Source organism: Dermacentor andersoni, chromosome 9 (genome assembly GCF_023375885.2).
Source record: "Dermacentor andersoni chromosome 9, qqDerAnde1_hic_scaffold, whole genome shotgun sequence".
NCBI lineage: Eukaryota > Metazoa > Arthropoda > Arachnida > Ixodida > Ixodidae > Dermacentor > Dermacentor andersoni.
The window spans coordinates 9,969,445-10,209,588 of record NC_092822.1 but is presented as its reverse complement, the minus strand read 5'-3'; the positions used below and the strand labels follow the sequence as shown (position 1 = coordinate 10,209,588).

General features: G+C 48.7%; 2 protein-coding genes and 1 long non-coding RNA gene across 4 annotated transcripts in view; all 3 read right to left on the bottom strand.

Moving 5' to 3' along the window:
* Positions 1-18,670: 18,670 nt before the first annotated feature.
* On the bottom strand, positions 18,671-183,266 carry LOC126527018 (uncharacterized). Its single transcript, XM_055068520.2, has 5 exons — positions 182,877-183,266; positions 141,583-141,675; positions 49,261-49,431; positions 28,858-29,161; positions 18,671-25,962 (listed from the first exon to the last, which is right to left on the bottom strand). The coding sequence occupies exons 1-5, from the start codon at positions 182,966-182,968 to the stop codon at positions 25,864-25,866; spliced, it is 759 nt and encodes a 252-aa protein (XP_054924495.1). The 5' UTR covers positions 182,969-183,266; the 3' UTR covers positions 18,671-25,863.
* Positions 154,302-156,939, bottom strand: LOC129383758 (uncharacterized). The gene is made up of 2 exons (XR_008611626.1): positions 156,809-156,939; positions 154,302-154,546 (listed from the first exon to the last, which is right to left on the bottom strand). It is a non-coding gene; the product is annotated as an uncharacterized lncRNA (long non-coding RNA).
* A 35,953-nt stretch (positions 183,267-219,219) lies between the features above and the next one.
* The window catches only part of LOC126527011 (ectonucleotide pyrophosphatase/phosphodiesterase family member 3-like), a 57,641-nt gene continuing 36,716 nt past the window's right edge, over positions 219,220-240,144 (bottom strand). For both annotated transcript variants that reach the window (XM_055068519.2, XM_055068518.2), the window contains 6 exons: positions 240,120-240,144; positions 238,583-238,755; positions 229,139-229,330; positions 226,966-227,092; positions 225,029-225,236; positions 219,220-224,164 (listed from right to left, as the gene is read on the bottom strand). The exon at positions 240,120-240,144 is cut by the window's right edge and continues 139 nt beyond it. In XM_055068519.2, coding sequence (XP_054924494.1) covers positions 223,858-224,164; positions 225,029-225,236; positions 226,966-227,092; positions 229,139-229,330; positions 238,583-238,755; positions 240,120-240,144 — 1,032 coding nt within the window. In that variant the 3' untranslated portion in view covers positions 219,220-223,857. The remainder of the gene's footprint in view (positions 224,165-225,028; positions 225,237-226,965; positions 227,093-229,138; positions 229,331-238,582; positions 238,756-240,119) is intronic.

Sequence of the window (240,144 nt, the reverse complement as noted above, 5' to 3'; positions counted from 1 at the left end):
GTTACCACTGTTAAGGCCCGTTTATAGTCCGACGTTATCGGCGCGCGGGCGAGCGTCGTTCCCGGTCAGTCGCGCTACGTCGGTTGCGCTGCGCCAGCAGAGATGCCATCCCCTCTATATACTTCAACGCGCGCGCCGTAGGCTGCTATCTTCGGAGCATGCGCAGAAGTTTCGCCAAGTCGCGCGCCGTCCGCAAAAGCCGTCTGCGGAGTTGTGTTGGCGCCTTTTTCTTCGCGCGCAATGCATTGTGGTGCCAGAGTTCCGCCGACTTCGACGCGCGAATGGCTCAGGAGCAGTGTTGCCAGGTTTGGCTATATATAGCCAAATTGGGCTACAGAAAAAAATTTTTGGCGTCGACTTGGACGAGGTGGCTACGTGGCTATGTTTGGGCTACTGAAAATCTGCGAATTGGCTTTGTTTGGGCTATGAGCGGCACCTTAATCCACGCTCCAGAGGTGACTCTCAGAGTAGAAACAAATTTTGAAGGCTATGTTTTAGCTGGCTGAGCCGGCAGCGCGGCTGTGTGTGTGTGCGCGAAATACTCCCCTCCCCCTCAGTGCATCGTTCTCTGAGCCGATGATTTTATCATTGATGCACTTAAATTTACACCGTGCTTCACCGCGCTAACATTCGCTCCAGCAATGTCGCTCATCATCATCTTATCCCGACACTCAATCACCGGGCATCGGGATGGGTCTGGGTGTGGAGGGTGCTTCACAGAACACTGTGCGAACATGGCTATGCTGAGAAACGGAGAGCAATACGGTTAGGCGATAGTGGCGCAGACATGAAAAAAGGGAAGCACGGGTAGATGACACGCTCCAGTGTGCCCATGGTGAAGGCGTCTGGTTGAAGTATCGCGCTGGGCACAGTTTTCGACCTAGTCCGCGTTCCTCACGGTAAGCTTTTTACTGCCATTTTCCTTTGCGGGCGAAATGCACTTTAACGCGACAGGCGTTAAGGGCGCCGTGTCGCGGAAAATCCGGCGTCGACGCCGTTGTCCGTGTGAAAAAAAATGATCGCGAACCACGTAGGCCCTTCGGCTGGCGCATATGCATTACTGAAATAATTGTTTTTTTTTTTTCCAAAGTAAAACGCCTCAGAAGATTCGTAAAGTACGACTTACACTCAACCTGCAAACATGGTAGCGTCGAATTGTAATTTAAATATACGTGAAAACATGTCTGTTACGCGGAACCTCGAACACAAATCCCTTTTCCAGCTGCCGTTCGAATTCTTAGTAGGGGGCCGATGGTTTGGGCTATAGTTGGTTTTCCATGAGACTGAGTGATGCAGCGCGAAGCAGGACAGGGGACACTGGGAAAAAAACGAGGACAAGCGGTTACTGCCAAGTAGGAGCTGCGCGCCCCGCTCGGTTCCATGCGACACCATCCAGAAGGCGCTCGCCTCCGTGGCAGCAGCGGCGCTTGCCGTGCGAGTGGAATGCAAAAAAACGAAAGAACCAGAAAGCTCGCCTTCGTGCACATTGTTCGCCTCCAGCGTTTGCAGGTAAACATTATGGTTGCAAACGCTGCAGTTGTCGGGAAGCGTGAGAAGCACTCAGGGACTTTGAATGCTATCACGTTCCACTCTTAAATGTGAATATTAAAGAGCTGAGAACCAATTTTCATGGTACCTATGTTTTAATGAAATGGAAAGTTTACCGGTCAGAGTGTGTAATCAAGAAGTGGTAACGCGGAAAACGCCGTGAAAAATTTTTTATCAGAATTTTTTGATCTGCAGTGAGAATGTAGTCTTTCACTGGCAGCTTGCTGAAAGCGGTGATATGTGAGTGCAATAGTGATTATACGCCGGCATTAGTGGGAGGCAGACTAGAAGTGCGGCAGTAATTGTGACAAAGTATTTTGTCTAGCAATTCGAAATTCATGCGATTCATGTTTTCCGAAGTGCTAAGTACTTTTGCGGTAATAGCTACGTGTTTTCATTTTTTTCTGCCCAACTGCTTTGGTATTTGAACAGTCAAAGCAAAACCAATCGGATTGAAAACGAAACGACGATTTTACATGTGATACGCAGTTCAGCGTGTAGCCGTAGCCATGCGTGCGCTTTTGATTTCAGAAGCACAGAATAAAGCGAAAGTGTCTAATATTACAGCAACTGCAATTTTAAGCAATAGTTATGTTGTAATTAATAACAGCCGACTTACAGTAATCTCATCGACTACATCCAAAGTACCAAGATTTCATTGCCAGACCTCGCCACTTACTGGCCTTTGAGATCTTTGTGAATTTAAAATTATATTCCCTACTTCAATCCCAAACAGCATGCCTGTTTCTATCACCATAAATCGTGATCAGTTAATTTCCATCAACGTCTCCAACACTTTCTGGCCAGTTGTCCTCCAAGCGTCCTTCAAGTTCTTTGTTCGTGCTTCCATTCGACATTCATTTCGATAGGTTCTCCCTCAGCAGCGATTCGCGTAACTTGAGTTTCCGGGGCCCACGATAAAGTATCTTGTGGGCAGGCATTACGTAGCTGTTGTAGATGTCAAGGGTCGACCGTCACGGCATCACGGACATTTCTTTTTTACGACGGGTTGTACAAAAAGGGGTTAAGGCCCGTTTATAGTCCGACGTTATCGGCGCGCGGGCGAGCGTCGTTCGCGGTCAGTCACGCTACGTCGGTTACGGTGCGCCAGCCGAGATGCCATCCCCTCTATACTTCAACGCGCGCGCCGTCGGCTGCTATCTTCGGAGCATGCGCAGAAGGTTCGCCAAGTCGCGCGCCGTCCGCAAAAACCGTCTGCGGAGTTGTGTTGGCGCCTTTTTCTTCGCGCGCAATGCATTGTGGTGCCAGAGTTCCGCCGACTTCGACGCGCGAATGGCTCAGGAGCCATATCGGCGCCGGGCCCGTCGGGGCGCGTTGGAAGCCGCCGGTTACGTTGGCTGCGCCGGTGCGCCCGACTATAGAGGGGTCGTTTTCGCCGACGAGACGTAGCGGGCGTTACGTCGGACTATAAACGGCCCTTTACCGTAGTCGAATGTGAAAATGTACATACAGACAAAACTGAAAATAGCAATGGCTATATTTGGCTACAAATTTGTTTTGCTATTTTTGTGTTGGATACATTTGGGCTACACGTTCTCTAGCTTTGGGCTACGCCACGTTGTACGACCTGGCAACACTGCTCAGGAGCCATATCGGCGCCGGGCACGTCAGGGCGCGTTGGAAGCCGCCGGTTACGTTGGCTGCGCCGGTGCGCCCGACTATAGAGGGGTCGTTTTCGCCGACGTGACGTAGCGTGCGGGCGCGCGCGCGCGCGCGGGCGTTACGTCGGACTATAAACGGGCCTTTAACAACAGTTGCAACGGAGTCCGGCGAGAAATGAGCGCGTCACCACGCGATTGAATGTGCAGGTGCTCAGGGCAGCGCGGTGGTAAAGCGTCTCCAACTCCATCACACCGTTTAAGTCGGCATTATACGCAGAATGCCATTGTGGTCGATTTTTCCCAACCGATCGTCCGGGTATGCGCGGCACATGCACCCGCTTGTTTGGTGTGGCAGAACGCCGGCCTGGCTCTGCCAACGAGGTTACCGAGTGTGGCGGCCTCGGCACGACGTCGACTTTGTTTAGTCATCCTTGCAGCCAAATGCACTCCGCGTCTCTGGCGGCCCTCATGGATGGATGGATGGATGCTATGAGCGTTCCCTTTGGAATGGGGCGGTGGGTTGCGCCACGAAGCTCTTGCTATTATACTGCCTAATGTCCTACGTATGTTAAACAATAAAAAAAAGGAAAAAAAAACACTGAGCTCCTACAAGCAAATTTTCTGATCTCCTATTGCGAACTCTGCTTTTGTATGTCTCCGTTTTATGTCGTTTCCCTACTTTTCTTCCACCAATCCTCCTACCGCCTCTTACGTGAGCCGCGCATGCGCCGTCTAGCGGAACAGCACGACAACGGCGGCCACGACGGCTCAGACGGCGTTTTTGCGCCTCGAGCGTCCGTCGCAATAAAACGACGAAGTGGACGCGCCGTCACCTTAGCTCAGTCGGCTCGGTTAAAGTACCTAGATTTTCTTCTCTTTTCTTAAGTAGCGACAATTGCCTCCGTTGGCCACCATGTTCCTCCTAACCTCCAGAAGCGGCGCGTCCGCGTATATAGCATCCGACCGTCAACGGCTGCTGCTGCACCGCATGGGTCAAATATAAGTTTCAGGCATGGGGCGAGACAATCAGATGCGAACCCAAAAGCGGCTTAGTACTGTACTGTTGAGGCCGAACGCGAAATTCGTTGCCGAAGTTGTGAACCGTACTTGCCGATTGTGTCCGTTCTCATCTTTACGGCGACGCCTGCCGCGTTGTGTTGCGGTGGGGCCGACCGCAGAAAATATTTCGCACAATGAAAAGACAAAAAGAAACGCGCACAAAAACATCACATGCTCACTATAGTGCGTTTTCAGCCCGCCCTCAAGTTTCCTCGCAGCAACGTGCAAGTTACTGCGGGAGGCAAAAGCGTTAGGAAGAAAATGGCTGCCAGAATGAGCACCGCCTAATGAGATTCGTCGGCGGTGCTTCAAAGCCTGTCCTTACTTAGAGAGAGAGACCAAGGAAAGACAGGGAGGTTAACCAGAGATTATCTCCAGTTGGCTACCCTGTTCTGGGGGAGCAAGATATCTGGGGACTTTAGGCTCGGTGGGACCTGCATGCAATAAGGTACACAAGAAAGTGAGCTTAGTTCTGCCCACGTTATGCCTTCCGCTGGCGGTATGAGCGTTATGGGAGCGGCCACCATATGCCGTTTCATTCATCAGGTGCAATGCTGTGGAAGCTATATACGCAAGAAGTTTGTTCAGCAAAAGTTATCACTCCGCGCGTTCCTTCGCGAGCATGCACGTGAGGCTGCCGCGATCCATGGGCTTAAACAACACGCACAAGCGCACACACACACGCACACACGCTTTCACCGGTGACAGATGTCAAAAATATATAAGCTCGAAGTTTGACGCCTTAGCATAACTGCAAAAATATATTATCTCATAGTGTAGGATGCGTAACCTGGTTTCAACACGATGAAAACCAAAACAACCAAAAGCAAGTTGACCTGAAACAACGCATTAGCAGTCGTATAATTACATATTTTGCTTGCTTTTTTCGAAGTATTAAATCTTTTTTCGTTCAGAAATGAGCCCATATAAAGAACATTTTCACAGAAAAATCGGTCAAGAAACACCACACTATTTCCAAGCGCGAACGCAGCCACCGGAAAGTGACGTTTCTTCATCACGCCTCAGTGTAACACCACCTAGAACAAGAACAAGTCTTGCGATCTGGAAAAAAAAATCAAGGCCCCTAATTCTCAAAGAAAGATGGTTGAACACCACGCTATCCAGACAAACTGTATATATCTGTATTGCATTATGCGTGCCACGCAATGCCATTCCCGGCCGTCACCATGGGTAGGCCGCGGGTGCAGCGCACGGCAGAAGAAGAGGTTGCTGTTGTTGGAATCGCACCGCTGGCCCGAGTTGATGGGGTCTCGGTGCTGACGCCCGTTATTGCCAATGGGTCGCAAGCCCCAAGGGTAGCGTTGGCCTGGCGGCCTGGGGCACTGGAAGCATCCGAAGGTCCCGGCAAAGCATGAGAAGACTGGTAACAGAACAACTTGTTTATTCTAACATAGCAAAAGAGCGGCCGGTCAGGTCGACCGAAGTGGAGAGACGGGAGAGCACGTAACTCAACAGTACAAATCGGAGCCTCTCTCCTGGCGTCCGGGGGCAGCTGCTCTTATACTCCCGGCGTCGCGGTCCAAAAGGGAAGGAGGGAAGGTCACGGGATGAAGGTCACGGGACGGCGGAGCATGAGCCCACGACGGCGCGAACTGTCGGGCCGAGAAACCTGCTGAACCGAGTGCAGTGACGCATCGCCAACCGCCCACACGACGGCGCGAACGGTTGAGCCGAGAGACCTCCAGGCTCCTCATTCGGGGAACTCCGCTCCCCGGCTGCCGCGCTTTGACAAGCGCGGGCACACACACACACACACGCACACACGAAGACACGTGGCACTGAAACACGCCTGGACACGCTTGGCGGGTAGGCGTTTCGGCGGCGTCGAACGGGCCAAAATGTCCGCCGTTTTGAACAAAGCCCCGGCGTCCGTTGCATCCGCGCCGGCATTACCGCGCGTTGAAGGCGAAACGTAACACTGTATACGCGAACGTAAGCGCGAGCGCGATCGTGCCCGTGAGGCCGATCCCGTGTATCGGCAACGACATGCAGAAGCCATGTGGCAGACGCTTGTGCAGTCGAGATGCCTACTGGTCTCGTGATCGTCAGCGTGTGCATCAGACCGAACACGCCTCCTTGCGACACGAAAACGTTCATGGCAGAAGCGATGGAGACCTTAAAGCCACATAGTGCGGCGATCCTCGTGTGCGGTGACTTTAACATCGGTGTGGCGAAAGAGCACGGCAAATGGATCGAGAGTTTCGTGCTAGATCGCTACTCGTTGAAACTGAAGACGCTGCAGAGACCCACGACGCAACACCGTTCCTACATTTTTGATCTCACGTTTGCAAGCAGTCTGTGCGATGTCAGAGCCTCTGACCGTCTATCCACAGCGATCACAAGGCAATACTGTGCAAGGGTAGAGTCGTCCGTGAAAGTGTGAGTGTAATCAACGGCTACATGATCTAATGTAAAGGCTATGCAACTTAACGAAATGTGTCTTCATTCAACTTCAACGTTAAAGAAATACAATCCTAAACAAGCAATCAAATCACATATGCATAGCATCGGGTCGCTCATCATTTCTTAGGTGCGTTGCCTGGCCGTTGGCTTTGGACTTTAATTCAGTTTCCATTGGGGGAAGGCTTCGCGTTCAACCATCTTTCTTTAAGAAAGGGGCTTTAATTTTTTTTAAAATATATTTCGCTCATTTGTTTTTTGGAGTGTTAGGTTAGCCGAGCAATCTTTATAAATTATTTTTCATCCTTTTCAGTTTCTAAGGATTTTTGCTTAGATACAAGTAGCTAACGAATAATTGCGTTTTTTCCTCAAGTATCGTTACTTTGTACTGCGCTTTGTTAGTACGAGATGATGGTTTGTACTAGGGGGAACCCGCGCGTGCGTTGTTCTGAGTGCGAGCGCTCTTACGCGTTGGAAGAAACGTTGTTCGAGTCAGTACACGAAGCGAGCGGTGCAGCTTTTATCTGTAGGATGTGTGTGCTATGGCTTGACCGTCTAGAGTGAAGGATAAGCTAGCTAAGCGGGTTGGAAAGCTAGAAAAGGAATTCAAGAGGGAACATGAGCACAGGAAGGAAGTTGAAGCAAAGATAGCCAACGTGGAAATGAAGTTGAGGGCCACCATTCCGCAAAGCAATGGTGAACGCTTCGATGCGAGCACCGCGAACGGCGCTGGCTCCGAAGCGAGAACATCTAAGTCGAAACCACCACGCCGGAAAGCAGTGGCGGATGCATCAGTGATGGTCACTAAAGGGCTGCCACTGACGTGCCAGAGAGAGTGTGACTGTGAAGAGGAAGCGGCGCTATTTTCTGCAGCCCTTTAGGGAGCACGGCTCAGTGCCTTGGGGAAGGGGACATGAGGAAAGAAAAAAAAAAAAAGAGAAGAGCGAGAGAAGGTCGAGCCGATTTCAGAGCCCGGTACCGTTAGGTACCGCTCTGGCAGAAGAAACAGGCTTAGTAGAAGGCATGAACGCGCGCATGGATGATTTAGACGGATACACCGATTACAACGGTTCTACTATAGTGTTCGATCTGTGCGATGAACAGAACCTTCTAGCAGTTGACAGGGAGAATAAGTGTAGTGTTCAGGTAACATGGCAATGCGGAAACTGGATTTCGAAGCCGGGTAACCGTGGGACCGTAATTGGGACTGTAATTTTGCGCACCCGTCTTGCTCTGTAGATAGGCGCGCCCATAACGTATGTCCTTTTGCTCCCTTTAGCAATAGAAACAAACCTTGCGCAGGCTATGTCCATCTAAAGGGCCGTTTATAGTCCGACGTAACGCCCGCGCGCGCGCACGCTACGTCACGTCGGCGAAAACGACCCCTCTATAGTCGGGCGCACCGGCGCAGCCAACGTAACTGGCGGCTTCCAACGCGCCCCGACGGGCCCGGCGTCGATATGGCTCCTGAGCCATTCGCGCGTCGAAGTCGGCGGAACTCTGGCACCACAATACATTGCGCGCGAAGAAAAAGGCGCCAACACAACTCCGCAGACGGCTTTTGCGGACGGCGCGCGACTTGGCGAACCTTTTGCGCATGCTCCGAAGATAGCAGCCTACGGCGCGCGCGTTGAAGTATAGAGGGGATGGCATCTCGGTTGGCGCAGCGCAACAGACGTAGCGTGACTGACCGCGAACGACGCTCGCCCGCGCGCCGATAACGTCGGACTATAAACGGGCCTTAATGCGTTTTGGCGGATCTGTACGGCCAGCATATGCTGTTGTCAGTGCGTAGATAATAACGGGAAATCTGAACGGTACCACGCAAGTGACCTAATCTTCAAGAAGACAGTCATGCCCTTTACGAATGATCAGAATGCTAAAATGATCATGGCTCCGGGGGCGGCACACGCCGACAAGGGGAAGGCAGCCAAGCTATTCCAGATGTGGCATTGTGGAGGACGCCACAGTCCGTCAACAATACTTTGAACGAACGAATTCCTTTGCGAGGCGGGTACTTTCACAAGAAAGCAACACAGGACTGCGACGTAAGTTCAAGAAGCGGAAACGGATGTTTTCGCATTCTTTGCTGCTAACCCTCGCGGTAATGTGCGCGACGCCAGTGCGGAGGCCGGGACCTCAAGGTCATCATCATTCAAAAATAAAATCATATGCACCCGTACCACGTACATCTTCATCAAAAACTTGAAGACCGAGATTTTGAAAACAGACTTAACTTTGCCAATTGAATTTTCACGAAATATGAAGAAGAACCGGACTTTCTCACTCGCGTCTTTGGACGGATGAGGCTAATTTCTCCAGAAACGCACACGTTAATCTTCACAACGCGCATTACTGGAGTGTTAGGAATCCTCACTGGCTGACACAACCACGACATCTAGGTATACTTTGTGGCGCAAAATACATTTCTGGAAAAGGGACAGAAGAAAGGGAGACAGTGAAGCCTAGGAATACCTAGGAAATCCTAAGCCTAGGATTCCTAATACCTAGGATCCTAATCCTAATAAAAAATCCTAATATCCTAATAAAATCCTAATACCTAGGAAATCTAAGCACCAACTTGCCCAAGAAGAAGTCCTTTTGGAACCGCGACATCAATACCAGTGGTCGTTTAATCTGTGGTGCGGTACTTTTGATGGTAACATCTTCGGACCCACCTTTTTTTGACAACGCACTGACGACGCAACAATACGTCAACGACATCCTCGAGGGCCCCGTGAACGACGTCTGTTGCAACGTTCCGCTTGCGCACCTTCGGAACATCTGGTTTCAACACGATGGTGCTTCTGCGCATAGTGTAGTAGTCAGTCTCGAGCGTGGCTCGACAAGCTTTTTCCTGGACAGTGGATTGGCCAGCACGGACCTGTACCCTCGCCTGCAAGGTCGTCGGACATGACAGCGCTGGACGTCTTGAGGGGCTACGTGAAAGATTGCGTGCATAGTAGCGAAACTACCACACCGGACGCCTTTAAGGCAAAAACAAGCAGTCTGCCGCGAGATTCCAACGTCGTTGGTCAAAGCTGCAACAGTACAAGTGTTGGAAAGAAGCAAGTACTGTATTTCTTCAGACGGTGATCTGTTTGAGCACGTGCTATAAGTGGCAGTGGAATATAACCGCTCAGAACTGGTGTAAAACGTGACTGTTTAACGCACCTTCATGATGTCGCCCTAACCTTACATAAAAAAAGCTTGCGACAAAGATATAAATAGGCAAATAACTGCTTTGTTCTGCCTCTTCTCCGGAGTTCAAAAAACAGAAAGGGTAAATGGCTAAACCAGTTACACCTTTGGATGTTTCTTTGTGGGAGGCTGATGAGACGCCTTACGCGCTTTTGGTTTATTTTTTGTTGAAGTAAACATTTGAGTAGCTCTTTTCTGTTCTTCAGAGAGCTGCCTTTTCTTTTTTTTTTTTCGTGCTCTTTTGCGCAGTTCTTTTTTTTTTAGCATTGGTTGAATTTCTTCTGTAGCTTTGTTTCATGACACACGAAGGTTAAAGCTATCCCGCGTGCCTCATGATCCAGAACAACATTCTCGCGTCCGTAGATGCTGACAATTATCGCACCACGCTAGTCAGGTCGCGAAACCTCTCGAGCCATCCTACATGACGAAGCCTTGTACGATGCGGCGATGAACGATTGCAGCCGTACTTCTTTCAAAGGTTGCTTGGAGGCGCTTGAGTAGCGGCGCGCGAGCGCGATTCTATTTCATATTTCGCGGGCTGCTGTTTTTTTCTTGGAAAAAACAACCAGGCACAGTTCAGCGCGATATAAATGCTTGATTCGGAGGCTATTTAAGGAGCTCTGCAGTATTGTAATTCACATGTTTGCGATTCAAGGAATAATCTTAAAAATCAATAATTAAAAGCAAATAATTAATACTTCGTGATAAAAAATTCCAGCAGTAAGTACACACAACTGCCGCTACTGTGCCGTTGGTACGATTTCTCTAGAGCTATAGGTGTCTTTTTTATCTTAGTCCAAGTTAACTGGGACTGCAAGCCATGGATAAAATTGGAACTGTCGAAGTGGGCGGAGAAAAATGATGTACTGGGGGAACTGCAGAATGGGGGGTTCCGGCCAGACAGACGTGTACAGGGTAATATGTCTGCACTAACCCAGTGCATAGAGATTTCAGTAGTTCAGAATAGATCTTTATCGATAGCATTTCTAGATATTAAAGGAGCCTATGACAACGTAAACAGGGAATTATTATGGGATATTCTTAAGCGCGAAGGGATAGAGGACTATATCGTGGAGCTGCTGAGGGAGATACATATATAGACAACTGAGTACAAGTTGTATGGGAAGATCGAAAAGGCAATGAAGTGGTGAAAATTGGCACGCAAAATCCCATAATTTCTTTCTTTTTTTGGTGCCAGGCCGCGGCAAGCTGCATGCTTTGAGCGACTATATATATTTTTTCTCGGGCGCTCATTTCATGGCAGCAGACGCACTCGGGCAGTTATTGATGGATGTGGAATGTTAAAAGCAGTTACATGAAAGTAAAGCGGCAGTTGCGGAGCTTTAGAAAGCTAGTCCACCGAGGCTGCCCCACACACAACCAGGGCGGTAGCGGCGTTCGCATGCCCCAACGTAACGTTGGCATGCCCTCTCATGCACTGTTACGCCTCTAGCGACGGGCGCTGGCTCTATGTGAAACTGAGGCGGCAGTTTCGTGACCAGAAAAAACACTGAAGGGCTTGGAAGGACTCTGGTACGATTTTTCGGTCACGCCGCCGCTGACAATGCCGAATTTTCGCGTAACGGGGCCCAGCTGTCTAGCTTATGAATGATTTCGCATTTCGCATTAATAAGCTGGGCAGTCCGAAAATTTCGACGGAACAACACCAGGACGAATGCGCGGACTGAGCAATGGTGCGGGCAACGTGTGCCCTGTTCCTTCGTCAACGTACGAAGCCTTTTGAATTATACCTTCAGGTGTGAAGTGCAGCCCGCAAAACTAAAAAAGAACCACCGTTAAGCCGCAACCTTTTTTGCAAGACGGCCAATAACATGTTAAATATGCGTTAGATAGACTTCCAATATTATGCGCTAGTTGAAGCTGGAACAATGCGTAGTGTTAATGCGAATGCATTATATGTCTCATGAGGCAGGAAATTAGGCGTGATCAAGCAATGGCACCGAAAATGGCCAACTGCTGAAAGAGTCGGACTAATGTCCAATTGAACGCGGCTGAGGCGGTCTTTCGATTCATGAACTCCTCGCGGGCAAATTAACGCGTTGAAACGCTTGGCGTGTTTTGATTTGCGATTACAAAGGCGCAGTTAGAAGACAGGCGAGAGCTTGCGCGGACAAGGAACGCACGGAAAGAAACATTTCACCAAAAGGACTATAATGCTTTCGCATTCTCACACGTAAGTGCTCAGTCTTAACTGTCTCTGCCGAATTTTAATCGTTCTGATAAGCATTAAAAAAATTCTACAGGTTAACTCACCCTGGGATACTGTGAAGAAGCGAAGCTGTCCGTGGAATCGTGCCCGCCCATTTTCTGCGCATCTTCTCGTCTTGAGGAAATCTGAAGACACGCACCTTGCACTTCAAATCGTAATTTCCAGGGCACTGAGGGACACAGCACTTGTTCGGCATGACGAATTCAATGACCCACCATCGCTACAGCATGCACCATGACTCCACAATTTGTCAAACACAGCACACTGATGGGACCGACGTACCACGCACGTGCGGCGGCAAGAAACTAATTGACGAGCCCGGAGTATACTGCCGCACTACTTGTCCTCCGTCGTAAGATATAGTGCGCTTTGACTACAACGTCTTCCCGCTAGGTGCTTATATTCTGTTCATATACTACTGTCATAGTGACACGTGTACTTATTTATCTTTTTCGGGTAACCGCTTTCCACCGTCTAACAAATGTTATCGCTCAGCGCGGGATGCGCCCGCATGTATCGGAAGTTTCTCGAATGCTACCGACGGTCCTATCTACTGCCTGTTGTCACCGAAGCTTGTGCAATCTGATTGCATGTGCGACGCGAATTGTGTAGAACTTTCTAGAAGACACGCGGGCATCAGCGATTACTCTGGGACCTTCGATGACTCACGTATAAAAGCCGACGCGCTTGACCGGCATGATGATTTTCGACGATCGCCGAGCGTGCTCGCCGTTATCGCGGTGCTTTGAGTGTAACTTGCTTTTGTGGGCACAAGTTCGCCCAATAAAAGTTTCGTCATTCACAGATTTGCCGCTGTATTACTCACCGTCACTGCTACGTGACAATATCATTAATGCAGCTTTGTTCGGACAGTTGTTTTTCTTTATTCAGAGAAAGGCAGCGTATTTCTAAATGACGACCAGTGACGTGACTCAAGTTGTATCCACCCGCGCTTGAGTGGCATCCAGACGCAACCCTCACAAGCGCGCCGCCGCCTACAGTTGGTGACGTCAGCACACTGAATGCGAAGAGCCCTACGGCCTTTAGACTCTAGAGAATACAAGGTGTTGCTTAGTGCCTGCTGTGCCTTGAGATGACCACCACTCGACCTACTAGCGTTCGATTCCACTAGTTGTGGAAGTGCTAGTAACGCGACAGCTTGTCGGCGTCGTAGCCGGCGTCGACGTCCTGTGAGCGAAAATTGCCGTGTATATTTAGGTATATGTATATGTCACGCCTTGCTCTGTGGCATATGCGGGTTATATTGCTACGCCACTCTATCCCTAAAGTTGCTCATACCTTGTCTTACACTCTTTACAGTTATTCCTGGGAATTTTGAGAATGACAGCCCACAAACAAATGTTAACAAGCAAAACAACAGCAGCGCATGCATTTTACGTTAAATCTTCTCAGATTGAAATATTAAAAGTGCGAAACAATAACAGTAACCTGAAAATAATGAATTTTTTTGGCGCGCCTGTGCACTATCTCCGGAATTGGCCCACGCAAGAGGCCGCGTTTCTACCATAAAGCTCGCCTTTATGGTAGAAAACGACTTTGATGTTAATAAGGAAAGAGTATCGATAACTGGTGGTTGATGCATCCTGGAAAGTCTGCGCTCTGGGACTCGGCGCATTGGCCGGGAACGCTTCGTTCCATGTAGTTTTTAATCGAAGCGCACTTGTACGCTTGCCCTGCCGTAGCTATATGCCTGCACAGCGGGCGAGCGCTAATTCCTACCGCGCGCTCTGACGTGACGATCACGTGCTGGGACGATATACGTTCGGCTTCAATTGTGTTACACAATGCTCTTTCCTATTTTTTTTTTTACTTCCTCCATGCCATGTCACGCCGACTGCAGCGCCAGTCTTTCCAGAGGTGGCTCTCGCCTCTGTATACCAGTTCAGTGTCGCGCTCGACGAGATGTTTGCTAGTGTCCTAAACTGTACGTCGCTTCGACCTCGCGCTGGGCTTACGTCGCACTGAGTGGGTTAACGTCGACGGCCGGCCGGGATTCTGAATGATTCGTGAAAATGGCGTCGATGCCCGTTCGGTCGTGCCTAACGTTACAGAAGACACTAAACCCATTGAGGCGAGGATATATGGAGCACAGTTTGAACGGCGGCGGGCCCCCGAGCAAAATTGGGTTCAATTTGGAAAATTTTCTCTCCGTGAAAGCACGTCTTCGAAGGCATCGTTTACGCGAGTGCTCCCTTTTCGTCGCACGGGCGTTTAGTCGCAGATGGCAGAGCAGGTAATAGAGTAAAAACAAAGGCCCAGAGCTATAGCTGAGAATAATATAAATGAGAAAGAAAAAAAAAACGAACACAGCACGCCCTCTACAGTGGGAATTGTTATTGGAGCGAAGGCAGGTAATCGACTGGGAGAAAATGGTCTCAAGTGCCCATTACTCGTCCTACTTATGAAGCGCGCACGCTCACGAAGAGCCGACGTCGCCTCCTTTTCGTTGTCCCTGCATGTATTTCTTTTATCTCATTCTTTCCAGTACAAGCGCAGCTTCTTTTTGCTGGTAATCGAGGCTTTGAGACCCCGAAATGAAAATACAAGTGCAGCAGCAGTCTTTCAGTTTAGATGTTTTCTGCTTTGATGTGAGCGATGTCCGACATTTAATTGAGCCCATTGAAAGAGAGAGAGAGAGCTAGACAGAAAAGCAGAAGCACCTCTGCAAGCACAGGTGTAGCATAATAATTCGGATTCAAACAACCATATACGTGACAAATATTCAGGGCAGCATTTTTCACGATCATATTCACAAATTTAACGGGCCTGGACTTCATAATGCATGGAGGAAAGCGCCGTCCCTAGGCGTGTAGCTGTGGTACCCTCCAGTAGAGAGTTTAAACGCTAAAGTGAGACACTAAATCAGTTTAGATTGATAAAGTATTCTTGAAGAACACTACCTTCGTTGATTTCACGTTAATATGCTGCTTGTTAGAATATAAAACGAAGGCCAAAGTTTCGTTTTTGGAATTTCGCACTGAAACTTTACGGTCGGTGCGCCAATGTAACGTCGAGGTTTGTTATTACAGCGAAGCTGTATATGGCTAGCCGATTCGTCCGTCCGTCTGTCGCCTGTACGCCGAAAACTCCGGCGCAACCCCATGCGCATGTACGAAAAAAAATAGGCGCGCGATTGGCTGCGCCAGTAGTAACGTCGTTGCTCTCCGCCGCAGCCAAGCGCGCATGCAGCAGTTTCTCCGGCTCCGAAATGGGTTGGCCACGCGTCATACATACTCCCGAGGAGCAGGCAGCTTTCGATCAGCAACGCCGCGAGCAGAACCGGGAACGAGCTCGTCTCGCCGTGCCGATGCTGCAGCCCGGGAACAAGAACAGGCTCGAGCAGGCTCGAGCGCAAGCGGCAACTGCGTACCGAGGATCCGGCAGCCTACCAAGCCGTCATTTAATGAACCGTCGGGATTAGTCCAGTGATAAACACCGGGGCCGCATGTTACAGAGAGAGAGAGAGAGAAAACAAGGGTAGGAAAGGCAGGGAGGTCAACCAGAACAGCATCCGGTTTGCTACCCTACACTGGGGGTGGGGGAAAGGGGAATAGAAAGAGTTACAGCTTCGCTGGTTAACCATCTATCTGTACGGAGTGCTTGGGTAGTGATATTTTTTTCTTAGATCGGCCGTTGCGGTTCAGTAAAAGTTCTCGAAACTTACCTTGTTCGGGTGCTTTACAATACGGTGTGATAAACTTTTACTGATAAACGCAAGCTCTAGCAGACGACATGAAAGTGCGTGACGTCACGGCGCGCTGGTGCGGGAATTTCGGAGCGGCGTCGCCACCCGTAGTCTTTCGTGTCTTTTCTGTCTGACGAAGCGTCTTCTCGCGGTGACAGTGGCCGTTCTGGTGTGGTGGAAGGGTAATTGACTAATGTAGCTCAGATCGTTTTTCTGTTTAGTATCCCTTCAAAAACCCGTATTTTATTTTAATATTTGCGAATTGCCGCTCACGTCATATAGTTTATTTCCCACAAGAATTACGAGGAACTAGTGTCTACGGAAGCTTGAAGTATGGCAACTCAGCGAACATGAGAATGTTGGGCAATACGCGGATTTGCCTAAACTTCACCCTTCTGGCTTCAGACGGCTTTGTGACATTGCAAATGGGATTATTTTCTAACAATATACCGCGTTATAAACTCAACAGTTCGCAGTAATTATGTATGTGCGCTGAGACCTAAGTTGCTTTACTATGTTTATAGAAGACTGGCTGAAAATTTGGAACGACAATGAGTAATAACGCTGTAAGGTCTTCTGAAGCAACAAGTTCAAAGGAGGAGGAGGAGGAGGAGGAGAAACAGTTATATTAAAAAAAAGGAAAGGACAAGCAGGTGTCTTTCTGCTTGTGCGGGAGGCGCCCTTAGTCCAGGGCTCCTGCGGCTCTTGCTGTCCCCCGGGCCCGCCGCACCGGTTGCTGCTGGTTACGAGGGTCCGAGAGCACGGTCGGGAGCACGGCCTCCCACTGCTCGGGTGTGGGGTTGGGTATTTGCGGGGTGGCCTTCACGTTGGGGCACGCCCATGTGGTGTGATATAGAGAGGCGTAATCGTTAAAAAGGGGACATTTGTATGAATATAGTGTAGGGTGTAGTGCGTGTAGTCTGCTTAAATGGGGGCATGTAATGGTTTGTAGTTGTCGCCATGTTACGGCGTCTTCACGCGAGAGGGTCTTGTGTGGAGGTGGGTATTGTCGTCTGTTCAATCTGTGGTGTTGTAGTATGGCGTTGTATTGCAAAGGTACGGGCTCCATTGATGCGGCCGTATCCCTCTCTTGTGGCGCCCGCGCTCGAGCTACAGCGTGCACACGCCGATTTCCACAGAGGGACTCTTGTCCTGGAGTCCACACTATTTCAACGTCCGGGAATCGGGAGGCTTGTTTGAGGAGTCAGTGGGCGATTGAAGATATTCTGCCTCTCGCGTAGCTACGGCAAGCTGCCTGGGAGTCAGCAATGATTGTGACGTACTCGTTGGTCAGACTAGAGGTGATGGCCAAGGTCATCACCTCTAGGGCGTTGGCAGTGCGGACAGTCACCGAGACCACCTCTTGAAGGTTATAGTCGACAACGTACAAATGCAAGTACAAATATCTAGACGAATCCGTGTACCAATTCCAAAATTCCTATCAGCTGAACGATCCCGTCGTCACAGTGCCAGTAATATTTGTAGAAAAATATGTGATTGACTGTGTAACTTGTTCCCCCACTTCTCAATATTCATCGGATCTGTAGCTTTCTCTCCCCATTTTTTCCCCAACACGCTCTTTCTAAGCTGGACCACGGCTTCTCATATCGCTGCCGTGGAGGGGCTCACAACCTTGCGAGTTAATTTCCACGGGGATAATTGAATCACCGTTGCCGAAAACGTCGCGTTGGAGGAAAATTATGTTGAAAATTTCAAGGATAAAAAAAAGGCCTGTACCCTCATCGATTTCAGTGGGGCTCAAAGTATTCCACTCACCTCTCGTACTCGTACATCGACTGACCAGGTGGGAAGAAAATGCAGCAGGTCCAACGAGTTGGAATCTGTATACAGCGAAGCTTTTTGCGCGGGCATAAATAGTCGAAACACGAGAACACGTACACACATGCGCGCGGGCGCACACATATAAAGAGCCTTTTGTTATGCGGAGTTGTTGACTACTAGACAGTACGACGGCCGTTTTGAAAGCATTATGGTTTCAGAGGCAGCATGCGCATACGTGCGTAGCCCAATTCGAATCTATTCTATCGACAAGTTGCGTTTACTTCCTTATTACCGTGCAACTGCGCGAATGCGAGCTTTCTGGTCTTTTTTTTTTCGCTCCCCCGCACAGCCGGCGCCGCCGCTGTGGCAGCGCCATCTGGCGATGGTGCGAGGAACCCAGCGGCGCACGTACTCCGCTGTGATTGGTTGGCCTATTCGGCAAGTGAGCAGCCAAGCCGCACAACCCACGGTCACTAAACTCGACGAGGTTCGCAAAGCTTCTTTGAAAAACTGAATACTGGTAGGCGCAATTCCAAGACGGGACCGAAGATAGACACAGAAGCACAGGACAAGCGCTATTTTGCAACAAATTTTGTTACCGTACATTTCTTTTAAAAGTAGCGTGAACTTTCCTGACACGTTGCTGTTTTGCATAGCGCCACAAGGTATCACAAACAGCGCTTCTGTCTACTGCATGTACGCCATGTCAAGTAGTAGACGTTCCATCTCCTTGGAGATTTCGTCTTGGCGGTCGTTTGACCCGTTGGATATTCCGGCTCTGAGTCTGCACGGAAGGCTAATGTCTCCAGTAAAGCTAATCGTGGATTCCTCAGCAATGGTTACCTATCAGGTACTTTCACCATTCGCTCGAAGACCCTGGAGAGGAGGGGCGTTTCTGAACCAACTCCTTATCGCAGGAACTGCCAAAGTGCTTTGTTGAAGCGTAGCTGCTATTTCAGTCGTGAGGCGGCTCCAGCTGCCTTGGATGTGGGGGAACGTGCAACATTATTTCCCTACCAGTCCAGCAGGCATGTTTTAACGAGTAGGCGCCGGACTCCCGAAATATATGCAGCTATTTGACAAAGTAACACAACGAGCCGCTTTCATCTGCAGGTGCACATTTTTATTCAGACCAGCCTACATAAGGGCCCGTCTCAAGTTTTTGTACAATCGCTGGCCCATCGTCGAGCCGCAACATTGCGCTCTCCCTGCCACGTCGGCATACATACACAGCGTGTTGCTGCGCACGTGGTACCACCGCAGCGCCACATGGTCTCACACAGCGCACACAGAACATGCGGCGCTGTTCAGACAGTTTCACTTGAAATCGCCGTTTACGCCTCGCTAGCCACTTCCACTGCCTCGCGGAGGCTCGTGCACATGCACCGTAGTGTGCGCAAGGCAGAGGGAGAGGGAGAGGAACGAGGAACGTAAACGATCTCCCTGTTTAAGAAATAAAAGAGCAAACGAAAAAAAAAAAAACACGCAGCGACGTACGAGACCATACGTAACTTGCGAGGCTGGACCTCCGTGACTTTGGTCACACGGTAAGCCTCAGTCGCAGAAAAATTAGTAGCAATGACAAATCATGCGCTTAGAGCGTGTTTTCGGTGCATCTGTGGTATTGCAGTCAACCACCGCATTTTCTTAACCATGTTACAGTTTCATCGTGTTTCCGTTTAAGGAGGCTTTACCGTAGTACCTCACGTTTAAAAGCAACGGGTACTGCAATGAAAGGATTCAACAACGAACGCCTAACCAACCTGGTGGTACGTAAGTGGCGAGATAACGATTAGCCGATTGGGTAGAACTTCTTGGAACATGCGCTTACGATGATTGTTCGGCAAACATGGTGCTTTCCCATATTTAGAACATCTGACAACCGTCTTGTCACGGCTTTCCAGTGGCGAGCTGGGTGAACGCCAGAGGCGAGTTGTTCTATTTGATACCACTGACGCGAACAGTCTGCGGTAACGACTAATTCCGACATCTCTTTGATCACCAGAAAACGATATGTGTACAGCGTTCGTCAAAAGAAACGAAGCCGGCAGGACCATAGATGTTGTCGATTCCTTAATGTGCCGTGTTGCGCCTCTGGAACTTCTGGCGATAGGATGTTGTGGAGGGTAGAGAGTTCACCTTTCTCTCCAGAGCTTTTGAGCAGTGCAGATGCAATCTAGCGTCAACTAGACGTGTCAGTATCGGCCCTAGTTGTGCGTACACGGCTTCGCTTCTTTCGACAAAGGCTGTATCTAAGTCTTTGCCGTGATCGTGTTGCAAGAGCAGGACAGCGAGAACGACGCTATCAATTACGTTCACACACTTCGCCCCCTTCCCATTTGAAAGGACGGCTGAAAAGATGTGTCAAGGAGATCTGACGGAACAAACCAAATGACGCTGGAAAAGCACTGTCCAATTGTGAAGCGGGCACAGCCCTTGTCAATACACAGAGTAATCTACACGTTCCCGTTGTCATCTACGCTGTACATACAAATCACTGACATCACAATCCACAGCTTGTGTCCCACCATGTCTTAAACCGACAAGTCTGGACGTACAAAACCGACACGCATGTTCTCACATCTCTAAAGACCCTCTCGTACGGTACCTTTGCAAGATTGCGTGCACTTCTGACACTCGCCAGTCTCCCTATAAGCCAAACGCACAATCACACAGATTTTACGACAGAAAAAAAATATGCGTTGGGCTATGAAGCCCACACGTCACCGTAAGCCGGTTCGGTAACACCAAAGACACCGGCGGAAAACACGGCACATAGTCGTCGTCAGGCTGCTACGCAAGCAAGCTTGGACCGGAGGCTGACCTCTAACGGCGCACTCGGCAGCGACGCTCGCGGACAACTTTCTGTGCTGAAGAAGGGAAAGCCGCGGGGGCGGAGCTTCTGCACCTGCTACTGGGCCAAGTATTCCGGCGGCGTTTCACAGCGCTCTTGATCCCTTCGGACGTATACTGAATCAGCGTAGCTACCTCGTGCGACAGTTTCGCATTTGCCCAAACGCGGAAGCAAAAAAAAAAAAAAAAAATGCACAAAAGAGAATAAAAGCGAGAATTTCACATGAATCAGCGTAGCTACCTCGTGCGACAGTTCCGCATTTGCCCGAATGCGGAAGCAAAAAAAAAAAAAGCAGAGAGAAGAATAAAAGCGAGAAATAACTCAAATTTTACAGTCAGTGGTATATTTTGCCTCACTTTCCTGTTGTAAATAAGATGATTATGCTTCTCTCCCACAGCTTAAGCTAACGCGGATGAGATTGTCGGACTTTGTTCAGGGGCACTCTTGCTTGTGCGCGCTGTGCCCATCGTAGCTTTCCATTCATCGCCACAGAGTTGTCCGCGAGTATAATTACACTGCGTGGAACTACAGCTGCGACTCACGAGTCTGGGACTCATCAACAAACGCGCGCTTCGGTGCAATGAAAACCAACTTTGCAATAGGGGGGGGGAGTCTTCATAACTGCGGAGGATACGAGACAAAGGTGCATGCCAACATGTGCCCTTGCAGCAGCGCGAAGCTTTGGAGTTACCAAGCGGTTCATCGTTCGCGACCAAGCGATTTGAACGTAAAGTGACTTCGTCACGAGGCCCCTTCACAGTTCCCGTAACCAAGACTGGCACTCTGACCCAGACTCTAGAGGAGGCAGAACTGTCACTGTACTCGTGGACAGATGCATCTAGTCGCCGTCGATCGTTACCGCCAGTGTGCAACTTCTAGCCGATGTCAGCTTACAGGGGGCGCCACATCCGACGACTTCCGAAAACTGGTCGCAGGAGATAACCGAAAATCGTGAAGTGAGTTCCGCTCCAACTGGCAGCATTGCGTTATTGCTGGACACAGCTGATGGGCCCCTGCGAGCTGCTTCCGGTAAAAGCATCGGACAAGGATGTAGGTCTCATCAGGAAAAGAAAAAAAAAAAAAAAACGTGTCCAACCTATACACACGGCGACCGAAACGTAACGACGTCGAACGGCCTGCAGGCTACGACTTGATACCGCAGGAATTGAATAACCGCGAAAGGTGTCAAACGGGTTCGGGTGATGCAAACTGGCAACCCGCGGATAGCGCAGATCTAAAGACGACTTCTAGGTAAACGAAGCGCCGCCACGCGGGGTAACAAAAAGGCAGCCTTGAAGGGCGCGGGCCCGAGGTCCGTAATCACAGAAGCGGTTCAGACAGTCGCTGGCTAATGACGAAACATCCTTCACAAACAAAAAGCGCAAGGAACGCATGCACGGGCTCGCCGCTTACTTTTCGCTACTCATCACTTTAGGCAATAATTTACAGCGGAAAGCTTGTGAAAAAGAAAAGAGTGTCCCTATGTTGGGAGAAAACAGATGCCGTTCGAACTCATCCTAAGTGCACCAATCATGGTCACGTGATCGCTCACGAAAGCCCTCTAACTGGGGACAGCCCTCTCGTCTGGTTAGAAAAACGTCGCCGCATGTTCGTGACGTCACGTTCTTCAGCTAGGCAACATAAAAACCATTTCGTGTTCGACACCCGAATGAAAATTACAACAGGAGACGTCCCAAAATACGACGAGAATAGCTGCTGTAAGCGCGATATCTTGCCGAGAATAAAATAGATCTGTCACGACAAGACATCATACTTAAGAATTGCTCTCGCTAGAACAAAACTGATTTTCTCGTGACATCACGTTCCAATATTATTTGCTGCTCAACAAGGATATATTTCGCAATGACAGCGGTACGTTTCAAAATGCAAGAATTTCTGTCGTTACCACAGAAAGCAAAATTTGATGGTGACTTTATGGACTGTCTAGGCGAGTGCGACCGCCCGAAATACACCGGGAAGCTAACACGAGAACGTTACCACGGTTGCACACAATGGCGCTTAGCTGCACGTTCGTTATATGCCGAGCTCGTGCGTAGGCCTACAACTCGTCTGTGGAGTGGCTCTAACGCCACGCGTCGTCGAAAGTTAAAGAAATAAAGCTGCAACATTAAAATCACACGGGCGAGGTATAATTTAAAAAATAATATTCTATTTCTCTCAGAGCATACGCTGAGAGCTTTAAATTAAAATAGACTGCACGTATACAAGCCGGCGCGACTGGAACAGGCACGTTGCCACACGTCAGGGGCGCGCCCATGTGCGGCGTCCTACGACGGGCCATCTCGACGAAAACAACTCCTTTTAAAAGTGCGACTAAAAACAGCCAACGGGGGAAACGGTATAGAACAAAAAAGGAAAGACGAAAAAGAGGGCATCAAGGACGTTGTAGACATTTGCAATAATGGAACCTACAGGAGGAAGGGAAGCCGAGGGAGAGAAGGAAACACCTTTGTACACTCTGCCACCGTGTCTGCTACAATGCATGATGGCCGCGGAGCCCGTAATATTACAGGAACGGTCACACTCGCGAAAAAACGCGCGCGCGGCAACGTTCACCTGCCGCTGAGCGGCGGTGTGCGACGCGCCGCCAATGGCGGAGACCGACGAGGTGCGGTCGATTCCCTCACCTGTGGCCGAACGGCGCGAGGAACGATACCGCCCTCTCTCTACACTCCGTCGAGAGTCACAGCCAATGCCCGCTGCGCCGTACCACAGCGATGCTTTTACCGGGCCGTTCGTAAGGAATACAACTTCTGCATCGATGCCGCATCGCTTTCGTTGGAATCGTAAGAAAAGCGCAGGGAGCAGTTGAATGCACACCGGGCCGCTTGCGCAGGCGGGATGTTCGCCCAGTCACGCGACTAAACGAGGCGGCCCTTCCGACGCGACTGCGCTCTTTCGCCGAACACACTCGGCGCGCGTCATTCCGCTAGCGTAGCCGTGCCCTTTATGTTCCATGTGCCAGCGCAGTATGTACTGCACGCGGGCTCAAGATGGAGGAAGCAAGAGAAAACTAGAACACGGGGAAATGGGGAGTGGCCAGGAGGGGATGGTGCCCGACATAATGTGTGCTGCCTTATTTACACCTACGGTAACACGCAAAGCAGGACAAAATATATTAACTGTGTCTGTGTGTTCCACGTCGCATATACGCGCTAGACGGTGATGCGCGAGTCTTGAGGGAGGGTCAGTTGGCAGTAAAGTCGCTAGGCACTGGAAAGTAGCGCGAGGTTCCGCCGCGTGCTACGTGTAGCTGTCCCGGCGGTACACGATGTATATAGATTTCGGGGACTGCGCTCGAAACATGGCGGGGGGAGCGATTGCTAGGCCGACGCTAGCTCTATTAAGTCGACGGGTTGCGAGGGTACATCTTGCGACGACAGCGTCTGCTCAGCAACAACGAAGAGCTGCCGCGACATCGCGCGCCTGCTTCGGCAACAGGGTTGTCAACTCAGGGCGCGTGTTACAACTAGCTGCTACATTTCCAAGCGCGGCTCCCATTCCCACCAAGAAAGGAACACTTTGCTTCGGAAGCAGGTTGAACATTTTTGCAGCCCGAAGGAAAGCTCTAGCAAGGTAGTCTTCACCCATAATCGAAGTGCGGCGTCTCTTTCTTTTTTTTTTTTCACGAATACAACGGGAAGCCATTCAGCGCTTAATACTGGCGCGTTCCTCCGAAGGAACTCTCTGGCGCCCGCCATACACACGGTGCACATTTCGACGCTTCTCCGCGTCGGCACGGGGATCGAACTCCCTCGACTTTCCAGTGTCCAGCGACTTTAGTTGGCAACCCACGGCCCTCTCCGTCTCTAAAATAAAGGTAATACATACGTACACGTCGCGCGCATGTCGCTTTCGACGACGCGTAGAATAAACACATCGCGTGTCGAGGTTGCCCGGCTCTTGAAATTCACGTTGGGGCACGAGAAAGCAATGGGCGGGCGGAAGAACTGCATATATCACACGGCAGTCGTGGCCTGGCCCGAGTCCTCTCTGCCGACGAAATCCGAAACAAGGCGTCGAGCCGGGGCTACGACATGCAAAGCCACGCAGCCCCATACAGTACAAGACTGAGAGGGTATGTTCGTCGTCCGCTCCTCTCTGCTCCCGTGCCTCGCCTACGGCGGCGCCCACTGAGTTTGAAGTCCCAAAAGACCTTTCCAGGTCGGCTCACGCCTTGCCGCGCGCGAACTAAATAGCCAGTACCGAGCCTGGTCCCCCCTTGGCTTGTGCTGAACGACGATTCGGACGATTATGATCGCGCGGCCCCTCTGACCTTGGCGGTCACCGGTTCTGTCCGCCGTTTGCTTCGTTCCGGGGCGCCGCACCAGCGTTCTTCCCGTCGGCGTTGCAGAACGGAGGCTCAAGATTCGTACTTTGGACGTGGGCTTTCTCATAAGGTGCCGAAGACACACACACCTTGTACTATACGCGGTTTCGTCACGGCCTGCTTAGCGGCAGCTGCTATCTGCTTCGTTATGATATCGTGAGGGCGCGGCGCAGTGTCCCGCAAGAGGGAAGCACCACGTAAGATAATCAAACTTCGTGATAAGCCGTCAATGCATCGGCATAAATCATGGAGTGAACATGGTTTCGTATTACGCTCACGTAAGACAACGATGTCTCAAGGTACCAGCGAGGCTTCGCGGGACTAAATTCAGCAGCGATCGAAAAAAAAAAAGAAAACCCTCCCGAGGGAGCATCTCAAGTTGTCCACGAACCGTCACATCCGTGCCAAAATCACAAGACTCAGCTTTCGACCAGGACTGTCGGCACAACGACATGTGCGTGCAGGCGAACCACCTCAAGAACCACGAGCTCGGGACTTCCGCGTATGCCTCGCAGAAAGGGGAAACGGCAGCGCCTCTCGTGTCCGTATTGGCGGACATTCGCGAAATGTCTGTCTCCGCGCAATCGCCAAGCCAGAACTAGCCGTAAGACTTCGCAAAAGTTAAACCCAGCGTTCAGCTACGCCCTCGACCGCTCGCGAAAATGTGTCACCGGAATCACGGTTGACAAAGCCACGCATACCGACTGCGGCGTCGCACACTCGGGAACATAACCGGGGTTCGGATATTCACTGGGAGAAGAGCCCTTGCTCCTCGCACAAGCTTGGAGGAGTGGCGGTGGTCAAAGGCACGCTCGGATCGCAAAAACACGACGCATTTTCACTTTGACGACGACGGCGACGACATCATCACCTCCCGCTTGGTCGGCGCGGCCCGCAGGGACCGCCCTAGTCCATCGGCTGCTCAACAGCTTCAGCTACGGGATTAATAAATAAAAAAAATATTTAAAAAAAATCGACGAAGCCAAAGACAGCGCGACAGAGATAGGAGAGAGAGAGACACCCATGTAGAGGCACAGAGCGAAGCAGCAGTCGGCGCCCGCCGGCACAGTGTCCACAACCCAACGGCGCCTACTGGATGACGCAGCACTTGCACTTTGGCTTCTTCTTGATCATCACCTGCTCCACGGTGGAGGAGTCCGAGGGCGGCACCACGATGCCATGTTGCACCTGCAGAGGGGCGAGAAAAAGGACGAGTTCGAGCACAAGCCGAGTCACTTCGAACTATCAATCACGACGGGCCTGCCAATTTTTGAATCTTGAACACAGCGCCAAAGCAGGCAGCTTGCGATTCGACAAAATCGGCCATACTGGCACGATCTTGCCGCCGATCAGCACGGATATTAGCGGCACTTGACGAAACTATGCACCAGCGTTGCTTACCAAACTCCAGTTCTGCAACAGTCAGCTTCGTGCTACACATTTGCGCACGCTACGTGGCAGTTCCAAACAGATGCATGTGGTACGGGAGAATGAGCGACTTCGAGGGTGTGTGTCGTCGCTATAGACGCCCAGTGCACTCGTCAAGGACTACAGTGCAGCGTTGTACAATTTTAGCTCCAATTAAAGGCGTCCTACTGAGATAAATCGGGCAACGGGTGCGCCACCTATGCTAAGCCTCGGTCTCAACAAATAAAGGAAGCCACAACCTTTGTTCTCTGGTGCAGCCGACAGGCGGTTCGAAAAACTTGTGATAGGGTTTTCTAAAACTATGATCGGAGTGCTGCAAGCGGAGCGGGCGCGCAGTATTACCTTGCTTCGGCAGAAGTTCCTGCGTGCACAAAGCTCTTAATAACAATAGTTAAAAAAAGAAGAAGAAAAGAACTCGTGAAGTTACAAAGCGTGACGTTCACCCAAACCATTCCGTCTCACGTTTGAGAGCGCTTGCTGGTCACAACACCGAACTTTTCCTTGATCGCACCGATGGAAGTCAAAAGTGCACGACTGCCTTTGCAGCCCGCATTAGAGCTGGCATACTTCGCGAGTGCCCCATATGAGGCTCCCCTACTTATCTACGCACACAATTTGCCTGCGTGTAAACAAAACCGGACAAGTAGGCGTTCGCCGAGGCATAGCTGCACCGAAGCTGACAGCAGCTCTCTCTAGATAAGCAACGTGTGGAAAACAATCTCGGGCGCTCTCCAATGCACCCGGGCAAAGGCAGAAGCCACGTTCGCAGCAGCACGAGCTCCACGCGGTTTTCCCCCTACCGAACCATCAGCAACGATAAGATCTTGTTCACGCAAAAACGGGTTCGAGCACCGTTCACGTATAGAAAGCGCCGAGCTAGCAAGTTTTGTTTTTCCTGCGGTAGCGCTTTTCTCACGTGAACAGCGCCCTTTCACGAGCACTTTTAAGTTTGCTCTGCGTGCAGGTAACGTCATCAAAGTGTGTGCTGGGCTGGAGTGGCGCCGTGCATGACGCGCATGCGCGGTAACTTTTCAAACGACGCAATCCATCCGCCATGAGCTCGATCCGTTTTTCTCGTCGCCGGATAGTATAGGGCACGCCTGGGGAAAATTAAGCCTTGATGGAGCAGTAAACAAGCGAAAATTTAGGTTACGCTTACATACTTGCACAGAAAGGCATTGTAGCGCCGACATGTACCTTGGAAATGCAATGGTGCGCCTTTGAAACGACAGACCCGTTGCAAGCCTGTTGAAGCGCAAATTTATTTCCGTTCAAAAATAACGTGGCACCGTGGAGGGAGCTATATCTAGCGTGAGCCAATTAAAAGCACAATCGTGCGAATGCGCGAGAACCATCAGAGCGTCGTTTGGTCAGTCACCAATGCCGAAGCAGGCCTCGTAATTCGAGTGGGAAACGCAAGTGCTTCGAAATCATCCGATACGTCGAATGATGCGCCCGGAACATAGTTGCTCGGATTGCTGCAATCTGTTGGAAACCCGTTGAAAACTCTATTGTCGAGGCACAACTACGGTCATATAAGTAGGGCCGCACAGTTTCGATGTACATCAAGTCGTATTAAGAAGATATCCAACATGCTTCCAACAAGTTTCCAACGAATTTTCACCAAGTTTCAACAGCCACAGAAGGCGACACGTAGTCGGACCGATAAGACGGTTTTTACACACAAGTGTTTACCACAGAAGAGGAGATTTCGCTCGGGTGCGTAAAGGCAAGGCGCAAAAGACCAGGACTGAAGAAGGACGCAAACGACAGGACCGGTGCCTCCTGTCGTTTGTGTCCTTCAGTCCTGGTCTTTTGCGCCTTGCCTTTACTCATTCAAGCATGAACCAACTAGCCCAAGCAAGAGTTTTACTTTAGCTCGGAGCCGACTATACGTTGCCGCTGATTCAAATACATGTAAGACGTATGCGGATATACTTTTACGAGACAACCGCTGGACTGATCTGAATGAAATTGGTTGAATTCGAAACAGAAATTTCAAGCATAGTGAATCTAGAAAGCAGAGTTTTGATTTAGGGCTTCGATTTTTTTCCAAAAACTGGCGAATACAGGTGAATTAACAAATAAAAATACAGAAGCACGAAGCTTACAAATCCGCAACTCTACACCAATTACAGATATCGAAGTTTTGTAAACCGAACCCATTAGCGCATCTAAAGTGTACAAGCTTGATACATTAGTTTACAGCTAAGGTGAATTCGTTAGAACGTTTACAAGTATTTTGAAGAAGTGCCACCCAGAAGTTAGCGCTGTATTTAAGAGCGGTGCATAATGCACCAATTCTGTCCAGTTTATCTGTATTATGAGGTGTATAGTCATAGAACTGTAATATCGCTTTTTTTTTTATTTCTGAGTTACAGCTGTAAATGTGACAGCATCGTTTTCTGAAATTTTCGACAATCTTTATCAAAGAGCTGACAGCCCAAACAAAAATTCCGCTTCCCACAGTCACTATACTTTAACTTCATTTAAATGTAACAAACCTCATCAAATTTGGCGAAAAACGATTCCTCCGATCCCGCGTACTTAGATCGGAGCCTCCGAGCTAAATGTGCCCCTTAATAAAAACCGTGCGATGCACTTCGCTGCGTGAACAGAGAGCGCGCTGACGTAAGAGCGTCGATGCGCGCGCACCTCGACGACGCCCTTCTTGACGCCCGGCGGCGCGGCGGACCCGTTCGTCCCGGGCCTGTCGGCTGCCACGGGCGCCGGCGCCTTGGCGGGCGAGATCTTGGACTCGCCGTTGGCCTGCAGCTGCTGGTTCTGCTGCGGGGACGAGTGGGTGACGGAGCCGTCTAGCTGGGAGGTGAAGAAGCCGTCCGGCTCGCCCTTGACTGGCGTGATGGGCTTGCCCTCCTTGATCAGGCTCACGATGGTGTCCGCCTCCCGGCTCAGCTCGCCATCGGGCCGGAATGGGTTGTCCAGGCCGCTTTCAGTGCTGCGACGAGAGAGCGCTCAAGTTTAACACCGAGGCGACAAAAGGAATCGTTTTAGAGGCAACGAGAAGGCATTACACTCAAGTTTGCGGACGTTTGAACTCGCTCACGTCCCCTGACATCCTTCTTCCCCGTACGACATACGCGCGATGGCGGAAGCCAGTTCGACGAAACTATGGCAACTGCGACGAGCGATAGCGCTACCTTGCCGGCACCATCTGAGGGCGCGGGTAGCTAAAGGGGCGGGCGTCAGGAACCTGTTTCTTCATTTTGTCTTTTAGCACACAGGAATGCCGGAATGCTCGCGGTTCAGTTTCGTGGGAATATCCCGTGGAAGCTTTCCCGTTCGGCTCCCGAGCACGTGGGCGAAGAGGATCGCCTGTATGCTCTTCTGTTCGCAGTACCACACCCGGCCAAAACCGGTGCCACACTTAAGGCCAAACAACACGTACGCTTGCGGCGCGCCTACGCGTGAGGAGATGGTGCAGGACAGATCGCGCGCGTCCTAGCGCGGCGCGAGCACGGATATCTGTTCCAGATAGATATCCGGTGCTTGGCTGCCTCCCGTTTTCACGCACTTGGCTACACAGATACGGCGTGGTAGAATCATCAATACTCAGTGAGGCAGCTTTATGTCATGCGAGAATGTGCTTTTCTTGTTTTTTAACTGTGGGCGCTGATCTAACGACTATACAAACAAAACAATTGCGCTCATAATATTTCAGCATTTCTAAGCACTGCCAATAACAAAGTACGAAACGATGTCTGTCAGTAAACGTTTATGAGTGAGCCAAGTCTCTTGTAAATTCAAAAGCGCGCGTCGGCACGCGTACGTGTGGTCTGGGCTTTAGGCCTCAGATTCCGGCATCGCTCGGTATCGCTATACGTTGGGTCGAATGTTTGGATTATTTAGTGCAGCCACTTGGAGGAACTACTAAGTATTGCCAGGCGAAACGCCAGGCTAACATCTCCAGCATCTCATTAAAGCTCGTTTCTCAAAGTACTTCAGTTAGCCGGCATTACTGAATACAAGGAGTAATTAGTGCCCTTTTGTAGGAGGAAGTGCTGTGCACATCGAAGCAGCGCCGTGGGAAGTGGATAAGAACACAATCAAAACAAGACTAGCGTTGTCCCGTCACAGCGCTAGTTCTGCTGTGGTTGTTGCACTCGTGGTCGCGGGATCAAATCCCGGCCGCGGCGGTCGCATTTCGATGGGGACGAAACGCAAAAACACATGTGCCTCGTGCATTGGGGACATGTTAAAGATCCCCTGGTGGTCAAAATTAATCCGGAGTCCCCGTGCCTCATAATCAAATAGTGGTTTTGGCACGTAAGACCCCGGAATTCAAGTCAATTCATTCAATATGGTGCGCGGTTCCAAACGACGAAATCGGGTATCTACAGAAAGCGCAGACCACGGCTATAGGGACCCTTCCAAATTGATTTTCTTATCTTCTTCTTTTTTCTTTAACAAAAATTCAAAGGGCCGTGTGTCACGTGTACATTGTTTTGCTTTTTGTCGATCGTTTTCTATGCCGGATTATCCATCTTATCCAATCATCGCTCGGCGCATAACGTGTCAACTGCGTTCGACAGTTCCTTGTCGTTGCCGATGTCTTCAGCCTTCAATTCGAATCACGCGCGCGACGCGAATTGGATTGTGCATTCTCCAATGCACGCGAGCACCGTCGATAACTCTGGAATGAATGGTGACACGAGTATAAGTAACGGACGTACTTGATTCGTCGGTTCAGATTTCTGCGACCGACGCGCTGCGTTGGCCGCTATCGTCGTGTTTAAACGTGGCTTGTTTTTAAGGGTAAAAGTTCGCCCTATAAAGAGCTAAAGTCTTAAATCACTCTTTTGGAAGTGTTTGATACTACACAGTCACTACAACGTGACAATATGACACAGGCGCTTGTGTCTTCTCTCTCGTCCACATCTCTGGCGCTATTTTCAAGCGTGGCACAACATCTGTTTCCGAGATGTAAAAATAGCCGCAACAAGCGTAACGTATGCGAACCTTCCATGGCCGCATTGAGACATATCGTGTTAACCTGGCTCTTTTTGCAACTTTCTGCAAACGCTCCACGTGGCCTCGATCAGCACGCGCACGAGAAAGCGCAATTACAAGCAGCACGCGTAGCCCGATTGCGTCGCGTGCTACATACTTTACTTCGTGCTGGATATTCGTGGCACGCCGGTAAGTGGTAGCCCGGTGTACAGCGGCCGCTTTCTTTTCAAGAAAAGTAGGTGAGCCTGCATGCCGAGACAGAAAATTGCCGCTCTCTTGCGTGGCCGACGTCTCGCCACAAACACCCGCTCGTGTGAGTACGTTCGCGGCGACGGACAGCGCTGATCGGCGCACGTAATCGCGTTGATTTTTTTTTGGGGCGGCGCCGATGATGAGAGCCAAGCCAGGTCGAAGCCATGATTCCGACGACAGGAACGCTTTGACCATTCTGAGAGAAGAGGAGAGCTCGTTCACACCGGCAGAGGTCGCGCGACTAAGTTGGCTGAACATAGTCGCTTTGGTCGAAAAAGCGACAGCTTTGGGTCAATCGCTCGATGCTCGATTTTTAGTCGTGCGACTGCAGTCGCAAAGCCTCTGGACTAATTAGATGCGCAAGAACTGGACGTCGGTATACGTTGACGCTTTATTTTGCGTGGCGATGGCGTTGCGAGCAGATCTGAACGGCACCAATCGGGAGATATTTCGGTGTGGCAACGGGAAGGTCGCGCGCGCCGGTGTGAACATCGGTCGACGTCGCTGCTTGGTCGCCAGTCGCGATCGATCGCACGACCCCTGCCAATGGCCGGTGTGAATGAGGCCGAGACTGCCGCTGAGCACAAGGACGCGCTTTCAATTGCCGGTTGGCGTCTTCTGACAAACGCTTCAGGTTGCGCCGTAAGATGGTATATACGGCGGCTATATGTGATTCAGGTGTCTAAGCACCGGTCGCTCGTTTCCGGTGTAGCGCAGTGGCCTAACATACAGGGTCGCCCACTGCTACGTGGGACGAATGACCAGAAGCCGTGTTGTGTAAGTAATCTTGTCCATCAATTTTATTGAATTTTATTCTTTCCCGTTCACCTATCGCAACGACTGGGCGATCCCGGCGATAGAGCAGGCGCGGCGTCCTGCCAGCCAGCGACGAAAAGCAAGAAGAATGCAAAATGAAAATAACTGTTTGATAAAACGGCCCCAGTATTCAAGTGCCCATGGCACCTTAGATATTCAATGAAGGCATTCAGATGAATCTTCTATTAATAGATATCGGTGTTATTACGGGCCGCGTTTATTCCCAGGAAAGGAGAAGAAATGTTGGTTATACATCGGACTGGACGACCCTGCGCTCGTGTGTCTACAGTAACGGCCTGTTAGGCGTTGCTATAAGGGAAAAGTCGCGTATACCGACCACCAACCAACCAAGAGACGCGACTCACAAATGTAACAGCGTTGCGTGCTCTGCGTACAGCTGCTTCAACGACCAACCCCGCCAAGGAGTGTGTTCAACGAATGATCGCAACCTACTTCGATGCCAAAAGCCAGAAGCGCTAAAACGCGCACCACCGCGCTCGGTTAATTACGCGAATCGCCGTCAGCCCGCGTAATTACCCACCGTCGGTCAGCGCGAAGCTGTGGAGATCTGTCGACTTAACGACGTGGTCGACCATTTTGCACGCACTGAAGTCGCTCGTTCACCGCAAATTTCACTGGCCTCTGGACCGTGGCGATGGCCTGGTCATCGCGTGCTGCTTCAAGGTGTTTCGAACATTCCTGCGGGATATAGGCCTGTGTGTGGCTCTGTAAACTCTGCCAAGTTCGTGTGAGCAACAGCGCGAGTGCTTTCTTTTCCTTCATTCTCTTTCTTTCATCATTGCCCATATATTAAACTTGAAGCAGTATATATATGCCAAGCCTTCGGGCTAACCAATACTATCACTTAAAATCCCATTAAAAAAAAAAAAGGAGAAGAAGAAAACTAGCGCGGTCAGAGCTCTACGCGACCGGCGAGACCATGCGACACACCGGCCGAAACCCGCCGCCTTATGATGTTTTGCGCTCAATGAAATGCGATTTGTCTCGATAATAAACATCGGCTGTGATCAACGTATACAGCGAAGAAAAAGAACGGTAAAGAACAAACACCGAGAAATGCCTTTCCCACTAGGCGGGTGACGACCGAATGGCGCGTAAAAGGTGCCTGCCGCGCATGGCGTTGCGCCGTCGCGAACCACGGTGGGTAACGAACGAACGTTGTCCTCGTTTTAGTCGACACCGGTTTCCCCGTGCCTTCGCGACAGTCGATACTCGATCGATAGGTGCACTGCAGAGCGCGTCACGCACGCGGCGCCCGAATATTTGTCATTGTTTCCTTTTTTTTTCGTGCGTGCATCTGAGTGTGTGTGTGTGTTTTTTTTTTTCGTTGTTTTTTGCGGCAGCAACACGTTGACGAATCGACCAGGGCTCAACGAGCTGAGCACCCGAGATGGCCGTAAAAAAAAAAGTGGGGGATTCGGGTCGCAGCGAGAGCAAGCCTGCCGTGTCCGTGCTGACGGTTACGCCCGGCTATAACCGACACGCGTGCATACGTGCGGTGACCCCGACGGGTGGTTGACGTCGGCTTGCATTAAGCACATACGTGCGGCTTGCCCGTAGCCTTAATTTGACGAAATTTTCACAATAACGTTCTTCAGAAGACCTACACACACACACACACACACACACACACACACACACACACACACACACACACACACACACACACACACACACACACACACACACACATATATATATATATATATATATATATATATATATATATATATATATATATATATATATATATGTGTGTGTGTGTGTGTGTGTGTGTGTGTGTGTGTGTGTGTGCGTTCGCTCTAGAAAAGATCCACTCCAAGTGCTAAGTAGCTGAAGAGTTTCCCTTCACCAACCATCATCTTTCATTCATTTAGCGGAAAGAATGAAGGTACTCATATGGCACAATTTTTTTTTAGTTACAACTATATATATGAAGAAAACAGTCAACAAAGCCATACAAAGCATAGGTGAAATAATTATTTCTATTCGAAATGTAGAAGTAATAAGGACTTAATATTTGTATGTCTTTACATATTACTTCAACGTTTCAATTGAAGATAATTAATTCCCCTATGTTTTGTACGGCTTCATTGTCAGTTTTCTTAACAAAGTTGTAACTACAATGATATTAACAATTTAGATTTGTGTCGTAACCGGCGACAATGTGCTTTTTGCCAATATTTCAAATTTATAATTAAGTGTGTAAATAAGATTTAATTAAGACGTTTACTTAGCCAAGAAGTCACCGCTCTGCTGCTACTACTACTTATATAAACACTACTACTACTACTACTACTACTATAACAAAGACGTTGTAGCTCATTTGACACGGCCGCTTGAAAAGCACGGGAGACACCGCGGTGTACCATTTACAACTGGTATTGTTATGATTGCAGTAGACAACATGGTGTTTGTCACGCGCAAAAGTCGAATGCCAGAACTACGCTAGGAAGATAGTCGGAAGACCGTTCCCACGCGATGCTGGGCGCTGCTAATTTTTCCGCAACGAGCGCCCTTCGTCAGAGAAGAAGCGCCACAAAGGGAAGACAGAGTTGCCACTCCAGGGGAGGCCGAGACGACGCGAAGGACTCGTGGACGTTTCCCGGAAGAAAGCCGCCACGAACTGGTGCTTACTGAGAAGCAGCGGAGACGACCAGCTGGGAGTAAAAGATCTCTGCAGTGGGGGCGTCACAGCCACAGCCAGACCCCTGTTGCGCCCGCTGTAAATTGGGAGGGGGGGGTCGCCGGTCCTATATTCCGTCTGCGACAGTGTTGTAAGTGCTTCTTCATTGGCTGTCGTCCTGGTGGGTTGCGACCTGTGTCTTAGGCTACCGCCAGGAGGGAGTGTTTGAACAGAGGGGTTATCACGGCGGTATAGAGAGAAAAGAAGCTGCTCTGGGCCATGAAAACGAGGCTCATCCAGACGCTCGTGGCTGAACACGATATTTTTTCTGTTTTACCTATTCAACGATGTAAATAAGTTTTGTTCAAGTGCCAGCAAACCTGTTGGTTATATATCGTTTTCACATCTTCCAAGCTTCTGATTTCTTCAACCCGATGTCTCCACCAAGCTACCATACGGAGCCGGGTTCGAGAGATAGCCTAACGCCGCAACAGTGTACCGAAGAGAATACGTGCCTTTCTAAGTGCCCAAACCTGCTTTCCCCTCTCACCAAAATTGCTGATTGCGCTGTTTTGCTCGCTTGCCACGAGGACAATATAAGGCGCGTGAAATAATTGAAGCGAACTTTATCAAACTTGCCAAAGAGGTATGCGCCAGCGTCACGCCGGTTGGCCTATCGCCTAAAAAAATTCCTTGCAAACGAACGCGAGACAGGGTATTCGATGACAGAGAAAAGGTGGTTGCGATGCTTGAAAGGCACGAATTTCCTGCAATAAATCGGTTGGTAGCGGCGCACCGTCGTGCACGTCTATACACGACATTCTTTTCTGCGTCGGTGTCTTATACGCTGGGCAATGTTTTCATTGTACAGCATTTCAGCGTCATTTCGAGCACCGAGCGGACTCAAGCAGGAAATTCTATCCATGACTTCCAGGCCTGTGGATCGCTTACTCCCGACACAACGATGGAATCATGCAGCGTTTTAGAAGGCGGCCGTTTCGCGCCTATAGAACACACTGAACATCCGCGGCCACGACCGCGTAGACATTCAGGCAATACTTTTTCTTTTTCTCCCACTTCACTACTTGATACCAAAGGGTTTGACACGCGTGTATGAATACAGCCTATAGTTGAAGGTAACCAGTACGACTCTATCCAATGCCTAGAGATGTGCTCAGTGAGAGCGATGCAGACTCAAAGCACGCCAGCTCATGTCACACGTATACATAACGCAGGAGACGGTACGAACACAGGACTAAGGAAGGACGTCATTGTCCTTCTTCAGAGTTGTGAATTTAGCTGTTTTAGTTGATTTCCGTTTACTCTGCCAGTCTTTGCTTTCATTGTGAAAGTACGATATATGTTCTGTACCCAGACGACTAGTGTTTCGACATACCTGTATCATGTACCTGTATGTACCTGTATTCATATGTTATTCATGCCAAACTTCTTTTATTGATGTCTAAATTTTGTCATCTTTCAAACTTCCGCATCATATTCTATATTTTTTTGGCATTGCATTATGCGGTTCCGTGACCGCAGCTGCCAAGGGTGGCGCGGCCCAGTCAGGCACGTTCACTGCTTTTTTTTTTTTGTAAGCAATGTCTTGAATAAATTAATAAAGAAAGAAAGATAGAAAGAGTCGTTTTTGAACTGTAAGAACGAAGTGTGTACTGGCACTCAATTTCCCAGAGTTCTTGAGCACCACGAGGTAGCAAGTTCGTTTTGGTTCGGCACAGCACAGTTCTTGTACTTTACCGGGAATTACGCGAACTCTCCAGGGTGGGTGAAGTGAGATGCGTGAAGCTAAAAAGCGCGCAGTTAATCTTGCAGACGAAGTCACCAGGAGAATAATCAGCCAACAGGCTGTTTACTTCTAACGAAAATCTTGGACCGTGACTTTGCTTTCTCGAAAATCGCCGTGCACCATATTCTGCTTCTTTTTTACCTACGCCCAGCACTAAACTCGCACTATAGTACACTTCACATCACAACCATTTTCATTGCTAATTCTTATCCTTTCTTGCCCTATCATTTCGCACAGACATCTGTTCACAAAATGCACTCACAAAACATTACTCGGCCATTCTTTCGGTTTTTCTTGAATAAACGGTTCCCTTAGGCTAGCTTGAAAGACTTTCCATTTACGGAATATGTCAATCCGATTTGCATAACATAGGTTATGGATAAGTATTTGTCACGTGTTGGTTTCGGCAACGATCTCCTTTCTACGCATCATCTGTCACACATGACGCGACAGAGCAGTACTAATGTAAGTGGCAACGTGGAACACACTTCCGGCGCGTTTTCAACTATAGGCGCCGCAGAAGCATCCGTTAAGGAAGGAAGGAACTTTGCGCTCGGTCTTGTCGCTCGATCGCTCGGTTCTGGAAATCTAGAATTCGTCGCTCGTCGCCCGGAAGTACTATGAACGATTAGCCGATAACGCGATGCCGGAACTGGATGTACACCACTCAAATACTACCAATATTGTCGCACAGACCGAGCTAACGATTGAATTTTTATACGTGCAAGGATAAGAACCCACCGCAAGTCCTTGAGAAATATTTTACGCTGTATTTTACAGTAAAACACATCAACGTAAATTAATAAAGCACGCGTCACGCTAGTTACGGCGCCTATATTGCTGCCCCCATACCAGCAACACTGGGAAGACGTCGCTCGAAGCCATCGCTCGCATGGGGTACGAATTGTAGGCGAAGAGCGAACGCGCCAGCCATCTCCATCGCGTCGCTTGTCGATGTCGCGCGCAAGATCGCTTGCATGGGGTTTATACTTTATACTTTACACATTGCGCGCGATATGGGCGCGCTGCAGCCAACTAACAATGCGCCGAGCACATCTAGCTCGCTTCAGTCTCAGCTACCAATTATGTAGCCGTTCAACCGCTGCATGCGTAGCGGCACTCCAGCCGTGTCGACAGCGAAGTGACTCGACACACCCACGCACGGCGCCTGCATGGCACTGCGCCGGAAGTACGTCGCAAATTCGTTGCGTGCGTCTGTCTGAAACGCGAATCGACGATACCAACAGGTCCGTTTCAGCCCTATAGCACGAGGAAACTATGCAGGTAAGTCGAGCCACGTGCGGTGCCATCTCGTGAAGCGTTGCTTACACAATGTTACCTGACAGACCGAGTAGTGACGTTGCTGCTGGATCTGTTATCGATTGAGTACAAAATAAATAAAAAAAAAAGCACGCTCGCGGTGTTGTATCAAGTGGTTACAGAAATCATCACGCTTTATATCAGACAATACGGGAAACATTTTAGTACCGCTCCTGTGGTAAAAGCTCGCTGTATAAACCGGCAATCGTATGATGTTATGCAACGAAGCCACGTTAACTATTAGGGGTGTACGGATGTATATGTTTGAGACCGAATCGAATACGAATCTAACTGCGCCAAAAGGGAATCAAATACTTTTGGAATAGTTTTTGAATAATGACAAGCAGTTTTCACTGCGACAAGGCCGTGTATCCTCTTCCAGCCCGTACAACGGCCCATCTGTCTTCGTTCGAAAGTCAAAGGACCGGAATGACCTTCCCGCTGCAGCTATACGTCATTCGAACGCTGGTAATTTTAAACACATCGTTGGACAGCTCACCCATGACTGTACGCGCCTACCCCTCATGATATGTAAAACCCCCTCCGGGACCTTTGGGATATTGGAAATAAATAATATAAAACGATATTCCCGTCCTAGTAAACATTCACAACATTACCAGGTTGCTGTCATCAGTTAAAAATTACGAAGCGTTGTTTCTTAAAAGAACAAATAAAGCATTATGAACAAGTAAGAAGCCCGTTGGTCCACTCAGGATTCTACGGTGACTGAGAATTATAGCGGCCTAGCCACAAAGGTCTCGGCTCTCCAAGCCACGTATCGCACGCGTTTCGCCACGTTATACTTGTGTTTTATGACTATACGCTACGGCCGCCGGTGCTAAATGTACCGCACTCTTGCTCCAATATTATGTTTCATCGTTCTCGGTTGACGTTCTAATATATTCGAAACAAGAATATTGGCATTCACGAATAATGACTTTCAGTTCGAAGACCAGATTGACTTTGACAGTACTCGACTGGTTATTCGAAATTTTCGAATATTCGACACACTTTCGTTACTTTTTCGTGTGGCGTATCCGTGCCCTGTCGGCGGTGCGTAACCAGGCTGCCACGCAATGCAGGCTGTACAGTGTGTATCGCATGGTGCCACACGCCGCAAATACGCCCGAATGCGCACCACGAGGCTTCTGCGGGTGAATGACGGGTAGCACGCTTCGCGCATTCACTGCGAGATGCCAGGCATGCATACTCGTTTCTCTTTAAGTGACAGCCCCGCCAAATGGCAGCGATATCAGCGGCTGCACATATGCACGGCTGCTATGAGACTAAAATTGCTCTATCGCGTCACTTCCTCTCCGACAGGCCTTGCATAAGTGAGCGCCGCACGCGGCTTTGGAACAGGGAGATGAGATGGCGCAACCGTACCGCGCTTTCGAAAACACGAAAGGGGACCTTGGTCCAAAAATGTAGCAAGCTGGCTGGCTGCTGCGTCAACAAACGATGTGACCGCCCCCCCCCCCCCCCCCCCCTAAAAAAAAAATCAGAGCTTCAGGCGAAACGAGGTTTAAAAGAAATGCCAGACACAAAATAACCACGCACGCTCGCACACGCACAAACACTATGTCAAAGGCCGGCGCCGGCCGCATGCCACCGCGACGACCAAGCAGCCATTCGCGTCGTGTGTGATCGGAACGGCGCTGGCGTGGCATGCTCGGCTCTGCTGGCGTCGCCGTTCACTGCGTCAGTCAGAGAACAGCTGGCACTCAACTGAGCGCATGGGTCTCTCGGTCACAGGACGGAAGCACGGCACGCACACACACGCGCGAGCAGGCGCAACGCTAACAACTCCAATCACGTGACCCGACGCAGGCGGGAAAGCGGCAGGCTACGAGCCAGCGAGCGCCAGCCTGGCTCGTCGGAATGCGGCCTGTGGTACGTACCGGGTCCGCGGCACGACCACGCAGTAGAGGTGAAGCCTAGCGTCGACGCTCATCTCGGGCGCCGGCGGCGGTTGCAGCGGGACATGGGAGCGACGTCGTTCGCACGCTCGACGAGCTCTCTTCTCAAACACGCGCACCCATTGCGTCAAACGCGGGGGCAGCACTTGAAGGAGAAGGCGCGGCCGGTTAAAATAAAGGACCTGGGCACCCCTCCTCCCGATGGGGCGCTATTTCGAGCCCTCGGGGGCAGACGCGGAGGCGTCGGCCGGCCGGAGCGGAGCTCGCGGGGTTGGGTCCGCCCGACGACGACAACTTCGCGTTCTCGCAGAGCGGTCGCTGCGGAGGGAGAAGGCAGCAACAGGCCGGCGAGATGAACGCCTATTGCGCATGCGCCGCACTCCCTCCTTCATCGCGGTCTTCTCGGAGGAGGGAGTGCAACCCCGGGTCGGGACTCGTTCGCCTCGCCCACGCCAGGTTTGAACCCCTGCCACACGCGCCGCCAGCGGGGCCCACCGCCAGGCGCCGCCACGGATGCCATATTGGCGGCCCCCGCTAAAGCGCGGGCCAAAACAGCCAGTACTGACAGCAAAATAAATGTATCGCTCCGCGTAGCGACACCGTGCGGGAGCACCGGAAATTTCGAAGCGCCAGCTCCACGAACCATCCATCTATAAACTAAGAATAAGACATAAGAAAACACGAAACGTGTACGAAGACAGCCTTCGTATCTTCCATCCTAAGCGACATCCTGAACTAAAGCACGCTGAAGGTATTTGAGTTCAACAGGAGTCATTACACCACGCGTCGATGCCCATAGAGACCACTTGTCTCCCACAAGGCTGCGTAAATGTCGACAGTGCAGCGCAAGTGTATTCTCTATACGTAAGCGTGTTGTGCCGGAGACTCGGTTGTGACGCCATTCTCGTCTAAAATACCAACCCTATCTTGCCGGATAAAAGTTGGATGCACAGAGGTGCCCCAGACAGGTCGGCCTACGTTTCCATGAGTGAGCCCATCTTTGTCAAAGGCGGCCTTGTCATCCTTGGCGTGTTAGTTTTAACGAGTTAGTAGAGCGACGTCACGTATAGTGTCAGTGGTTGTAGTAACTAACCGCTAAAACTAACACGCCAAGGATGACAAGGCCGCGTTTGACAAAGGTAGACCCACCCATGTAGACGCCAAATTTTATCCCACAGTGCTTCCATTTGTCGGCCCCCATCGTGACCTTGAATTTCAAAAGTATATCTTGTACCTCACGGCTAGCCGAAAAAAAAAAAGAAACGATCAAGAGGGATGCCGTTAGAGAGATTTGTCATGCCTCCGAACTTCACATATTCTGAGCAAATATTTTAAAAGCAACCTGAACAACAACGTCGGTTGCCTGAGATGGCACGCAAACATCCGGTCAGCGATGTATACAAGAGATGTATACAAAGAGATTTATACAAAAATGCTAGAATGAAAAGCATGTATAACATACCTGAGTAGCTCAAGCAGGCTAGGTGACTATTTGTCACCGCCAAGTTACAAGTTACATTGCCAGTAAATCGTCGGCAGCAGCAGCAACGCACGCTGACTTAATTACCGTGCTTTGTTTCGTCACATGAACATTAGCCCTTTGAACTGCCACTAGTAGCTTTTAATGTTTGCACGACGTTAATTACGTAATACTTTTGAGCTGACGTAGTAAATCACACGAGTTCGGGCACACCCGATTATCTACCCCACTCTGTCTCGGGCTAGGCCGACACCGTACCAACTACGTGGTTATCAGACAGGCCATACAGATATTGAGTTAAATCGAACGTTTACGTTTATGTTTTGCACATGAAGGATAGCGGGAGTAAAAGCTGCACTCAATCAGCTTGACCAACTCTCAATACGTACAAAGTTCTTCGAATCAGTGACATCTTACTACAAGAAGCAAAAATATCAAGCACGAAATACACACAAGCTTACAGTCATAGTAGAACAGCATTATTATTAGACACGAATTTAACAGGACACAATAGTTATTGATTAAACATTGTGGAATAACAGTAATGTATAACCATCGAACAAAAGAGAAAAAAATTGCGCGCATGTATAGACAAGACACAAAATTGGACTACGCTGATATCATTTGGCAAATTAAACATTACAATTATAAAAACATTGATGCATTTGAAGCCCACTGTTAGGGTTAAAAGGGGTTGCGGATTCTTTTCGCGCCAGATAACGTCACCTAGATTGGCTAGGAAACGCTGACCGTGATACTGCGCTAAACAGGCGCATAACATTGCAATACACTCAGCCTTGCCAAATGCCGGCGACTCCGGACCGATGTCGACCAGTAAGTGTGCGCATACCACGTAAACCTCAGCGTACGCACGCGAGCGTTCTTGCACTTCACCGCCCGTACACAGATGCGGTAGCCGCGGCCGGGATCGCACCCGCTACCTCGAGCTCGGCAGCGCAAGCCACTGAGCTACGACGGCGGGTTCACCAAATCTGTGCAGGTCAATCACGGCTACGGATATGCAAGTTAAAACAGCGCGACCGAAACAAGGACACAAAGGAAAAACACACCACAGGACAAGCGCCGAGTCCACATGCCGGGTCAGCCGCTTATCCTTTGGTGCGCATTTTTCTTACTCTTTCAGTCGCGCTTTTTTAACTTACACTGAAGATGAACCAACTAGCATTGGCTAATATTACCTACAGATCACGTCAGTAAATCGGGAACGAGAATCAGAAGGGTCCTTCTTCTCTAATATCCGCCATTAATCATTTCGTGCACATGACGCAAGCTGCACCAAAACATCATTTGCATGTTTAGTGCACACTGGAACAGCGTACGGGCATATTTCCTCTTTTTCGTTCTTCGGTGGCTGGCAGGATCCGTATAGCTTCAGCTGCGTTGCACGGGTTTCGTTAGACGGAGTGCCAGCTGTCGCCTGTCACTGCTTCGTATACTTTGTCCGTATGTGCGAATTTTTACAGCGGCAGCCGTCACGTGGTTTTGAGTCGCTTAAATGCGCATGAAGCTGTCCTAGGGCATCTGCCATAACACATTCAATAGTAGGTAAAACAACGGTATAATATAGTGTACATGTACAAAGCATCGTCGTTGGTGGGCAATATATAGGCGTCTTCGATTAGCCGTCTTTGGCAGTCCCGGACAAACCGAAACGGTGCTCTCAGCCAATGAGCGTCGTGGATGCGGCGTCTCGCGAATTCCTGGACAATCCGGGACGACAAATAGAAGAGGCAACCAGTATGAATTTACGTACGCCTTTCGCAGCAACGTTCGACACAGAGTCGTTAATGCATCCTTATGGTCGCGCACTATATACACGCATCCTTGTTAGTCGGTGCACGTAATTTCTGATGCATGCGAATAGTAATCGCTAGTTGGCGATAAAGGCAAGTGACCTGGCCACGTGAAACAATAGTTATTATATTGTATGTCTGAGGGGTGTGTTTGCGACGCCGTGTAGCTCTTACGAGTCCGTTGTTATAAAACACTGCTTAGGAACGAAGTGCTGCCAAGAAAGATTCACAGCCGGCGGGAGTTTCATAGACACTATCACTGTCCCGTGCTTTCGAAATTTGGGCGAAACTGCATTTTTTACAGCAAAGCGGACCACGGCTAGGATCCGGAAAAAAAATGTGTCCGAGATGTTGACAACAAATCATCATGAGGGCCGATCCTGGTGATAGTGCAGAAAGGGTCCGCGCTCAACGGCACATACCCCTGTGGGCTCGGGGACCTGTATATGTATATGTATTAGGTAAAAAAAAAGACAAAACAAACAACGACGTTATGATGTTGACAAAAACAATGCGCCGGAGCGATGAACGCTGTTGCCCAAACGCTAGTCTATGACGATGCGTTAATACAATAATAAAATTAGAATAATAAATAATAAAGAAGTAAAAAAATAAAGAAAGAAGTAATAAATAAAAAATAAAAGACGAAACAAATAAGGAAGTTGTGTTTGTGTCTTTATTCAACCAATATAGCATACCACCATACAGAACTTAATATCGCTCTTGAGCAATACAGCTTCGCTGGTCTTCCATCTTCACACAATGGGAGGGCTCTCAATGCTTTTTTTTTTTTCTCTCCGCTGGATCAGTCTTAGAGAATCTTCCTGCGGCACTTTCCTCACCACGTTGGTCGCCAGCCACGCGGATAAGTTCCCGAAGCACCTCATCGCAGCGCACGTCGATGCTGGCGTGCGAAGTCTCTCGACGCATGGCCGACCGTTTCCGTCATCCAGTTAGAACATTTTCTGGCGTCGCTTCAAAACGCGTGGGCGCTCTAGCGGGTAGCGGTCCGGCCGTCTTGGTTAGCCCGCAGCAGGTTCGTCAGACAATGCCTTAAGAAAATTACTTCCGCCTTCAAGGCCACACAGAAACAAAAGCCACGGCGGCTATAAATAAGCGTCAATCAGCGCCGCTACCCTCGAGTTTTCGCGTCCCCTCCGCACCAAGCCCAATGTTAAGCGACGGGCGGTTGCGCTACATTCTGCAGATTAGGATTAGCGCCTAGACGAACGGCTTCCACCTAGACAGCCCAGAATGATCTGTCACTTCAACGCGCGGCCGTTGGCAACGGTGAGCTGGCGATCACAAAGCCAGACGGCAGGAGGCTGCGAACGAATTATATTGTGTTGTGGCCTCCGAAATCATCATTAACGCGCGGGTAGTCACGAAGATCGCGACTGTTTCAGTGAAAGCTTGCAGACGTCGCGCGCGGAAGCTGTAGCTGACGTCAAGTGATCCAGAGGAAGGGTTCGAAGAAGTTGACAAGAACAGCTTATGACTAGGGCGTAGTTGGCTATCGTGAAGTCATTCAGTGTAGAAGATCGACAGGGCGTGTCTTAATATACAGCGTAAACTAGTTGCGTTCATTTGTTGCGGGAGCGGCAGCGCAAGGCAAACGAGGACAGAACACGCCCGCGTCCTCTGTTCGTCTGTTCGCCCTCGTCTGTGTAGCACCGCCGCTCCCGTAATGAGCAGCTGCTGTATACAAGCACGATGACGGCTGTCGCGTCAACCATATTCACGCCATAAAAGAGGAATGGATGCGGCACAGCATAACCTTTATCGCTACGATCATTATTATTACAATTAATATAACACAACAATTAATATAGACGGGCTGCCAGTCTTGACTGCCATTTGTCCATCTAAGGGCTATCATTACAATCATCCTTCCCTGCAGCGGTGGAGCAGCAAAACGGCTCGCGAGATCGGTTTACAATGTACTAGCTTTGCTCTGACGATGGCGATTCAATTAGACAAAACCTTCTGACGTCACGGCATCAGCCCTTCGTGACATTTGTCACGAAATTATGCTGTTGCGAAAATAAAATCTGCATCAGCAGCCTTTTACAACTCGGCACACAGAAACTGTGATTGTCGTGAACTTATCCGTAATCTCGGCACCACTGCGCGATCTAGTTGAGAGAGCGTGCAAAAAAACGCAACACTACGTTCTGTTGCAAATTACATAAACGCAGAGCCTTCGACATATATCTGCCCTTCTGGCCTGTGGAATCCGTCTCCAACACACCGGGACTACTGAATGATCGATGAACGTCCAGCCAGACGATCCTAGGTAACACCGACCTCACCTCCGGTCTGCCAATAAGGCAATTAACGCACTGCTGTGCTCTTTGAGAAATAATGGCCTGTGTGAGCTCTCCTGACCAGCGTGGTAATAGCTGTGAGTGCTCACCACCTCTCTCTCTCTCTCTCTCTCTCTCTCTACGCTTCCCTCCCCCAGCACATATATATCGGGCAACCAGTCGGATGCTCTCACGGTTAACGATGCCGCCTTCCCTCTATATGAGCTATGAAATCCCATCCACGCTGGTAGCTTCGTAGCTCGAGGAAATTATTGAAAAAGAGAGCACGCGAATGAGGCACGAACGACGGGACACAAGCACTACGCCTTTCGTGTCCCGTTCGTGTTCTCTGCTTTCGTTCTAATGGCTACGCACCAACTAGCCCCACAACAAGTCATTATCCAGGAATTGCTCGCGTTACCGTCTTCCACGTGCTCGACGCCTCTTCAGCGGCAGTCGCTATCGCCGGGACGCGCGCGTCTTAACCCTTGGAAGCGGTCCAGAACTGTCTGGGGCGGCGGCTCGCTGGCCCCTTTCTGCCGGACGCCCCTAACGAACAGCCCGTTGTCTCCACAAATAGCGCAGGCGGGCACCGAAAACGGTTCTGAAACGTCGCGATGAACAATCGATGGAGCTTGAGCAGTCGAGGACGCCCGAGATTAATGCACTATACTGTCCCTCTGTACTGTTCGAAGGATGAGACATGGCCAGATTACTACGCACGAAGCACCAACATCCGTTGGCATTTCATATGCATACAGCCGTGTTCACTTGGCTGGCTGAACAACGGTATAATGAATCTCACCGCAAGATCCTCGAAGGGCAACGTGGACGCGATTCTAAGGTTACTTCTCACTTGTGACTTCGAAAAGTCAGGGTAAAATAGCATTTACGTTGACAGTTCGTTGCTTCTTTGACTGGTCGAAAATAACCAACTATGAGGCAAGAGCGTTGGCGAACGACAAGGGTTCCCAGTGCAGCTCAAAATTTTGGCCGCTTAACATGACTCGTGTATTTCCGGTGCACCGGTGCAGTGAACAAATCTCGCATAGCTGCTAGTGACTGCGCATTCTATGAAGTTGTGCAAGCCCTAAGTACCCATTTGGGGGCGTTTGAAATATGTTCACCTCGCACCATCGTCACGAGGCAAATAACGAAGGCACGGGCACAGTGACTGTACGCACTTTTAAGCCTATCCCGCACTAGAAAGTCTGATGTAGTTTCAAAGGGAATATAGGCAGTTTGCGCGACATCTACTGGACCATCTAAGCAAAGCACTTGCAAGAGGCTTGCACACACAATAAAAATGGCGGTTTAACCAATGCGTATACTCGGAAACCGCTCTGTGCGCACGCACCGTAAAACCCATATTTCGCATCGTCATCCACGACGCCAGGCCGCGTTTACTCGCGTGTCCTGCCTCATGCACACCAGTAGCCAGTCTGCAGATGCTTGCTCTGAAGGGCACTTGTGATTGACAGACTATTCACCTCCCGTAAGAATATATATATATATATATATATATATATATATATATATATATATATATATATATATATATATATATATATATATATATATATATATATATATATACATAGGCAACAGCCAAAGTCTTCTATAATGGCAGTGCTCCCCCAAGGAACGAAACATAACCCATAGAAAGGCGCTTTCGAGTGGACAGGTAGTTCACGACAACCAGCGTGATAGTGTCTCAAAAGTTTTCATGGTATCCAACAAGGAATTTGGTTTTGTGCTCTTGTTCACGGTTAGTCCCTCATGCATCCAACTGACAAAAAAACGTTTCTTTCTTTTTGTTTTTGCCAACCCTGACTGCCGACGACATGCGACCGGAAGTTTCTGGCGTCGCAGGCACAGCGCTGCCCGTGGTGCTGACTAAATGGTATATAGACCGTCTTGCTGTTTGCAAGCAAAGCACCTGGAATGTTTTCCGTCTCGCCTGCCAACCACACCTGCTAAGTCTACAGGACAACAGAATGGCACTCGATAACAGACTGTTTAGACATCGCGCCTCGCCTACCGCAATTTTACTGCAGGCCACTACTTCTCAAGATCACTTCTGCAACTACGCGCGTGAAACATCTCTGTCGCATTCCAACAGACTCCAAACGCACTTGCCATCATTCAACGCAGTGGAAAACGCAAGTTTCACCACCAAGGTGCGAGAAAGAAATCAGGACTCAAGTCACTAGAGGCTTCGTTCGGAAGTGTTTTTAATGCGGTGGGTGACGTTGCGGATAGATTCGTCACGCGACTGCAGTGTCCCTGGCGGTCCGTAATTAGACACCAATCACGCGACAGAGGTGATTTTTTTTCATTACCTTGCGTTTAATGCTACACGCAGATTCAATTGGTTTTCAAGGTTATCTTTTTATATACTATAAAGTAAAAAAAGACGTTCACCTGCCAGCTCTTTCAGGTTTGTCTGAATATTTCAGGTACGACTGTATGTTGGCGGTAACGCGAGTCGGTACGCGCAGATGAAATGAAAACCATGGAGCCTTGTGACGTAACATCACGTGACACATACCTTACAACGTGGAGGAAGGAAAATATAGGAGGGAGCATTACGTCACGTAGCCAGCCTTGGCAAGCGAATGCTCTGTGAAGCCACAGTGGTGGCCCAACACGTGACCTCCTGCGTCGAGATCACGGAGCAAGAATCGAGATTTGCTGAAACGTTTGGTTCCCAGTATGTATGCCAGTAGTTTTTATTCGGTGTGCGATTGCTCAGCTGCTCTGCCGTAGCTCTGCCTGCAGAGCGGGAACACTGAAACTAGCCGCGCACTTTGACGTGTGATCACGTGTTAGGCCACCCCTGCCCCAGCAGATATCGGCTTCAATCGCGTTGCGGTATGCTCCCTCCTCTTTTTTCCTTCCTCCATGCATGCTCCACAAGCTCAAACTGTCATTCGGTTTCTTTGCCGTCTAAAAACTGTAGGAAAATGAAAAAAAAATGTTCGACGATTACGATATTCCCTAATGTGAAATTTGAACGCAGCTGTATACGTGTTTTTATTTCGCGATATATTGAGGCAAATAATATGAGACCGAAATCACCGCACCGACTGGCTGTGGGCCAGTGCCGTCAGCGCGTTCGCAGAGGGAGGGGCAGTGTGGGAACGCTGGCATAATGAGCGGCATCTGAGCCAGCTGTGGAAGACGACGACAACGAACGCGCTAGCAGTGGCACGAGCACATTAGCGCGGTTACGCCGAGGGACGCCGGCGATCAACCCAGCTACTGGCGCCTCAGAGCTGCACTCCAAAAGAGCCATCTTATAGCTGACTACGCTTTATGGACAAGGACGGCAGAAGGAAGCAAATGATGCACACACGGCGTTGACACCGTAAGAGCCCTATGCGTACGTCATTTCTGTCCTCTGTCGTCCTTGTCGGTAACGGACCGCGTATTCAGGACTGATGATGCACCAACAGGCCCAAACATCAACTTTAGTGAATGCTACGTCCTCATTCCCCAATAAAAAACATGATATATAGGAAAGCAAACATAACACGCAAACTACAGACACTCGAGCATACTAACCGTACAAGAAAAGAAGATAAAAGAGGAAACGGATACACGTAAAAACCTCAACCACAGTCCTGGTCCGTGACACACGCGCACAGTTATTAATGCGAGTTCATAACACCGAGAGAGTGCTGGAATGCATACACACACAGGCGGACGGCCTGCCTGCCTCACCTCTGCTGCCTGACATATCCGTCCGGTTGGCTGGCCATGTTGGCGGCGGAGTGGGCCAACAGGGGGAGCTGGTCTGGCCCGACGGGCGACTCCGGCGTCGAGACCAGGTGCGGTCGCTGGGCCTCGTACAGGGTCACTCGCACGCGCCACGCCTCCTCCTCCTCGCCCCTCCTGCGACCGAGAGGGAGAAACAGAAAAACACGCACATTTAAGCACGCGGACAACGTCATGCCGTGAACGCGCACCTGCTCGCCAGATCACCTAATCTAAGCAGGGGAGGTATACTGTAAGAGTCCGCCTAGTGGATATGTCCATTTCGTCTGCTTCTGAAGTGCTGATTGGCTGTGGCGCCTCGGTGCTGCGGACGCGCAGCCCAGCCAATCAGAACTTCAACAGCAGACGAAATGGACATGTCCACTAGGTGGACTCTTACAGAATACCTCCCCAGCATTGTGTTTCGCTGTGAGGGAGACAATCAATGTCGGGCTAGTTGGGTGCGTATTCCAGAATTCAGAGATTCCAACTACTGCCAAACAGGCTCACGGAAACAGGTGCACACATAGTACGACGTTAGACTTCAACTCAATCTCCGTCTCTGGACAGTTATGATGTCGCGGAGTCGATCTACTTTCAATAAACACTATTCTGGCTCACACTGTAACTATAGTCATACTCCCAAGTCACCCTCAGAAACTAGTCGTAAGAGATGCATTGCGCAATGATGCAAGACGAGAACGGCAACCAACTGTCGCACTCACTGTTCTTGAGTTCCAACTAGCCGATATTCAGAATGACGCTGCTTTCCAGTAAGCTCAGCGCCGCCAACCACATCGCACCTTGAGCGAGCCGCAGTGCGCGAACCGAGCACTTCGCGCGTCATTCCACGACGCGTTCCTAAGGGCAACGCTGCGAGAGTCAATGACTGCACGCGGCAGCTGCGACTCGATCGAGTGACGACGGCCCTCGCACGATGGTGCCGCCATCTCGAGCGAGGTTAGAACGCCACCTAAGCTGACCTTTCTGTAAGCCGCCCTCCGATAGCCTGCTTTTATTTCGTGTCGCTATGGTAGGCACGAACACAAACTTAGTCCAGGAAAAGTGCCCGACATTCCCTTTACATACATAATTTATTCCTCAACGTCAAATGCCCGTTCCCCGTGACATGCTTTATTTGTTGGGAAATATCCGTCGAGGCGATGCTATAGCAAGGTCCGCCCCTCCGCTGTGGCGGATTGCGAAACCAAACTGACACCCTTTCCCTGCAGCACCTCATTTTCGTCCACTGCGCCGCCGTCTTCGGCTACGCCCTTGTACGACGTCAATCACAGCTGCTTTCTGACGCAACTATCCGTCGCTAAGCTTTAAAGCTATGTACGCGAGACGTCCAAAACATCGATTACAGCAAATCTCTGCCGATCACCCTCCCCCCCCTTCTTCTTCCCCGAAACAAAGAAAGGCACGCAGGCTACTTTAATATGGACGACTTCAAGCTTGCTACCACCGTTGCCGGCCAGCGCGTAAAGATCCCACTAGCACGACAGTCCACGAAGGAAGAAGGAAAAATAAAGAGTAAAGAAATAAGGGAATTGAGGTAGGAAGGGCGCAATAGAGAAGGCAGATACAGATATGACAAAGAAAGGATTTCAAGCACTAGGAACTAAAGAAAAATGGAGAGGCGGAAAGGGAGCGAGCAATTAAGGCCTGGATAATGGAACGATTCTATTCTAATTATTTTCGCAGTTCGTCAGTAGCATAAGCGGCGTTCCGCTTACGCACGTCACCACCGGGATCGTAGGTGGTGGATGACAAGAAAATATCATAGTTTCAGGTTTCGATAACAACGTGAAACGTAACATAACATGTTACGTAACATAACGTATCGCAACATGTTGCGATAGCAACATGTTAGAATATTACACGAAGTGTAAAACTCGTAGCTGTAATGGCTGTATGAATTCAACTTATGAAGTTTTGCTAAGACACAACACACAGGAAACTCGGACTGCAAAAATATCTCGCGCAGAGGCAAACGACAGCAGAGCCGAAGCGAGCCTCGCGGGATGCGCACTCGTCACTAAGTCACGCAAGAAAATCGGCCCTAAAAAATCAGAGGACCACGGCGCACCACTGCCGACGAGCTAGGGACCATACTAAAGGTGACAGCGTCACCCAATATTATTAAAGGACCCGCTCTGACTGTAAAAACGCTTCCAGCAGAGGCACAAACGACGGTACAGGCTGCAGGGCCCATCTTCGTGATTGGTCACGGAAAAAGAACAAAAAAAAAAAAGAAGACAGGCCCTAAACCAAAGGACAAAGACGCACCACCGTCGAAATAAAGGTGACGAGCGGCGAAGTTTCGGGCGCGTGCGGCTGGTGACGGGTGCCGAGTTACCTGGGAATAAGTGATGAGCGAAACGGGCCTCCGTCGCGAAACAGAAACCTCCAGCACCGTTCGTGCGAGTTCCGCCTAAACATGGGCGTGTCCGGATGACAGCTCCCGCGAGGCAAAACAAAACCCACGCAATCCCTGGCAGGCCCCCACACGCGAACGCCGAGCTAAGGTCAAGGGCAGAGCAGCGCACACGACCGCTGCCAGCGGGACGGGCGTCCAAGGCCGCGGAGAGGTGACGCACGGCAGCTAATCGTCGCGCGCGATTTAGCAACGACCATTTTAAACGCAGCTGAGCATTACTAAGTAGTTAGCTGATGAAACAAGAAGCGCGGGTTTTGACTGACGGACTGACTGATTTGGATGACTGACTGATTAATTGGAAACGTCGGTAACAAGTACAGTATGTCGCCGGCGCTTCTTCACACGTTAAATTGCTCAATACCTGAATGATACCAAGAGCGCAGCGAGATATAAAGAAGGAAGCATTTCCTATTCGAAGACGAAATGCCTCTCCAGAAGACTTCGTTAATTTGAACTTGTCGACGAACACATTAAAGAAATTAGAAAGAGATGCGAATCATCTCCCATAACGTAAAGTCAGTGATTTCTTCGTCTCTCTTCTTACGGTATATTCGGAAAGACCGCACTACACCCCGCCCAGAGCCGAGAAACACAGCGTTATATCTTTTTCTTTCTCTCCTCCTTTGAGTTGCGAAATTTGCAAAATCAAGCAAAACGAAACATTTCATTCGGACACGCCAAAGTCACTCTCGGGAACACTATCACACATGTAGTATACGCAGGCACGCACAAGAGCACGCGCGCACCTCTCCGATAGCGACGCTCGTGCACCAATTAAAGCACGCGTGAGGTGTCAAATGACGCGGTCGAGTTCAATCCGCAATTAGCATTCGAGAGAGGGGCGTTCCCAGACAAACAACGCCGGGATTTCGCGCTGGAAAGGCGCCGCCCTATCACGGCGATGGGAGCGTCGCCACCCTATTAATCGAGGCGTTCCCTCCCAGCATATCTAGTTTCAATAAACGCAGTTCCGGCGGCAACTCGGGCGCGTTCGAGCTCATTATCCCACTCGTCAGTATACGCCGCTCGTGGAAGTGCACACGGGGCAGGCCAGGAAGAAGCTGCGATCGCCGGAAGTGCCCCGCGCGCACACTCGCATATCCAGCGCCGCGGTGCATGGCGATATGGCGTTCGCGTGCACCGGGAGGCATGCAATATGCAGGCTGCCGCTGCCGAAATGCGCAGGCAGTCTCCCTTTCCGGGTTTCGTACACCGGCGCGTGCAGACACGCGAGCGTACGCGCTCGACCGTGGTTGCGTTGCGACGCAGGCGGGAAAGCGAGCATGCAGCGCAACCGTGCCCGGCCCGAGCACTGCAGACGGATAAATGGGAAACCGGAAGTCGAAACGACGCGGTCGGTTCGTTCAGTCTCGCCTCAACACGACACCGAACCACCGCCCGACGACGATGGAAACGTCGTGTCCCTTTGCCCGTTTTTTTCCTCGTCTGCTCGCTTCCTATTTTTTTTTTTTTTTTCGTTCCCGTTTCCTTCGCCAGAACTTCATTATTATTAGTATTATTCTTTATCTCCTCCAGCGTGAGCTGACAAAAGAAAAATCATTGAATTAGGACGGTGACACCGGTCACCAGCACGACGCAGCGGAGGCCCGAAGCGAATCGAGATGACGGGGCCAAAGAGCAAAAGATTACGCGCGTGCTCTCGACACCTTGCGCGCGGAGGGGCATATGGAGACGGTGCTGGCGTGGGACGTAGTACTATATACGTATGCCGGCCGGCCAGATAGGAAAGTGCAAGGCTGTGGCGGTATGGAACGAGAAAAACCGGTCGGCCTAAACTTTCTAACGAGGCCTGAGCCAAACTTTCATGCGTTCAGACAGAATTCAAAAAAAGAAGGGAGAGTAACCGGGCACGGCCGCAAAAGGAAGGCTACGCGGATGAAATCGGTCGCGTTGCGTCAAAAGGCAACGCGGAAGGAAAGTTCGCCGACGAAACCATTGCGGCAGTGCGTGGAAGGCAGGTTACAGGGAACGGTTTCAGTCGAGACTGAATGCCACGAGCATACTTCAAATGCGCATACTTTTGAAATTTTATAGTGTTGCATCGCGCGGGACCCGCAGTGGTATAGCTCACTGGCTATGACGTTGCGCGGCTGCAGCCTCAAGACAGCGGGTTCACTTTCGGCAGTGGCCGCATTTCTATGGAGGCATACAGCAAAAAAGGTTCGTGTGCTTACTACAATTTCGGCGGACGTTAAAGAACTCTAGGTGGTCGAAATTATTCCGGAGTCCCCCACCACGGCATGCCTGATAATCATTAGATCGTGGTTGTGGCACGTGAAACTGCAGCATTTAATTAAAATTGTATCGCGCACTAACGCTGCATGCCTGCGGTTTCGCGTTAAGGAAACAACGTGGCACGGTCAAGGTGACGAAGTGATAAACTGGCCGCACCTAATTCCTTCGACTGTTCTCGCGTATATATATATATCTCGTCGTTTTGATTTAACGAATATTCGTCCATTCGAACGAACTTCGTCGTCGCCGGGCTATACACGTTGCTTCGTGTGCATCTGCAGTTTCAAATATCGGTGTCGCGTCTTTCCTTCCGCGTTCCTTTGAACGTTTCAGTGCACTTCCAGCAATTTGTCCGTAAACGCGAGCGTTATACGCGACTAAGGAAGCGAGCAGTGATTACGGCTTCATTTACGACGCTCACGCCTCTCTCCCTTACGATCCGGCGCTCACCCCACAGACGGCGCGCACGAGGTCGGGCACTGAATATTTCAGGCGTGGCGCGCCAGCTGCCAGTCGAGGACGTGCGACGAAACCGAGCCGCGGCCGCTTTTTGGCGACGATGAATGCGTTCTCTCCGCGCTGGAAACGAGTACGCTGGGCCCGGTTTGCACAACGATGCTACCTTTTCAAAACTACGGCACGACAAGCGAATCTGCGGTCCTCGCATTTATTTGCGGAGAAAAACGACCGTAGAGCCAGGTTGGTATTGCAATATTGTCACGTGGTGGTGACGTTGAATAACACAGTAGCAATACTGTGAACGACAAAACAAACTTTTATTGGGCGAACCTGTGCCCACAAAACAGGCTACACTTATAGCACAACGATAGCGGCGAACACGCTCGGCGATCGTCGAAAATCTGCCCAGTGGGTCAAGCGCGTCGGCTTTTATACAACAGTCGTCGAATGTTCCAGACTAATCGTTGGGACCCGCATGCCTTCCACAAAGTTCTACAACATTCGAGTCACGCGATGAAATCAGATAATACAAGGCTCGGCGACAACAGACTGCGGATAGAAGCATCGATAACTTTCCAGAAACTTCGGTACATGCAAGCGCGTCCCGCGCTGTGCGATAAGATTTGTTAGGCGGCGAAACGTGGTCGCCCGATAAATATAAGTACACGTGTCAATACCCCCCTCTTAAAAAGCATCGTCCCGATGCTACAAATATAAGAGCGAAACACAAAAGGGCACTTATTAAACATAATTAACAAAACAACGAAAAGAAATCAAGTCCAAAGGTCAGTTACGCAAAGTCCCAAAGTTCGTCAACGCTCGTGGTACGGCTTTAGTCGCACAACGTGGACAATTTCAGGTCGTGAGCGGCGCCGCTGTGACAGCGAAATGCCGTCTGGCACGACCTCATAGTCCAGTGCGCCAATACGTCGGATGATCTTGTACGGTCCGAAATAGCGACGCAAGAGCTTCTCGCTCAGTCCTCGTCGGCGTATAGGGGTCCAAACCCAAACACGGTCACCGGGCTGGTACTCGACAAAGCGTCGTCGGAGGTTGTAGTGTCGGCTGTCGGTCCTCTGCTGGCTCTTGATTCGCAGGCGGGCGAGCTGTCGGGCTTCTTCGGCGCGCTGGAGGTAGCTAGCGACGTCAACATTCTCTTCGTCAGTTACGTGCGGCAGCATGGCGTCAAGCGTCGTCGTCGGGTTCCTGCCGTAAACCAGCTTAAACGGCGTGAACTGCGTTGTTTCTTGCACCGCCGTGTTGTACGCAAAGGTTACGTACGGCAGGACCGCGTCCCACGTCTTGTGTTCGACGTCGACGTACATTGCTAGCATGTCGGCGAGGGTCTTGTTCAGGCGCTCCGTGAGACCATTCGTCTGCGGATGGTAGGCAGTTGTCCTCCTGTGGCTTGTCTGGCTGTACTGCAGAATGGCTTGGGTGAGCTCTGCTGTAAAAGCCGTTCCTCTGTCGGTGATGAGGACTTCTGGCGCACCATGTCGCAGCAGGATGTTCTCGACGAAAAATTTCGCCACTTCGGCTGCGCTGCCTTTTGGTAGAGCTTTAGTTTCAGCAAAGCGGGTGAGATAGTCCGTCGCCACGACGATCCACTTATTCCCGGATGTCGATATCGGAAACGGCCCCAACAAATCCATCCCAATCTGCTGGAATGGTCGGCGAGGAGGTTCGATCGGCTGTAGTAATCCTGCTGGCCTTGTCGGTGGTGTCTTGCGTCGTTGACAGTCTCGGCATGTCTTGACGTAACGGGCGACGTCGGCGGTCAGACGCGGCCAGTAATACCTTTCCTGAATTCTCGACATCGTCCGGGAGAATCCGAGGTGCCCAGCGGTTGGATCGTCGTGTAGGGCGTGCAGTATTTCTGGACGCAGCGCTGACGGTACAACAAGAAGGTAGCTGGCGCGGACTGGTGAGAAGTTCTTCTTCACGAGCAGGTTGTTTTGTAGCGTGAACGACGACAACCCGCGCTTAAATGCCCTAGGGACAACGTCGGTGTTTCCTTCCAAATACTCGACGAGGCCTTTTAGCTCTGGGTCTGCTCGTTGCTGTTTAGTGAAGTCTTCCGCGCTTATTATCCCAAGGAAGGCGTCGTCGTCCTCGTCGTCCTGCGGCGGGGGATCGATGGGGGCGCGCGATAAGCAGTCAGCGTCGGAGTGTTTTCTTCCGGACTTGTATATTACCGTGACGTCATATTCTTGTAGTCTGAGGCTCCACCGCGCCAGCCGTCCTGAAGGGTCCTTTAAGTTAGCTAGCCAACACAATGCATGATGGTCACTTACGACTTTGAATGGCCTGCCATAAAGGTAAGGGCGGAATTTAGCTATAGCCCAAATGATGGCGAGGCATTCCTTTTCAGTCGTAGAATAGTTGCTTTCCGCTTTTGACAGCGACCGGCTAGCGTACGATATCACCCTTTCAAGTCCTTCTTTCCTCTGGACTAGGACGGCACCGAGGCCTAGGCTACTGGCGTCAGTGTGGATTTCGGTATCGGCGTCCTCGTCGAAGTGTGCAAGTACCGGCGGCGACTGCATGCGTCGTTTGAGTTCTTGAAATGCCTTGGCCTGCGGCGTTTCCCACTTGAACGCGACATCACATTTGGTTAGATGTGTTAGCGGCTCCGCGATGCGTGAGAAGTCCTTGACAAAGCGCCTATAGTAGGCACACATGCCAAGGAATCTGCGCACTGCCTTCTTGTCGGTGGGCTGCGGGAACTTTGCGATGGCAGCTGTCTTCTGCGGGTCGGGGCGGACTCCAGACTTGCTGATGACGTGGCCTAGGAACAGAAGCTCATCGTAGGCGAAGCGGCACTTTTCTGGCTTCAGAGTGAGCCCTGATGACTTGATGGCCTCGAGTACTGTTGCAAGCCGCCTAAGGTGATCGTCGAAATTTTCGGCGAAGACAACGACGTCATCCAAGTAAACGAGACAGGTCTGCCACTTCAATCCTGCTAAAACCGTGTCCATCACGCGCTGAAACGTTGCAGGCGCCGAGCACAGTCCGAATGGCATGACCTTGAACTCGTAGAGGCCGTCTGGCGTGATGAAGGCAGTCTTTTCGCGATCTCTCTCGTCGACTTCTATTTGCCAGTAGCCAGACTTGAGGTCCATCGACGAGAAGTATTTAGCGTTGCAGAGCCGATCCAATGCGTCGTCTATCCGTGGAAGGGGGTACACATCCTTCTTCGTGATCTTGTTCAGTCGACGATAATCGACGCAGAAGCGTAGGGTTCCGTCCTTTTTCTTTACCAGGACTACAGGAGAGGCCCACGGGCTTTTCGACGGCTGGATGATGTCGTCGCGCAGCATTTCGTCGACTTGTTGCCTAATAGCTTCACGTTCTCGCGTCGAAACTCGGTAAGGGCTCTGGCGGAGTGGTCGAGCGCTCTCTTCGGTTATTATGCGATGCTTTGCAACTGGTGTTTGTCGAATCCTCGATGACGTCGAAAAGCAGTCTTTGTATCGTCGGAGAAGACTTCTGATCTGTTGCTGCTTACTCATAGGAAGACTTGGATTCACGTCGAAGTCTGGTTCGGGGACAATGCTCATCGGGGTAGATGCGGCTGAATCCGAGAGGACAAAGGCATTGCTGGTTTCCACAATTTCCTCGATGTATGCGATTGTCGTGCCCTTGTTGATGTGCTTGAACTCTTGGCTGAAGTTTGTTAGCATAACTTCCACTTGCCCTCCGCGGAGTCGAGCGATCCCTCTTGCAACGCAAATTTCACGGTCGAGCAGTAGATGTTGGTCGCCCTCGATGACGCCTTCTACGTCAGCGGGTGTTTCAGTGCCGACGGAAATAATAATGCTGGCGCGCGGCGGGATGCTTACTTGATCTTCGAGCACACTCAAGGCGTGGTGACTACGACAGCTGTCCGGCGGTATCGCTTGATCTTGTGACAGCGTTATCGATTTCGACTTCAGGTCGATGACTGCGCCATGTTGATTCAGGAAGTCCATGCCGAGAATGACGTCTCGTGAACACTGTTGGAGGACAACGAAGGTGGCAGGGTAAGTCCGGTCATGAACGGTAATTCTTGCCGTGCAGATCCCAGTCGGCGTAATCAGGTGTCCTCCAGCGGTGCGAATTTGAGGGCCTTCCCATGCAGTCTTAACTTTCCTCAACTGGGCGGCGATGGGTCCACTCATGACGGAGTAATCGGCTCCTGTGTCTACTAAGGCGGTGACTGCGTGGCCGTCGAGAAGCACGTCGAGGTCGGTGGTTCTTTGTCTTGCGTTACAGTTAGGTCTCGGCGTCGGATCACGGCTGCGTCGTGTTGAACTGAAGCTGGAACGTCGAGTCGTCAAGTCGTCTTTCGTCGGTGTAGTCTTGGCTTCCTGACTTCGTCGGGATGGCGGCGTGTCGTCATTAGGTCGTCGAGATGGTTTCTTCGTCGTCTTCGTCGGCGGCGGAGGATCTTCGTCAGTTCGACGAACAGCAACCGCACCTCCATCGGTTGCTGCTTTTAGTTTTCCGGATACGGGCTCGCTGACCGGCCCCGGGCTGGGCCAGTGTATGGACGGCGCTGCGGCGACAGGTAGCGGCCTGGTGACGGCGAACGGGACGGTCGTCGAGGGCTCCAATGAGTAGCGGCGAGGTAGTCGGCGATGTCACGAGGGCGTTCACCTTCCCGAGGGCGCGGTGCGTTGACGGCGAACCCTCGCAATCCCAGGTCGCGGTATGGGCAACGGCGGTACACATGGCCGGCTTCCCCGCAGTGGTAGCAGAGCGGGCGGTGGTCAGGAGCGCGCCAAACGTCTGTCTTCCTCGGGTAGCTGCGCTGCGCGACGGGTGGGCGTGCTGGCGGCGGCGGCGGTGGTCGACGGAACTGCGGCGTTACAGGGCCCTGGCGCGGTCGTGGAGGGGGACCTTGACGGCGGGCGACGGCGGCGTAGGTCATTGCTTCGGGCTGAGGTTGCGGTGATCGTGGTTGCACCTCAGGAACCCCAAGCGATCGCTGAACCTCATCTTTCACGATGTCAGCGATCGAAGCTACTTGAGGCTGCGACGAAGGCAGGACCTTGCGCAGTTCTTCGCGCACAATGGCCCTGATGGTCTCTTGAAGGTCGTCCGAACCCAGCCCTTGGATGGCATACTGCGGCGTGTGTCCCTGGCGGTTATATTGCCGGGTGCGCATCTCCAGAGTTTTCTCGATCGTCGATGCCTCTGCAGAAAACTCAGCCACAGTCTTCGGCGGGTTACGAATAAGTCCGGCGAAAAGGTCTTGCTTGACGCCGCGCATCAGGAAGCGAACTTTTTTCTCCTCCGACATTTCCGGGTCGGCGTGCCGGAAAAGACGGGCCATCTCCTCCGTGAAGATCGCGATCGTCTCGTTTGGCAGCTGCACTCTGGTTTCTAGTAGAGCTTGGGCTCGCTCTTTTCGCACGACGCTTGTAAACGTGTGCAAGAAGCCGCTTCGGAAAAGGTCCCACGTCGTTAAGGTGGCTTCCCGATTCTCGAACCACGTCCTGGCGGCGTCTTCCAACGCGAAATAGACATGCCGCAGCTTGTCGTCGCTGTCCCAACTGTTAAACTTAGCGACCCTCTCATACGTTTCGAGCCAGGTTTCCGGGTCCTCGAATGTTGATCCGCGGAACGTCGGAGGTTCCCTGGGCTGCTGCAGCACGATGGGGGACGCTGGGGCTGCCATTGAGGTTGCCTTGTCCACAATCTTCTTGGTCTTCTGAGGTAGAAGTCCGTGCTCCGGGGGCAGCTGTTGAAGACGGCGGCTTGCTCGATGCTCCGGGACTACGTTGGTGTTCTCTTTGCGGTCTGGGCTTGGATCACGGCTTGTCGGGGGCGTCCGGTACATGAACGAAAAGCACCTCCACCAGATGTCACGTGGTGGTGACGTTGAATAACACAGTAGCAATACTGTGAACGACAAAACAAACTTTTATTGGGCGAACCTGTGCCCACAAAACAGGCTACACTTATAGCACAACGATAGCGGCGAACACGCTCGGCGATCGTCGAAAATCTGCCCAGTGGGTCAAGCGCGTCGGCTTTTATACAACAGTCGTCGAATGTTCCAGACTAATCGTTGGGACCCGCATGCCTTCCACAAAGTTCTACAACATTCGAGTCACGCGATGAAATCAGATAATCAGATAATACAATCAGAAAGACGCAGCTTAGACACCTATGCAATCTCATCAGCTGTGAAGTCCTGCCATTACTCTCTAGATGACAAGGAATGGCCAGCCCTCGACGCTGTACTGTATTTTGTTTTCGGCATACAGCCGTCCTGTGTGGAATACTGTGTGGAAATAATGGAATACGTAATAATAGTAATGAAACGTGCAACGCAGCTCAGGCGAAACACCAATTAGCAATTCACCAAACACCAATAACACCAAAATAAGTAATTCTATGCAAAAGTGACGGTTCTTGCCACAACTACCATAAGTCGACAACTCCGACAAAAAGGAGACTCTTCTGCTAATTAATTTGTTTCGCAAAGCGCGCTGAGTGGCAGTTTTTTAAAGCTGAAGTCGGTGCAAGTTTCTCACGGCGGCGGATACGGCAAGAGCACCATATAAACCGTAGATGCTATATAAAACATACGGGGCAGGAGGAAAGGAAAAGTAAGCCATATAAGTTATCTTGTTGCTGAATCGAAGGTAGGGTGAAACTGGAGCTGTAGCGACCGTTCTCTTCTTTTTTTTTTCTCTCCGACTTTGTGGGGTGTTTCGTGGGCAGTAAATCAAAAGAGCTTAATTATTCAAATGTGCGTTAGCGTTGAAGTTAGCGCCATTGGATATTGTTTGACAGGAAGTTCAAATCGGTTCTGCGTTAGAATAATTGAGCTGACTGGCTGTACGCCATCCGGTATCTTGGCCTTCAGAAGCGCCACGTCAGGACGCTAATCGGGCACGCCCACGCGACACAACGATGCGAGCATGGAGCCTGCCAGCCGGAACAAGAGCTCCGCGCGCATAGCAGGCGACCGAGCGCCTCTGTCTTGCGCAAGAAGACAGTGCTCGCCTGCTCGGTCTGGCTAGCGGGAAAAGCAGCGACGGCACGGCAGCACGGTAGACTCCCGCGCGAAACTCGCTCGCACGCACAAGTACGCACACGAAGTGCAAAGCAAACCACCCCCTCCCGCCCGCTCGAGACTGAGCCAAGTTTGGCAGGCCGCGCGAATCCCTCGCCACCGTCGTCGAGACCTCGCAATCGCGGCCAAGCGGCGGTGGACGCAACCGGCCGCTGCTGTTCCTCCTCCGCCGCGAAGCGCCGCTGCTGACCGGTCCCCTTCGGGAGGCCCGACTACGTTCATTTAGGAGCTGCGGATGCGCACTGGCACGCGAGTTCTCGACGCACCGAGCACGTACATTAACGGAGACACGCACGTAGAAGCCGGCAGGGTCGCGCGCAAGAGCGGCGATAAGCCGAATCACTGCTGCCACCGACGCGAAGTGCGCACAGCGCGGGGAAGCTTCTGTGTTCTTCGCAAAGGAGCGTGCATTTCTGTGAGAACAAACGGCTGCCGCTACGTCCCGAGTGGAGAATACGGCAAAAGACCACTTCATCGAACGCCACTTGAGCGGAGTTCTCCAGTTATCGAAGGTGGTTTAGGAAATAGCCGTTCCGATTACGAGCCCGTGTGTCCACGCTTCACTCTGAGTTAACAGTTTCTCGAGATAACGCGAAGTTTGTTTTTAAACTAGAATGAAACGACAAGAATGCGCCGCACGGCTCGTACTAACTGCGTCTGTCTTTTTCTTCTATGCGGTACCCATATCTCGGAGACACCGAAGGTGGAGGTGCTGTACTTACTCACCGCGAAGGCCGCATTTCGGTGGGGGCGAAATGCAAAAACTCCCGTGTCTCGTGCATTGGAGACACGTTAAAGACCTTCAGGTGGTCAAAATTAATGTGGAATCGCTCACTACGGCGTGCCTCATAATCAGATCGTGGTTTTGGCACGTAAAGCCCGAAAATTCAAGTCACCACTCACGAAGAAACGACGGATTACATTTAGCAGAATGACTGAAAGGTGGGCAAATTAAAGTGGATTCATAGTTATGCCTGGGTTACGTTTAATATAGACCAACTTGGTTGGTGTTTCTTTAATTAGTCTAATCTCGTGTCCCACAATAAGAATGATTTAGGTCGAATATCTGCCTTCGAGTCAACGGCCTGCGCGCAAAACTACTTCACCGACCGACATGACAAACTCGTTTCGGCGCAACTGCCGCAACGTCGAACTGTGCCCGCTAAAGGTGAGACAGCTGACACGCGTGTCTCTGCGCGCTCAGCGAGCGCTGCACGCAATTAACCGGGACGGCGTGGCCGAAGCAACACTGCTGAGCCGCGCTGGCAGGCAGCTCTGCAGCACACGTGCGCCGCGGCCTTGCACGGGGCGGCATCAAGGGCGGCGGCTTCGACGGTTGTGCGCAGCACGCCCTCCCTCCTTGCCTCACACGCGGCGTGTATCTTTGTGTGCACTCGAGTGCACGCAAAAAGAAAAAAAGCGCAGCGCGTGCGCGGCGGCTGGCCAGCGGCAGTGCAAGCCTTTGTTTTTCCCTCCCCTGGCGGAGTTGTTTATTTTTGCGCGTCCAAGCCTCCATCACCCCCTTCTGCGGCCGTCACGCGCAAGATCACACGGCGCGCAACTGCAACCACGGCCCGGCCTGCCGCTCCTGGTCCAGCCCAGTTTGTAAGCAGCGCCCACGCTGCCCGTGTGGCGTACCGCTCCGTTCGTCCCTGCGTGCATTGCTCGCATATAGGTGTGTGTACTGCTATTGTTAGGTCTTGCCCGCCTGGCCGTGTACTGCGAACCCACACTGGCCGTGCGTTTTTCTCGTAAACGCGCTATACCAGACAGCGCGTCTGAGTCCGCGCTGCTCTGTCCACCTGGAAATCACTAATCGCACGTATGATGCGTTTCCGTCCCTGACCGCGACTGAAAAGCGCGGTGCACACGGGCACGGCCGAACAGAGCAGGACGAGCGCCCGTCCCGCGTTGTTCTGTCGGTCCTTGTTCGCTCGGCGCTTTTTAGTCCTGAATCTATACGCACCAGTCCGCCCACTTGGCCATTCTGCTGGCCATGACGTCTAGACCTGCTCGCTCCACATACTCTCGACAGACGCGTTCTGACTTGCTCTGCGACTTTGCCTGCGTGTATTTGCATTGAGAAGTGTGCCGCGTCTCGAGTGGTATTGGTCGCGTGCCAAGAAAATAGGAAGCACTATCAAGAAGCTTCCAGGCGGGTAGCTATTAGCGCAGTGTGCATGTCGCGCATACCGAAACTAAGCAAACGTCCGTCTATCCTGTCCCATCCGCAAATAATGCGATAAACGCGAAAAAATTATTTTTATAAGTATACGTCATTCACGAAAACAATCGTTGGGATCGTAATAAAAGCAGGAAAAGCTGAACATGTATGAATGAAATACTGAAAATCCATTAAATATGTAAATTCTATATATGGTCAGGCGCGGTATTCGAACCTGGACGTTTCGCCGCTGGCATAGCCAACGCCCAATGAATATGCGAAACGGCGGCCCTGCCCCGTGTGATCAAACTTCATGCGGCTGCAACGAAAAGCTTGCTTCCAAAGAATGGTATACGCGATAATAGTCCCGAGAATTAAATGGCAATGACATATTATAAACGCGTATATATAAAAGCAACAAAGCAGCAACGTCAAACTTAATGTAAGTAGGAGAGACACGTACGGTATAATCCAGCGTCCGATCCGGCGTTTACGACTATTACCCGTGTCGTCAGCCGCATCCAAAACGTTTCCAACAGGTTCCACAGCCAGTGCAAACATCGTTCAGACTCGTCGTAACAGACGCCACGTCGTGCGTAAAGGGGGGCTGTAGAGGTGGGTAGACACAGCTCGCTTTATACATGTACGGGACTTCCATTGTTGGCTGTAGCAACGAGCGGCGCTGCTACACCTGCTATGGAAAGTCCGTGAGGGCTTTGCCGCGATGCCTCTCTTTTGTGACTGCGAGACCCACGATATGGCACGCAAAAGACACCTTCGGCAGCGACAGACCGCCGGCTGCGAGTATAGTAGATGCGATCAGTGGGCGGTCTAGAGAACCGTAGCCTATGACCCTGTCTCGGCTTTTGCCAGGGAGTCGTGGCTACTGTACCAGTGGTAGAAACCGCTCGTGGTCACTATCTCTCTCTCTCCAACGCTATGCACCATCACCTTATCTCCTCAAACAGCATGCCCGAGCGCCATCCCTTCTGAACAAATGTTTTGTGATCCTCGTAAATGTAGAAGTACATCTAGTACACTGTTACTGCGCCACGCCGCAACGGGCCTCGAAGCCACTACCGCAACACGGATGCACGTTATGAAACGAGCCCGCTGCACGTTCGTAACCGTTACTCAGCATTCGTAGCAGGCGGGTACGGCTTCGACACTCGCCGTAACGACCGTTTCTTGTTATGAATCGAAACTGTCAACGCAGAGCTCACGTTGACTGAGCCGGCAGAGGGCGATCCTACAGAACAATGCCTGCATTGAATACGTGCGCGTCCCTCGATGGCGTAGAGGGAAGGCCCGTACGGTGCTGCTGTCGGCAGGCGAGTCCCCACAGCGGCCTGGCAAAGTGCGCCCACGATTGTTCCTGCTTGGCGTGCAGCTTTGCGCTGGCATAGTTCGGTAGGTCACGTGTCAAGCGGGCCGGGGTCGAGCGTAAGGAATCCCGAGACCTCTTTCGCAGGCTATTTCTGGGCCCTTCTGACGACACAGAGTGCTTACTGCGCATGTGCGTATGCAAGATCTCTCTTATGCAACGGTTGCTTTAACCCTGAAAACGGTAACTTTCGCCAGCACTCTACCTAAAGAGGATGTCCGCAGAAGCTCACGAGGACAGTCACATAAAGAGAGACGGATCTGGAAATTTGCACTGACGAGAAGCACGCGTGAAAGTTACGCATGTCGGTATTGCTCCCATTCGCGTATACGGCAGCTACGCGCAGAATCGCAGCTTTCCATGGTCACATCAATGGTTGCGGTGCTCGCCTATACGTACGCTTACCTCGGGCACAATGAAGCAGACAATTTGGCAATTACACCGCTCCCACTTCGCAACAAATGGAAAGCCCGACCACGGCGACTCGCCGGTCGAGTAGCACTGACCGATTAAGCTGCAATGGCCGTGAGTTTACTAACTACAGCACTTGACAAAAGCAGTAATGGAAGCTCCTGCATATCACATCCTGGGTTTACAAAGGTAGCACGTCACAAACGCTTCGTTCGGCGCACGATCGACGACAGAGCACCTCTCACCCCGTCATTCCCGGCAGGCTTCGAAAGACGTGCAGCTGGGCGCCCGCAGACGCCGAGTGCCGGCGAAGCAGTCGAAACGCGTCGTGCATACACACGCTGGCGCGGCACAGAGACGTCTGGGCGGAGCGAATCGCGGCGCACGCACGCACGCGGTGTGTGACTGCAAGGAGGCCGTAGACCCGGCAGGTTGAAAGAAACCGCAACAACGGCAACGAAGAATGCAGACCACGACAGCAGCCGCGCTCAGCGGGACGGTAGCTGTCAATGCACGAGAGATTGCCGCGCGGTAGCCGAGGGATCGAGTAGCGATTTTCCGGTCTCGCCCCGTGCCGGCGTCGGTTGCGTTCCGATCACCGGCTCCGCGCACGACGACTGCTGTACGCTCGACGACGACTATCCGCACATCGTCTCGCCGGACCGTGCGGTATTCGCGTCGCAGGAACCGTGCACCGTTGCCGAAGCCACGCGGCTATGGCGGCAGTGCTGGTAACTTCAGTTTAGACAGTCGCCAGGCCGCGACTCAAAAACACACTATTTTTAGCCAAAGTCGCTATGATAATGATGGCAGTGACTTAGGAGAAATCTTGTCATGTTTCCATTGTTCGTATACACGTATTTCTTAATATCGTTTTAACTATAGCTTATTCAACTATAGCTCACTTATCTCCTACGATATCGAGCCAACGGGTAGAATGTGAAAAGGACAGACGGTACCAGATTTCGTGATTGTGCTTTGCGAAGAAAAGCATGCTCTGATGTACCCAGATGGCTCTCTGACAAGCTAGTTTGGTATGTAGCGACAAGTGAATGCTCATGTATTCCCAGTGGGACAAAATGGAGCCGAGTTGCTGAACATAGCAAAAGATATTTGAGGATAGTAAGCTGTTCGGCTAGTTGGTTTGACATAATTTTTGCAAAGGGGAGCGCAGAAACGTTGCGGAAGAAAGGAGCGTCTTTTCTGTCCAGGTCTCATTCCTTCCGCAACGCTTCTGCGCTCCCCTTTGCGAAAATTGCATTTGAGGAATTTTTACCAGGACAATTTACTGGCTACTTAAGTCACTAAAAATTCGCTTAGAAGTCGATAAGAGTCCAGAAAGGCAGTGTTATTAAGGTGCTTGAAAAATCAAAAATTTTAGATGCTTTCTTACTAACTATAACCTGTCACTAATTCCACGGATTGTATGGAGCTTATGTACAGTCAAGTGTACGAAAAACGGCCACAAGTTAATCGAAACTATTTATATACCACTTACTGAAGAACGGATGACCTGCAAAGCATCAAGAAATACGTAATTGACCTTTCTGGAATTGTGATTGTATTAGTTTTCACTATTGTTTATTTTTTTCTGCGTGCCAGAACCACCTTGTAAAGCATTGCAATAAAAAAAAATTATAGGGGTTTACGTGCCAAAACCACCTTCTGATTACGAGGCACGCCGTAGTGGAGGACTCCGGAAATTTGGACCACCTGGGGTTCTTTAACGTGCACCTAAATCTAAGTACACGGGTGTTTTCGCATTTTACCTCCATCGAAATGCGGCCGCCGTGGCCGCGATTCGATCCCGCGACCTCGTGCTCAGCAGCCCAACACCATAGCCACTGATATTGCAATCACCTACACAAGTCATTGAACCAGAAATCGTTGCGAAGGATTGACAAAGGCGCGTCTTTAATGTTCTGGTACGAAATGTGCACCATTTCTTTCCGCGCACAGCGCACAGGGTGGTCGATAAAACGCCTTATTGCTATCCCATGAGGAACATAACTTCAACATCTCTACTTAATGGGAGAAATGTGGCCAGTATGACTTCTAACACCAACACCTATTACTGAAACTGCAGGCCAAGGCCCAACGCAGTTGTTAGACAATGTATGTCTTTAAACCGACGGCCTTATGCATTTGTTGACGAATGTTGTTCAACTTTCGGCAAGCTCGCCCGAAAAAAGAACAATGATATATAATTGATATGAGACAAGGAGGTTAACCGAAATACAAACATACAGTTGGCTGCCCAACCCTTGTTAAAAAAGCAAAGAGGAGAAATGAGAGAACAAAAATAGGAAGCAAGATGTCTACGGACGACAAGGGAAGCAAAAAGCTAGGCTCGTTACCGAATTGTTCACATATATATATATATATATTGTAACGAAGAAGAGTAGCCGCCTGCGCCACAGCACCATCGCCACCGGCATGAGCTCGTGGTTGCTGTCTTTCGCCGAACGCTTGTGACAGCTACCCGTTCGCGCCCGTTGCTAATAAATCTCTTAGCAATATATATATATATATATATATATATATATATATATATATATATAGCCACTAAGCCAAGTCATTAGGAAGGAAGAGAGCGTGTACCAATATCTAGTAAACGTGAAGAAAGGGGGGTTAACCGGGGGGCGGGTTAACCAAGGGGCCTGATTTTTATTAGACAAATCATAAGAAGCCAACAAACAATGACACCAAGGACAACATAGGATAAATTACTTGTACTTACTAATTGCCTTAAAGGAATGATAAATTAATGGAAATGAAAGTAGATGAAAAATGTTTCCGCAGGTGGGGAACGTTCCCACGCCTTCGCTTACGCGTGCGATGCTCTACCAATTGGGCATGATTAGATTAAGAAGTATGCAGACAATTCATAAACTGTCTAAATCTCATTTTTATAACGGCAAATTGAAAGTTCTTGACTGGTGTACAACACTAACGACTCTCTCTGTAAGCGCACGACCCACGTACAGTTGCTGCTGCAGCCCACAGGCGCGTGCACGCTTGCCCCCGGTGGTGCACGCTATTAACGATGCCCGGTGGGTGAATGATCCGGCGAGGACGCCGAGCTGGGGTGCGTTCACCTTCGCCGCGAGGGAAGGCCGCGAGCGACCCACCTGTGCGAGCGCGCGCGCCTGTGTGTCGTCGCCGCCGTCTTCCTGCGAGCGCGTCGGACGTCGCTCGCACGGAAAGAGGAGGCATCGAACATCGGCGGTGCGCGAGGCCCGGCAGCAGCAAGCGAGCGCGGGAGGAGAGCGCCGGTCCGCTCCCACCAGGGAAAGTCGACCGGAAAGCGTCATCTATCAGCTCGGCCCTCTTTTTGTACGAGCTAGGTGACAACTGCGATGGAGACTGCGAATCGGGCGTCTCTCGAAACCTGACCGTGGCTTCAGGACGTCAAGATTAATCGACCCAGCAAGCAATCAATAAGTGTAAATCAATAAATCAACGTGATATTAAAATGTTCGTGTTAAACAAGCATACGTACCAGTGTACAGCGTAAAGAGGAGCGGATCGATATTTATCTTTCTCTTACATGTGCTGTGATGAGCACGTTGGCTGTTGTACGCCTGCTTCTTATAAAATAACTAGATAATAATAATAATAATAATAATAAATTATTATTATTATTGTTATTATTATTATTATTATTATTATTATTATTATTATTATTATTATTTCATGCGAAAGTCAAAGTACATGAAATATTATGCAAGTCATGATTATAGGACATTATAATCATGACCCAAGACCAAAGAGCACACCGAGTCAAATTTCCCATAGCGTCGCGCTAGTTCTCTAGTTCTATTAGATTTTGTCACGAACTATCTCTATCTAAAATTTTCATGCGTTAAAAAAAGAAAGATTAGACGTTAGCTCCACATATGTTGTTGATTCATTCCTTCATTTTAATGACTACTACTCTCCTATCTTTTGATTCTAAACATCATCAACTTACCCTTTTGTTTTACTCTTACATTTATTATTTTTGCTTTATTTTGAGATACCCGGCTTTTGGCCAATACCCCCCAGTGGGTAGGTGCCACTAGCCGCCTCACTAGGAGCAAGTAAATAATCCACAGCCAAAGAACGTGATCAGCAGGCACGATGGCGTTCGGCCTTATTAATCATGCTGTGTTTTAGAAAAAAAGAAAACATTCACTAAAAATGTCGCATTAAAGCACTCCCTGCTGCACGTCTCATCGAAGGACATCTCTAGTTTGGACCCATCTACAACATATGGCTGGGAGAAAGAGAATAAAGACAAGGCGTGGAGAACAAGAAATTAAGTTGGCTACTTTGGGAGACGGAAGATTTATGGAAGCGATGGAAAGCATCAAACAATGATCGAAACACGAAAAGGGAGATGGGAAAGGAAGGGGTAGGTGTAAATAATCATGTACACATGCAAAAGGGCTCTGACACAATCACAATCTCTCGGACAGTTCAGTTGTATATCTAAAGCTCGAAGACACCTGCTGAAAAATTCCAACATTGCCACATCATGAACGGCGAAGAGATGTTATGATGACAGTTTGGTGATTGAACACTGAAATAGCCATCTATTCATGGGGCTAAAGCGATGACGTACACGGTGTGACACCTCACCAAGATTATTTAAACTATCGAAGAACTCGGTCCGCATAGGGCGTCGGATTCGCTGTTGATTCATGGCGTGTTTGTCGATGCCTTGCTCGTCGATAGTGTGAGATCTTCTCGTCCGTCCGCTTTGTGCATGGTTTAACAAGACTGTCTCGTACACTGTAGCGCGAACCACGACAGCCCCGTCAGTCGTTGCTGCTTATAGCGTCAGGATTTCTTGGGCGTCCTGATGCAGTCTGGCATAAATCTTCACAAGTGTCGGATTTGATGCCTGCTATCGACATGATTCTGATGATTTTCTAACAAAAGGTAAGGATTTTCTGTCGCTGGCTGGACAGCTTTGGCGCGAAGTGAGGCATATGTAGATGAAGAAGCATCGGAGCGAACTGTACACGGCTACGTCCACTTCCGCTAGGCGGGATTGACGCCGAAAGGTCTTGCATAGCCAGCGCTCAGTTTCCGTGAAATGTAGCCGCCTATACCGCGCCGCCTGAAGGTGCGCGTGATAAGATGCGCTCCCCTTCGGGTCTATCCGAGCGCGACTGAAAGGCGGAAAGAGAGATCGGCGTTACGCCTTTCGCCGCTCTCGAGCAACGAGGTTCTCGGCTGCCGCCTTTGATAGGCGTTCGGTTACACGCACACCATCCCGTACGCCCTGCCGGCCCATTGCGTAATCGGCGTTCAACGTCTCCCGACGCGACGATGCGCTAACTGTCGCGGGTCGTTGACAGCGTGGCTTCTCAACTGACGCGAGGTGCGAACCGAACAATTTCCCGGCACGTTCCGGTGACGTACTATCGCGCTCAATACGAGTTGCAACACGAGAGCCCGTTACCGAGTGGGGACTGTATGGAAGCATGGCCGTGCCAAAACAAAAACAGAGAAAAGAAAAGAAACTGAACCAAACGCCATTCCGATTACTATCATAAGAAGCCAAGAAACATTGACACGAAGGACAACATAGGGGAAATTACATGTACTGACTAAATGAAAGAAATAAATTATAAATTAATGGAAATGAAACTGGATGAAAAAAGCAACTTGCCGCGGGTGGGTAACGATCCCACGTCTTTGCATTACGCGTGCGACGCTTTCTTTCTTCATCCACTTTCATTTCCATTTATTTATAATTTCTTTAATTCATTTAGTAACCATGAGTAATTTCCCCTATGTTGTCCTTGGTGTCAATGTTCGTTGGCTTCTTATGATATGATTAACGACAATCGGGTCCCTCGGTCAACCCCCTTTCTTCTCGTCTATTCCGATTACTAGTAGCACCCTGTTTACAAGAAAAATAGAACTTGTCAATTTTCTTACTGAACGAACTGACGGGTGTACGCCGCGTTGTAACTCCTATTTAGCGCGATAATATACGCACAACAGGCAATTACAGCGTACAGTTGCGCGGGATCCCGCCGCTGTGAAAGCTGATCTTTTTTTTCCTCGGTTTGTTCAGTTCACGGAGTTTAGAACCGATGGCTCGCGAAGCCTATATTGTGCAGCATGCAATCTTAGGTTAGATTATGTGGTTCAAGGCAACTCACAGGCTCAGAAGAGATGCCGCAGTCGAGGCTACGGATTAATTTTTTAAGGTGCATTCAAAGCGCGCTACAATAGCGTTTCTGCATCCCCTCCTCCCCCCTTAAAGATGGTCGGCGCGGCCGGTAATCGAACCGGCGACCTCGTGCAAGCACGCAATTCATCTGATTACTATAAAGGCTATACGGAGGTTGTCGTATGCGAACCAATAGGCCACGCGGGTGGTCGTGCTTTCTTTTTTTCTATAATCTGTCCACCACGACAGGCTCTTGCATTATGGCGACGTCCATACTGTCGCCGCTGCCAAGGAAAGTTTGATGTGCAGCAAGAATGGGCCGCGAAAAGAATCGTTACAATGTGCCAGCGCAGAACGACGTCTAGTAAACATCATGGGGGGTGGATCTCAACAGTTTCATTTGTTTGGCAAAATGTGCAACATTGTGATACGAACATCCAGTAAAGCTCGGCAAGGAATACAACAAGAATAACATATACATACATAGAAAAAAAAAGGAATGCCATCGGAAGCCGGTTACATCGTTTCATTCCAGGCCACTTCGTAGGCGACAGTGCACAGCCTCAAGGACGCCCGCCTCGTGAAAACGCCTCCGCTGTGTACGCGAGCACAGACTGCGTCTTTCGACAGCGAACCGGTACAGCACTCTGCGTGTGCCGCTCGGATGGAGAGAGAAACCTCGCCAAGACGAGCACACGGCGATTGCCCGACGCGGCAAAAGGTGAGCATCGTCAAGCCAAAAGCAGTCGCGAGCGGGCGACCGACCTCCTCCGCTGACAGCGGGCCAAGGCTGTTTACCGACGACGAAGACGCCCTGCTGACACGCGGCCGCCAGAAGGAGATGCAGTCGACCTCCACGAAGCGCTGTATAATGGCGTTGCGGGTGCGAGAATCCCTTCTGCAAACTATTATTAGGCATATATACATCAAGAACGGCGTCAATCGGGAGCAAATCCCTAAAGGTCCCCGAGGATATAAACGCAGATCGTCACAGAAATCACGCTACGTTAAGCTTCTGAAATACGAGAGACGCCAGTCCTACCAAGAACGCCGGATTGGTGAATCACAAAAAAAAAAGAAAGAAAGAAAACTCGAAAACGAAAGACAGGTGACGGCGCCGCAGTAATGCTCTCGGACTCCACGTGACGTCACGCATTTTTGAGAGCGCTTGACCGGAATTCCATCCAACGTTTATTCATAAACACGGATTACACTAGCTGCCTTCTAAGAATCCGAAGCCTCGGCGTAGCGAGCTTTGAGACTCTTCTGCACGGTACGGCAGGAGCAAGCCAGAATATTCTGAAATCTGTGACGTCACAATGAGTCACAGGCGGTACATTTTACGCACAAAATTAAGTATGGCCTTCATTTTCTCCGTTAGCAACTTCTTTTTCCGCACAAAGTAACTGCAGTTTTCGGATAATGCTTCAGCAGTTCACCAATCAATTTATTATTGCTGTCCAGCGTCCTCTAGACATAAAGGTGCCGTTACGTGGCGAGGCTGCGGTGGAGGACACCGGCTTCAGAAGCCGCAGTGCGAGCACAGGCTCTCGCGACCACGAAAGGTGGTGACAACAGCAATAGAGATAGGAGCCCGTGTATCCCCGCCTCTCCGCCACTTGTGGAAGGAGGGAGATAACGGTACGAGGTCTCTCGCGCGATAAGACCGCCACTCGCTATTCAGGTGCGTCCGGGCTCCTTTCTCCAGGTAGGACGAAGGGGAGAAGGAGCACGAGTGAAAGAGAGAGAGAGGCGCGGCCAGAGACAATGGCCGCGCTCCGGCCGGCGTTCTCTCGGCTTCCTTTTCTGGAAAAACGAGTCGCCCCAGTTTGCTAGACGTGCCGGAGGCCGGCGACGGCGGCGCCCACTAAACGAAAGAAAGAAAGAAGCGGAGCACTGCCTCCGACCCGTGCTGGGCATTCCTCTGCGTGCGTGGCTGCCGCTTGCCGACACCATCGTCTCCGCTATCCGACGGACGGCGATGTCGGCTTATGCGCCGATTGGCAAGAATGCTTCTTGTTCTTCCCCCTCTCTTGTTTGCGTTTCATTCCTCTCCACCGTCTAGTTCGCATTTTCTTGAGATACTTCGCGTCCTCGTCTCTCTATGGCAAGCGCTCCGTGCTCCTCCGTTTCATTTTTTGTTTCCTTCTTCTTTACTTTCTCCGAGGCTCTCAGCTCTCCTCCGTCTCCATATCTCTCGATGACGACAACTAGCTCACCGTGAAGGCGGGAAGCGAGGGCTTCGCCTACATAGGCCCAGATCGTCTTTCGTTCCTGTGTCTCTCGCGCCGAGAAAACTCGCTGCTTTCTTCTTTATTCATTTTGTTTTTCATTCTCGTATCCTTTCTCAAACTATTCTTCGTCCTCTCCACCTCTCTTGGTGGCACCAGATCTCCAGCTCCATGTAGCTGAGAAGTGGTGTGCGGTGGGTAGGCCCTATAAAGTGAGACGTATTTGCGAAATGGCGCGAGTACACACAGGCAGCTGCCGCGCTTGCTTCATGTGCAGTACCAACGACAGAAAGAAAGAAAGAAAGAAAGAAAGAAAGAAAGAAAGAAAGAAAGAAAGAAAGAAAGGCAGACGTTGTGCCGACAGATAAAAGAGAGCGCACCACACGCGTCGTCGTTGCTTTTGCTTTTCTTTTTCCCCGTACCGTTGCCACATGCCGGAGAGCTGCAAATGGGCGCGATTAAGCGTTTCCTCCCTTTCAGGGTCACTCAGCCGTCAAAATGCCTCCCGCAGGGCGCTTTCGCGGCATCATAGCGCGAACCAAGACCTAGAAAAGAAAACAAGTAAGCTAAATACGCGAACTGAATCTTGCTTTCCGGAGGGCCAGGCGCGCTAGCCACGCTTGTCACACTGCATTCCGTGTAAGTTTCAACTATATTGTGAAACGCAAAAGAGTGTCAGACGTTACCTGGTCAGAGCTTGTCTCCACGTGCCAATATACTTTCGGAATGTAGGCAAACACCGCGAGAATGCTTTTTTTTTTTTAAATTAATTTAAGAAAACAGATTAAACCAAAAGAGATTTCTGCTTAATTGATGGATCTTCTCGTTCGTTGGACGATATTGAAAATACCGTAAGCAGGCTATCCCACACAGTTAACTTGCCCTAAGCAAGATGACCGCCCTACCACAAGTAACAGTTAAAGCTGAGACAGGAATAATGTCCCCAGAGTGCATGTCACTTTGATTGCTATTTCAGCCCGAAGTTTGCCATCTGGGTTAGTTAGGTCAGATGAGATGTGTTGAGCAGGGCTGGCTTGTGGGTTTTGCACGTTCTCCTTTCATAAAGCCGCACACGCACAACGTGAAATACCAGGTAGTCGAGGGACCCAGATAACCGCCTATGGTAAGGTGACCGAGCGTTCTTGTACTCCGGCGGTCGCAGCGCGGCCAGGAATCATACCCGCGGCGACTGCAGAACTTCCGCGACGAGTGACAGCGATTTACTTTATTCCCCAGTAACTGTTCTGCTGTGTTTGCAGCCTCAAACATGCACAACCGACGCTCCCAAGTGCATGCGCGGGTCGTTGTTCAACGCTTAAACTAGAACAGCGAACGGTGTCCTTTACGGCGACGGTGAGGCCCAAACATCTCGTGTGAGGATCACCCGCCTCCAAATACACTCGAGGTGGTATCCGTGGCACAGTATACTTCCAAAACAGCCGTATAACGACTGAAAGTATTTCCAATTCACGCATTGGTTATCTTTCGCTCCGTATGCGAGGTAGACAGTGACGCAGCTGACGTCACACGGCAGCGGCAGCGCTGCCATAGCGCTGTAGATCCTAATCGATTGGGTCTGGGTGCAATCTGCAATGTTTATGATCTCATGATGTTCTATTATCGGCTTCGTTAACCATTTGGAATTTAGTTAGCTTCACTAAGCCGCACAGGCGACGGGCCTCCGATTGACGACAGAATTGATGATGGCTGTGGGTCGTCAACCTTCTAGGACAACTCGTCAATGTCCACGCTTGTCGCGTGAACAAAAGCGATTGTTAGTCAACGTCTCTGAGCAACTTCAACACACTTGCGCCATGGCCCGAACCGCCGATATGTGCCGCGCGGTGCAAGCGAAAGTCGCCACCTATGTCTTCGGGCGCGAAAGAGCGAAAAGAAGGCGTAAACGTTTCTTTTTTTTTTTCCTCGCCGCAGAGACGAGACTGCCGGTTTCGCAATACGCCCTCGTCTTCACACATCGTCTCTCAGGTGGGACGCGGAGGTTCAGTTTTCCCAAGCACTCGTTTCCACAAAGACGTAGTGGAATCGCTCGCAAAGGCTGAGCCAAGACAGAAGCGAAAACATGGCGGACGCCGGGTGGATGTGCGTATAGTAGGCAGCCAGTGCACATACAGGCATTCCTCCTTTTCTGATTCGCGTTTCGAGAGGTCGTCGCGGTTGTAATCTGGAAATGGGCCACCTCCTAGCTCGGTTCTCGGGCGTCTGTTTACCACCACCGGATAGAGAAAATGCCAGCAGAGATTAGCGCGACTGGGGACCGCGGCACAAGAACAAACACGCGAGTCCTTGCGTAACGGCTCGCATGTGTGTGCGCGCGCTGCCTGAATGCAGCCAAACAGATGAGCGCGCGGAGCACAAACCACGTGATACGTTGCGTCATCGCACGCTTTTCTATCAAGTGTACTTGCGGGCGCTGCTCGAAGCAGGTTATTTTCGGTTTGCTTGAACCTATAGTTGGGGCCCTCATCTAGGTGGAAGAGCGGAGTTATAGGCGGTATTACACACACACACACACACGAACGCATGCGCGCAAACGAACATACGTATGCTGCTCCGTGAGAAGGCGCGCGCACCGGCTACACCTTCCACCCCCTCCCCCCCCCCCCTTTTTTTTTTCTCTGATGGCTGCAATAGACGCGACTCGACTGGAAGAATTGCGCCACGGGTTCATAAAACGGCTCTGCAACAGTCTTAATGGCGCAGGGAACTGCAGTGCAAACATCCCAGGCGAGGTGCTGCGCTCTTTTCATTTACTGCTGCAATGCAGTCCCGTCACGATGAATGTAGTACTAACAACAGTGATAGCAAGAATCATTGGGCTCTCCGTAAACAGAGAGACGGGACAGATTTTGATATCACATGTTGCAGTGACATGTATCTTGAGACAATTTTATTTAACGCTGTACAAGGAGCACCTCTATCATAAGCCGTAATGACGCTTATGTATAGACTGTTCTTTCTTTCATAACGCTCTGAATTTAATCTTCCTCTCTCACAACACACACCGATGTATCCGAAGGTGGTCAACGCGCTTAGCTATCGAACTTGCTAGCTATGAATTGACAACAAGACACCATCCGACAGGTTAAGTGTCCGTACGCGGCGCGAACTTCGCTTCGACTAAAACAGAAACCACACGCTGTGCACTCTCCGTCGTACTCACATTGCTTCAAAATGCATACGAAGGCGTGTACTCAAAGTATGACACACGTACTATACCCTGCTCGAGCCCAAGTCCTCTTTGGGCCGTCAGCAATATATGAATTCGCCCAGCTGCCCACCTTGCAGCACATGACGGCCGGCGCGCGGTCACAAAATATACAACGGCAACGCGCTCTCGATTCAGAAGGAAAACAAGAGTCCAACGTGCACAGGTGTCAAAGGCAACGCGAAACAGGAGGGCACGCGATATCGGAGGACGCTGCACGTACCCTATGGAATGCCGACAAGCGCGTTTTCGAAGCGTACGCTCGAAATGACCCAAAACGTTTGCGGTTGTTTCGAATGGAGATTGCACCGACAGCGTCGCAATGTGACACGGAACTGGACGAGTGCCAGACCGACCCGTAGAGGCGATGGCAGGAAATGCGCACCAAAACACATTACCCGGGCGCCACGCGATAACCTGAGAGGCCGAACCGAGTTATCGCCACGTACTGCGTGCGAGCACATGAGCCTTACGGGCTCGCGAGAATTTCACGAGCTTGAAAATATAGCGCAAGCCAGATGGTCAGTCCTCAGCGTATAGGCCGGGTTCTTCTCTCCAGCTTGCGGGCTTCCGCAGAACTATTACGTCAAACTTTTGCCTTTGCTTCGAGTTGTTGACAAATTCGACTTCGCCCTGCCATTTGCTAGCCGCGTGGTTAGCTCAGATGGTAGAGCGGCTGCCCCCGAAAGGCGGTGGTCCCAAGTTCGAGTCCCGGACCAGGACGAATTTTTCTTCAACTGCGAGGCTTTTCTTTCGAGGAAGCCGTACGGGGTTTCTTTTGTAGCAATTTGCTTCGTTTGGGTATGTGTCTCATTCCCCCTTAACTAATTACTTCTCTCCACATTGCGGGTTTCCGCAGAACTATTACGTCAAACGGAAAAGCATCATCGACATGAAAGCAGCACTGAGTGACAAAGGAAACCCGTACGGATACCTCAGAATGAAGGCTTCGCAGTCGAAAATTTCGTCCTACAGTATAGTTCGGGTATAAACCTTTCGGCACCAGCCGTTCCACCAACCGAGCTAGCCAGGAGAATAGAAATTAGCCAAGAACTTTGGGTGCCTTTTTAGTGAAATAACGATGCTCTGGACAATTTTTGCTTCTATCTCTTTTTGAACTATTCGCGCTTCGGCGAAGGCGAAACGACAGCGGATTTATGATGTCAGATATAGAGTCAGCACTATCTTCCACGCCGAGGAACCTCAATTATTCGAGGCGAAGCGGGCATCCTGCTTCCAATCTTGATCAGCCACACTTACGAGCCTTCACAACGGGAGATAATCAATGGAACTCGATGTCTGGCCATCTCACGTGGCCGATTCGTTTGGAGCTAACAGTTGTGACCTTCTCTCAGAAAATAAAGAGGCCACTGTTTGCCTGCCGATGTCAACATATACTTTTTTTACCGTACTGCCGAATCACGTACGACGAAACAATTAAGCTCCCAAACCGCAGTCAGAACAATTCACTGGTTAAAGAACGTGGCCCGGCGCGACAAGTATGATTAATAAGTTTTCTCGCATGATAGTGTGAAATCATGTGAACAATGTGTCGATATATAATCAACTGCGTCCGCTTCTTTTCAAACACCCTTTCTCTAAAAGGAAGAAATCCAGTGCAAAAAAAAAAAAAAACATTAACGAAGCCAAAGGCAATTCAGTCCTGTGATATCGAAAATGATGAAAACATAATTATACAGCAGAAATACTTGCACAAAGAGTGATTCTTGACATATGAGTGAAAGTGTCGAGTATATAAGTATACCGGGCGGTGAAAATGCTGACAGGCGACAGGATCACGTAAATGAGGCTTACATAATAAAAACAAAAAAAAAACATCGTGAACTTTATCAACGGGAACCGTCAATGCCACTTGATAGAAACTTGAACGGAAATCTCAAGCAAGCAATGGAAGCGAAGACCGACGCAGGGAGACAGACAAAGCGAGTTTCCTTGAAAGGAAGGCACAGGATACGGGTGGATTAACGACAGGAGTGCGGTCGTTTCAACCAGGCCAGTAAGAAATGGTCTCAATACACCCCCCTCCCCCGCCCCCGTCTTTTTATTTCACCTTTCTACTGTGTCTCCTGTACTTAACTTCTACACGCTAAACAAGCATAACATGTAATGTTCGATTAATTGCGGGGTGTCTTACCTTAATTCCTTTATGGCACCTATCTTGCAGCAGCTAGTCTAGCTACCCTAGCACGCACTGGCCTCCACTGAATGCGTTTTCATTTGAGTTTCGCACACTGACCTTAAAAAAGAACCAAGGTCTCGCGTAGAGTAAATACATCCATGCTTGTGAATCACTTGGATGGATACTCTGGATGGATACTGCGACGTTCTAACAAAACTTGCTCAACGGTTTAAACTCAATTTACACGCGCTACGCAGGAACTGTTGTCATCGGTGGTCGCACGTTCACGCGCGCCAGGCACCGATTTAGTAGCGCCAGTATCGGACGTCCCGAGTAAAAATTTGCAAGGATAGACGTCCTCTGCACTGTAAACAGGCCGTCAGCAAACAACTTCTAAATCTGCCCAGACGCTTTCGCGGCGTCTCGCACATGAGCGGTGGAAAAGGACGGCGACGCTGGAACCACATCCGGCCGTTATACGAAGAGAGGAGAGGCCTCCGCGGGGCGACGACAACACGCGATATCAGCGGAACGCCGAGCACGTAATATCACCCCCGCCGGAGGATCGCATGCCTCCACCGGGGCGAGAGTTGTACGCGACGAGGATCCACGAGGTTGGTCAAGTGATCTGCATGCACCTTCGAGGCGCTCCGAGATCACGTGATTCACGATAGCTGCCTGCTCGTCGAGCCTTTATTTAAAAGGACGCGATTGTAGAAAGCAAGAACACTGTGCGGTTCCGATAATGACTTTTATGCGTCTTTCCTGACTCTTATTCAATGTCCCTTATCAAAATTCGACAAAACGCTTTAGACATTCTGTTCCGTTCTTATACGATACGGGGAAAACCGCTCGCCACTGTGGTGAACTCGCCGTGCCCGTGCAGAATGAACCAAACGTAACAGAGGCAATGAAGAACACTTGCATAGTGCCATTTTCCTCGCCCTATGCTGTCTGTTTCTTCTTGTCCGTTATCTTTTCTCGCGTGCCAGACTCGAACCAACCGGTCGGCAAAAAATGTGCGTCGGCTTCTGACTTTCACCTGTATATAGTATAGAAAGGGGTCTCAAGTGCTGGACCTTCAGAACTTAGAAATGACAGTTACGCGTCGTAGTAGATTCATAAATTAATCAATTTCCGACAACGGTCTCTTGCAGACAGTGCTCGCTTCTTTTGTTCACCACTATACCGGTACGCAGTGCTACATACGATTGTGGCAAGCCAATGTGTGTGGGCAAGGTCCATATTCAGGTAGTTGTAGGACTAAAACAACACATACTCAAGGAACGCGCAGAGAATGAGAAACGCCTACCTGGCGACGTATCGCAACACAGACACTACTTGGAATGCTACAGAACGTCACAGAGCAAGTAATCAGTACACAACCTCGTGTCATGCAGCGGCAAAACGGAGTTTGTCCAAAACTACCGGGCGTCAAGGGAGTCGCGGGAACTAAACAGAATAGACACAAGAGCAGACTGAAGAAAAAAAAAGGAACTGCTTGCTGGCAGATAACGTCACCGCGATTACTATTTCTTTCTATGGCGACGCAGTGCCGCCCAGCAACAGGACGATGCACGGTGCTCTCGTATGCAGTTTGACGATGTGTTTGTTTCTGCTCGTGGTTGGTGGGAACGCTATAGGACCGTCGCCGTCGTTTATCGTCTTAATTTCTCGCAAGTTGACAGCTGTCATTCCCAGAGGAGGCGACCGCGGCAGCTGCACTTCGAGCTAACAGTGTCAAGTGGTGCCCTTTGCGCGTCGGCATTAGGACACACACACACACACACACACGCACGCACACACACACGCGCACGCACGCACGCGCACACACACACACACACAAACAGACACACACGGGTTCTTTACTAAGACATACAAAACGATGACGCATGGCTGTGTGGCATGCAAACGACACTGCGCAACTAATTCGTGACTTGTAACAACCTCGCAAGCAGCCAAAAATTAAACACAACGCCCAACAGATTTAGTCAAAGTAAACCAAGGATGTGCACAAGTGTTCGCAACAGCAGCTCGACAACTACAAACAAATGAGGAGAGGTAACGACATCGGAGACACAGTATTTGTAACACACAGACAGTTCAGCTTCATTAATGGAAACCTGGAATAAGGTCGCCAGAGAAATAGTTACTTGAGCGAGGTGTATGGCGTGTCCGACATTATAGGTCACTACTATTTATTCACCGAGGTGTCACGTGCATCCATACACGTGCTGTAGTCGGCATTTCAGTACCAGTGGTTTCGCCTGGACCGTGACCTGTCCGTAACAAGAAACGATTCTCATTAAAAACGGCTTTGATGTTATTTGTTGCCCTTGTTGCTTCTTCCTTTTTCATTTTCTTTCACAACAAATGTGTCACCATGTGAAAAACAGATGTAACCTTCACTATTCGTAACAAAAGCGCGAAAAAACAAGAAAGTTGATCGCAGAATGATAAACTCCTGAACAGACATTCAGTCGCCCCGTGGATATTCCGACAGAGCGATGACCCGAAAAGCCATAAGCGCTAGGGGTGTGCGAGTATTCGAAACTTTCGAATAACTAATCGAATGGTGCCTTATTCGTTCCGGTCTTCGAATCGAATAGCCTATTCGTAAATGAGAATATTTTTACAAATACTTTCCGAATATTTCAAAACGTCAACTGCACCCAACTAAATAAAGCTTGAATAAAATGAAAACATAAAACATGAGAATTTGCGTACTGTCACAGGCTACGTCGCTGTGGTAGCCACACTTTACAGGCTATACAGCGATCATTCGCACTTTCCGAAGGGTCGTGTGCATGTGAAGAAACTACTTGTTAGCCCCCAATGCACCATGTGGGTTTTAATAAACAGCGCTTCATATATAACGTACTACGTAATGACAGAAACTCGCTAGCCTTAAGAATACTAGGATGCGAACATCTTTTTATATTATTTGTGATAACAGTGTCCATTATTCGAAAACTATTCGATATTCTATTCGATTCGGTCTCACAAATCGCTATTCACACACCCCTAATAAGCGTCAAAGCGCGTATCAATTGCAAATAAAAGCCTGCAGCATTCGGTATTCACGTAAGCAATAGAAAGAAAAACAAGGAAATAAACACAAAGCATAGTCAAAGAGGGAACCGATGTCTCGCCACAAAGGCTACCTCTTGACGGTCCGTCAGACCGTTTTCTTGACAGGCCTTTACAATCTGCGCTTCAAACACACGTCAGTAGCTGAACATATTGCACTACTGGGGGCAAAAACGAAAGCTGCTCACCAGAGAATAAGCACTAAAGACGCAATAGCCATTCTTTCCAATACTGCTCTTCAGCTTGGACTCTCAACGACATGGAGAACTAAAACAAATGTCGACAATGGATAACTGATATAGTCACCTGACCATAGGCTGCATATATATAACAAGGCAACCGCTCAACGTCAGGATGTCCGAACTAAGCACCGTCTTTTTTTTTTTTTTCGTGAAATGCATTCTTCTGCGGACTTAGCAACAAACGGTCGAACTGCAGAACCTGCAACCGAAGCTATATCTCCCTCCCTTCCATACAGCTTTTGCGTACGTCTCTACAAAACAACCCGTCCTCTTCCTGTAAGGTGCGCGCGAGGTCTTACAGCAAAATGCCTACTTTCGCCATAGTTATCGAGACTCACTATCAATGCAAGAAACCCGCAGACGAAACTCAAGTTATAGCTATGTTTCTCCCGACGAGATTCAAAGGACGCACCGTACCGTGAGGAGAGTGAAATGCCGATGTCGTGCACATTAAGTGCCGTCTCCGCCTTGCAAAAGGGTAGCGCCCCGGGGCCCACGACCCGGTTACGGGCCCGGGCTAATAACCGGCGACGTCGGTCCCAGCCGCGACTAGACGGCGACACTCCGGACGATATTTGTGTCACGCAAGCAGCCGGTCGCGGCCCCGAGCCGGCCGCGTATCGATCCGGCCTCGTGCGTCGGGCGGTCGCTCTGGGCTCGACATCCACCGCACGCACACACGCACGCACACACGCACACCACATAGCGCCTCGCGCGCGGCCCAAGCGGGGGTTTCGCGCCTAGGACGCCAAGCAGGAAGCGGCCACAGAAGAGAGCGGTAACGAAAACGATCCGGCGAGCGAGGCAACAACAAGGAATAAAAGAACGAATGCGGCTGTTTTGAAAAAGAGGAGCCGGGGGCTTCCTTCACGATCATTTCGCGAAACGCGGCGAAAGTAAAGCTACCAGCAGCGCGCGCGCGTCAGCGCCTCAAGGAGCGCAGCGGGACCACGCCCGACCAAGTCGGGACGGGTCGCGGCGTGTAGTAGGTAGCGTGGTACGTGGCGCGGGACGCCGCTTCACTTCGCTTCGCTCGCGGCCATGCGTTCTCGAGAGCCGGCGGCGAGACGCGATCGCGGCCCGCACGCGTAAAGAAGGACGCGATACACATCGCCTCAGCTATGCGTAAAACGACAAGAGAAAAAAAACCATGGCTGGTGACCGGCAGAACAGTCCGGAGCCCTGACGCTGCGTCCATGACCGTGCAACACATTAAACGAGCATCACCTCGACGAACACATGCACAGAGGGGAACGCGAGCCCAAGCCCCGCTACTAAACGCTTCTGCCTTCTCTAAACGCGGGGACAGGGCTCGCGCCCCGAGTTTTTGGCGCCAGAAGCAAAACCATTGGTTGGGAGACGCGCTCTCCAGTGGTACTCACAGCCGTGCGCACTTTCCGAGAACAACTCCGTAATTGCGACTTCACGATATCCTTCAGCTCACGAAGAGTTCTTATCCGGTTGCACAGGAGCTTGTTGATGCGACGTCGCCTGCCCGTCGCAGCGCCTTGCGGTGTGCAGCAAAACTACCTGACGTTGCCGTGGCCGCAAGCGCTGCTGCTGCGTCTCGCCGGCGCGTTCGCGTGCTCGGTCGGCTTGGTTGCCGGGTTGGCCTTCACCGCTGTCTGACGGAAGCCGGGGGCTCCCATTCGGTCCTCCTGGGGGGAGGCGATGCCACCAGAGCACGCCAGCGTCGTCGCAGCGGCAACGCGGGGCTTTCAGGAAGCGGACGCAGCGAGCCAGCAACAGACTCGCTCGAGCGACTCGCTCAAACCAGGAAGAGACGCGTACTGAGCCTGGTGCTGCCATCTGTCGCTTGGCGGGAAACACACGATGGCATAACGCGAAGCGCGGGAAATTTGTACGGCCGACTGACACCTCTAACATCGTAAGGCGCGTGCTAACTAGTAACTACGCGTACATGGCGGATCTACCGCTGGATATGGATAACATGGTTAATTACGTACTGAAACTGTATACAGAAGTTATGTGACGAGGAATAGACATCGACCTTGTCGGGATTTGTCCTGGCCTCGATTGCTTGCGTGAATCGACATTGAAAAAAAAAATAACGAAAAGAAAGCATGGCCGCAGAAAGAACGTGACTCTCGCATCTCCATGGAGTGGTATTATCGCAAGTCATTCACGATTTCATCACTGCCTGACCCGGCAGAGCCGCGCCTCGCCGACGGAGCAAGTGACAGCTTGTAATCGACTATGTATTTCTATTCCTGGTCTCACAAGCGGTCAGAAAGAACGAAAAGAACATTTACAGAGAGAAGGGAATAATTATTACTCAAACAAACGTTGGCCAATAATGCCAGTAAACCAAACGAGACCCCGCTTGGAAACATCCCGCGGCCTTGTTATTGCGCGATCTCGACGACCTGCCTGTCCTTTCGAGGCGTCAAAAGCGAGGATACTCGAGTGCGCGCCGCTCTCGCTTGCACGTAACAGACAGGTGGCACTAGCCCTAAGAAAAAAAGAGCGCGCGTGACCCACGGCAATTTGGTGCAAACTCATCGTCGAAGCCCGGTGTCAGTCGTCCTTGGGAGCGTCCGACGAGGAGGACGAGAGGCCGCGGGGAAGTGCAGTGCAACGAGTTGAGCCCTACTACGCAGCGGCCAGAGCAAATTGCCGGCCCTCGTGTCGTTGTCGTATCATCATCGTAGTCGGGCCGTTCCTAGCGAAAAGGGCGTAGTAAGCGCGCGCGACGTGTAGCGGCGTATAGTTGGGGAAGGGGACTCACGGAACGGTCGGGATCGGCAGGCGGCGTGCCCGGCGTGACACGGGGTCGCCACGTCCACTTGACCTGGCCTTGCCACAGTACGACTCTCGCATCCGCCCTCCCTTCATACATTTTTCTGGTTCTGTTTCTTCTTTTTCTTTGTCTATGCAACGGACAAGCGATCGCGCTACGAACGGTCTGGACAACGGCGGTCGGTAAGCTTTCTGCCAGTTCGACGGTTGCTGAAAAGTATCATGCGCTGCCTCCCGTGCCAGGGCTAGAGTAACCAAGTATTCGACGCGAGTTCGTCCTGTCGGAGCGTCATCATTAAATAGGTAAATTGCAGTCACTGACGAAATTCAATGATGTATCGTTGAGCGGAACGACACAACATGATGCACCAACTGGTTCAACAGTCAGCGATTCGGAAATTCGATAAGATTGTCTTTTCATTATTTTCTGCCGTAGAAGAAAATGACGTGAATGTAGTTGTGGCAGTGTGATTTGCCGGCAATGTGCGCCAGTTGGTAGACCTTTACTCCGATAGAGCAAACGCAAGAGTGTGTAAAAAAAAAAGATAGATAGAGGAAGGCTGCTAAAATGAGCAAACTGGCTCTCTCTCTCTCTCTTTCTCTCTCTCTCTTTCGTAATATCTTCTGTTTCCACTATCAGCCACGAGTAATGTGCTAGTATAAACCGAATTGCTGCTTCTCTGTCCTGCCCCCTTAGATACTTCTTTTCGTGGCCTGTTTTAAAAGTTGACCACAGACTGTATCATCAAAATAAATTAAAACGAGAACAGAAAATGACTGATTCGAACGCCTGTTACAGCGTAATTACATGGAAGTGCGGCGCGTAATCGCTCTATGCAGCCGGCTTCAACGAATGCAGCAGTGCCAACTTCGCGTTTTCAAATCTGTACTAAACCGCAGTTATAAATGCAGGTGAACCTGAACACGCAACAATGCACTCGGATTATTTTTTGTTCGATCGCGTTTGTATTTATGCTGATGCCACGTTATACTGATAGTTACTTGCAGTAAGTTACGAGTAATTTCTTTTTATTACTGTTTCCGCCCCCCGCCCCCACCTAAGTAATGCCCGCACCGGGCCTTTAAGCTAAGCATACACACTGCCTTCGCTCCACTGGCCGCAGTGGCCACGTGGCGTTCCCAATTTCGCCGCTTCGGTTACTGGCGGCGGTGGCAGCCACATTCCGATGGAAGAGGAACGTCTACCGAGTCTTGGACGCGTTATGGAGAACATAACGTGGCCAAAATTAATCCGGAGCACCAACCGCGCCGTCTCTGGCATCACGATTGTGGCTGTGGGACGAATAATAATAATAATAATAATAATAATAATAATAATAATAATAATAATAATAATAATAATAATAATAATAATAATAATAATAATAATTGGCCTATATTTATGTCCACTGCAGGACAAAGGACTGTTTGTTGACGTAAAGCTTTTGGGGCAGCTTTTGGGGTTCCCGCCAAATCAGTGAAATACCGTACCCGACACAAACGCAGTTTGCGTCTCGCGCATGCGCAGCGGCTTCGACGCTATTTCTGTGCGCCCTAAACTGTTTGGGGCCCCTATTATAAAACTCTCTATTAATGATGGCTGTCGTGAACGCGCCGAAGGAAACGCAATGAGCGTCCTGGGGAGCTATAACGTAAAACTATTCCAAACTTTTCTATTGCAATCTTGCAATCAGCCCTCCGCGATTGGTTGAAAACTTTTTTGGACCACCCCCACTTCACCTGTCTGTCACGCGACGTCACGAAAACCGCGATAGCTCAACATCTGATAAGACGTGCACACACTGATTATGCATGATTTGACCGAACGAAAGAAAAATAGTTATATCTGATTCGACGCCTTTTCGACATGAGCCCTCGGCTATCGGTCAAGAGTTTTCCGGCTGCACCACTTCACCTGCCTGTCACGCGACGTCACAAAACCGCAAAAACTCACCGCGTCATAGTGACGTGTACGCGCTAAAGATGCATTAATATGCCGAACAAAACTGAATTTTCTTCTGAATAGCCGTAGGCTGCCCCGTTCTGAAAGGAATAAAAGATGGCTGCCGCCGATCGCTCAGGCACTGGGTACTCGCACGTGCCGGAGAGCACGGGATTATTTGCGTGCAATAAAACTTTTTGCGTGGCCGTTTAACGTTTTCGAGAACTTTCGGCACGTTTACGACCTCATTCTGCCAACTCTTCTCTGCTGAGGATCCGTTTTAGCATCATTCTTAAGCTTCCGTTGCATGCCGCCGCGATTGTCGACGAGCCACCGCAAGCTATGTAAGGGAAAGCGGACCAATCGCAGACGCCGGCCCCACCCTCTTCATCCGGTTATCGATTTTCAGTGCAGTGGCTCGGCGCCATCAAATCCCTCTCCACTTGAGCGTGGTCCTGGCTTCTTGTGAGCCAATTACATAAGACAAGCCCCTCATAGTAGGAAATGTTATTCATTTTTCAAGCAAACAAAAGTGACCTCCTATGTACGAGGAGAGCGTTTGATTGGTCTGTTGAGACAACCCTCCGGATGACCGCCCGATGCTTGCGTCGGCAGTTACGCAAATTTGACGTCAGGAGATTGGAATGAAAACACAATGGAATAGTTTTACGTTATAGGGCTCCTGGGCACATTCACGCCAGGTGTCAATCGGATCAAATCAAGCAAAGAGCTACTGTATGTGGCTCCGGGAGCGAATTACGGTAACTCTAGTGAAGCATGGGCTTCAGCTTGAATTACGTTCTTGAATACGGCCGTAATAGACCATCGGTTATCTGCCCTACGCATTACGTGGCCTGCCCAGCTCCAATTTTTTTTTCTCTTGACGTCAACTAGGATATCGGCCACCCCCGTTTGCTCTCTAACCCACAACACTCTCTTCCCGTCTCTTAACGTTGTATAGGCCTATGGTTCTTCGCTCCATCGCTCGTTATGCCATCATTGGCTTGTCAAGTTTTTTTGTTAACTTCCTAGTTTCTACCCCATATGTTAGTGCAGGCGAATGCAATGATTGTACACACTTTCTTCTTATTTTTTTTCAAGGAAAAGCGGTAACCCGCTGTTGGGATGTATAAAACTTATTAATTACGATTTTATCTTCCTTACCCGCTCTGTATACGGCGCAGCGACAGGGCTTCCCTGCGTGACACGCGCTCTTCGTCGTCGTCGTGCCAGTAGCACCCGCCTTCAGGCGGCGATGTGTGTAGGAAGCGACTTTCGCCACCGGCTCGCGGCGGCAGCGTGCAGCAATTCATTCCTGGAAAGCCTCGAGAGTGGCGTCCCGTCCGTAAGAAGCAGCGCGCGAGAACTGGCAGTGAAGAAAATAAAAAACCGAATAAGAAACCACACAATTCGAAAGCTGCGCAGACAGCCAGCCGTTCCACTTGGCTGCCTAGCAAGGGTACGCGCCGGCAGCGCAGCTGGCGAGACGCGGAAAGGTGAAAATCCGGCGGCTGCTGGCACGGACGCGCCTTCGGGCTTCGCCAAGGCATATGAGTCCCGCACCAGGTGGGCAAGGAATTACAGAAAACGCTGCGCCACGTTATCCGGCAACGGCGCGTTGTTGTTGCCGCTCATTATACCACGATGGATGTGGACGAGGATGGGCCGTACTTCAAAGCGCCGGCTATATACCAGAGTGGCTCGTCGCTCACGAAGCCGTACACTACTGCGCGCAAGGCGAGCAATTAGTTTTAAACTCGGCAAAGTGGTTGGCTGGCTGCGTGAGTGCGCGCCTGTGTCAAAGAATGGAAGAAAAGCTGGAAACGTATTTACATCAGCATTTACAGGGAGCATTCATTCATTCATTCTAATTACTATATATAGCGTACGAGGAGCACTTGGTGGAAAGGGAGACAAGCAGAAATCGATGCAGTTTGTACAGCCTGTCACAAAAATGGTCGGTGGCCAATATGATCGGTGTCCTCGCTACAGGAGACATTACTGGGTTTACGCTGCAGCGTCGACGGACAGAAGCTGGCACACTTAAGAGCAGCGTCATTTACACTTTTGAGGCAGACTCTACAATCTGCAATGAATTAAATACGTTAATCTTGTAGCGCGGCAATACGGGCACCGTGTGTATAGTGTAGGCGCTTCACTTAACGATAGCTTCTTAAGGCGGAAGGCCCAGGGGTGTCATTACGACATTATCATTGCCCTGCGTTAAAGCTTCACCAAGTTCAATGGGATGGTTCGAGGACAGTGTGCTACCATTATAGTGTGCCCATCCTTTCCTTGACGCGTGCGCGAATGGTGAGTTGCACGAAACCGTGCAAGAACAAAAACCTCCTGGCAAGCAAAATAGTGCGACGGAAGGTGCATTATGCTTGACGCTGACCATGCAGTGTACTCATCACGCGCTTAGAGGGGGAAGAAAAAAAGAAGAAAGTTTAAAAGCAGTGACGTAGTTGTGGATGAGCAAATAACCGCTGCGCTGGCTCGGTGCACGGCTTCGGCGTTCTGCTGTTGAGCATGATGTCGCGGGTCCGATTCCTGTGGCTGCTGCATTCAGACGGGGGACGAGTGCGAATCAGTGCACAATAAAGAAGGCGGTCATAATTAATCGGCCAGCAGTCAATTAACTAACCCAATGTGCAAGAAGAATAGGCCATTTGAAATAACAAGGTCGCTTTACAATTTGATCAATGGTAGCTATGTTATTTAATTTGACCCTTGGAAGGAGTTCGGAGAGTTTGCACAAAAGTCTAAAGCCAATTCAATGTCCTAAAGAGGTAATCCACATAGGTGAGGTGAAGTAAGCCAGCGCTGCTGTCGTTTAACAGGGAATTACACACGTCTCTCCGGTGGGCCACGCAGCAAATAATAAACCGCATAACCCTCGTATACACACAGTAAGATGAAGCAACGTGCCTAGATGGAACGAAGAGTAATATATCTTGGAAGAGTTTACAACTGCAAAACAGGATCCGCTGGGCTTTCCCCTTGCTCTGACCCCAGGTTGGCTCGGCATATGCTCTTTCTCTAGAACAAACATCTGGGAAGCAGTGCCATAGGCCTTGGTAATGATAAACCGTGGCCACAATATCCAGCATTTCTTTAGCATTTCGCTAGCCGATAGCACTGTGCTTTCGAACATTCTTTTTTTTTTTTTTCTGTGCTACAAAGTTCTCCAGTAATTTATTATGCAATACTTTCGAAAGGTGACCTCCCGCCAGTGACATCGGAATGTCATTAATACTAGCTTGCTCGCGCCGTGGTGTCGTGCCTTTTCTCGCGTTCCTCGTTTTTTTCCTTTTTAGTGCCCAAACACGTGCATGCCCAGCCGGTAGGAATGGCTGGCGTATCTCATTCGCGGTCCATTACAGCGACGTGCTGGGCGCCTAACTTCACGCTGAGTCCGCGTCTCGTCTCAGTAGCACGGCCTACAAATTAGAGCCAGTGTTGTGCGTATAACGTTGCTGACTCATCGGACGGCTTCGAGCATGTCCTATGCATATCGAGAGTGGACAATCATCGCCAATGAAGCGAGAAGAAATAAAAGCGAGATCAGCGTGCGCTTTGCATGGACCACCTGCTGTTGGCTGCTGCGCGATTGCACGACGCCCGGTTTCGCATTACATCTACTTCTTATTAAAATTCGCAGACAAGTAATCTCTCTCAAGATTAGCACTTGCCAAATTGGGAGCAGCGCGCGCTTCGTCATGCTTAAATAAGAACGGACCTATTCAATCCAGGGCGGAAGGGAGAGTTGAGAAGAAGCGTTTCACGGACGAACCACTAGCAAGCACTTCTTTGCCCAAACGCGTGTTTTGCATGAGCAATTTACATAGCCGACTACGTTTCTCGTGGCACGTACGAGACTGGTTCCCTTCCTGCATCCCGTTTCGATTATTCGCTTCCTCTTGCAAAGTCCGCCGTAGGCGGCTGCTGCTTTTGTCCAGCCGTGACAAGCATCACATTCGGCCCGTCGCCGCTAAAGCCGTGCAGCACGTCACGAAGGCTGTCAGCTAGTCAGCTACAATAGTTTCAGTTCGCAAGCCCTGGCTGACATTTCGTCCAAGATATATGCTCTGTTTCACAATAGTGAGAGAGAGAGAGATTTTAATGAATGCCGAAGATGTTCGCCCGGCCATACTCCTGGCATGGTATGCCATTAGAAATGACACATTCACCATAGGTCACACGCAGACAACATACACAAGAACACACAGTGGCAATTAGCTAGAGCGCCTGATGCAGTTCACTGTCTTTTGCGGCTCGGGGTAGCGTTTCCACCCGGCACATTGATGAGTAGGTCCGGTAGTAGGAGCGAAGGAAAAATAGTTTTCACATTAATTCTCCACCCATACATTGTGAGCAAATTTATGGGTGGAGGGACCTTAGTCAGGCAGAGTTCATCTGCCTTTAGTCCTTTGAACCAAGGCAATGTATGTCTGAATAAACTGAAACTGAAACTGAAACTTAGACTGGCTCCTGATACGGGAGCCCACTCCATGGAGGAGCATAATAAACGTCCGCTTTCACATCGGGGCATGTCAACATACCCTTCACTGCACCAAAATTCTCTGCTATTAAAACAGTAGTTTTCCCTAGGAGTCTGGACTAGCGAATCTGATGACTGTATTTCGACCAATCATAATCGTCGAACAGATCACCGCTTCTACGGCGGGCGGCGGCTGTTGCCGCTTCGACGTGAACCCCTTTGTTTGTGCGTCACAGTCTATGTCGGACCCTGTCGTCGTCTGGGTGCACGCTGACGACAGGACTACCTCGTGGTAAACGTCTAAGGAATGCTCGTCGCTGTACTGAGACGTAACAATCCCTGAGAAACGCTGAGAACCTTCGTTATACGCAAACACCATCAGCACCGCTCCAAGGTCGCAGTACATAGCAACTCTTTAGTGTTGCACCATGTACTTGAACCATGAAGCAGCACTAGAGACAGAGCGAACCTAGCTAATATATTGGGCCAACATTAAGCCATATTGGATAGATAGTGGACAATACTGGCCCCACATCGGGCCAGTATAGCCGTATGTTTGCTCGCTGTAGGGCCAATCTGCATCTCACCCTGCTCAGTCTCGAGCATAGACTCGGGAGCAGTTTCGAGAGTATACTCCAGTGCAAGACTATCACTATAGGTGAGTACAGTTGAGGTAACGACTGACCGCAGCATGCACGGTATGGAAGAGAGACGGCATATCGCTAACATGCATGCTGTATACACAGTAGTTAGTGTTTATATTGCTGTTATTCTCGTTTACTATAGCTGCGATCTATAGAAATGTTGGTTACTAAAAGACAAGCAATACCAAACTCATGGAGTAGAATTGTAGACTCTACGTGAAAATCGTTTGCAAACCAACTCGTCGCGTCATAATCCACGCGTATGAATGGGTGATCAGGCAGCACCCGTATGGGCCGCACCAGTTATTCCACGATGCGCAACCAATGACAAGGTCTGCATAATAATTAAGGTAAGAGAGAATAAAGAGTTCCAGGTAACGGCGAATATCAGGACGACAAATGCAACAGCGATGGAAATAAGGAGTGAAGGTGATCAGATTTAGGAGACGATGATGGTGATAAGGCGCCAGCTAATCCTGGCCGGCAAAGAGTCCGACCGCTGATTGGCGCACATCGGCTCTGACGTCCGCAATGCTGCACGGATCTAGTGATGCGCAGTGCTGAGCACTAGCCGAAGGGTGCCCGCCCGTGCAGAAGAGAAAGCAACGAGTGACCGCTTTTCTTTCCTCTTCCCCCTGTCTCTCGTTTTACCGCCTGTCCACTCCGGCAATAGCAGCAGCGAGTGGCAGTCGTTTACGCGAAACGCAATAACGCCGCAAGGAAGGTCGCGGAGCGAAAACAAACAGCGAGAACTGGCAATTTCGGCGACGCCCCTCAAACTTTACGTTCTGTCTACCAAAACGGTTCAGCGTCGGGTATGCCATGGTGCAATGGTAAGCGGTAGCCTGTGGCCGAACCCAAAATTGAAATTCAGTATCAAATTCGATGGGGAGAGACAATTGTTAACACACCATCTAACCATAACCACATTGCCGTTGCGCCGTACCCCTTGCCGAATTAGTGGAACAGTCCTTCTGTACTCTCCGCTGGGCGACGCACAGTTCGTGAGTTCTGGTTAGAGAAACCGACCTCAGCTCAGCAACGTTCACTACGTTGCACGACTTTGAGCGATAAACAGCACCGGAGAACACAAACACACACACACATAAAAAAATAACGGTCTAGCACGTGTGGGATGCCGGCCCTCCCGGCGCTGTTCTCGTTTCGGCGTATTCCGGTGTTTCGAAACGGAAAGCCAGGAAGTCGTTGCTCAAAGGTCGATAGATGGTTTACGCCAGCTCTGTTTAGACAGAGTGGTTAACTCGTTAGGTCCGGAGTTCTACATCTTGCGGGAGACATGGAGAAGCGAAGAAAAGAAGGAACTGGAGCGAAAGCTCAATTTATTTTTATTTTTGAGTTTCCGTCTTTTCTCTTTTTTTTTTTTTTGAGCCAATGCGTCCGCCTGCCCCAGACAGCTGTTTGAGTCAGCCCCGGGGCAGTGCGTGAGCGCTGTTTTAAAAATAATGCATGCGGAAAACAAGGCTGGCAGGACTCTTTTTCTCTCCCCTTGACTAAAACGGTGCAGCACCGTCAGAGCTGCTGGCGTCATGCGGGTCAGTGGCTAAAGCCTACATTCGGGCTGTCCGAGAAGGATTTATGCATGAGCTCGTTGGATTTAAGTTGTGAAATGATTGAAAACCAGTACTTGAATACCAGAAATGAAGACACACAGAAGCAGCAGGGTGTCTTTCTTTTTCTTTTTTTCTGGCGTCCAATTCCCCCTTTCTTGCGTGAAATGATATTGCAATAGGCTGCTCGCTTGAAAAGAACGTTCGCAATTGTCCATAGAGTTAATTACGATTGATTAGAGGGACAAATAGCGCCAGTATTCTGTAGCTGGTATGGAAATGCGGGGAAGGGATGCAGGTTGTAACCGAAGTCCTGAGGGTCGAAGCGCTCACGTCGTTACGACTTTACCAACCATGCTTCTGAAGGAATACACAAAAGTCAGTGAACCGACGCTTCGTGCACAGACGCTGCAGGTTATAATGTCAGAGTAGGCTGCAGTGAATGAGTACGTTTATCCATGTAGCCACACGGGACCCGGATCATGCATGGGGAGGAAATGACCCTGCGACTAAAAACGAGTTGAAAACCCACTTAATAGGCACACTCAATACATGAACGGCAGCTTACCGATGTTATCGGTGCATTCTGCCAATACCAATATATGCGCCTGAAACATGAAGGATAAAAAAATTAAGAAGCTAAGGACTGCGCAACGTGTGACGGAAAATGGAATCGTACGCATAACGTTGACAAACAGTAAGACGGCAGCATGTATTAGACAAAAAATGGGTGTGTCTGGTTTGCCAGTTGAGACAAAGATGGAGAGGTGGATTTAGGCAGGGCAATTAATGCGTACAGTAGATAACCACGTGGGCTATCAGGGTAACATAATTGGTGCCAAGTGAAAGGGCATGCGCGGTATGTGATGGTAGCAGACGATAAGGTCACTCGATGTGATTAGAACATTTTTGGGCAATAGACGCGTATCGAGTTGACGAAAGACAGATCGCTGGGAGAGTGCTTCACCTCGCAGGGGACGTGAACGGGCTAGTAATCATGGTGACAAATTACGCCTACTTCGCAGTCTCCTCCTCTTTTTAACTTAGTGGCATAGTACGGTCATTCGGTTGACAGACGCCAGCCTTAGCTTTGACAACGCTGCACGCATCTAGGGCAGAAAGGACGCAGTCAGGCAAATTATTATACATGCTCGCGCGCGAGCGAACAGGAATCCACGCTCGAACTGTCACAGAGGCCAATCGGTTGACCGCCGGGGGGCAGCCTCCTGCTGTGCGCGACACCCGCGACGCGGTCAGGGCCGAACCAATGTCTCCTCGTTCGGCGATCAAATTGAGACACGTGGTATGCGGCAGGAGAGGTCGCGCTGTGTACGCACTCCGCCCCTGTGCTGCGCAGTTGTGCGACGGGCCGCCCGATCGGACCAGTATTCTCGGGGAAAGCGAACCCGCTCTGTTCTGTCCGGCCGGCAAAATAGTGCCTGGCCAATGCACACGTAGCTGGCTTTAAAGAATTGGCATTCGACCGCGACGCGTGTGAGAGCAATCGGAATCAGAACCGGCATTTATTAACGATCTCCAGTATACGGTGCCTCACCAACGAGTGTCGTGTTATTACAAATAATGACTATTGCTGACCGAAATTGGTGGAACTGGCAGGCTTCATAAATGGTTTCATCATTGCCAAGAAGTTGCTTTACTAAATTTCACAACCTAACTTTAAATGAATGACTTAAGCACACATATGGTTCTATTATATACAACATACAGCATGAGAAAAGTAACATTAAAGACCAATACATTGAGAATGTTTAAATCATGGCAAAATGGTAGCAAGAACAAGAAAAAGGTATAATCACACTTAAAGCGGTCACTGTGTAGTATTAAATGACTAAAGTGGAAATAGTTGTTAGAGTGCAGACAATGGACGTCATGTTCAGATTATCAGTGTTCTTCACGTGGCTGCTGGTAAAATTAGGGTTTCTAACTAGTCCAGATCTTTCGGGACTGTGCAGGATTCATCTCAATTATCTCGAGCAAACGCCTGATTTTTTTGAGACAACCATTTGTCCCAGGTTGACATTCGGTGAGGTTCAAGCTCTGGAGATCACTACAGATCATGGACACATCCCAAAGCAGCTGCTGCGGGAAGTCACTGCCGAGGCCTCTTCAGACTCGTTAAATTCATTCTTATGCTGCATTTATTAACGTACTCGAAAGTATTCAAGAATACAGCAAGACTGCAGCAAGAGTATTCGAGATATGGCAAGAACGTGCAAAGAGATAACGGAGAGAGAGAGAGAGAGAGGTAATGAATAAATGAAAGGCAGTGAGGTTAACCAGGACTCAGCTCCGTTGGATACTCTATACGGAGGAAGGGAAAAGGGAAGTAAACTATTGAGAAGAGAAGGCCAAGATTTGACGCGCACTGGAGTCGCCGACGTAATGGAATCGCCAACGCCGACGGTCCCTCAGTCAGGTTGCCATCAGAAATTGCAGCAGCGCATATGTGGCCATCTGCAGCTGCGATATGCGAGATTGTTCCGCGAGAAAGGTCTCCCGTCCCGCAGTTTTATATAGTGGTGCGGAGGCCGGAGGACAAGTCTTTAATTTCCTGGAGAATAGATGGATAGAAATGTAATGCATATCTGGGGCTCGCTATTTACGCGATTTGCACGATCGTGCCTTGGGAGTGCCAGACGCCCTGTATTTGTACACTAAGACATAAATATTCGGCTGCTTAAATCGCCCGAAGCAGAGACCTGAAAGTTAGATAAGGAACACAGATCCCAGGAACTGATATTCTTGCATTTTTAATATTTAACTTTCCTTCTTGCAACTAATCTTTTATTCTCGACTTTGGTAAGAGAAGAGAGTCCGTAGTGACAACACGTGTTTTCGAAGTAACAAAGGTACCAGACCATGACAGACTAGCAATTTATTTATGGTTTAGAAACTTCCGCTGTATTTGTTGGGCGCGAAAAGCGTGACTCAGTGTCGAAGCAAATGAAAGTCAAACTTCGCTTATTGAGTTTCACACAAAATCTCCACGCTTAGTACGTCGTTGTGTGACGGCACGAACATGATGTTGTTTTCGAAGGTCTGGGTTTTCTTTTGGTCCAGGCCAAATCTGCGTATGTCACCTGGCCGAATTTAGTTGGCGGAAGCAAATAGTCATTTTCTTAGTAAACAACCAGTCTCTGTCAGACGTTGCCACTACCTAACACGTCACATGAAGCTGTTTCATTGTCACCCGCCGTGGTTGCTTGGCGGCTATGATGTTGGGCTGCTAAGCACGAGGTTGTGGGATCGAATCCAGGTTGCGGCGGCCGTATTTCGGTGGGGGCGAAATTCGAAAACACCCGTGTGCTTAGATTTACGTGCACGTTAAAGAACCCCAGGTGGTCCGTGCCTCATAATTAGATCGTCGTTTTGGCAACGTAAAACCCCATGATATTACACACACACACACACACACGCACACGCACACGCACACACACACGCACACACACACACACACACACACACACACACACACACACACACACACACACACACACACACATATATATATATATATATATATATATATATATATATATATATAGAGAGAGAGAGAGAGAGAGAGAGAGAGAGTTTCATTAGCTTAATTCGCCTTCTGCCACACTAAGGTTCCGTACTTTGTGAAAGCGAGTTTTCGCCAATGATTCCACAAATTTAGTCCACCAACTTACCGTCCCCCAACATTTCCATTTCGTGTTACATTAAGGAACACGAGAGAAACGGCGCCAAAGGCACATAGGTATCAATAAAGCGGAGGCAACATTTTAAGCCCGTAAATACCGTAAGCATTATTCTTCATTAGCAAAATGATGGAGTGTTACCATTCCCTGCGTGCAGCTATTAGGAGTTAACGAAGGGTCGTAAAAGATGTCCGAACACTCAGAAGGAAGAAAGAAATAACGCTAACCGTCTTCAGCCCTGTCGATGAACGAGGGTGTCGAGAGATAGGCTGAAGGTGCTGCCGTGTGTCTGAATGATGACACATTGCACTCGCCTTTATACGTTTGTCTATTTCTAATGTAGCAAAGCTGAACAAGCCCAACGCTGCACGCTCAATACTTGGCTACCAAGTACCAAGACCTTGGTACCAGGCGGCTTAAAAGTCGACATCGCTTGCGCGACGCAAACATGTTCGAAATGAAAGAATTGTGCAATTCGCCAGTTGCGCCCATTTGGGCACCGCTACCCGGGTAAGGTGTCATCACTCACAGCTGACTGATGGGAGCGCGGGGACACGGTGTATAACCAACGCTGCAAGCGCATACGTTCCGTCGCATCAATATTTTACACAGCGCTGCGCGGGCTCGGTCTGGTCTCACCCGATCGGCGAGGAAATGCGAGAAGCTGCTCTCATAAGGGAGAGGGTTTCACTTTGGGAGGCATTTATTATGGTAGCAAAATGAACAGAAGTGCCGGCAGCATTCAAATTCGGCGCTTATGTGAACACTCGCGCACGTCTCGTTCCAAACGCGGGAAACGAAAGTTCTTCGACTTTCTCTTTTGATTTATCCCCGTGCTCCAATATATATATATAATATTCAGTTTACTGAATAGCTAAATCCGCCTCTAACTTTCACGATGCTGAAATTCTTCAGAGACACACCTAGGGCACGGAGCCGAGCTGCGCGGTTCACACCCACGCCTTGCCGTCGTCACCTGAAACCAGGATGGAATGACGTGTGCGGATGGTATATGTACAGTGAACATGTAAGACTGCGCGCCTAACAAAGCGGTCGCGCCACAGGCATTTCTTCGTTCTTACATTTTCGCCAGCTCGCGTAGATTGATGGATGAAGAGCGCTGTCGGCGACACCGAGAAGCCCGCCAGCGCTCCCACGCAAGCCTCCCGGCACGTCAAGAAATTTGGCAAGTGCCTGGCATGCATGCAGGTGCCCGCTGATGAAACAGGCTCCTCGATTTATAAACGCGTCAGTCTGCATGCCTTGAAAATGACGTTGTCTCAATGCGGAGAAAAATATCACCGAGCTTCCCAATCTTTTTTTCTTTATTGCATTGAGATATAACGTGGAAAATGAGCCAAGTGATGGGCTACGTTCGAAGTTCGAAATGCTATGTCACTTTTCAACGACAAAACACGTACACGCGAGCCACACACACACACACACACACACACACACACACACACACACACACACACACACACACACACACACACACACACACACACACACATATATATATATATATATATATATATATATATATATATATATATATATATATATATATATATATATATATATATATATATATATATATATATATATATATATATATACATGACAGCCAGGCAGGACGCAGTTCTTCAGGCTGGCGCGCCGTGCGCCGTGGACATCATGATGCCGCTCTCGATGGAAGAGCGTTGCGCAAAACGCCCTCCTTTCTGCATGGCTCTTCGTACATTGGCAACATGGTGCTGTTTCAACCAGCTGCGCTTTGCGATTAGAGCCTGTCATGCGGCAACAGTCTCCTGTATTGAAAAGCTACGACAATCATGTATGCGACCGACAGCGAGATGTGGTAGCTTCCCCCCCCCCCCCCCCCAAAAAAAAAAAAAAAAGAAACTGCCCGCGTTTGATTAATGAATCACCATAATCGTGCACCAAGCCGCTTCAGAACGACGCAAAACTGTCTCACCCGACGATTTGCTTGTGAAGCGCATGCAACTTCTTTTTGGGAAAGCAAATGAAAACAATAAATTAAACAATAGTCTAGTGCTGCATGTTCCAGTTCTCGAAAACCAAGCCATGTTTACTAAGGGTCACACCCTGCCTGTAGACCAGAAAATGGTCTAAGAGCAGAAATATGTCTCGCGGCGACACATCAAAATCCCAGGAAAACCACTGTGCGTGACGAAATACGTTCAGCGAAGGTACCATAGTGATTGTGAAAATGAAATGATTTTTTAGTCATATACATTACATTCGAAATAAACAACCTGCATGGCGATTCTCGTTTGTTCTTTTTCCGCGCATGAGGAATGGGCGGAGCGGCGCTGAATAAACGGTCACGCGCAATTCACGGCATCATAACGACGACACTAGAGCAGCGGCTGGCGCGAAATCTTAAGCGTGACATTTGCTTCACCCTTCTCTTCCAATCCGATTTCCCCCTTCCGCAGTGCAGGGTAACCTACCGGGCTCATCCATAAGCTTTAATTTTCTCCCTCAACGAGGAATCTCGGCCATCAAGCGCACAAACTGTTTCGAAAGAGTTATCTGCCACGTAGTCCTAACTTTTTTTTTTTTTACATTCTACCGTTCTCTTATTGCAACGAGTCAAGGACGGCTCTTCTCGGTGGGACAGGGGCGCTGCCAGCCAAAGCCACGCAGTTGCGTTATCATCGTAGTGAGCACACATCGGGGAGCAACGCATCCGCTCGTTCAGCCAGTCGGTAGGGCCCCTCCGAGCGGCGTCAACCACTTTCGCGCGGGCTCGATTTTCCTTCTGGGAAAAAAACGACAGCGCGCTGGCCGGCCGCTGGGCCGCAGTAAACAAGTTTCATCAGAGCATCCTCGCCCCACGGCCTGACTAAATTTACCCACTCCGAGTTCAACGGCGGCAGACACGCCGACACGTAACCACGAAAGAAAAAAAAAAAGCAGCAACAAAGGGGAACTAAACGCGGTGAAACCGAGAGAAGGACGCCGAACGTCGGGCGCGCAAATGTGTTTCTCGCACGATCCGGCGCTTTCGCAGTACGCGCCGCGCTTGCGTCGTTCTCTTTAATTTATTTCGTACTTTCTTGCCGAGGCCTTTCCTCAGAGGTCTCCAAGGCAAAATCCGTACAGCGAGTTAGGTGCACCGCCTTGGAACAAAGCACCCACCAGAGTGTTTGGTTTGGCTCATGGCTAGCACCCTCGTCTTTAGGGCGGAAGAAACATCTACTCTGCGCGCGACCCTTTTATTACCCCGCTGACGTGCAATACCATCTCGCAGGATCACCTAGGAGCAGCCTGACACGTAACGGTCTCCTTACAGGACGTGGGAGCCACGATGGTGACTCTTCACAACGTCACAAACTTGCGTCATTAACCCTACGTCCATACTTATCCATACCTATCGCATCCCTTTGCCCTTACCCCGGTACAGAGTAGCCAACTGGAGATAATGTCTGGTTAACCTCCCTGTCTTTGCCTTTCTCTCTCTTTCTAGGGATTGATAGCTGGTCTTCAACTACGATCTAGTCCATAGAGTTGCGAAGGAAATCATGGCTATTCGATATTCTCTTCAATGATCGGCGCCTTCATGGCTCGAAGGCACTTTAAGACCTCAAAATTGTTGCATCACTCATGAAACTACGGTGTAGTGGAAGACATGAAATGGTTGCGTCTGGGTTACGACCACTTTTAAAGCTCCCGTTGTTGTACTCATACAGTTTCTCGCACGCAAAAAATTAGTCTGCGAAGCTGGCTGGACTTCAAAGCGGAGTGCCTAAATATTATAATGAAATAATTCGTTAATTATTTATTCAGATCACAGTTATAGCGGTCATATTACTGTTGACATTTTCTTTCTCTTTTTCCTGCTATCGGACATCAGCTACATTGCGAGGCGAGGGTAACAAGTTCCCCGAGTGCCGGGAATTGAAAGCAAGAGCGACACGGCAGTCCGCCGAATAAACAGGGCACAGACGTCAGCTCGCGCCACGCTTGCGCCGTGAGCTCATCGTGTGTCCCAGAGCTCCGGGTTGTTGACAACCCATTTTAAGGCCCGCGCAACAACTTGGACGAGCCTACGGGTCACCCGGTAAGGCGAGAGCACCCTCTGCCTAAACACGTCTCCTTCGACGTCGCATCACTAGCGTATATACCTTTGCAAAGCACCAAGGACGTTCGTCGCCCTGGAGAGCTTGCTTATGCTTCCGCCAGGCCGTCACCCGCCAGTCCCGAACGCGCGACAACTTGCACACATTACTCACCGCTCCGTATATGTGGGACACACTCTAGAAACGCGCGCCGCTGCTTTGCCTTCCACCGCACTGCACGCAACGAGAAACGTCATCGCGAAACAGAAGCGACGAAGGGAGTGGGCGCCAGACCGGGAGAAGACGCCGGGGAGAGCACCGAGGGACAAGTGTGCGTCAAGGAGAGTAGCGCGGTGAGAGAACGGGCGCGAGCACACCAGATGTTGAGCCCGTCAGCAAAGAAGACCCACGGCCGTGAATACGCCGTTTTGGAATGCGAGCTTCGTGGTTTCGTCTTGTGGGTTGCTCGTTCGGGGTACCGCTGCTGCTGATTCCGCGGCTGCTGCTGTTGGGTCGGTGCTGCTGGACTCAACAAGTTGAGCCGGCCCTCTTTCCTTCAGTGCTTTGCCGGTGCACGCAACACTTCGCGCCGAAAACAGAGCATGCGAGCAGGGCTTCGAACGCTGCTGTGCCTGTATGTATATAAATATACACCGCGTGCCGACCGCTGCACCACTATACCCGCCAGCGCTGCGAGATCTCTGCGGCCGATATACAGTACGCGTAGTGCGTGCTCCACGGTGGTGGACGCATTCCTTTTGGGGAGCGCTATTGTCTCTCGACGGTGCGCGCCTGCTCCGAGCGATCGTCGCACAGAACGCACTCCGAAGCGATACTGCGGTGGGTGGGCGTTCGCGAGGGTGTGGAAGAAGAGACCGGACAGCAGCGGGGTGCTGGGGAGCGGCTCGGACCGTTATAGAGAAATGGCCCGTTCGTACGTGTACCGCCCGCCCGCGTTGTCTAGTACGACGCCGGCGCCGCTTACTGCGGTCGGAATGAGGGGCCTGTCGATTCCACACCCAGTGATCGGCCTACATAACAGTGCGATCAAGCGCTGTATTTTCACGCGACGTTCGCGGGTCCTCCGTGTATTTTCTTTCTTCTTTTTCTTTTCTCACCCTCCTTCTGCAAAGGGTTTCGTAGTGGTCAGGCGCGACGCCTTTCCGATCGTCGCCCTCTTGTCATGACAACAGACACAACCCACTCTGAGCTATTTCTGTCTTGGGCTTTGGTGGAAGCTGGGCAGGTCAGCCTAGACGCAGGCTTGACGTCTTGCTCCACATGAAAAATTGGCCAACACTGACGTAACCGGCGTGAAAACAGGCATTAAGTCTCGCGAGAAAAGGAGAGCGATTCATTGTTTGGGGAGAGTTGAAAGGCCGGCCTGAAATAGAACGTGCGTCCTAGCCAGCTTCGGGGCAAAGGAAAAGGAAGGGCAGAGAATGACTGTGGCGATGGTTATGATGGAGAAGCTTATGTACAAGGATGACGGGAGGTATTCCTTAAAGTTGCACATATGATTCACGCTTTCATAAAAATCCTCCGCAACGGCAATAATATCGTCTGAGGAGTATAGCCACCGTATGAAAATGGGTAGCAGGTATTCCCACATAAGAACTGTCACCGTTGTGCTGGGCTGGTTTCGCTCCATTCGATAGCTGTGTTTCTACGAACTTAGGTTTCCTCCACTATATGACTTTTCTTTTGCTTTTTTTTTTAGGTTCTTGTATATAAAGAGCAGCGACATTTGAAGCAGCTAACACACCTCATCGTGTCAGCCTCTCGCTTTCCCATTGTCTCATTTTCTGCCGCGTTTGTACGCTCTCTACCAGCGTCAACGAGCGCTGGCTACGGCTCGCCCGCTTCTTCGGGCTCTCCAACTTGCTGATGGTGTTGTAGGCACGTATTTTTCAACAAAACACTTTAAAGGAAAAAGCAGCGGACTCATTTTATTTCTTTGTGTGCCGCTGCTGCTCATGTAATATGTGGTTCTGTTCCTATAAATGTCTGGGACAACGTTTGAGAGACTGACAAAGCATGCACATCTGTTTGTCACACTTGGACGTTCCGGTAATATTCGGCCCGTTCGTTGTATCTAGCGATGCCTGTGCTGTGCTTACTGCCTATCCTCGTATCTTGCGAACACACGTCTGATAAATTTCTCGCTGAAAAGGCTTCGTCCTCTCATTAAGCGGACCGGTGTTTTCATTACAGCTGTCGTGATTGTGGCTGCTGTCAATTAATTGCGGCGCGCAATTGTTCAGCTTAGTTACGCGTATCTATAGATTAAGTAAAGGTGAGGCCACAGCAAATTGGGTCGGCTTCGTGACCCGCCGTGGTTGCTCAGTGGCTATGGTGTTAGGCTGCTGAGCGCGAGGTCGCGGGATCGAATCCCGGCCATGGCGGCCGCATTTCGATGGAGGCGAAATGTGAAAACACCCGTGTACTTAGATTTAGGTGCACGTTAAAGATCCCCAGGTGGTCGAAATTTCCGGAGTCCTCCACTACGGCGTGCCTCATAATCAGAAAGTGGTTTCGGCACGTTAAACCCCATAACTTAATTTTAATTTTTGGGGGTCGGCTTGACGGATCTATTCTTCTCGACTGTGCCCAGCTTGTGCTATACCTTTCTTGGAAGGCGATTACTGACACCTCCGTTATTACTGCTGTTCAACTGGTGACCGCACAAGTGCACCGTTAAGCACTGAAATTTGGCGACGTTGGCCCACTTCGGGCGCCAGTGTGGAGACGTAAGTTCACTGACTCAGCCACGGCCACAATGACACTGCGGGTGCCATTCAACTCTATAGTATACAATGGCGGCATCTTTCTTCATGATCTGCATTCAAACCTCGATACTAATACGCAGACTGACGCAATTTTCCTCGATTTCCCAAAAGCCTTTGACAAAGTAGCTCATCAATGCCTGCTTCTAAAGCTTTCACAGTTGAATATTCACCCTGACGTTCTAAGGTGGGATAAAAAGATTTCTTACTAATCGCTCACAGTTTGTGCAAATCCATAATAGTGCTTCTAACCCGCTTCCTGTAACATCAGGCGTTCCACAGGGCTCTTGTACTAGGACCCCTCCTGTTCTTAATATATATTAATGATTTACCACTTAATGTCTCTAGTCAGAACCGCGTATTTGCTGACGATTGTGCTGTCTACCGCACCATAAATAACATCAGTGACCAAATATTGCTTCAGAACGACCTAAACGATATTCAAAATTGGTGTTATGACTGGCTAATGCTACTAAGTCCTTCTAAATGCAAAGCAATGTCAGTAACCCACCGTCTAAATCCTCTCGTATTCTCTTATGTAATAGAAAACAAGCCCATTGAACCAGTTAAATCTTTCCAATACTTAGGCATCACTATTTCTCACGACCTTGACTGGTGTTCGCATGTGAATAACGTTATAACATCTGCTATCAAAAAGCTCGGTTTTTTTAAACGCCACTTACGAAAAGCTCCTCCCCACGTAAAACTACTAGCATGCAAATCATTCATCATACCTAAACTTGATACGCTTCTGTTATCTGGTGCCCGCATGAAGTTCACCTTATTACCGCCCTTGAAGCCGTACAGAATCGCGCTGCTAGGTTCATTCACTCAGCATATTCTTACATCAGCGCATCATCCTTAAAAGCAGACTCCAGTTTACCAACTCTTCCGTATCGCCGTCGCACCGCCAGTTTATCATTATTTCACAATTTTTTTATAGTCCGCTCGCCATCGCACCATACATTTCACCGCCGACACGAACATCACGTCGTACTGGTCAATCATTAAGTGTCACTCGCCCCAAAACGCGCACTGTCACTTTTTCGTCCTCGTTTTTCTCTCATGTATACTTAATTGTAGACTGGAACGGCTTTCCTTACGACATCGCTGCCGTCACCAGTTCATCTGCATTCACGGAAGAAGTGTCAGCGATTCTCTCACCCTAACTAATATTGGTTTAACTATTGTTGTAATCCCACCCCTTATGTAATACCCCCCCTGTGGGGTCTTTAAGGAAATAAATAAAGAAAGAAAGATTTTGAACCAATCATAGAGGGCATAGCAGCCCTATGAGCCAGCCAGAACTGACGAAATGGCGAATTCGACAATATGGTGCAATTTTCTGAACTTGCCATACCAATGTTCTTTTGTGCTTTAAAAGTCATATTTACCGCGATTCCAGAGGCAAATAACCTCCCGCAGGTCAAGGCCGTATTGTCGATGGAACAAGTGATATTGCAAAACACTACATCAGCCACTGCGCAGACGGGGCATGAATAATTGCTATAAAAATGTCACCATATTTCAGTGGAACGCGAATAGTCTTCGCTCTAAGTGTGCGGATTTTAGAAAATTGGTGGCTCAGTTCTCCTTTTCAGTGTTATGTACTAGAGAGGCCGGTGTAGACAACGCTTTTAGACTAGCTAACTACATCGTTTATACGTCCTCTCGATCTTCAGGACTCAGCAGAGCGATGATCCGTGTTCGAAGAGACCTGCCGTCAGCCTTATCAAGTGCCGCAGCGTCAGACATACCAGAATACGTAGCATGTGAAGTTCGGTTTGGCCCAGTAAATATCACTATAGTCAGTGTTTATCCACAACCTGCTACAAATATTTCACTTTCCGCATTGACGAGCCTCTTTCAGAAATACACAAACGATGTAATTTTTTGCGGAGATTTCAATGCACACCATGTCATATGGGGAAGCGCCTACTGTGACCGACGTAGAAATGACCTTGGTTTTGTGAACATTTATGCTGTGTGAACTCATGTGCTGGCGTGTGAACACTTCAGTTTTGTGAGTATTTATGCTATGTGAACTCTTCTGTTTAGTGAACCTTTATTTGTATCGCAGTACTGAGACTTAGTGCGTGAATGTTCGTTCATGTATTTATTAGTTCAGTTTTGTGATTGTTGACAACTTTCCGGCGATAACTATCACGTAAGAGAACAGGAGTAGCCGGCGCCACACATAGTTACCAGCCTCTCTTTAAATCCATTTAATAAAAGAAATTGCGCAATTTGCAGTATTCCAGGTTAGCACCCCGGAACCAAGAATAGCCGAGGCTTAAGAGGCCATGTCAGCCCTGACAGCAGGGATTTCCGAACGCGCACCACATCTCGACGTCCAGTGCCGTGGGCACAGCAGCCGGCAAGAGGCGCTATATACTTAATGTATAACGCGAACGCTATGTGGCATTCTGTAACTGGTTTTAAGGAATACTCAAGTCCGTTATAAATTATTTCAGGTAGTGTGTATGAGCATAGCATGGACGCTCTCGGAAGCGTCATTTCTTTAAATGTTGACGAAAGCTCGCGAGGTCTTTTCTGAACTGACCTGATCTAATGAATCTCAAAACCCATAGCTGATGCTATACTGTGCGAACCGTTGCCTAAGTGACATCCGTTACAGCTGCTACTGCGGAAACGTGCATCTCAACGACACCAGACTGCGCCTTATTGTTATTTTCTTTGCGCTTTCGCTCTTGAAAGAAGACGAAAATTCCTCTCAAACAGAAATTTTAGGAGATACCTATGCCATTTCGTAAAATCATTAATAAAAGACCATCGAAGCTGTCACACTTTTCCGTCAAAGAGGATCACGCCACTCACACCGGCTCTTAAATATATTCAACTATGCCTATGCTGAAAGGAGTTGTTGCTGGGCTAGTGGTTAAGCCATTATTGTATAATATCACAGCCTTTTTAGGCGTCTCTACAAACACAGTAAAGCAGAAAAAGAAATTAGTGGTCGTGTTTTTCTGTGTTATATAGAAGTGCGCTGCTTCTGAAACGATAATATACATGTCCATTGTTCGCAATAAAAAAAAATTTACTTACAGCGACAATTTGATAATTTTTTCCCGTCTTTATAAGACGCTTTGGTGACCCCCCGTCAGTTAATTGCTTGCGCTTCTACTTATCGGCGCACAAACTCTACATTTTCAACAGGTGCGCGTTTACTACAGATATCTATAAATAAAACATTTTCAACAGTGTTGGTGTTCGTCCTGCAATCTTGCCGAGTTTCATCTCGATTCGGCATCAGTGTCCCATGAATCATGACTATTAGGCAAACAGTTTTCGGGTCACGGATTATCGTGGTAAACCTTTGTCTGCACCTCGTCACACTATAAGAACTTGGAAGTAAGACATTTGCAGATTGTATCAGCGTTCCACCTATATCGATGCACAAACAGTACATTCAAGCTCTTTATATATGGCTGCGCGCATCGCTTCCTAATTATGCTTGTTTACACGTGCAATCGGAGAATTCTTTGCATCGCATCTTCATTACTGCGATGCGGTCATGGTCATGATCCATGACGACGTCGGTGGTGGCGCTGCTTAGCTGCGAAGTGTGCAAAATTTGATGACTGAAGGTCAGCCTATACGTAAACGTAACCAATAGCCTGCAAAACAAACGGCGGATAGAGAAAGCGAGAGAGCGGGACGAAATAAAGTAAAGGGAAAGTAAGCGAGGTTAGAAACTAAGGCTAATCTGGTTTGTGAGGAAATATGGAGATGAAGGAGAAAGGAACAAGAGAGGAGCTACGCCCGCGTTCGGTCGCAGTCCGTCACATAAACATATTTATTAAAAAAAAACTGCATAACGTCACCGAAAAGGATCAAGCCATAACGACTGCATAGGTGTGCTAGCTGATTGTGAAGCTGCAATGCTTCTTGATAAATTTCTGGTCTCGAACTTCAACTCACGTTCTGTGCACGCGAACGAGCGTCCTTACGGGAGTAGTCCGTGAACAAACATTTATGTCGAGAGAAAACATGAATGAGCGAAGATACGACCACAGGACGTACTCTAGACTCAACTAGCCGTCGTCAACCTCTCTTCAGTCGTCCTCCCCTCCTTGCGCTAGTATAATGTTTAGTCTACACCAGAACCGACAATCGTACAGCTTTTCAAGCTCACTGCTGAGTCCGCAACTTTTGTCGCTGAGCGTGTCGATTCTTCCACTGTGCTCCTCTTTCGGGCGCTTATACAACGCCGACAGCACGAAAGCAAGCACTCACAGCACTGCCATTTGGAAACATTGGCCCCGAAGGTCGCGTTTAATATAGAAAGGAGACTCCCCATCGTTGCCCCTGTTTACAAGCTTTTGTTCTCTAAATCGAGCCAGTCTTTCTCCGACGTCATCCGATGCTATGCCAACGCTTAGAGGCTGGCATTTGACCAGTGATTTCGAAGCAAGATCCTTGCTTAACACTGCCGTCCCCCTTATACGCTCAGTTTTTCTGATGTATTGCAGCCGCTGGAGTCGGCAATTTGGCCGCGTGCCTACGTATGCGAATAACTTGATACGAGTTCGTCGTGTCGCACATATTCGTCAGGTATACACGCACGCACCGCGTGCAACTTCGGATCCGCCTCCCGCACCTATGATGTGAACGCGTGGAACGCAAAGAATTACATGCGCTCGGCGCAATACGCGTTCCCAACGCGTGTCGCATACGTCGTCGTCACAGTTTCGTTGCTTCGCTGACAGAGAGCCTCGCTGCACGCTGCCATACCAGGGACACTGCGCAATTATAAGGTCAGCATCGCCGAGATTTACGGGTCGTGCTTCCAGTGCCATATAGCTGCGTGCCACTGGTGAAACTGGGATAGCGACGAAGGTGTCCCACTCGTCAATCGTCTCGTAGTTTCGTTTCACTCGTGTGACCAGGAATAAACGGTTCATTATATGGTACTAGCATCTTCTCACATAATGTTGTTTTACTTCGGAAATTTTTTAACACGAAAGTGTTTTATGCCGGGCTCCACCGAAAATCTGTCCCATGAACGTACGTCACTCAATCATGATAGTGCAAGTCGGCGAGATGGCGGTACTTTGCTGTTTTGTTCCTACTTAATGGTTAAGAAAGTTGGCGTATAAAAGGTTGAAATGTTTGCTTTATTAAAGGAATTGCGCTCTTGATGACGTATATTCGTTGCAACGAGGATATTTGTAGGTACCATTTGTTTTATCAGTGTGTAACTCTGTAGTAAAGATGACCGGCAGCATGGGCCAAAAACGGTATAAATACGGTAGTGCTTGAAAGCGCCTCGCGTTCAGTTCAGTCAGCATCCACGGCGACGGCGTTCCTGGCGCATTTTCATAGGTGATCTTCGAAAAACGTCACCACTTGGTGATGCTGCGGCGGCTCACTTTTTAGCACGTGTATGGGCGTCCGCGGGCGGCACCGCCGGAGCTCTATCGATGCAGTCACACCACGTACGCACTCACTGTCGCGTCGGATATGTATGTATATATATATACTACAGCATATATCTACGATGCCTGGTAGCCTTCGGGGCGCTGTTCACGCTGCGCCGCAGCGCAGACCCCGCGTGCTTCGCCCTTCGAGCGAAACTGTAATTAATAAATGACTGTATACTTGTCGACTTGTATTTGTGAATGTGCAACGAAGCTTCCCCTGCTTTTTAGAACACACGCTTCACTTTCGTGTTATGGCCAATTTCTGTGAAAGAGGGATCGACCAATTAATTAAATCTATCTTTAGGATGAAAATTTAAAATCTTATATCACTGAAAGATTACCCCCTTCTGTCAGACGTTGAAAAAGTCTATGCGATAGCGCGGAGAGCTAGTGCTAGAATTTCAGCACCGTAGCGATCAGCCCTGCAGATCTTTCGTTTTCGTGTTCTACATAAGTCGCACCGCTCATGGCAACGTTGGCTATGACACTATGCATTAAACTGTCATAGTAGTAGTCGTTGTTAGAAATGGTATTAGCAGTAGTATTTCTCTTTTCTGTACCATTGAAGAGCCGACAGGTCAGAGCCCCGGCTTTCATTTTCATTTACCCTTTCAGGCAGAAAAATAGCTTGCGAGGTTATATATACCCGAGGGCGCCATCCGTTCCAAAGCCGCACCGATAGGCCACGGGAGACGACGTTGTGCAAGACCCCCGGCTGCTGTTCGGCATGCGCAGTTATCTCGACTCGCGGACGTTTTCTTTCATTTTTCCTTCTTTTTTTGTTTTTGTTTTGCACGCAGGCTTCGACGGAACGCGACTTCCGCGGCTGGGAACCGAATCGACCTCGCGTGCTCGGCAGCGGAACGCCGTAAACGCCGAGCCAGCGTGGCGGGGGCGACGGCGTTAGTTGCGCGCCCCCTAACAAGCAGCAGCCTGCATGTACGCGGTAGATTGCCGCAGGCATCGCTGCTTGCCGTGTCACAAGACGCGCGAAGTCTGGCGCAACGAAGCCGCGTCTCGCGTACGCCTAAGTGCTACAGGACTCGTCAACTCTGTACACGTGGTTACGCATACAAACGCAGACTCACGAGCACACGCAAACAAAAAACACGCGTCTACAAGGTCCCTCCAAGGATCCGGTATTAAACGAAAGCAGCCCAAAATAGAAACTCTCAAGCTTTTGCTTTCCACTTCCATTTTTTGTTTTCTTCCTTTTTTTCGTAAACGCTCGGCTCGTGTACAATCGAGAAGCCCGTGTATATATGCAAACATCGGCAGTAACGAAGAATCATTGGTTTGACAACTGTTAGTTTACAAAATTCGCAGTTCAGCACAGTCCAACAGTGGTAAGGGATGATTCCCCGAGAATGCCAGAGGCTCGCTGGCGGCATTGTTTAATCGTTCTTGGCAACCTCTCGCGTTCCATTAATAACAACGCGTACGTGCTCGTGCATAAAGGGCGTGATGTAAAGCGTGATGATGCTTGTAAAGGATTAGCAAGAATGGGAGGCAAGTGTAACAGAAAGAAAGCAAATATTTTAAAAATGAACCAGGCAGCGGGAGATTGAAAAAAAAGGGGGGGACTGAATTGAAGGCTACAGAAGCGAAGAGCTAAGGAGGATGCGCGCTGGACACAAATTGAATTCCGCCGAAGCTCCAGGCTAAGCACCTTCGTGTGTGGAGTGATTCCGTAATTAGAGTCCCCGATGAACGACTGCTACCGTTAACGTTGCCGCGCATGGGACAAATACGGTGAAACTTAAACTGAATCCATCTACCAGTATACACAAATGCCCACCTCCGCGTTTTTTTATCATGTCTCTGTTCAAAAACAAAGATGGCTATCTTTAAACAAACGTACGAGCCTTCTATATAGGACAATATCTGGCGCCAACACCATTTCCTTAGCGGCACAAGTTACGCTCCCCTATGAATCACTTCTGCACGTAATTCTTCGAAATAAGAAGATTCATCGACTCTTGTCCTGCGCTAGAGAGCCAGGGCATGCCATATTATAGCGAGGCTGAGATTCTAGTCTAATTTCGGCTATCTTTGGTAATTCCTTGAAGGGAGATTTCCGGCGATTGGGACTGCGCAAAGGTTAACTTTTAATTAAATGTGTTTTGTAACCTGCCGTTTTCAATAAGTTCAGCCTTCTCCCAAGACGTGTATGAATATATCTTTGTAGTTCTACAACTTCTACAACGTGTTTACTGAATTCGAACGAGGCAAGCTTTCCAGTAGATTCTTTGCATAATGCAATCTAGTTGTTTCGGGATATCTGGCAAGCCTTGTGGATTGTCTGGGAGCGCTTTCAAACGACTACTCGCTTGTTGACCCATTGCGCACGGTAACACTGCCTACGATTATATATATAGTATAGGATGTCCCAGCTAACGCTAACCCGGCTATTCCATTAAAAAGATTGAAAAAAAAACACGGTGCAAGGTGCAAGCTTAATAATAATAATAATAATAATAATAATAATAATAATAATAATAATAATAATAATAATAATAATAATAATAATAATAATAATAAAGTTGTACAGATAAAGTTGTAAGATGTACAGATCATTTGGCGGGTCGGCCCAAGTCAAGAGAAGACTTGTCGGGCCGTACCCGGCAACCAGCAGTTAAAACGCGCTAGTGCAGTTCCTAAAAAAAAAAAAAAAAAATTCCCGCAGCAACGAAGGGGACAAAAAAAATCGAAAAAGAAAATTGGTTACATGAAAGGGTATACTACATAGGTAAACGTTAAACAGGCTGCATGGGCACTTCGGAAAAGTTTACACGAAGGCATTGAACCAATTCCCGCTTTGGAGAGAGAGAAAATAGGGAATACGGCTGAGAGTTGAAAAATTGGAGGACGCTTAAGCTTCGCCTTCAAGAGTGGAACGCGATAGCGTTCCCGTCGACCCGCCAAGGGGTGTAAGACAATGGGCTATGGCGAAGCGACTACGCGCCCCGCATCGGACGCGGTGAGCGTCGAGCAACGCAGCGTTCGGCGCGGCAACGAAATGTGCGCCTGAGCAAGCGACGCACGCCTGAGCCTTAGAAACAGCTCATTTCTAAGGCAACACCGCATTCACTAGACGCGCTTTTGTACCGCTTTGAAGCATCGAACTCGTGGCTGAGTACAATAAAGAAAAAAAAAAAAACTCGTGGCTGAGTGGTAGTGTCTCCGTCTCACACTCCGGAGACCCTGGTTCGATTCCCACCCAGCCCATCTTGCAAGTTGTTTTTTATTCATGAAGTGCCTATTGGGATATATCGCTCACGGCCAACGCCGCCGACGCCGACACCGGCGCCGACGACACCGGCTTTTCTGCGACACGAGCTCCTTACCGCTGTCGCGTTAAAATCCTTGGTACATAGTAACTCCTTGTAAAATGGCCACACCTTGTATAAAATCTCGGAACAGAAAAGCGGCGATTCGACCGAAAGAAACAGTCTAACAATCACCTGTTGAATTAAAAAGGCACTGCCCCAGTAATGATTACGTGCAACGGTCTGCAGAAAGAGAGCGTCAAATGACGAAAGGCGTGTGCTTCGTCATTTGCACTTCGTGATATGGTATCAAATTGAAGCGTTTCGATTGCATTTTGATGTACAGCGTCAGTAGCAAGAATAACAGTATTATACGCGTATTGAAATGTATAGCACCTATTTATTACACAACTCAAATCATTAATGTATAGATTAAATAAATATAAGGCCTATCCTACCCGTACGCTTGATAATTGTAATCTCGTACCGTGTCCTAAATAATATTTTTTTTTCGTTCAATAGCTTCGCTAACGATAGCTGGGACACACGGTATATACAGTTCAATAAATAGCCACCCCGTTAGTGAATTCTCAAAGAAAGCGCCTGGTCATTGCGAACACTCGAAAATAAACGTCCAACCTATAGCGAAATGTATCTTTTGCACAGGGGACGTTACATTTTCCGTTTCAAAAATGTAGGTTGATGTAAAAAAAACAAATAAAGAAAAAGCAAAGTGAATTAATTGACGGGTCTGAGCGCGGTTTGGTGGGGAAACGAACCCACACTTTATCCGCGGCGTTCTCGAAAACGTAATTGTCATGCTTGACTTGAGAACGACAGGGCGAGGGGAATCCGGAAAAGGAGAGAGAAAAACACTTCGCGCGCCTGGTTCTGTCCGTTTCTCCGGTGCTAATGGGGACCTTCTGAAGAGCTTTCGCCCGTCTGTTTATATATCAATATTTTCTTTCGTCGTCGAACAAATTCGTTTTTCGGCTGGGTGGCGCGGAACGCTCGATTCCCGCAGTTTGTTTCCCCGTCACTTTTAATCGATTCCCGTTCGACGTGCGCAAGCGCCTTTGGGAGAGCATCATTACTCCGGGTGATCGGAACGCGAGTTCATTGCTCGATCCGCTTTGGCATTCGGCCGCTGCTGCAGCTTCGCAGCGAGGAGCAGCAGGAGGCGGGCGCCACCGGGAGGTTCTGACCGCACATTCGCGTAGGCGCGGCACGCCGGCCAAGTTCGGATTCCCGGAGCGTTCTCGCCGTCCCGCAGCGGCGACGAGATCTTTACGGAGGAGGGAGGCGACAACACGATCAAGGGGTTGGCAGGAAGGGAAGACCCACCGGCGTTGGTATGCGCGCGAGCGATAGACGCATATTCGGGGTGTTTCGTATATGCACGGTTTCCCTCTAAGATTAGCGAAGGGAACCCTAACCCTGCGTGCGACCGTTTAGCCACCGTATTAGACGGGTAGTATACGTGTGTTAGCGTAATTTATGTGCTTACGGCTACATATGTCTCTTGCGACCTTAGTTGTTGTACGTTGTGTTTCCAAATTTTGAAGCATTGACGTCTCTCGAGATGCTCAACTAAAGACTTCGAACTGTTGCTTTAATTGCCTCAAAGTCGTTCGAAACGAAAATGACGAAATCTGTAGAAATCATCCATCGTTTTCTCGCCGTGTAAAGCGCAATACGTGCAGCTACCGTATACCCTGGCAATATTTGTACACAGCTCAGTGGTTTCAGCAACCATGGGGGTCTGCAATTATTAAAGATGGGCGGATTCAACACGAAATTACTGCGTTTGCTGGCCATTATTGATAGCCGTGGTGGACACCAGGGATCTAGTAATATTTGTCCTTTAGTTCCTTAATTAAAATGAATTTGAATAATTAATATATACTTTGTAGCCTTGGCACACATGCTGCAACTGGGAAACTGGGAAGGGAGTTTGTTCAGTCGGATTCCTGAACATCCTTAACATAAAATGCCGCGCAGTTTCTAGGTAATCGTATCATATATCATGTGAAAATATTATAACAGGCACTCCTATATGGTTAATGGAAGTATTGTCAAAACAGATATATCTTAACAAAGTGAACAAATCGAGTAACGAGTGCCCTGAGTATAAGTCGCTCTACATTGAGAGCAAGTGACACGAACGCTTCTTATATCTTCACACACAAAACATGATAACACTGCTATGGAATGGCAACACAGCGGCTGTAGAATAGGTATGGCTTACAAAAGTAAATAACACAGAACATCAAAATGACGGGCGATTAGATAATTTTTTTTGCTGATGTTAAGACATGTGCCGCTAACAATGGTGGAATGGTAGTTTGTGGTGTGAGCGTAAATGAATGAAATAATCCCATGCTTTGTTCTTTTAGGGGATCATAGTATTGAGCAGAATGCCTACTAAAATTAACAAAAGCCGTTGCAGTGTAGTCGAGCTTGGAGAGAGAGACGAAGTAAGAAACGAAAGGGAGGACAAGGGGCTCGGGTTCATCAGTATTCACCATTATAGATCACTCGGTATATTCAGTAAATACACCGTACCACACAAGTGGTGCCTCTTGTTCCATGATCGACATACGACTCATGTGTGCAGCTTCAGAGAATTTGAATGCAACAAAATTTAACCGTCTATGTAACGAAGCATATGCGTATGCGTAAATAAGGAGTATACTCACAAGTTACTCGCAGAAATCTGTCAAGATTTCATTGAATTTTGCTTACTTTATTCACACAGCGCGTTGAACCTGGCGCAAGCATTCGCAGGTTGGCAACAGCAAACAGCTAGATTGACAAGGAACACGATGGGTGAAATCTCTGCAGCTCGCACGAACTTCGCTTCAACGGCACACACGGATCTCCCACCTCCGTTGGATTCTAGGCATTATGCTATAACTGCTCGGTAGCTACAAGTTCATTCAGTTACTCACTTCGGAAGTGAGTGGGCCGTCGCAGTGTATCAAAGCATCGATGCAGGAGATGAGTCGGTACGGGGAAACGGAGAGGGCACCAGGGGGAGCGGAGTGCGGGTCGGCTAGGCACGTGCTCTGCGAAAGCATCGCCCTCTGCCCAGCCCCGCTCAACTTAGCCCCGTTCGATCGATAGCAGGTGAGTTGGCCGGCGGGGCTCTTTTGCCATCTCACCGTTCCCTCTCGCGGCGAGTCGCCACAGCAGCTGCGTCACGCCATCCGCAGAACCGCTATTCGTGGAAACGCCCGCACGCGGGGCTCGCGAAAGGCATTCGAGCGACAAAACAGCAGCGCCTCGTGTTGTGCCTTACGTGTGTGTGTGTCCACGATGGTGGCCGCCTTACGTACTAGGTACAGTGTAGTCCACTGTTAAAAGGAACACTCTACCGCGCGGTTCTCACTCTACTGGCGCTTCAGCTGCAAGTACCTGCTGGAGCTATGTCAATGCACTGCACAATGCAGTGGTCAGGCGCCAGCGCCACCAACCGCGCGGGTCATCTGCTGCAAAAGGGGGCGAATGTACACTTGACAGAGAAAACTATTTTCGCGTGCTGTGCACTTGTGTGCTCGCTTTAACAGCGTACCGGACTATGCTTGCACGACAACAAGGCTACACATTTCGGCACACGAGCTTTAGATATTGGAGCTCGAGATATTGGAGACACGTTGCACATATTTGAGTCAGACATATTGCGGTTAAAATGATTCTTTAAGTTAACCCGAATCTTAAGCAAAATAGAAAATTGGGCGAGTCCACGTTGCTCTGGGCGGGCGATCACCAGCAGCTATGCCAGAGGCACGTCAAACGTTAGGCAATATAGTGCACAGAAATCACGCGGACAACACGTTAACGCATTCGGGAAGGCCTCTCGACTGGCCCGCGCGTTGGCGTGACTGACTGTCTCGGCGACGAGGCTGCCGCACATCTCACCCGCGGCTTCCCCCAGTTTTGTGAACAAAGGCGAGCGTTCTTCTCGGTCCCCGATAACGTGTTTATGGTTGTATATACAGAGCGTCTACACGTACACAGACGTCTACAGTAGGCTCGAAGAGCCGCTTCAAAGATCGCTGGCTTATACGTGAAAGACTGACGTAACTCCTCTATAATTCATTTAGATGCATTTGCCAATGCACGAGTATATGACTGTCATGGTGCTGGCGGCGAAAGGTGGCGACACGAGTTACCCGACCAGACCCTTTTTTTTTCTTTTTCATACCTAAATTCCCGATCTCTCGCGTATACGGTAGTGCACCGTCACATCTCTGGTTAGCTTCCCTACCTTTCACTTCGCTTTTATTTATCTTCCAAATTGCTTTCATTGGAAATATCTGTGTTTAGCATTCTGCGTTTAGACAGTGAATAACTTGATTCGCCAGGCTCTCCGTGGAACCGAACATTCTGGATTTGTTTGTTCATCACGATCATCCGCGAAAAGATATCTGCATGTTGATCGTCACATTAAATGCCTCTGTTTGTGCACACTGAGCGCTTCGTACGTTCTTCGACCGAGGCACGTTTGTTGACGTCACGTGTACGCTCTCTTCTTCAGTGCACGCAGAGAGAAAATGTCTGCCCGCCGTAGTTGTGCGGTACACTCTCCCGAACTGGGCACGAAAGTTCGGCTGTGTGCGAGACGCAGAAGCTTCGCTCCGGACAGCAAGATTCCGGCGCCGCCGGCTCATGGTGGTGTAAATAATTTAGGAGTCCTGCGCCCTGGTGCTCTTCGGGGCCTCATTTGCTTTTTTGTCGTGCAAATGGTTAGTAAACGTGCTTATCAACATTCAATCAGTTTTCTATCGCTGTCAACCCCTCTATTTAACCATAACCAGGTTGCTATTGAGAGCTGCTGAACTCGAACGGAAGTAAATTCAACGGCCGTCGGGTTGCGCTCTTGATCCGTGAGCACTGTAGTAACAAATATTTATTAATTATAATCAACAACAAGGTATTACTGAAACGCTTCGCTAATGCTTTTTATTAAGAGATTAAAAGGTGTTTTTCAACCTATCCAGAATTTCAATGAACTGCATTGGTCAGCACAGGTCTAATCCTTGGACGTTATAGCTCAAAAAAGCAGACATTTGCGCAATAAATCGAAATGCATAATCGAATAATTAAACAATTTTACTGATTTCTAGTTATCTAATGGCACATATTGCGATTTGCGAACTGTGGCCAGTAGGTTTGCAAAGTATATTCACTTGGAACATCTGAGGATGGCACCGGTTTCAAGATATGCACCGTTAAAATCGAGGTAAAAAATGTACTGTTGCTCCGCTTACCTTTTTTAACAAAGCGCCGTTTTAGACACTGAAGTACAAAAACACCAGAAACACCAATGTATTTCATGACACACTTTGGGAGTGAATAGCAAGGACTATTGGTTACGAATTAAATATTTTTAATGTTAAACACCACAACTTCTGACGTAACAGACATTAGACAAAGATTGCGCGGCTAGTTAAGGTCTAAAAAAACAGTTGTAACCTAACGAGAATGACTTAATCATGAGGATGCCTTAATAACCTAACTATTTATTTAATTATTGTAACATACAAATAGCAAGAATGTACTCTTCTGCGAAAGTTCCCGTGTTTAGAATGCACAACCGCGCTCGTAGTCCACTGCATTTCTTGCAATTGTTCTAAGTGCTACTGAGGGCTTCATAATTTGAAATTTATTTGGAGCAAAAGCGCGAACGACAACGCTGGATCTGAAGGAGGTTCTGATCTTGCAGTATAGTTATGTAATTAGCACCAGTGCTGCTTGTCCGAAAGTGAGCACATTCGCTTTGCGTATCATCATCATCATCATCGTTGTCGTCTATGTCCACTGCCAGGACGAAGGCCTCCCCCAGCAATTTCCAATTACCCCTCTTTTGGACCCCCCGACTTTAGCTTACGTGCCTTCAGATTTTCTCATTTTGTCACACCACCCAGTTCTCTGCCGTCCGCGAGCGTGTACCCCTGCACTAACGACACGGCCGACGCGCTATCGGACATTATCTCCATTTGCAGAGACGGCACACTGGCTGGCAGCGCGCGGTGAAAGGGCAACTGCACGCGAATCCAATCGTCCTTTTTTTCGATTTTTGTTTATCCCGTTTATCAGCGTTTACCTCTCATTTGCTGCCGTTCTTAGCACGCACGCTTATAAACCAGTCTGTGTATCAACGCACCCACTAAACCGCGTGCTGCCACCGTGACCTTGTTACCCTGGCCCTAATCTCTAGTTTGCCCTCCGTATAGTATAGAATGCTAATCCCCTACCGAGTCGGTTCTCTTTATCTCTACCCCCCCCCCCCCCCCCCCCTGCAGTGCGCCTAAATCTGGCTCATCTGGTCGACCTTCGACCCCTCGTGACAGCCCCTGGAACAACCTACTTAGCTGAACATTACAGCACGCTCGCTATGCACACCGCGGACGGGCGCAAGACGATTTGCGATGCGCTCTCGTATCAACAATGCCCGAGAGCGGTTGTTCCCGACACAACGTGACTCGTGACTAACCAACCGGTCCGCGCTGAGCGCGTTCCTCTCATCCCCGCTTCTGGACACGTTTCGGCGACGCCGCTCGCTGCTTTGTTTTCTTGCTTGTTTCTCGGCGTGCGTGCGTTCAATACGCCTCGTTTCAAATTTGTAAGGCGCTCAACAGCGGGAGCGAATTCCCCGAGGCGCGCCGCAGTTCGTGCGTGCTTGCTTCGCGCGACTAAATGGATGCGAAACCACAACATGCAGAAAACAGCGCAGTCGTAAAGACGGGTCCTAAGCCGTCGAGACCGAGCTCGCGGGTGCGCAACGTGGGAAAAACGGTTCTCGCCGAGACTGGTCTTCAAAAGCGGCGCAGCACTTCTCCCTCTCTGGCACCTCGAGGAAAAACGATTCCCGCGGCGCGCGTAAACAAATCACATAGCCTTCGAGGCGAGCTTGAAGGTGCCGGCTAAAGAGGCGCTTTACTCCGGTTGCTCCTATATGTAAGTAGTTGTAGATCGTTTAAGACAAAACTAATCCAGTTTAATGACGAAAGTTGAGACAGCTGGATATGCTCGAGAGATAATGCAAAACTCTAAAAAATTTCGAGGTGCCCATGCTGGAGGATAAACATGAAAATTTAGGCTGCACCTATTACTGCATACGTTAACAACGTGGAACAAGTCTTATACCCCAAAAGCCATACCTGGGACTGTGGAATGCGCGTAATGAAAGGTTCCGGATTTCGATTAGATTTACGAGTTTTCAAGTTCGAAAACACTGCGCTATGAGAGAAGTCGTAGTGGGAGGTACCGTATTAATTATGGTGACTTTAGGTTCTTTGACGTGCACCCAATGCTGGACGCACGAGAGGCTTCGCATTCAGCGTATACACCGAAATGCGACCGGTACGGCCGGAAGTCGATACCAGAGACCACGTTCTCAGCAGCACGACGTCATGGCCACGGAGCCACCATGGTGGGTAGTTCCTGTTTTATTTTGAATATTCGGGGCTTCTTTGGTTCGCGTTGGAATTGCAGTAAAACGGGAGTGTTTGGAATTCATCGGCACGGGAATGCGACCTCCGCCGCCAGGAGTCGAGCCTGCGACCTCGTAGTCAGCGAGAGACTGTAATAGCCGCTGAGCAACCGCCGACTTGCTCCTCATCTTTCTATACCCCCCCCTTCTGCTTCCCCGCGTGTAGGGTAGCAAACCAGATTTTCTGCTTTGATTGACCTCACAGCCTTTACTCTTTCTCTAGAGTCGATGATGATGATGACGCGGCTGCTACCCTTTGAAGTGTTTCTCACTCTGGTGATGCCGTTCCTCTTATTTTGTAAAAGAATGGCACAGCGCTAAGTACAGACGACGCGCACGTGATACCACGCCGGAATGCAACGCTAACTCGAGAAAATAAGGCTAGTGGTGAATTTCCGTTCCCTCATCGCATCAGCCCGCGTGGTACTGGCGTGATTCCTCCACAAACGCTTAGTTAGAGGGCTCGAGCACTTTAGCACACATTTAGGCCACGGCCGACCACCACAGTTGGAAGTAATCAGGTGTAAGAAGCGTAGGTGCGCGCGTGACTTCGCTGCCTAACAATGTCGTCTAATAAAATGAATGTCATCAACGAGAATTAGAGCTTCGATGAGTCAATCACTATAAAGCACTCATTCCTTAAAGCCACCAGTTTGTTTTAAATAGGTTAAGTGTAAGTAGCTTAATGGAGGGAATTCCTCCATTTACGGTTAATCCTAGATTATCGCTATACAAGATACTCACATGAACGCACGCTAGCGCTGCTTCCAGAGAAGCATGTGCATCCAATGTGGCAGCTTTGGGCACCGCAGCGCCATAAGAAGTCTTCAGGCCACCCGGAATCGAATACGGGGGCGGAGAGAGAGCTTTTGTTCCCGTCGAATGCTTACGAAGCGAAATGATAATAATGAGCACCACGATGATACCCGCGGCAAACGACAAATGAGAGAGAGAGAGAGAGAGAGAGAGAGAGAGAGAGAGAGAGAGAGAGAGAGAGAGAGAGAGAAGTCCCGGTTGGCTACACTGCACTGCAGAAGGGAGACTGAAAGATGGCAATAAGGAGCGAAGTTCATAGTATGCACGGACAGACACACACAAGCGTCCGTCGTTCATTCTGTCACGGACGGTCACATAAGTTGGTAGACCTCAAGAAGCTCAGTAACGCTTTCGTGGCCTTACACTGCGCTGAAACAAAACAATCACGTTTTTACAGCCAAGCTGTATACAGCTACCCTCCGGCGGTGGTCGATATCCGTCCGTCTATACGTGTCGCGTCGACACGAAAAAATGTTCGTCTCCAGTTTGTCGATAATGCTCCGTGGCTCTCAATCTAATGTAGATATCTTGAAAAAAATATATCTAAATTGGTCGCTAAGGCGACCCTATCATTATGCCGGGTTTCATTTGCTTGCCACAATTATTTAGATCAGTGAAGCTGTAAACGTTACAGAATTCCCGTCCGCTGTCGATACATGGCCGTCTACGGAGGGAGTATGGTTACAGAAAATGGCTGTAACGCTTGTTTTATCGAAAATATCCCGAAACAAATATGACAATTAGCCACTAAGACTACTCTGAAATTACGCCGAGTTTCATCTACTTTTCATAATTACGTGGTTCGCAGTGAAGATATAAACATTGTGGAATTCCCTTCTGCTGTCAATACATGGGCTTCTACGGGACGGAAACGGACAGCCCCATGTTTGTCCGCTAGAATAAAATTCTAGTCATTCCAAGTTTCATTCAGCTAATTAACTAGGAAGTATGCTCAATTGCAAATTACAAACAAGCGTGTTTTGTTTCGTGCACTCCTTTGACTGCGCCTCGGCCAACGTATACCGTCGCTCGCGTCGAGGCTCGGTTTAACGGCCACCTGCGTCCTATACACACCGTTGTCGCCAGTGGGCGTTGTGTGTTGTGGTTACGTCATAGTCGCCTATAGGCGACCTTATCGGCTGTTTCTACGGAGCCCTGGTATAAGCTGGACTCGCGCTGAGCGTAATACATAGGACGTCGATTGAGGTAAAACACGGCACAACTTCGCTACTCGTTCTTCACATGAGTGAAAGGGCCGATCAATTTTTTAAGGGCTAACCTTGTCCCCCAACAATTTTAATATATTTTGCCTGCATTTCCTTTCCTTAAAGCAGCGCCTTCTGTACTCTCTAGTCACGAACAGCACGCGCGTATACGGTCGTGTCGTGGCGTTTATGGCAGGAGAGAGGCGAGCACTGTGTGTCAACCCTTGTGACTGGCAGCTGAACAATATCGTTGGCCTAACAAAAACATCTGCAAAGTGTAGTCGAATTCATATATAAGTATGCGGCTTTCAATTTACATTTATTCAGCTACAGGCTTAACAGTAGTAGTCACAAAAATGTCCACTGCGATCAGCAGCAGCAGATGTTTTGGTGACAAAATCCGAATGTGCCTTCGGTTTCTTTCTTAGCGCATGCGGTGGTTATATTCTCGCCACTGCTAAACTGCTTCGTTTGTCTAAACAGGCCATTACCTTTTCTCCATATATATGTACGTGCATCCCAAGAGCACATATTACCCTGCAAAACAGGCACCTAACACCAGTCTTGGACAATGCATTCATCCTTAACTATAGCAGTTCAACAATATTTTTGATCTACTGCATCTCGCTTACTTTTTGGAGAAACAATTGTATAATTCGTTTGGTGCGTATTTTTCCTTATGAAGAGGGCAAAAAACAATAAAAATTTGTGGGGCTGCAATATTCTTATAGGGACGGATTACCGGTTAAGCTGTTTAGGCTGCATACATAGGCTGCATACATTATGAAATCATACATTTTTGTTTTTATACGGCACTACACTCGCCGACACAAGCGCCGCCGCGGTCACCGCACCTCCCATCATGCATCGTCCCCAACCGCTACTGCGGCAGCCGCGCCGGCACCACCTCCGACGCGCGGGACGTTATAAGCACAGAGGCCACCTGCAAAGGCGCCGTCGCCACTCTTTCCCCCTCTCTTTGTTCGTCAAACAGGATTTAAAACAAACAGAGAGCATGAATGCCAGCTTCCTACACTAAGTGCATTTTCTTTACACACACACACACACACACACACACACACACACACACACACACACACACACACACACACACACACACACACACACACACACACACGCACACACACACACACATATATATATATATATCGTTTCTCTTGATGCAGCTCTATTTGGGCTCGAAATATGAAACTTATTTTTGGAAGTTCGCGGAGTGGGCTTCAAGCCTTAACCTCCGCCGAGAGTCGGCCCGGGAATTTAGTATCCACGGATTCGGCCCACGTATTCCTGTTCACGCGCCGTGATACGGACGTGTAAGCCCGCAAGGGTGTTACGTATGCAGCGTCTCAAGCAGTCTTCTACAGTCTGCGACGACAAATCGAAGAGGCCCAGTGTGTCGATTCAAACGCTTTTCTTCCTATAGCTGGATTCGAACCGCGGGCCCCTCGCTATGCGAGCAAGAGTGCGGCCTCAAAGACTGCCCCGACGCCGGGGGGTTCGGGGATCTCGGAGGCCGTTGGCGAAGACCGAGAAAATGAGTCGCGTGCTCTCGCGCCGCGCTATTTGCGCATGCACACTCGCGCTCCTTCAGCACCCGCGAGAGCAGCCGGGATGCCGCGGCCCGTTCCTCCGCTCTGAATATAGATCGCCTCACCCGGAGGACGCACTAGGCGCAGCGTTCCACGGCTGCGCTAGTTTTCTTTTCCTCTTCGCTTCGTTGTTCGAGCTCAGGGAGCGGTGCACCAGTTTACTGCGCTCGGCGACTCGGCGCCACGGACGCGTAGGCCGCAGCCAACCACGCTGCGGTCCGCTGCTGCTTCTGCCTGCGTCCTGACCGCGCGTGGCGTGCGCTGTGTCCGTGCTCGCAGTGCGCCGCAGTGCGCGCGTGCGCTTTTACGCACGCCGCTTCGCTAGTTCGCCGCAGTGCAGTGCACGGTAGGGGTTAGATGCATACTGTACGCTGTAGGTAGTTTTCATTAATGTCATCGTGGCCGCCACCTTTGGGCACTAGCACGTCGAGAAGCCGCGCAAATAAGAGAAGTAACAGCGCGACAACGCAACAGGCGCATTTTACATCGATTTACACTCTAACAACAGTGATAATCTAGCGAAGAGCAGTCGCCGTCAAAAATCAAACAATATAAGGACAGCTGATATGCTGCAATGACATCATCATGGCCGCCATGTTTGGTGGGTACTAGCATAGTCAAAAGGCTGCGTCCGTGACGTCACGTGAAGGCTATCTATACGAAAGAACGGTTGGCTCCAATATGAGAGCTCAGAAGACGAATACGAACACTTATCTCTCTTTACTCCATCGACAGATGTTTCCATAAATACCTTCAGTTGAATTCATTTGACCTTACACTAAGCTCGACAACAGCATGTCCTTTGACTTTCATACTGCATTAATCTTGTCCCATCTGGCAACGACGCACCTCTTTGCTGCATTCGCCTATATATGCGTTCCTCCGAGTAGTGGGACATCGTTTTAGCGAGGGTGCTTAGTGCCATCCTTCTTTCAAAGACATCTCCAAGAGCTACGGACGTGGCTGCATAGCGTTGTGATGTTGAGCACAAGGTCGCGTGTTCGAAGGACGACTGTATACCGATAATGACGGAATTTTTAAAGGTCTGCCAGTGTGCTAAGATTTCCATGCATGCAGGGCTGGTAGTCGGAAATAGTCCGGGGTGCATGATGTCTTACGGCGTCCCGCCTAGGCCCTTGCTTATATATAAATATTATAAACTTTATATAATATAATAATATTATATATTATAATAATATATATATATATATATATATATATATATATATATATATATATATATATATATATATATATATATATATATATATATATATATATATATTTATCTTATAAATAAATAAATAAACCAACAAATCTATCAATGGATCAATCAATCAATCATACGCACCTGGATAGAGTGCAAGCTTTGCATAGGGGCATGCACCGTTTGTCGCGAAAGTTCCCAGGTCACAGCATTTTCGGGCGAGCACTGCAGACCGTATATGAACCGCACTGCGAAATGACCGCCTGTGCTGATGCGTATACAAGGAACTGTTTCTAAATCAAGGTGCAGTGACACATTTCTGAAACATCGCACACAAGTGCTTTGGTCCACATCGTGAACACCGTGCACAGTACACGCAAGCCTCTCGCACATACATGGCGAAATCTGCAGCGCTGCACTCAATTGACACGGTAAAAGTGCAGGGTGCGCGACCGGCCAGGGTGTCTGTATAGGTAGCAAAATAAAAGTGGGGCCAACAGCGGTGCATCACCGAGGCCGCGATAACGCGGCTCCCGTCGGGCTGTGGGTGAGAAAGCTTCTTTCGTGCGTGGGTTCCGCGTATCGAACGAACGAGCCGCTGCTAAGTGCGCCGCTGGGCCCTTGCTTATTTTACCAGCGAGGGACAGCAGCAACGAACGAAACGCAAGAAGAACAAGAACCGCGACAACAAATACAGGGATGGTGGGGAAACGTGCACCGGCCGGGAGGAAAACAAACAGCGACCGCAGGACGAGACGCGGGCGCCACAAAGATTCGACGTCGACTGCCCGACCTGCGCGACGCCGGCGCGGAGAAGAAAACCGACGACGCTCGCCCCCCGCGGGGACGAACGGGGAAGAAAATAACGCACCGTGGACAAATATTGCCTCCCCGGTGATGAAAACACAGCCTATACACCGGGCCTGGGAAAGAAGAGACAAACGCGGCGATAAACAGGCGCACGCATCTTTGCTTTGGACGGTGTATACATATTGGGTGTGCCCAAGAGGCGTGGACCTCGAGATAGCGACGCTGGATGCTGCTATGCTGAGTGCAAGCCACCGCCGCAACAGCAGCCACACAGCATACATGCGCCGCGGTGTACCGGTTGGGATACATCTACGCACTATATATACGCGATGGCTATATGGTGATGAGGACGCGCACGCGCGCAGATACCGCAAGACCTCACGTATAATACAAACTCGTATGTAATCGAATTTAGGTCCGCGAAATGAGACAAGCAAGCAACCAAGAAAACAAACAAGAAATAACAAAAAAAAGAAATAAACAAGAAAGGAAGAAACCTGCCACTTGGTTCTTTGTAATATAGAACCAGATAACATCCCTAAATATTTCCGTATAGTCGAATATGATACAAGCAAATTCGGCGTACCACGCTATATATTTGTAAATATAAAGGTGTTTTTACCACCACCAAAACCGCAAACGCTATACTTTGAACTACACGCGAAGTTTCACGGTACACACGCTCGCCTTCCGGAGCCTCCTTCCACAGCATTACGAGCGCCACGCACTTCTGCAGGCTACAGGGTGTTGGTTGTAGAGAAACACACGCTGGCGGAGAGAACGGTAATTATTACGACAATCCCTCAGTCCAGTATTCAGCCGAAGGGAGTGTGGTCGTCGCTTCGTGAACACACCCGCGGCGCATGGCTACAGAGTTTAACCGCATCACGACACGCGTCGCAGCGCCCGTTTATCCACGTAAAGGAACGCTACATACACAGCTGGCGGGGTCCGTGGAACGTGATTACACTGCTATACTATGGACCTAGTGCCATCTTCGGTCGCGCGTCAGCCACCCCCCGGTCGAATCCCGCCTCCGCGCTCGATATAGCGAGAAATATTCGCTCCCGCTGAGCTATTTCTAGAACGCGAGGCGTGATGCCGAGTCCCACTACGTGCGTAGGTTCCGTCATTGTGAAGTCAGACGCGACGAGCAGTATCAGAAGATTCTGGTCACGAAATTAATTCCAGTATAGCGTTGTTTGTTCGAGCTTCGCTTTATGGACGAAAAACAAAAGACCCTACCCCCCCCCCCCCCCGCCCCTTGCGCTCAGCCATTCGCTTGACGACGATGACTGCACGGCAGGTACGTGGCACGTCGCGGAAACGGAATCGAACTTTGGTCTAGAGCACTGCACGGGCCTCATTTTTCGGCCGGGGCTCGGCCCGGGCCCGCTTTATGAAACCCGAGCCCAGCCCGGACCCGGCTGGGGCCTGGGCGGTCATTACTAAGCTTAGCCAGGGCCAACGTGTTCATGACGAGGCCCGGCTATCAGTGATATATACATATATATATATATAATCAATAAAAGAGCAGAGGAGGAGGAAGCAGGAGTAGACGGAAAGACAGGGAGGTTAGCCAGTTCTCAGGCCGGCTGGCTACCCTGTGCAAAGAAGACAAAGGGAATAAAAGATTATAGAAAAGAGATACTACAAAAAAAAAAAGGAAAGGAAAATACGGCACTGCTTAAAGTCTGTCTCTAAGACCAGTTCTCCGCAAGAAGCGCCACAATGCTTTCAAAGCCATCTGTGCTGAGGAAGGTCTCGGCCAGTGCCCCAGGACCCTTTAACTCCGACAAAGGGCGTTTGTCAAGACTAACACACTTGCAAGCTATTTCCTGAGCGCACTGAAGCGGGCACACTCACAGAGAAGGTGGGCGATTGTTTCCTCGCAGCTACAGTTATCGCATGTACGGTTGTTAGCCATCCTGATCCGAAATGAGTAAGCATTCGTGAAGGCCACGCCGAGCCACAAGCGGCACAGAAGCGTCTCCTCAGCTCTAGATAGTGGTGACGGAAGACGTAGCTGTAAATTCGGATCCAAGTTGTGGAGACGAGCGTTGGTATATTCCGTCGAGTTCCACTTTGAAAGCGTAAGTTCACGTGCGAGCGAACGAAGCCCTGTAGCCGCGTCTGTTACTGGATAACGGTACAGATACACAGTGGAGGCCATCACGAGCAGATCAGGCAGCCTCATCGGCACGGTCGTTTCCGTAGATACCGCAATGTCCCGGTACCCACTGATAAACTATGTTATGTTTTTCTCTATTGCGTGTTGATGAGGAAGTCTTAAGTCAGCGAATAATTGTTCATTCGGTCCATGGCGAAATGGTGACATAATGCCCTGGAGAGCGGCCTTGGAGTGGAGAAGATCGGCCATGTCTGTGACGGTTCCTCAAATACGAATTTAGAGCAGCACGGAGCGCGGCGAGTTCAGCAGCCGTCGATGATGCAAAATGCGACGTCTTGAATTTTACTGTGACGGACTTCGCGGGGTATAACCACAGCTCTTGCTGAGCTTGCAAATAAATTTGAAGGAGCAAATGAAAGAAGAGCAAAAAAAGTGGGGAAGGAGGAAAGGAGAAAGAACCACAGCGGACGCTTTGTCCGCTGTGTTTCTCAGGCAGCAGCAGTGGTGTGGCTTGCTGTAGGGCTAAAAATTACGATTGCGTTTTCTTTCGGATTCCACGAACGGTTAGGAGGGTTTCGAGGTGGTGTAGGCACCACAACGGCAATGGAAGTCTTGCTGCAGGCGTGATGTTCGAGGGACGCACTGAACGAAGCGAAGCAAAAATATCGCTGAACGCAGAATGTGGCCTAGAATCAGGAAGTGAGGCGAGGTGGTGCGATGGAATCCGGGCGAAATGCCTGACGTGCATTGTTAAGGCACCGAAGCGAATATATGTTGTGAGTGGGTGATCACACGCGATGATGACAGTCGCTGCTGAAGATGCACATCTCGGAAGGCCAAGGCATATTCTCAGTGCTTGAGCTTGAATCGACTGGAGGACGTGTACATTTGTTGTTTGGGTCCTGCCCAACACAGGTAAGCTGTAGCGCATGAACCCGAGGAAAAGTACAGTATAAAGTTGAAGCATCGCTCGTACAGATGTACCCCACGATTTTTCCGCAAGAAATCTTAGCACGTGGGTGATCATGGTGAGTTTATTTTTCATGTAGACAATACGAGGGCTCCAGGAGAGGCCACGATCTATTACTACTCCCAGAAAGCAGTGGGTCTTCTCATAACTAATAGCCTCATAAAGATTAGCAATAACTAATAAATAATAGCCTCTTAACTAATAAAAGACCGAAATATTTGTTTCTCCCATGGGAACATCAGTCATCTGTACGCTGTATACCTATGCTGTTATTTCTCGGCTTATGCGCATGCATTTACATTGATCGTATGATTTGGTCCGATGGAGACCATTAGCATGTGTATCTATATGTGTGCATACACAAACATATATTTTATGAATATAGCTTAAAATAAACGCACAAATAGAAAGAGACACCTCTTGCACTAGTGCTAGAATAGTATATTGGTGTCGAGAGTTGTAATAGTGCAATTGCAGGAGCGGTAACAGGGAAATTGTTTGAAGATGTGGAATTTATTTTTCCTTACGCGGAAACAATGTTCGTTTCTGTGGAAAAGAAAAAAATAAGAACTCGATGTGCTTTTCTGTTTTCTTTGTTAAGGTATACGAAGAGCCAGCTCTTTCCGCGTGTCACTTCAGCTTGGCACAGAATGCCTTGGACCATGCAATGCATAATGTTTGCGTGTGCTCGAAGGCAGGACTTGGGCCCTTTAATGAGCGGCACCGAGTCCGACCCGGGCCCGTGCTCCACTTTGGCCAGAGACAGACAGGGTTTTGTTTTCTGGCGGCCGTACTACTCCAACGATCAGTGAGCTGTGGAACGAAATTTTATGGCCGTAACGTTGAGAGGCAAGCGAACAGCAGCAGGAGGACCGTCGACGACATCTGGGAAACCTCTTATTATTCACCTGTTCACCTATATGACCATCGGTTGCTCGGTTTCGAAAATGTGTCGCTGTCGCGAACGCATCCTGCTGCTTGCAACGCCGTCACGAGCCGCGGCGTCCTAGTTGCCGAACCTGGTCGGAATTGCCTTTCTCTCTTTTTCGTTCGCCAAAAACGAAGATGGTCGCAAAATAGCGAGTGTGGCGACTTGGTACGAGCGCATCAGGAAAGAAGCACATCATAACTATAACAAGCAAGGCCCTCCGTATGGACATGCTAACGCTGATAATGCGTATATATACATATACCCGATTTTTCTCAATAAGCCTTTAGTTGGCCAGCGGCTCTCGAGCTGCCCACTTTGTCATTCTGTGTCCTTATTTCACGGCTCTGTTTAACATGCTAAAGAAAGAGAAAGAATGACCAGAATACGACCGCAATTTATAGGACGATTAGGACTCGGCAATTAGTGACGATAAAACTGTCTTCGCGCTTGTTTTATCAGTCGCCTCTGTACTGCCTGGCGCACATCCGCGTGCGTCGGGTCCACGCGGGGCGACAACAATTCGGGCTATATAGGCCACGAGGAACGGCGGCCAGCTGTGCACCCGTGGAGTGCGTGGGTCGCCACGGCTTCCCAGCGGCTGCGGTTTCTCCACCACGCGGACACCGACGTGGGAGGAGGCGACCGACGGTGCTGCTGCCCTGCGTGCATGAGTGTATATATAACACTACGACGGCGCCACACAAACCAATCCGATAGTGCGGTGTCCCTTTTATAGCTCGCCGATAAACCCCTCCCCTGCGGTCTGCACGTGAAAGGTGGCCCTCGAACGGTAGGACTACGACGACACGTGATTGTTATCGATCTCTCCTTTTCTCTTCGCCTCGCTTCAGGAAAGGAAGAAAAGGACAGCAAAACGAGGTCTGTAGTCCCTGCGAAGCGACCGCATTGCGGTCGGTGCGCGCGCCGCAGGTGTCCGTGTTCGAGACGTTCCAGCGCCGCTGTATACAATGTCGAAATCAATAGCGGGTCAGAGACCGCACTCGGCTAAACGCAGTGCCAGCGTTGAGGGCATTGCTATTCCAGCAAAGCGTTGGGAGCCTTACGCAGTGTTGAGTAATGTTTGCCGAGGTGCGGCTCATCTCGACAGTTATTAGCTTCTATATTTACGTCCTGCATTCCGGTGTGCACGGGAGCAGGTATGTTTCACCTTAGCTCATTCAACTCGGGTCGGGTAATTCGTTTGAATCCTGACATAATCAAATACAGGCTGCATTCTACATAGTCTGTCTGTAGTGTAATTAGGAGTTGTCCATTATACGATATCGTTAGTGCCTGATTATCCCTCACGTTCCACAATGCAGCTCTCGGGCCTTAAATAACGAGCAATGGATTACTGCGCATCAAAACGGCACTACAGCTGCCTGAAATAACTTATAGCTTACAGGTCATGGGGCGAACAGCGGAAATTTCGATGTTAATAAATCATCCCTTATTGCCGCATCGTCCCTGAGCTCGTTGCTACTTGCGCGCGCCCAATACACCAATTTTGCTTTGTCTCGCACACCAGACCGCGAAGCGCGCTAGCACTGCGGTGTATGTACGTGCGCAGTTTCTGCCTCGACGGCTCGCCGTCCTGCAACAATTAGCTGGGCACAATTGACCTTGTCATCGCCGTGACAAGGGAGCGCGCGCGGGCGTGGGCCATGCAAACGACGTGACGTCATACGAGGGCGTGCCGCGCTGCCTCTTATCTAAAATTCCGCGACCGTGCGTGCACGTACCGCCCAAGTGCCTCTCGACGCGTGTGCGCCCGTCTCATTAAAAGTTTCCGAGCTTGGCTCATTTTCGCCTTCACTTGTGCGTCTTCTGCTTTTGAAGAGCCTTCGGTGGCCGATAATTTCCGGAAAATTCGCGTGCGATGTCAGAAATAACCGATAGTCACTGCTGACTGCGGACCGATAGTGAGTACAACAATAGACAAAAGAGAAGGAAAAAAAAGAACGCTTGTTCGCGACTTTTGTTTATATGTATCACTGTATTAAGAGCACGTCTACAAGAAAGCAAAGCGCTCTAGACGATATATATATGGCCGATCTATAATGTGCCACGTGTCGTCGTTTTAAATTATGCCGGTGTCCGTTTCAAGTGTATTATTACTGCTATCAAGTTATCGCTCGGTGCAAGACGCGCCTATCGCATCCAAAATATCCCGAACGGTGTTGCAAGTTTTACAGCGAAAGATAAACGTCCAATCAGATTGAGCGCGCGTCGCGAACTGTTTTGTAAGTTCTCGAATGTACGCGAGCGCCAGTGATTATACTGTGGAATCTGCGCCGATACAGGAAGAAACGGCGAGCAGGTTCGACCTGGGATGAAAGATTCCATGATCCCCGAATGTCCTCGGCGCTATCGTTGAGATTGTAGTGTTACTTGTCTTTCCGGGGCTTGTCTTTCCAGTAGAGAGTTGGATTTTTCGCCGACACTCTGGCAGTTCTCCACCAGTCACTACAACGCGTGAGGAGAGGTTGCCTGAATTCATCTTTATAACCGAATAACGGGCGCGAGCGAGGCGGGGTGCGCGCTTTCGACACAGACTGTATGCTCGAACCGCCCTCGTATACGCAGTGGGCTCGTTGGTTTGTACAAATCGTCCTCCAGCGCGCACGGGCCCCTCTTCTATTCGTCATAAACAACCGCGCGCGACCGCCTCGATCCGTAGACAGACACGGGCCAAGAAGGCGTGCGTCGCGTATTAATTTACACGAGCCGAGGTGTCGGGCGTGCGCCGCCTCACCTGTACCGGCGCACGCGTGCCGAGTCCGCACACGCGTGCGCGTCCAACTCGGCAAGGGTACGCGCCGCACGACGCGCACGCGCTGACACTCACGAAGCGCCTTGACCGCGCTTCTCGCTCTCGTCGCGCGTACGCCGTCTATCCTTCGCTCGAATTCGCCACGCGCGTAGCATCGCGCCCGCCCACTCGCGCAGCTCCCGGCGTTGCCTGAAATTGACGGGCTGTGCCGCCGAGGGGTTCGAGCGAGCCGCGCACCCGGCGGAACTACCGAATGGCTCTGTACGAGAAATTCCCGTTACAAAATATCACCGCCCTTTTCAGTCCCTGAAGACGGTCGAAGAGCGAAGCTGTGCTAGTTACACCGTGTGTTACACCATGCAAGTCAAACTTCGCAAGCAGTCTATATTGTAAATTTCGGCCGGGCAGCTTGGAGTCGGCCTCCCGGCACTGCCGACGTGTTTCCGCGTCTCGAGCGCGCACTTCAGGATCGGTCCCGGCGCTGCCGTTTAAACTCGGAATCTCTCGCGCGAATCTCTAGGTCGGCCCTACGACGACGAGCCCGTTCGCGAGCCAACTTTCACTTATGCTCGCAGTAGGCCGCTTATTCCTCAGGAGTACGCACTACTCGCGGTCTTCTCATAGGTATAGCTGGGATGGAATGGGCGGAACCACTAATCCAAAGCTCCCTATATTGGGCGCAAGGCCCACCACTGAGCCCACAAATCGTTTTGAGGATTGGTTCGACTGGTTGACGATTGACGTGGCTGCCAGAACGTCTTGCTCGCGCAAGAAGTGCCGGCAGCCACGCGCTCCTAATATCGGGTTTCAGTCGCTGGGCACTGTTCGTTGGTTGCGAACCGCCAGTGTAACATTAGTCTTTCTTCTTTTTTTTTTTTCGTGGCAGAGTGGAATCCATCGTCGACAAATTCGATGCCGATCTGGCTTGATCGCCGTAAATGCACCATGTGACAACAGTATAAGATTCGCGTATAAGATAGCATTCTTACAGCGGGATAGAGGTTGTAGTGACCCTTTCCTCTCTCGCTAGGTCACGTGGCCCCTTTTTAGCGAAGTCCGACGTCGACTGCACAGGGTCCGCATAAACAGCTTCGCTGTAAAAAACTGGCAGATCCCGAACACTGTGGGAATTGGCGAAGCGTTGTTTGGTCCCTTACTCGGAGCCCTAAACTTATGTGTCGCTTTACTAGCTCGAGTGAGGGTCACCATTGTCTCAAAGAGCTATAGCTGCCGCGAGCGAAGAGTCATTGTCAACGATGAGAACTAATAATAACGCGCTTTCAGACGCGTTGGCGCATTTCTAAGCGTTAGTGAGTGTCTCAATCGCCTGAAAGCGTACGTAACCACAAGGAAAGAGCTGGTAATTACTGATAATTAGGCGTGCTTCAGAAGCCTTCGTTTGTGGTCTACAGGATCGAGCAGCAGACCTATTGCGTATAGGGACTCTAGTTCAGATTCAGCCATCGTAAACGGTTAGTGAGCGGCACCTATCTACTCTAGGTTTATACCTAACAATTTTTTACCCCGATAACTCTACTTGCTTGCTCGTGAGGCTTCTTCCTGAATAGGTTCACGAACACGAACTTGCGATGACGACCGCAGTGGGACGTGCACGAACGGTTATATAGCCCCGAGCGCACGTACTACCTGCCTCCGCCTCCACTCGCCCCATATTTTTCTTTCTTTCTTCTTTTCTCACTCAGCGCTCAACTTCAATAGCTACTCTGCACTTCGTGAGTTCCTGATCGGCCTATTCCTTAAATTGATAGGTCGATGGACTAACCTGTACTGATTAACAACGAATATATTGATCGATCACCGATTATCATTGTTACAAATTAACGAGGGGGCGTCATTCCTTCCAACGGCCATCGTACATTCGCTGGCACAGTACACGCGCATCTTCGGCCTGCGTGCGCGTTTGGCGCGTGCTTGCGCAAGAAGAAAGAACCCGGACGCACGCTTTTACCCAGATTTCTTTTGCTGTTTTCGTTTCTCCCTCGCGGGGCGCGCGCGCGCAACAGCAGGATTAAAGAGAAGCGACCGAAACGTACGTCTCGCGCGCGCGCGCACGAGGAAATCGGCGCACTCGGAGAGGGGAGCACTCCCGGCTGAAAAAGTGGCCCCCAACGTCTCTCCTCTCTCTCACCAATGGCTCGTAACTCGCAGTTCCGAAGACAAGGTTGGCAGTGCGGAACACGCAAGACAGCAATCAGACTGCTGTGGCTTCTGCACAACTCGTCCGCCAAAAGAGCAACAGAGAGAGAGAGAGAGAGAGAGAAAGGAACCAAGCTCGTGTCCCGACGCGGTGCGCGTGCAATGCCGTGTATATAGGTGGGCGTTGTCTTTCGCCCTTTTTGTTGCCTCTTCGTTGTTGTCGTCGTCGCCGACGGCATCGTTGTTTTGGCGTCACGAAATCCTGCGCTGCGTGTGCTGCTCGCCTGTGCACCAAGGCAGGAAACCTCGCACGACGCGCCTGTAGCGCTGGGCGCGACAGGTGACAAGCTGCACACGAGGGAATCATCCCGCGCGTTACGTATGCAGTCTCTCGGACTAAAACGGTGCAATGCTCTGAAAGCTGTAGCCCTTGACATTGATATTTCCTATAGTGCTCTATATCTACTTATATTGGATGCCTTCATTGGTAGGGGTCCACCCTTTTGGTGATCGATTGACTACCAGCGTAATCTTTTCGGATAAGAGATATATAGATAGATAGACAATGAACTTTAATGAAGTTCATGACCACTGAGCCATCTTCTTAAGTAATTTTTCTCTCTCTGACACCGAAAATACAACATACAGATACATCAAAACTGAGAGCTGGGCGAGTTGGTGCGGTTCCATCTTACCGAAAAAGTGCGCGAGAAAGACATAGACGAGAAAGAGAGAAACGACAAGCACAGGCACTACTTGCAACTAACAGTTTACTTTTAAAAAGAGCAGAATAAGTAAAAAACTACACTGAAAGGAGAACAACCACCCTCTCAAGTGTGCACGAGAAAACGAAAGTAACATACACGTGGCAACAGCAAAGCTGCATGGCTAATCAAGAACTGATTTGAACGTACTCCCGAAGTTATGACACTTCTACATTTGAACAATGTTATCGAAGGTTGACCGATACATCTGTCTCCCTCCAAAAACATCTAAGAGGTTTCCATTATTTCTCTTGTTCTTTGTTCTCTGTGCCTGTACAAAATCACAGTTTTATCAAAAACGGGTTTACACAATGTTAAGCGGCAGTGAACCGCTAAATGTCTCGTGCACACTTGAGAGGGTAGTTGTTCTCCTTTCAGTGTAGTTTTCAACTTATTCTGTTTTCTTTTGAAATAAACTGTTAGTTGGGAGCAGCGCCCGCGTTTGTTTTCTCTCTCTTTCTCGTCTACATCTTTTTCGCGCACTTTTTCGTTTAGATGTAAAATACAAATAACCAAGGAACGTATACTCGGACAATCGCTTTCAGCGATATCCCTTTCACTGCGCGCTTATTGGCTGGTTGAGCGCTACGTCACGAGGAGGCAGAAGCGCCGCCAAAAGTAATCGTCCCAACACGTGCCCAGAAAAAAGCTTAAACGACTGATGTAGAGAACACTTGCGGCCATTAATTAATGGGGACGCATTCGCGGGTATGCTTGCATGTTAAGGGCCCGTGGTTGACCCGAGTTTATTATACCTATTCGTGAGTGACCAATTCGCCAGCGTCTGCTAATCACACCTTGCAGAGCGTCCACTGTAACATGCTTGTCACTTTGCGTCGCTTTGAGCAGAATTAGCTTTAAGCAGAATGACGTAAGCAGGCCAATTTTTCCTACAATGCTGCACCTTTTTTCTTTTCCCGAGTCATTTGCCGTGGCTGCTCTGAATCTATCGCCTAATGCGTGCGTATGATGCCATGCTGTAAAGTGGATCGCAGACACGCTTATTCCGCATACGCGGGCGTCTGTTCCGCGGTCTGCTTGCTTTTGTAGCTTGCTCAATACGTACTTCTGCGTATCCGGTCGCTGCACACCGCTACGACCGGTTGAGATGGCGTGGTCAGGAAAAAAAATAATAAGTGGGCCGCAGTGGTCCGCCCCATCGTATAACTACGCGACGCATATAAGAGCGGCACGGAGCGGTAAATGAACAGCGTTTCTTGGAGTCGTTGAGGACGCTCTTGGGCATCTTCGTGTTCGTATGTCAAGCCGGCGCGCTAATGGATGAGTGAACGCGAGGCGCTCGTTTACTGAAGATAACGACATGTACAACGCCTATTGGCGGCAACGAGAGCGTAGGAATATGGTGCTGTTGTTAATAACGTTACATTGCGCCGAAAAACTCAAATACCATTCTACGGAGCCATGAAAGGCTCTGACAGCGAAGCATCAAGGAAACCAAAGCGGTAACTGCTAACACGAGCTCTGATATCGCGGTCATCCGACAGCAAGCCCAGTAGAATCCTTCTTCGTTACATAATTTGTTTTTTCGTCTGATACATAATTATCAGAAGCAGGGATAGAGTGAATTAGAATTGTATTGTGCCTGTATTCGCCCTGATGGCAAACGATGCCGCTGTGATACCCGCTAAGCACTGCAATGCGGGGCGTTCGCGGAACGCGCACTCCACAAGGCAGTTGGACGCATCGTGGAAGGCGAATCAACTTTAGGGAATCAGCGCATTTGGAAAAGAGACGTTCAGACAAACATGTGTAATCCTAGGGATGTGTATCACGTATCACAAAAAAGCCCGTGTGAACCTTTTAAGTTTACTCTTCTGGCCCTCGGAACGGCAGGTGTGCTTCCCACAATGCCGGACATAAGATATCATTACATGTGATATAATTGTGCCTTCGGAACTTTGGCCACTCGTTTTAGAGATAACATTACCCACGAAATACACGACGTAAGGATTTCTCCCAGGTCTGCGAAATTCATTTATGAAACTGCGAGTCTCAGACAGCCAATAACTTGATAACGGAAATTTCTAAACAAGCGCGGAATTCCGTGAAAAACGGAACGTACAGGTTCTTCTTACCCGTTCTCTATTGTAGGAACAGAAGGTCCACAAAGAATTGCCATTTATTGATCAGGTGACTGCGTTGATGTCGCGGCTGCCATCGTCGAACCTATATGACTAATGGCGCTAGTCCCAGTCTCCTCTTTTTCCACCACGAGGCTCTATGAGTATTGTCGACTACATGACTCCCCCACTATGAAGACACGGCCGTTGAGCGGTCTCAGTTGTGGAGATGGCACCGACAGAGTCTAGATAAGCTGGCATCAAGCGGTCGGCCGAAATTGTCTCTTCGCGTCCGCTGACAAGTGTGAAAAACTTGGCGTCACGCTTGGGGACTTTGAAGGGACCATCGTAAGGAGTTTGCAAAGGAGAGTGAGTAACGTCGTGACGGTTAAATAGATGTCTTCTATGAAAATGGGCTCATGTAAACGTTTCTGCGGTCGTTACGAAGCCGCGGTGGTATAACAGTGGTCATTGTATACAATGACGGTCGATGGCGGTCGGCGTAAGAGGTCAGCAGATGACGGGTCCGAGGCGAAGAACTTACAGGGTACGCGAAGTGTCGTGCCGAAAACGAGTTCTGCTGAGGAACACTATGCATCTGCTTTCAGAGCTGTGCGAAGACCTAGTAGAACCAAAGGCAAGCGAATCATGGAATCATGAAATCAGTCCATGGAATCATGAAGTCATGGGCACGAAGCGCTGCTTTCAGTTGACGGTGGAAGTGTTCTGCCATGCCAGTGGAACTTGGGTGATAAGCTGTCGTTCGTATGTGCGTTACACCCAGAAGACGGGAGAGAGCTTGAAAGAGGGACAAGTCAAATTGTCTTCATCTGAATGTCGTTAGGGTGTGTGGTACGCCGTAACGAGAAATCTAGGCATTTAAGATGGCCTGAACTACAGACTCTGCAGTAATGTGAGAGAGCGGCATTGCTTCAGGCCGGAATGTGGTGCGGTCGATACAAGTGAGCACGTCTCGTTGGTTCGAGGAAGGCGGTAGCACACCAACGATAACGATTTGAACGTGGCCGAAACGAAGGTCTGGTGGTGCAAAATAACCAGGCGCGCTCATATAGTGTGTCGACTGACTTGAATATCATGCTTTTAGCTTTGTTCCAGATTCCTAAATTTTTGAAAGTCATCGCAGCGCTCAAGGCAAACTGCGGTCAGAAACAATCGCAGTGCTCAAGGCAAACAGCCGTTTGAGCGCTTTTGTGCTTTTATGCATGCTCGGCCGTCTGAGGTTTAGCACAGCGCGCCAACTAGCGGTCGCGACGTGGCGACGTGGCGACGTGGCATACAAGTGCAAGCGTGGACGGGCTTCAGAAATCTCCGGCGCGAAGCAATGCGCTGCGGCGGGCGCTTTGGGTGCAATTTCGCTTTGCGATCTGCATGGTTAGTAAAGGTTGGCGGTAGAATGCTCGCGACCTGGGTTCGAGTCTTGCCCGAACTGTGATATCTTTCAGCGTGCAGCTGGTATGCACGTAGTCAAGTGCTCCTGTTTAAAAAATGAAAAAGGAACAAATCCATAACGCTAATTCGGACAAGTTCTCCTGCGTATAACAGCGTTTCGTCATAGGCCCGCGTTCGAGCGTCCATGACTTGGGGTGGCGATCGGCGCGATTACAAGACATTCGCCGCGGAGGTGGCCAATCATGCCCAGTACTAGAACGTATATAAGAGAAGCGGACACGGACTTGCATAGGTAACGCGCTGTAAGCTACAAGCACAGACATGGGGGCAGTGTCACTGCAAGAGCGCGTTACATTGTGCCTCCTAAATAGAAGAAAACGCGAGCAACGACGCGTTCCTGGCTCCAGAAATGGGCCTCCTTCGAGCATATCTCTGTGCAGGTAACCTTGACGGTTTTCCTGCCATTCTCGTGGTCATCTCGCCGGGCGCGCAATGGCCGCACACATGGCCGAGCAGCTGCTCACGCGTCGGCGAGTAACACAAACCGTGTCATTCGTTACGCTCGGTGTCGTGCGCCCGCATTTCAAACGCGCGCACTGATGGCAGCACGTGATGGACGGATCCCTTGGAACATTCTGCGGGAAACTAGGTCCGCAGTGCTGGCCGCGAAAATTTCTGCGCAAGTTTTCTCCCGGCGTACGTGTGCCATCCGCAAGCACTGTGCCTTTGTCAGCTTGCTCAAACATTTCCAAAAGCAATATGACCACTCAACTGGCTTTTCTTTTTCTCCCTGTGTTACGTTTTTCTTTTCTTTTTTTCCCTGTGACGCGGATTGTGGGTGTCACTCGCGTGCTTGCGTCCCACGAACTCTCTACCACAAGACATTGCTTTTAACGGTCTACATAAGCAGCCCATAATACTTCCTATGAAAAACCTTGACTCTGTGGACTTACGGCTTTACATATTTAGATGACTAATGTCAACAGAGAGAAATATTTTAATGACAGGAGAGGTTAACCGAGCCCATATGCACATGGAATGCTACTGGACGCTCGCTCTCTTTCTATCTCTATGTAATAAGGCTATCATACAAAGTGAGTTTATACAATAGTGTCACCAACGGTATCAGTGATCAATCAGTCAGTTACCTTCTTCCGATTCCGATCCGCCTCAGAAGACATTCCCCAAAGCGCGTACCCGCCGACTCCGATACAGCTACATGTATACTTCACCATGGCTTACTTCACTTAGACGCTTATCACCTGGCTTGAAGTAGTACTGACATGACATGACATTATCGGCTTGTCAACCTTTCGTTTTTTTTTTTTAATTTCGAACCCTCTAAATTCAGAGGAAACGCTCTGACTCTATAAATAAGTTACTGTACTACTTGTTTCTAGGAACCTGTGTCTAGTTACACAGGGGATAAAAGCATCGTGATGTCGTGAGTCATGATAGGCTAGCTTGCTCCATTCTTGCGATTGCTGCCGCTGCTGCAGCACGACAGCAGAATCACAAGAAACACGCGTAACGCTCTCGTTATTATTACTTTTAAACAACATCATCATACCTAAACTTATTGCTATTACACGATATCAGCAACTCATGCTCTGTGTTACGACGTCCCGATTATGTCGATAACGTCAGGTCCGCCATATCCAGATCAACCTTAATGTCAATTTAAGATAACTTGGTCCTCAACCTTAATATCTGCTCAATCCCTTCTTTTTACGTGCGAAAGACACGTGCTAGACTTTCTATAAAATCTAATATATGCCTCACAGTGCTCCTTTAACCGGAGCTTAAACGCTGCAGCTTTTTATGAGCCCCGTTCCTTTTCCCTCTTGTGCTTCTTGCTGGCTAAAGATTATTTCGTTCTTTTACCTCACGGATGCGCGGCAACCGTGTCAACCTCGACGGAGAGCCCGCTCACCCATTGAGAAGTGGTGCCAGTTCATGGGCGGGTCCTTGGTCCTGGTACACGAGCGTCTCCACCATGGAGCCCTTGAGGCTGCCGAACGACACTCTGCGCGAGAAAAAGCCACCGCTGTCAATTAAGAAACGAGCAGGAAATACTGCCCTCTACACTTTAATTACATGGAATCGGAGTAAAACAGCACAATTTGCGAAGCCAGCGGTATTGTCAGGATTTAGTTAGCGGCGCACAATTACATCGCTTCAAGTACGTCTTCATTGCAGTAACCGACCTGTTTTCAAGACCTGTTATCCTCGTTCTCTCACTTGCCGCAGGCTCGGCGTTACGAGAGCAATTATATTTGTCGAGGGACAGTATGAGGCACTAGGATTGTCTTGGAGGGCCGGACTAATTTGCTGCTGAAGATTCTATCCGCATGAATAAAACGTAAATTTATTTATTTATTTATTTATTTATTTATTTATTTATTTATTTATTTATTTATTTATTGCTGTTGTCGGCAGGAATGTGTTGCGATCAGCATAAGGGCGGAAAAGGCTCGTTGAACGCTGTATAGGCAGATAACCTGCGGGGCGACGGGCAGCCGTCGCTCGGCCCCCCTGGCCGAAACGTCCTCCAAGTGCCGCCTTGGAGGACAGTTCCTAAACCAGTCTTCTGAGACTGAGCCAGTCAAAAACTCTAGTTAAAACTGAGCTTCATTTGGCTTTCACAACGCCTTTGTAAGTATACGCCCACCTAGTTTGCACGAACAACACACGCACGCGTACACAAGAAAACGTAGAGATGAACGAATATCGAAATGATCTGTACACGCCATCAGCAGGAAGCCTAAGTACCGGTCTTGCCACTCCCGACGACGGCTATTTGAACACTTTGTCTGCACCGTATTTGACGTTCCTTCCGGGCTTCCTGCAGTGCCTTTATAATCGACGCTTACTTAAGATTTATTTTACCATCCAATGCATCGCTGTACTGCAGACATGTGTAGCTGTTATAGTATACCGGACTGTCGGTCACTTTAATAAACAAGAGAAGCCTTTCCTTTATGGCTACTCTGCACACGGGGACGGAGCATCACAAGGGCAAGAATAGCAGTGCAACGAACGCAGCATCGCCATACTTAGCAATCACAGTCTTGAGTACAGTCCTGTGCTGAGCAGAAAATTCATCGTTGCCCGCACTGTTAGCGTGGGACACCGCCATAATAAACGAAGCAATAACAAATTTCAGTGTTTGGCCACCAGGGTCCTGACGGAAGCCAGCTACTCTACGTACCGGGCTGCCTCAGCCGGATGGTGTTTACAGAAGCAACCCTCGGCGCAATATGCGCAACGAGTCTACTCGCATCACTTCCACAGCGATAACAAGTGTGCGCAGCCCTTTCTTAAATAAACTGACGCGGCGGCGGCGAGACAGCATGAGGAAGAATTCGATCGCCGATGCGCACCTAAACAGTAAGAGGTTTTACACCCAAAAGGGGGCAAACAGGCGTATCGCAGGGACGACATCTTAAGGGTGTAAATTAGCACCCATTTTATAAGGCCCTTTTTGCGCAAGCTACAACAAGGCTGCCTACACTCTTTAAAAAAATTACGCCATTTGGGACTTGTCCCACAACAATAATCGTCATCTGTCTTGTCCGCATTTCCTTTCTTTAACGCTGCGAGCCCGGTACTTACAGTCACTAACGGCTTGCGCGTTATCAGCGTGACACAGCATTCTCTACAGGAAAGTAGCGAGCGCCGAGTTTTCCAGAAATGAAACGCAGGCAAGGCAGATGACGATTATTGTTGTGGGACAAATAAACACCCCAAAGGGATGCAACCGCTTTAAAAGCGTATGTAAAGAAACTGCAGGGTGTTATAAAAACACCCCAACAAAATGGTGCCACCTATATATACCCTTCATTTATTTTTCCTGCTTTAACACTTACTGTGAAGGGTGCCAAGATGGGTGAACAGCCGCTACACTCTTAACCAAAATTATATCCAAATTAGATCAAGTAGATCAATTAGATCAAAATTAGATCAATTAGAACTGCAGAGTGTTATAAAAACACCACAACAAAAGGGTGCCATCTATACCCTGCATTTATTTTTCCTCATTTAACACCCACTGTGAAGGATGCCAAGATGGGTGTACAGCCACTACACTCTTCAGCAAAATTACACGCAAATTAGATCAATTAGATCAAAATTAGATCAATTAGTACCCAGCAGATTCAAGGCACTAGCCGGCGAATTCCAACTGCTGACTGGTGGGCTGACCTACAGAGCACACAACGTTAATATTACGTAATTTTGTCTACAATGAATTATTGTTGCGTGCCAGATATAAAAGATCTTTTCACTTAACAGAAAACATTGTTTCCGTGTTTCAAACACTATTATACTCAGAGACAGACAATATATTGACATACAAATACTCAAGCTTTAACAATGGTAGGACTACTTCCTTCCGACTAAACTGTTCAAAATCCAACTCAAGTAACGTTGATACAACAGTGAACTGTAATGTTACATGAATTTACATAGCTAGCTCGTGAGGATACAACTGTGGGCCTCTGCCAAAAGCTACAGTTTACCGTCGCAAGGAAAAAAGTATGCAGAAACTCCACTGGAGTTGTTTAAGTATGCGTAAGCATACCCCCAAATTTCAAGTCGGCCCACCAATAAATTTGACGTCGGCCCATCGACAAACTTCAAGTCGGCCCACCCACAAATTTCATGTTGGCCCACCACCACAAATTTATCTTTGCTCACGGCGGACTTTCAAGTTGGCCCACCCCCAAATTTAGGTTGACCTAGCCCCAAATTTCATTTGGCCCACCCTTATTATAAGCTTCCCCACGCATTTTTCTATAGAACCCTGTGTATCCGTACGGGTATTCTCCGATCAATTTTTTTCTATTCTTGATTTCAGTTGTTCCTTATAGTTCATAGAGCTACCAATTATCTGCGTTTACACTATTATAATGATTAAATGTATTCGCAAACTACAATGAGAAAAACACTAAAACAAGATAAAAGCGGGAGCCAACGTTTCGACAAGTGAACTTGTCTTTTGCACTGCACTTGAAACAAACGCGGGACATTCGTTTCACCAATGTTACACTGCTTTCTGACCACGTTTCCGCGCATTATGCACATAAACTGGATTGGACTGGATTGAAATAAGCCTTCGAGCAATCAATCGTTGCCAACACCAATTTGTCAGTGTGCACACAGCAAGAGCAGACGACGCCACGACGCTCGCAAACCACGTTTTGGTCAGTCCAGTCCTGAATGTGCAGTTCTGTCGTGCTCTTAAACTGCAGATTTAAGGACGCTCGTTATCCGTCTCTCAACAGGAGAAATGAAGTGAACGTATCAACAATGTGGCCATAGCGGGGAACGGGGGTGGGGGGCGGGGTGAGAGTGTACAGTGGTCGGCAGTCGTGAGCGTCGTGTCTGAGGCAATGCTTGCTTTTCTGTTATGAAACTGACCCTATGCTGAAGCTGTTGCCGCAAACGATCTCACAAGTTCTCATGCTACTCTTGAGTGGCGTGAACTGTTAGCCGATTGTAACCTGTTCATACAGGAACACACGTTTTAGAGCGCAGCTCTTAGGCGCCCGTTCCTGCGACGAGCGTCGGCGTGCCTCGGCGTCGTACCTCGGCGTAACCGAGCGAACGCGCTCAGCGAAAGATGAAAGCGAACACGGAGCGAAGCGGGGGACGAAAGACGCGAGTAGGAAAGCGGAAAGGAGGCTGTAGCGGCACCGTGAGGCGGAAAGCGGAGGAGGCTATGGCGAAAGCGTGAGAAGAAAAGCGTATACTGCGGCGGCGGTGGCTACGAGATGGCGCCAGATTAACGCGCACCGTATGGGAGGTCTGTCGGCGGCGGCTGCTGTGAATCGCGCCCACGCGTCAGCCACGCGCTGGCTCTCTCGATCTCCAGATTAGCGATGCAGTTTCGCCGAACTTCGCTCCATTTGCAACGTGCCACACGAGACTTATTGTCCGCGCCAGCCAATACATCGCGGAATGTAAACTAGTATACAGACGCGCTCAAATTTCGCATTAGGGAGTATCCTCATCGTCGGTGATTTTTTTTCTCTTACAATCAGAGAAAATAATGTTGCTGTTACCGCTGCCCTCCACTTATGAATATATTGCAGATGGGTGAATATTATCTTGCGGAGTGCTCACTATGATAGTTGGAACTAGTTGATGAACTGATAGTTGATAGTAGTTCGCAAGCAAAAAGAATTGCGGATAAAGCTGCTACCAAGCCATTGCTAGCATAAACTTGTTTCGCCACCTATTGGCAGCTGCCAAAGCCGTTCCGGGCAGGCTGCCGCATGTTTCCCGCTTCTCAGAAACACGCAACAGCACTACCAGAATGGCTGCTTTCCGAAGCGGCCGTCTCGGTAGGCGGCGAAACAAGCTTATGCTAGCGCCGTCTCGGCAGGGCTCTGCTTTCGCCATAAGCCAAGGCAACTTCGTGGCTTTCTTTTCTCAGAAACAAACTAATTAACTGTGTAAATTATTACATTAGATGGCCCGGAACATAAAACGTGATCTTTCTGCAGAATTTCATTAAGAACAGGTGATCAGAAGGAGCAAAATTATTTTTATACTGTTTTGAGAGAAAAATGCAAGGTATGTAACACCGCATTCCTATCCAGGCGCCATGAACGTCACTTGAACGCATTTTGGAGACACGAATGGCGATGTTGAAGCCACGCGCCCTTATACGGTGACCCTTCCACGCGTGGCCTGTGTTAATGCTTGGCGCCACATCCATTTCGTGCCAGCGCCTACCTGTCGAATTGACATAGTATATACCAGTCATTTCAAGGATGATTTAAAGGAAACATAGGAAGCGAAAAACATCGCCCGAAGATAAAAAAGCGATTTTGTTGGCAACACAGTATTCATGGTCGCGGCCACGAAATGTATATTTCAGGAAGACTAATATCCCAAAACTACTTCTTTTTCATTAACATCTTTGTAGGGCATATTGTTACCTCGAAATAGAAGTCACGCAATATGTGAATTTAGCCATCCGGCAGGAATACTGTCAGCGGCACCAGCCTCGCAAAAAGAGGTTGACAGCCACTTTAGCATACGCTAAAGAGGACGAAGGCGAAAGCCTGCGCGCTCACGAAACATTCACTAAATTACTTGACATTTTAATTCGAATGCGTTGTTACTTCAATTACTTGTTTTCTCCCACCAAAGGTCGTGGGTTCCAGTGCCTTAATTAACTTTACATTAACTAGGCCTTAATTAATCTTGCCCTCATTAACACCAAATGGCGTTGGTTCGACTCTCGCCAAAGGTCATGGATTCGAGGGTCATAACTAATTTTTTTCTTAATTTACCGTGTCTTAATTAATACGTTAATTGATAGTTCAATCAGAGACAAAATTCAATTTGGACAACTTGTGCGCAGGGCGGCACCTTCTGGCATTGTCTGTTATCCCGCCTAAGCAGCGCGGAAGCGCTCGGTGAAAGCGAGGTGGCACGCCGGCCGACGCTGCCATCGCCGATATGCGCGAGCAGCACTCTCGGGCGGCTCGCGACAAGTGCAAGCCACACACGCACGCGCACACGCCGCCGAAGAGATCTCGGCAGGCAGGGCTCTAAGCCGAGTGCTCGCTGCCGCTTGAGTCGGGTAAACAAGTCCGCAGGCCGCCAGCTTCCTTCCCGTCTGTACACACAGCGACGGCTGCGTTTGCAAGCCGTTCAGGCGGCTGGCGTCGTCTCCCGTAAGCCCACGCTTCCTCGTACGGCATTTTACGGTCCCTGTCACTGTACGCGGGGTGACATTAGGGACATCACGCGCCACTCTTTGGCGCCGCCAGGCCCTCTCGATGCTATAGCATTCGTACATCAGCCGCGGTGGCTTACGTGATTTATGGCGTAGCGCTGCAGAGCTACTGCGGCGACCGTATTCCGATGTGGGTGGAATGCAAACACGCTCGGGTACTTAGATTTAGGTGCAGGTTAAAAAACCTCGGGTGGTCAAAATTAACCCGGAGCGCCCCATCACGGAGTCTTTTATAGTCAGAAAGTAATTTTAATATGGAGAACCTCAGTATTTCCTTCTTTTTTTTTTCGACTATGCCTCATACTTAGTCCACATCCAAGTCTGCTGATGACCTCACAGAGAAATTAATGTACTGCGCCAAATTCAACAAGAAGGATAAAGAGAGAGATAGGACAGAGAGCAGGCTACCAACCGTTTATTGAATGCACAATCTGTTTGTTTGTTTTGTCTCAAAACATGCCATGATGTAGGCTGCGCTGTGTAAGGCTTTGCATAAATCCGGACCATTTCGAGTTAACTAACACCCCACCTAAACACGAGTACACGAGTGCTTTTGCTTTTCGATTCTGTAGCTCAGTCGGATGAATCTTTCATAACGTTGTTTGAGTGCATGACCTTCGAGGCTCGCGTATACGGTCCTATCGGCGAAAAGCCGGCATTCGTAGCCAAAGCCTTGAGAGTATACCCTAAATTACATTCTTCCATCAACGTTACCAAGTTGTCCTTGATGATGATCAGCGTTCGCCCAACACCAGGTAAGTTGTCCTTAGTCACTGAAGAAAAGAGGCACGTAAAAACCATGAAAGCCGGCAAGCCTCGGGAAACTCGTCAAAAACTTCTTGGGTGCATCGTTGGTATACGACTAGTCGTACCACAAAGCGCAGCCAAAGTTCAGCATAACTTGAGACGCGAACCAGAAATAAGCGATTAGAACGCCCGTTACGCGTAATTACATGAAAGTGCAACGTGGAGACTCTCTGTAGCCTGTTTCCAAGCGCGGACTAGTCCCAAGTGTACGCCTTGCAGTCTGAAACGGTCCACTGTTACAAGTGCACGTGATCCTGTAAACGAGACAACGCAATTAGAATAGTTTCGGAATTGTTCGCTATTGAATTTATGCCATGGTACGACTGCATTCCGCGAGTTTACAACCAGTTTCCAACAGGTTCCAAGCCCGAGCATCCATCATTCCTAGTCCGGCGGATCGGATGCGCATGCGTGCTTCCCGCTTAACTGCGCGCACTAACGTAAACTCTTCGCGGCGCACATTTCTCGCAGATTGCACGCTCGGCTGCAAACAGCGAACGCCGCGCGGACTCCCCGCGCATCACACAGGCACAACGCTGGGACAGCTGCCGGGCAGGCCTAATACACCGTCTCCTCCCAACCCGTACGCGCCCTTCGGCGCAGCCGCGGCGGCGGCGCTCGGGAATGTCGCGCTGTGGAGGAGGGAGCGTGGAGCGAGGCGCGTGTTGGTGCGCTTGTTTTGTGCGTGCGGGCACGCGCGCTGGCCGCGATGACTCACGTGCGGCGAGTGCCTGGCGGGAATCCAGCCGCCGCGTCGGTGGCTCGTCGCAGCCGCACAGGTGCGTATTGCACGCGACGACACCTTCCGCCTCGTCTCAACGTCTCGATAGAACGGTGCAGCGCGTTGAAAAAAAAAAGAAATGAAAGCTCGAGCTCACGTCAGCCGATCGGGAGAGCCCAGGCATAACAGCGCCTCTTTAGCCAGGAATTAAGATGGACTGTCGACAGATGTGTCAAAGTTACATAACTTTACTCCGAGGAGCTGCAGATACAAGTGACATTAGGTCATGGAGGTAGGGTGACGCTTTCTGCATCATGCAGTGATTCTTTATAGTTACAGAGAAATTAAATATCGGCTTACTGTGCAGTCTGACATGTTGCGTCTTTTTTTAATAAGAGAATTTAATCACTGTTTAATCAATGTCTGATCCCCAAGTAGTTGCCCTTCAAAGTTAGCACAGTGTTGAGCCAGGGGACGCTTTTACTAACCAGCAGTCTGTGACCGGCCTCAACAGGTTTGAAACCGATGACCTCCCACGGCAGAGGAGGGCACTCAATTACGAAGTTACAGTCTCTGACTGCGCACAGTGCCTCTTTGCGACATTTGCAAACAGCCAGAGCTCCATTGCCCAGTCCGCGTCCACGCGTCGTCTGCTTTCGAGGGCCATAAGTAGACAACGCTGCAAAATGCACCAGGTAACACCAGATACGTTCGGGCGTTGTAAATTTTCCATAATAAATTGAAACCAATAAATTTCAGACGCGGAAGTTCTTCTGCTATTCATCTGAAAGAAGGTATAAAATCTGAACACCCGCCGTATTTTTTACCACAGCACATATGCGCTTACATGCATAAGTCTCGGGTTTTGGAAGCCAGGCGCTTGACGCGATACCAGGTGTAGGCATTACAACGCAACAACGGCAGTTGCGAAGGTAAACACGCACTATCCCCAATGTAAGGCACGACACGTAAAAACAGAAAGGAGCGGCGCAGAAAGTCAACGATGTGCACGCACCCTAACGGCACTCTCCTCATCGCCTGGGGGCAACGTCACGGTGACGTTTATTTTCCTCTTATTTCTGCCGTTTACGTTCGTGCAGTTTGTTTTATGGCATTATATGGGGCAGTGTCGAATTTCCCAAGCTCAACAGGTTCAGAAACACTAGCGGGCTCATAAACAAAGCTTGTTACTGATTTACTCGGCGTTTGCGAACTTTTCTTAGTGAATCACGGGGTAGTATTTACATAAAGTTACATAAGCAAAAAAAAAAAAAAACACGCACGCACGCACGCACGCACATACACACATGCACGCGCACAGACACACAATCAGAAGACTTGAGCGATTCGAATAGCCGACACCGGCCACCTTCATCTCAACAACGTCGTTGCGACGAATATAGGACAATGTCTTTGTCCACTGTACAATTTCCTTACAAAAATCGTTATATGAATTCCATGGGGTTTTCATTGATTGTTCATTACTGCTTGTAGAGTTTCTGTTGAGAGGAAACTGAACGTCATGTTTAACTTTTGTAAGGGTTGCCTTTGTGGCCTCCCAAATACACGCACAGACGCCATCTGTGTCACGCAAGTAGTTTGCGTGTCCAACTCCGAATCACACGTTGTCGAAGGGACATCAAATCAAATTTTAGTTGACATTGCGGGTACATATGCCAGGAGCACAGACAAAAGGCCGCGCAAAAGTGGCTTGGTTGTGCCTGTACGTGCCTCCTACCACAAATGCGTATAGTCACAAGAAATAAAACAAGCAAACCTAAAATAATAAGGAAGCAGTACTAAATATGCAAGGAAGACTACTCTAAATCAAAACTGTGACATGTCTGCAGATAATAAATACAAGAGCAAATATGTTAACAGCTGGGCAGCATGATCACAAATTAATGTTAACAGCTGGGAAGCATAACCACAACTTATAGTGGTACAAGAAACATGCTCCCGTGCTACACATCCCATGACATGGGCACCGCAAACAATAGCGCAAGGTTATATACAAGTTATAACGTAAGTTAAACAGTGCGAACTTGACCTGAGTTCGAATCCCAACGACAGAGCAAAGTCTCTTTGTTCTTCACCATATTGCGAGGTTGAAACTAAGTAGTTGGCCCGACGACACAATAACAACGATGACTTTTACGAACACAGCAAATGCAGTTTCAAGATTGTGATTGCCGTCTCAGGAAAGGAAGGTGACAAGACAGCCCGCTATAGCGGTATTATTTGGAGGCAAGGAAATACACTTTCAATTCAAGTTTCGACGTCAGTAAAATGCTTCAAGAGTCGCTGGGTTGGGACCGCATTGTGCAGCATATGTGGCTTGTATGCCCACTGACTAGCACCACTTTTTAAATATTTCCCCCTGAAGTAACGACAAGATGTATCCGGGCTCCACGCGCCGTTTTGCCACAAAGCACCTTCTAAGCACTGTGTGACAAAGCTACGTCGGATGCCAATAAATTCTACCATAGTCTCCATGGTAGCATAGCTGGCAAAACAGAAGAGTCTTAGTCAGAAACAGAAGAGAGGAAAGGCAGGGAGGTTGACCAGACGCACGTCCGGTTTTCTACCTGCACTGGGGGAAGGGGACATAGGGATGAAACGAGAGAGAGCGAGAGAGAGCACAGTTTCGCGCATATTTGAAGGTGCGCACCGAGTCTAAACAGTCACTAAGACCTGGCCACTTGAGGTACTGCAATAACGTTTTCGTGGCTTTCCTAGTAAGCGAACATGCCTATTACACTGACAAGATTTATTTCTACAGACGCAGTACGTGAACTCAGCTTATCAATAAATTTCATTATAATATTAGCGATTATTTCCAGGTTCTTTACGTATGCTGAGCTTACACGAATCAGCCAGCGAAAATTTTCGTTTCGTCTTGAATTCCCATATTTAACAGAATTTGGAAACAGTGGCACTAACACACACGGCACGGGTATGCGGTGCGAAAGTACGGCACTGCGACCTTTCGCTTAGCGTTCACAACACTGCGTGCAAATCGGAACGTCGACTGAGTCCAAAGGCGACGGGAAGGAGAGGTGCCACGTGCTGCGGGGTTTTCCTTGCGAGGTGTAAGTTGCCCGCCTGCGGTTGTCTGGCCCATTGTATTCCGCGGCGCCCCATTTGAATGCACGGGTCGTCGCCAGGTTAGGCAGAGGCGAAGAAGATCCGCGTCTCAGTCGGCATCGCCTCGGCGCTACACGCTACTACCCACCGCCGCCACCAACAGAGAGGCAGCCCCGTCGCGTTCTTGGCGCATCGCGCATGCCTGCACTGCGAACCCGAGAAGGCATTTCCTTCGCAGCGCACCGAAGACGACGACACCGTCTGCGAGCCCTTTGGTGCGCGTGGGAATAGCTCGCTGTGCGGTCTGCGCGAGACATGACCGTCGTGCCGCGTTGCGATCGTCGCTCGCTTTCTGCTGCGAGAAATAATCCGGCTGCATGTACGGCGGCGAGAAAGACACAAGCTACCTCGCGCGCTTTATGCATTAGGCATCAGCCGCCCCCGGCGGGCCTTGGAAGCGAAGCGCGTGGTTCACCTCCTTCCTGAATTTGGAATGGATAGTCGCGGAAGAAATGCTTCGTGCACGGCATTACATTAGCGCCAACGAGCTGCTGTAGTCCTCCAGGGTGCAAGCGGAACGTTCGCTTCCGCGGTGTACATCGCGTACGTGCGGAGCTGGTTCACGTTACTATATAGAGGGATGCACGCAAACAGGAGCGTGCAGAGCTCACAGCTGTTCACAACGTGTCCACGAGTGGCATTTAGCAGCTGCGATCTTGTACGCTCCTTTCCTCTGTCGAGGGTCATCGCTTCGTCTTCGAGTTTGAGGAGGAGATTGCCTCCGCGCTTCGGCAATAAAGTACAGAGCGCAGGGTGCTCGAAGACCTGGCTGCGCACGTGCGTCCCTTGCGTGCAAGGCAGGGGGTGGCGATAGGTCAGCACGTCCCCTCGGCACGGACATTCCGCGGCAGAAGGACAGCCGTAAGTTTTTGGCGTTCCCAGGCGGTTCCCTTCTCAAGGATTCACCGAGGCTATTTCTGCTTCAGTTATCTGACGAGGGACGACAAATTTAGCACGACACCGCCGATCGGTGATCACTAGGCGTATTTGACGCAAGGCTCATGTGATTGGCAAAATGGACAAAAAATATATATGATTGTATGAGAATGGGTTCTAGTTCCTCCCCTTTCTTAATGGCCTCGCTGAGTGGCAAGGGTGCACGTGCACTCGAGCCGAGGCACGGTCCTTCAGATTCCCAGAGCGAGATTCGTGACCGGGGTCCAGACGATCGCATATAGTAGTTTTCGGCAGGGTAGACTTTCATAGTATAGAAGATTCTGGGAGATTGTACCTCTAGCTTAACCCGCCGTGTTTGCTCAGTAAGGCTTTGGTGCTGCGCGGCTAAGCATGACGTCGCGGGATCAAATCCCGGCCACGGCGGCCGCAGTTCGATGGGGATCAAATGCAAAAACGCCCGTGTACTTAGATTTAGGTGCACGTCAAAGAACTCCAGGTGGTCAAAATTAATTCGTAGTCCCCCACTACGGCGAGCCTCATAATCAGGTCACGGTTTTGACACGTAAAACCCCGCAATTTAATTTATTTGCCTCTGGCTTAATTTCTGCAAGCCGTTTGTGAGTCGGTGAGCAGAATGACCTGATCGCCGCCACGGTTCGTGCCAATGGCAGCGCGATTCTTCAGCGCCGGTAATGTCTATGTGCAACACTGTCGCTGCGGCGATGTCCCGCAGATTTTGGTTCACGACACTGACGCATCGCTCGTAGAGGCCGCGATATATCTGGACCACGAAGTACTTCAGGATATTGGCTATAGCAACCTTGCACACGGCGTGCTGGCTCCGACTCTGCTGGTCCCTTCTTTGTAACACGTACGCGCGTACTTGGTCCTTCAAAGGTGGTAACAAGCGCATTGTCCTGTGGTACATCGCTCCCTCATTCGTCAATCTGGCATCCTGAGCCTACTTTGTTTTACCAGCAATAATATTTAATCAGGCACAGCGGCAGGTCTTCAAGTGTTTGCTATCATTAACTTCCGTGAAGCGATGACACGGGCTGACTAACAAGATGATATTGCCGCGTGATTCCCGAAGAATGAGAGGTTAATCGCTGAAGGTAACAACCGATTTACTGCCCTATGCTGTAGCTGGAGGACGGGTAATTAAGGAGGGAAATGCAGGTGAAAAAGCAAAAAGAAGAAAAGCATGCGACCAGACTCCAGCAATGCTTGCACTTTGGATATACACTAGCCGGATGGTCTCACTAACTTCTTACAGCATTTGATGTACTGCACAAATGTAACTTAAGTTTTGCCAGGTATATAAAACTCAGGTTTAATTGAGTGTCAGCGCACTCTTGTAAGGCGCACAACACCCACTCTCTTTATTGGACGGACATCGTCTTCAATGACAATTACACGAGAAGTAAGAGTAGGGTAGAGTAGTAGAGTAGCGCTGTGTGCGTGTCGCTCTCTCGTGTCTTTGTCTTTTTTTGCGCTGTGTCCTTTTTCCAATGTAGTTTTTCCAATCACCAACAAGGCCAAGCTTCCACGCTGAGTGGGACCCAACAACATCTACAAATTAAAGATATGCACCCATTGGTTCAACCTTGTTGTGGAATCGTGTATATTATGTAAGATCATGCTGTATGCTTTTTCTCGTGCGCTTTTCAATTGCATGCTGCGATGACGTCATCCTTAATTTTTTGAATTGAGTTCTCCTATTTTACGCGCCAAAACCACGATTTGGTTATGAGGCACGTAGTAGTGGGGGACTGCGGATTAATTATGACCACCTGGGATTCTTTATCGTGACGCCAATGCACGGGACACGGGCGTTTTTGCGTTTCGCCCCCATCGAAATACGGTCGCCGCGGCGGGGATTCGATCCCGCAACCTCGTGCTTAGAAACACACACCATAGCCGCTGAGCCATGGCGGCGCGTCATCCTTAAATCTTTACATTTAGTAGATAACGAATAGCCGGACCTATATATATATATATATATATATATCCTGTCAACGTGCTTGCCAGGTGGGCCTGTACAGTTAACCCGCATTCAAAAGGCTGGCTGCTTGGTAGTTCAAATGCGATCCAATGTCTCTAGAATCGAATTGAAGCAAAGCACAAGCGAAAGGAAAGCACCGTGTTCTTTCGTTTACCCGCAGAAATCACGCGCGGCATGTAAGTGACTGCAAGTGCTTACTCCGCTCGAAGAATGCTCCACGTGCGACGCGGCAGGTCGTCGCACGAGCGTCTGCACTGCATACGCTCATGTGACGAGCTGCTGCCTCGGGACAAGACTCAGAGGCTACGTTCTGAAAAAAGAGAAAAAAAAAAGATTCCCTGCGCGTTTACGTCATCCGGCGCTATCTTACTGATCTCTGTTGTTTAGGAAATTTCCGTATTAATGCTTCCTATCATTGAAGATAACCTTCATGAAGTATATAGCAACAGTTGAATGTAGTTTATTTATTTATTTATTTATTTATTTATTTATTTATTTATTTATTTATTTATAACGCGGAAGATATTAAAGTCAGCGAGTGATTAAGTATTTGTGCAAGGGCAGGCGAGCTTATAAGCCAGGTGAAAACATTACCTTGGTATGAGCATTTGTTGCCGCAAAGTATATACAGTTGCGGTGTGCCCGTTCAGGGAGGCTTCCGACTGTCGCTAAGTGCGACACAACATTTCTCTCATTACAACAATATATATGCAGCAGCATGCCTTTGGCTCGAGGTGAACAGGTGATAAGGAGCAGATAAATCCCAGCGAAGCAGGCACACTACGCCCAAAGGGTGCGTGTGCGCTCGCCAAAGCCAAGCCCTGTTGCCATGCGCGACACCGCGAAGGGACACGCACGCGCTCTCGACCGAAAGGAATTCGCGCGCGTTGCGCCTTTGCGATAAACGCCGCCGCGGCAGCGCGTCATAAAGCGTGCGCAGCTGTTTGCGGCGGCAGGCGAGCTCAGCGCGACGAGTGCGCGGAGGAGGAGAGGAGGCGCGTCCTGGCCGTATCTCCGAAAGCGGCGGCGCACCGTCAACAGGTGCGCGCGGGGAGGGAAACCCACGCCCAAGCGGTAGAAGAATAAAAGAGGGCGTTATTGAAGAGAGACCGCGGACCTGCAAACAACGCTGAGATTTGCGTGCGAATGGCTGCGCGTGTGTAACGAGAAGAGGATGGAACACCGTCAGGCCGTGATTCACGACCGTTCGTTCTCGATGCACAACGCAGATGGCAGCGCTTACAGTAGAGGTGTCATAATAGCTGCGACGGACATTCTCACACATGTCGCTATACAGCAGCTTCATTCACTGTGGAGATGAATCTGATGAAGACGCGTGAGCTGCCTCGTTAGTTAATGGTAAACGACAGGCAGGTACACACAGCGCTACCCGCCGTGGTTGCTTAGTGGCTATGGTGTTGGGCTGCTAAGCACGAGGTCACAGGATCGAATCCCAGCCATGGCGGCCGTATTTCAATGGGGGCGAAATGCGAAAACACCCATGGTACTTAGATTTAGGCGCACGGTAAAGAACCCCAGGTGGTCAAAATTTACGGAGTCCCCCATTACGTAATGGGGGCACGCCGTACGGCGTGCCTCACAGTCCGAAAATGGTTTTGGTGCACGTAAAGCCCCATAATTTAGTTTTTTTAACACACAGAGCTGATTACACCAGTTTAGATAGATAGATAGATAGATAGATAGATAGATAGATAGATAGATAGATAGATAGATAGATAGATAGATAAATAGATAGATAGATAGATACTCTTAAATGTTCACAGCGCTAGCCGTATCGAAATTAATTACGAAAGTCAATAAGCACTCACGTTCCTTGGCCTACAGTCAGCAAAAGATCAGTACACTCTGGGGCGCACGACAAGAGTGTCACTCCCCTAGCAAGCGAGGGCGCCCGGGAACAGTCGCGCCAGTAAGCGCATACCGGTTAGGACGCCGCCGCACGTCGCCAGGCAGAAAACGCACGCGTGTTATTGAAAAACAGAACAGCTAGAACAAGAGCAGAGCACGTATGTGTGTGAGCCGAATGAGGTAGAACACCTGTAATAAATTGTTTCTACCCGCGCAGCTGGCGGTTGTTGGTGTGTGTGGTGGTATTAGGAGAAGTGAGTCAGAGCAGTGTTTGCAAACATAACGCAGAGCCGATTGCGTTCGCATTATGGCCCATGGCGAAAGGCGCTTCTCCTGCATGAGGCAGATATGATGATGAGAATGACTTACTCCGTGACTGATCTAGTTGATTTTATTCGCAAGACTGGGGACGTTTGTCAAACTTATAACGTTCTTGTTATTTCTTTATACAGCGAAGCTGCTAGCCTCTCGGTGGTCGGCATTTTCCGTGTCCGAACGTGAACAAAAAGTTATCATCAGCAGCAATGGCTCATATCCCCCTAAGTAAGCAAAAAATGCAATGGCTCATCCCCCTCGTAATGCAGAGGCTACACGCACTCAGAAAAGTGCAGCAAACAGTGCATACATTCTAATCACGCATACAACATACAGAACATCATACTTTTGAATAAAGAACAAGATCAAAAAAGCATCTGTCATCATCAGCAAAGGCTCATACCTCCGTAAGCAAGTAAATATGCAATGGCTCATACCTTAAGGCAGAGCTACAAGCGCTCAGCAAAGTGAAGCGAACAGTGCAAACATTAATTGAAATCATCCATACAACACACAGAACAGCATACGTTTCAGTAAAGGATAAGCTCAAAACAAGCATCCGAACCATCAATAAAGCACTGCTAACCCCCCCCCCCCCCCCCCCCCGTGCCCCTCAGCAGTTGTAATGGTGGTTTTGCAACAGCTTCACTGGACATACACTTTCGCTAGACTGGGATGGCGAGTCACTTTTTGTTGGCGGTTAAGCAATATCCAACAGCGTTTACAGACCCTCACTAAAACTGCGCGCACGTTATCATATTGTATTGACACAACAAGGAGATCGGTGAGCGAATAGGCGATAGGCGGTGGAAGTGAAGCAATGCGAACCCAAGGCATACCTACAAATTCGCCAACGTATACTCCATACGAAATACGCCTTGACTATGTCGTCTCAGTGAGGTGGAGGAATCCTTACGAAGTGTATTTTGTTCCGAATTCTAGGGGCCTGCACTAACTTTTCATTGCTTACGGTTCACTTTCTGTAGATATAGCTTTATGAATGTCAAGTATAGTCGAAAGAAAGAAAGGTGGCAGATTGTCTAAACACAACAGGGAACACAACGAGCGTCCGCTGCACATTTTTACGTTAGAGGATGTCACTTATACTCATTGTAGAAAAATTTGGCCCAGCAAATAATAATGGATGTTCAAGAAGCGTGTATTGAGAAAGATGCGGGGTTCAATTGTGCTGGCTTCAGACGACCATTTTATCCCCAAAACACATAATTCGTGCTGTTATCGCTGATAGCACGGACATTTCAGACGCTAATCGAGAGATAAGGAGAGAGCGGGCTTGTGTAGCTCGCAGCGAACGCGTAATTTACTGACATTAGAGCTCTGCATCTCGTTGCACGCAAATAACATGACGCTTGAGCGCGCGGCGACTCAGTTTTCCTTTCAAATTAGTAGTAATACTAGCAGTAGAAAAACTTTATTATATTTAGAAACCGGACGGGCTCCTACACCAGTTGTCCAGAGGAAGTAGAGGGGCGAAAAACGGAGTTTGTCGGGCAGGGTGGTGCCCCCATGCCAAGGCCCCGCTGGCACGGGCCATCCGCTCAGCTCGTTGGATCGGTCGTAGCTGATCTTCCAGGGCCGGGCTGTAGACAGCAGCGCCTCCCATTCGTTCCATGTAACATTTGTTTCGTGTTCTTCTCCGTGTTCTGCACACTCCCACGTGATGTTAAAAAGTGTTGGTGTTGCTCCTTTCAAATTAAAGCGTCGAAAAATGAATATACCAGTTCAGTGACAGGCGGAACAACACGACAACGGCTTTCCCGGACGCCGAACCGATAACGCGCAGCGCTTTGGACGCCGTGTTTGGCTCTGAGCCGGTATGGAGCTTGAAGTATCGAAACGATTTCACCTATTGCTATAGTAACGCGACCTCTATAACCTGTTTGAGCCGGCAGCATCTATGCTGCTAGAAGAATATGAGGGAAGCTTGAAAGCGAAACACTCTGTTATCATAAAAAAAAAGTAGAGCTGAAGGAAAGCTTTCTCATCCGCATTGCTAAGAGTTTTCAACTCCACATATCAGTCAATAGAGCTCGCGCTTTCTTTTTCTCGAAGTTTCTAAAGCACACGAAACGATGTTGCAGTAAATGTTTCCCGATTTCAACGGTAAAAATACGTTTAAAAAATTGTGGCGCGCCACGGGAAGGAAAGCGTGAAATGCCATCTGAAGGAACAACAACTAGTCCGACTGCGACAGCGATGATAGTTCACGTTTCGCGAACCCAAGCTCTAAACCTGGGTGAGGACATTAGAGTTTCGGATGACTTCTTCTGCCATAGAAACATGATGATGGCGACTTCTGGTGACAGCTGCAACAGATACCACGAAAGCTGCACCTTTCACAACTGTCACTGTAAACGAAAAAAATAAAGAAAGAAAGAAAGAAAGAAAGAAAGATGGAGCAGCGCATGAGGCTGTTGGGTGAAATCACGCGCGGAATGTCTTTGGCCTGTACGCGCATGCTCCATATAATGTGCACAGGTGTGCACGCGGAACGTCCATGTCATGGCGTCGTCATGAGGCAGCAAGGAGTTGAGCCGGCAAACATGACAGCGCTTGTTTAATTAAAATGAGGTGGCAAACAATGTGCCGTTCAACTTTTCGAAAATTATCAGCCGTTGCGAAAACTACTTGTTGAAGATCCGTATGTTGTATCAGAAAATCTTGGTTTGCCGTTGGTGCCTTTGGTATAACTTTTATTGCCCATGCAAAATAAGGTTGCGTATAGCGTTCGTGTATTGACCACAGCTCGCCCGTACTTCAGCAATTTAAACTAAGCAGGTTACAGTTAAATTCAAATTGTCACACCTGACTACATCTACGTCGGCAGACCTTGCAGCCCTCCATGCCGCTATGACCTACGTCACCGAAGAGCCGGCACAGAAATGGGTCATATTTTGTGTCTCTAAGGCAGCTCTTCACACTATCAAGTCTGCCTTACACCACATAACTTACGAGCAGATGATATCCGACATCAGGGAATTACACCACCATGCTCTGGAAACAGGGCACAGCACCATCTTTCAATGGATTCCTGCTCACTGTGGCATCGTCGGCAACGAGTCTGCTGACAGGGCTGCACGGTCTGTCCACGAAGCAGACGCGTCCAATACCTTTGACGAGGTTGGACGCTGCCAGGGAACTTCGCCTGCTTGCATGCAAAAAGTCGCAAGCGTTCTGGAGTTCAAGTGCCTTCAACTGCCGGTAGCATAAGCGGGACCCCTTGCTACGGCTACAACTGCCATCTAGCCTTTCCCGCGGTGAAACAACCTTGCTGTACCGCTTGTGGATGGGAGTGGCGTTCACGAACGCCTACTCCTATCGCATGGGAATAGCTGAGAGCCCGATGTGTGACTCCTTTAGGTGCGAGGAAACCGTGGAGCACCTATTGTGTACCTGCCCTCGCTACGACGTACAACACCTGTCTCTCAGGACTTTAGACCGACTGGACTCGAGACCGTTTTCTGAGTCGAAGATACTCGGACCGTGGCCACACCAGTCACTGGCACAAAAAGCGATTCGTGCACTAGTACGCTACTTGAAGTGCCCCGGTTTAAGAGACCGCTTATGGTGTCGCCGAGCATCATCCCACGTGCACTCAGTGCTCACTCTCTCCCTCTTTCCCTCTTTCTATTCCCCTTTTCCCTTACCCCCGTGTAGGGCAGCAAACCAAGCGCTCGTCTGGTTGACCTCCCTGCCTTTCGCCTCCTTCCTCTTTACCTCTCAAACTCATATCTTTATATCATACATTTATTCATTTTCACATCAGTTATTGCATAATATGCTGGGGAAATACAACACTCACATTAATTCACTGCGGTCGCTACAAAGTCAGGCCGTATGCTCAGTTTTATACATCATTACTGCGCAGCGATTCCTTCGTTGCACACTAATGGCAAACTCTCTGTAGATGAATTCATAAAATTTGACCTCAGCCTATTCCTTTTTAAAGTTGTCCTGCATTCCAGAATCATCTTAAGAGAATAAGAGAGTACGAACGAATTACGGAAAAGAAACAGCGCAGTTTCTAGGCTACTTTATTTTGAAATATCATACCGTTCTTTACTTGCTCTTAACATTTGTAAGCGTGCGTGTATTCCTTGGTTTCGTTTTATGATCTTTCGTATGTCTGGTTCTATTTCTCATTTAATAAAAACAAATGGCAGTTTCGCCATACTAGCAAAGCAATGAATGCGACAGCAACAGGTCTGAATATTACACGCGGTGTAAGACTCGTAACTGTAGTGGCAGTATGAATTGAAGTAAGCGTAAGCTGACTAAGTAAAAACGAGCTGTAGCGCTAGGGGTCCTCTGTTTGAATCAGGCCATCGGACAAGTTCATCTATATCAAATAATAAAAGCCAACGTCTCTTTTAGCGAATTCACCGCCACTTTTCCGCATCGGGTATGTTTGAAACCTCTTTACTGGGCCGATCTGAGAGGTATATAGTGCGGAGCCACGCGAATGAAATTATATGATTTTAAAGTTTAAGCTCAGTTATTGTTGCGCACATTTATTATTAAAGTCTGAGAAGATTTAAAATTAAACGCATGTATTGTCGGTGTTTTGTTTCAAGACATTTCTTTGTGGGCTACCATTCACAAAATTCTGAAGAATAATGTTGACAAGAATATAAGACATGGTATGAACAACGTTATTGATATAATGGTGTGGCAATATAATCTGCATGTACCGCATGTAGTACAACAGGGTGAGCCATATAGAATATCTATACCTGAATATATGCGGAACCCCACGGCGGTATGCCGACAGCAAAAATTCGCCTGAAGTGAGTATATACTTTCTACCGCAATAACACGTACTTGACTGTTCGGTTTTGTACTTAATGATTACGTACTCTTAAGACATTCTTTATATATCTGCTGTTCATGTTTAAGTTTTTCTGCCAATAGTAGTATGCTTTCTTTATATCAGTGTTATTATCCATGCTTTGATATCATTTGTGATCTTGTTTATCAGCGTTTACGTTATGGTTCTGCCATCTCATTTATTTCATGTTTGTACATTTCTGTCACAACGTCCCAATATAGTCGTTGACTACGAGACCTCTTTCTGTATATCATATCTCGTAATTCTGTAATTCTGAAGTAATAAAAAAAGTGAAAGAAAAGAAAAAATTTCTTTCTTTGCTCATCCTTTATAGCATCCTGTTGCCTCGCCCAATTCCGCGTCCGCAAGGAAAGTCTTCGCGAAAAATAAGCATAACGCCAAAACATACAACTGGAAGTTTGGGAATGGATAAATGAGAAAGGTTTAGATAAGGGGACGAAAGCTGCTTACGCACCTACAGCCCCCAAGTCTGCGTGGGTATTACCGTGATCCAAGCGAAACGCAGGCATCTTGCGTTGCCTAATCTAAACCTATCTATCGAAAGTCAGTGCTATGATCTCAGGAATCCTACTTAATAGGAAATGTCTGAGCAATAACCGGACATACATTCCGCAATTGCAGTATGTGCAATCTTGACCAACAGAAATGTTTCCTGTCTGTCTAAGTGTCGAATTTCCTGTTTTTCATACTCGAAGACAGGGCAGACCACCCCTAAGTCTGCCGGTTGTTGTCGTGGTTGGTCAATGATGCGCGCCAGCTAACACAGCAGCATGTCCCGTCCTCGAGGCCAGCTATGCGAGGCAGACGACGCTGCCAGAAGTGCAACGCGACAGAGGAGATGGAAACGAGCGCCTCCTCCCAGACAGTGGGCCGCCCAGAAGAGCAAGAAGAAGCAGGGGGGAGGAAAAGCGTAGATCGGGGGGCGAAGGCAAAAAGAGCCTACAAAAGGCTGCGCGCCTGTCAGCGGAGCCATCTAGCGGAATAATTAGAGAAAAGAACTGGTGCAAGGCCAATTTCCTTAAGTTCTTCCGCACCCCTTGTCTGTCTGCATGCGGCAGCGAGGCGTAGTGCGCAGCTCGGCCGGTGTCAAGAGAGTGTCGCGCGAGTTCGTGTGATGGGGCCCCAATTTGACTCCTGCCAGGCCATGCACGTGCATTGTTGCGAGGAATACAGCAGAGAATGACCTTCTCTCTCTCTTTCTCTCTCTTGCCCTCTTTGTGTTTACGCCAATATAACGAGCGCATGTCGGCGCGCGCGGTTTCTTTGTCTGCGATGTTCTATTCCTGCTCGACAACATCTCATTGTCTCACCGCCGCTACCATACTCAGTAGCGCTTCCTGGTCTTCCATGCAGGACCTGCTGGCGTTGCTGGGTGCCGCGGCCTTTGCGAGGTGTGGTGATGCTCAGAACGGCGCCCCGTGAAGCAACCAACCCGCAAATCAAATACAAAAAGAAAGAAGAACAACGCGGTTGTGGCGCACGTGTTTGTGCTTACAGGGTCATGCAGCTGACGAGAAAGCCAGATATAAGGAAGAGTTTGCTGAAAATGCTAAGCGCGCCTACGAGCTACACTCCCAAGCGCGCACTCTATATAATGACATTATTGCGACGTATAAAGCAGGCTGTGCGACGCGGTATGGTAGTCCAGACGGGCGGGCCTCCTGCCTTTCTTTATTTACGCTTAGTGGTTACTTTGCTAATGAACACGTCAGTTACGTAACTTTTAAACATGCCTTCTCGCGGGCCTAGGCAATGACATCTGTCACAAGACTGATGATGCGCTTTAATAAATTCGTGAGTCTGTCAATGCGCCCGACCAATTTGTTTCCTTTGTCGAGAACTGATGCAGCGCGGCCCGTCAGTGTTCTTGCCCAAGCACTAAGAAAGAGGAACACACCGGAGTTGGTCACCAACAGGCGCCTATATACCATTGACTCAGCATTTACCCGGTTTTACTCGACGGGAAGAAACGTTACTACGTCGCCTGCGACTAAGAGTTTCATTTACAAACGCCTAGTCATTCATAATTGGAGTCGTCGACAGTACCAGTGGCGACACATGCGGCGTAAACAAATTATGAAAAAACATCCAGTGTGACTGTCCAACATGCGAAGACGAGAGGCTTGCCCTTCGGACAGCTTTAGGGCACTTAGATGACAGGCCTTTTACAAATAAGAGGATACTGGGAACGTGGCCTCGTGCGTCTGAGATGTACAAAGCCACAAAAGCACTGGAGCGTTTCTTGAGGTGCACCAGCCTGTATGACCGCTTGATGGTGCTTGTGATGAACCGAACAATGAAGGCTTCATTGTTTGTGTGCCCTTCAATAATGTGAGCTTCAATAATACGCTCTTTCTTCTCACCTTTCAATCCCCCTTCCCTGTGCAGCGTCGCCAACCAGGCTCAGCCTCTTTAACCTCCTTGCCTTTCCCTTATCATCTCTCTCTCGCTCTCTCATTGTGTCAGAGAAGTTGAAGTGCATGTCCAGGCGCACGCAGACAACTGTTGTTTCCCTGAATCAAGATCGCAACATTGTAACAGATGCTCCATTTGGAGCTCGTCGTGGTTTCCTTCATTTCGATCTAGAAGCATGCCTGTACTTCGCAGTATAGAACAGGAGCAAGGGATCTCTCACGAAGAGTCACTTGCAGAAAGCGAGAGAGAGAACAGAAAAAATAAAACTGGGCCTTCCCTCAGTTGCCATTCAGGTTCATTTCAGTGGTGCTCGCACAAACGACTCGCTTCTCCATTTTCTCAAGACAGAAACTGCTCCTCGGCTCTACAACGAGACCACCCGAAGCCGCCATTAAAGGCGGGCCGCGTTGATCGCGCAGTGAAAACGGCAGCCACCCAGAGCTAGCCTTCTTTCAATTTTTTCTTACTTCTCCTTCGGCGTCCCGAGCGCAACAAAGGTGCGTGCCGCGTTTAGCCAGGGCACGAACCGGCGATACATGCGCGGGGAGCACATTCAGCGATGGCCTCAGTGCACGATATGCGCACACAAACCACACACACGAGCGCGCACGAGTACAGACGCACACACCACCACCAACGAGCGAGAGAGCTGCAGCGGCGTCTTTCTCAAGCCTTGTGGCCGCACTGCCGAGCGGCCATAGACAGACGGTAGACAGACACACGCACGCTCACGTGCCCCTATCAAACGGGGAGGGTAAGAATGCGCGTGTGTACAGAGTTCACGCGCGCACAAACACAAGGGGCAGCTGGGGCGCGGGTGGCACGCGAGCGTCCCATATAGGGCGGCTCGCTTTCAATGGGAGCTCCCACCACCTCCTCCTCCGCATCATTCGGCTAGCGTACGACCCGTCCTTGAAGGGAGGGTAGCAGGGGGGCTTCACCACGACACTCCCCCTCGCTTCCCATCGTAGAACCGCACGGTTGACGCCACGTTCGGCCGCGGCTTCTCAAAGCGTCCCCCCTCACCCCTCGACAGTTCTCTGTCCCGTGACCCCCCGTGAGCAGGGTCGTCACGTCCCCTACCCTCGCCCCCTCTCCTCTCATCCAGAGTGAACGGGATGGACGACGTAACGGTTTCGAGCGGCTACTGCAGACACCGCGAACTGGACAGAGACCGTTCTTTGCTGCCAGCTTTGCTTCTTTTTCCCTCACAATCTAACATCTCTCCCAGGCTGCTTGCGACGCGACACTTTGCGATCCCGCGTAGCCAGCTGCGCGATAAGCAGGACACGCTTAGAACGCTTACAAGCATGGGTCGAATGCAAGTTCTTTTTGCGACACGCGCGTGTGTGACCGGGCGACCGCAATCTGTCGCACGCAGCAACGGCGGCGACAACGCTGGCGTGGTAGTATATAAACTGTCTGCTATATACGGCTGTTCGCGGTGATCTATGGGCGCCCAGTACAGCAGGCGTGAGGCACAGGGCGCCGCTACTTCAGAGCAACGTTCAGAGAGAGAGAGAGAGAGTACGTGTGTACGTACGAGGACATCGCCTTCATGCAAAAAAAGACAGGAAGAATGGGAAACGGTGTCGTCTTGACAGTGCACAGATAACAACGTATAAGGAGCTACATGGGGCGTTAGTCGCAGATGCGCCTTGCTTAAAATGCCGAGCAACTTGAAAACAGGAGGGCGAGTTTGAGCAGGAAGTTGTCGTTAGCGGCCGTCCTCCGGGACACCTTTCTAACCTTGGTCACGAATTGCAGCCGAGTTGCGAAGGGAACGTGCATGCAGCGTTTCTGGTGGCTTCTGAAGCCGCTAAGCTATCGTCCGATCGATCACTTGAACGGGGGGGGGGTCTATGTGCCGCGAATAATCTCCTCAAAAAGAATTGGAGCTTTGGACGTTTACGACCCACTACGACCTAAAACAGCCCAAGGAAATATACAGCAAGCAACTACTCGCAGTGCAGCGCCCTAGGATTCAGTCGCCCCGTACACAACGCTGCAACGAAGCCAGACAAACGACCCGCACGTTTGCCATTCGTGTAAGCAGGCAAACGCGATATAGGCGTCCGGCCTCATTACCTCTGCGCCGCATTCACACACTATAACGTCATCAGAATAAACACGCGAGCCTCGGATGAAAAGCTGCTGGAGGCCAGCAGCGGGTTTTATCGGTCAGACTATGTGCACGTCCGCTGGACACACAATCCCGTCCAGCCGCTGATCCGTTATTATCGTACCACGCGACCTCGGCGGCGATTACTGCGCCGCGCCAACAAACCAATTGGGTACCACTTACAGCTTCGTGCGGACGACAGCCGCCCTCTGTCGGATGAAAGCATTCTAGAGCAGTGGCCCAGACCGACATTTGCTCAAACGGCTTTCGTAGTAGTGATGGGCTTCTCGAGACCACGCTGATCGCGTGACAGATTGTGACACTTTAACAGCGTCTCGGCGTGTGAATACGTCATTTCTCTCTCTTTCTTTCTACTTTTCTTTGAGAGAGAGAGAAAAACCACAGTTTCGCCATACGGGCGAAGCAATGAATGCGATAGCAAAATGTTCCTCGCCGTTCCTACTCGTAGCGTCCTTGAAGGAACACACCGGCGATGAACCCCTTATCATAAGATATGTTCCAGTGCTGCTGCGTGTTGTTGGCTCCCTCTTATGAAAAGCGGGAGGAACAATAAGCAATGTAAGGGAAGTAAAAGCGACGTTGAAGTTGACGACGAGGGATGAAGGACATGTATTTTGTTTCATTATAGCGTTGACCAGTTAATGATACCCTTGTCATCGCGTTAATAGCGCTGTCAACATAAGGGTAAACGTTCGCTTACACCACTTCCACAGTCAATTTCATGACATCTACATTTCTATACTACGACAAGAAAAGATAAAACACATAACGAGAAGCGGGTTCGATACTTAATAATGGGTGAAAATGCTACGAGGAATGACAACTGGAAGCAATACAAAGAGTCATACGCGCAGCGCAGAAAGTAATAAACCGTCCATAGAAGGCACCACTAGCATTCCGGGGAAGTCGACCTGCCTCTGAATGGAGGTGGTGGGGAATCGTTCCCCGAACCAGGACTTATTCAACTATGGAACTTTTGTTTCTGAGGAACCCGTACGAGTTTCCTTCGCAGTATCGTGCTACTCGCAGATGGGCACCCACCTTCCGTTTTACTTACAATCATTACTATCGACAAGGGTTGCATGGAAAGCCAACAGACTCTCCCGCGAAGTCAACGAACTCTCTAAGAGAGCTTGACACTATACTTCATAGAAAGTCTATAAGGTGTCAATGAATGTTTCCGCACGGGCGGCGTCTGCGGATCAAGTCAAACAGGGAGCATATCGGGAGAGAGCATTCCTGAGCCGTGCGCTGTCTCGACGCCGGGGATGAGACTCGTTATCGCCAGCGCCGGGCCACAAAGGGGTCGGCTGGCTGCTGCCCGGCCGGGCGAGAGCGTTTGTCTGCCGCGCGCCGGCTCACATCAAACGAGATCGCCGCCGTCGATCCGTCACAGCCTGGCTTTGCTCGCCGGGGCCACCGGGTACACGCGCAACAAAGCAGGGCGCAACTGCAGCGAGTCTGCCGCGAGCCGAGGGATGAGGCAACGGCGGTGGTCGCCCCGGCCGGAGTCGTTGCCGTGTAATTAGCAGCTGGCCGCTGCGTCCTCCTTTTCCCCAAGACAGACGGACGCGTGCTCCGAGAGAGGGCACAGCGGGACACGCTTCACAGCGTCGCCGCTCGTATGCGTAGTGCTGTAACCCCGTGGCATTGCAAAGTACGCACACCCATCGGCAAAAGTATACAAACCATGGGCTCGCCGAAAAAAAAAAGGGGAGCTGAATTTATTCGTAATCCAGACGCATAAACTGAAACTGAGGAGTGCACTGAAAAGTTCGCAATGCCAAGTTAGGAATGCAGTCTTTCATTTCAAGTTACATTCATAGATGGAGAATAAACTTGGTCTGATCTCGCAATTCATGGTTCGTATACTCGTGCTCCGGGGAGTACACAAGTGATTCGTCTGGCCCAGAGCAGGCAGTTGTTCGAAGGTAGACGAGATGTCGTGTAACAGTAATAGTTGTTATTCAACTGTCTAAAAGATGGGCTTGCAAGACGTTTTATATTCCAAGTTTAACGGATCGCTAGCTGAGCTCGATAACCCGTTTTTTGACATCCAACGAAGAAAGAAGAGGTTTCAGAAGGCTTGCGCAAACGTGTTTTACACGGCACGGGTTGCTAAGTCTTTGCAGCTCTTGCTAAGGTATTATACGGCCGTTTAAAAGCGGTTGCTATATTCAGAGAGTAAGTATAAGCCGGTGGCGCAGCGAAACTTTTCGCGAAGGAAAAGCCGCAAACAACTTTCGCCGGCAATGCCACTTACTGCGATGAATCTGAGGGCGACAAAGACTGGGACAACCAAGTCCTTCCGACAGAAAAGGCTCATTCAGAAAATAGCTGTGAGTGCAAAATAAAGAAGAGTTAGACACCGGGGGAATTTCGCGGGAATCGGAAGATAAACTGATACGCGCGAAGAGAAGCACGATGCTGTGTGTCTTCGTCTTCATCCGATTCCTGCGGGGCTTCCTCGTAGCGATGGACACCAACAAGCTCAACTCGAAAAGTTTTTCTATGAGTTAAGGTAAATACAGAACAAGGTTCGTTTGATTGTTTCGCTCTCTCTCTTCTACAGATTCCCGTTTTTTTTTAAGTTATATATCGCATTCTACACCAGCAATATTAAAGCCCTGCGGGGATGAGACGAAGAGGCACTTATATAGCTCACCTACTCCTGCGTCCATCAACTTTGTTCTGCGACTGCAACGATAGATGACACTCGCAATATCGCGACAAATGTATACACAAAGTGGGTATGTTCATCATTTGTGGCTCTCTCAACCTCGGAACTCGGGTTCCGACAACGGTTGATTGACCAGGTAAGCTAAGATATGACGGACAATCAATGTGCAGCCCGACAAGAGGAACGGTGTAGCTGAGCGCTACCTGTCAGTTTTTCGTGCCGTTCCTGGTAATGTCCAGAACTCGCAGAGCTTTCACCGCCAACGCGAGCCCGGTGTACCGACTATCGACAAATTTCCTAAAGACCTTCGGCCACCTTCGTTTCCCCGGCAGTGGATGCCTTCCTGCGCGAAAGGAACGAGCGACGATCCCGCACTGACTTGCAGAATCGACGGCGCGCTCGCGTCGCGGCCCCGCAGCCGCGACGAATGCCCGAGGCGCCGCTCCAATTGGCGGCCCCGGCGGCAGCGGACGCCCAGCGCGCAACCAGCGGGCGCCGCCGAGCCTCCTCCGCCCCGAGCGCCGGCAGGAACAGCGGAGCCCGTGGACCACTTTCCCCCGTCGACGCGGTCAGGGAAAGGCAAGCTTACAGAGCAGCCTCCTCCGACAGAGCGAGCCGCGCACATTCCCCGAGGCCAAGAAGGCCAATTTTAGCAGCTGCTTCAGCTGCTGCCGCGAGCATGGGCGACAAACTTGCCTGCCGGGTTCACTGACATACACCGCGCATGCATGCAGCGCGCGACGGAAACGACGACCGACCTCTCTGGCCGACGTCCATCTCTGTTTGTTTGTGCGGCCGGACGCCCGCGAACACCAAGCGCTGACGAGCTGTGCGTGCCGCTCACGAGCAGCGAACGCCGACGCCGTTTCGCTGGCGTCGCCACCGGAAACGTCACCCTCTTGAGGGCGCGGCCCCCGAATTCAGGACGCGGTTCTAGGAGAGCAAACGCTGGCTGTTTTCACAGCGCGGCTTCGTTGCAGCCGCCAGCTCCGTGCGTTCGGTGATGACTAACCCTCGGGGTTCTCGCTCGTGTTCGCGCTGAAAACGTTGGCAAACGCGCTTATCGAACCTATTCGTATACTTGTTTTTGAATACTTGAACACGCAAACTATCCAGTTAATGCAATGACCGCTGGACAAGTTTCTGTTTGTTAGTCGAGGTTGGTGTGCAAGGTGGGAGATGCCTTAATTAGTAACGTTCTGTTAAACGAAGCCTGCCGCCGCACGCCTCAGCTTGGGCGGTGTGCGCGCCGGTTTCTCGGTTTATCTGAAAGCTTTCTTGAGAAATTTGGCACACTAGTGCAAGAACAAAACGAACATGATTGTGCGTCATCGCAGCACGTGACACATTCCAACTAATCCAACATGAATTATAAGGACGTCAGCTGACGAATTTGTAGCTGTATATGCTTATCTCGCACCCTCCTTCCTTTTCTTTTTTCTTTCCGTACAGTAAATACCGAGAATGGGGCTGTTATAGAACTACAGCCTTAGAACGTGCCTATCCACGGGAACCTAGTTGCATCAAGAGTGAAGAATGGAAGAGAACAACAAGCGGACGATTAAGGCATGATTCCACCATTTCTTATATTCCGGCATTGACCGTAGGTCTGTTGGTCCCAGACATAATGACTGAACAATGCGTTACAGATAAAGTGTACAAAACTTACCTCTGGGACCAGCAGTTTCTTACAATAACTTCTAGTTTACTTGATTCTTATGTAACTTCTTATATAAAATTTATTACACAAGAAAGCTTATGGACTTCTTATGTAAAGCCAGTAGTGCGTCTGAAATGAAAGGACGATCGTAGCGTTTGTTTGAAGAATAATATACTGTAGAATTGTTTATATCTGCCAGAAGCTCAGTTGCAAAGGTGGAGGTGGAGAACGATAAAAGGGCAATCAGCTTCGGTCGGACCTGATCATATCTTTGTCCGGCACTGGCCGAGTGCCTGTAGGCCCTTGACCAAAAGACTGGCCACTGCGTTTGTGCTAGTAAACATAAATGTTATTGTAATATGGTACGTTCTCTTATAAAAACTTCTTATAGCTATTATGCAACTTCTTCAAAACGTCTTATATAAGAAGTCTCGTAGATTTATTTCATAGGAAGACTTCGTGTATAAGAAAGTGCTATAGCAGTTTATGCAATACTTTTGTGAGGAACATATTCTGCCTTTATATTGTAAGCTGCAAGCTTTCTAGCCATTGGTGCGGCTTGCAAGCGACGTGTCCCAGATTGCATTGGCACGAGATGCTTAGAGCTGTGAGACGATCTCCGTGCCGCAGCACGGTGGTTCAGCGATACGTACGGTGCAATTCTCGATGCAAGTGAATCTATATTTCTGAATACTTGACGCAAGAGCACCTGCTCTTGAGTAAGTATACGTTTGAGGTAAATACAATGTTCTCTGTGAGCTGTCCGCGCTTGCACCTTTATGGAAGACCTTTCAACATATTCTCATCAACAACAGCACGACTTAGTGACACGTGGACATGAAAAATTCAGTAAAATTGCGGGATAACCGTACAGAAGATTCGTTTTTTTTTTTTAGGGTATAATTATACGTCGCTGTTCACTGCCTTAAAAGCCGCACAATAAAATCTACACAAAAAATAAAGAAGAAGAAGGAAAGCTTTGAAACCTTGTTGCGCACGCGTGAGGGTCAGACAGCATGCTGTGGTTCGTACCAGAGTATACCTTTCAGCTGTTCGTGCTTACAGCTAACTACACTGTGAGAGCTGCTACTATAGCTCGCCAGGTATAGCATCTATAGATGTACATATACAGCCAAGGAATAACAAATCATTTTAAGTTTGTATAAGTGGCATGGAATGTCAACATCTTGTAAGTGATCGACAGCGGTCGAATAAAGGGTATCTCAAGCTGGAGTCAACTTTTCGAAAAGGTTCTACTTCAGAGTAATTATGCTTTGTGAGGGAATAATTGCTGACAGGGTTGTGTGTGACTCGTGCCACGCCGGACCTTCCCAAGCCAAAAGCTACTGCAACGGCTCTCCGCAGTAGCAGTATTCTAGGGCACACAGAACGAGATATAAATTGTCGAATGCACACAAAACGTTTGTAATTTGCCAAACGTTTGCCATTTTGTAATGACACTGTTGACATATAGGCTTACACAAGCTCTCGCCACCGTATACTAAGAACTGCGCAATAAGAATTGCGCACATCATTTATGTCTATAGGAACCGTTGCCACAGCCAGTCCTCGGCAGAAGAAAAAGTTCAGCGACACACACACGGGGAGCTCCGCGACTCGCGCCCCCGCTGACGTGTATGCCTTTTTTTTTTTTTTTTTTCATTCTGCATACGCCGGCGCCGGCGACGTCCCGCTCCGCTCGGGCGCCCCGCCAACCGCGTGCGTGTAGCCGACGCTCGCGCTGACCGAGGTGCCAAGTGGCTTCCGAGAGATGTGCTGCTCTCCGCACCTGCCGCGCCAGCGCAGCCTTTCATCCTTCGCACCAGCTCCACGACAGCGGCGGCAACACGCGCCTTTATCGGCGGTGCACAGCCAAACGGTACGAAACGTATGCACCGGGGTCGACAGCTCGTACTTTCCCACCTGTCTGAGCACTTGAACTGTAGCAAGAAATATCGAGGAGGGGAGGCGTTTATAGATGACGGCAACAGTAAGCGTCCTACAGCGAAACGGGGCTCAGACCTTTGCGAGCGAGATTACTTTCAAATGTTAATTGACTTTTGAGAACCTATACGGGTTCATTGATCATTGTCTTTGTATTCTTATCTGGCGCGTTACCTCCACGACGACGCAAGTTTCCGTCGGACTCTGTACTATATAAGATTAGATTTTATTGCGTGAGCAATCTTCAACGACGCCTTTCTATTGCTTTATTTGTTTCAAATTATTACCGTGCCGAGTTTGAAGATATCTCAAAGAAAACTAGGGAAAATACCGAGTCGCCGACAGGTGCGAATAGACGCACATACCGAAAGGTGTCCGTACCTATCAGCATTTCGCTCTTATCGCTACAAAATGGGATATGCGTACGTAATTTGTAGTCCTCATCAAGTGTACTTTGTCAATAAGCTGTGGTCCGTCCAGCAAAAAGATGCTTGCCACGTTTACCTCAGAACCCGACGTCGTAGCCCAGTGGCTATGACGTTGTGCTGCTGAGCCCGAGGTTGCGGGTTCTACGAGGGCGGTGTGCAAAAACGCTCGCGCACGCAGATTCAGGTGCACGCACTAGGGAACACCAGGTGGCCAAAAGTAACCCGAAGTCTCTCCCCCCTAAGGCATGCTTCGTATTCAAATCGTGCTTGTGGCATGTAAAACCCCGGAAATTAATTTCATTTTATTATTTACATTAAGAAATCAGGTCATTTCAGCATCACTGACACCAAAGCATTGCTTACCCCTTTATCAAAAAAAAAAAAAAAAAAAACTGAAGAAAATGTTGGCACGGCTGTGTTACCTTTACGAGCATCCCCACATCCGTCCACATTTTGTATGAAGCCTATCCATCGTATCTTCCCGTGCAGCGACCGCACCTCGACAAGCTCACTGATTTGCACGTGCTAACCTAACCTCCTTAGTTGTTCAGCGCTCTTCCTTGCCATACACAAGTGGAATATCCCACCATAAAATACTTTAACCACAACCAACCATAACGCATTCATTAAAAACCTAAAGTGTTTCTTTAAATAGTTTTTTTTTTTAATTCTTGTCTTATCTTTCATATCTATGCGACTTTTCTTATTATTCTATAATATAATGTTAAAACATTTCATAAGAAGCCAACAAACACTGACACCAAGGACAACATAGGGGAAATTACTTGTGCTTAATAAATGAAATAAAGAAACGATAAATTAATGGAAATTAAAGTGGATGAAAAAACAACTTGCCGCAGGTGGGAACCGAACCCACAACCTTCGCAATGTTAAAACATTGTCATTCTTATATTTAATTTCGTATATTGTTCGATTCGCTTTTCCCTGCCTTCCTCTCTTTGCTATCTCTCGCTTTTACGTTTATTTCGGTGTAGCGCTTTCTTGCCTTGTTACCTATCATTGTTTTATATAGGAGATCTCGATGCAATCTTTCACGAAGAGTTCTTCTGTACATTAAGTACCTGCAACAATACTGAACCGTTAATAATAAATTCCGATTCCAAGACGGCACCTTAGCTCTACAAGCGATAAGCCTGCGGGCTTTGCCGGCCTTGATGCGAAGGCCGTGATTCGACGCCCAAGTCCGAAGCGTTATTACGGAGTTAGCGATCGCCTATCGGGCTTTACTTTGAGTGTAAATCACGATCGCTATCTGATTTAAACTCAGGAGAACTTGTTACTATGAATCTTTGCGCAGTGATAATGATGACGATGACAACAATAAACAATATAACAAGAAGAGGAGAAAAAATTGAAAGCTTTGGAGCGGTTGCAGTTGAGAACGCATTGAATACATTGCCTCTAGGGTGGCTGCTATCACCCGACGCACTAGAACCATCCTGCTATCAGGGCATCTTGGAGAGAGTACAAGAGACTGCATACACTGACCCAGATTCCAGCAACTTATATTGCGTTGCCCTTATCAACGGGTTTACTGCATTCTTACCTCGGCAAAAACTGCTTTTTTGCCGTCTACCGGGACTGTAAATGCCCCTTATCACCGGCCTAATACATTTAAATATTTTTATTTTCTTGCTTTTCCACAAGCACCTTCCCGTAGAAAGCTCAGTTGTCTTCTCTTCGATATTAGTATTCTTTCTTTCTTTCTTTCTTTCTTTCTTTCTTTCTTTCTTTCTTTTCTTTCTTTCTTTCATTCTTTCTTTCATTCTTTCTTTCTTATTCATATTCTCATAAGACTCGAAGACAGCTCAGATACATTATAGCTTTTCCCGGCGGTTCCTGTTACAATTCGTTTCGCGAAAAATGCATTTTTTGTTTTAGCACCACAGTTAGATACTAAAAGAAGCATCTCCATGCAGGCGGACAATGTGACTTCTTTTTATATTCATTATAATAAACACCTTTTTTTATGCCTAAACTTAGAAATGAATATGTGACGTATTCTGTGGTGGGTTGCCATGTCGATGCTGCATACTGAATTTTCATGTAATTTCACGGTATTCGAAAAGTATTTTATGGTTTCTTTTTGTCGTATGTGACGACATAACAGTGCAGAGCAAGTCACCGTCGTTCTTTTCGAAAGTTAACGTCAAGAATACGTTTAAACCACTTCTGTAGAGTTCGTAATGCATCCTGACTTCGTATTCGGGATGAATACTTTAATTTCTTAAATATGTCTCTGCGTTATCCCTCCCGAGTTCAGTTGGAAAAGAGTTGAAGCCAGTGTGCAATATGTATAATGTACAATGGGTCCTAAGAGTGAATTGAAGAACTGCGTTTACGAAGAAAAAAGAAGAAACTCGAACGGTAGTCACACGACACAAAGACGGCACGCAACATTGTGACCCCTTTGTTCCCGCCACGCCCCTCTGAAGAGTGGGCAGTGAGCGAAATCTGCACAGCCGTAATGTCTTTTCCAGTAACGAGGTTTCGGCTTCAGCCGTCTCTTTTGAAGAGGGCTCCGAATTCGCGCTCATCGATTGACATTCTGTACGGCCCATAAATGACCAGAAACTTTAGTGTGGAAACACAACATATTGGCCTTAATTAAGGAGCCAGCCCAGCCGATTCCTAATGCGTTCAGAAACGGAGGCTGCACAGAAAGAAAAAAAGATAAGAAAAGGAAAAAGGCTCGAGGTAGAAGTAATTACAACAGCCAGCGGCTATCGAAAGCACGGACGATTTTTGCTGGCGGAAATATTACAGCTTTGTGCGTACTCGCAGCAAAGCTCAGAGACAGAGATCGTATGCCGCAGCGTGTATTTGAGCAGATGTGTGAACTGCTCTTCAACGTGAAATATTTAGCGCGCACAATTGACAAGGACACAGTGAAGGGGGACACACGAGCGTACCACCTTCACTGTGTCCTTGTCCATTGTTCGCGCTAAATATATCACTATGAATTCGTACCAACTCGCCCGACTATCAGTTCTGCTGCTGTTCTTCAACGCTCTTTAGGTTTCCTTTTTCCACAAATTGTATGTGGACGCTTGCAAGTTGACTCTGCTCTACTGCGTATTGCGTTTACTCGAACATGCTGAGCGTAAACGCGTTCAGAATTTTGTTTGCGTTACAGTTTTACTATTCATTTCAATTCTGTAGACCGGATCTGTACGTTTTTTTATAGAGCAAAGCAAGAAGTAATATCCGGCATAACACATAATGTCAACATTTACTACACATGCATTTGATAATAATAATAATAATAATAATAATAATAATAATAATAATAATAATAATAATAATAATAATAATAATAATAATAATAATAATAATAATAGAGGTTCTCGACTCAACAAAACATCTTATTCGTCGTTCTTTTACCTACACGTATATTTGTGATGTTAACCCTCAGTAAATATACATTATAGTGGGACTACACGTGGGCAGTCCATAATAAACCGAAAGACGCTTTTTGTGCACGTTTGGTCCAAAGAGCACACTCAAATCACAAACTACGCGAGGCCTCTCACAGCTTCCTATCAAGCAGCGGAAACCGGGCAGCGGCCGGGTATTCATTGCGTACCGCACTGATTCCGACTGCGTCGTCGTACCCTTCCGTATTGCCCCACTTCCGGTTTCTTTCAAGCTCGCTCTTCCGCAGACACACCGCAAAGCGCGGTGGCCGCAGTGTGCGCGACAGTGAACTGTGCACAGGGGCTTTCCGCCGGTCACGCGACGCGGAGAACTGTCCTCCCAGGTATAATAAATGCTGCGGCCTAGTTCCAGTTGCGATCAGCGAAATGCAAAGAAATGTCTGTGCTGTTGCTTGTTCCTGCGGTATAAAGGCACAATCACCGGAAACTCTTAAAAAAAGTCTGCGCACGTAAAGCGTGTACGCAGATGTACAAACATTACTTAGCTTATATAATTCTTATGATCGCAAGAAGCTAACCGCGATCATCAGAAGCGACTAGCTTTTAGCGAAGGTCAACTGCCATACACATCTTTACGACCTTTTTTATTACGCAGCTGCCTATTCATCTTAACTTCGGTGTCATGGCTCAAATATCTTAATAAGTATGCATGAAAAGAAAGAAAGCAAACAGAGAAGGCACCTTATGAGTTAGAGGGAGAAATTGTTGGCTATGCTGTTGAAATACAGCTGCCATTGGAACAAGTGCAACAAGCGCAGTATTTCGAAAGTTCAAAGGCCGAGTCTCATGGGCTATAAGCGTCTCGATACAGCAGCCCGTGTAATGTGTAAATGATCCTCACGTGAAGCCAGGGAAGTGCTTCCTTTATTACTCATTGACGGAAGCACTTGAAAAGCACCTTTATTTTGAATAACACACGGTGAAACGTTGGCCGCCGCAAGTTTTCAGCAAAACTGTGCCTTTTCTACGTGAAAATGGCTTCACAACGTAGGAAACACTCTGGGCTCGTGCATTTTGGGTCGATGAGCAGCAGCCCTTCAAGGCAGTGACAGTCTTGAGGATTCAATGCAAAAGAAGGTGGCTTTAACTTTATTGCGAGCTGCTCGATAAACCGGGGTAGCACATGGAAATTTTTTGTTACTCTAGTACGCAAAAGTTATGCTGTGGGGAGGCTCAGGTAGAAAATACCCCGGGTGCTCTTTTAATCGGTTTTACAACAAAAATGGTAATGATAAAATAAACGTATAAAACGAGAAATAAAGTAAATAACGACTATGCATTGTGCATACATTTTAAAAAGGCTACACATAACGTTCAAGTAGAAAATAAGTTTCTTGTAATCCCTTTATTTTTTTTCTTATTACGAAAATCTAAAATTCGCTCTGCAAACAGTACAATCGTGAAAATCAGCTTCATCTACATCCGCTCAGTTTTCTTTCTTTCTTTCTTTCTTTCTTTCTTTCTTTCTTTCTTTCTTTCTTTCTTTCTTTCTTTCTTTCTTACCGTTGCTCGATGATTAACCCACGGTATCGTGACGTCTGCGTACGAATATCAGAAAACCAGGCCACGGCGGTGCCTCGCAAAGGCGCACCTACGAGCCATGAGAAGAGAAATACGCGTGCGCACATGTTGCCGCATGAAGCGGCTTCCCAAGCCCCAACCGGCTATGTCTGCGACGGCCACCTACGTTTTAATACCGCTCTCGCTTGTATAACGCACGAAGAAGCATGTGCAGAAGCTGTCACCTGGTTCCAGCAAAACCGGGTCTTTCTACACGGTCCTTTCGAGCAACTTACGTAACAGCGCGACAAAAAAATAAGGACGACGATAGAGACCGAGTGAAAAGGTATCTGTCGTCATCCCTTCCTTAATTTTTCGCGCTGTTGCATGAGTTACACTGAACCAACTAGCCCAGCAAGCAACCTTTCAAGCGGTGACCTCCTGGATAAGTCAGTGAAAATGTTTAAAGAGTACTGACGTAACAGTTCTGACTTATATTTATTTATTATTAGTCGTATTTTCTCGCGTTAAATGGAGATCCAAGCCCTTTAAGCCCTAAAAAAAATTCTGGCAGGCGTCACACCACCCTAAATAATTTACTGCAACACTTTATCTAAGAGCCAGTTTCGGTCTTGGTGCACAAGGTATAGTAATGGCGGCATTTTGAGCAAATCAGAGAGGTCCACAGCACCCTCTGCTTGGCTCAAGATATCGCCATTATCAAATTCGAAAACATGGCGGAATTTGACAGTGTACAGAATAGTTACCAAGGTGGTGGATGGGTAATGACGTCATGAAGCATTGGTTCGTTCCGCTGCTGCTGCGCTGAGCCTGCCACACGCCAGAAGAGACGAGAGCAGCACTCTTGTTTATTTTTTAATTTTTACGTGAAACGTCATCATTCCAAGCCTTATTGCTACACAATGTAAGCACATTATGCGCGTTGTCATGACGTCACAATATGTCGATGACGTCAGGCCCGGAATTTCTAGGACAACTTTCATCAAATTAGCATGTACTATAATTGTTCCCCGTCCTTCATGCTCGCTAAGTGTCATCCTTTCACGTGCAGGAAGCATGTAGTGGAATTTCACAGCCTCAGAAATAATGTGTCAGTCCATATGAGGGAATACCGAGCGCAAGAACATTACCATGTTCCCTTTTCTAGCTCGCTCTCTCCATAGAAAGACTCGAAAGACTGGTGCTGAAAAGAGCACAATTCCACTAGTTGTGCATGCCTATTTATTGGCAATACAGCGCAGAAGAAGTCTACCGGAGACGCACAGCAAGGTGCCAACATGAACGAGGTCCTTGTTATGCGTCTGGTAAGCGTCCGGAGTGATGCATCCCAGTAATTCTACTCCAACTAAACCCTACGCAAGCCTTAAAAGAAGTTCTCACTTTATTTTTTCTGAACGATCTTCGAGCGCCTTGTCGTATGTACACTCTTCTTTCCAAGATTGTTCTTTTTATTCATTGTTTTTATTTTTTGCTTATATTCCCCTCCCATTTTCTTATTCTTTAAACGTATGCGGTGGGCCAGCTCTCAGACCTCATGGTTATTCCAAGACATGGTAAATAAACAGTAAATAAATAAATAAATAAATAAATAAATAAATAAATGATGGTTAGTATTAATGAAAGATACAATGGAAAGAGAAAAAGAAACCAATATACAAGCTGGCAACTGGTACCGTGAGGGGCAGAATGCCTGCCTATACTCTGAGGAAAGAGGGTCCAGAAACAGAAAGGGAAGACAGGAAGAACAGAAGGGAAAGAGGAAAGGAAGAACAAGGTGACAGATCACAAAGGCTAATGTAAAACAATGACAAATAGAGTACGGCAGCACGAGCAGAAAAAATACAATTGCGAGTGGTGCTTTTTGGAAATGGTTAAAACCGCTACAGTTTTGGACGCAAAAGCCAATTCAGAGGTCTGTACGAGTTGCCTCAGCGGAGATAGAGGGCATATGCCGGCAAAGAAGTGATTGGCAAGCGCTGCAGCTAGCTCGCGCCCCACTCCGTTATGCCTAAGACAGATTTAGACAAAGACGACAGAGGTAGTTGAATGTGCATTTGGGAACAATAAGGCTAATTGCTGAACGAGTTGCTTCATCTCGTTGTTTTTACTTTAGTGATATGTTTGCCCATCTATCGCGTATCCATTGTACACAGGTTTGAGTTTATGTGACACATGATTTGTGCATGCTACAGCATGAATGTCACTGACTACGTAGCTCTATGTAAGACAAGTTTGTGGACTACTACTTCGAGTTTGTCGTGAAACTGCGGGTCCCTGGAGACCCAACGCTCGGGCCGCGCAACCTCGTCGATACCGCGACATCACGACGGCGAGCGCGTGCCTCGAGCGAAGCGTGTCGCTCGCTGTGGGCTCGTGGCTCATTTTCGTAAAGAAATGTTAGCATAGCGACGTTAATAATCGTCCGTGGGGAATTAACTTAAATTTATTTAGAAACAGATTCGTGCCATTGTCAGTACATTTGGTGAGGCAAGTGGGGGAATACCTGAACTAATTTGCGGCGTACTCGCAGCTCTAACAACTCAGCTTTCCTACCTGATTTGCCCCTGATTGACTGACCACGCACGCTTAGCTTCGATACTCGGACAATAACCGACGCAATCAACGTGACGTGAGCGCACGCAAGTTCTTTCCTCCACATTCGTTGAGCATTTGACGTTCCTCGTTTATTTCGTTTCTTCTTATTAAAATATGAAGAGCAAAGTTAATGTACCCATTCTATATCGTGTAAGAACGAGTCCACATTGATACCCTAGCGATTTTCCCCCCTTGACTTCACAGAGCCTTTGGTTTCTCTGTTGGCATCATTGTAAAATCCCCTCGTTATCACCGGTTCTTCACGCTCTCAAAGGCAAGGTGCGCGAGCACCTCGACGTCTGCGCAGTTCCGGCCACGATTTACGGCAACAACCTCGCGGCAGAGTGCGGCATCGATCGACCGGCGTCGCCATGTTGTCTCGCGAGTGCGGCGGGGAAGCCCCCCTTCGCTCCGCGCACTCTGCGGCTCGCGAGCAGGCAGGCACCGGCGTCACGTCGTGGAGGGCGGGAGGATGCGGAGCAGGAGAGGAGGTGGGTGCGAGTACCGCGGTGGCAGCATAGCGGTGGGGGAGGAGTACCCACTGCTTTTCTTTTGTGCCGCTGACACAATGGACCACGGGTCAGAGAGCTGAAGCACAGATGTGCCCTGTACGCCGATGAGCCGCCTGTACCGCTAGTTGGGGATGCTGGACCGCTCCGGCTTTGCAGCGAAGCCGAAGCGGAGGTTGGAAGGAACGTTGCGCTCATAAACCTTTTTCTCTCTAGGAGTTCTCATCGCACGTAATCGCCACTGTAAGCGTTGTTTAGGTGAAGCTTAGGGAACACAAAACAAATGCAGGTGCGAGCTTAGTTCACGGCTTGGAGAACATTCAAAACATGCATATTAAATACGCGCATAAGCTGAACACACGAGCCACAAAACAAGAGATGTAGTTCATGTTCGTCTGTGCATTATACATGGCGCACATATATGGCAAAACACATAAACACTGAGCTTAAAGCGTGTATTGGCCCTGCTGCATAAACAAAGAGAATGCGTATCACAAAAGCAGGACGGACGTTTTATACACACTGATAAGCTCCTGTCCGGACTAAAATGAGAAGGGGTGGCACAAGATAGACAGGATGTCTAAACTCGGGCGAGCATTTCAGATCCACAGCGCCCTTCGTCGCTTCTTCTTTTTTTCACTTCACTCTGTAGAAGCATTTTATGAAGCAGCAATCTCCGTTCAATACACACGGTACGTAGGAGCACAACATTCGTTATAGCGGGAAACCGGCGAGCATCGACGCTTTGGTGCAAGATTCCAAGAGCTTTACTGCCTACTATGAACAATTGATGCATCTGATTGCTGGGTGATCGGGGCACAATCGACGTATACAGTGCGACGACACTAGTCTGTCGTATTAACCCGAATGTCCGGAGGTACATCGAAACAAAAGAAAACACATCGCGCTTCTCCACCCGGCTTCAATAGCGCACGCAACCACTTTCACCGGCGCGAAATCCGCCGTCGACAGTTGCTCTCTCGAGCGCCTCTGGAGAGGGCCTGAATGATGGGCCAGCTGGCCTGCTCGCCTACCGACAGCCGTGCTAAACGGCAAGCCGCACAGACGCGCGTGCTGCGTGCGTCGCGTGTAATAAACACAGCGACACGCTCTATTTCCTATCCCTTGGATAAAAACTTTACACCGAGAGTTTTTGTAGTACTTGGGCGTTCTAATTACGTACTGACTTTTTACCAATTAGTGTTCATTAAACATCCATTTTTCTTTCTCGATCGGCGGTGAAAGCGACGCACCGCTCGCTGTTGCTGCGCTAGTTTAGCGCTCGCGTACTGCAAAGGCTGCCTCGTTTCTGCAGACGCGAGTATGTGCCAAAGCCCTTGGACGGGGCAGGCTAAGTAGGGGAGTGGACGCGAGGTTGCCGCTCTTTCGGCACGCCTTGCAGCGGCTGACTTTCTCGTGTTTGTGACCAGCAATTTATCGACATCCGACTGAGAAATAAATGTGGGGAAGCGTCGGGCAGGGCGACGCACCGTTTGAGGTTGCCGCTGGTCCGGCTGGCTGTGCGCGGCGGAGCCGCCGGTTCCTGCTGATCCTGCGCCATGGAGGCGGGCTCCGGAGTCATGGCCGGACTGCTTCCGCCGTCGCTGCTGTCCGCAGCATCGCCGCGGCGCACGGCAGCTCGCTGGCCACTCGACGCCGAAGCCACCGGGCGCCCCAGATCTCCACACGATGCGCTGGCGACGACGCGGACGACACCGCGCGCACGCCGCTTATGCTCGGCACACACACGCGCACTCACTCACTCGCACACAAACTCGGCAGAGGGAAAAACAAGACGCTGCTCCGCGCCGCGCACCTCGGAGCGAGCCAGCCGCTGCAGTCTTCGTCGACGGCAGTCGGTCCACCTGGGCGACCGCTCGGCGGCGCTGCCGTCCCATGCACACGCTGATGCGCATGCGCAATCGCAGCGCCATCTGAAGGACAGTGGCGGAAGCCCGAGGAGGCGCAAGTGGACCTCTGTGAGGAAGAAGGAGGAAGAGAGTGTGATGAAGTAGAAGCGGAGCGCTGCTGCATTCTTTTTTTTTCTGGCGCCCCGACGTAGGATTTACGTATTGCCAGCTCTCCCTCTCTGCTGCGCGCATGACGCGTGCGTGCGCACGGTTCGATGGTTGACCCAGAAGAGACGACTTTGCTATGACGTCATTCGGTGAGGACCCAAAGGAGAGGCGAGGAATTGCTGTGCAGAGGTAAAGAAAATACTCTGACGATATGACAAAAAATAAAGAGCTTTCGCGTGGTCGATGCAGTGGTCTTTATTGTGGGTGCGTCTGAAAGTATTTTTCTGCAGGGGCCCTCTATTTCGCAATTTTATTGTATATATAAACGGAAAGGTGTCAAGAGAAGCCAGCAGAAAGCAAAAGCTGAGCTCATAAGCGGCGTTTCTTAAGTGGGCTTTTCTTTCTTTTATAACATAGTAAAAGAAGGCAAAGAAAAATGACAGTCCATTCTTGTTGAAAACACTTATTTTGCTTGTCCAGTTTTGTTGTGGGCTTTGTCAAAGAAAGTGCTTCTAGGTTTTGTGGGTTTTGTCAAAGATAGTGCATCTCGACGAAATGCTCGTAAATAAATGTCGCTGATGTTTTGTGTTTTCTCGTGAAAAGAAACGTGTTACCTTGCACAAATCACTGTGCGGTTCAGACAAAAGAAAGATATCTGATTTGGATACCTTCAGAAATGCACTGCTTCAAAGTTCTATTCTGCCAAAACCTCGCCACCATTATTTCTTAGCCTCCCGACTGGAGCGACCTTCAAACTCTATATCTATATACAACCTGCGCATAAATTAAACAAAGAGATAGGATAATCCATAACCAAAAGAGCGTTATATACTTAACATGTGTTGCAATTCTGCTGTCGCCACGCTTCAAGATGTCTCGAGTCCTCCTGAGTGCCCCCACGAATCCCTCTGATTACGTCACTCCTGCACCCGGTGACATTTGGCCGAACCTAATCGATGACCGGAGAGCACGAACGAAGGCGTCGCAAGAAGAGGACACCAAGCAACAACGCCACACCCTCCATTCGTCTTCTGATCTTTAGCGCCGAATAATCCAAACCACTTGGCAGCTGATCCAAGCATAATAAAAATTACAAAGAAAAGTAATTTCTTTGTTATTGGATCAAGTGACCTGCATAAAGAAGGCACACATGACCGGGGCAAGATTTTTACTACAGAGCGAATATTACTACACGGAACTTCTCTTTAAACAATTGTTTCAGTCAACAAAATTGCTTTAAGCACACTCAAAATCGTTCAAAAGCTCATAAACCGGCGGTGTAAATGTGTAAACTATCTTACTTTGTAGTGCAGGAAATTGGCTACGGAAAGTGCAACAGTACGTACGAATCGGAAACAATAGGTTTCAACAGTAGATGAAAACTCGCCACAAATCCGGAGCAGACTTGGCGGCGCATCTATGGCTAATTCTTGCAGATAGAACGTCAGAACGGCAATAACTCTGAAAGCACATTTAGGTGGTAACGAAAGCTTAAGTGCGACACTGTATACTCTACTACTGACTTCGTTTCCTTCTTATTTTCCATGCGCATAAGCTTTTCTTTTTTCAAGTAATTTTCATCGCTCAAAGCGCCTTAGCCAATTAAGAAGTGAAATAGAATAGCAGGAAGCAAATGCCTTCATCGTCTTTAGTGACATCACAGAAAAAAATGTAAGCGTGTTAAACGATAACAAATTTCTCTTGTTTCACGGTTTGCTATAACGTTTTCTTTTTCTTTGTTCATGGGATTTTCTTTGTTCATGGGATTTCATTGTTCATGGAAGTAAGGCGAGGGGGGGGGGGTCATAGAGATTTTAAGAATACCATGTGTACCGGGCCACCGCATTGCATAAATCCGGGGAAAATCAGTACTTGCTAAATTGCAGACCTATATCATTAACCTCTTACTCACGCAAACTACTAGAGCACATAATCTACAAACATATCAATTTTCTTGAATCTAGCAATATCTCCTTTAATGCTCGGCGCAGTTTTCTGTGCATATTAAGCACCACCACTCAGCTAAATGAAATAACTCACGACCTAGCCAAGCTTCTCACTTATAGATCTTCAAGTTGATGCATTGTTCACAGAATTTTCCAAAGATTCCGACACTGTCTCCAACTGAGTGAGTGGGTGAAACAACTTTATTTGGTCCATAATTGACGCGAGTAAACTCAACGTCACCTGGCTAGGCCCACTCTTATATCTTATTCTTATAATCTCTATGACCTCCCCCCCCCCCCTCGGGCCTTACTTCCTATCCCATGAACAAAGAAAAAGAAAACGTTATAGCAAACCGTGAAACCAGAGAAATTTGTTATCATATAACACCCTTAGATTTTTCTGGGAGATCACGCAAGACGCTGAAAGCATTTGGTTACTGCTATTCTATTTCACTTCTGAATTGGCTAAGGCGCTTTGAGTGACGAAAATTACCTAAAGGAAGAAAAGCTGATGCGCATGGAAAAAAAGAAGGAAACGAAGTCAGCAGTAGAGCGTGCAGTGTGACACTCAAGCTTTCGCTACCACCAAAACGTGCTTGCAGAGTTATTGCCGTTCTGACGTTCCAGCTTCAAGAATTAGCCACAGATGCGCCGCCAAGTCTGCGGCGGATTTCCGGCGAGTTTTCAACTACTGTCTCCCAGTCTAAACTTTTTGCATAAACTTAACTCTATATTAAATAACCCTTCCCTTGTCGACAGGATTAGTATTTTCTTTCCAATCGTCGCTAATATGTAGCTCTTTTGATTCACACGGGGCACATGTATCCGCTGGCGTACCTCAGTGCTCAGTACTTGAGCCTCCGGTTTTTTCCTTGTATTATAACGACCTTGCACACAAAGCTTCCACTAAAATTCGTCCTTACGCTGATGACTGCGTTATCATCTATAACAATCAAACAGCCTCGCGCCCATCACTCTCTTAAAATTTCCTTTTCAAGTTTATGCAGGTGTCAGAAATAGAAAATAAACAAACTTTCCGCAGACAGTTGCTGTGTGTTTAACAGACCGTAGTCACCTTCGTTATTTAATTACTCATTTAATGTTTCTTTAGCGCAGCGGGTATCGGAGTATAAGTATATCGGCCTGCTTTTCACCACGAACTTGTTCTGGTAAAACAACATTAACCTTAGTTGCAACAAAGCCATATAAAAGCTGGGATATTCAAGTCACTCATTACGAGCATTTCCAAAGGAAGCAAACTTACTAACATACAGAACTCTCGTAAGACCAATTCTAGAGCATAATGTGACTTTTCGGAATTCGTATGAAATTGCTGACATAAACAGAATAGAACTGATTCAGAAGAAAAGGCCGTTCGCTTCAGCTACCGATGCTACAAGAGGAGCTTTTCACCACCTTTTTATCTGCATGTTGTGGTCTCACTTCTCTTACTAAACGACGCAACACTGAGCGCTGCAACTTCAGCACTTTTTTCCAGCTCCTTGCCGAACAACCACATATCACGTGCTAGATAATCATCGACCAGAAACAGTGACGTACTAAACCTATGTCTTTCATTCTCGGACTGGCATTTTTTAAATATAGATTTTTCCCCCGGGCCATAGAACTATCGAACCGTATGCCTGGCCCTATTCGGCTATTGTCCAAACAAGAATTTTTGAATGCCTTAGATTGATCTTCTTTTTGTGTACTTTCAGCTACATGATGTTCTTGCAGGGACATTTTTACGTCAGTTTTTTTTTACTTGTGTTCGTTTATTTTTACCTTAAACTGCATTGTTTTATTCATTATTATCATTACTAAGGTCTCACTTGCTTTGACATTGTTCATTCGTACCATATGCCCGCTCCTGAGATAGCTAAGGTAAGGAACTGCAGTATATAAAAATAAGGATAAATAAATAAATAATAATTGGCAATTCACTATATCCGAATATACTATAATACGAGGTTCTCCTGTATTATAAACACAGAGGTAGCACGTAATAATTCGTGTAAGGGTTTTGTAAGGAGGCGGTATAAATTCCACAATATTTATTTATTTATTTATTTATTTATTTATTTATATTTCTTTTTATTTATTTATTTACATAGCTACTTATTGCCCAGTGCAATTGAACGTACCGCGCGGATTTTGCATAATTTCTGGTTAGATACAAATGTAAAGCCATTATTGCCTTTACTGGTTCACTGAAGAAAGCATTAAATACCGAAGCGTGATGTAGTATAAGGAACACGTGGCTTTCTCATGTTACGTCAGCCGGTAATTAATCAGCTGTGTAAACGTACCGCCACGTACGAACATGTAAATCACACAAATTGTATTCTAATGTATAACGTTCCTACAGTTTCGACATCTTTAGGCGCATCGCGCGCCCGTGGTCCTATTCTTACTTTCTTTTTCTTCAAGATTATACGTACCACTAATTGTGCGCCGCGGCAACCAAGCGAACCGATCCCAACTGCTGCGGCAAGGTTGTCAGCCGCGTTTGTTAGTACAATATACAGGGTGCTCAAAATTAACCTTTATGGTTTTCTTAAAATTAGGCGCTGGGACGCACGCGAAGACCACATGTGCAAATAAGTTATGAGGCCAGGGGGACACAAAGAGAGATGATAATTGTCGCTGTCAGCAGCCAAATTAACTGAAATTGAATAATGAACTTTTTGTTGACTGCAGTAAGTGGGTGTGTATTGAAAAATTAGAGGCAGTCGTGTTTCTACACAGCATCAGTTGGAAGAATTCTAGCGCGACTGTTGTTACGGTTGGCGTGTAACACCCCGGGTAAAAAGGATGCTCTACCACCATGCCTCATCGAAACGAAGGGTGGATTCCTAATTTGCTGTGTGTGTCTCTAATGGCTACCGGTCTGGCAGGTGCACCGCAGTACTTACAGGCCCATTCGTGTGTGTGCATGCCTAAACGAAACGAAGAATGGATTCCTAATTTTCTGTGGTTGTCTCGAGTGGATGCCGATCTCGCGGACGCCCCGCAGTATTCACAGGCCCCTTTGTGTATGTGCTTGAAAACACTTTCCTCGAACCAGACAGGAACCCCAGCCTGCCGCCAGCGGAGGCACGCTCGTGAAGACGTCAAGAGGGAGAATGGATCAGTCGCCCATCCACAACCAGACGCCCTTTCCGCGAACCAACGACGCGCGAAAGAGAAGTGACCAGCTGCCTACGATTCCCAGGACCCGCGGGTTGCCACCAGCGGAGACAAATTCGGGAAAACATCGTCCTAGGAAAGTGGGTGCCGCCACCAAGCACCGTGGGAATCAGTGCATGTCACGTGACGTTGACGTGAACAAGATCCTATCTACGATTTTAGTGGGTCTATTTAAAGGGCCCCGCAACGTACTTTTTCACTTCATTCTCTTTTTATCTTTCACCAGCCATTGAATAAACCGTGCAAGTTTCGCACTAGAAGTCTTCTCGTCCCTTCCTGATCGCCATGGTCTACCGGACGCCTGCAGCCTGCCGACAACGCCACGCTACCCAATAGTAACGCCGGTCGAGGTTGAGGAACCAGGCGTCGCAACAACGGTTGGCAGCGGTGGGGTACGCTACCCTGGAGACCGCAACAACTGGTGGCAGCGGTGGCACACGCTACCCTAGAGAACGCGACAGCATTCAAAGATCCCCGACTGCTTCTCCTGCTTCCCGACGGGGCCTATGTAACCGTAATGTTTACCGGGAAACGCTGGCCGCGAACGCTATGCACGAAGGCGAGCTTTGTGGTAGAAACACGGCCTTTTGCGTGGGCCGCGATGCGGCGGAGGCGAGCGCCAACTGGAGGTATTCCAAGGAACCGGGCGCGCCGCTCCGTGGCCCCCAAGACTCCCATCACGTCGGTGCGCGCGCAATATAGCGGACGCCGCGGCTGGTTAGTGTGTGTGAAGGGGTTTCTTTGAGTTTTCGTGTAACAAATTATGTTTTCTCGTGTAGTCAAATTGCAATCCGAGGGCTTTCATGCGACTAGGTCCCATCTATGACAACGGCACGGGCTCCTTAACGTTATCGCGTTCATAAGGCAAACGGCGCAAAAATGGGTAAAATGATTAAGGGACCAGACTAAGGGCTCAAGGGTTTCGTGCACGGACGAAAAGTGAACACGACGAGTGCGGAATGGACTAGTATTCGCTGTAAAAGAACGCAAGTGATGGGCGTGACTTCGAGACTGAAGACGAGGACAGCAGATGGTGTTATCGTAACAAAAACGCCAACCACTTTGGCCTTCCCATTAGGACAACTCCTCGGCTCACAATACATCGGGCGTCTGGGTATATCGAGGCACGCGCTTGTGCACTTTGTCTCGATCGTAACGTGGCGGGCTTTTACAATCTGTCTCCTCTGCAAAACCGCTCTTTCCTCTTGTCCGGAGCGCGTCGCATCGCAAATCCGCGTGTCGTAATTCAGACACCTCGCACGTTTCCTCACCGTGCACTGCTTTGTTGCGACGGATGTCTCGACGACTCAGCGAAAAGGCGGATGTTAGACACGCTGAAGAGCCCGTGGGAAAAAGACAAGAACAAAAGTCGTCGCTCGGGAAAACAAAACCTCTTTTGTCTCGCACAGCATGGGGCCACGGTGCATTCTTGGAAGAAAAATGGCCGGACGGACCGGGAGAACGGTTGCGTGAGAGAAAGGGTAAGGAGAGAAAGAAAGGCCAAGCGGAAAGTCCAAGTCAGCGGGAGGGCGCGCCACAAGGCGGAGCTGCCAGAGTCTGCACTGTTTCGCTATAGTTGTGTGCAGTTTTGACTAGAAATGTACAGTCGCGATCTGCCCAATCGGAACGAAGAAGATGGAAGAACAAGGAGTCCTGTGTGCACTGTGCGTATTCCTGTGGTCTTTCTGTGTGCGCTGCGCTTTCGACCAACGAGTATGTCAACATGTGCACTCGAATACTTCTGAACTCATCAGAAACAATTGTTTTTGTTGCGTGTATGTGAACTTCAGAACTGTCGTTATACTGTAATCATTTCTCTATTCTTTGTCTGCTTTTATTTAAGTTCATGTATAATAAAATAAAAAAGATAAATAATAGAAAATTCAGAGCCCTTCCACTGTGTGAACATGGAAGACCATGCTCAATAGCTATATTAAGTTCTATGTGGTGGTTTTGCTATATTGGTTCAATAAAGGCACAAACACTTCGTTATTTGTTTCGTCTTTTTAATTCCTTTTTTTTCAATTTTTATGTTTCTTATGATTATTTATTATTTTCTGTATTTATTCTTATTTTTTATTTTTTAAATACACATTCACGTATCACATCTGTTATTAAATGTGTCTGTCACGTAGGACAATAAATGTATCATACCCTCTTAAGCAATGGCTCGTACCCCCGTAAACGCGGCCTCCCCATTACGACGACAGAAGTGAAATTCTACGCTCGAATGATGAGCGGCAACGGAGCCAGCTGTAGAAGACGACGACGACGAACGCGCGAGCAGTGGCACTAGCGCGTTTGTGCGGTTGGCGCCGAGAATTTTCAAGCTAAGCTTGCATTGGCTCACAAGTTGTGTTGTCGTGGTCACGCAAAAAAAAAACCATGCTTTTAAACAAATGTACACCATTTGGGGTGTATGTTTGCCACACAACGATAATCGTCATCTGTCTTGCTTGTGTTTCGTTTCTTGAAAACGCTGCGCTTGCTACTTTCCTGTCAAGAATGCTCTGTCATGCTGATAATGCGCATGCCGTTCGTGACTTGGAAGTACCGGGCTCGCAGCGTTAAAGAAAGAAAATGTGGACAAGGCAGATGACGATTATTGTTGTGTGGCAAGATACGACCCAAAGGGTGTAATCTTGTTTAAGAGTGCAGTTGCTCCCAGAGCAGAGCAGCTGCGAGAAAGGGCGGTTTGATGAGTTGACAGCCGTGCCGGCACCGGAGCGTGAGTCATTAGCAAGGATTCCAGCTGCATAGGCGCGCGCTCACGCCATGCGCGAAACCAATCAGAGCAGTTCCGCCTCCGCCTGGGAGGGAAAGGGCAGGAAAGGGTGTCGCGCGCGCTGAGCCAGCTTATGTTGAATTTCAATGGCGGAGTCGGAGCCAGTTTTTCTGCTCGTTTCGAAGCAAGTTTGTTCCAATGACAGAGTGAGGGCGGGAGTAAGGTGTTCCAATGAGAGAGTCGGAGTGGATTGAGAGCGGGAGTCACTCCGTGGAGCAGAAAAAGATGCTCCGGCGAAATCATTGGAGTGGAACGGAACTCTGCGTGACGTACTTACTTTACCACGTTTGTCTGCTGGGAGGCGCCACCGGTCACGACTCGCGAGGAAGCAAAAGTTGCTGCACGCTTGGCGAGATATCCATTCCGCACTTTTAAAAAAACAACAGGTGAACGGCGCTGAAGAGACAAGTGACCGGTGCGGCGGTGCTGGGAGCAAAGAGCGGAAGGAAATGACAACACGCAAGGTATCCTGGGTAACCCGCCGATAGAAGTTCCGGTTCCGCCTTGCTCCGGCGGTGCAGGTTGTGTTCCACTCGCGGATTCGGAGGCGTTGCTCTACGCCAGAGTCGAGTGCTCGCCCGCGGAGTCTGTCGGCTGCTCCGACTCCGCCATTGGAATTGAGCATTAGTTTCCGTTCAGTTCAGTCTCCGAAAACGGATGGGCCGGCCACACGTTGTGCGTTCCCCCTAGGAACGGGCAGCTTTCGACAAGCGACGAGCGCTAGCCGTCGGCGCGCCGATCCAGCCGTCGTTAGAGCCGCCCGAGCCACAGCAACGAGAAGTTGATTCCGAGCTGAGGGAGCGGGAGACCGAAGAAATCCGGCGCCGTTACCTGTGGCTTGCTTAACCGTGACGAAGGTCAGGTGCGCGTAGAACAAGCTTCGCTTACCCTTATTTTCCGGTAGGGGAACAGTTGGTCATATTTTTTAACTATACTTTTTGAAAAAGCTGTACAAAACATTTTTTCAATAACATCTTACCCTTGTGCCTGGGACCTCTTTGGGTCCTGGCCACGTGTGACAACCGTCGTTCAAGGGCGCGTTACAGGTCCCCGAGCCCACAGAGGTATGTGCCATTGAGCTTGAACCCTTTCTGCACTATCACTGAGGATCGGCCCACATGAACATTTGCTTTTGTCAACATTTCAGATACGTTTTTTCCAGATCCTAACCATAGACAGCTTCACTGTAAAAAAAGCAAAAAGAGGACATTGACAAACTAGGATCCTTCCTCACGCGTTGACAGTAAGCACCTTCCAGGACATGATCAGTAGGTGTGCGCACAGTCAACGCACTCTCCTGGGATACGCGTAACAAAACGTTGCACGACGCGAAGGGATAATTGACGTGGACGAGCCTCCTACTTTAGCAGCCGTACTGCGCACGCGCAATAAATCATTTGCGTTGGCTGAAGGACACGTCTTACAGCATGAAAGAGCGCAGAACAAAAGGAACAAAATCGCGACAACACAGCTCTGAACAGGCAGACGAATTGCGTAAAGACGCACTGCATGACTCACCAGAAGTAGTGGTTCTAACGCGACGTTATTCCCTTCCGGAACTTGTACTGTTTCGACTTCAATAATTACAAGCATTAAGTTTTTCTTCCCAGTTTTGCAAGTGTGCTTCACATGTTTGGGCAAAGTTTGCGCAAGCCTGTGGAGTACCATGTTTGTCTTTTGGCTATAATAGGCGAGCTGCCAGACAGAAGTTCTCATGATTTTTTATTACGGTTGCTCAGGCCGCAGATTTATTTCGATCAAAGCCTCGGTGCTTTTTTTTTTTTAGTCAGAAAGTTGTGCTAGTGATAATTGTTGCCGTATGTGCGTCTGAGTCAACGTGCTTAAAGTTTTCAACATTTGTGGCATATGCGTGTATTCATACAAGCACGCATTCAATTGGCAAGGTAACACGCTTGCCTGAACGCTGCACTGAAGTAGCAGGGTCAGTGTTGAAAGGAAATGGCCCTTTGTCCGTAGGGAAGAAAAAGTGGGGGGTAAAAAAGGTCGAGAGGAAACAGCAGCTTCTTTAGCAACAGCATCGAGTGCATGCGGAAGTGGTGGCCTTCCTATATGACGTCATGTCACTTCACACAGTACAATGCGTAGAGCAAAGGATACGCCTGCAAGCGCGATTTACTTTCGCGTACAAGGAAATACAAAAAAAAAAATGGTACTGCTTTATGTGACCCTAAGCCCCTTGTCCTGCAAGGACCTTATGCCACGGGGCAGGAAAGTGTGAAGATAATGATATACTGAAATGCTAGAAATGGTCAGCAGTCATTTCTAAGGGCCCGCCTGTTATGACGTCAAAGTTGCGGCGCCAATTACAGAATGCACTTGAATATCCTTCCACAGAGCGGTCATCATCGGCCCACATACATGTCCTATGGGGAAGCTTTTCATTTGCACGAAAACAACACATTGATCATAGACACACTAGCGAGAAAGAAAAAAAAAAGACATACGAAAGCACGCTACCAAATTTTTGCGTTGCCCTGAAGTGGTGCGATGTGTGTGTCTTTGAGAGAGAAAAGGCAGATAGGTTAAATCTGACTGGGCACTCTACACTAAGAAGGGGGAAATGAGACGGGAAGGTTTTTCAAAAAGATAGAAAAAGATAACTTGATAACGCCCCTCCCCCCTCTCCCGTACCACGTTTATAGGCACTGCAATGAGGCATTTCTTCTTGCTAGCTACCTCGATTTTACTTACGGCCTCGCAGCACTGGACTAAATGGCTAACGTATTCCAAGGTTGAAGACTGGGCGTGTTGGTATAGCATATTAGACGTTCGATTGCACAACATTTTGACGATACACACAGAGGAGAAACAGACGCTACAAAGCGCTACTTGCAACTAACGTTTTATTCCCTTGTCAATGGAACAAATATAGGAAGATACTCGGACGGGCGGGGAGGAGGGGGGAGCGACAAAAAAACAAAAAGAAAAAAGAAAAACAAGAAAAATTTACAAACATGGCCATCTACCAATGCCAAGCCGGTTTTGTCATGTATGGCATGCTCCCGCACATGGGAACTATGTGCGTGAGCATGCCATCAGTCCCCCTTAGTGCAAAGGAAATAGATTCCCTCACGCGCTAATCTGAAATTTTGTATCCTGGTTCCTTTTTTTCGATGGCGAGTGCAGCAGAAATGATCACATGACAAAGCCGGCTTGGCATTGGTAGATGGCCATGTTTGTAATTTTTTTTATTTCTTTTTTTTTTTGTCGCTACCCCTCCCCCCCCTCCCCCCCTCCCCCCCCAAGTATCTTCCTGTATTTATTCCATTGACAAGGGAATAAAACGACAGTTGTAAGTAGCGTTCTGTAGTGTGTGTTTCTTCTCGTTGTGCACCGTCAAAATGTTGCGCAATCGAACCTCTAATAATGTATTCTGCCCTCTTGGTATATTATGGCAAAGTAATGTTGTGAAATTATTTTAGTCTGTGAGCTTATTTAAGTGTCAACACCGAATAGAATGTTTGAACGATGCAGTATTTGTGCCTTTCATTGAGGAAAGAGAGAAAATAAAAACGCATAATCCCAATTCATTATACATATTTGAATGAATGTTCATCCATCTTGATGTCCTGCAAAGCGCCTTTGAAAAGCAATACCGAGCTGCATACATTGAAAGAGAGAGTTGCCAAAGCGATATTCCAATAACCGTTCGCAATTCTTTTGTTCGAAGCACGTTGTGTGAACGTAATGGCCGCCTTTCGCCAGACACACTATCAGTCAATGACCTCAATTTGCTTGGCTCATCATGTCTGTCCCAATTTTCCTTAAAATTTATTTTTTTAATGTCTCATTTACGTCGTGGTCTATTCATCACCACAGTACCTTTTCTTTCCATTCCGAAAAGCTTTTGTCGAGACTTTCAAAACGACGTATAACAGCACCTAAATTGCCTGAGCAGTGCAAACTAAAACAACACTTCAGCAAGTATTTCGAATCAACGAAATCGAAGACATCCTCGCGTGGCTTCAGTGTGGCCCGTTCAGATAAACTTCATCTCAGCGAATTTTGGTCTTCGCTTCCACAATATCGTTGTTCTATTTTTTTTCTATATACCATCGTATGTCTCTCAGTTTGCTATTGTATTTTTACTGCGGTACATGTTGCATGGACAATAAAGAGCTATATTAAGTGAGCTGTATGAGTTGATCACGCTTCAGCATTTAGCATAGCACCCACCGTGGTTGCTCAGTGGCTATGGTGTCGGGCTGCTGAGCACGAGGTCGCGGGATCGAATCCCGGCCACGGCGGCCGCATTTCGATGGAGGCGAAATGCGAAAACGCCCGTGTACTTAGATTTAGGTGCACGTTAAAGAACCCCAGGTGGCCGAAATTTCCGGAGTCCTCCACTACGGCGGGTCTCATAATCAGAAAGTGGTTTTGGCACGTAAAGCCCCATAATTTAATTTCTTCAATCGCGGCCGCGGCGGCATTATTTCGATGGGGGTGAAATGCAAAAGCGCCCGTGTACCGTGCATTGGGGGCACATTCATAAACCCCAGGTGTTCAAAATTAATCCGGACTCCCCCACTACGGCGCGCCTCACAATCAGACCGCGGTCTTGGTACCTGGAACCTCAGAATTTAATTTAGCATAGCGGCTTGTCGTGATGGGAGACTTGATGAGCTACAATATAATCAAAAATGAAAGTCAGGTGTCCGGAACCAGCTCGCCTTGGTGTCATGAATTTTGGCAGCGCCAACTCGGCTCTAGTTCACTGTTAATCATTCAGTAAATAAACGAGCGCATTTCTTCCTAGTAAAACCGAATACACGACCTAACAGAGAGAGAGAGCAAATGATAAAGGAAAGGTAGGGAGGTTAACCAGGACTGAGCCCGGTTGGCTACCCTACACTGGGGAAAGGGAAAAGGGGACGGAAAGATTAAAAGAAGAAGAGAAAGTCTACTGGGTATATCATTCGGTCACTCAGTTCGGATCACAGACGCTGACTCAATCCAGTTGCCTTCAAATATCGCAGCAGAGCTTTTGTGGCCTTTTGTAGCTGCGATATGCGAGGCCATGGTCCCAAGATCTTCTTCAAGGTGAACGGTGTTCTATCTAGCTGATTGAGAGCTGTGCAGAGGTCATGTCTTTCGTTTTGAAAAGATGGGCAGTAGCACAGTAGATGTTCTATAGATTCCTCGGCACCGCAGGCATTACAGTCGGTGCTATCAGTCATTCCAATCAAAAACGTATATGCATTGGTGAATGCGACGCCCAAGCGTAAGCGGCACAGCATTGTTTCTTCATTTCGCAGAAGCCCTGGTAACAGCCGCAGTTGCATAGAGGGGTCGAGGGAATGCAATCGTTCTTGGGTGAATTCAGGTGTGTGCCACTTCTCTAATGTCATACGGTGTGCTACCTTCCTTAGGTGTTGGGCTGCGTCGGTCCGCGATAAAGGTATAGAAACAAGGGTTGCTCCTTCGTGTGCTTTCCTAGCAGCTTCGTCAGCGAGGTCGTTGCCGGAGATACCGCAATGGCCAGGCAGCCACTGAAACACGACGTCGTGTCCTTTCGCTATCATACGATGGTGCATTTCTCGTATCTCCGACACTAGTTGTTCACACGACCCGCGACGAAGAGATGACAGAAGACATTGTAAGGCCGCCTTCGAATCGCAGAATATTGCCCACCGATTAGCGGGTTGGTTGTTAATGTAATCAACGGCACCTCGGAGGGCAACAAGCTCCGATCCGGTCGATGTTGTCATATGAGAAATCTTGTATCGGACGCTAATTGATCGTGATGGTATAACCACTGCGCCGGTGGAGCTGGTCTGAGCGGAAGAGCCATCCGTATATATGTGGACTCAGTCAAAGTAGAAAGTGTTCAAACAATCCAGAGCTGCTTGCTTCAGGGCCAAGGTAGGCAGGTCGGTCTTCTTCCTTATCCCTGGAACCGTGAGACGCATTTGAGGTTGTTCTAAACACCACAAAGCTGAGGTTGAACGTGCTGAGGGTGTGAAGCCCGATGGTAGACAGGTACGATGGATTCTGACCTCGTTGGAGAAGGACGCCTGTGGTCGTCGTTCTGGCAGGCAGGCAAGAGAGCTTGATTGCATGCGTGAAACATGACGAACATGGGCCCTAAGCGTGTCGATGCTGATGTAAGTCGCGATCGGATGGTCTCGAGCCATTATGATGGTTCCTGCTGTTGAGGCGCTCCGCGGAAGTCCTAGGCAAACACGTAGTGCCTGTGCTAACAAGTTTCGACAACCCTTCCAACGCCAAAGCGGCCAAAATACGAGACTGTATACTTTGGAGCCTGTGGAGCAACAATGGCATATGCCAAGGTTTCTGCTCTAAACACACACAAAAAAGGAAAGTTTGAGCTCCATTGTCTCCAGTAATAACGAGACTTAAACTGTCAAATAAATGCAAATACATTTTGAAGAATACTTTGCCAGTGTAAACTAATTTAAAGAGACGTTAAATTAAGAAGGGCGCTTAGGTATAGTTAATCCCACATAGCCTAAATATCACCCTACACCAATAAAGATTATAAAACCTTGTGCAGCATTATTTTCGTCCACGGAGAATACGTGCGTACACAAACAATGAAATATTATTTGTACATTAATAATTGGTCAAATAATCACTTAATAATTGCTTCGCGGAGCTACCCACAACTGGAAGCTCGCCATAGTGTTTCAAAAACGCTACTATGGGCTATGCGTCAAATTTCCGGCACTTAACCTTTTTATTTATCCTACTCGGCGTAGTAAAAAAGTATGCGTATCTCTACTTTTCGCTAGACGGCTATTTGGTTCCTGTTTGTTACGGCGCTATTGGACGCGTAACAATGTCAAGTAAGAACAAAGAAAAGGTACGCTCTTTCCTGTCCATTCCTCACTTTCCATTCCATTCCTCACTTTCCATCCATTCCTCACCCCAAAAGTGATACGTTAGGCTTTGCGGAGTGAAGCAAATTTTTTGTGGTGTCTGCATTAAGCGAATTTTTTTGTCAGCGTCACCATCATCGTCATGTTTATCATCGCATATTATATCTTTAAGATCGCGTTCTATATCGGGTGTGTACTTCCGCTTGTAAGTCGGCAGGTGCTGTCATATCACGAATCTGTCTACATTTCCAGTACATCCAACTGTATATTCGAGGGGTGTTCCAGCGGGGCCTCCGCGATTCGAGCGCTCTCGTGCGGGCGCGCACACTTGTGGCACCACGGCGGTTTCGCTCGGCGCGAAGAGTCGAGGAAGCCAAGAGATCGCGCACGTGTGTGTGTGTGTGTCTGTACGCACTCGCGTGTCGGCGTCTTGACATGTCCGTGACGCAACGCCAAGGAGCGCAGAAAGGCTTCGACGTCGCAGTGCGCCGTCGCAGCCATTGTTGGCCGGGCGAGTTGTATACGAGCGGCGCGCGAGCCGTCGCCGCCGCCGGGCGTGTGTACGTCCTCGTCGCGTCGCTGTCGACAATGGGGTCCCCGCGGGGCGAATGCCGGCGGAGGCGGCTAATGAAATCTCGACCGGTGTGCCAAGCACACGCCTCTCGCATGTGTGTCGTGCACCTGCGTACGTACGCTGGCCAGGGGAACTTGCGCCACACCAGCCGCTATACAGATGATAGGCGCGCGAGGAGGAGGGAAGAATGCTCGGCACGAGCCGTTTTGCATACGCCGGCCAACTGCGCAGTCTGCTGGGAAATGCCTGCCGGTGCGCTGATATAACCGACCGCCGACTTTGCTCACCCCCCTGTTTTCTTTTGGAAATTAAAATAAAATAAACATATGCCGTTAAAAATTAAATTATGGGGTTTTACGTGCCAAAACCACGATCTGATTATGAGGCACCCCGTAGTGGAGGACTCCGGAAATGCGGACCACCTGGGATTCTTTAACGTGCACCTAAATTTAAGTAAACGGGTGTTTTCGCATTTGGACCCCATCGAAATCCGGCCGCCGTGGTCGGGATTCGATCCCGCGACCTCGTGCTTAGCAGCCCGACAGAGATGTAGTCACCCTATAATGGCGACGGCTACTCCTTTTCGCGTAGCAGAAACAACAATATAAAAAAATATCTAGTAAGAAAATGAAAATAACTATTGTCACATATAGAGCAAGAAATCCACAGCGCACATCCCTATGCATCTACTAACATATAAATATAAAAGGCAAAGGCAAGTCGCACCACAATGAGTTTGTAAACAGTCACAAACATACACGAGAGGGGGTGATGTAGACTGTGATGAGCACGAAAACAGATGATAATACGTACAATACAAAAGAGTATAATACGTAATATACAATCCCTGATATTTACAAATAACAGAAGCAAGTTGCAGTCACATCCTGTTACTATTCAGTGACTCCTCGTACTAACGCCGGACAAATGACGCTTAACTCTACCCCATAATTCACTGCCGTTTATTCCCTCCCTTAAGATAGATAACACTCAGTTCGAACATGCGGTAGGAGCCGAGCGCCCGTATGCAATGTGCACGTGCTGTTCTCTACATTCGTATCTAAAACAGACTCAGACCGACCTCATCAGCCCTTCCTCAAATAAATTACTTTCACTTCCTCGTTATCCTTTCTGTCTCTCCAAACTGTTCGCAATAATGCATGACTTGTGTGACCAACGTTTTCTTGATGTCCTGACGTGTATTTTCTGTCACCATTCTATACCATCCGATCCTACAATCGGACTTTTGAAACAGTGCCGTCTTGTGGCACCCCCATATATACAGTTTGCCTTTACTTGCTCTAAAGGGAAGACCGAGTACACGGTCTCAGAATGCTAATAACGCCCCACCAGATTTGGTCACGAAGAAAGCAAGCTATTTCAATGCAATTGGTCAGCCTCCTTTCATCTCCGCTGATCGTACTAGGCGCCACAGAGTGCGACGTGCAGACACGTCGGTTCTCTCTCTCTCTCTCTCTCTCTCTCTCTCTCTCTCTCTCTCTCTATTTGCTCATGCGTAGAGTACTCCTTCGTATAACAAGTTCTCTCCCACACTCTTCGTGAGACTGTGGCCCGATCTGCCCGCAACACGGCACAACCTGAGCTGTAAAGCGAGTGGCCTCGTTTTGAAAGCGAGTCAGCGAGGCCACTCACAGTGGGTGCGCACATTAAGCTGAACATTGAACGCTTTCGTGCGTGCGTGGCTGGTTGGCAATTAGAGCTGCATTGAAGTGAAAAGAGAACGCCGTGTGCTGCGCTTTCGATAACATGGGATTCCTAGTGCTCAGAGCTCAACCTCTGTAGCTATCTCATCCTCTTGGTGCTTTTGCGAATTGCGTTGCGCCTGCGTTTACAGGTTCAAATGTCAGGTACTTAAAGTAAATAAACTTTCTATGAGGCGCGTCTTGGGAGTCTATCACGCGCTAGTTTTCCTATTTCTCAACTCTGTCACCGTGCGCCATGTTGCTCACTTGCCTGTTGCCTTTCTCGCCCCTTAAGTGGTAGGTCACGGCCACGTCTCGAAAGCAAGGGTCATCGTTCTACTGGGGGAGTAAAGCTTCCCTCTGTTCGTCTGCTTGATTACGAGCGCTAAGTGATCTCCATATTTGTTGACACTTCTGGGCGGCAGCGCCGAGTGATGCACAGAAGGAAGCGTTACGTCAAGATGCTCCGATTGTACATTTCTGAATCTCTACGCTCAGCATACGAAAGTCGCATTTTAAGCAACCACAAAAAAGAAGGAAAAAAAGAGGAGGAGGAGGAAGAAGAAGGCTTCGTCAAAGTGCATAGCAATGGCAGCACCTTTGTCCAGCTTCGGAGACCCGGCGCTATATGAACATTCTGATGTCTTTTCTTAGGCGTCCTCTTGTGCATAAAGTGTCTACATCGCGGGCTAGTTAGGATATACACCCCGAGTTACAGTGAAGGTTGCCCTATGGGTGCTGATGCATCCGAAGAAATCAGGCTGACTGTAACGCAGGTTCTGCAACGTGGTAATATGCGTCATGCATGTGGGCCTCCTGCGTCGATGCTTAGCGACAAGCGGAGCACACAAGCCCCGAGTCTGGGGTGATCACCGTATGGGGGCATTACTTGCTAACGACACCTAAAGTGTACATAGAGATACCAGGCGGTGCCCAAAAGTAACCGGAATTATTTTTAGAAAAGCTATGTATTTATTTATGTTTTACAAAACGACCTTATCACCTTGAAGGTACTCTCCATTACACGTAATACATTTGTCGAATCTACGATTCCATTCTTCGAAACATTTTTTCAAACCCGTCTGTTTTGATGGCCTAATAGCTCATCTCTCGTTTTTTTTTTTTTTTCCCTCACTTCTTCTACGTCGTGAAATCGCAGTACTTTAATGACGTTATTCATCCGAGGAAACAAAAAAAGAAAAGAAAACAAAGTCTCGCACGGAGCGAGGTAAGGTGAGTAAAGGGCGCGGGCACCTGACCTTGCTCCGGGCGGCTATTTTTGTTTGTTTTGTTTCCTCGGATGAATATTGTCATTAAAGGACTGTGATTTCACGACGTAGAAGTGGTGAGGGAAAAAAACGAGAGATGAGCTATTAGGCCATCAAAACAGACGAGATTGAAAAAATGTTTCGAAGAATGGAATCGTAGATTCGACAAATGTATTACGTGTAATGGAGAGTACCTTCAAGGTGATAAGCTTGTTTTGTAAAACATAAATAAATACATAGCTTTTTAAAAACAATTCGGGTTAATTTTGGGTGCCCCCTCGTACACTACATAAAAGCTGCGCCAGTGTACACTTAAAGATGAATGCCCCCTTCAGAACAGGAAGGATCTGTGCTGACGTATTCTTTTCTGGGTTTTTTTTTTTTTCCTCCTAAGCACTTGAACTGTTTCATCCAGCGCAGCTTCCTGCATTAATACAGGCGACCTCGCTGCAATGAACGTCGAGGGATGGGAAGAATCATTTCGCTCTTAAGGGTGTCATTTTCAGGGACGAGAACGCAGCCCCAGGGTTGCTAACAGGAGCGCGATCTGTATACATAGTGCGAATGTAGGAAAACCCACGGAGTCGCAGACTACCAGGAGTCGCAGGCTACCAGTCGGCGATACGCGCGAAAAGCACGAGAACGGGGCGGTCGCGAAAGTATCGAAGACACGAAGGGGTGGTGCCCGTAGACTTAGCAGAGACTCGTCACGAGAACTAAGTGGCGCTCGAGCATCGTGCAGAGCGTAAACACGGAGATTAACGAAGTGCTATGATGGTGGCAGTCCGAACTGCACGAGTGCAGAGACCACCTCGCGTGTAATGAGCATTCCTCTGCGATTCCGCCGCGAGATTCGGGTTAGCTCGGCCCAGCGGTGATGACAGTCATCGCGTCGCCAACCGGGCCTCACGTTCGCAGCGACGGCGTCGCAACAGCATTCCGGAAGTCACACAGACCGCAGCGCTCGCGTGTAGAAAGTGCTGCCCCTTCTTGCCTCGAGCGGTATTGCTTTTTTCTTAAGCGTTGCGCAGCTTGGTAAACACACTTTCCCGCTGATAATTGCGCGTGTGCACGGCACGAGGCTTCGCGAGGCCGGCGAAATCGCTTTTAAACGACTCCGCGCGGTCATCTGGTTATTCAAAGCGATTCGCGGCACGGTGCTTCGCCACTGCCCTGCAGCTTCAATGCACAGAGCGGAGCGCGCGTGATTGACGTGGATGTGCCAGACAGCTGCCGATCGTCGGAACAGAATAGTCACATTAGGGACGCCTGCAACAAAGTCGGCGCGCGAGGTTTAGAAGCAGCGGCAACGCGGAACAATGTGAGAATAACTTTCTGAAGAACTATAATTGAACATAGAATATGTCCTCCTCCATAAACAAAGTGAGACATAGAGATAGAGAGAGATAAAAGAGATGGGAAAGGCAGGTAGGTAAACCGGAAGATGGATACGCAGTTTGCTACCCTGCATTGGGGAAGGGTTAAGGGGAGGCAGAAAGATTTAAAAAAGAGTGCACACGCATGGAAAGAGTGGGAGAGAAAAAAAAGAAAAAAAGACACACACACACACGAGGCAACGCAGGAGTACCATAGTTAAGTGAAATATAAAGTTTGAATGGAGTCTGCATGGTAAAAAAAAAGGGTGGTTGGGGGTGGGGGCTTATTAACTTTGCTTGATGCTCGCATGCAATATCGTTTGCAACTGGACGTCCGGTCAACTGAGGAGCTTGTAAATGAGGAACGGCTGCTTTCAGTTACCGAGAGCACCAAGACAACGGCAGTAATGAAGGAGGTGAATAGTACGCGACTCTATATGCACGCAGAGCGTTGATCTTGTCGAAGGAGAAATATGATATACAGCACCGGCACAATGTTCAAATATTCTTAGAGTGGTCGATTATTAAATTGTTTTTGCTCCGTCGAGGCAACAAATTCGTATATAGGCTGCCTAAAAGCGATACATTTTGACCCACAGTTATCGGACAGATGTCAATTGCTCCGTGCGATCGCTCACGAACTATTGCGTCTGCAGTAGAGTCACTCGGATCAGCCCCCACTCCTATCGGTATCTATACCTCAGTACTACAAAAGCGTTGTTATTCCTTATATTCAAACAGAAACGAATATTTGACCGTTTAAGATAGTGAATTATTGAACTGAATACGAATCGAATAGCAAAATCAATCCGCTTGGTATTAAACATGCCAGGTATTCGCCTATGCCATAAAAAAATTGTGGCGACTTAGTGGTAAATGCGAGAGAAATGCGTTAGTACTGCGAGGCACCTCTTTGAGGTCCCGGATCCATGATTTAAGCCACGTTCACCACTTTGCATCGTGGTGTTCACAGAGAGAGAGAGAGAGAGAGAGAGAGAGAGAGAGAGAGAGATGAGATGCGAAAGGCAGGGAGGTGAACCGGAAGATATATATCAAGTTTGCTACCCTGCAGTGAGGAATGTTTAAGGGAGAAAGATAAAGAAAAAGTACACAGACAGGATCTCACTCGACACACGTTCTGCCTCTTCGAGGAAATAAGTGCAATTGACGGATATACTACTAGAGAAACTTGGGCGAGTTGGTGGTTATTCATGCTTCGGAAATTAACAGCGCAATACAGACAAGGACTTAGGAAAAAAGAATATGACACTAGCGCTGTTGTCTTTCTGTTCTTCTAAAATGCGCAATCATGAAAAACGGCGCTATTATGAAAATGAATTTAATAAACACAGCAATAATCCAAACAATCAATGGGAGCTTCTGAACGAATTCATTACTAAATCTTCTGTGCCTGAACAATGCTCTAAAATTAACCTGAATGGTACAAGATACCAAGAGTCCACTCATGTTGCCAATGCCTTTAGCGATTATTTTGCTCTGTCACAAATAAATAACAACACAGTCGCTCAGCCAACCTTGTCTAGATAACCTCACTCATTTTTTTTCTTTCCCCCTGTTACTGCTCAAGAGATGTATTTAACAATCTGTAGCCTGAAAAACACAAGTCCTGGCTTAGATAACATTTGCGCACGCCATCTAAAGTTAGTTGCTAATATTATTTCTGAAGCAGTATGAATCATAACTAATCGCATTTTCAAATCCGGCACTTTTCCTCTATCTCTAAAGAAGGCTAAGCTTATTCCCGTACTTAAGAAGGGTGCTAAAGACCTAATTTCTAACTACAGACCAATATCTATTATTTCCCCTTTGAGTAAAATTATTGAACATTTATTAGTTAAACGTTTAAATAACTACCTTGAAAAATTTAATATAATTAATCCCTGTCAGTTCGGTTTTCGTTCTACTTGCTTAGCATTGCCCTCTTTAACCGATTTTATTAAGAAATCTATAGATTGTGGTGAATTCGTTGGCTCTGTCTTTTTAGATTTCGCTAAAGCTTTTGAAACGATTAACCACAGCATTTTGTTCACCAAACTTGAAGCATACGGTGTTACTGGTCCCGCCTTAACTCTAGTAAAAAGCGTTTTGTTATTATTTACATTAATGACCTACGCTACCTTTTACATTCATCTCACTGCGTTTTATACGCCGATGACAGCAACTTAGCATTATCAGACACGTCGTTAATGTCATTAACATCAAAGTTAAATGCTGCGCTAACTGACGTTATAGAATGGTGCCGCTGTAATTAATTATTAATCCCGAGAAAACTAAATATATAATATTCAATAGTGGGCACACGGTCCTAGCCTTTCCACTAGCGTTAACACTTGGTGCTCATCAAATTCCAGCCGGTGACTTGGTTCTATTCCTCGGTGTTCTCCTGGACGCTAACCTCAACTTTGACTCGCACATTAACAATATTGAGAACAAAATCGCATTTGGCATTGGCGCTCTAATAAAAGCACGCGCCTTCTTTTCACACAAGGCTCTTTTATCACTTTGCTTTTATTCATAGTCATATTAACTATGGCATCGCTGCCTGGGGTAACACGTACAATTGTCACGTGTCATCAGTTCAACAGTCACAAAATCAAGCCATTCGTACTGTTACTAGCAGTCCTCGCCAGTCAACTGCATCCATTTTGCTCCGTCAAAACCACATTTTAACGACCATGAACTTGTTTCAATATAACTTAACAATCTTATTTTTCAAGTTACTTAACAACCAATTGCTTTACAAATTCATTGTCTTAAATGAGTTACATAACTACAATAGAACTAGGTTTGCCTTTAACAGAAATTTTTTACTGCCTCGTGTTCATACCAATTATGGTAAACTAACATCACCTTTTGCTGGCATATCTTTATGGTATCGCTTACCATCAAAACAAATCGCTCACTTCGTTCTATGCCTTCAAAAAATCCCTTAAAGATTTGGTTTTGACGAATTGACGCAGTTATGATTCCAAACGTTTTATTTATTTATTCTTATCACTGTTTTTCCTATGTTTCGCTATTCACATGCTTGCCGTTGCCTTTAGTCGTTCTGTTTATAAATGCATCTTTTTATGTGCTCTCTTGTTTTTATGTCCGTCGAAATTTTTATACGTATATATTTAGCACATTGATATTTGTACTTTATGTTCATTTCGGTCGGCTGATTATATTTTTCTCTATTTCGTTCTGTTCCTTCTTTACATAATTTAAAGGTTCTGTCGTACGCCAGTTTTGTATTTATTTGTTGATAGTAATATTGTACATTGTAGTCCTAATCACGTTTCTGTTGTTGCACTTCGACCTCTTTGTTTCTCTCAGTGTACATGTTGTAAAATTTATTTTGGTAACAGTCTTCGACTTTGGGACCCTCGTCTGTAAAACAAAAATGTAACCATTTCCTTTTTTGTAATGAATAAACTTGATTCGATACTTTTCCTTCGTCCTTGTCTGTACTGCACTTTTAATGTCCGGATTATATATATATATATATATATATTCTTCATCCACATGACCAGCTTACCACACTTCACGCAGACACACTTTTTCCACTTTGGCACTCCTACTGCTAACGCATTAAAAAGAAATATTTTTACTCGGCTTATGAGAGGTTTCCCCTCGATACTTAGTCCCGTCTGCCTGTGGCGACAGTGCCGAAATTTCTTCACACGCGCGACCGAACTGGTGGTGGTGAAGAGCCGTAGATGAGCTCCGAATAGTGGCGCTGCTTGCGCAAAGACCGTATGCCAGCAGACAGACGCCTAGCGCTTCCCAACGGATGTGATCGCTCTCGATGATGTATCAGTGGCTGGGATTGGCGTAGATCTACGAATGATTGTTGTCTAGTATTCCACCTGTTTCTTTCAAAGGCTCATCGGAAAGCGGGACGCTTGGGTGACTGAACAAAGCAATCATCGGTGTTCAGAGTTAGAGACCAATGGTTGCTGCTGAGGTGAGCGAGAAATAGTTGAGAGCACAGTGGTGGGGCACAGTTTTGTGTCCGGCAATCGCCAAGTTGGTTGCCGTTGTCTTGGCACCCAGTCTTGTACACAAGATGAGGCGGAAACATTATTGCGGAATAATCGACGGAATGTCCGTCTCCTTTCTATCGTCCGTGTCTTCTTTTGCTGTACCACAACTGTGGTATAAAATACGCATCAACTAGATCATTAGCGTGTTCTCTTTAAAAAAAGAAAGCTAACCAACAACCATTATAAATGTTCTATGCACTGAGAAAAAGCAAGGATAATCAGTGTGTAACTTTTCCTGTTTCTCTCCGATTGCTCGCTCTGTGGCACCAATGACAAAACAGAGCTGCTTTGCCGTTGGCCGGGCCAGATTTTGTGAGTAACACCGCCTCACACTTTTTTTTTGTTTCGTGCAATATAGCGCTAAAGCAATTTTGTATCAAGCACTTATGTACATATTTCACTGATTGACGTGTTAATTATCTCTACTGGATGTTATGTTATATCCCTAGTTGTAGCTTACGTTATGAATGGAGTTTGTACCCGTCGCGATGGCTTAGCGGCTATGGTGTTGCGCTGCTAAGCACGAGTTCGCGGGCTCGAATCTCGGCCTCGGCAGCCGCATTTTGATGGGGGCGAAATGCAAAAATGCCCGTGTCTCTTGCATCGGGGGCACGTTAAAGAAACCCTGATGGTCAAAATTAATCCGGAGCCTCCCGCTACGGCGTGCCTCACAATCAAATTGTGACTATGGCACGTAAAACCCCAGAATTCAATTCAGTGGAGCTTTGTGACACACTGTATGCTTATGTTGTTGAATCCACGTCACCACTTCATTTCACTGGCAAGGGAAGCTCACGATGGGACAGCTGTGTTGCGATTCTTGCGAAGCTATACAGTGCGTCGGACACGCATCTTCTTGACCGTGCACTGCACTTAGTGACAGTGAACATTAAACACTTACTGGAGTTAAGACACTTCATGAGCTACTCACAATATTGTTTGTGCAGTATTTTTTTTTTCCGAGCACATTGCCGTTAGTGTCTTGCCTCGTTTTCATCGTTCGTTGTCCGGTAGTACAAAGGTGTTGCACTGATTCTTATTGCGAAAGCAATTAGACGGGCGCTCGAGGCACATGCTCGCCGTCGACGTGCTGTCTGATTGGCGGCGCATGCGCTGCTCGCGCGCGCGGGCGGTCTCCAGAGACGCGGAGTGCGTTTGGCTGCTAGCGGCGGCGCACCGAAGGGGCAAGTAGAACACATTATCTTTTAAAGCTTGCCTTGAGCACGTATTTTAAGGAATGTATGCGCACATTAGTAACGAGGATTTAAATTTTCACGCAACACACCGAGCAGCAACAAACATAGAACGACATATGTTCACAAGCAACAAACTTTCTAGATCAGAGTGACATCTTCAGCAACTTGGCTGTTGCCAATGTCACCTGCTTCAAGAACTTGTCTGTATAAACTTGCTCGATGCAAGTATCCGTCTGGCATTTCTTTTCGGCATCAGAAGACAAAATGGAAGGTATGGAGACCGACGTGCGAGCAGTTTCGCAAACAAAAGTCATTTTCTATAAAACGTGGTGCAATATTTGTAATATCGTAAACGGGCCCCAAACTCGTAAACTTTAGGAAAATTCGGGAGACTTCGCAGGTTCACAGAAAAAACGACGGTATGGATTGGGAGGCAAACGCGCATAGCTTGCGTTGAGATTATGAACTGAACTTGTAGAGGTAACGTAGTGTACAGAACATATAACCGACGCTTCTTAAGGTAACAAAGTGAATTAATCCAAGTAGCGCCATGTGGTTCTGCATGATTGTCTGTAGTTTCTGCATGGCCTTGTCTGTTCTTCCTTTGTGTCCTTGTTAAAGAAGACCCGCTGTTATACTTTGAATGAATTCCAAGGAAACGGAAATGCAACCGGGGGCGGCACAGGATTATGTGGCGTGAAAAGGCTAGACAATTCACGTGCATGCGATGAGCTGAGCATAGATAGGAAAGACAGACATCGTTGGAGAGACAGGCCACTGTAATGCAGTGGACTTGAGAGATGAGCTACTCAACAACGAATATAACAACTAACAACAACGTAATAACGAAAATTAGCTATGGGTGCAATAAGATGATTGTTAGACATGAACATTGGGTCAAGCGTTAGCTTCTTCCAATGTTCATGTTAGCTTCCTACAAGCTTGTTAGTATCCTGCAAGTACATGTGGAACCTAGAAATGATCTTGATAAGTAAAGTTAGAACCAGTTTGAAATAAATTTGTTGTGTTTGAAAGAAAACAAGTCATGTTCTAATCAACGAGGTCGCAAAAGTTCGGTTCAGGAGCTCAAACATTTTGAAACTTGAGAACAGCGCAATAACGATTGGAATGAGCTCCCTAACGAAGTAATGGCAGCGTCTGGTATTGAAAATGCTATTGAGAGCCATATTCTTTTAATGTTCTGTTATTCATCTCTGCACATACGCTACTGTGTGCACAGATTTTTTTTTAGATGTTGCTGGTAGTCTGTTAGTTTGTCCTCCACTATTGCGAATTTCAGGGCTTAAATAATGTTGCATTTACTGATGTATTCTTTTGATATTGCTGAATATTTTTCCATTGTGAACCCTTGTGCTTTAACCCCCCTACGATAATGCCGTGCAGGCGAGATGTAGGTATACCGAATAAATAAATAAATAAATAAATAAATAAATAAATAAATAAATAAATAAATAAATAAATGCAAATTAAAAAAAAGCAACTGCTGTTGTTTCATCTAAAGGGAGCAATGACGATAGTCAACGCAATTCCTGAGGCCTGTCGCTGTGAATGTTTCCGTTTCTTTTCCTTGGTTTAATCTTGTGCCTCCTCAAGAATGATCGGAATAGTGTGTCGCACACACTGAACAGGTAACTCTGAGGCAATTGCGGATGTTGTGCGACGCGGAGTCAAATTTGCACAGCCGGACATACTGTCTTTAGTTAAGCTTAACGGTTAGTCCGCACGAGCGTCGTAAATCACGTGCACTGACGTGTAACACACAACCTTTGAGCACAGGCTCTAGTAATTGTGGGTAGATTAATTGTCGATCACACATATGGCGTACATAAGCCTACAAAGCTCATCAACACTGTACATTGTCCGGTAGGCACTATATGTGGTGCTGGGAACACGTTGTTGCTGGGAACCTACAGGATTCGAACGTGCTTACGTGTCCCGTCACACACGAACAACGACAGCTCCGGAACAATCAACGTGAGTGTTACGAGCCCGCGGTACAGCAGCGAGTGCCGGCCACTTGCCTCGCCCATTGTCATCCTGCCGAGCGCGACTACTGGACTTCTTTTGTGGACATCGGCGAGTTCCGCCATGTTGTCGAATTCGCCACCTTGTCAGCACTGATTGGCCCAGAGGGCTGCAACGACCTCGATGATTGGCTCAAAATGCCAATCACAAAATTTTGAGATATCGCGGAATTTGCCCGTGTCCAGAATAGCACCCCTGTTTATTAGAGGGGCCAATGAAGTAATAGCGGCAGAGAATGTGCGAGCCCTTCTCAATCCGAGTCTCGAAGCTGTTCGGCTCATGCCTTTTTAGCCTTCGTGAACGGTAAATATCGCGGTGCTGTACAAGCTTACTGCTTTTTTTCTTTCTCTGTGACCGTTTATTAACCGTATACTGAAAGTGTAACAAACGTCACTAGTAAATCTGCAGGAGTGCGAAGGCAGCTGTCCGACGACTTGTACACTTTTGAAAAAGATTGTGCCTGAGCACACGGAAACATCGCTGTGAGCGTGCCACTTCGATCACGTGCTCTATCCTTAGGGCACTTATGACAGCTGCACAATGAAAAAATCCTCATTTTGCTTTCCTTTATTGCGCGATCTGCTAGTTTTACTGATTTGAATAACAGGTAGAGTGAAAGTACTGTAGATGACGCAGTATCGGATTGTGTGTCGAGGTTATAGGAAAGTCGCATGTGTACAGTAGGTGAACTCTGCACACAACAGAGGCAAGTTGATGCCGCAAATGGGCGAGGCATCTGACCTGCGATCGACTTGAATAGGATAATAGTGCCAAAGATAACGATTGTGATGATGATGATGATGATGATTGATGTTTAATGGCGCAAGGGCATCTAAGGCCAAAGAGCGCCAGGACATGTGTTTTTGTTTAGTAAAATTGTGGGTTTGGTGCTATGACTTTAAAATAGAGGCTGTATAGAGGTCTACATGTAAGATAAATCTATAAATACTAGTGAATGAATTCTAAAATTATGAAGAGAAATATAAAGTCTCAAATGCATTGGTTATAGGCACACATGGTAAGTTGTTGCGGATTGACCGAGTCCCTTGCTGTACAATTCTTGCTCACGCAAGAAGTGCAAGAGAGCTCAGGCATACTTATGTGCATCAGATTGTACTTCATCCGTGAGGCACAATCTGATGGTTAGCATGGAATGAGATGATATCTAGAAAGTTCGCTTGAGCAAGATAATTAAGCACTCTTTTAAAGTTAAAAAGAGCCTCCTCTGATAAGAACATCGAGGGATGGGGTGGTATATGGTGTGTGTAGAGTTCCTTAAAATGAGCTACTCGCTCTCGGTGAAGTTCGGGACATTGAATGAGGACATGTAGGACGGTTAAGTTCTCACCGCAGCGTGTGCACGTCCGTGGGTCAGTTGCAGTCAATAGGTGTTTGTGTGTGCCATAAGTGTGTCCTGTTCTGAGTCGTGCTAGGGTGGCTTCGGTGTGTCTACCAAGCTTCAGTGGGAAAGGTTTGGTTAATCGCGGTTTAAGCAGGTGCAGCTTATTTTCCACTTGCTTGTCCCACTCATCTTGCCAATGGTTATGAAGCACCTTTCGTACCGCAGGTTTCATATCTACACCAGGTACCCAGCTTACATCAATAATATCCCGATGAGCCGCTTGTCCAGCATTTTGGTCTGCCATTTCATTGCCTGCGATCCCAGAGTGTCCTGGCACCCAGCATACAACAAGAGCAAGGTTGTGTTTATATGCTACATGAATGTGTTTAAGGAGCATGTTTAATACTGGGTTTCGGCTTGCTTTGCCACAGGACAGGGCTGTGACAACGCTTAAGGAATCTGTGTATATTATGGACCTTTGTATCTTGTGCTGCACTATGTATTCAACAGTGATCAGGATACCGTACGCTTCGGCTGTAAAAATGCTGCTATGGTTATGTAAGGTTTTAGTGTTGGAGAAGTTTGGGCCATGCGCTGCACATGATACCGAAGTTGCCGACTTCGAAGTATCAGTGAAAAATGCTATCGATCTATACTTGTCTTCAAGGGTCAAGAAATGTTGCTAGATGAGGGCACTTGGACAACTCTTTTTGTTCAGTTCTCTAAAGGACAAGTCACAGGTAACTGTACATTGCTCCCAAGGTGGGATGGGTTCAGCATTGTCGCTTTCCTGTAGATCTGTGAAAACTACTCCGAGTTTTTCCGCAACAGATTTTACTGCCAACGGGAACGGCGGGGCGTGTGAAGGCCTGTTTAAGTACAACTGATTTGTGGACTGATCACTTATGAGTGCTTTGCATGGACGTTGTTTTAGTGACGTGATTCTTATTGCATAGGTGACTCCCAGATATGTACGTTGATAATCCAGCGGCCACTGATCCGATTCTGCATATAGACTTTGGACGGGGCTCGTCCGAAAGGCACCAAGCGCTAGACGGATACCTAAGTGATACACAGGATCGAGTACTTTAAGTGTTGTCTTTGAAGCCGACTGGTATACAATACATCCATAGTCTATGCAGGACAACACAAGGCTTTTAAAAAGAGATAGGAGGCAATACCTATCTGTTCCCCACGACTGATGAGATAAATGGTTTTAAGACATTTCAGTTTCAACTGTTTTATATGCTGCATGAAGGTTAGCTTACTATCGAAGATTACACCTTGAAATTTTTGTTCTTTTCTATTTATCAGGTTTTTCCCATGCATCGTAATACAAGGGTCAGGACATACCCCTCTACGTCTGGAAAACAGCACACAGGTAGTCTTCTCTGCACTGAATCTAAACCCGTTTCCGTCTGCCCATTTCGCGAGCCGGTTAATACTAAACTGTATCTGGCATTCACATATGGACAGGTTGCAAGATTTAAAGCTGATTTGGATGTCGTCCACATAGACAGAATAAGACACCATTGGTGGTATAACAGAGCGGAGAGAGTTCATTTTGATTATAAAAAGTGTGCAACTTAGCACACCTCCCTGTGGTACACCGTTTTCTTGAATAAAAGTGCGCGATAATACATTGCCAATTCTTACGCGGAACTTCCTTTCACATAAGTAATCTTGCAAAAAAGTGCGCGATAATACATTGCCAATTCTTACGCGGAACTTCCTTTCACATAAGTAATCTTGCAAAATGTTCAGCATACTACCACAAATTCCATAGGACGACAGGTCTTGCAGAATACCATATCGCCAGGCAGTATCATATGCCTTTTCAAGATCAAAGAATACAGATAGACAGTATTGGCTGTGTACAAATGCATCACGTATATATGACTGAAGCAGAACAAGATTATCGGTTGTCGACCTCGCAAGCCAGATTGGTGAGGGTCGAATATACCGTTATATTCGAAAAAGAACACAAGGCGACGGTTAATAATTTTTTCAAATACCTTAAGTAGACAGCTTGTCAGTGCAATTGGTCTATAGCTATTAACTAAGGAAGGGTCTTTGCCGTGTTTGAGGACTATTGCTTCTTTCCAAGATGAAGGTATATGACCAGTTGCAAAAATCTTATTGTAAAGACCTAAGATGCAGTTTAGGGTCTCATAAGGCAGATTCTTGATTATTTCATATGTTATTGTGTCAGAACCTGGAGCCGAGCTACCACAAGAGCCTAGGGCAAGCTTGAGTTCATGGAACGTTAATGGTTTATTGTACCCTTCTGATGACTTTTTTGGATGTAGAGGAATATTTTCAGCTATTCTTTTATGCTTTAAGAAAATTTCGGAATAATTTTCCGAACTTGATACTCTCTCAAAGTGCTCGCCAAGAGTGTTTGCTTGGTCTTCTATTGACTCACCAGAGCCATTGACGAGAGGAAAAGGATTTGGACGTTGTCCTTTTAGTTTACGTACCCTGTTATATACCTTGCTAACATCCGTGTATGAGTTTATGGGAGATACGTAGCGTGTCCAGCTTTCTCTTTTCGATACTCGGCGAATATGGCGGCCATTTGCCTTGCACCGCTTAAATTCTATTAGATGTTCTGTGGTTGGGTAGCGTGAAAATCTACTCCACGCTTTGTTCTGGAGTTTCTTTGCAGTTTCACAGTCTTTGTTCCACCACGGCTTTGGATTTACTTTATCTGTGCAGGATTGAGGTGTGCAGTTTCGAGCAGAACAGAGGATGTGTTCAGTGATGTAGCTAGCCAGTTCCTCTACACCTAGATGGTCCACTTCTAGGCACAGTTTACTTATGTTTCTAAATTTTGACCAGTCTGCTGCATGAAGTCTCCATTTTTGGGGGTAAGCTGGTCCATCGTGCCACTTTGTTGTTTCTAGGAGTGTTGGGAAATGATCGGTCCCATATGGATTAGTGATAACTCTCCATTCCAGGTGTGGGAGAAGTGATGCTGACCCTATGGCTAAATCTATACATGAATACGTGTTATGTGTAGGAATGCAGAAAGTTGGCTCTGTCTTGTTAAAGAGACAGGTTCCAGATGAAAGAAGGAACTTTTCTATTGCCCGTCCTCTCGCATCACATCTTGAATCACCCCAACATGGGCTGTGAGCATTAAAATCTCCAATTACTATATAGGGTTCAGGAAGCTGGTCAATCAGCTTTTCAAATTCTGCAACGTCTAACCGCTCATCAGGCGATATATATATATGGAGCAAATCGTTATAAGATGATTGAACAATATAGCCCGAACAGCCACTGCTTCAAATGAACTCTGGAGCGATACATGCTGGCATGCTACTGACTTTTGGACTATGATTGCCACACCACCTGAAGAAGAATTACCATTATTTATATCTTTACGGAAAACTCTGTACTGTTTTAAGAAGTTCTGTTGTGTAGATTTGAAATGTGTTTCTTGAACACAGAACAGTCGTGGCTGATATTCCGCTAGCAGATCTTTTACATCATCTAGATTGCGAAATAGGCCCCTGGCATTCCACTGAATTATTTGTGTAGCCATATCGAGGAAGATTTTTGTTGTCTGTGTTCAAGAGCACGTGGTAAAGATAGTTAAATATGCATACAATGACAGTAACCGTTTAGGTTACCGGTCCCTTTCTTTGAGCAGTTACAGGTATTTTATCTCTTCTAACGCGCTCTTGAGAGCGCTGATCTTTCGGCGTCGATGACGCCGGGGATTTCTGATCGACCTCCATAACCTTCTCGGAGGCGCTGGAGGATCGTGAACTATAGGCGCTGAAACTCGCGTCCCAGGCCGTGGAGTTCGGATTAGCTTTGGGACCTGCGGAACGGAAGTCTGCAGGCCAACCTTCGATGGAGCAGCACTTGCTGCTGCCACCAGGGGGGCAGGCGGAGTGATTACCGGACCACTATCAGTGACCGCGGTAGACTCCCGAGGGATTTGTGACGCTGCCCCCCGTCGCGCCACCTCGGAAAAGCTTGTGTGATCTAAGTACGAAAGACGTTTCCTTGCTTCGTGAAATGTAATATTTTCTTTGACCTTTAGTGCAATGATTTCTTTTTCTTTCTTCCATTTAGGGCATGTCCTGGAGTAGGCTGGATGGCTTCCTGCACAATTCACACAATGTGGAGATGAGTCGCAAGTGTCTGATTGATGTTCATTTGAGCTGCATTTCGGGCAAGTCTGCCTTCCTCGGCATGTCTGGGATCCATGCCCATACCTCTGGCACTTAAAGCACCGTCGAGTATTTGGAATGTACGGCCTAACACGTACTTTGATATAGCCTGCACCCACTGTACTAGGCAACACACTGGTACCAAAGGTTAGTACAATGTGCTTTGTTCGAAGTTGTTCGTTATTCCTGCGGATTAGAATTCGTTCTACCTTGATGACATTTTGGTCCTGAAAACCTTCAAGCAACTCTTCATTACTAAGGTCCATGAAGTCGTCTTCAGAGATTACTCCACGGCTCGTGTTCATGGTTCGATGTGCGGACACAGTGACTGCTACATCGCCTATGCATTTCAAGTCATTCATTTTCTCATATTGGGTTTTGTCTTTCAATTCAAGGAGCAGATCTCCATTGGACATCTTTGTGGCTTTGTAGCCAGGTCCTATCGTGTTGCCAAGGCATTTCGCCACCAAGAACGGGGAGAATTTACGTACACTCGTGTTGCTTTCATTATGGATTACATGGTACTTAGGGAAATTTTCTTCGTTGTTTTTCAAAAAGAATTGAAAGGTTGCATCGGTGCGCCCTCTTTTTAGAGGGCGATCAAGGGAAAGTGGTTTGCTGGAAGCCATATAGAGGTCATGAGTTCGGCAGCAGCGCCAACCGCCCACCACCGAGCCCAACATGGGGACGGAGCAGGTCTTACGAGTAAGACAAGCCCTCGCCAGTTGTACGGTGCCACTATAACCCAATCTAGAGTACCCAAGGTTGGCCACCCACACAAGGTTAACCCTCGCTGCCAGGAAATTCGGAAGTAAATAGAAGAGACGAGAAGACAGGAAAGATTGAGAGGAAGAGAAGAAGACGCAGAACGGAGAGGGGGACAGGAAAAGGCAACTACCGATTTCTCCCGGCTGGGTCAGTCCGGGGGTGCCGTCTACGTGAAGCCGAGGCCAAAGGGGTGTGTTGCCGCCGCCGAGGGGCCGTAAAGGTCCGAACACCCGGCATTGGCTCAACCCCCAGGATCCCTTTTTTCCCGGGCACGGCTAAGCCGCGCACGGTTAGACGCGGGAGGGTCCAACCCTCGTGTGCTCGGGTACGTGGTGTCAAGATAACGATTGTGACTATCATGGCCCCGCGCATACCACAGACAGGTTTGAGCAGTGTTGGCCAGTTGGAAGCAACTTTTATTAAAGGCTGTCACTCCGAAGGCGTAAAAAATGCATTCATTTCCACTTAGTGCCGAGCTCTGGTCTCTCAAGGGCATCAGGATGAACACAAGTCAGGGTACGCGAGCAGCGTAACCACAACGGGCATACCCACGATGTAACCGGTGCCCAGGCTTCAAGAACGATTGTTTCCGAAGCGATGATGGTCGCAAAGAAAGCAGTGAGCATTCGTTTGACCAGCAATTCTCGTGCAGCCGTAGACAGGGAATGTTAGGAGTGCTTGCTCGTCTGATAAATGCAGATGTTAGCTGCCAGTGACATTCAACTGAAGAAAATGCCAGCACAACTCATCAAGACAAAAGCAGTCTAAACACTTGAGAAAATATCACGAATATAGTAAGTGTTGTCACTGCTGGAGATCTTCGGTCTCGGCAGAGACAGCACTTCTTTACAACACAAAGATTAAAAACAACGTCATTGATGTAGTGTCTATACAACAGCAACTTCTGTTAAGTATCCTTCGAGAGCAGTATGCAATGTCTGTTCTCAAGCCAGTACTTCATAATTACGTTCAGTTAATTACACACACGCCAGGAATCACTGGCTAAAGAGATTAACAATGAAATTGACAAAAAGAAGGCACGCAAGAAAAATGACAGGACATGATGCCCGGGGAGAACAATACCGTTCTCAGACTTCCATGTTGCGTCAATTATCACCGCGGAAATAGATAACATTCATACATCATTACTGCCCAGCACTTCGGTTTCCTGACGTGGCGACGGGTGAAACATCGCCTCACGAAGCGTACAACCTCACGAGCAGTTTATAGAGCCGAATATAGCCCTAAACCTGCGCGAGACACTTCAAATGCATGGGTTTGGTAAAGAGCCACGTGATTACGCTCGAATCATGTCTGTTCACATTGGCAAAGTGCGTCGGTCGCGTTATCACAATTTCAGAGACGAAATGGCGCGACGAGCAGGTCTTTATATAGTGTGGTTATATAATATTAAACAAAACTGTATGGCTCTAATGCCATAATCCGCTTTCGGAGTGGAAGGCAAGAAGTACAGGAGAATATGAAGGAGAGCCACAAAATTTCACGATCCTCGCTCGGCACAAAGAAAGCCGCGCATTTATTCTGTATACGACAACAAAGTGACGTGCTTAATCAATTAGTGCATGCATTTCTGAAGAGCGGCGTCGCTGAAAGCTTACAATGAAGGAATCGTCACTTACGGAAAATTTCGTCTAGATGAGGTTTCGCTCCTCTTGCAACGGAGAAATTCACTTAAGCAGACATTTAGAAAATCGAGAGAAACACGGGCGTGGCACAGCGCCATCTGACTGTTACGCGTTGTTAAGTAGCCTGCCGACTCAGTTGCCGGAACAAACACAGCGAAGCCTACGTGTTACGAAAGGGGACCGAGCAAAATAATGGATGCAACGAGCGTTTTGCGATCTCCCATAAAAAAAGCCACACGTGTGTAACTGCGACCTGTTATAGCGAAATGTCGGCTATGACATAAAACATTTTCCCAGTGTCCTCGGATGGCGTTTCGTTGTAACTGATGCTCATAACGGCACGGCAGCGGTCATTGAAATGTCGCATGTACGATGTATACAAGCAGAGCAACGCACAACAGCCACCCGTGTAAAGTAAATACACGGAAGTCTCGCAATAACAAAATGTGATACGAATGGGGTAGCATGACGACAGCGCAGCGATTCCACTCTACATGCACACAATTTCAAACACCAGCCAGCTGTAACAAAATGTTACATGTAACGTGTAACATGTGTAACATGTCTAACATGTAAAGTAACATGTAGCAAAATAATTGTGGACAAAAATATATGCACATGTATCATCAGGCGCTCTCGTAAAGTTGTTCTTTAACGACGTTGCTCTCTAACCCGCATGCACCGGTGGTCAGCACGCCGTAAAGCACTCGCGTACAAGTAGTTGTTCTCGATGTCGTTCCGCTGCGCCAGCTGGTATGCTGGCTTGTCTACCACGCACAGTTACAGCCACCACAAATTCCAGAGGAGAAGAAATACCCGGCCTCATCCGCGCATGCGAGAGGGGCGACCAGATGACGTCATACGAAGGAAAGCGCGAGGATGCATGAAGGAAGAGAATTGATAGCTACCTATCGCAGCACTTTTATTTCCAGACTAATGAGGAGCCAGATAAATACAAAGCGCGGCCGCAGAAGCTGGGCACCCTTACCCATTCATGAGAAAACTATCCTGACGATCACCGCTGCTGCACACACATTGCTCATGAGAAAGGCACTCGTGAATGACGAGTAGAAAGTGGAGTCACTTTAGACACTTTTGACATCGCACGAAGGACAGAAGTAGGCACTCCAGGGAAAACACGGGGAATGCGGAAGATGGAAATTCAAGACGATGAGCAAAACGTGAACAAGGTGAATGCAGGAGCCAACGTTTCGACAAGTGGACTTGTCTTCTTTGAAGAAGACAAGTCCACTTGTTCAGTTATCTAGGAGGCGTTGCTCGAGTACGACAGGACAAGGACGCTTTTTGATGGGAACGCGCACCGTACTTTCTTTTTTTTTTTTTTGTGCTGTATGTGTCACTATGACTGCGCATAGTTGCGGCGCCTAGGAGGGGATGATAGAGTGGGTAAACGCGACTGAACGAGGACGTAGAAACAAAACACACACACAGACAGCGCTACACACTGTTGTCGCGCTTACACACACTATCATGAATTCAAACCAAATAGCCCGCCAACGTGTTTTAGCCTATGAGGAGCACCCAGGCTCCTTTTGATGCGTAGAAGGCAATACTGAAGGCTAGAGAGGCTTCTCTCCCTGCTTACATTCGCGACGAAAAAATTCGAAGTACATTTCGAGGAGTTTTGATTGAAAGCGCTGTATGTCAGTTAAAACAGAACGGTTTTGAATTGGTCCTTTCATATCAATAAACTTCGTAATGGTATTTCACGTGCACTTGATATAATTTGTAAAACCAGTTATTTCTTGCCACTTTGGTAAGCGGTGCAGCGTTACTATACGTTAGTGCGCTCGCCTATCTATTACTTTGTTAATTTGGAGCCACGACGTACAATACCAATAAGGAATGTATTCATAGACTGCAAAAAAAGAGTGCTACGCATAATCGAAGACGTTCTACGACGAACGGATTCTGCCCCAATATCCCGCAAGCTAACATCCTAACTTTTGAAATTATTTTCTACAAAAAAAAAATAATAACCACACTCGTTTATGATCAAATTAAATGGAACACAGATGCATTCCATGACGCTTCTTAGGAAACCACCTACCTAAAGCTTTAGACGCCCTAGTTATTGAAGCGACAAAATACGGACAAATTACGGCAGGTAAAAATTGACGCACATGATTCCTCAGCTTTCGAACAGAAATTCTGTAGTTACTAGCATAATAGCAGAAAGCCGGCCAGTAGAGCTTTAGAAAAAGAAGATGCATACTTATCTACTCGCGCTTCAGATGTGAATTTATTATTATTATGTGATCTGTTTTCGGTTCCGGGACGGTTTTGCTCATATCGGTGCGATGCCCGACGGCGAAGACAAGTGTTGTAATATTTTGATTGCATAGTCTGCTTTCAATTATGCTTTTTTCAAGTGTGGGACAAAGGTCTCGTAATTTTGTTTGCACGAGAAGTTTGTGAAGCGTTGTCTACGGTGTGCTTTGTTTTTCCTCGCAGGAGAAAAATGTTACGTACGGTTCTCTCATGACCATATCAACAAAGAATGTAATCATTCAATGGGCTGAACGTGCGTAATTTAGTGGTTAGAGCAGGTTTTGGTGCACTGTCAGGCATATACCGTATTTATTCGTGCAAGACCCGCACATTTTTATCCGGAGTTTATACCGGGTGCGGGCCCTACACGGGGCTGGTTTATGGCTGCTCACTGAAGCCGTACTGCGGTCAGGCTGCAAGGCAAATAAATGAAACCAATAGCGGCCTACTACGATCACACTGTAAACCAATTTGCACACTTACGAGTGCTTTCTGTCGATAACTCAAGCTTTTACACTCTTTGTGGGTGTAAGGGAGTGAGTTATAGACCAACCTGCACCCTTAAGGACACCTAAGGGTGCACAACGGCTTATAGTGCATTTACAGTCGACAACCAATTTTTGGGACAGTGAGTAGTGCCATCTTGGAGCGGCTTTTGGGAATTTGGCGGTAAGCAGCTATACACGTGACGTTTAGCGAATTTTAGTGAAAGTTTAGTTTCCAAATTTTCACATTCCAAAGTGGGGGTGCGGGCCTTATGTATACACTAGTGAATGCGGTAGCTGCCTCTTTGCCACCCCTTCGCATACAAACGCTGTGTTTAAGCTGTATCCATTTAAATGAACAAATAAAGTGAAAGTGAATACTGTCAAAACATTGCGTCAGATATGAAATAAATATACAGTTACGTGTCATGTAATTCGACATAACATTGTCTCATACTCTTGTGCCGCAAAATGTAACGCGACTATTGCATGGAACGTGTTGCAAATCTGCACCTATTTTACCACCGAACGAGTATAGAGGGACCCTCTTTTGCGACCCGCGGTCACAGCGCACCGCTTCCACTCGCGACCAAAACATAGTGCGTCGCATACATCGCATGCAACACGGATGCAACCTTATGTCGACAAGTCGTATACATCGTCGCAGAACTGCACTGCAAAATACGCGGAGTGAGACCGCACTACTTGCGTAGCTTCGTGTTGCCTGGCCACGTATGAAAAGGAGTGTGTGGCGCAGCTCAGAGAGGAAAACGATTCACTTTGTTCGACGGCGTGTGCACTGCGCAAAGATCCGCGAGGGAAGTATATATCAATAGTTGCGCGATATTCCTCCGGCAATATCTTTTTTTTTTTTCAATTCCCCGTAAAATCCTTCTCTCACTGCGCGATCTACGTGATAATCTTGCTTTCAGCCACATATTTCGCGGGGCATGCGGATTTCGCCTCGGATGGATAAAGCTCAGCTCGTCGCTCGCTATCATTGCACACGCGACTGCGGAAGAGCACCTTACCACTCGGGCGCCCATCCTTCACGCCCGGGACATCGGGTTGAGCTGCTCCCCGACCAAATCGGAGCTTTTGCTCCTTCGGCCTGGGCGGATGGCCCCCCTGTCGCCTTATCCACTCACCGTCTACCTTGACGGCACACCCATTCCTCTCGTCTCTACCCTCCGCATCCTCGGACTCTTTCTTCAGTCCAATGGCAAGCACACCACCCTCATCACTCGACTCACAAACACTGTACACCACACTGTCCGTCTCATACGCCGCATTGCAAACCGCCACCACGGCATGCACGAACACGACCTCCGCCGCCTGGTCCAGGCCTTTGTTCTCAGCCGCTTCATTTATTCTCTTCCGTATCTCTACTTTTCTCGTACCAAGGAAGACAAAGTCAACAGCCTCATTCGCCACGCATATAAGTCAGCCCTGTCCCTTCCCACATCTACATCGACGGCTCGGTTACTGTCGATGGGCGTCCACAACTCCCTGACGGAGCTGACGGAGGCCCATCGCACGGCCCAGCTCCTCCGTCTCTCCCGCACCCGCCCGTGTCGCGTACTTCTCTCCACCATTAATCTCTCCCCTCTCATTCCTCTTCCCACATCACTGACCATCCCTTCCCATGTCTTCCCCCTCCGAACCATTAATCCCCTCCCTAAAAATATGCATACCGAACACCACCCCTCCCGTAGAGCTGCGCGAGCCTCCGCGCTCTGGCGTCAGTACGAACGGCAGGCCGCCGTGGCTTACGTAGATGCTGCCCCGTACCGCCGCTACCCAGCACATGCCCTTGCCGTCACTGACAATTCTCTCCGACCCACTCTTACTACCTCAGTCTACACTTCTACCTCTGTCGAGGCCGAGGAGGCAGCTATTGCCCTTGCCATCACGCAAACCTCCGCGAAGTACATCTTCAGCGACTCCAAACCTGCGGTCTACAACTACGAGGTTGGACGGGTGGCACACCCGGCCATCGGAATCTTGCGTTCCGATACCGTTCCCTCTAGCCCCATCCAAATCATCTGGGTGCCCGCTCACGCGGCCCATCCTGGTAACGAGGCGGCCAATCCCATCGCTCGAGATTCGACTGACCGAGCAAGCCCGCCTCCGCCGGGAATGGATACGCGCGACGCGCTCCTCACGTACCGCGATATCACGCAGCACTATCGCCTCTCTCGTCTCACCTTCCCCCCTCCGCACCAATCCCTTTCCCAGCCCCACCAACACTTATGGCGCCACCTTCAGGCCCATACCTATCTTGCTCCTGCACGTCTTGCCCTCTTCCACCCCGGGACGCACTCGCCGGCTTGCCGCTTATGTGACGGCTCCCGCGCCGATTACGCTCACGTCCTATTCTCCTGCCCGGCACACTTGCCCCCTGCCTCTTGGCACCTAAGCAATCCGCAGCAGTGGGAGGCTGCTTTGTCCAGCACCGAGCCGGATATCCAACTCCGACTGGTGAACTGGGCGGAGGACGTCGCGACTAGGCATGGCCTGGACGCCACAACCGGCAGCCTGAAGGCCGCCCACAACGCTGCTTTTTAATTTGTTTTTACTTTTGGCCTTCTCGTCAATAAAAGTTTTTCACCACCACCACCCATCCTTCCCATCGAGCAACGCCGACACTAGCGCTGGCTTTGGCTGGCTAATACCGAAACGCGGTATTAGCGAGATAAACTGCTCGTTGCGCCACAGACAAGCTGCAGCCGGCTCGAGCCTCACTGTGCAGGCCACAGCGCCTGCGGTATGACCGTGCGCAGCCGTATGCGTTCGTAGGGTGGCAGGTCGCGATAGAATCGCAGCCCGGTGAGCAGCTCGACGTCGCCGACGGTGGCCGAGTGCTGCAGCAGGTACTGCGGCCACGGCTGGCAGTTCTCGGGGCGCAGCAGGTGCGGCAGCAGGAAGGCGGCCGCGTCCAGCCGCTCGGCGGGGCACCGGTCCACCGGGACCCCCTCGGACAGGCAGCGCGTCACCACGCAGAACACGTGCGTCGGTACCGGCGGGACGCCGTCCGCCGCTGCGGCCCTGCACGGCGATGAGAAGATCCTGAGCGTGCACTCACGTACAGGCGCACACACCGGAATAACCTAAGGCCCGTCTACTTGGGAACAGCAACGCCGGTGGCGACACGTCACATCGTGTGCCACCGATACCCAGGGAAGGTTCGTGCGTTGCGCGACTGTGTCGTCCCGACTAGTGGCCTTTGAAAACGCTGACGCCACCAGAGAGAGGAAAATGATCACCGTAATCGTCGGCATCACCAATGCAATCATTATATAGACAGCTAGACGAAGGCCTCTCCCACCCATCTCCGGTGGCCGCTTCTCATGCATTCTGTGCCGGCAAATACCCAGTACTCCTTCATGTCACCCAATCCTCTGCCGCCTGCATTAACGTTTTCTTGGCACCCATTCTGTTCCTGTAATAGAACACTGGCTATCTACTCTATGCAAAACGCGAACTTGCTAACTTTATGTATTCCTCTTTATCTCAACTGAAATATTAACTATATCCCGCGTTCGCTCTCTAATACATGCTGCCGTCTTTCTGTAACGTCACACCTATCATTTTCTGCTCCTTTGCTCGTTATGCCTTCCTCGACCTCGCAAACGTATTTTAATTTTTCGAGTAATGACGCCACAGGGCGGAACGCGCAGACTGCACACTTTTCCCTTCACACATAATGGGTCACAATCGTGGCGCACGTGGGAGTGCCGTTGCCGGTGCGCCTTCACTGCCCGGCTTTCAGCCGCCCGCAGCAACGCCGTGCAGGAAACTCGTTGTGCGGCTGAATGAGCACGTTAATCCTCAAAACTATGCGGAACGCCAGCGCGGTCGATTAAAGGACGGCGCCGCTGCTCGAAACCTTACGGCAAAGGCGCACCGAACCTGAGCCTGTGCAGCGGCGGCCTGCGTCCGTTCCCGTCCAGGTCGAAGGCCGGCCCGGTGACCAGGTGCAGCGAGCCGTGGCGCGCCTCCCAGAGCTGCACCAGGCGCAGCAGCTCGCGCCGCACGCCCGCCGAGTGGTTGTGGTAGAAGGGCAGCGCGTTCGAGTGCAGCCACACCGCCGACTGCTCGGCGCGGGACGAGGCCAGCTCTGCGGCGAACCGACAGAGCGCGCGTTCTCAGAATGCACCCTACATGTGTGGCAGAAATCTGGACACTTTATAGAAAGCCTAGAGTTTTCTTTTTTTCTGTGGAATATGTATTGTCTATTTATAGCATGTAATCTTCTAGCACACACACACACACACACACACACACACACACACACACACACGCTGTTGGACGCCGTGGAAGCTGTTTAGACCTTATGTTGAATTCCAATGGTAGATTGCGAGCGCTCGGCCGGATCGCGTCGGAGCGTGTTGCTCCGACTGAGATCGCTCTCATGTGCGCACACCATATCTGCAAAGGGAATGTGTGCGCTCCCGCGGGGGCACTTAGTACAGGAAAATCAAGTGAGAGGGCGCTAGAATAGAGAAAGGAACAAGCGCTTGGAAGCGCAACCCACCACCCCATTTCACATTTCACTGTCCGTGTCATAAGAATCATCACTCGACTTGGATTTTGTACTGTCTGAGTCGGAGCTGTCTAGCAGCGCGAACAAAATCGCACGGCGCGAAGCGGCGTCCACGTTTCCCATGTCGTCCATAGCTACCCACGACCGGAAACAGGCGACCGTGACAGGAAGCAGAGGCGGCTGAAGGAAATACGTCACAAGGACTTCGGGTCAAATCTGCCGATTTCGGCGGAGCAAATATTTTTGCTACACGGAGCAATCCGGGATCAGCGGCTGGTCCCAATCTGCCATTGGAACACACAGCTCACGCTCCCATTCTGCCATTGGAATAGGATTGCTCCATATAGAGCAGAAAAACTTGATCTGGATCTGCCATTGGAATTCAACATTAGATACACCCTTTCTCCCCAAAGGACAAATTTACAAAAAGTGTACGGAACTGTACAGAAAACGTATGTGGTTTCTCTAATGAAAGGTGTTGAAGTAAAAGGAAATTTGATGTAAATCCAACGGAATGTAAGAATTCTTGCATAGAGAGGCTATGTGGTCTACAAAATCCAGAGACTGACTCAATTGATTTTTACAAAAGTACACACTAAACATAAAGGGAGTATTAGCAGCTCCCTTATCGCAGGCTCGGACTTAAGGATCCTCCATAAACGCTTCCGCCCGACCACGAAAAAGGCGGTGGGATGGAGGGGCTTTGGCAGGGCCAGCTGCTTGCTTCCGGTTTTTACTCCCAATATCGAGAGTTATCGTAGTTTCACTACCTGAGCGACCTCGCGATATGAACTACGTTCTCTTTGATTGGGCACAAGTAGAGTAAGCGTGTATCAACAGCTCTGGAAAATATGGGACAAATATTTACTCCCTCAAACAGGACGGGAATAATTACGACAGCGGCGCTGACCGCCTCTCCAAGTGCGCCGAGGGAACGCCAGATCGTACACGTCTCGGAAACCGGAACAACTTTTCTAAAGACGTTGTAGGACGTGCTTAGTTAACCGTGGCAGTCTGTGCAGTACGTCAAAAAGTGGTAAAGTGGGTCACGCGTCCATCGCACACTCGGATACGTCAGACACTCCGGTTCATGTAAGGTCTGAACTGCACTCTTGTGGTCTGAGACGCAGAGTTGTTGCAATGTATTGATTGATTGATTGATTGATTGATTGATTGATTGATTGATTGATTGATTGATTGATTGATTGATTGAATGATTGATTGATTGATAACCCGGACTGCGGACCACCCGTTTAGAATTTGGCGCTGGCAATTATAGGGTAGAAGCATAAACGATACGTACCTGGCGGGAAGAGTGGTTCCTTGGTTAAAGACCTCGTGGCCAGGGCCTCGTAATCATGGCAGCTGAGGTCGGCACCCTTAAGTCGTGCGTCACGCTCCCAGCAAGCGTTGGCGATGGCGTGCTCGTGCTGCAGCGATGTCATATCTATATACGCACGTGGCGCACACTCGGTGGAATGCAGGCGCCGTCGGTAAAGGCTCGTTTATAGTCCGACGTTATCGGCGCGCGGGCGAGCGTCGTCCGCGGTCAGTCACGCTGCGTCGGTTGCGCTGCGCCAGCTGAGATGCCATCCCCTCTATACTTCAACGCGCGCGGCGTCGGCTGCTATCTTCGGAGCATGCGCAGAACGTTCGGCAAGTCGCGCGCCGTCCGCAAAAGCCGTCTGCGGAGTTGTGTTGGCGCCTTTTTCTTCGCACGCAATGCATTGTGGTGCGAGAGTTCCGCCGACTCCGACGCGCGAATGGCTCAGGAGCCATATCGGCGCCGGGCCCGTCGGGGCGCGTCGGAAGCCGCCGGTTACGTTGGCTGCGCCGGTGCGCCCGACTATAGAGGGGTCGTTTTCACCGACGTGACGTAGCGTGCGCGCGCGCGTGCGTTACGTCGGACTATAAACGGCCCTTAACGGCTGGGCATATCCCCAAGTCGTATATACCCCGATTTGCTCCCTATAATGTTGGCCCTAGCGTGAGGCGTGCTACAGACTTAGGCCACGAAAAACACGGGGAAGGCGGGAGATGGAAATTCAAGACGATGAGCAAAACGAGAACAAGCTGAAAGCAGAAGCCAACGTTTCGACAAGTCCACTTGTCGAAACTTCCTGTTTTCCCCTTGTTCTCGTTTTCCTAACCGTACTCAGGCCACGTAGTTCAGGTGCGAATAATTATTGGTGACTGGTTAGTGGTACCGTGCAGGTCTAACCACGCGAACGTCCCAAACACGCGCTTTCGTGAAGCACATATACCACCGCGGTGACCGAGAGGCTATGAAATTCTGCCATAGAAAAATATCCTTTTATTTCTCTAAGGTTCAGCTGCTTAACTCAAGGTCGCGGATCCGATTCCTGATCATGATGGCGGATTCTGGTGGGAGGCGGAATGCAAAACGCTCGTGCGCTTTCGTGTGAACCTCAAAGAACCTTAGCTGGTCAAAATTAAACAACCGCCATACGCTATAGCATCTATGCGCTGTGTTAGCTCGCATACCGCAGCTGCACAAAGCCACGAGAGCGCGGCTGTGGTTTTCGAAGTCAACCGGACTGGCTGACTGTCTGTGAGGCAGTGACGAACATCCCAGTTCGTCTGCGTAGAAAGCGTGCCTCAGGTCGCCCTCTCTGCTCCTCTTTATTATTTTCGGCCTTTTCCCCCTTCCCCAGTGTGGAGTAGCCAATTAGGCTTCGTTCTGGTTCAACATATATTGCTTTTTTTATTCCTCTATACGTCTTTCTATCGGGTCCTTATAAACCTCCAAGCCAACATCGATCATCCCTTGGCAGCAAGACAAAACACCACGTGCAGGACCAGCTGATTTAGTGCAATGTATACGACTACCTTGCAGCGATGTACCAGGAACCCGTGAGGTCTGCAAGACGCCGAAACAGGTGTCCGACCTTTTGGAGTATAGGTCACAAAATTGATTATATGCATACTATAGGCTGTGGGCGACATCCCAGCAAGGTACGCGACCGTACTAGTTGGTGTTGATCCACGATTTTTGGCAGCACGAACGTAGACAAAGGACGGCGACGGAAGGAGACCCTCAGACATGTCACCTCTTTCGCCGTCCTTTGTCTACATTCACGCTGCCAAACATCACGGATCTTCCAGTAATGTCCAATGAATGACTCAGAATATTGCGGTAGTCACGGCCTCCAGGATTGTCGATCCGGGTAGGGGAGAGAGCGATGCTGACCTTATTGGGAAGCTGGTACGCTAGGTTTGCCGACGGCCTGGCTCAGGTGTCCTTCATGTTACAGAGAGATGAGGTAAGCGCACATCTGCAGCGACAATACGAGAAGAAATAACGGAACGTGCAGCTCCCAAGAAGATCCAAAGCGGAGTGCAGCTCTATGTACATCGCGGCCGTCCTAAAATTGATGGCTTGGCCGCACGGTACACTGCCGTAACAGTCACTCTGCCGCCCTCTCGTATAAGAGTCGCGACATGGGGCTGTGTACCTTTCCATCGAGCGTGAAGGCCGTCCAAAGCGGCAGCCTGAGCGCCCTGTCGAAGGCTGTCACGTAGTCCTTGTTGGCAAGCACGCAAGGTGACATCTGGCCGTCCGAACCGGCCTCGGCATCTTCCTGGGAAGGCAGACCCCAGGGTGTGTGTCGCGGCAAGGCATCCGGTGCTGTCGAAGGGCGCACGGTCTGTGGAGGTAGAAAGATAGGGACTATACGTTAAGTGATAACTGGAGAAATTTCTTACTTATATCTACAGAGCGCTCTAATCATGGCTAAACAACAACAACAACGACGAAGACGACGACGACGACGACGACGACAACAACAACAACAACAACAACAACAAACGACACACACACACATGCAAGGCAAGAACACACACATGTGCTCCAACATTAGATAACACGCGAACTCGAAGCAGGTTTGCGTAATCACTTAGAAAGCGAAATCGCAGCGCGCAACGCACCATCATGGTCATCTTTCAGGTGAGCAAAGCTCACCTGCAAGATGACTGCAAGGTGACTGAGCTATTACCGAATCTCCTATAGTTTCCGGGGGGTTAGCGTCGACGTCTGCAGCGTGTTCTACGAGAAACTCCACGCGTTAATCAATTGTGGCCAACGTTATTGTGGCGTGCCAGGCGCAGCGCATCACGTATAGCAGCATCTGCCGATCACGTGACGGCACATCGAAAGAACTCCCAGAGCGAGACAGCGCTTCCGACAATCGCGTTGCGTAGAAAGGTGTAGGCGACGCCGCATACGTTTCTTGCCAATATTTCCGTTATTCTTTCATTACGTGCCAGGTCGCCTTGTACAAAATGTAACGCGTCAGCGCTACCGTGGTTGGCGGGTGAAGGAACCCCCGTGTATCGTGCTTCGAAGAACGGGAGTGGGGCACCTGCTGCACGTGCGCCTTGACACACGAAAGAACTGCGTCGTTATGCGTGTAGCAATTGGTGCTCGCCTTGTGTCGGTTTGTCAGTGCATGACGTGCTTGAAGGCGTGCAGCCCTCGGTTACTGACCGAGACCAATGTTGCTTAGCGTGTTATTCTCTTTATCACACATGTTTCCTAAACATTACTTGTCTCTGATAGCGCAACTCCGCCCTTTTATGATAGATAACTAAATCAAGAAGCATGTTTTGCTGAATTGTATGACAGTTTGTAATGTACGCCGTTACCTATTGAAACAATCTCAGTATCATTCCACTCTGTGGAGAAGGACGACCAGCGAAGCTGTGTATGTGGGCCCCTTAATGACGAACTGCACCTCCACCGCGGGTCGGCCCGGCATTGCACTATCTTTCGGATCGGCACACGTACGGGGAGTGCTTAACCCCTGCTTCACTTCCTCCGCGGGTCGGCCCGGCATCGCACTATCTTTGGGATCGGCCCACGTATGGGGAGTGCTTAACGCCTGCTTCACCTCAGCCGCAAGTCGGCCCGGCATTGCACTACCTCCGGGATCGGTCCACGTATGGCGAGTTTTTTGATTAAAACGACACGAAAATTTCCTTGGACGGTAGAGGGATACAGCTTCGCTGTAAAAGTCGCTCTAAATAACTTTAAGTCAATTCACAGCATATCTACAACTACGGAGTTCAATTCAGGCAGCAATGAAGGCCTGCCCATTGAACACGTTTAGTTTCCGTGTATCCGTCCCCGAAACGGGCAGTGATATGCACTCGGCGTTTGCTCCCTTAGTTTCCTAAAAGCGACCTGTGGAACAATGATATAAACTTAAGCTGGGCCGCCTACCTTAATAGTCTTCTCCGTCTCTCACATGAAAAGAGCATTCGAAGATTTGAAGACAAAGTTGACAGTATCGCAAGGCTTAATCAAAATCCCTTAGACACTCTAGAAGGTGGCACCGTAATATAGTTAGTGCCTTCGCATTTGCAGCTAGGGTTCCAAACCATCCCGAATTCAGTGGGACAGTTCCGACTTTTGAGTAAAAGTCCCAAGTCACGACTTGACTCAGTCGGGATGGCCAAATGTCCCGACCATTTTTTCTTTTCTGCTGAATAAAAATAAATAAACCATATTCCCCCTTTACAATGCCTAACAGCTCCGTTGCGCATTCTTCTTTGTCGTCTGTTACATTGAAAAAACAAATTAACGTAAAGGTAGTTTAGTTTTTCTCGTGGTTCTAGTTTTCTTGTACGCTCTAACGCCTCACAGCCTCATCTGTATTAGTAACCGTGTTAACCAGGTAACTCTACAGCGTTTGAACGGCGATATGCTAACAAAAATGTGCACAACCTTGTTGCACGTGCGGACTGGCGGCTCCTGGCAGTGCCGTGGTCAGTCGTCACCCGCCCTCTCGTCCCGACTTAGTCCTCTCGAGAGTTGGCAATTCCATGTATACTTGCAGCACCTCAGCCTTGCTCGAGGACAGCGTCCGGACATTCACTGCGATTCGCCCCCTTCGACACGTGCTCGTCAGGACACTTGTGAACACACATCAGTGCACAGAGGCTCGCCCTGCCCCGCGGACAAGCAAAGCCAAAACCGGTGCAGCGGACGTCGCACAGTCATCAGCGTACCGACACTATCGCAAATGCTTGTCACGGCTTTATAATTACCGCACGCGGGTAATGACGCCGACGGTCAGAAGTAAAGCGCCTATAATTACAACGTATACCTTGCTACGGAATCACGGTGCGCGAAACCGCACGGCTTTAAATCTGGGCGCCGCTATGTCAACAACCTCACTGCAGGTGCATGCTTCGCGGATTACGCACAAATTATTGAATTATACGGCTTTCCACCTGTATTTTCAGCTGCATGCCATCCGCTCCATGAGTAGGGATGACTAAAATATTCGCTGTTCGTGCATACACGTCATTGTATTTAAGATGTTGAATGGTGTGTTGGAAAGCGCTCGATGTGAAGCTGACCTAACTCAAGACGCAAATACCATGAAAAGGTACTTTTGTTAGACATCGTGAAATTCTCACTTCATCGATGGTTCGAGGTTAATTCAGAAGTTGCAGTCTGTGTTCTGGTAAGTTTCGGTCATTTACGGTGTAGACAAAAAAAAATTTAGACATCTGTATGTAACATAAGCCAAATCGTACTATCTTGCGATAAATGTTCGCAAACAGATTACAATGTTGGCGGTACAGTTTAGAGGCCACATGGCTAGAGTCTCATATACATTCCGTCAACCTTAAATTCCTATAGGTATCTTTTCTGTCGTTCAAGTTGTCCAATGCTTTTTAGTTTACGAGCAATTCTCGTACGTGCTTATCTAAAATAAGATCTAGCTGCCATTTCGCCCTGGTGGCTGTCGGAATCGCCGGCCTAACACCTAAGCAGGTGTCACTGGATAATAGAATAGGACGTAATTTTAACGTTAGGACGGCAAACAGCGCATTTTGTGGCAGTAAGCTGACAGCTCCTTCCACGTAGCTGCAACACTTTATGGCGTCGGGCTGGGCTATTAGAATTTATTGAGCGCTTGCATGTGGAGCCGGTCCCATCCCAGGGGTGTGCTTCCATCTTTTTTGCAACTAGCTTCGAAGAACAACTTGTGCATATTCGTTCAAATGTTATAAGCCATGAACCTTTCTAAGTGCGCGCAGTTTAAGATCGCTTGAAAACTGGTAAAACGACGCTCCAGAATTTTTACCGCGCACAAGCTCAATGCAGGACAACTTTTTTTTATCCTCGGTAATGCTGACTAGTGCAGACACGCGACCGCAATTTTCCGAGGGAGTAACATCGCCACCACAGCGCGTGTACAAAGACCTCCGATATCGCACAAAATAAATGGCCGCTAAATTTATCGGGTGACAAACAAAACGGCACGGACAGAGTGAGAGCTGAAACGCACATGGCAAGAAATTAGCGTTGCAGTCTTCGTGTATAACGTGCACGATTAACCTGCTGCTCGCATAAAGCATATTTGAACACATATCTTAGCACATAAACACATGTTAACGTACATTTAAACACAGAAAACAAGTTATTATTATTATTACTAGAACACATAAGGTTACGGGTGGAGGTACATTTACAGGCTAATTACAGTGTAGAAATATATTCAAGATGGCGATATATATTCAAGATGGCGATAGTCTATCCTCACCATGACCAGCGTCATCGTTGTCGTAATGCTCGCAGTACCATGAAAATAGCATACATAATGGACGGAGAGAAAAGCGAGGGAAGGCTGGCAACTGCCACTAAAGAGAAGGAATTAGAAATTAAATATAGTTATGTAAGGGAAGTTTAAAGGGCCACTAAAGGCAAATATTAAGACAAGCTAAAGTAATAGTTTAGTACTCGAAAATCTCTAAGGCGTCAATATTATGGCGAACAGAGAGTTAGCAATCGAGAAATTGAGGTAAATGCAGGACACGATTAGAGACTCCCCCGTGACCTCAAAGTACTTGCCCGATGACGAAGGCACTCCTCATTTAAATCCTGTAGCTAGTACTCAGCCACTTGTTATACAAACATCATTGTATTGCATTATATAAGATGAGAGAAAATGCTATTTGTCCAGTTATATATCGTTTTTAGAAAAAAAAGAACCCTTGACAACGGCGCGGGAGCCGCCCGCGCTTTCGCGTTTTCGTAGTTTCGTTATCGCGTAGTGCTGCTCTGGTTTTGCTGGCTCGCGAAACTCGCGCAAATTGCAAATAGGAGAGAATTCCACTTCCATGTGATGTCGCGGGATGCTCAAACGGTCCACGCCACTCGACCAAAAGCAGCTGCAGCGGCGAATACACCGCTCTCTCTTGGCTCATTTCTCCATGGCTGCGCGTTTGCGCTTTGTGCGAAAAAATCGTGTCGCCATCTGTCGGTCGCCGTTTTACTCACCGACGGCAGCACAGAGCGGTGATGGCGTATGGAGCGTGACCACTCCCCCAGTTGAGTGGGGGGAGATTTGAATTTCAAAAAAGGTATTTGGACCCTTCAGATGCAATTTTCTTGTAAACAAAATTTTTTCTTGTTCTGAAACAAGCGTTGCGAGGTTTCTGGAACGGTATCTAAGCAGTCCGCGTCGACTTAGTATTTGCCTTTAGTGTCCTTTTAATACAGGAAATACAGCGTAAATGCGTTGTTTAGTCGGCAATGTCATAAGCTATAGAGAGAGGGACCCAAGTGAGAGAGAGAGAAACGAAGAGGGAAAGGTAGAGAGGTCAACCGAGGACGTGCCCGGTTGGCTACCCTACTCTTGGGGAGGGGGAAAAGGGAAGAACAGATAACGAGAGAAAACAAAAATAGTCAGTCATTCACAGTCAGTCGCAGAGGAACCTCCCCTGTCACAAGCCTCCATACAATCCAGTGTCCTTCAAGAAACGCAGAAGAGCTTTTGTGGCCTTTTGCATGCAAGAACGCATATGATCTGGTTCAAGGATCTTTTCTTCTGAGAGCGCTCTATTGTCAAGCAGGTTGAGTTTCGCCTGTAAAGTACGTCGTTGAGTGTCAAAGAATGGGCAGTGACACAGAGGATGCTCTAGAGTCTCGTCGCACCCGCACAAATTGCACGCCGCACTGTTGGCCATTCCTATCAGGAATGAATAGGAATTTGTAAATGCGACGCTCAACCACATGCGACACAGTAAAGTTGTTTCGTGACGGGAGAGTCCAGGTGGAAGGCGAAGTCGCAAGCTAGGGCCGAGAGAGTGCAAGCGTGAGTTGGTGAAACCCGGTGAATTCCAGCGTAGAAGTGTGATGTGGCGAGCAAGTGATTGAAGTTGTCGCGCAGCATCAGTTCTCGAAGGCGGTTTGGGGACCCGCTGATGTTTTTGTTTAGCCGAAAGCGCAGCTTCATCTGCGCTGTCGTTGCCGACAATTCAGCAATGGCTTGGCAACCACTGAAATACAATGTTGCAGCCTTTCTCGAGCGCGTGATTATGAGCGTGCTTTATTTCACACACTAGCTGCTCGTGTAACCCACGACTTAGGGCAAACTGCAGAGACCCAAAGTTTCGCATGAGCACAGACATGTGCCTGCCACCATACTATCCGGAAAATCCTCAGATCTGCACAAACCTTTAACAGGCTGCAGATTTCAGACACGGAATTCTTAATTGTACTTTAGCTTGTTACCGATCCCCTCAACGTCTTAAGTACATCACTAAGATCCCCCCTCCATAACATATCCTTTATTTTCTTCGATTGTAAACCCTATGTACCATTGTCATATGTTTATTACATACGTATTTTGCGCACTCCACAGCGAACCTTTCAAGGCACTATACAGTGTCATATGCACCCTTTGACATCGACTATACGTCATACCATTTCTTGGCACTCTGTGGCCATCACTGTCCCTTGCGCCATAACACCTTATCAATCAATCAATCAATCAATCAATCAATCAATCAATCAATCAATCACTAAAATCGAGGCTTAGACAGTGAGGTACCCCTTGGGCGGCTCCATTCTTTGCGTCGCTTTAGCGTCGCTCACATCGCGGCGACACCTAGCGAGCGCGGCGGAACTCAGGCTTGGGCCTCCGAGCGCTCCGGTGTCGAGCAACGCACCGAGAAAGAAATTTTGTAAGTCACGTCTTTGCTGCGGTAGACCCAGATTCGACTGATGCCAGGGCAATAGATTTGTATTGCGCGGTTGATATTTTGTATTTACTTTATTTAAGAAAATACTGCCCGTCTGAATGGCATACTTTAGGCAGGGGTGAGCGATCCATCGGAATTAACAAGGAAAGAAAGAAAGAAAGAAAGAAAGAAAGTAAGTAAGAAAGAAAGAAAGAATGAAAGGAAGGAAGAAAGAAAGAAAGAAAAAATGTAATAATCGTATAGCATAAAAGCCCGAATGATACACAAATCAAAACAAAGTTATGTACTAGAGAAATATCAACTAACACCAGATAAGTACCGTAGTAGTAGCAACTACCAATTATGTAACATAATAATAATGGCCGAACAAATAGACATACCGGACAAAAAGATAATGCCTAATAACAAGTAAAACAACTCTTAAGTTAACCCTGCAGACAAAAGCGACGCCAGATGCCACCCAGATTGCAAATAATGTTGAGAGCAATAGCATAATTGCATGCGAACATATTCAATTACAAAAGCGACAACAAGTTCAATAGGAATTAAAGCAGTCACTCTGAGTGCACGGGGTTCAGAACAAAGTACACTGTAAAAATAAATATAAGTAGAACTGTCATTGAGACGGTGCAGGCAATGCGTGAACGAACGATTTCAAATCGGCGCTTTCGAGAGCCTCGGGTGGCAAATTATTCCAGTCGTTGATCAATCGCATCAGGAAAGAAGGAATACCTGTGCATACTGGCATAGCAGAGGTGTTCAGTAACTTTTTTAAGGTGAGACGAAAGCGCTTCGCGGTGCAAGATTGCTTCGATACACTCACTTTTCTCTATTGCTAACTTTTCATTATATATAAGATAGGATAGCTTCACTATTTCAAGAAACCGTCTCAGTTCTGAAGTTTCCATTTTTTGCGCTTTCCAAAAGAGCTGTTGGAAATGTGTCGCGTTGATAGGAATTAAATTTAGATCTTGCAGCTTTCCTGCGTACGGATTCAAGTGTATCTATGTTAACTTGTGTGTGCGGGTCACAGACAGCCGACGCATACTATTACATACATACTATAGGCAAGTAGTTTAATTCCGTGGGTTGCCTTAACTAGTGCTCGTCTTAAGTATCCTAGTTTTCTCAATGCCTTTTTTTCCAACAATGGACGAAAATCGAAAAAGAAATACTTGAGGCGCTTTATATCAGTGTACAAAAGGAAGGAAAATGCATCAGTATTCCTTCTATCTCCCTGAGCGATAAAGAGATAGCTTTTCTAATAGCTGAGCTTTAAAGATAAATAGAACGTAGAAATAGATAGGGCAAAATGGTGTGTTCATTGATTTAAATAATTTTGTACCTTGCTATGAGCATTGCGCATGCGTCTGCAGTTGATGTTCGAGGGTTGATCCGTTTTTCTTTTCTTTCAAATGTATGTCAGTTGCGAGTCCAGCGTTGTGGTGTCCCTTCTTTCCGTCATGTTTGAGTCTCAATTTCTTCGCTGGTTTTCTCAAGTTTCAGCATGAATCAATTGGCCCAGCAAGCAGCACTTCTACAAAGTCGCCAATGCATTTGATCGCAAGGTTCTTAAAAAATTTCCACAGGTGATCAATTGAATGCCTATTTGACTTACAGTGGAGACAGAGTGTGAAAACGAGCTGTCTAGTACATCTAGTACGTCAAGATCGCTTGCACGAGAAAATACAGGTGCATATAATTACCGTTTTATGAATTTACAGATATAATTTAATTGCATTTTCAGGCATACAGTCCTATGGTCTGGTATGCACTCGAGGATATGGATAGTAGGATTGCGCAATACCCTGTGGTTGACCAAGAATAGGTCTAGGATCGATTGTTTGGTACATTGAACGCGAGTGGGTACTTTAACCAGTTGCGTTGAATCATGAAACAGCATAACATCAAGAAGAGGTACAGCATCACTTGAGAGCTCGTAAGGAAAATCATTGCCTCAGGCAACATGGGGTACGTTAATGTCTCTGACAGGCATTAAATTACAGGAGGGATTTCTATAATACAATAAGAAGTTATTAAGTCTTTCACAGAAGGTTTTGTCGGAACTCGGGGGCTTATAGAAACCTCCCATTATCAAAACACATTCTTTTAAGATGATTTCGACAATGACACACGCAATTCCTACAATGTCAGCCAGTCTCAATACCTCAAACGAGTCTTTGAACATAATCGCAACTGCGCCACCGCCTGAATATCTTTCATTTATGTGGATGATGTAACCCGGGGGTACAATTTCAAAGTCATTAGTCACGTTTAACCATGTTTCAGTAGGCACTATAGTTTCCGGATTATGCGCGATGACTATACTCTCCAAACAAGTGGTTTCATTAACAATGCCGCGAGCGTTTACATTTAGGCAAGTGAAACTTTCTGTGCTTCTGTTTGGTCATTCATCTCTCCGCCTCGCCCAATGCCGCAGTTTCTCGAAACTGGTACTCTTGCCATTTCTTCGTCTTCCCATTTAAACAATTCGTTATCAACCCTAATTTTAGCGCACATGAGCCTGACTTTCTTTCCCGATCAAAAGTGAAAAATGGGCGAGTTGGTATGGAAGCATGGCTAAATTCAGAGCGCGAACTACTGGGACACAAGCTAAGACACAAGAAAGGACAGGACACGGTGCTGTCTTTTCTGTTTTTCTGTTTTTCCTTGGAATATTTACTCGTATGACAGTTAAAATTCTCGAAATTTCTTTTTTTTTTCTCACATAGGTTTTCTAGTTTCAGAGTTTGTCCCCCTCTCACCTAGTCGCGCTTCAACCGTGCACCACTAACCGATATCTCTGGCGATAGGTTTTGGAACGCTTTTCGTTCCAAGCTTCGCGACCTATCCAGATGGACCTTGGCTATAAAAATGTCTGTACTACAGCAGGCACTCACGTTTCTACACATGCACCCGTCCTCCTTGTCTCCTCCTTCGTCGCTGCCGTTGATGCCGCACATGCCGGGCGTCCTCAGCGGTGGCTCGTTCGGAAGGGCCGCGGGGTTGCGCAGCAGGTAGTGCAGCACGCCGCGGGTGCCATTGTTAGGCTGGGGTCGGATGCGCAGCAGCTCTGCGTGCATGAGCACACTGAAGCGCAGTGACGCGCACGTGCATCCATATATGACGCGCAATGTAGGTCTTATAGCGCGTCGAGTCCTCTAGGCGGGAGCTCGTACCGCACATCGTTTACGTCCTTTGGAGTGTATTTTATTACACCTTGGCATACACCTTAAGGTATATATTCTAGTTCTAAAATTTTTGCTTCAATTTCATTGCAATAACATTTATACGCACCCTCGAGCGCGTCCCAAAGCCGCAGCTAAGCTTTAAGGAAGGCAGTATTGGATGGCTGTTGTGGGGTTCTCCTCCCGTACTCTTGGGACAAAGGAACGACAACACAGTAGTGCAAACAATCACAAGGGCATTTATTGCACCTTTCATAGATCAATGCCTGCTAGCCGAGTTGCTATCCACAAAACATGCCGATGGGCGCGCGACAAATCTAGGAGTCCGACTCACCGCGACCGGATAGCGAGCGAATATGTTCGCCCCATGCTGGATCCCAACGCCTGGTCGTTCGCGTGTACGGTCACGCGAACGGTGGCGCGTTCGAAGGCGGCCACGCGAGACGGTCTCGCAGAAGCATGGATCGGCGCACGCGCGGCACGGCACGTCCGCACTGCTTGCTGTCCCGAACCAAAGAGAAAGCGTCTTGTCTTTCGGCGCCCAAGTAACCCCGCCTGTCAGCGGCGTTAGCAGCGCAACACTCGCGCCCTCTCTCGTACTGCGCTTGTACCACTCCGACCGCCGCGGGCGCCAGGCCACGCGGCGAAGCCGCACTGCAGGAGCTATGCGGGAAAACAAGAGATCAGGGGACGCGTGAGAGTCGCGCATCCCCACACTGTTTAAGTGAATTTTATGGAGTTCTCCACTGAGTATTAAAATCTCAGTATATGGGTGCTTTTGCGCTCCGCGCCCACTAGAATGAATCTTCTGCGAAAGGTAATTGAACCGGCAACATCGTACTTTGCACTTGCTGCAATAACGTGCTGCACAGACAAAATATTTTTTTTATCTGAATCTTATATCTGATTGTTTAATTGGCTCTGGAGAGTATGCTTTCCGTACATAACTCAGAGACTTCCCTTACAGCTCAGTATCTCAGTGAATTGCGTTCTTCAGCTGAGCACAAAGTGACAGGTTCGGCTGCCAACCGCATTCCCATGGCGCCGATATGCAAGAACGCTCGGGCATCGCGTTGTAGGTGCCCGTTTAAAGTTTGCAGGTATAGGATCCCGAACGCTCCGCTACGATGTCGTTGCGTTGGTTGTCAAACGCCCCATCAGTAAATAAATCAGACAATCGGGGTCTTGCGTTTTGTAGCCGTCGGTTCACAACGCACGAAGCGCAAGGATCGAAATCTTCTGCACTCACCTGCCATGAGTTCGTAGAGCTCGAT

Bases quoted from the DNA above. Each gene is read 5' to 3' on its own strand.
- LOC126527018 (XM_055068520.2), bottom strand. From the start codon at position 182,968: ATGACTCCGGAGCCCGCCTCCATGGCGCAGGATCAGCAGGAACCGGCG. The intron at 49,432-141,582 runs GTGAGCGGGCTC...TCTCGGTCGCAG, and splicing joins CTGGCACCACTTCTCAATGG to GAGGGGCGAGGAGGAGGAGG. The intron at 29,162-49,260 runs GTGAGGCAGGCA...CTCTCGTCGCAG, and splicing joins GGATATGTCAGGCAGCAGAG to CACTGAAAGCGGCCTGGACA.